This window comes from Chenopodium album, chromosome 27 (assembly GCF_948465745.1).
Source record: "Chenopodium album chromosome 27, dcCheAlbu1.1, whole genome shotgun sequence".
In the NCBI taxonomy this organism is placed as follows: Eukaryota; Viridiplantae; Streptophyta; class Magnoliopsida; order Caryophyllales; family Amaranthaceae; genus Chenopodium; species Chenopodium album.
Window position 1 is genome coordinate 33,032,553 of NC_137860.1, and position 248,758 is coordinate 33,281,310.

General features: G+C 35.4%; 32 protein-coding genes and 4 pseudogenes across 47 annotated transcripts; 18 read left to right on the forward strand and 18 right to left on the reverse strand.

Annotated features, from left to right (window-relative positions):
• Positions 1-226: 226 nt before the first annotated feature.
• On the reverse strand, positions 227-2,304 carry LOC145621398 (expansin-A20-like). The gene is made up of 3 exons (XM_081676136.1): positions 1,916-2,304; positions 1,178-1,496; positions 227-603 (listed from the first exon to the last, which is right to left on the reverse strand). The coding sequence occupies exons 1-3, from the start codon at positions 2,070-2,072 to the stop codon at positions 291-293; spliced, it is 789 nt and encodes a 262-aa protein (XP_081532262.1). The 5' UTR covers positions 2,073-2,304; the 3' UTR covers positions 227-290.
• A 7,493-nt stretch (positions 2,305-9,797) lies between these two features.
• On the forward strand, positions 9,798-15,029 carry LOC145619216 (uncharacterized). 2 transcript variants are annotated; one of them, XM_081673860.1, is made up of 5 exons: positions 9,798-10,259; positions 11,030-11,482; positions 11,994-12,131; positions 13,180-13,428; positions 14,411-15,029. In XM_081673860.1, exons 1-5 carry the CDS (start codon positions 9,855-9,857, stop codon positions 14,528-14,530), a joined length of 1,365 nt encoding a protein of 454 aa, XP_081529986.1. In that variant the 5' UTR covers positions 9,798-9,854; the 3' UTR covers positions 14,531-15,029. The 2 variants fall into 2 exon arrangements, with proteins under 2 accessions (XP_081529986.1, XP_081529987.1); XM_081673861.1 differs by having other exon boundaries at positions 9,800-10,259; positions 13,189-13,428.
• Positions 15,030-15,498: 469 nt separating this feature from the next.
• Positions 15,499-19,888, reverse strand: LOC145620104 (putative disease resistance protein RGA1). The gene is made up of 5 exons (XM_081674751.1): positions 17,877-19,888; positions 16,551-17,807; positions 15,847-15,870; positions 15,625-15,745; positions 15,499-15,528 (listed from the first exon to the last, which is right to left on the reverse strand). The coding sequence occupies exons 1-5, from the start codon at positions 19,886-19,888 to the stop codon at positions 15,499-15,501; spliced, it is 3,444 nt and encodes a 1,147-aa protein (XP_081530877.1).
• A 1,608-nt stretch (positions 19,889-21,496) lies between these two features.
• LOC145620709 (uncharacterized) lies at positions 21,497-27,372 on the reverse strand. Its single transcript, XM_081675416.1, has 5 exons — positions 26,795-27,372; positions 22,633-26,245; positions 22,405-22,516; positions 22,204-22,273; positions 21,497-22,057 (listed from the first exon to the last, which is right to left on the reverse strand). The coding sequence occupies exons 2-3, from the start codon at positions 26,061-26,063 to the stop codon at positions 22,507-22,509; spliced, it is 3,441 nt and encodes a 1,146-aa protein (XP_081531542.1). The 5' UTR covers positions 26,064-26,245; positions 26,795-27,372; the 3' UTR covers positions 21,497-22,057; positions 22,204-22,273; positions 22,405-22,506.
• A 2,048-nt stretch (positions 27,373-29,420) lies between these two features.
• LOC145620716 (uncharacterized) lies at positions 29,421-33,520 on the forward strand. 3 transcript variants are annotated; one of them, XM_081675426.1, is made up of 6 exons: positions 29,422-30,195; positions 30,596-31,048; positions 31,176-31,313; positions 32,162-32,401; positions 32,919-33,039; positions 33,156-33,520. In XM_081675426.1, exons 1-5 carry the CDS (start codon positions 29,743-29,745, stop codon positions 33,030-33,032), a joined length of 1,398 nt encoding a protein of 465 aa, XP_081531552.1. In that variant the 5' UTR covers positions 29,422-29,742; the 3' UTR covers positions 33,033-33,039; positions 33,156-33,520. The 3 variants fall into 3 exon arrangements, with proteins under 3 accessions (XP_081531553.1, XP_081531552.1, XP_081531551.1); XM_081675427.1 differs by having other exon boundaries at positions 29,421-30,195; positions 30,596-30,997; positions 32,919-33,520; XM_081675425.1 differs by having other exon boundaries at positions 32,919-33,520.
• Positions 33,521-34,101: 581 nt separating this feature from the next.
• On the forward strand, positions 34,102-37,986 carry LOC145620717 (uncharacterized). Its single transcript, XM_081675428.1, has 5 exons — positions 34,102-34,497; positions 35,194-35,646; positions 36,052-36,189; positions 36,840-37,079; positions 37,648-37,986. Exons 1-5 carry the CDS (start codon positions 34,102-34,104, stop codon positions 37,759-37,761), a joined length of 1,341 nt encoding a protein of 446 aa, XP_081531554.1. The 3' UTR covers positions 37,762-37,986.
• A 78-nt stretch (positions 37,987-38,064) lies between these two features.
• Positions 38,065-41,256, forward strand: LOC145620730 (uncharacterized). The gene is made up of 5 exons (XM_081675441.1): positions 38,065-38,777; positions 39,093-39,545; positions 39,721-39,858; positions 40,165-40,401; positions 40,931-41,256. The coding sequence occupies exons 1-5, from the start codon at positions 38,376-38,378 to the stop codon at positions 41,042-41,044; spliced, it is 1,344 nt and encodes a 447-aa protein (XP_081531567.1). The 5' UTR covers positions 38,065-38,375; the 3' UTR covers positions 41,045-41,256.
• A 101-nt stretch (positions 41,257-41,357) lies between these two features.
• On the forward strand, positions 41,358-44,378 carry LOC145620729 (uncharacterized). Its single transcript, XM_081675440.1, has 5 exons — positions 41,358-41,939; positions 42,491-42,943; positions 43,115-43,252; positions 43,526-43,765; positions 44,081-44,378. The coding sequence occupies exons 1-5, from the start codon at positions 41,529-41,531 to the stop codon at positions 44,192-44,194; spliced, it is 1,356 nt and encodes a 451-aa protein (XP_081531566.1). The 5' UTR covers positions 41,358-41,528; the 3' UTR covers positions 44,195-44,378.
• Positions 44,379-44,615: 237 nt separating this feature from the next.
• Positions 44,616-46,773, reverse strand: LOC145620714 (pentatricopeptide repeat-containing protein At2g03880, mitochondrial-like). Its single transcript, XM_081675423.1, has one exon. It carries the CDS (start codon positions 46,766-46,768, stop codon positions 44,849-44,851), a length of 1,920 nt encoding a protein of 639 aa, XP_081531549.1. The 5' UTR covers positions 46,769-46,773; the 3' UTR covers positions 44,616-44,848.
• Positions 46,774-52,296: 5,523 nt separating this feature from the next.
• On the forward strand, positions 52,297-54,202 carry LOC145620728 (uncharacterized). Its single transcript, XM_081675439.1, has 2 exons — positions 52,297-52,737; positions 53,793-54,202. Exons 1-2 carry the CDS (start codon positions 52,558-52,560, stop codon positions 53,964-53,966), a joined length of 354 nt encoding a protein of 117 aa, XP_081531565.1. The 5' UTR covers positions 52,297-52,557; the 3' UTR covers positions 53,967-54,202.
• A 740-nt stretch (positions 54,203-54,942) lies between these two features.
• Positions 54,943-57,068, forward strand: LOC145620731 (exopolygalacturonase-like). Its single transcript, XM_081675442.1, has 6 exons — positions 54,943-55,206; positions 55,297-55,437; positions 55,551-55,727; positions 55,903-56,192; positions 56,270-56,498; positions 56,601-57,068. Exons 1-6 carry the CDS (start codon positions 55,045-55,047, stop codon positions 56,826-56,828), a joined length of 1,227 nt encoding a protein of 408 aa, XP_081531568.1. The 5' UTR covers positions 54,943-55,044; the 3' UTR covers positions 56,829-57,068.
• A 926-nt stretch (positions 57,069-57,994) lies between these two features.
• LOC145620721 (damage-control phosphatase At2g17340-like) lies at positions 57,995-64,453 on the forward strand. The gene is made up of 12 exons (XM_081675432.1): positions 57,995-58,344; positions 59,233-59,298; positions 59,781-59,847; positions 59,965-60,033; positions 60,201-60,341; positions 60,600-60,728; positions 60,824-60,910; positions 61,976-62,050; positions 62,145-62,222; positions 62,317-62,394; positions 63,935-63,997; positions 64,090-64,453. Exons 1-12 carry the CDS (start codon positions 58,184-58,186, stop codon positions 64,168-64,170), a joined length of 1,095 nt encoding a protein of 364 aa, XP_081531558.1. The 5' UTR covers positions 57,995-58,183; the 3' UTR covers positions 64,171-64,453.
• A 67-nt stretch (positions 64,454-64,520) lies between these two features.
• LOC145620722 (cysteine protease XCP2-like) lies at positions 64,521-66,114 on the reverse strand. Its single transcript, XM_081675433.1, has 4 exons — positions 65,625-66,114; positions 65,301-65,533; positions 65,064-65,204; positions 64,521-64,866 (listed from the first exon to the last, which is right to left on the reverse strand). Exons 1-4 carry the CDS (start codon positions 66,082-66,084, stop codon positions 64,651-64,653), a joined length of 1,050 nt encoding a protein of 349 aa, XP_081531559.1. The 5' UTR covers positions 66,085-66,114; the 3' UTR covers positions 64,521-64,650.
• An 892-nt stretch (positions 66,115-67,006) lies between these two features.
• Positions 67,007-72,109, forward strand: LOC145620726 (uncharacterized). Of its 2 annotated transcripts, XM_081675436.1 has the most exons (7): positions 67,007-67,658; positions 67,758-67,833; positions 69,695-69,825; positions 69,926-69,996; positions 70,994-71,075; positions 71,374-71,408; positions 71,580-72,109. In XM_081675436.1, exons 1-6 carry the CDS (start codon positions 67,266-67,268, stop codon positions 71,392-71,394), a joined length of 774 nt encoding a protein of 257 aa, XP_081531562.1. In that variant the 5' UTR covers positions 67,007-67,265; the 3' UTR covers positions 71,395-71,408; positions 71,580-72,109. The 2 variants fall into 2 exon arrangements, with proteins under 2 accessions (XP_081531562.1, XP_081531563.1); XM_081675437.1 differs by lacking the exons at positions 71,374-71,408; positions 71,580-72,109 and having other exon boundaries at positions 69,926-70,017.
• Positions 72,110-72,411: 302 nt separating this feature from the next.
• LOC145620723 (CMP-sialic acid transporter 4-like) lies at positions 72,412-79,278 on the reverse strand. Its single transcript, XM_081675434.1, has 15 exons — positions 79,081-79,278; positions 78,683-78,740; positions 78,516-78,561; positions 78,278-78,389; positions 77,925-78,004; positions 77,628-77,703; positions 77,432-77,532; positions 76,912-76,983; positions 75,955-76,003; positions 75,817-75,858; positions 75,559-75,680; positions 75,247-75,306; positions 73,941-73,989; positions 73,055-73,149; positions 72,412-72,974 (listed from the first exon to the last, which is right to left on the reverse strand). Exons 1-15 carry the CDS (start codon positions 79,105-79,107, stop codon positions 72,923-72,925), a joined length of 1,041 nt encoding a protein of 346 aa, XP_081531560.1. The 5' UTR covers positions 79,108-79,278; the 3' UTR covers positions 72,412-72,922.
• A 5,506-nt stretch (positions 79,279-84,784) lies between these two features.
• On the forward strand, positions 84,785-85,261 carry LOC145620105 (uncharacterized). The gene has a single exon (XM_081674752.1). The coding sequence runs from the start codon at positions 84,785-84,787 to the stop codon at positions 85,259-85,261; it is 477 nt and encodes a 158-aa protein (XP_081530878.1).
• A 3,830-nt stretch (positions 85,262-89,091) lies between these two features.
• LOC145620719 (uncharacterized) lies at positions 89,092-91,408 on the forward strand. The gene is made up of 4 exons (XM_081675431.1): positions 89,092-89,521; positions 90,109-90,752; positions 90,838-91,038; positions 91,135-91,408. Exons 1-4 carry the CDS (start codon positions 89,263-89,265, stop codon positions 91,171-91,173), a joined length of 1,143 nt encoding a protein of 380 aa, XP_081531557.1. The 5' UTR covers positions 89,092-89,262; the 3' UTR covers positions 91,174-91,408.
• A 1,872-nt stretch (positions 91,409-93,280) lies between these two features.
• LOC145620715 (calcium-dependent protein kinase 26-like) lies at positions 93,281-99,521 on the reverse strand. Its single transcript, XM_081675424.1, has 9 exons — positions 99,076-99,521; positions 97,934-98,827; positions 97,340-97,483; positions 97,072-97,224; positions 96,848-96,963; positions 95,772-95,939; positions 94,747-94,971; positions 94,380-94,522; positions 93,281-93,690 (listed from the first exon to the last, which is right to left on the reverse strand). Exons 2-8 carry the CDS (start codon positions 98,736-98,738, stop codon positions 94,427-94,429), a joined length of 1,707 nt encoding a protein of 568 aa, XP_081531550.1. The 5' UTR covers positions 98,739-98,827; positions 99,076-99,521; the 3' UTR covers positions 93,281-93,690; positions 94,380-94,426.
• Positions 99,522-101,595: 2,074 nt separating this feature from the next.
• LOC145620724 (mitochondrial phosphate carrier protein 1, mitochondrial-like) lies at positions 101,596-106,362 on the reverse strand. The gene is made up of 6 exons (XM_081675435.1): positions 105,956-106,362; positions 104,898-105,247; positions 104,755-104,798; positions 103,726-103,940; positions 103,521-103,645; positions 101,596-102,342 (listed from the first exon to the last, which is right to left on the reverse strand). The coding sequence occupies exons 1-6, from the start codon at positions 106,109-106,111 to the stop codon at positions 102,288-102,290; spliced, it is 945 nt and encodes a 314-aa protein (XP_081531561.1). The 5' UTR covers positions 106,112-106,362; the 3' UTR covers positions 101,596-102,287.
• A 5,005-nt stretch (positions 106,363-111,367) lies between these two features.
• On the forward strand, positions 111,368-116,679 carry LOC145620713 (monosaccharide-sensing protein 2-like). Of its 2 annotated transcripts, none has more exons than XM_081675421.1 (6): positions 111,368-111,672; positions 112,312-112,423; positions 112,880-113,446; positions 113,782-114,713; positions 115,383-115,570; positions 115,966-116,679. In XM_081675421.1, exons 2-6 carry the CDS (start codon positions 112,345-112,347, stop codon positions 116,405-116,407), a joined length of 2,208 nt encoding a protein of 735 aa, XP_081531547.1. In that variant the 5' UTR covers positions 111,368-111,672; positions 112,312-112,344; the 3' UTR covers positions 116,408-116,679. The 2 variants fall into 2 exon arrangements, with proteins under 2 accessions (XP_081531547.1, XP_081531548.1); XM_081675422.1 differs by lacking the exon at positions 111,368-111,672 and adding an exon at positions 111,815-111,924.
• A 1,259-nt stretch (positions 116,680-117,938) lies between these two features.
• Positions 117,939-119,728, reverse strand: LOC145620727 (RING-H2 finger protein ATL80 pseudogene; annotated as a pseudogene).
• Positions 119,729-122,026: 2,298 nt separating this feature from the next.
• Positions 122,027-123,553, reverse strand: LOC145620720 (homoserine kinase pseudogene; annotated as a pseudogene).
• Positions 123,554-124,726: 1,173 nt separating this feature from the next.
• LOC145620712 (glutamate receptor 3.2-like) lies at positions 124,727-130,858 on the reverse strand. 2 transcript variants are annotated; one of them, XM_081675418.1, is made up of 7 exons: positions 130,585-130,858; positions 129,004-129,369; positions 127,296-128,632; positions 126,901-127,178; positions 126,499-126,530; positions 126,010-126,404; positions 124,727-125,519 (listed from the first exon to the last, which is right to left on the reverse strand). In XM_081675418.1, the coding sequence occupies exons 2-7, from the start codon at positions 129,266-129,268 to the stop codon at positions 125,022-125,024; spliced, it is 2,805 nt and encodes a 934-aa protein (XP_081531544.1). In that variant the 5' UTR covers positions 129,269-129,369; positions 130,585-130,858; the 3' UTR covers positions 124,727-125,021. The 2 variants fall into 2 exon arrangements, with proteins under 2 accessions (XP_081531544.1, XP_081531543.1); XM_081675417.1 differs by having other exon boundaries at positions 130,581-130,858.
• A 1,654-nt stretch (positions 130,859-132,512) lies between these two features.
• LOC145620711 (putative disease resistance protein RGA1) lies at positions 132,513-138,863 on the reverse strand (annotated as a pseudogene). Its single transcript, XR_014108292.1, has 4 exons — positions 138,583-138,863; positions 134,028-138,022; positions 133,441-133,574; positions 132,513-133,346 (listed from the first exon to the last, which is right to left on the reverse strand). The product of XR_014108292.1 is annotated as a putative disease resistance protein RGA1 (transcript).
• A 61-nt stretch (positions 138,864-138,924) lies between these two features.
• Positions 138,925-145,667, reverse strand: LOC145620718 (protein NUCLEOLAR COMPLEX ASSOCIATED 4-like). Its single transcript, XM_081675430.1, has 15 exons — positions 145,197-145,667; positions 144,756-144,848; positions 144,545-144,618; positions 144,194-144,255; positions 144,043-144,085; positions 143,682-143,779; positions 143,074-143,165; positions 142,087-142,188; positions 141,374-141,432; positions 141,112-141,286; positions 140,847-141,020; positions 140,260-140,419; positions 140,041-140,098; positions 139,836-139,941; positions 138,925-139,240 (listed from the first exon to the last, which is right to left on the reverse strand). The coding sequence occupies exons 1-15, from the start codon at positions 145,665-145,667 to the stop codon at positions 139,112-139,114; spliced, it is 1,896 nt and encodes a 631-aa protein (XP_081531556.1). The 3' UTR covers positions 138,925-139,111.
• An 824-nt stretch (positions 145,668-146,491) lies between these two features.
• Positions 146,492-155,674, reverse strand: LOC145619354 (alpha-1,3-mannosyl-glycoprotein 2-beta-N-acetylglucosaminyltransferase-like). The gene is made up of 19 exons (XM_081674030.1): positions 155,417-155,674; positions 154,575-154,625; positions 153,671-153,758; positions 152,305-152,367; positions 151,875-151,909; positions 151,702-151,778; positions 151,526-151,571; positions 151,366-151,428; positions 150,445-150,511; positions 150,295-150,363; positions 150,104-150,173; positions 149,868-149,929; positions 149,210-149,300; positions 149,021-149,114; positions 148,679-148,741; positions 148,509-148,547; positions 147,985-148,155; positions 147,166-147,292; positions 146,492-146,968 (listed from the first exon to the last, which is right to left on the reverse strand). The coding sequence occupies exons 1-18, from the start codon at positions 155,483-155,485 to the stop codon at positions 147,176-147,178; spliced, it is 1,335 nt and encodes a 444-aa protein (XP_081530156.1). The 5' UTR covers positions 155,486-155,674; the 3' UTR covers positions 146,492-146,968; positions 147,166-147,175.
• A 6,901-nt stretch (positions 155,675-162,575) lies between these two features.
• LOC145619062 (uncharacterized) lies at positions 162,576-175,328 on the reverse strand. The gene is made up of 13 exons (XM_081673660.1): positions 174,729-175,328; positions 171,816-172,920; positions 170,131-170,340; positions 169,732-169,961; positions 168,711-168,785; positions 167,802-167,873; positions 167,614-167,712; positions 167,448-167,516; positions 167,243-167,357; positions 166,643-166,711; positions 165,636-165,978; positions 164,936-165,047; positions 162,576-164,241 (listed from the first exon to the last, which is right to left on the reverse strand). Exons 1-13 carry the CDS (start codon positions 174,864-174,866, stop codon positions 163,120-163,122), a joined length of 3,759 nt encoding a protein of 1,252 aa, XP_081529786.1. The 5' UTR covers positions 174,867-175,328; the 3' UTR covers positions 162,576-163,119.
• Positions 175,329-181,585: 6,257 nt separating this feature from the next.
• On the forward strand, positions 181,586-183,143 carry LOC145619413 (protein EXORDIUM-like 5 pseudogene; annotated as a pseudogene).
• Positions 183,144-186,649: 3,506 nt separating this feature from the next.
• On the forward strand, positions 186,650-187,080 carry LOC145620107 (metallothionein-like protein 4A). Its single transcript, XM_081674753.1, has 2 exons — positions 186,650-186,785; positions 186,921-187,080. The coding sequence occupies exons 1-2, from the start codon at positions 186,700-186,702 to the stop codon at positions 187,078-187,080; spliced, it is 246 nt and encodes an 81-aa protein (XP_081530879.1). The 5' UTR covers positions 186,650-186,699.
• A 436-nt stretch (positions 187,081-187,516) lies between these two features.
• Positions 187,517-190,603, reverse strand: LOC145621155 (uncharacterized). The gene is made up of 5 exons (XM_081675886.1): positions 190,358-190,603; positions 189,717-189,900; positions 188,417-188,623; positions 188,041-188,232; positions 187,517-187,952 (listed from the first exon to the last, which is right to left on the reverse strand). Exons 1-5 carry the CDS (start codon positions 190,438-190,440, stop codon positions 187,827-187,829), a joined length of 792 nt encoding a protein of 263 aa, XP_081532012.1. The 5' UTR covers positions 190,441-190,603; the 3' UTR covers positions 187,517-187,826.
• Positions 190,604-192,542: 1,939 nt separating this feature from the next.
• LOC145620418 (uncharacterized) lies at positions 192,543-198,376 on the forward strand. Its single transcript, XM_081675092.1, has 9 exons — positions 192,543-193,141; positions 193,738-193,792; positions 193,890-193,968; positions 194,078-194,123; positions 194,219-194,317; positions 195,519-195,587; positions 195,664-196,021; positions 196,130-196,284; positions 197,118-198,376. Exons 1-9 carry the CDS (start codon positions 192,662-192,664, stop codon positions 198,048-198,050), a joined length of 2,274 nt encoding a protein of 757 aa, XP_081531218.1. The 5' UTR covers positions 192,543-192,661; the 3' UTR covers positions 198,051-198,376.
• Positions 198,377-200,606: 2,230 nt separating this feature from the next.
• Positions 200,607-205,586, forward strand: LOC145621230 (disease resistance protein RGA2-like). Of its 3 annotated transcripts, none has more exons than XM_081675972.1 (2): positions 200,607-204,356; positions 205,389-205,586. In XM_081675972.1, exon 1 carries the CDS (start codon positions 200,638-200,640, stop codon positions 204,340-204,342), a length of 3,705 nt encoding a protein of 1,234 aa, XP_081532098.1. In that variant the 5' UTR covers positions 200,607-200,637; the 3' UTR covers positions 204,343-204,356; positions 205,389-205,586. The 3 variants fall into 3 exon arrangements, with proteins under 3 accessions (XP_081532098.1, XP_081532097.1, XP_081532096.1); XM_081675971.1 differs by lacking the exon at positions 205,389-205,586 and adding an exon at positions 204,510-205,368; XM_081675970.1 differs by lacking the exon at positions 205,389-205,586 and adding an exon at positions 204,439-205,368 and having other exon boundaries at positions 200,608-204,356.
• A 390-nt stretch (positions 205,587-205,976) lies between these two features.
• On the forward strand, positions 205,977-214,529 carry LOC145619195 (putative disease resistance protein RGA1). 7 transcript variants are annotated; one of them, XM_081673830.1, is made up of 7 exons: positions 205,977-210,741; positions 210,867-210,934; positions 211,079-211,152; positions 212,251-212,512; positions 213,011-213,068; positions 213,611-213,699; positions 213,904-214,529. In XM_081673830.1, the coding sequence occupies exons 1-2, from the start codon at positions 206,880-206,882 to the stop codon at positions 210,872-210,874; spliced, it is 3,870 nt and encodes a 1,289-aa protein (XP_081529956.1). In that variant the 5' UTR covers positions 205,977-206,879; the 3' UTR covers positions 210,875-210,934; positions 211,079-211,152; positions 212,251-212,512; positions 213,011-213,068; positions 213,611-213,699; positions 213,904-214,529. The 7 variants fall into 7 exon arrangements, with proteins under 7 accessions (XP_081529956.1, XP_081529959.1, XP_081529961.1 ...); XM_081673833.1 differs by having other exon boundaries at positions 210,867-210,949; positions 212,251-213,068; XM_081673835.1 differs by having other exon boundaries at positions 210,867-210,949; positions 212,258-213,068.
• Positions 214,530-214,608: 79 nt separating this feature from the next.
• On the reverse strand, positions 214,609-219,972 carry LOC145619196 (bifunctional riboflavin biosynthesis protein RIBA 1, chloroplastic-like). Its single transcript, XM_081673837.1, has 7 exons — positions 219,725-219,972; positions 218,648-219,044; positions 218,312-218,527; positions 217,835-218,157; positions 216,250-216,379; positions 215,624-215,920; positions 214,609-215,191 (listed from the first exon to the last, which is right to left on the reverse strand). Exons 1-7 carry the CDS (start codon positions 219,772-219,774, stop codon positions 214,922-214,924), a joined length of 1,683 nt encoding a protein of 560 aa, XP_081529963.1. The 5' UTR covers positions 219,775-219,972; the 3' UTR covers positions 214,609-214,921.
• A 9,002-nt stretch (positions 219,973-228,974) lies between these two features.
• On the forward strand, positions 228,975-233,729 carry LOC145620649 (dicarboxylate transporter 2, chloroplastic-like). Its single transcript, XM_081675354.1, has 4 exons — positions 228,975-229,790; positions 232,183-232,496; positions 232,960-233,408; positions 233,489-233,729. The coding sequence occupies exons 1-4, from the start codon at positions 229,005-229,007 to the stop codon at positions 233,602-233,604; spliced, it is 1,665 nt and encodes a 554-aa protein (XP_081531480.1). The 5' UTR covers positions 228,975-229,004; the 3' UTR covers positions 233,605-233,729.
• Positions 233,730-234,463: 734 nt separating this feature from the next.
• On the reverse strand, positions 234,464-237,445 carry LOC145621218 (putative DNA helicase MCM9). Its single transcript, XM_081675958.1, has 4 exons — positions 237,053-237,445; positions 236,880-236,982; positions 236,590-236,689; positions 234,464-236,196 (listed from the first exon to the last, which is right to left on the reverse strand). Exons 1-4 carry the CDS (start codon positions 237,187-237,189, stop codon positions 234,539-234,541), a joined length of 1,998 nt encoding a protein of 665 aa, XP_081532084.1. The 5' UTR covers positions 237,190-237,445; the 3' UTR covers positions 234,464-234,538.
• Positions 237,446-248,758: the final 11,313 nt, after the last annotated feature.

Here is a 248,758-nt window from a genome sequence, read left to right on the forward strand (position 1 = left end):
ATTTGTGAATTGTGATGGACCAAAGTAGCCAAAAGCAGCCAACTTCTCAGGCTCTCAGTGGAGATCTCATCATGAGGTATAATTCATAAAGAGCTTTGAATATCATAAATAAAGCATTATAAAGCAGCAATCACCAAAAAAAAAGTTGTGTAGCAGAAGTTCATAGCTTTTCATTTAATTACTATATGTTCCTTAATAGTTAATACTAGTTGTTTACAAAATCTAGGCCTCTTTGAAGCGAATAAACTAAAATTACCACCAACAATTTCAAAAATTCCTTCATTTTTTTGCTAATAATTGTAAATTTGTTTGCCTTCAAATGTCTGATCAAACTGCCAGCTTCTGGGAGCCACATTATAGGAAGTCACTGATTTCCCACTGCTGGTAGTTACCTCAAATGAGAGCGATTGCCCTTTAAGATTGATATTACATTGCCAAAGTTGTCCCCAGTTTCTTGCCATCGGTATCCATCCTGTTCTCGAGCCTTTGATTTTCACTCCTGTTACTTCACCATCTAGTCCCACATTCGTGATAAGAACTTGGTAAAGGTTGGCGTTTCCAGTCACTGTAAATTTCATCCCACCGTCTCTTTCACACTCCACCCTGCATCAAATTTCACCATTTCCTTGTCTCTTTCAGCAAAATCATAGTTCTTGCAACAATAAAGAGCAGATGTTTCATTTGTAAACAAAGAATGAAGTGGGCATTGTGAGCTACTTTATGTTATAAAGTAAAAACCAAGACTAATCAACATGGCACCTCCTAGTCTACATTGCTGCCTATTTTGGAGTGTTTAACTGTAGCCTGTGGCTGTTTAGACAGCTTGAAACCCATCAAACTAGATCGGTTAAGCTAGTCTCTAGCAAATTTTGTTCAAGCTTGGGTCATAAAATCGCGTAAAAAGACAATATGTTCAGTCTGGCTAATTTTACAATTTGCCAGTTATTTAGCCTATTCTGGTTTATTGAGTTCAGCTTTTAACAAATTTGAGTCATTACAAATATAAAACTCTATGTTAGCCAATTCTTGGCTCCGTTCAATTTTTGCCAGCTCTACGACACAATCCCAAAAACCCAAGACTAGTGCTATGCAACACAATGACTAAAAAGAACATCTAGCCAACAATCCACATTCATTTTGCAAATCAAAAAAGATGAGTTTTAGGATTATATGTTACCTCCTGTACTGAATTGGAATTAAATCAGCAGATTTGACAGCAATTTCAGTAAATGCATCTTCAGACATTTCAAAATGCTGGCGAGGGAAATTACACCATCCACCATAATCAGAAGGTAGACCATAGTTCGGAGCACAGAAATCGGTAACGGTAACGACAACTGCAGGACTCCCAGGCTGACACCACTTAATATGATCAACACACCTGATCTCAAAACAAGCTCCACAACTACTCCCTCTGTTGAACAATATTGTGCTCAGTCCTGTCCCATATCTTCCATATGTTGCCTTGTGAAGGTCACCATACCCACATGCCCCTTCTGTTTTTTTGAACAAATTTGGCTCAAATTTACTACATTTCCACTAAATTTGAGTATTTTTTTAATATGAAAATGTAACAATATGCAAAATGTCAGAAATGTAAAACTGTGAACTTGGTTGTTTAATGTTAACTATTGAAAAGTCTACCTTTGCCGGGATTTAGTTGTCACATTACTAGTTCAATAATACGAAGTATAATGTTAGCTATTGCAAAATCCTACCATTTTCCGGGTTTAGTTGTCATGTTACTAATTCAAATTACACAACCAATGCAAAGAAAATGTAGTGCAGATACATAAACAAAGCTCTCATTTTTAACATTTTTTCAAATTTCCACAGTGCAAACTGCAAAGTATAATCTACAAAATAACAATACCAATGAAATAAATTGTGGAAATAGGAGTAAAAAAAAAGTTACCAACAATAATAGACCCATTTGCTTCTTTGATGTAAGTAGCAGTAGCAGACTCCCATTCATCATCTGGGGGCTCAAAATCATCATAACTTAAAGCAGTAAAAATAGTGGATTGCAGTAAAATTAAGCAGAAAAATGCAGATTGAAGGGTTGTGCTCATTTTTTTGAAGAGAAAAAACAAAAAAGTTAGTTTCTTTTCCTTTCTTTCTTAGGGATTAATGAGAGATCTTTGAGAGAGAAAGAGGGTTTCTCAAATTTGAGGAAAATGAGTAAAAAAAAAGTGGGAATTTTCTGGGTTAAAAGCTTGATTAATTACTACTTCATGTAGAGTACATTTCAGAAGTAGCAGCTTTTCTGGGGGTGGCAGACACAAGGTAAGCTAAAAGTCTTTAAAATAAGTAGGAATCCGGAGAAACGATTTGGGTTTTGTTTTGGAAGGGTTTTATACACAAACAAAAAAAGAAGAAACTTCAAATCTTCTTTTTAGGAGAGGGAATTTGTAGGGCCAATATGTTGGAGAAAAATGTGGACTTTTGAGTGGTTGATTATTTTTGCGGAAACTACTCTACTTTGTTACACCCTGTGTTCTTAGAGATGATATGTGTACACAATTTAGGGGTGAGCATGGGACGGGTACCCGTACCGTTAGTACTAACGGTTTGGATACCCGATAACCAAAATCACTAAAAGTGATACCCATAACCGGAACCGATAAGTTCGGGTACCCAGACTTCGGGTTCCCGGAATTTCGGATCGGTTATCGGGTACCCAATTAGATATCCAATAATTATGATTAAACTTAATTATATAGTTATTATGATATAATTTACAACTAATTAACAACAATACCATATGATCTTGACCAAATTATTAATAATATTACTAATCATTGATATTATAAAGTGATTATGAAGTAAAGTAAAAGTTTAGATTTATATTAATAGATTTAAGTAGGGAAAAAAAGCAAAAAAAATGTTTATCGGATCGGATCGGGTAACCGTTAATTTTATAATGATACCCATAACCATACCCGAATACAAATTATCGGAACGGGTACCCGAACCGTTATGGTTATCGGATCGGGTACCCTAATTTTCGGAACGGTTACGGATCGGTTTTTCGGGTACTTTTGCTCAGCCCTACTACACATAGCTTTTTATGCGGGTTTAAGAGTTTTATACGTACGTAGTTAGTGTAATTTGTAAGGTCGTAACCCTTTTGATGTTGGATTTGTAAGGTTGTGAGTTTGTGACCCTTTCGATTTACTCCGTAGTATTCATGTTAGTCTCGAGTAGCTCAAATTGTATTATTGTTTGGAGTTTGCGTGGGGCTTTGTACCCTTCCTATAAGGTGGTTGATTTTTTTTACAATGATGTTAGTATGTTACTTGTGGCCTTGTGGGAAGTTTTGTTGCATTCTTCCTTGGTACTTGGTAAAATTTGGACAGAGACAAGTATATAAACTATTGTTCTGTCTCATTGTTGCGTAAAAATGGGTGTATCTTTTTTTGCAAGTTAAAATTTTAATCATAATATAGTGCAGAGGTCAAGGGGAGGAGGGTTATTTACCCATATGGTGTATAATGATGCTCTGACTAATCTACCCAAAAGAAATGAGAGCACAAATAAGAACATTGTTCGAATTTCTCTAATGAAGTAGTGAGTGTAATGACTAATGGCATGGAAAAAAAAAAAGGGAAAAAAAAACATGTATTGTATAGTAATCAAGTTGGTTCACAAAGCTATACAAATAGGTTAGTTCAATGGTGATCGAGTAATATATTTGAATTTGATGGACCAAGGTATTGCATATTAGATTATTACAGTATAAAATAAACAATCAATTTAATTTTCTTACATTTAAAATTTTCAAACTCAAGTTTAACCGTTGGTTACTAAGATGTATCAGGTAATTTGTTATCAACCACGTTATAAAGGGACAAGTTGTTAAAATTCGAATTGTGGTTCCCTACTCAGTTTGAAACTCGCATTAGATTGAAGACTTATTGTAAGTTTTTTGTGGTTTCCATCTTTGCGATAGTGGTTAGAATATGCCTTGAATCAGTTAGCCCTATTTGAAAAGCATGTACAAGAGATATTGCTAAGACTTATGACATGTTCACATTTATTGAACTGAGCTCAACTGAACTGAACTGATTGGAGCTGAATTGAACTGATTGGAGTTGAACTGAACTGAATTGAGCTTAAAATAATATTTTATGAGAGAAGGAAATTAGGAGCTGAACTGATTGGAGCTGAACTGAACTGAAATTAAGTAAATATGAACAGACTCTTAATATAAACACTATTGTATAAATTGTACTATCCAATAAACTCCCCCTCTCATTTACCCGTCGATGTAGCTACTGATCGATATAGTTAACCATGTAATATATGTTCTAATTTGTCGATTTTGTTAATACTTGTATGCTAAATTGGGGTCATATATATTACTTTGATGTCAAGGTTTTAGAGTTATTCAAGATTCTCAAATTTTCAAGAGGAAAAAAAAATGGAAGTAATTTGTATTGACCCAAAGGCTTCATAATTTTCAAACTTTAGATTGGGCAATATAAGCATAAGTACAACATTATTTCATCAACAAAACTTCAATTTCCATATTCTATTTACCTTCAATAGAATAAACATACATCATTTCATGTATTTTATGTATAGTAAGCTAAAATTAACTATCCAAAAAATTTCCTGAACTAACGAACTCCTACATCTACTAATCTATACATCACATCACAAAATGTACCAGAAATGATATGATGAGAATTTCCTTTGCCAAATATATTTGAGTTACAATTTCTTTATGAAACAAAACCCATGAAAACGATTATATCCTTCAGGGGAACGAGTTTGCCAATAGAGATGTCATTGCCCTTGTTGCGAATGATGATCGAGCTATTCTCGTCGTTGCTACTATCAACATTTTTCTTGTGGTAGAGGTTGAAGGAAGCTTGATCCAGGGTTCCTTCTTTGTAAACATACACACTTCCATTTTCATCCATTCTACGAAACTTCTTGTTCCGATCAAACATTGCTTGAAGCGGCATTCCCCTACACAAGCAACTTTGAGTTAACATCTTAACAAAGTTACAAAAATGTATGGAGTATCAAACCCATGACCTAACATAAGCACGACTTCATTTTATTCCACTAGGCTAATACGAGTACAAAGTATTTTCTTTATCCCATAAGGATTGCTCCATTTGACTTTTTGCAGCTTTTAAGTCGTATCTCAAAACATATATGAGTATATTTTTATTTTGTACGTGATAAATTTATACAAGGCTTGAAAAAATGCACTGAAAAAAAATTCAACCAGATTGACTTCATAATTTCTTATAGAATAACGGAATTCAAGGTAAACGATTTTATAGTGACCATGAAATTGCAATGAGACAATCTTTTAATTACAAATAGAGTCCCTTAGTCCAATAAATAACACCTAAGCAACACGAAGGATATGACCAAAAGTCCAAAACCTTGCTAAACATGATAAATTTATGGATATCATGACTAACTGGCTTTTATTTGACCTTATCATTTGAGATATCACCAACATTTATAATATGATTGTAAGTGTTTGGTTAAAATGAAAAAAAAAAAATAATCGAAACATTTTCTAAACACCACAATAAGGGTTAAAAGCCGAGTACTTAAAAAGTTATAAATGTATGAATTATGGAATATATATTTACATGCATGCCATAACCAAAAAGTTTGTGCACTAAATTGATATTTCTTTGACATAACATGGGAATTATACGTCAAGAGTACAAATTAGAAAATTCATCTAATCAAAAGTCATAAACTCGTGAAAATTGAACTTGTTGTGGATTAAATATGGTGATTTGAGAGCTTGGTGATTCTATTATGGTTAGGTAATCACGGAACTCCAATAATCTTTTTTCTGTTGACCAAGTATATTTTGGGTGAAAACTTAAGTGACACTAATATTATCATATCACTATCTAATTAAAACAAAAAAAAAAAAAAAAAAAAAAAAAACTTTTTACTAATGTTAAACTTTATAATAATAATTCCTTAATCTTTTCCTAAAATTATCAAAAAAAAAATTATAAGAAAATACAATTAAATAGAGACAGATGAAGGTATTAACTAAACAGAGTAAGTAAATTTGTTTTTCAAAGACTCGTAAATTACTACTGATAGTGAAATCCAACTCATGACTACCTCATTCCCATTAAAAAATAATGTACACCGTAAAAATTCAAACAAGACATTAAATAGAGACCGATGAAGGTATTAACTAAAACAAGGTATATGTGGACCCACAAAATAACCATGTTGAAAAGACTCAAACTTCCATGTTTCTTCGCAACCAAGTCAAAATTCTTAGACCCAGAACAATCCACCCTCATGTTTTCCAAATTGTTATTCCTTCGAATAATCAAATTCGAATCCATTTTTTTATAAAAAAAAACCCTTATTTTTCTCCTCAATTATCCATATCAATCAACTTTAATTAACAACAAAAATTATAAAAAAAAAAAAAAAAAAAAAAAACGTGTACCAAAAACAGAGGAAAAGAGAGAGAAAAACAACCTGACATGAAAAACATCGGAGATAAATTCCATCTCAAGGTAAAAATTGACGGCGTCAAGAAAAGCACGATACGTGTAAATATGAAAACCGTCAATTCTACGACGACCGTTAATTATTTGAAACGGAAGTTTCGGCTTTGGTAACGGTACCGGAGAATTTGGCGACAAACACCGATAACCACTAGCGACGTACACATACTCCTTCCAAGCGACACCGTTTACGGTGGGTGTTTCCGGTTGGGCTGTAAAGCCCAATGTCGCCATTATGGGCTCTAATTCTTCGTGGGTCATAATGGGCTTGAATGTTCTGGTGTACCAAATTGCTAACTTCCTTGTACACTCAATCATACATGCCTCCATTTTGTTTCTCTCTCTACTTTTTTTGTTTTTTCTCTCTCTAAATTGTTGTTTTTATGGCGGTGGTATATAAAGCACTTTGCTAATTTTTTGAGGAAATTGACAATTTTGTTTTGAATTTAAGATTTGTTATTTTTGTGGGTTTGTTTTGTTTTTGGAGTATTTAACAATTTATGATTGAAAGTTGGAATTTTTAATTTGGGTGTTTGAAGTTTGTTGAGAAATTGAGAATTTTGAAAGTTTGGGGGTTTTGGAGGAAGAGAGAGGTTTAAGGAAGATTATATGATCATGATTCATTAAAAAAAAATAAAAATAAAAATAAAAAATAACTTGCTCGCCAAGTGTTTTTAGTTTTTATTCTAGCGAAATATATCAGGGGATAAAAATTGTTTGCCTTTCAAAAAAAAAAAAGAAAAAAAAAATGAAAAATTGGGTGTTTTTATAAGTCTATGAAGAACTTTGTGGAATTTATACTTCTCGTATTGGTGATGGTATTAGTTGTTGTATTAACAAGTGTTTTAAGAGTTATTTTAGGATATTATTGTATTCACTAATTATGGAAAGCAATTAGGGAGATCAAATCATTTAAAACTTCCTGATATCACATGAGATGTCAATAAAATCTGAATCTGCAAGTTCATATTATATAGATGGCTTTTCGCTTCATGATCAATTAAAGTTTACCAGCAATCATCTCCTATTAAAGGACATATTTCATCCCAATTGTTACCAAATAATACTCCGTATGAAATAGACTGACGAACACAATGAATATAAGATGATTGTGTATAGAACACACCTTAAGCATGTAAATCACACGCACAAAAAATTGTATTTGCATGCAATGTTTAGTACTTCTATATATATATATATATATATAGCACAAGTCAAGTTTAGTTGAGTTTGATTAACAAGTGTTTATTACATTTACAAGTAAAAAAAAAAGGCATAACTAAAATCCACGGTTCAAAACCTCATCTTAAAATATTTGTTGTCAACAGACATGTCAAAGAAGGATTATAAAGGGTATTATATATATCTATTAGTTTGCCTATACGACTTTTGATATGTTGTCCCCCAGAAAATCTTGCGTGGACCTAGTTCACAATAATATTATTGTGAACCTTAGGTTTATCCACACAAAACTGGCATTATATTGAACATAGTGAGTAGTGACCCTTAATTTTAATATAGTAATTTTATTTTTAACATAGTATCCTTTTTTAAAACTTGTGTGACCATTAATATAATCATGAACTTAAAGTACGAATTTATGTTGAATAGTGACCTAGTTTTAATATAGTGATCTTTATTATTCATATTGACCATTATATTAAAAATATCATTAAAAAAATAACCTCTTATAGCTTTTAATGTCCCACTAACTTTTATTTCAACATAATAACCTTTATTTTAATATAGTGACTTTTTTTTTTTTTTTTTATTAACAAAACAATCATATTGTCTCTAATGTTAGTGGTCTACAATAAATTAGTGTGAAGCAGGTCCATTTAAGAATTTGTAGTTGTCCCCACTTATCTCTCTCAATTATTTCGTGTTAGAAAAACATACAAACATTTTTCCATTTACATAATATATACACTGTAACTCCGTAAGTATAACACTTGAGAAACACTTGAAAATATGAAGTGTTTGTATAGAGCAATATAAGAGGAAAAATCGACATAAGAGTATAAAAGTGAGTAATTATAACTTCGCACGGGTAGCCAACACCCGAAAGATAACCCACTCAAATCAAAGGAAAAGAAGGGACAACGGGTCTTGGCGTTGTGCTAAGAGACTCGGATGGGCAAATTTGGAGTGTGCAGCAAAGAGGACGCGAGCAATATCCCATGAGCATGCTGAGGCTCTTGCAATGAGGCATGGATTACAGGTTGCAAAGAGGTTAGGTACTAGATTGTGGCAGTGGATAGTGATGCATGGACTGTGGCAACTGCAATCAAGAGCAACATACAACCAAAAACTTTTGCATGCCCCCGATTTACAATAATTTTATTGTACATCGAACATTTTGCGAAAAGTCACCCTTTTTCTTACAAAAGTAACCTTTTTTTTTTTTTTTTACAAAAGCAACCCTTTTTATTTACAAAAGTGACCCCTTTTTTTTCGGTAAAAGTGACCCTTTTTTCTCACAAAAGTAATCCTTTTTTTTCACAAAAGTGATTTATTTATTTATTTTTTTTTTCAAAAGTGACCCTTTTTTTTCCTTAGCCTTCTCCATTATTTTGGCTTTGTTTGGTTCATTGTTAGTAAAAGGAAAATAAGAGAAAGGCAGGGAAGGAACGCCATTGAGATCAACGAGGACCTCAATGTTGCCATCGCCATTAAGATCGGCGACGAGAGGCGATCGGCTTCGTATTTGATGGGGTAATTATTCAACAGAAGAAATACGATCCGCTTTGTATTTGATGGGGTAATCATCCAACAGATGAAACCAAGCCTTCCTTAACGACAAGTCTCCCTCATGCTATTACAGAGAAGAAGAATTGAGAAAGGCTAGAATTATAGTTCAATTTAATTGAAGAAAGTAATTAGAATTGAAATTATAGTTCGAATTCAAATTGAAAAAAGTAATTAGAATTGAGGAAGGCTAGCGTGTTTCCTCATCTCTGTGCTGCTGTGCACATCTTCCTCGAGTGAACAGTGCCTCCTTAGCTTTCTCGAATATTTTGGCTTTGTGTTGGTTCATTGATTTACAATAACTTTATGTACATCGGATGTTTTTGAATATTTGTGTAATAAAATACCCGAGCTATCTCATACGAGTAGTTTTTTAATTATTTATACTACGTATTTTTTTTAAAGGGACATTCAAAGTTCAAACATAGAGGTTGTGCAAGTGTGCAACTATAGTTTTGGTCATATTACCGTGGCCATAGGCCCATAGACCATAGTTATTGTTCACTTATATCCCCTGCCCCTATCTGATCTGAGTATATGAAATTGAAGAGTGAAACTTAAGCAAGGTTGACTCAAAACTCCATTAAAATGGAATCAACAACAAAACCCATCTTCATCCTCTTATCAATTCCCTATTTTCTGTCTCTTCTCTTCATCTCAATCTCAGCAACCCAAAACCCATCTTCATCAATCATTTCCAGATTCCAAGAATACCTTCGAATCAACACTGCTCAACCAAACCCCAATTACTATGAAGCTGCTGATTTTATTCTATCTCAAGCTAAATCTTTATCCCTTGAATCTCAGACTATTGAATTTGTCAAAAATAAACCCTTAATTTTGCTCAAATGGCCTGGAAAAAACCCCGATTTGCCCTCAGTTATCCTTAATTCTCACACTGATGTTGTTCCGGTTGAATCCCAGAAATGGACTTATGACCCTTTTGGTGCTCATATCGATTCTCAGGGCAATATTTATGCCCGAGGTTCTCAGGTAATTATTTCAATCTAATTTTTAGAGAATTTTTTTTATTGCAAATGAAGAAAAACTAAATACGTAGTAGTACTATTATTGGGTATTTTGTGGAGATGAACTTTGTATAATTCATACTTTATACCCATGTAGTGATTATGGTTTTATCAATCTTGACTCTATGTTTCCTTGTTGGCATGATTTTAATACTACCCTTGTCCGGATTTAGTTGTCGCATTACTAGTTCAAATTATACTTCAACATGATTATAAATTCTGGTTGGAAGAAGTATAATGGCTTGAAATTAAGGGCGGTGGAGTTGATCATAAAGAAGAGATTGTGTGTTAGAAAAAGGAAGAGGTGGGTAGTAGAGAAAATACTATATTTTGCAATGAAAACCTGTTTTATTGTAATAGAATTGAACTTTGGCAAGTCCAAGATGATGTATCTTGTTTTTTAGTCGTTCTTTTATGGGTATTTGATTTTGATGAAATACTTGCAAGCCTAATAGTTATTTTTTGTGAAGTAAAAAATATTTGTCCTTTGATTTATAATGGTCAAACTGCATGTAGAATTTGTTTTAAGGTAACAATAAGCTGCTGCATATCTGTATAACTGTATTGGTCAATTGAATACCGCCTCTTTAAGTCTTTATAATCATAGGGTAAAGCCGCGTACATGTCACTCCTTAAACTTGTCAAGGATGGGAGCTGATAAAGGTGCATTGGTATTGTTGTTGTATACTCTGTAGATGGTTGATTATCTTGTGTGGACCTGTGTTGGCTGTGTAGGATATGAAATGTGTTGGTTTACAGTACTTGGAAGCTATTCGGAAGCTGAAAGATTCTGGGTTTGAGCCCACTCGTACCATTTATTTGACCTTTGTGCCAGATGAAGAGATTGGAGGGCATGATGGGGTGGAAAAGTTGGCTGAGTCTGATTTATTTAAAAAAATGAATGTCGCCTTTGTTCTGGATGAGGGACTTGCATCACCAGGAGAGAAGTACCGGGCATTTTATGCAGAGAGATCACCGATGTGGACAGTGATCAAGGCTACAGGAGCTCCTGGACATGGTGCTAAGCTGTATGATAATACAGCAATGGAGAATTTGTTAAAGAGTATTGAGATCATAAGAAGATATCGAGCGTCACAATTTGATATGGTAAAGGCTGGCTTGAAAGCTGAAGGGGAAGTGGTTTCGGTGAATATGGCGTTTCTGAAAGCTGGCACTCAAACTCCAACTGTAAGTCTCTGCCCTGATTTTCTCCAGGCTTTATGTACTGTAGTCAGTAGTAGAAGCAGTTTCCATGTTGAATATTTAGTTCTGTTCTCGAGTCCTGTTGTCCTCTTATCTTCTTTCTTTTTTCTTCAATTCTTAAAGCTTTGGATTGAGCAAAGGAACTTGTGGTAGAAACTATTTGTGCCAATCTAGGAAAATCTTAAAAGTAGACATAAAGTTACATAATCTGTTTGAAAACAAATCGGTGGCTATCCACCGTGCTGGAATCATGCCTGTTAGCTCGTAGTGAGACTTTCAGTTATGTACCAATTGTACACAGCAAAGGTTGCCTTTTCATCCCAGTTATCAATTTGCTCGCTGAAGCATGCCTGTTCCAGGGCCTGGTTTCTGGTGAAGGTCAGGGAGATGGGACAGATAATGGTTAATTATCAATATAGTACTTCATAGTAGGATGAGTGATGAGATGTCGTATACCTTAGTCTAAGTTCTAACATGGAGATTTTCTTTCTTTCAGGGTTTTGTCATGAACTTGCAACCTTCTGAAGCTGAAGCAGGTTTCGATATTCGGGTTCCACCAACAGCTGATCAAGAAGCCCTTTTAAGGCGCATTGCTGAGGAGTGGGCTCCTGCTTCACGGAACATGACATTTGAGGTTAAAATTTCTTGTCTGACGGACTCTTCTATCAGTTTGTTTGATAATCATTTAATATTCCCAGCCTAGTGCCCCTTCCCCTCTCAATTTATTGAATGTGATGTTTGTATTTCATCTTTATTAGTTTGACAAAATCTCAATTATCTTCCTAACATTTTGATAACTAGTCACATAGATAGCCATGAGTCTTGAGCTATGAATAATAAATGCCTGCGGGGATGGCGACTGTAGATTCTTTCTCTACACAGTCTTTATCTAAGGAAGTTGGAGGAAAAATGGGATTTTCTTCGATGATTGCCAATGCTTGTTCTAGTTTATCCATCCTTTTGGTTCTTAGACTGCTTACTCTCAACAATCATAGCATGGGAAGAGATCAAAATTCAATATTTGTCCTCTAGATTATTCTTCCTAGATTTCAAACTCCCCTGAATGTAGTGTATTAAGGACATACAAATGGAAAAAGTCCCACTTCTCAACAATTCCAGATTTAGAATCCATTGATAGTTAACCAAATGACTGAATTAGATTTCCTAAGTTGCCCAACTTATACTGTATAAAGTGTAGATGCTACAGTTGTATTAGGGTTGTCTGGCTAAGTGTAGATTCGACAATTGAAGTAGATTTAAATCACTACAGTGAATCTGACTAATGAATATGCTGTTGTTAATTGACTGTACCAAACTTAATATAATTTCCAAAATGCTGTTCCTATCAGCATTTCTATGGCTTAGACTGTGATTTCAAAGTGCAGAGACAAATTTGCCTAATGTTTGTAAAATTACAATATATATTCTGATGGAAAGGTACTCAAAAGTTTGACTTGCTACTTGTTAATTATATGGCTACTCGCAGAACATTTTCTACAGTTTCTACTGCTGTTATCTGCTATATGAATAAAGTAATGCCATGTGCTGCAATCTGTGTTTATATTACCGATGATGTCTATTATCATTTTCTCTTTACCAAACAAGGCCAAGGATATGGAGGGTGAAGTAGTGTAATTCTCGGTTTTTATGTTCATCATGCCAGTTGACTAATATATGTGTAGTATGGGCAGTTTAAGCAGAAGCAATCTGTGCTTGACAACTTCGGTAACCCAGCTGTCACTGCTTCTGACAATTCGAACCCCTGGTGGGCTCTTTTAGAAGAGGCTGTTCACAGTGCTGGTGGAGAACTTGAAAAGCCAGAAATTTTCCCTGCTTCTACAGATTGTCGTTACTTTAGGCGACAAGGTCTACCTGCTATAGGTTTCTCTCCTATGGCAAATACTCCAATTCTACTACATGACCACAATGAGGTACAGAATATTCCTGCCTTGATTCTTATTCTCTTCCTTGTATTGCATGGATCTAATCTACTTTTGTCTAGTTGTACGTAAATTCAGTTTCTGAGACTGTTGATAAGAAATCCATGCCTGGATTCAATCACATGATCATATAATCACATTGAGAACCCAATTTTATTGTTGTTATGAATTAATCATCCTTGGTCTTAAAACCTGAAATATTAAAGATCTGGCTTCCCCTCTTTTAATTCTCTTATAATCTTATTATAGGCGCGGTCTGTTTGACATTTGTATGTGTTTTAGTGGGAAGGGTGACAAACTGTCTGCATCTCATAATCTGGTACTCTGGTATGTAGGGTGTTAGTGCTGGAGGGGCTTCTATACTCAAAAGAATTAGATCCAACTGCCACCACGCACTCTCTACATAACTCTTTTTTTTTTGACACATACATAACTCAATCGGGAAGGAAAATGGTCACTATTTTTGAACCCTGGGCTTGAATCAATCTTACCAACTGTGAACAGTGGGTGGGTTTATAGGATTCACTTATGCCGATACAATACAAATACAAGAGGGAGTTGATTTTGACACTCCAAAATTGATATTTACTTCCTCACACACACAATTATGGGAAATCATATTCTACAAGAGGAGTATACAGACATGGGTTATAGCGTATCCACTAGTTTAGGAGTAATGAGTTACACCTTATAGTAAATTGTTAGATGACATATTTGTGGTCCACCCAGTAGATATCAGACACTAGAAAAGCAATTTAACATTTCGAACGTTCTCAGTGTGTTATGCTGCTAGCATAATAACTCACCAATTCTCGCCTTTCAATCTGTTGGGTTTTGTTTTGGAACCCAAGGCTGGCTTATCAGTTGCGTTTAGCAATCATGAATCCTACTAACTTCTACAGAGTATGTCTTATGGTCTCCTTTACAAGCAGAAAGAATACTCGATATTTCTGACACATTTTCCTTGTTGCAGTTTTTAAATGAAGCAGAGTATCTAAAAGGAGTCGACATATATGTGTCTATTATCAAAGCTTATGCATCTTATGCTGAGCATGCTGTAGTTAAAGGTTCCAGCTCCAAAGATGAATTATGAGAGGTATTTTCTTTTGAAGACCCAAGACTTTGCATCACAATTCTGTGGAGGATTGCACTCTTCCAATTTTAAGTAGTTCCCATTACATAGCTTGTCAGAACTCAGACTTGATCTGTTGCAGAAACAGTCAGGTGTTTTGTTTGCCTGGTGACGACTTCAATTGATTCAGCTTCATCTGTGTAAATTTGGAACTTCCATACTTTATTTTTTACGTCTCACAAACTTACCGGTTTATTGATATTATTAGCACGGCCAAAGTGCAGAACTGAACTCACTGACAGCTGTGTATAAAGTTTTCTCCGACAGCTGTGTATAAAGTTTTCTCCGCTTCAGCCATTTCGAAATAATGATTACACTCTCTTTAGCTGTTCTGTAATATATGACCCATATTGCTTTATTACCCCCATTTTCTGTATCGTTTCTTACTGCATTCCACTATTATACTGGGACTTTGGATGTTAAAATTTTCAGTTTCCAATAATTGCTCTTTCCTTCTTGAGGCTGCTGCTTGATGAATTGCTACATTGGTTGGCTTTGGTTTTTATATGTAAGAGGTTTAAATTCGCAATGATACTTTGTTCTGAGCAAGAGACATAATCGGCCCCCCTGTAATACTTTTTGTTAAAATGGTTGTTGGATGACATCGATCTCTACTCTCGAAAGTGAGAACATTGTTAACTCAAAACAATACAAGATTTGTGATGAACTAATGACCAAACATTTTGTGACAAAATGTATGTAACATTGTAACACAAGTATTCTAGGAAATTGAGATACAATCGATATTATATGTTGCATTGCCACGCTTACAAGTCTAAAAGAGTCATCTGCATTTTTTATTTTTCACAATACATTATTTGAAATCGACAAGCACTGCAGAGACGCAGACTATGAAGTATTTACTGAAACAGTGAATTCTAAACAAAAGGTCCTAATCTTTCACTGTTTCAGTTTTAGTAATTGTATGATTATTGGGGAATGATTTCCCTTTTTCTCAGCTGTCAAAAAAAAGAGAAAAGACTATGAAGTATTGACATGATCCCAATTCAAAGACGTTCTTGTCTTCTTGAAAGATGTCTTTGCGATTCACTAACCAAGTCTTGCAGTCTTACACGTCGAATCTCACAGCAGCAACCTTTTATGCAGCTTCTTGCAGACCGTACATAGCTACATCGTAAATCTGAATCAACATTCCACAGATGAAATGGGCGCTTGCTGTTGGTTTGTAATAGTCAGAGAGAATTGAGGATTGGTTAACTCCTCCACATCATGATCATCCATTGAAGCGATGCTCTTAGCAGCTTCCATATGAGTACCATCCAAAGCACATTAACAAGTACCTGGACATTATAAGAGGGTTCGGCAGTCAATCATCAGGCAAAGTACAAAGACTACAAACAAGCAAAAATGTAAAAGATTGTACACCATCCACTCAGAAAATACTTCAATTTTGTACCAATCAAGAATATATATAATCAAAATACCTTTCAATTATGATAATGTAAGTTTGATATCAACTTCATGCTATGCTTCAAGAAAAAATTTATTTACGTTTTCACCTGCGATTAATTACCAGCACACTATATAAGTAGTATATTCTGCACAAGCATACAAGCGTAGATGGTTCAATGGAAAACAACACATAGTGCTTGAAAACTAAACAGAAATGTAACTCAAAACTCTAACCTGAACGTTGAGGACCCCATGATCAAGCTATGTACAAAATTGAAATTGTCAATATTGGTAGATAATTGGCAAATGACATTCATAGAAAGTTTCAAGCAGAGCTATATATTACCCAGATTGGTATCAAATCTCAGCCCATCAACCGCATTATGAAGGAATTTGAGGTTACCGTGACCGATATTGGCGCAACAGCCTCATTCAAAAGATACAGGGGCTACATAATATGAAGCAACATGAAATCAATTTAGGGAAACTGTATCAGAATAGGGAAGAACATAAAAGGTAAAAGATAGAATGCAGAGGAAATGGCGAACACCTCAGTGTAATTGCTTACCGGAATGATCTATTGGGGATGTGTTTAATCTTGGGCCAGTCCTCCCCATTTGGTTCTTTGCATCTTTCTTCTAGTTCTGGATATCCAACTATCTCAAGGTTCTGAAGGGAGGTGAGGCTTTGCATTGACTCGGGAAGTGATTTAATGGCCTTGCAATGAGAAATAGTCAGGGAACGGACACAATGTTGGAGGGATTTCCAAGGCATGCCGTCGTCTTCAGAGAAGCTAAGTTGATAATTGTGAGCCAAGCTTAATTCCTCCAAGGCAGTGAGATGCTCCAAACCCCCTCTTCCAAGTCTCCTCAAATTTGAGCAAAAAGAAATGTTAAGGCGCCGTATGGAAGAAGTGTATTTGTAATTCTGGAATACATCCCCATATTCTGATAAGCTCTCTACCTTCTCATCTGAGTCTATGCAGAGTTTATAGAATGGAGAGTTTATTACGTTGAGAAGACCCACATCAGTTGTCGTCAGCTCCCTTAATATGACGTCACCTTGTGAATTTCCAAAACAGTCCACCTCATCCAAGCCCAAATCTTCGAAGCTTCCACAAGAAGGAAACGAAGTTAACTTAGGGCACTTATAGATCTCCAATGCGGAGAGACGAGGAAATCTGAAGCTGCTCCTCAAGATACGGCCATCATCATCATCATCCTCAACCAACTCCTCCCTCCACCATCCTTTCAAACTATCGAGATTCCAAATGATGAGTGATTCAAGGGAGGGGAAGAATGCCGTCAAATCTTCTCTGTCATTGCCATTGTTGCTGCTTGTATCCTCCATATATTCCAGCTTCTGTAGATATTTAAGTGTCAGTGATTTCAGATTACGCAGTTTACTCAACGACGGTATCTCCTCCAAGTTGTTACACTTATAAAGCTCGATCTCCACAAGATGTGGGAGGGAGAGTGCCCAGTTGTCCTGTGCTCTACCCCACCTTGGAATTGTCGTACCCGTGTAACCCGACAAGATAAATTTCTTGAGATTTGAAGGTGGCTCTAGCTTTTCCATCACACCTTCCCACTCTAAGCATCTATCATCTTCATCATCATTGTCAAAAAATTGATTTTCAACCTGAGTGAGATATTTCAGACCCTTCAAATACTCTACTCCTCCATCATTCTTGTAAAATTTGCCGATTTGGATCTCTATGCCACCTTTTAAGTTGGTCAGGGCTTTAAGGTCTTTGAGCTCTCCCATACATTGTTCCTCTGTAGAAACTCTCTTTTCCATACCCACCACAAACAATGGTAGCACCCTAAGATTAGTCAATTTACCAATGCCTGATGGCATACTACTTACCTTTGAGTTACTTAAATCAAAGTGCCTTAGACTTGTCAATTTATCCATGCCCGAAGGCAAACCACTGAATGTAAGACATTGACTTAAATTCAAGTACCTAAGATTTACCAATTTGCTAAAATCTTTTGGTAACTCCCTCAATAGTGCGCAATAATGTAAATCTAAAGTCTGCAGATTATGTAGTCTAGTAATAGAATCGGGGAGTGCCTTTAACTCATAACTCTCAGACAGGTCAAGATGCCTTAAATGCATTAGCTTACCAATTGAATCAAACCTTTTTATACCAGTTGACTGCAAGCACAACACCCTTAGACCAATCCAACTACCAATTGAATCAACCGACACCATTCTATCGTACAACATACTACCCTCTGAAATAAGCGAACGTATTTTACTGTTAAATGAGTAACTTTGTGAAAAAGTACCACGAGCAAAATACACATGACGAACTTTATCTCCCAATTTTGTTGTATTAGAACTCACTACACCAATTTCCTCCCTCCCCACTTCTTGAGCAACATCATGCATCAAGTCATGCATTTTCACGTACTCAATGTCACCATATGCATCCATCTCAACATCTTGAAAGAAACATCTGCGTACCAAAACCAGGAAATGTTCCTCTGCAGCATCATCTATGCTTTGATCTCTGTCTAGCGACACTATGTATCCTTGAGCCATCCAAAGGCGAATCAAATCTCTCTTCTTGAATCTAAAATCTTTAGGAAAGAGTGCACAATAGCTAAAACAATTCTTCAAAGAGGGTGTAAGGTTGTGATAGCTAAGCTTCAGTATAAACATAACTTCATTATCACCTTTTTCAATTCCAGCCAATCCACACTGCTCAAATGTCTTCCACTTATTCATAGGTTGGCCAAATAAAAGGCTCCCTACCGCCTTTATAGCAAGTGGGATATTATAGCATTTTTCAACAATCTTCTTCCCAATATCAACTAATTCAAGATGACTTGCATTCTCATGTTCCCCTTTATCAAATGCTACAGACTCGAACAAGAGCCACGAATTCTCTTCGGATAAACCTTGCAACTTGTGCGTATGTTTTTCTCCAATAATCTTTGCAGTCATCTCCGAACGTGTAGTCACTACTATCCGACTACCTTCTTGACCTAGCGTTAAGAACCTGCATAGGTTACGCCATTTATCACAATCTTCATTCCATACATCATCAAGAACAAGCAAGTACTTTTTCCCTCTTAATTGCTCTTGAAATTGCTTTTGCACCAATTCCATTGAGGATGTATCATCAGGCCTTTTACCAGAAACTAATTCTAGAATCTTACAAAGAATGACTTTGACATCAAATTGCATCCCATCTTGATCAGAGACACAAATCCACATCCTCAAATTGGGATTTGGAAACTCTGATTGAACCTCTTTATCATTATACACAAGCTGAGCAAGTGCAGTTTTACCCAATCCTCCAACTCCAACAATAGTCACAAAGCGAAAACTTTCATGACCATCATCCGGACCTAACAACATATCAATGACAGCCTTTTTGTCATCCTCCCTCCCAATAATATCCCCTGCATTCACGTATGAACAAGTTTCCTCCCTCCTTCTACAAATAGGATTATAGTCAACACTAAGCCCAAATTTCTGATGGTTACTAACAATAGTATCCAATAGCTCTTTCATGTCCTTAACCTTACGAGACATTCTACAAGCTTGACTCACCCCCTTCTTCTTAGATGAAAAAAAGCGGCGTACCTTTTTAAGGAATTTATCATCCTTGTTGCCATCTAGAAGCTTCAACTCAGCAAGGGTGATGAACTCATCGAACAAATCATCAGCATCATAAACAGCAGCCTTGAGTTCAGCAATGTAGCCGCGTGCTTCCTGGGTGAGGTCGCGCTTGGAGTCAGCATCAAGAAGCACATTCTTGATGGTGCAAACAGTTCTGTTGAGCTCTTCAAGTTGAGATTTGTAGCCCCACATGTCACAAATCTCTTTGATGATCGCAGACCCAGTAACTTCAATGAGTTTTCCAGCAAGAGTGATTCCAAGGTCGGCCATTAGTGAAGGATCAGTTGGATGATAGATGAGCTAATTAGGGGAATAATGAGAAATAACATAGATGAGCAGGTACTATGTAAGTTCAAGACCTTACTTTGAATAATTTACAATTTTGTATTTTTGGAGTGAAAAAAAAAAATTAATACGGAGTACTGGTTATAAAAACTTGGGCAAAGAGCAAGAGCACATGTACATTGTATCAAAAATGCCAAAAATATTAGATTAAGTGAAATTAGGCCAAAAGCCATTCTTTTCCCGTGAATCTCGGAGAAAAAGCATACCCATCAATTCCGTGAAGCGTGAAATTAATTAACTCATATAGTACAAGTAAGACCCATTCTTTTCGATAATTAACGTTAAACTTTTTTTTTTTTTTTTTTTTTTTGGGAAAGGTAATTAACGTTAAACTTGAATAAAGTATTTGTCTTTCTAAAATATATGGGAGTATTTTAAGAGATGGTGTGTAAACACTCAACAACCACTTTGGTTGATTTATATCAGAAATATTTCTCGAAGACATAAATGATTAACTATGAAGTAGAAGCACATAATTAAATAGTCTATTATTATTATTATTACTACAAGTAGTATATGCTCATTCGTGCAGAGTAGTAGTATGAACAAATTTCAAGCATACATTGTAAATTGAAAAATTTTAACCCAAGTCATGCTAGTATCAAAGATTTCAATTTGTAAGAATGTAAGGTATTGAGAATAAGGACTCATATTACAAATAATCAGAAAGACATGCGATAGTGGTTAACAAGGCTGATAAATTAAACAAGCTGACACTTACGGCTATTGATTACGGACTACTCCATATCATACAATTTTTTCAGCAAAAAAAGTAGCACTGGCTTACTTTTTTACACACAACAACAATGATCTGCAAATTGTTTTTGCAAAATTGGTGCCAGCAATATGGTTGAAAATCAAAGTGTACCATCCTTTGAACATAGCATGACAAGTTACAGCTCAATGATGAAAGCAATATTAGGAAATTTGTAAATGCTGAAACCATAGTGAGAGTCTATTTTATAAGAAAAAAAATTCTTCAAGTTAACTTAATCTGACACATTTTCCTTGCTGCTGTTTTTAAACCAAGCAGAATATCTAAAAGGAGTTGACATATATGTGCTTATTATCAAAGCTTATGCATCTTATGCCGAGCATGCTGAAGCAAAAGGTTCCGATCCAGCTTCAAAGATGAATTATGTGAGGTATTTTATTTTACAAGACCCAAGGCTCTGCATCACAGTTCTGTGAAGGATTGCACTCTTCCAAAAATAAGTAGTTTCTATTACATAGCATTTCAGAATTAATCTGTTGCTGAAACAGTCAGGTGTTTTGTTTTCCTGGTGATTACTCAATTGATTCAGCTTCATCTGTGTAAATTTGGAACTTCCATACTCCATGTTTTAGGTTTCACAAACTTACCATTTTATTGATGTTATTAGCACGGCCAAAGTGCAGAACTGAACTCACTGACAGCTGTGTATAAAGTTTTCTCCTTTCCATATGACTGATATACTCCATTTCGAAATAACAATTACACTCCCTTGAAACTGAGAACATTGTTAACTCAAACAATACAAACCTTTCATGACAAAATGTATGTAACGTTGTAAGTTTGTAACACAAGTATTTTACGAAATAATCTCACTGTTATATAAACTCGGAGTTTTTCATTCAGTGATACTCTACTCTGTTATGGAGAAAATTGAGATACAAACAATACTAAATGTTGCACTGCCGTGCTTTAGTGCTTACATGCCTAAAAAAGTCATCTGCATATTTTTCTTTCACAATACATTATTTGAAATCAACATGCACTGCTGAGGCGCAGACTATGAAGTATTTACATGATCCCAAGTCAAAAACGTTCTTGAAAGATATTTTTTGCAATTCACTCTGTCAAGCCAAGTCTTGCAGTCTTCCACGTCGAATAACACAGCAGCAACCTTTTATGCAGCTTCCTGCAGACCATCCATAGCTACATCGTAAATCTGAATCAACATTCCACGGATAAAATGGGCCCTAGCTGTTGGTTCCAATTAGTCAGAGGGACTTGAGAATTGGTTAACTCCTCCACATCATGTTCATCCAATGTTCAAGCGACACTCTTAGCAGCTTCCATATGAGTACCATCCGAAGCACATTAACAAGTACCTGGACATTTTAGAATTATAAGAGGATAGGCAGTCAATCATCAGGCAGAGTACAATCAAGCGAAAATGTAAAAGATTGTACACCATCCACTCAGAAAATAAAATCTTCAATTTTCTACAAATCAAGAATATAAATACTCAAAATACCTTTAAATTATGATAATGTAAGTTTGATATCAAATTCATGCTTCAAGAAAAATTTTATTTACGCTTCCACCTGCAATTAATTACCAGTACACTATATACAGTAAGTAGTATATTCTGCACAAGCATTCAAGCGTAGATGGTTCAATGGAAAAAATACATAGTGCTTCAAAACTAAATAGAAATGTAACTCAAAACTCTAACCTGAACGTTGAGGACCCCATGATCAAGCTAGGTACACAATTGAAACTGTCAATCTTGGTAGGTAATTGCCAAATAACCATCACAGCAAGCTCCCAAGCAGAGCTAGTACTTCCTGTGTAGTTTCAGACAAAATTCTAATTAGTAGCTGCTTAAATCATATTGGGATAGAGCCTATATAATATGAAGCTATATCTAATCAATTTAGGGTACCTCAGTGTAATTGCTTACCTTAATGATATATTGGGAATGTGTTGAATCTTGGGCCTGTCCTCTCCATATCTGCATCTGCTTTCTAGTTCTGGACATCCAATTATTTCAAGGTTCTGAAGGGAGGCAGTGAGATGCTCCAACCCCCCTGTTCCTACTCTCCTCAAATTACTGCAATAAGAAATTCGAAGGCTTCGTAGGGAACAAGTGTATTTGTATTTCCGGAATAAATCCCCGATTTCTGATAAACTCTGCACCTTCTCATCGCAAGTTACGTGGAGGGAAGTTAAACAGCGGGAGGGTATCACCTTGAGAAGACCCACATCATCTATCTCCACCTCCCTTAATCTGACGTCACCTTGTGAATTTCCAACCTCATCCAATTCCAAATCTTCTAGGCTTCGAAATGATGTTAACTTAGGGCATGCCATGATAACCAAGTTGGAGAGATGAGGGAACGTCAAGATATGGTCATCCTCAATCAACTCCTCCTCCCTCCACCATCCTTTAAAACTATCGAGACAGCGAATGTCAAGTGATTCAAGGGAGGGGAAGAATGCCGTCTTATCTTCTCCATTGTTGCTTCTTGTATCCTCCATATATTCCAGCTTATATAGAGAATCAAGATACAGTGATTTCAGATTACGCAGCTTACTCAAAGATGGTATCTGCTCCAAGTTACTACAGCGATAAAGGCTGATCTTGACAAGATGTGGGAGGGAGAGTGCCCAGTTTTCCTGCGCTCTACCCCACCTTGGAATTATCGTACCCTTGTAACCCAACAAGTTCAATTCCTTGAGATTTGAAGGTGGCTCTAGCTTTTCAATCACACCTTCCCTCTCTATATGTCCATCACTTACATCACCATTGTCAACAAATAAGATTTCAACCTCAGTGATATATTTCAGACCCTTCAAATACTCTCCTCCTTCATCATTCATGTTAAATTTACCGATTTTAATCTTTAAGTCTCCTTTTATGTTGGTCAGGGGTTTAAGGTCTTTGAGTTCTCCCATACTTAGTTCATCTGTAGAAACTCTCTTTTCCATACCCACCACAAAGAGTGGTAGCACCCTAAGATTAGTCAACTTACCCATGCCTGATGGCATACTAGTTAACTTTAAACACCCACTTAAATCAAAGTGCCTGAGACTTGTCAACTGACCTATGCTTGTAGGTATACTACTTAACCTATGACAATTACTTAAATCAAAGTGCCTAAGACTTGTCAACTGACCTGTGCTTGTAGGCATACTACTTAACCTACGACAATTCCTCAAATCAAAGTGCCTAAGACTTGTCAATTGACCTATGCTTGTAGGCATACTACTTAACCTACGACAATTACTTAAATCTAAGTGCCTAAGACTTGTCAGTTTATCCAAGCCCGAAGGCATACTACTCAACTCAAAACACTTACTTAAATTCAAGTGCCAAAGATTAGTCAATCTATCCATGCAAGGCATATCAGTTAATTTCTCACAACTACTTAAATTTAAATGCCTAAGTTTTACCAATTTGCTAAAATCTTTTGGCAATTCCCTCAACTGTTTGCAACTATGTAAATTTAATGTTTGCAGATTCTGTAGTCCAATAATAGATTCAGAGAGTGACTCTAAACGATAATTCCAAGACAGATCAAGATACCTTAAATGCAGTAGCTTACCAATTGAATCACACAACCTTTCTATATCTGATACTCTCTGCAAGCACAACACCCTCAAACACATCAAACTATCAATCTGTGTATCCGCAAGAGTTATTGAATGATTGTATGAATGATCGTATCTTGAAACAAAAGAACGAATCTTACTCTTAAAGTAAAATTTATTTGGACAATCACCAGCATAATATACATGACGAACTTTATCTCCCAATTTGGTTGTATTAGAACTCACTACACCAGTTTCCTCCCTCCCCACATCCATAGCAACATCGTGCATCAAGTCATGGATTTTCACGAACCCAATATCACCATGTTTATCCATTTCTACATCATGAAAGAAACACCTGCGTACCAGTATCAAGAAATGCTCCTCCGCCGCATCTTCTATGCTTTGATCTCTGTCTAGCGACACAATGTATCCTTGTGCCATCCAAAGGCCAATCAACTCCTTCCTTTCGAGTCTATAATCTTTGGGAAAGAGTGCACAATAGCTAAAACAACTCTTTAAAGAGGGTATAAGGTTGTGGTAACTACGCTTTAGTATAGACATAATTTCATTGTCACCTTTTTCAATTCCAGCAAATCCGCTGTGCTCAAATGTCTGCCACTTATTTACAGGCTGGCCAAATAAAAGACTACCTACCACCTTTATGGCAAGCGGTACGCCATAGCATTTTCCAACAATCTTCTTCCCAATATCAACTAAATCAGGATGATTTATTTGGTCTTGTTCCCCTTTGTCAAATGCTACAGACTCGAACAAGAGCCATGAATTCTTCAGAGACAAACCTTGCAATTTGTGCCCATGCTTTTCCCCGATAATTTTTGCAGTGATCTCTGAGCGTGTTGTTACCACAATCCGACTACCCTCTTGACCCAACATTAAGAACGTTCGGAGGCTACGCCATTTCTCACAATCTTCATTCCATACGTCATCAAGAACAAGCAAGTACTTCTTTCCTCTTAGTTGCTCTTGAAATTGCTTTTGCACCAATTCCATTGAGGAGTTATCATCAGGCCTTTTACCAGAAACTAATTCTAGGATTTTACAGAGAATGACCTTGACATCAAATTGCTCCCCATCTTGATCAGACACACAAACCCACAACCTTAACTTTGAATCTGGAAACTCTGCTACAACCCTTTCATCGTTATACACAAGCTGAGCAAGAGTAGTTTTACCCAAACCTCCAACTCCCACAATAGTCACAAAACGAAAACTTTCATGAACATTGCTCGGACTTAACAACATATCAATGACAACCTTTTTATCATCCTCCCTCCCAATAATATCCCCAGCATCCACGTAGGAACAAGTTTCCTGCCTCCTCCTACAAATGGGTTTATAGTCAACACTAAGCCCAAATTTGTGATGGTTACTAACAATATTATTCAACTGCTCCTTAATGTCCTTAACCTGACGAGACATTCTATAAGCTTGACTCACCTCCTTTTTCTTACCAGAAAAAAAGTGGTTTACCTTTTTAAGGAACTTATGATCCTTGTTGCCATCAAGCAGCTTGAGCTCAGCAAGGGTGAAGAACTCATCGAACAGATCATCAGCATCGTAAACAACATCCTTGAGTTTAGCAATGTAGCCGCGTGCTTCTTGGGAAAGCTCACGCTTGGAGTCGGCATCAAGGAGCACGTTTTTGATGGTGGAGACGGTGTCGTTGAGCTCGTCGAGTTGAGATTTGTAGCCCCACATGTCACAAATCTCTTTGATGATCTCAGATCCAATAATTTCAATGAGCTTTTCAGCAAGGATGATTCCGATTTCGGCCATTGGGGAATTAAAAGAGATGAGAATGAAGAGATGGGAGGATTTAGAAGGATGCTGTAATTTGTTTAAGGAGTAAATGAGTAGTGTTAAATGAACAAGTATGTACTTCACAACTACCAAACAAATATAATGAGCTCCACTTGTTTACTGAAGGTGACTTGTGAGTAGAAATCATCAGCACCTTCCTGTTGGTTTCCATGAAATGAACCGGAACCACATCAACTTATGTAATTATTCAATCTTACTCGTATAATACAGTACATTGTAAGATTTTTGGCACATAATCTGTTTGAAAATTCAACCTACTTTTTCAAGTAAATACAAAAGAAAGGTAATGAAGTTTGGGAATAGTTGTAAACAAGGTACTAAAGTGACAATAGTTGCAAAGAAGGTACTGAAACCTTGGTCAAAGGTTAAAAAAAATCTGATAATGACCTACATCAAACTCCCATTTTAACTTGAAAAAAAAAATTAAATTAAAAAAAATATTATTTCTTCAGTTTAAAACCAGAGCATAAATCTAAGTCAATTATACAAATATATAAAGATCATGCAAATGAATTAATAACAAATACGAAGTATAAAAAATTTAGTATTATCAACTTATTAATCAAAGATTGTATGCCAATAGTTAATTAATTAATTTGATAAAAATGCAGACCCTAGAATTAACAGAAGCAACAAAATTGAAAACTAAAATAAATAAAATTGAAAGGTGTTCAACTGATCCTCACCATTAAACCACTTGGGTGAAAATTGATGAACTGAACTTGTTGGAGATTACAGATCTGGAAACTCGGAACAAATTAATTGACCCATCATCAATTTGCTCATACCCTTTCCAAATTTCTTCTCCCAAAAACTAAGATTGCTTTTAAAATTAAGCCTGATGTAGTGAAAGTGGAGCAAGGAAGGGCCCTGATTTTTGAAGACATCGTTTGGATAAAGCAAATTTTAATGAACAATTTCCCGCAAAAGATTTTAAGAATGGCTGCTGATATTTTTTTGGTTTGAGGTTTTCTTTTTCTTTCTTTTTCTTTTTTTTTTTTTGGTTGGGTTTTGGATGAAATTACCTGTAAATATTTTTTTTCTTTTTCTGGGACCTGTAAAATATTAATTCAGTACCTATTAATTTGTGTCAGTCAATTGCATTTTCTATTTTTTTTTACTAACTTTTCCCGTTTGCACTAGGTCATTAGAACAACTTCTCAAACTTTGGTACCTTTATTACAACTTCTTGCAAACTTTGATACCTTTCATTTATGTTTATTCACTTTGTCTACTTTTATACGGAGTACTTCGTATACACAAACTTTATTACTTTTACTCTGTCCGTTCTCCAAAAAATGAAAAACATGGAGGTTGTATAAAAATAAAATTCGTTTTAAGGTTCTGAAGTTAGTATCACTAGTACGTGTTGGGAGTCTTGGTACATAAGGTCATCAAACAAGTTGGACCCAAATTCGATTTAAGAAGTTGTATAGCCAATCCAATAATAGTTTTGTTTTTTTCTTTTTTTAATTCTTTTAATATACGAAGTATAATAGTTTTGGTAATAATGATCTCTCTCTTCGCCTTAAGAAGCACTCACTGACTCTGCATGCTCTGACGTAGGGGTGTCAGCTCGGATAATCGGATCGGGTCTGATATGGTCGGGTCGGGTTAGGTAAATTTTTAAAGTTGAGTTATACTAAGTTATTATATCCATGCGAGTCCAAATCTGAATCAGATATTTTTCGGGTCGGTTTCGGATCGGGTCAGGTGTGCTTTTGACACCTCTACTCTGACGTGGTGGTTGTTCGTAGGCGATAGTTGTTTGGCGGTTGGTAGGGTAACAAGTTACAGAGTGATTAAAGAAAGTGAAAGTGGAATATGATACATTTTATACGGGGGCATGTTTGTAAATTAAAGTATAATAAAATACGAGCGTTACCCGATAAATATTGAACGTGGTTTAGCAATTCACTAGTTATGTAGTTATCTTACAAAGTCGTACATAACACTAACTTATAAAGAACATCATCTTCAACTTTTGTCACATTATTCTCAAGTTCAACATCCAGATTCATCAAATTTCAAAAACGAAAATAAACAATGAATTTTATGATTACAAAATATTCTAATTCAAATCTAAGATAACACATTTAATGAAAAATAAATACAGAATTTCATTCAAAATATTCTTATTCACCTTCAATAACAATCACTCCATTACCAAAACAATGATCAAAAGCACCACGAAACTCGATCTAAACGCACAACCATCGTCTTCTATTAGAAGAGCTAGATTAAGCCCGTGCAATGCACGGTTTGTTTGATTTTTTTTATATTTTTTTTTATTTATTTATTTGTATTTATGAGCTAAAATTTGTTATATATTTAGATAAAATTCCTAATATTAAAAGATAATATTTAATATTAAATTTGTTTAAACTTAAAAATTTTCATTTGCCAATTTTGCTTACGTGGCATTTGAATTATTTAATTCTAAAAGAAATTAATAATCTCTTATTTAATTGGCTATTACTAAGATTTATAATCCTACATGGCGTGCTGAGAAAATTAGATACTACGTGGGTCTCTAAAAATTATGTTCATTATTTATATTACAAATGTTCTTTAGGAAGCTAGATAATTTTCTTTACAAAATAGTTATATAATATCTACAAAACAACTAGATGTAACGTTCTTTATATAATAGCTATATGTTCTTTACAATACAACTGTATATTCTTTACTGAACAAATAGATGTTCATTCCACCTTTTTTTTTTTTTTAAGAAAATCGAATGCACGAAGCATGATGCATCCGCCTCCACCACCAGATTCCCTTATGGACTAGTGGTAAGAGAATGAAACTTCTTAAGTCTAGGTTCTGGGTTCAAGCATCTCTTTCTCTCTAAAAAACATATGCCTCCAGGGAAAAAATTTCATGTTTTGTTGGGTTTGGGAGGTTGGAGGAACTGAGATGAAACAACTCAAGGACACGTGGGTAGCACATGACTAGTCCAATTTGCCTCCATCTCCACCTCCGTTTTCCTCCAATTATCCGTTCTTTGTTATTAGGAAAAATTGAAATTGATAATCATACTTTTGCGTATTCTGGAAATAATCCTACCTTTGGCTCATCTTCTTAAAATTATCCTACCTTTGCGTATTTTGGAAATAATCCCACCTTTAAACCCCATATTCTTAAAACAAGCTTTTTTTACTTTCAACCTGCTACACAGGTTAATTTTTTTTTTCTTTAATCCCTATTCTTCCACTTTACCCCATTCCTCCGTGTCCCACCATCACTGCACCCATCACCACCGAACTGACCCAACTCCAAAACACCACTTGAATCGAGGAAGAGGGAAAGGGAAGGGTTTGCCATGTCCAATCCCCACCCCAAATCCCCTCTTAACCACCAAATCGAAACCCACCTGAATTGAAAATCTCGTTCAGGTGTGGCGTCTGGGTTCGACAGGGAAGGGGTTCAGACCTTTTGTCCGGCCTAGAACTCAATCTACAGCAGCGGACGAATCGGAGTTTCTCGACGTTCGGGCAGCAACGAGAAGTTCAACTTCAAAATACAGTACATAAAATGGGAATTATGGGATTGTGATGAGAAAATGAGCCAAAATGGATAGTTTCAATTTTTTCTTGTTATTATTATTTTTACAATCAACAGTGTTCCTCAAATGAGAAATTTACTAATTATGTTGGCACTGGAAACAAACTCCATGCGAATGAAATTGCCAAAAGTAATAAGCTTCAAATTCATCTTCATTCTTTATTTTCTCTCCCTTCAATTCATCACTATCAAAACTACCCAAGACCCATCTTCATCAATCATTTCCAGATTCCAAGAATACCTTCGAATTAACACTGCTCAACCAAACCCCAATTACTATGAAGCTGCTGATTTCATCCTTTCTCAAGCTAATACTTTATCCCTTGAATCTCAGACTATTGAATTTGTCAAGAATAAACCCTTAATTTTGCTCAAATGGCCTGGCAAAAACCCCAATTTACCCTCAGTTCTTCTCAATTCTCACACCGACGTCGTTCCGGTGGAATTTCAGAAGTGGGTTCATGACCCTTTTGGTGCTCACATTGATTCTAATGGAAAAATTTATGCCAGAGGTACTCAGGTAAGTATTTTCATCAATATTTCATTTATTTATTTTTGGTAAGTTGTGTTGAATGATTCATGCAGATTGACTAAAGGGTATGATTGCAGTTTATGACTATCAAAGTAGCAAATTGAAAGTTTATACCTTTCTGTTTTGTGGTAGTTTGAAGAACTGGGTACTGGGTTATATAAGGGTTTATATGTTTGAATTTTAAAGTCTGATTTATAATATTGTTGAAAAATCATTTTCTAAAAAAAAAAATATCTATGTTAAGGAGTTATGATATTGTGGAAATGTTCCAATTTGAGAGTGATTTATAAGAAGCATCCTGTTGTTTATGTACATCATTTCTACTTATAAATATAAGTGATTGTGAAATTATGATAGATGTTGATCAGCATTTATGCTGTGCAAGCAGGATATGAAAAGTGTGGGAATGCAGTACTTAGAAGCTATTAGGAAGCTGAAGGATTCTGGTTTCGAGCCAATTCGTACTATTTATCTATCATATGTGCCGGATGAAGAGATTGGGGGACGCGATGGGGCTGAGAAGCTGGCCGAGTCTGATGTGTTTGAGAAAATGAATGTGGCCTTTGTGCTGGATGAGGGAATACCTTCACCAGATGAGAAGTATTTGGCATATAATGGGGAGAGGTCACCAATGTGGTTGGTTATCAAGGCAACTGGGGCTCCTGGGCATGGGGCAAAGCTGTATGACAATACTGCAATGGAGAACTTGATGAAGAGTGTTGAGAGTATCAGGGGTTTTCGTGCGTCGCAGTTTGATATGCTAAAAGCTGGCTTGAAAACTGATGGAGAGGTGATTTCGGTAAACTTGGTATATTTGAGAGCTGGCACACAAACACCTTCTGTAAGTCCGTGTCTTACTGTATTTGTTGTATCAAAGGGTCTCATGTCTCATGCTAATGATGAGAATCATTAGATAATAGTTGCCTAAGATGCAATTGTTCTTGAGTGATTTTGGTATTGTCTGTCAGGGATTTGTCATGAATTTACAACCTTCTGAAGCTGAAGCAGGTATTGACATTCGGGTTCCACCTACAGCTGATCAGAAATCACTTGAAAAGCGCATTGCTGAGGAGTGGGCTCCTGCTTCACGCAACATGACATTTGAGGTAGCACTTAGCAGTTGCTTGATTAACAAGATTTTTTTCCTTGCTGATTTACACAATAAAATAATAACCATTGTTGCCTTGCATTGTGAAAGTCTATTAAAAAAATTTAATTTAATCGTACCCTGCTATCTACTTATCTCTATGCATGCTTATGCTATTGTTTGATCCGATGCTATATGCTGTACTACTGTGGCTGTTTCAATTGTGATGGTTCTCTATGGCTCTTTACTTACTTGCCTCGGAAAGTGAATCAAGCATATAGACTGCATTAGGAATGTTAAAAGCTTAATCACAAATTGCAATTGATAAGAATCAATGAACAAGAAATGCCAGCAAGAGCATTAATCTTCTCTCTTATTATCTGAACCTGTTATGTAAATTCTTGTTCATATGGCCACATGTTGAATTTTTTCTTCTCTGGTTGAAGCCTTGTAAGTCTCTTACGTGTGCTATAAGGCTTGAAAACTTGTAAGAAATGTACTTTATACGGGCTTCAATCAAAAATTTTTTATTCCCATACTTTTTATTTTTTATTTTATTATTATTATTTTTTTGATTTATAATTTTCAATTTTGTAATTATAATCAATTAATCACCAAGGTTTTCATGGACAGTTTAAGACTGAGATATAATCTGCCGGGAATTTGAACTTGAACTGAAACTACATGAATCCAACCTTTAGATATCAGACCCCAAGTTTAGGTGCACATGCTAACAAGTGTATATTTTATAGTGCAGACTGTATCATGAATTGTTGGGATGATGCATGTGTGGACATGCAATAATTAAAAACCCTACACATTGATATCCCCTTTGCTGTTTGACTGATATGGTATTGGCTTGTGCAGTTCAAGCAGAAGGTTCCTGTGGTTGACAAATTTGGCAAGCCTGCTCTCACAGTTGCTGATGATTCAAACCCCTGGTGGGTTCTTTTAGAAAAAGCTGTCCGTGATTCTGGTGGAATAGTTCGAAAGCCGGAGGTAAGCTTTGGAACAACAGATGCTCGTTACTTTAGGCAACAAGGACTGGCAGCTATTGGATTCTCTCCTATTGCAAATACTCCTCTCCTTCTACATGACCACAATGAGGTACATAATAGCTTCTGTCCTTGTTTTTTTATCTTTCAGGTGGAAACAATTTTGAATATTGATGTGATCTCTTTTTTTATTGTAAGTATTTATATAGAAATTTATTTGTGGAATCAATCACATAAGTGGGGAGTTGTTAACCTCATAAGTGCTAGTTTTGGTTAAATTTTCTTTCTACTTGTAAGTTGTAACTAGTAATTCTTGTTTTCTTGTTAGGAGTGTTTTGTATACTTGTTACTTTTGGAGTCTTCTTTATACGAAGCTGATAAAATTTTGAACTTAACATCTATTCTTGTGCACTAGATAGGATGTACTGTACTAGAAACCTTATCCAGTTTTATCAGATTTAAATTCAGGTCCTCAACTAAAATACAACCCTCTGAATGTTGTTTGGTGTGCTGTGGGAACCAGCAATTGTTGCTCTTCTCCTCTGTATTTTTACAAACTACTTGTATCATTTACATTAGGTTTATACGAAGTACGTACTTTCTAACAATTGCATTTTTACTTGCTGCAGCACCTAAATCAACGGGAATATCTTAAAGGAGTTGACATATATGCTTCTATAATCAAAGCTTATGCTTCTTTTACAGAGGAGACAGAAGCTAACGCTTCCAAAGCTGAGTTGTAAAAGAACGGTTAGTATCTTTGCCCATTGTTAGAATACTGGAATTTTCCTCCTCATCACCCATGCAACCAAATTGAACTTCTTTCTATCACCATTGCTTATAACTTGGTGCAACCTGACTGTCAGTGACAGAATATCTCAAAGGAGTAGATAAAAAAAAGCTACTCTCATCACGGCTTATGTATCGTATATTCGTATGCTGACCGATTTATGGAAATAAGCTGAGGCTTTGTAGGATGAATTGTTGTAAGTGATTGGCCCCACCTTTCACTTGACTATTCTGCCAGGAGCTGAGGAAAACATTTGTCGTTTCTAGGTGAAGATTTCAAGTGATTTCGGTCACTATTGCAGCTAAATAGAGTTGAACTTCTTGGAACTTCACTTGTATCTATTGTTAAGGCTCAAATAATTTATCAGTTAGGAATTTTATTTTTAGTGTTTGTACTTTGAATAATTCTGGGTATTATGCATGTTCAATGTTTATCTTTGAATCTTTGATCTTCTCTTGGGAGAGGCACTTTGTACCAAACAAAGGCAAAAGGAAAGAGGGAACTTGATTTCCTTTTCTGAATGTTTGAACATCACCAAACACTGAAACACACTGGATAATTTTGGGGTATTCTTTTACTTTCTCCCATCCCTCCCTTTTCCCTTTCCCTTTCCCCTTCGCCTTTCTCCACTTCGAACCAAACCTAAGCTGTGTGCCTGTATGTACCAAATATCTGACCAACAAAGTAAATTGACATTCATACAAACTCATATGCTTCTAACTCAGTATTGTATACATAAAAGCGAATGCCGATTTCAATGCTTTTACTAATACAAGTGTTTAGAATAACGGGTAAAACAATTTTTCAATTCAACCATAGATTTTGAGACCCGGTAATCCAGCAATTGTTGCAAGCGTTTTTTTCCTAATTGGAATACAACCGATTCGAATCCAAATTAGTCGGAGTTCAATAGGGTCATTCGTGCTTTTGTCATAGGAATTAGGAAGTCAAATTAAACTAGACCGAAGCATATTAACTATTAAGTAAAGGCTTAAGCCAAAACCCATCTTCTTCAAGAAATTATGCAAACGATCAAAACCTTCTTCAATCTCTGCTTTCTCTCTCTTCTATTCTTCACTTGCGAAGCAACCCAAAACTCATCTTCATCTTCATCAATCATCTCTAGATTTCAAGAATATCTTCAAATTAACACAGCTTACCCAAATCCCAATTACTATGAAGCTGTAGATTTCATCCTGTCTCAAGCTAAATCTTTATCCCTTGAATCCCAGACTATTGAATTTGTCAAAGGTAAGCCTTTAGTCTTGCTCAAATGGCCTGGAAAAAACCCCAAATTGCCCTCAGTTCTTCTCAACTCTCACACCGACGTCGTTCCGGCTGAACCCCACAAATGGGCGCACCACCCTTTCAGTGCTCACATTGATTCTGATGGCAATATTTATGCTAGAGGTTCTCAGGTTAGCACTCCAATCAATAATTTAATTTTTTCATTTAAATTTATATTCTTTTTGTATCTTTTGATCAAGTTCTATTGATAAATCCATGAATTGTCACCTTTGTAATTGAAATTATAATATGCATTCATTAGAAGACACCTAAAGTAATTAAGGGTATGTTGAGAAATTTTATACTTGTTAACATGCGATTTAAATGGTTAGCATTCTAGGAAGTTAATATAAAATAGTATCCGTTTTTAAGATAGTGGGGTTGTTAGTTTGCTACTTCATTCACAGGACAGGTGAGTACTGAATTCTGTGTCTAAAGGGCAATGGTTTTTCAGAGATTATAGATTGGCGTTGTAAGTTGAATCTTGAGAATTGAAATAGTGGGTTTTGGACTCTAATAATAAGGGTGAAAAATGAAATTGTAATATGTAAAAAGTTCTGTATTTCATTGAACTAATGGCTGTTATCCATTAATCTGCAAGTTACTATGATGTTTTCTAAACTTGAGGATAGTAATGTTTTCTTATAAGATAATTGTATACCCTGTATCATTCCCGGGTCTGAAGGAATTCTTATACCGATGGTAGCACACTATCATCTATATGGGTATCTTTCGCGTTCTGTTATTGATGCATTGATTTGTCTGTGTGTATGACTGTATGTGAATATGATAGTTGATTGTAATATCCATGTACACTATCCATGCAGGATATGAAATGTGTGGGTACTCAGTATTTAGAAGCTATTCGGAAGCTAAAGAATTCTGGTTTTGAGCCTACTCGTACTATATATTTGTCATTTGTGCCAGATGAAGAGAGTGGAGGACTTGATGGGGCTGAGAAGTTGGCTGAGTCAGAATTGTTTGAGAAAATGAATGTGGCCTTTTTGCTTGATGAGGGAATGCCTTCACCAAATGAAAAGTATCTGGCTTATTATGCGGAGAGGTCACTAATGTGGCTGGTTATTAAAGCTACTGGGGCACCAGGGCATGGGGCAAAGTTGTATGACAATACTGCAATGGAGAATTTGTTGAAGAGTATTGAGATTATACGGAGATTTCGAGCATCACAATTTGATATGGTAAAGGCTGGCTTAAAAGATGAGGGAGAAGTGATTTCAGTAAATATGGTGTTTTTGAAAGCTGGCACACAAACTCCTACAGTAAGTTTGTGACTTCAATTTCATTAATCCATAAAATTGACTATGTAAAGTTAAAACTGTAAGTCATCGGTCATTTGGTGGATTTAGTTACAGACAAATGTCTATGATTATAAAGGTCTTAACTTTATGCAAAACTTTAGAAAGGTCTCTAGATTCTAAGAAGCTAATGTCGTGTTCTTGGAACTGGTTGCTTACCTTTTTTCGGGCAAAGCTTTAGCAGGCATTAAAGTGAGCTTTTTTATCCAGTTTAATTCATCATTTCTCATTCTGAAACTATTACATGTCTGGTCCCTGGATTGAAAGTACACCTGGCCTAATCTTTTTTATTGCTTAATCTAGCTGTATAATATATCAATTAATTATTGTCTCAGCTCCATTAATATGGGACTTCTCAATGTTTGTCAGGGTTTTGTTATGAATCTGCAACCTTCTGAAGCTGAAGCAGGTTTTGACATTCGGGTTCCACCAACAGCTGACCTAAAATCCCTTGAAAAGCGTATTGCTGAGGAGTGGGCCCCTGCTTCACGCAATATGACATTTGAGGTAGGAGTTGTTAGTCTCAAGGATTATTTTTGTTAATTCCATGGTAATCAATTGACCTCCTAAATGTCCCGCCTTTACTTTTATGACTAGCCATGTGCTTCAGTAGCAATCTTTTCCTCCTCTGTTGTGTTTAAGATTTTGAACTTGATAATAAAGACTGAGTCAGGTATATGATGTACCCTCCAGAGTCCTAGGATATATATTTTTCAGTGTATCTTAAATACATATATAAACTGTCAAAAGAACCAAAAAGCTACTTAGTCCATATAATTAATTTGCTCAATTTGTAAATTCTCAGCTGGTGAAGTAAACAGTTTGGGCTTTTCTTGTATTGGCCTGAAAGAAAATGTTATGCAGCAAGAATAGAGGGAGGGGAAGAGCTCAGTAATAGGAAATAAAACTGCCAGGAAGATCTGGAGTGAAAAGTGTTGGTTCCTAGTGCAGCCTACTTGTGTGCAGTGCACTTAATGCATGTAAACTTGCTGTTTGTCTTTCTAATTCTATGTATTTGATACTCTCACATAGATGGGTGCTTGATAACTTTTATATGTAATTCTGTATGTATAACTTTGTTCTGCCCTTGTGTGTGTAATTGAGGTTTTCTATTCCTAATAATTTATTGGTTTGACTGGGGGATTGTTGCTTGCCAGTTTATTCAGAAGGATCCTTTGCTTGACAAGTTTGGCAGGCCAATTCTCACAGTTGCAGACAGTTCAAATCCATGGTGGTTCCTCTTTAAAGAAGCCATTCAGAAAGCAGGTGGAAAACTTGAGAAGCCGGAGATTCTCCTTGGCGCAACTGATGCTAGTTTTTTTAGGCAAAGAGGTCTGCCAGCTATAGGATTCTCTGCCATAGCAAATACTCCAGACCGAGTACATGATCACAATGAGGTACATGATAATTTTCATTTATATTGTTAATTTACCACTCTGAACTTATACATGTCCATTAGTAAACATTTATCTTCCATTGCTGCAGTATATTTTAAAATTTAGCGAACTGGGTATCGGTTGTAGTTGTAGTTGCAGTATCCTTGAATCTACATCTTCGTGTTATAATTGGAAATGGTACATACCTAGATCCTGTATGTTTAGGATAAAACCTTATATTAGTACTTCTTTCAACCTTAGCATTTTCTTGGTGTTTTTCCTCTGAAGTATCCTCTGTATATTCATATATTGTGGATGTTTTTACCAAGGTGCAATCTTAGATATTTAATATACTCTAATGTTATCTGTTTATTATATAACAGACAAACTTTTAGGAATACAGATAAGAATGCCTGAAAGTGGCTGAAACTTATCCCTCTCGCCTCTTCGCTATTGCGTTACTTGCAATTTTAAGTTCAAAACATGAAATGGCAGTTTATATGGTCTTCCTCTCTAAAAGCTCAAGTCCTAGCATACTTTAACTTAAATTTGTAGTTTCTTCTAACAGCCACATGTTTGCTTGCTGCAGTTCCTAAATCAAGAGGAATATCTTAAAGGAGTAGATATATACGTGTCAATTATCAAAGCTTATGCATCATATGCTGGACATGCTGAAGCTAAAGCTTCTAAATATGAGCTGTGAAAGAACAGCAGGCAAGCCTAACTGAGATATCTGGATTTTGCCACTCTTTTGTCGTGCTGCAGTCATCTTACAGCACCTCCGTTCTATCAAATTATGGATCAGAAACTAGTTTTCAGAAGAACAATTCAGCGGTTTGGTCAATTTTGGCAAATGTTATGGGTGTGTAAAAATTCTGTATAGTACTTCAAGTCTTCATTAGTCATTTTTTAACAATAAAATATTTCAGCAGCTGCTCCACTTGTGATACATAAAAAAAATAAAAATAAAGTTAAATAAATAAATAAATAAAATAATTAAATCCTATATTGATGTACCAAGAAGCATGTACCTCATGCACCAATAGATGCATACATAAACATACAGCTATGTGCATTCGGGTGCCTAAAATATTATAACCTTCCCTGAAGAAAAATATAAGTACATAAGTTTGATCTATGTTCAGGATGTGATGCTGCTTGTGAATGTTGAAACATGGGACCCGGTATTCAAACCCAAAACATAGAGTTTTGTAGCCTTTATGTTCTCTTCTTTCAGTTGTGCCTTCATATCCTTTACTACCATCAGGAGAATTTCAAGTGAAGTAAAACCCCTCTCTGAATTCACAGGTCACACCCATGAAAATAGTCAACTGCAACAACTTTTTCCACTTCTACTTTCTTTCTCTCCTATTCATCTCTTGCCAAGCAGCCCAAAACCCATCATCATCATCTTCAATTATCTCCAGATTCCAAGAATATCTTCAAATCAACACAGCTCATCCAAATCCCAAATACTATGAAGCTGCTGATTTCATCCTATCTCAAGCTGAATCTTTGTCTCTTGAATCCCAGACTATTGAATTTGTCAAAAACAAACCCGTAATCTTGATCAAATGGCCTGGCAAAAACCCCAAATTGCCTTCAATCATGCTCAACTCTCACACTGACGTCATTCCGGTGGAACTCCAGAAGTGGACTCATCACCCTTTTGGTGCTCACATTGATTCTGATGGTAATATTTATGCCAGAGGCTCTCAGGCAAGCACTTCTATCAAGTTAACATTTTTTAAATGGTTAATTTTTCTGTAATGATGTTAATTGTGTTTGTTTTAATTGACAAATTCGATGTATATTATAATTGTATGTAAAACTTAATACTTTATAATTATAGTATATAGTAGCTTTGATAAAATTAGGTAGCAAATTGTGTTCCCGTACCCAATTTCATACAGCAAATCATCAGAGGCTTGTAGTATATAGTAGCTTTGAATAGTGTGTTGTGTAGTAGATTAAGGGAAACTTGTGGGTCTTGACTATGATTTTCTTGTGTGTTGTTTACCTATGTATATGCAGGACGTGAAATGTCTAGGTATGCAGTACTTAGAAGCTATTCGGAAACTAAAGGATTCTGGTTTTGAGCCCACTCGTACCATTTATTTGTCTTATGTCCCTGATGAGGAGATTGGGGGACGGGATGGGTCTGGGAAGTTAGCAGAGTCTGATGTGCTCAAAAAAATGAATGTGGCTTTTGTACTCGATGAAGGAGTACCTTCACCAGATGAGAAGTATCAGGCATATTATGCAGACAAATCACCGATGTGGCTGGTGATTAAGGCTACAGGAGCACCTGGGCATGGGGCAAAGTTGTATGACAATACTGCAATGGAGAACTTGATGAAGAGTATTGAAAGTATTAGGAGATTTCGAGCATCAGAATCTGACATGTTAAAGGCTGGCTTGAAAACCACAGGAGAGGTGATTTCAGCAAATTTGGTGTTTCTGAAAGCTGGCACCCAATCTCCAACTGTAAGTCTGCAACTCTGCATTTGTTCAGAATTCATATCATTAATTCACATATGCACATAAATAATACAATATTACTTATATGAATTAGTAGGGGGATTAATTTTGTAGTGAAGGTCGACAATCCAGACATTTCTTAGTTCTTCTTCTTAGATGGAAATTTATTCTTGTCAATCAGGGTTTTGTCATGAATTTGCAACCTTCTGAAGCTGAAGCAGGTATTGACCTTCGGGTTCCTCCAATAGCTGATGAAGCTGCACTTGAAAAACGAATAGCTGAGGAATGGGCCCCTGCTTCGCGCAACATGACATTTGAGGTAGAACCGTAAGAGTTGCTGTGTATAGGAATACTTTTATTGGCTAATGTGATTATTAAATAAAATTCCTACTGTGATGACACTCAATCCTTCCTTCATGTATTCTGATATGATCTTCAGATGAAAAACTAAGTCATTACTGTATTTGACAGTGACATAATTGCTTTCATGTTTTCATTTAAGCTTAAGTTGATTGACATGTTTGTTTCTTTCTCCATTTTCTTTCCACTTAAAACCAATATTCCTGCAAATATATTTTTTCTGCTCTTTTTTCTTTCATTTGACGGTTAAGTATCATGTGGACAGTTGAAGAAGTTTTCTACACTTGACATCTTTGGTAAGCCAGCTGTCACATCTGTTGATAGTTCGAATCCATGGTGGATCCTCTTAGAAGAAGCTGTTCAGAATGCTGGTGGGAAACTTAAAAAGCCGGATATTTTCCGCGGTGCAACAGATGCTAGGTATTTTAGACAACAAGGATTACCAGCAATAGGCTTCTCTCCCATTGCAAATACTCCAAGCCTAGCACATGACCATAATGAGGTAGATAGTGATGTTTTTTTTTATGTATTTGTGGATGTCAATCAGAAGTCTGAAAGTAGCCAGGCAATTAACTTGCATTTCTTGAAAATCATACTCTTTCATGCTGTCATGAAACAGGTTTCTCAAAAAACATGTATTCATAGTAGGTTTTTGGTCTATCTGCTACGAGTCTAGGTTTATCCACTTCTGTTCTTTCTGTTTTCAAATGCATTGTTCTTTGATTTAGGTTGTCTGTTTCCCTATTGCAGTACTTACTAGAATTTAGCTAATGGGATTGAGTCAGAATACGGTTGTTTTCTAAGCTGAACCTAAGCAATGTAATTTAATCAACGGTTTCTAATGATTGCTAATGGCAATGCAAACTGGTGTTTACATGGGAAATCATACAGATTTCCTGTATGCTTGGAGAATTTCTGATGTTGGTTTTCTTATATAATCAATCTGCAGTTGTTAAAGCTACTGTCTTAAGTCCAAGCATACTTTTAGCTTAAATTTGGCATTTTTTCTAACCACATGTTTCTTTGTGCAGTTTTTAAACCAAGAGGAATATCTGAAAGGAATTGACATTTATGCATCCATCATCAAAGCTTATGCATCATATGCTGGGCCTGTTGAAGCTAAAGCTTTTAAACATGAGCTGTAAAAGAACAGCAAGCAAGCCTAATTGAATATCTGGATTTCGCCACTCTTCTGTCGCATTGTAGTCATCCTATAGCACCTCCATTTAATCAAATTTTCAGAAACTAGTTTTCAGAAGAACAATTCAGTCAATGCTTTCTTTGGCACATGTTATGAACTCGAAGTGTGTAAAAAGCCTGTGTTTTAAGTACTTCAGTACTCATTTAACAATAATTTTGTGATGCACGTATATAAATAAATAAAACAACTATTGCATCAGTTCACCAACTACTCCACTGAGTTGCGTGCACCTCATGCGTCGATAAATGCAAACAAATTATACAGCTACGTGTGCACCCGGACACGTGTACCTGAAAAAGGTGGAAATTACCATGCTGCTTGTGAACATTGAACTTAGCACCCGGCATTCAAACCCGGAGTAAACCCATCTCTGAGAACTTCAAGTAAACCCATCACTGATCTGATTCACAGAATCACAGGTGACACCAATGAAAACTGTCAACTGCAACAATTTTTTCCATCTCTACTTTCTCTCTCTACTATTCATCACTTGCAAAGCAACCCCAAATGGCCCAAACCCATCATCATCATCTTCAATTATCTCCAGATTCCAAGAATATTTGCAAATTAACACAGCTCATCCAAACCCCAAATACTATGAAGCTGCTGATTTCATCATATCTCAAGCTGAATCTTTGTCTCTTGAATCTCAGAGTATTGAATTTGTCAAAAACAAACCCTTAATCTTGCTCAAATGGCCTGGCAAAAACCCCAATTTGCCCTCAGTTCTCCTCAACTCTCACACCGACGTCGTTCCGGTGGAATCCCAGAAGTGGACTCATGACCCTTTTGGAGCTCACATTGATTCTGATGGTAATATTTATGCCAGAGGTTCTCAGGCAAGCACTTCTATCAAATTCACAATTTTTTTTTTAATGGTTAATTTTTCTGTAGTTATGTTAATTTGTTTTTTTAATTGACAAACTTGATGAATATTAACACCCCAAGTAAAAAACCAATACTTTAGGATGTCATAAATAATGTGAGAGTGGCATATATATATACTACCTCCAATTTTGTAACTTTGAAATATTTTAAATCTCACAAATAATACCCCAAAGTTGCAAATAATAAAAATCGAAGGTAGTAGTAGCTTGAACTAGTGTTGTATGAAGTATTTATTAGATTAAAATTAAATTATGGGTCTAAAAATGATTTTCTTTTGAAAATTGATAAATAGGGTGCATAGAAAGATTTGTATGATGCTTATGGGCTGTGAAGAACCAACTGCAGCTAATGCTAGCTAAAACAGAAAGTATTTTTTGTCAAAATTTCCAGTCCTTTCTCTATAAGTTCCTATGAGGCTGTTTTAAACCTTGAATGTAACTAATTATGGCACTATTAAGGGTATACGACGAATAAATGCATTGTTTTGTCTGTGTATGTTCAGGACATGAAATGTGTTGGTATGCAGTACTTAGAAGCTATTCGGAAGCTAAAGGATTCTGGTTTTGAGCCCACTCGTACCATTTATTTGTCTTATGTCCCTGATGAGGAGATTGGAGGACGTGATGGGGCTGAGAAGTTGGCGGAGTCTGATGTGTTTGAAAAAATGAATGTGGCTTTTGTACTAGATGAAGGAGGACCTTCAGCAGATGACAAGTATCGGGCATATTATGCAGACAGGTCACCGATGTGGTTGGTGATTAAGGCTGCAGGAGCACCTGGGCATGGGGCAAAGTTGTATGACAATACTGCGATGGAGAACTTGTTGAAGAGTATTGAAAGTATTAGGAGATTTCGAGCATCGGAATTTGACATGGTAAAGGCTGGTTTGAAAACAGCAGGAGAGTTGATTTCAGTAAATTTGGTGTTTCTGAAAGCTGGCACACAATCTCCTACTGTAAGTCTGCATTTGTTCAGAATTTATGTCATTAACTCACATATATGCATAAATAATACATTACTGATTACTCACATTAGGTGTAACAGCTTAGTAAGGGGCCTTAATTTTATAGGGAGGGTTGACCTTCTTTAGTCATTCTAAATTGGAGAGCTATTTCTTGTCAATCAGGGTTTTACCATGAATTTGCAACCTTCTGAAGCTGAAGCAGGTATTGATATTCGGGTTCCACCAACAGCTGATCAAGCAGCATTGGAAAGACGAATTGCTGAGGAATGGGCCCCTGCTTCGCGTAACATGACATTTGAGGTAGAAGGTGCTGCCTGTAGGAATTGTTATAGGTTTATGTGATAATCAAAATAAATTCCTACTTGTTATTGTCTAACTGAAGTGATGCTCAATCCTTCCATTATGGTTGTATTTTGATATGATCTTCAGATAAAAAACCAAGTCATTATTTGACAATGACATACTTGCTTTCATTTAAGGACTAGGTGGTTGATATATCACTTTCATATCCCTGAAAATTGAGGTTTTGTGTTCTTTCTTCTTCCATTTGGTTGATAAGTATCATATGGACAGTTTACAGAGAAGTTTTCTACACTTGACATATTTGGTAAGCCAGCTGTCACGATTGCTGATAGTTCAAATCCATGGTGGGCTCTCTTAGAAGAAGCTGTTCAAAATGCTGGCGGGAAACTTGAAAAGCCGGATATATTCCGTGGTGCAACAGATGCTACTTTCTTTAGACAACGAGGATTGCCAGCAATAGGCTTCTCTCCCATTGCAAGTACTCCAAGCCTAGCACATGACCATAATGAGGTAGATAGTGATTTTATCTATTCGTGATTATGTCAATCAGAATATTCAAGTTTGAAAGTAGCAGGCAATTGCATTGCATTGCATTTCTTGAAATCCATTATCTTCCATGCTGTCTTTTTCTCAAAAAATTATTCGGAGTATATGCAAAAGTGTGTGTTTGATTGCCTGCTGCAAAATTATATTTACTGTTCTTTCTGTTTTCAAATGCATTGTACATTTGATTCAGATTGTCTGTTTCGCTTCTGCAGTGTTAGTTCTAAATTCAAGTTAATCTACTCTTGTGTTTCTAATTGTCATGTATTTACTTTTTGGCAGAACCTAAATCAGCAGGAATATCTCAAAGGTATAGACATATATGCTGCTATTATCAAAGCTTTTGCGTCTTATGCTGAACAGACAGAAGCAAAAGCTTCTAAACACGAGTTGTAAGAAAATATCAGCACTTTCAGAAAGGTGGAATTGGGATACTGCTCTATCAGGCTGTACTGTAATCATCCTGCAGCAACTCGAATTCTTCAAGGATATCAACTAAGCATAAGTTATATAGGGGTTTGTAAATGCATCAGTTTTCAAATGGTTAACTTTAGGTTCTATGTATAGGGGAAAGCTTTTGAATTCTTTGATCTTTGTACTTTGTCTTTCAACAGTAGCTTTGTTAAATACAAGCAAAGATATATGAATAAACAAATATTTCACTGACATATCATTTCAGATACAAATATCATTATATCTGGCTGCTCATCCCCGCCCTCTCACACACATACAGAAGAAAAAAAAAATAAAAAATGGGAGGGGAAGAAATGGCGATCAATGAAGCTTTCCTTTCAACAAATTATTCCGATTGGTCTGTTCATAGAATTTCAGCTGAAGTTATATCACATAGTATCACAACAAATAATTCACAACCATGGTGAATCTGTCCAGCTCTAGGAGACAGTAAGAGTACAGAATTAGACTTCTTTCTGTATTTTTGAAGAATTCTTCGCATTCTTCCCCAAAATTGAGAGACAGAGAGAGAGAAATCTCCCATTAACTACACTGTTGTTTTCATCTTTTTTATAGTACTTCACTTACTACCCTTTACTACCAATAATCTCCACATGAGCAAGTACCATCTTGAAAATGATGGTATCTTACTTGGTCTCTAATCACAATAATTCTCTTCTCTGTTTTAGCAACAAGCTTTGCAAAGAGATGGCAATCCCCACAAATTCTAAGATTCTTCTTAATCCTAATAATACTTGCTCTAGGCAAGCTCATTAACCCATATACAATTGCGAGTTTCTCACTGTGGTACTGAAGCGAATCTTCCTTTTGCTCACCCTCGAGATCTTGCAAGATGAAGTTTGTATCAGGAACATAACCAACCCCTCTCAATTTCAGAACTAACTGATTTAGCTCTCTGATAATGTCATCTATTTGAGGATGTGACATATCTCGGAAAATGAAAGCATGAATTCTCTTATCTACTTCAATCCAGCTGCATCCAGGTTCCTTCTTAAGTCCTCTTTCTCTCATTGTCTTCCTCAAACTCGTGGCATCTTCCCATCTCTGAGAGTTCTCATAGATATTTGATAGTAGTATATACGTCCCCACATCATCTGGTTCTAGCTTCAAGATTTGCTTGGCAGCATAAATAGCTATATCTGCATTTTTGTGAATCTTACAAGCGCCAAGGAGGGTTCTCCAAGTCACTGCATCGGGTTCACAGTTCATTTCATGGAGTAATCTTACAGCATCATCAATCTTACCTGCCCTTCCTAAAAGATCAATCATGCATCCATAATGCTCTCTACCAGGATCAACACCGAACAGCTTCTTCATGGACTCAAAATAATATTGCCCTTCCTCTAATAGACCAGCATGGCTACAAGCAAATAAGACACCAACCATTGTAATATAATTTGGTTTTGTCCCAGTTTGTTTCATCTTCTCAAATAAATCAAGGGCTTCTCTGCTAAATCCATTTTGAGCTAATCCAATAATCATAGTGCTCCAGGAGATTACATCTCTCTCCTTCATCTGGCTAAAAAACAAACGCGCATCATCTAACCCACCACACTTGCAATACATATCTAGAAGGGCATTGTTAAGGATCAAATCTTGATCATACTTCAGCACATGAACATGCACCTGCCTCCCTAATTCTAACAATGATAACCCAGTAACTGCTCTCAGAGTGCTTGTCAATGTTGCTTGCTCAGCTGCAAAACCAGCCCTCTTCATTCTCTTGAAGAGATTCAAAGCCTCATCACTGTCACTATTCTGTGCAAATGCTCCAATTATCGAATTCCAAACAACCAAATCCCCGGTCACAAACTCCTCGAAAACAGCCAGTGCATTATCCAGTTCACCCCACTTAGCATAAACATCAATCAAAGCACTCCTAACAAAAACATCAGACTCCAAACCATACTTAAACAAACCACAATGTACCTGCCTAAGGCTCAACATCCCATCACAAGCTCTCAAAACCGAGGAAAACGTATACATATTCGGGCTAACACCCTCTCGGAGCATCAAGATCAAGAACTCCAAAGCCTTATGACTAATCTTAGCATTAGAATAAGCTGATATCATTGTAGTCCAAGCCACAACATTTCTCTCAGGCATTTTATCAAACAGCTTCTCTGCTTCACCCAAAAGGTTGAATTTCACATACATATTCACCAACATACTGAGTAAAAAAGACTTGGGTTTGTTCCCATTTGAAACCAAATGCTTATGAACAAGTTTTCCCTCCTCAATTGCCTTTTTAGAAATGCAACATTTGATGAGTTCAGAGTAAGCAACACAATCCGCCATTAAACCATGATTTTCCAAGCTTTTCATAGAATTTATTGATCTGGGTAAATCTCGTTGATAGCAGAATTTGGTAAATTCTTCGACTAAATTTGGAAAAACAGCTGCATTTTGTGTTAAATTTGCTGGTACTAAGTATGAACGTAAGAAGAACAGAGAGCATTTCTCGATTGATTTTAACTTTGAAAATAATAAATTCATAGTTAACTGGGTTAGAGATTAGAATTACATTGTTTCTGGGATTTAGATTAAAGTATAAAATCTATGAAGATTTAGAGAATTTGATGCAATTGCAAAAAAAAAAAAAAAAAAAAAACAAACAAACAAAAAAAAAATTTGCAATATTTGTTACCAGTAATTTATTTTTAATAAAAACACTATTTTGTTGGACCGCAGTTGACTAGAATGTGGGCCTTTGTTCATTGGGCCTTTGTTCTTCTTAGACATTCGTGTGATGGCCTACCAAAATTGATGATATATGGTGTATTTATTAGGTTTCATTGATTATGTTTTGGATGGTAAGATGTCTATTCTTGTAAGTTGTAAGAATGGGTTGATTTGTATAGGCTTCCACCCACCCCCTACTAAGGTAATGTGAATCATTTACTGAATTAATTTAACCACCTATGAGGCCTATGATATTACGGTATTACCTATACCGCTATATGTATCAATGAAAAGTCGGTTTCGACAAGTAATGACAGTAAGGGAGAAATCCTTGCAAGTATCTAATGAGAATCGAACCTAATTAGCTTGTTAAACGAGTTAAGAAATGACTATTACTTGGAATTTTTTTTTTTTTTTTAATCTATGTGAAGCATTTTGTTAGTATTGCTTTGGTAGCAATCAAACCTTAATATTAGATATTATTAAGTAGTCTTCAAAAAAAAATTATTAATTAAAAATCATTTAAGGTGAGCCTTTAAATATTGTAATTGATCTATTTCTTATTAGATATTTTGATATTAAGTATTGATCATCTTATTTGGTAAAACTTAAGGTTGGTGAATCGAGCCCGACTTTGGGCTTTTTGAGGAGGGAGATTCTCTTTATATTAAACTCTTAGTCTCAGAGGAGTTAATTTGCTAAGTTGGATCAAGTTAACTTGTGTAGTCGTGTCAGGTTTTATCCATCACTTCTTATCATATTAAACAGATTTAACATTTTGAGAAAGAAACATATATAGTAATATAGCTAGTAGTGTTAAAAAGGTTTGCAAAAGTTACATAGAGCTATATAGATGATGTAATAACCATAACTGGATAAACATATGCAAATAAGATCATATGAGGTTGTTACTCTTGTTAGCGTAGTGCATGGAAAGAGGATAATGTAAGTTAATTAGCATGTGAATGGGCCATATTAATTTAATTTATGTTTTATCCACAAAGAGTAAAAAATATCACTATAGATAAAGCAAATTCTTACCTAAATCATTATATTTCCCTAAAAAAAAAAATCTAAAGCATAAAATTGGCAACTCCTTCAATTAAAACCCTCATACAATTCAAGTAGAAGACCTATTCTAGTATTCTTCCTTCCATTATAAGGCAATTCTATTCATCTTTTTTTTTCCCCCTTTTTTGTAGAATCATCCTTGAATAAAGAGATTGGCAATCATTTGAGTCTTTGTGAGATTCTGCTTTGGCCTTTAATTTTCTTTCTCCCATGCATAAAGGTGTACACTTGTTATTCTCAAATTTGTAAATCATGATCCCAAAACTAATGATGCAAGCGGTACAACATCGATGAGCAAGTGCAATTTCCAATCAATTTTGTATTTTTGATTTGGAAATTGAAAATATTATATGGAATATTATTATATTAAAATGTAAAGTGAATTTAAACTTAGAAAATCAATGACATCCCAATTGACCCAATATCCCATTAGCTAAATGTTTAGTTTTTTTCCAATTCAAAATGATGTTCTCACTTTTATGATTGCAACGCCAAATATAATGCATTATTCAAGATTTAAGTTGACAAATTCACTCTAATTAGACCATAAATCACCGATCCTTCTCTTACTCTAAATATTTACATTCTAATCAAGTGGACTCAATTCAATTGAATAGGTTGATTACGATACTTACAACTTTTCTTTTTCATTATACGAATCACTATCTACAAACCGACGATGTAGTACTAAAAGATGTACATGTACCACACTAGCAAATCTACAACAGGAGTCAATTCCACTCAAATTAACAACTTTGTGCATCTCATTCCATGACAAATCAACCAAAATTCTTACAATACAACGATAATTCATCTCTCTTAAAAAAATTAATAACTTCAAAATAAAATAAATTAATTAATAAAATTTCCACAATCTGAGCTCAGTAGCTCACTTATTATTGGGAACAGTTGCACCAGTATCATTACCAGAAACAGAGGCAGATTGATTGACATTATTATTAGCAACAACAATAGCTAAACCTGACGATGTTTCCAATCTTTGCCTATAAAAATGAACCGCAAACAGAAATGCAGCAGCCAATAATAACACGACACCTGTACCTCCGCAAACTACAGTTGCTATTAACAACGCCTTTCTTACTTTATTCTCCTTTTTCTTACCCGGCGATGTCTCTCTCCACCACGTATCCGTCGACACCGTTTTGTTAGAATTATCTAGAATCTCCGGTGAAGGCGGTTTTTTCTCCGGCGGAGAGGCTTGTTCGCCGAAGAACATCATCATGTCCGGTGATTTCACTGGAAGATTCTGATACGGTAATCCATGCTCTGATGGCCGAAGCTCCCTTGATTCTCCGATGACAATTGCAAGTAACAATGCCACTGAAGTTGCTAGTAATTTCGCCATTGGAGTCGATACGACGGCGTTTCGTGGATTTCTTGTGATCATATAATATTTTTCTAGTGTTTGGAATTTTGGATTAAGGCTTGATGATAGATAGTTTGAGAACAAGTGAGCGAGCAGAGGTAGTGAAAGAATGTGGATTGAGAGAGACAAAAAATGGAATTGGAAGATATGTTGTTGGGTTGTTAACGTGTTACTTCATCATTTTTTTTTATATTAAATATGCTTGTTATACTTTGTAGCAATTAACGATATTAAAAGTTAAAATGATGCTTTAAAATTGTATACTACCTCCGTTATATTATTTGTAACGATTAGACATTTTTATTCTCTACTTTATGTTAAATCGTTGCAAATAATATGAAACGGGATACTATAAACTATTCTCATATTTCACTTTATTAGTGATTTTTAATCTGTTATAAGAAAATGTTGTATTAGACCGATATTTATAAGTATTACGGAGATTAAAGCACTTAAAAAAACGAAGGGAGTATATATTTGGAATTAGGGCATGTTCTCATTGATTGAACTGAACTAAGCTGAACTGAACTGAACTGAATATTTTATAAGAGAATAAAATTAAGAGTTGAATTGAACTGAACTGAACTGAATTTCAACGTAAGAGAATAGGGCCTTAAGGTTGGTGTATCGCGTGATTATATGTCGGTAAAAAACATGTTAAGGGCGGGGCCAAATGAAATAAAAACAGTTAATAAAGGAAGGGGGTGGAGCCATAGAGGAGTGAGAGGAGAGAAAAAGACATAAGAACGCCGCTGGGTTATTTGTCATATTTATTCTCCGATGATGACGCTGAAACCTTTGGTAATTGGCGGTAATATAACCAACTCTTCTTTCACTGCCTTTTTACTTTTTGACTTTTGTCCTTAATCTTGTGAGTACTACTTTTTCAAGATTATACTGTATTAGACGATGTTGTCCAAAATTTTGAGCTTGGAAGGACTTCGAGCAACTTGTGGCTAGATTGCGGTGAGTGTAGGCTTTGGGGCCTGTTTTTATAAGAGTGTGGTGCATTTGGCTGTGCCGGGTGGCTACCTTAATACTTGTGGACTTGTGGTCCATGTGAAGTATTGATGTATATTTTGTTCAACATACTAAGGGCTTGTTTGGCATTGTTTTTTGTTTTCAGTTTTCAGTTTTTTTGAAAACCAAAAACAGGAAACAAGAAAAAGGTGTTTCCACTTTTCTGTTGCCAGTTTTCAAAATTATCATGATTTTAATAAGTTTGACTAATTTTTAATTTATTATATAACATATATCATATGATTTTAAAAGCAAAAAACCAAAAAACAGAAAACCAAAGTGATGCCAAACGAACCCTAACCTTTAAGTTTTGAGATCAAATCTTGTTTACATAATTGTTTTTATGATCTTATCTACATCAAAAATAAAGGCGTTGTAGTGAACTTATAGTAGTTATGGCCATTTGTTACCGTAAATGTATAGAAAAGGTGTAATACTACTCATGATTGTTTTATATGGATTTAATATACTACTCATATCATCAAGATACATATTCTTTTTAGGAAGTTCATATGCTAAGATAATTCTCAGCTTAGTGTGCTTGACTGGGAGAAGTTTTGGGATGGGTGACCTCCTTGATCTATGAGGACAGTTGTTGATCCTTGATGCGCATTTCGTGACAATAGGCCCCTCCCTGATTTGTTTTGGGTTGGATGTTACAAAAGGGGTCTCTTAGCATATAGTATTATCTACAAGCTCGGAAAGATGAAATACTCTTATAGAATCAATTCGACTTAAAAACTATTTTGAGGCATTTTGGTAAATTCATCTTTCTTTCCTTGTTCCTTGGTGTAATTTTTTTTTTTTTTTAAAAAAATATTATATTTAGTTATATGCTTAGTAATTAGTTCAACATAAGTATTAACCGTTTTTTGAATACTTTGGTATTCCCATAACTATTCAAGTGGATTTTCAAGTATGCATAACTATGCAATGGGTACCTTCATCTTTGGATTGGCTCAATTTGTTTTGTTGCAATTAGATGAAGCTTTATTACATATGTTTTGGAATTTAAAAAAACTCAATCTTACATAAAACAGTGTTAAAAACACAATTAAATTGTGTTATATGTATTAAAAAAAATTGATGGACTTGAGCTACAATTGGAGCATATTGGATGTTTCATATATTATGTACCCAATCATCTAACCCAATCTTCCATCAAACTTTGTTAGATATACCAGAGTTTTTCTAAGCTTACGTTTTATCGCATTAATTCTATAGGAATCCAACTTCTTCGTTTATACCTTTAAACAAAAGCAATTTGGCAAATAGATGGCCAAATAGTGTAATCTTTCTGATGATAAGTTTTATAAGTTAATTCTAAATAGCAACATAGCTAAATCAATAAAAAATAATACGAGTAATTTGTAATGTTAATCCACAACTACAGTACATAGTAATATATATTTAATTTTTGAATGAAGTTCATACATTAAGCAATCCATACTGCCACTATCAAATAAATAAAACTAATGTATCACCCTTAGAGCTAAATGACGAGCTAGAAATCAAATTATTAAACATAGTTAAATATTAGAGTAATGCTTTATGTAGTCCTTATTATAACCACAAATAAACATTTAACATCACTATAGTACAATATAAGTTAAAGAATGCATGACAAAATTACGCGTAAATCAGTGCAATTAATGAATATATTATATTAATACCAATTGATGCGTGTTTTATCATGCATTCTTATGTAATAAATGTTTAACTTATTTAATTAAAAATCACTATTAATATTGAATAACTTGTCTAAAATTTCATAATATTCCCATGATTATGAAATGAATGGATTCCTTATCTATCATTCTCATTGAAAAAAGCACCAAAAATGGGCCGAGAAAATACCCTTCCACACAAACCTTACAACAACAGGCCAATATTCATTTCGTCCACTTTTTTGCTTCCATTCAATCACTCGTACACTCTTCCTTCTTTCTTCCCCCACTTTCTAAATTAAACCTAGTCCACAACCCAATTTCCCCAAATTAACACTACAATTTCCAGAAAACCCACAAATTGTCTGTCATCAAATTTCAATCATCAATGGGATTTCATTCAAATCCCTAATTTTCACCTGAAATTTCTGGGTAAAATTTGTTTTTAAGGAGTGAGAATGTCGTTGAGGATTAAATCAGTGGTTGATAAGTTTGTTCAAGAATTAAAGGAAGCTTTGGAAGCTGATATTCAAGATCGAATTATGAAGGAGAGAGAAATGCAGAGTTACATCGAAGAACGTGAACGTGAAGTCGCTGAACGTGAAGCTGCTTGGAAAGCTGAATTATCTCGACGAGAGGTATATTTCAGCTCATTTTTCGTCAAATTCTTGTTGTTTTGATGAAATTGTTTTTAGATTTCTCAATTCAGTTGGGTTTTGGTTAAATTGGTATTTTGGTTGCGAAATTGGGGAATTAATGTGGTATTTATGTATGGTGTTGCTGACCTATTGATTGGTTAATTAAGGGTTGTGTTAATTACTGTTTCGAGAGATTGTAGTACTGCTTTTGTTAAAATTTTGCCATTTGTTGTCTTGTTGATTATTAGGTGAGTTTTGCTGACCCATTTTTGAATTGGTACGAGTATATAATTGGGTTGGATTGAAGATAGTTATAGTTTTGAGGAAATTTAATGTTGATTTTGTTAAATTTCTTACAATTTCTGACTCTACTAGTTTTAGGTTTGCATTACTTGATGGATTCGGAAAGACGAAACCATTGGCTAATGAGTAATGGATGGTAACCCTTGGGGTGTTATTAAGTGGTATCGTTAGCTAAGCTGCCACCGCGCATTTTCAAATAATGATAGTTATTGTTAAAGTTGCTTAATGTTAGTAAGGTTACTATGACTTTGTAATAATCTATGACAATGAGATGATCATCTCTCATTTTGGCTCGACCAATTTCCGAAGTTCTTTGCTTTTGTCGTCACAATAAGTTGGGAAGGTGCAATTGAAAACGAATCCATGTTTAGTGAATACTCCTTAGGTTCCTTGGATATCCTTGTCTTATACAGTATACCATCATAGTATAGAAATGCTGTCTCTAGTGTGAATTGATGCCCTTTTAGGATCAGGTGAATTTTGATGTCTAAGCAGGTGAATTTAGGATAGTTCAGAAATCAGAGTTGATGATAAGATAGCTTATGAGATAAAAAAAAAATTGGTGTAGTTTCTGCTGCCCATTTCTATTTAAGTTAATGTCTCGTGTGTCTTGCACCATCATTATAAGTTGGTGACAATTGTGCAGTACGTGTGTTGCTGATTCTTTTTTCTGCCATATGAGCTAATTTTTCTCTCTCATTGAATGTTCTCTTAATTTTTTCAGAGGAATTGATCTTGTTCTCTTTGTGCAGGCTGAGATTGCTCGTCAAGAAGCAAGACTAAAGATGGAAAGAGAGAATCTGGAGAAAGAGAAAAGTGTTCTCATGGGAACTGCATCAAATCAAGATAACCAGGATGGAGCACTTGAGATCACTGTCAGTGGGGAGAAATATCGATGCTTGAGGTTCTCAAAGGCTAAGAAATGATTGCTATTGGCTTCAGCTTACTTGCTTCAGTAGCTGCAATTTCGCCGAAATTTGGCTCTGTATGCTGCTTTCTGAGTAACTGTGTATGCATCTATGTGCAGAGCAAGTTTATATTCATTTCAATTAATTGTTTTTGTACATGGTAGCTTATAATTGCAATAGGAACTACTTATACGTCTCTGTGGCATATGGTTATTCAGCAATTGAAAGATGACCTGCAGTTACCAGAAGCAAAAGAGTTTGAATTCTTTTTCTTTCTCACAAGTCATTTTTTGTGTGGTTACCTGTTGTAGACTCCATGGTTTATTTGCCATTACTTTCCCTTCCATGTTTACACAGATGGGATGGACTGAAATTGCGGTAATGAAATGCTGGGACACGCTATAGCGTTTGCATACTCACACATACTAGTATTCATTTGTACACTCACATTTGATACATACTACTATACTAGAATTCTTAACTCTTATTGAACCTAACAGTAAGGTCACAACTTACAAGTGTGGACTTTCTTGTTTTTAGCCTTCTATTTTTTTAAAAAAAGAAAACTGAAAACAAAAAAACAATACAAAACAAGCTCTTACTTTATCAATTTGGGGTTAAATATGAATCTCTCTTACCTCAATCTCATAAACACAAGTCTCACAACTTCGCAAGTGGGCATTTTATGAAAACTCAAAAATTCAATTACTCAACTTTGTAAAAGAAAAATAAAATGTTACAACCTAAAAATTTAAAATGTGGCTCCTTTGTCAAATGGAGTAAGAGTAACATCATTCAAATTCCCTTTCTACTACTTTTTTTTTTTTTTTTTTCATCTTCTCCAATAATGAAAATTACCGGCCAAAAATTACCCAATGGAAAAATTTGCAAAAGAAAATATTTTATTTAAAAAATTTTAATAGTAGCACGTGGTGGGAAGTTGTAACACAGTTCTTGACTTCAAACCTTTATAGGGCTATTATAGAAATAACCGTCAACTAGCATAAATTTAGTAGAATTTAACCATGCAACTGCATCTGCATAGCATACTCTAACAAAAACGGTTCTTCAGTTACTACTAGGAGAACCAAAAACAATGAGCAGAATTTCCACAATCAACTACTACTTCTTCATCTATGCAATCCTTGCTAACACATCGTATCTAGGAAACTCTACAACTTTACAACTCGGCAATGGCATTATCATCAATGTCAGGAGTTTTCGGGTTCGAGCTGATGGTAGAAGCGATGACAGTTGGGTAAGGATTATTCATCTCTGTTAAAAAAAACTGATCTTTGGTATTAAAATGGGATTATGATTAATGTTGGTTTACATGACTTTGGATTAGGCCTTTAATGCAGCTTGGGAGAAAGCATGTAACTCTAAAGGCAATGTTACTCTTTTGATACCTAAAGGAACTTATCTTGTAGGACCTCTTAAGTTAAGAGGTCCTTGTGAGCAAGTAACATCTCTCAACGTATTACTCAAGGTAAAATAGATGAACAAAATGCGGTAGTTTTTTTTTTTTTTTTTTTGTTTTGATCTATAAATGTTGTAGAAAGTTTGCTAGATTGAGGAAAATTTATTGATCTTTTTGTACAGGGTACTTTGAAAGCGAAAACAGACTTATCTGAGTACGAATTTGGATCCGGGTGGATTGAGTTTGCGTGGATCAATGGGCTTACCTTGACAGGAGGTGGAATTTTTGATGGTCAAGGTGCCAAAGCTTGGCCTTACAACACTTGCCCTACTAGTTCTAATTGTGACCTCCTTCCTACTGTATGTCACAGTATTCTCTTACAAATTTTGATGAAGTTTAGAACTTTATGTACTAAAATTCAGTTTCAATGTTGCAGTATACAGAACAGAATTGATGAAAATGAAAATGTTGATTTTGTAATACTTTATGTGTAATAAGACTAATAACTGTTTGTTTTGTACATTTATGTGGCAGAATTTGAAGTTTGTGGGTATGAACAGAACAACGGTTCATGATATAACTTCACTGAACAGCAAGTTTTTTCATTTAGCTCTTGTAGAATGCAGAGACTTTGAAGGGAGTAAACTTGAAATTTCGGCCCCAGAGGATAGTCCTAACACGGATGGCATTCACCTTGAACGTAGCTCTAATGTTCGTTTTTCTTCGTTGAACATTGGTACCGGGGATGATTGCATCTCTGTTGGGCAAGGAAATTCTCAAATTTCCATATCAAATATCACTTGTGGACCAGGTCATGGTATAAGGTATATTTTTACATTCAATCATTTATGTATAGTACTGCATGTTTTATGTTTCTGATTTATTTGTTGATTGTTTTTAGTGTTGGAAGCTTGGGAAAATACCTGCATGAACAAGATATAAATGGACTTTTTGTAAGAAATTGTACAATTAGTGGGACTACGAATGGGATTAGGATCAAAACATGGGCTAATTCTCCTGGTAGAAGCGCGGCTACTAACATAAAATTCGAGAACATTGTGATGAAGCATGTAAGGAATCCAATTATCATTGATCAAGCATATTGCCCCTTTGACTCGTGCTCATCTGAGGTAATTAAGTTCCATATCAATATAATCTTTGTCCACCAAAGTTAAGGTTAATGAGATAATTTAACAGACATTATGCAACTACAATGCAATTATTTCTTGCAGGCACCATCAAGGGTGAGATTGAGTAACATATACTTTAAGAACATCAGGGGTACTTCACTGTCTGAAGTAGCAGTGACACTTTCATGTAGTAAGGGAATTCCGTGCAAGAACATTTTCCTGCAGAATGTTCACCTGAATTTGACATCAGGGGAACGACTTCCGGTTTCGACATGTGAGAATGTAAAAGCAAGATACATTGGTATCCAGATGCCTCCTCCATGCCCTTAATAAGGGTTTTAGATTTTGTAGTAACATCTAACAAGCTAAGTAGGCTGAGATTGATTTGTTGTATTTGTTAGTTGAGGGGTTTGGTTTAGGTGGGACATTTTTGTGCTAATATTAATGTTTTCTAATGGAGTGAATGAGTGCTTTAATTTCTTGTTATAGGAGCATGACATCTTAATTTGTTCTGCTATATATTTATGCAAAATTAGTCCTTAAATGACGAGCCTAAGGTTTGAGTATATCATGACTCTTCTTAAAAGTGCATTAGACCTTAAGAATTAGGTTAGTACGGACTACTTTATATTAGTGCGTGTCCCTATATCAACTAAGGTTGGCTTCACCTCTAGTTGGAGTGAGGTGGCAAGTAGCAAGGAAATGTGCCACTCGTGGTTTTCCTCTATTGTCTTTCCTTCTTTTTTTTTTTTTTTTTTTTTTTTTTTGGGACCAGTTTTTCCTCCTATTGCCAACTATAAAATTTGAAGTAAAGTTTTACGAGTACAATTTTGAATGAAGCTTCATGCCATCTTTAAAGTAAAAAAAACTTCTATTTCTTCCCTTGTGGATCTAGCATATTTATGTTCTTTTTTATTATTTTAATTATTCAACCTCTTTAGTCCATAAGGAAAACAAATAAAGTCTGTATCTTTAGTAAGTGTATATAATTAAACATCTAAGCACACCTACCAAGTTTTTGAAAGGCGTACCTATCTACTCAAGGCATTGGAAGCAAATGGTTTTTAAAAAGTGTTCAAAATTACAATCAACATTTTTCTAGTGCTTTGGCAAGGTTTGAATTTTTAGGTTTACTAGAACTCATGTCATACAATCAAGTAGAAAACTAGCGGAACATAAATTTTGGAAAAATTGAATTGGGTTCTACTCCCATTAAAGAAAGAACAAATCTAAATATGTATCTCATCAATCATTTCTTCATGACTCGTTTTCATTTTTTCAGGGCACGTATTTAATCATCAATAACTATTAACTACTACAAGTACGTCGTTAAATATATGTCGTCTAGACGACTATCAGTCTATCATACATAATGTCCGAAATCATAATGACCCCGAGTGCACCTAAAAAAACCAAAAACCCATATTCGATTATTCGATACCATGATGCGTTGAAAGTTGTAACCAAAAACAGAGAATAAAACAATAAAGAAAAGTGGCATCTGTAAATCCCACTCTCCTGGATCATTCATTACCACTACCCACGCTTGCTTCTCCAACATTTTTTCTGACCAATTTTCTCTCTCCTCTTCTTCCAATCTTCTCCATCTTCCTTCTTCTTCTTCACTCGAATTCTCTCTCATACTCCCAAATTCAACAACACAGCTTTCTTCAGAAAGATTATCAATGGAGAGTTCATCGGAAATGGTGGTATTTCCTCTATTAATTGAATCCAATTACAGAGCTTGTACTATTCCTTACAGATTTCCGAATGATAACCCTAAAAAGCCGACTCCCACTGAAATTTCCTGGATCAATCTCTTCGCTAATTCCATCCCTTCTTTCAAGTAATTTATTTTTTAATATCATTTCTTGATGTTTGATTTTGTTTCGAATTTTGAATTTTTGTGATTTGCGAATTGGATGTTTGCGTAATGTCGTAGTGAGATTTTTTGATTTTCAAATTTTAGCTGGTGTATTATTAATTGGATTCAATTCTTGTTGTTTTTACTGATTAAATGCTATAGTTTCATCTATTTTAGTAGAATTCAAGCATTATGATCATCAAATTTGTCGTTTTTCTGTTTTTATTTATTTAATGTTTTTTGAGGAGGAGGTGGGGATTGTGGTCATTTTGACCTTTAACAGATCGAGCGGCTCTTTTCTTCTCAAACTTATTAACCCGTATCTGAACTTATCGCAATTTATTTTAAGTCGTGTATCGAATTCACTAGCATTAGTGTGAATTAATTAGGCCATAAATTTTTAATTTAATAGAGTGAAATCTGGATAAATATGGCCTAATTCATTTTGTAGAGAAGCATTATGATTCTATGCGGCTTAAATTAAAATTATTGGCTATCTTTCCTTTAATGGAATTGAAAAAAAGGTAAAAGTTTAGGCATTTAAGTTTCATATTTCTCAACTTATTAGCTCCAATCCGAACTTATTAATATGAACTTACTTGAATGTATCAGAACTTATATTAGTTGTCAAATGAACGTATCAACTTATGTTCATCCATCAGTGGGAAAGAATGATAATTGCTAATGTCGTCTCTTATAAGATCAAGTTGATGTATGATGCTGTTGTGAAGTTGTTGAATGCCTAGCTTTATTTTACTATCTATTTGGATAGTGTTTTTTTTTTGCCAAGTGTGCTATACAATGGTGTGCAATGCTACCTTGATGCTCTGAGCTGATAAAGAAAGGCTTTTGTGCTTGGTTTTGTTTCAGACAACGGGCAGAGAACGATAACACAGTGGCAGATGCTAAAGATAGAGCTGAAAAGTTTGCTGAAAGGTAGATGTTACACTCAAGTTTCTATATTTCTGCATGGTTGATTTCCTAACATTGATGCAAATATCTAAAGAAGAGTAGTTAATTCAAGTTGCTTGTGAGATTACACTATAATTATGTTGCTTCTTTCTTAGCCTTTTATTTATTTGACATTCCCATGAATCTTCTTTTGATTCATAATGTCTTACATGATTGTCACTTTACTCTAATCTGTCCAAAAGCAAATTTTTAGTGCACTTATGTGCATAATGTAATTTTTCTTCTATCTTAGTATTTGCCTATTTGGCATAAAGACATAGTAGCTTAAAGTTTTGTGGGGAAACTGGTATTCCTGTATCTATGGTTGGTGAAGAGTGTTAAATTTGTGCTAGAATCAGTACTTTGAAGTTAAGATTTCGAGTGTTTGTGTAATAATGGAAGTGCATTGTTTTTTTGTAAACTTGTAATCCAAATAATACTATTTGACACCATCTGTATTTATGAAGATATGGTGAAATACTTGAAGATTTGAAGAAAGACCCAGAGAGTCATGGTGGCCCTCCTGACTGCATTGTAAGTGATAGTTGTAGTTGTAGCCTTACAGAAGTCCAGCTGAAATAGTTTTTGTGATTTATATATTTGATCCTGGCAATGTTCTCACTGTACCTTTCCCTTTCTTCTGCAACGTAGCTACTCTGCAGGCTTCGGGAGCAAGTGCTTCGGGAATTAGGTTTTAGAGATATATTTAAGAAAGTTAAGGTAATAGATTTGGTTATTGTTAATTTTTTAGCTCTTCCAATGTTTGGATCATCGCATATAGTCTGCATTATAAATTTTTTATGAGATGAGTTTGATACTTGTGCTGTACTGCTGTTGTACAGTTGGTCAATATGTCTACTTGATTATATCGTTTCTATAATATGTAGGATGACGAGAATGCAAAGGCTATATCTTTGTTTCGCAATGTGGTGAGTCTTAATGATGCTATTGAGGATCCAGTTAAACGCTTGGAGAATCTGGTCAAAGGAATATTTGCTGGAAACATATTCGACCTTGGCTCTGCAGAGGTACTCCTACTTTGTGTTGTATACGTTGATCAGTCTTCTTAGTACTTGATATGATAACTTTTTTTGCTCATCTTAAAAATATAATTAGCCAGAAGTATTGGATTGTAATTGGATATTTGTAGATATTTTTAGTTTTTTTTTAATTAATTTTATTTTATCAATATAAGCATAAAAGGTTCATCTGCAATCTGTTCTTCCTTCTGTTGTCAATGTAAAATATTGGCATGCTGATTTTCTTTTGCTCTGTATACTGTGTAGCTTGCAGAGGTATTTTCAAAGGATGGGATGTCCTTTCTGGCCAGTTGTCAGAACCTGCTCCCTCGACCTTGGGTAGTTGATGATCTTGACACTTTCAAACTGAACTGGAGTAAGAAGTCTTGGACAAAGGTGAGTTCTTAATTGGATTAATAGTGCTGCATTCAAATTTGCCCTTACTCATAAATCTTGCGCTGACAATCAGTCTGTTTACTTCGATATGACAGGCTGTGTTTTTTGTTGATAATTCTGGTGCAGATATAATCTTGGGAATTTTACCATTTGCCAGGGAATTACTACGCCGTGGTACACAGGTTTGTTTTTTGCAAGATTTGCACACTATGTCTCTTAACACTGGTGCACACACATCTGCACTAACAAACCTACTTGGAGGATTGCAGTCCTCCAGAATCTGAAGCCTTTCACATCACCTATCAATACGAAATCATATGAAATTGGTCCTCAACCATATGATTGGCTCACACTGTGACATATTGACATTATCTGTATAATGCAAATGAATTCTTTCCTGTTACAGTTGTCTTGCAAATCTGTGTGGTTTGTCTTTGTCAATGAACTATATGTATGGAAAGTTGTGCCTGTTGAGAATGGTGCTTTACAGACTATGATATGGCTTGGTTCGCAGAAGAGAATTATCCCTTTTAATGTGCCTTGTTCTTGTAAATCAATCTTGTTTGTGTATAATAGGACAATATTTCTTGTCAATCAACAAAGTGAGGTTTAATTATAATGAAGCTGTCTCAAAGAAGTAGTTCATTTTAAAAACGATGAGGATTGGAAGAGTATAAGAACTTAATACCAGATGTAATTAGAAAAAGGAAATGAAGTATAAGGGGACACCTTCTGAAGAGTAGGATTAGAATAAAAGATAAAGCCTTAACTGCTGCAATTGGTGATGTTTTTGTGGCCCTTTAATATAGAAGATTGTGCAATGAACTGCTCCCTCGACCTTGGATTGCACCAACTTATAATATGATAGGGGAACAATCTCTTTCAGCTCTAGGTAATTCCTTTAATTTCTATACACATAACAAAAGTATTTGGAATACAGAAAGCTAAGAAAGGTGAGCAATACACTTAAAAACTAATAACCTTCGAAAATTGATTAATAGGATGATGAGAAAAGGCGGTAAAGAGGAAGAAGAGGTATGGCTATTTATGGAAAATATACTTTGAAATTAATAAAGTAAGACTCGAGCATGCATTTATTGTCTAGAAGCTTTAATTTTTGGTTAGCTGTACCTTTCTAATGATCAGCTTTGAGATTATGTTATATTTTATATATACTGTCTGCCAGATGATTCCACTACCTTGATTTCAACATATTCTAATGCTGCTTTTCAATTGATTTGCTGCAGGTTATTTTGGCAGCCAATGAATTGCCTTCTATCAATGATGTTACATATACAGAATTGTTTGATATTTTATCACAGGTACTTTTGCATCTCACACTGTCTTTCTTAAAATCTGTCCATTTGTAATGCCTCTCAATTTATGGGTTGCTGGTATTCCTGTTTTCTTTATCAGTTGAAGGATGAAAATGGACAGCTCATGGGTGTCGATACTTCTAAACTCTTGATTGCCAATTCTGGCAATGATTTGCCGGTCAGTGAAAAGTTGTAAATTTAGCTTTCAGAATTTAAACGCATTTTCTTCTAGAAACTGTTGTATGATGTCCTTCGTATTAACTTTCTGACAGGTCATTGATCTTACAAGTGTGTCGCAAGAACTTGCATATGTAGCTAGTGATGCTGACCTAGTTATTCTGGAAGGAATGGTATGTTAATTTGCCATGCTTCTGATGATTTTTTATGTGTGTGTATACCATAAAACATGCATCTACCCATCAACAAATGTGCAGTATGGGCCAGATGGTCTACTTTTAGCCAACACAAGAATACTGCCTGACTGAATCACAGAACTCTAGTTCGCACATTTCTGTAGGGGTTTGATGTTTTCTCCTTCAGTACTCTAAGCTGGACTGATTGGTTCATCATGAATTCTCGAACTACTTGTCTTACTAGTTATCAGTGTAGATGCCCTTTATATATGAAATTTCTGGTAGCACCAGGCTTTAGAATTTCTGAACTTAAGAACAGACAGGCGCTAGTGAAGCTGTAGGACAAACTAAGCCATGCACTCAGTCTTAAATCCAAATGATGGGTCAATAGACAAGGGCACACCATATGATCTGGCAATCTCAGCAGATTTCTGATTGCTGTCTGGGTCTTTCAGCATTGCTCACTTTGCTTCTTTGGTAGCTGTTATAGGTGATTGGATTCTTTAGAGTGCTATGCAGTCATGAAGAAAATTCAATTTTCAGAGTTTGCATAATTAGGGTATAGTAGTGTCGTAGTGTGTTAATTTGCAAGGCCATGTTTTAAAGTCATAACAACTAGGATTTGAATTTTCCAACAGAGGACCGTTCAACTGGGCTTTTAACCTTCATTTCTGTATCACAATTAAGATTTACTACCAATATGTTCATGTACTATGATTCTACAACTCTTTTTTCATATTATCTTTTGCTTAAGAAGACTATAAACTACTCTGTATAATTCCCTTCTTCCCATATTTTTAGCAGCACTTCCTTATTGGCCCATCCCATATTACTTGCAATACTTCCATTTATTTCATGGACTCAATATTACAAATTATTTTAATTTTTCTCCCCTCCCTTTGGACCCACATCTATACCACTTTCCAGGTAAAAAACATTAATAAAGTGAACCCATCCAGTAACTATAACCCCAAAAAACCACTATGTCCGTTCTTTTTATGCTCTAGTTGGTTAATGGAAACAAGTAATTTAAGAAAATTTTGAAAACGGTTAGAGTATATTTTGGACTTCACAATTTGCCAAGACTAAAATCTACTTTCATTGTTCCCTCAGGATTTCTTAGTCATCAAAACTTCCTGTTGCAATTAGTTTCTTTGTTTCTTGGAAGCTTTGGGCTTTTTTTGTCATTGTGAATTTTAGGTTTTTTGTTTATTTAAGCCATAACTAGAATAGTTATTTGTTCTCAGCTTTCGTTTTATAAATAATATGATAAGTGTGAATACAACTAATTTTAAGTTCTTGGGAAAACGCATATCAACCACAATGAATACCTTAGAACAAAAGCTGAAATCTGGAATTCGTAGAGTTGATGCCTTTTTTTTTTCTTTATATTTTTCTATGTTTATTTTTATTGTAGCAACTTATATTACCAGTTTTTCTGATAAATCCCCCTCACCTATAGAAAATTGCTATAAGAGCTTTGGTATTGGACTGTGTATCATATAATACTGATTTGGATTCCTCGTCACTTTTGCAGGGGCGTGGAATAGAGACAAATCTGTATGCTCAATTCAAGTGTGACTCCATCAAGATTGGAATGGTATATTTATATGTTTTATGCCCCCATCATCTGTGTTTCGTTCAGGAAAGTTTCACATGCATAAACTTACTCATCCCTTGTGCCGGTCACAGGTAAAGCATCCAGAAGTTGCCCAGTTTCTAGGAGGAAGGCTTTACGATTGTGTCTTCAAGTACAATGAGGTCTCTGATTGATGTTTAACTTTAACACCCTCAAAAAGAATCACCTACTCTCATTAAAGTATCACAGATGTACAATATCAGGTCCTGGTGACGTGCTGGTTTTTTTGTACAGCATATTATTAGTATTTCCTCAAGTATTTTGCATTAAACCCGAGGCTGATTCGCTCATGTTGAATGCCATTTTGACAGGCCATTCTAGGGTCTTATTTACACATGTATCAGTATGCTAATGCTCCAGCTGTGGGAACTGAAATACTTTCCATTCTTTTATTGTACTCAAGAACAGTAATACTAATGTGAGAACCAAGAAGATTTCTGAATAAAATGTTATTGAATTTCCAAATTTCTCATGAGAAATACACAGAATGATGATGTCTATAGTATTCAATGATAAACTTTGTATAAACATATACACTTCTTATTGTTTGTTGCTTGGATTGCTGCAAAGGCAGGAAGAAGAGTGATTGAGGAAAGAAATTTCTGACAAAATTATCATTTGTTCTTGGTTGGATAAGATGCCATTTTGTTAATACCACACAGTCCCTCGCGGTGTCCTGTATTTCTCTTCATTCTTATGTATCCTTGTTCTCCCCATTTTGGTCCCCATGAGTTCTTCACAATGATGTAATCTGATCCCTTTGTTGAACCGTACCCTACAGCTGTTACTCCATGGTCTAAAATAGTTTCACAATGCCCGTCAAAAACTCCCTGCATAAAAGAAAAAAATAATGAAGCTGGTACTCGGTAAACGTCTAAGGTCTGTTTTGCTCGCGGTGTCCAATTTCAAAGATGAATCAAGGGTGGGTGAAAACCCCCTTCCTGTTATCTTTTTTGCTCTGTTTTTTTTTTTTTTTTTTGGAACAGTATCTGATGAAAGATGTAGAAATTTGTGCAGGAGAGCTTACCCCGCTGTAAAATTGGAAGTCTCTCCCAGAAGCACCAATTCCGACACTAATAGGTTGGTGAGCGAGTGCCTTCAATAGACTTGCTTCATCATTCCTTGGAACATCTCTATGACCATTAATGGTCACTACTTCCATCTTTTCCTGTGAAAATGTCACATAGATAGACAAAATCGACAGATGAGCATGTTTTCTAGCATATCTCCTAGCAGAAGTGGTTTGAGCTTGTGTAGTACATACCTTTTTTGTTTCACAAGTTCCTTCCTCCATAAGATAAGGATAGTCCTCCTCCTTGTGAAGTCCGCCATTAGAGACTATAAACTTGAACGCGTTATCCATTAGCCCACCATTGCAGCCATTATTGCTAATATCACAGTCTATCAGTTGTTGCTCAGACAGTGAGGTTAGGTTTCCTGTGACAATCTGATTTATGCCCTCGACTGCAGCAACAGTTGAAAATGCCCAACAACTTCCTGCAGTATTGAAATAAAATCAAAGTTCATGAGAAACTTCAAGCTATATACTGTAATGATTTTAAGTTAATGAGGAACATTTTCAGCTTACCACATGCGCCCTGGTTCTTGACTGGTGTAACAGCTCCTTTCGTTCTCCAATCTACAGACTTTGGTATATTCGTTACATCTCTGTAGGTAAAGTCTTCTGAAGAATCCACCTGTTTGTCTTGTGCAACTTTCAAGCCTAAGTACTTATTCTTGAACTCTTGATGGGTCAAATCTGCAAACTCATTCAAGCCAAGCCAATAGCTACTAATACGCTTATTACTTTCATCAATATGTTTCAAGTTATCTTTGAATGCCTCGAACCTAAGCAGCTTCTCTTCGAGGCTATCATAATTTTTCAGGTGCTTTGACATCCATGTTACAAATAGATTGTGGAGTCTCTCTTCTGAACCCAAGTCATCAGGGGAGTAACCAACGATTGAGAAGTCATGAGCGAAAGCTGGATACGCAACTAGAAATACAATGAAGGTGAAATAGAAGATTGTTTTCAGTGGAAATGACATTGTTGATTTGGAAGTAGTAGTAGTACTGTGTGAGGTTGGATTGGTTTGATATGTGCAGAGCTTGATAGGATATTTATATGCTATGGTTTATGTAGTATATTGCTTAGAAGTAAAGACGAGATTAATATCTAAGATAACCAAAACTTTAAGGATGGATCTTTTCTGATATACTTTAGTTGCAAGGTATTCCATTGTTTGTTGGCAGCATAGTTAATTAAATATGATCAATGAGTATCATTTGTTTATTCTACTACTCTTGGAGCATCCTATTCTTGACTTCTTGCAACAACTTTCTCACCCCATATGCAAATTAAGATTAGTGGTAGAAAAAAAAATGGTTTTTAAAAACTGTATTTTAAAGACAATGATGTAGACGAAATTCAATCTCAGCTTTTGAGTATCTCCCTAAACACTTAAACTAAACTAGTTGGTATTATTTATGTATGTATTTAATCATTCTTTGGTAGTGAACTAGTGATCATCACAATCACAATTCCAATTCTATAACATGATGCACATCCTTATTTCAAAAGGATTAAATAAAGGAATCCACAATTAAAATTAAAAGAACATACCTTTTTTTTATTTATTTATTTATTTATGTTTCATGATCTTTAATCACAACCCCCTTTTTTTTTTTTGTGAACTTATTATTTTATTTATTTTACATCAATTAATTACTTTATAACCTTTAATTTTGAATGCCTTAAAAAAAAAAAAAAAAACCTTTAATTTTGAACTGTATTGGTTTTTGGTTTTTTTGGACAGTATATCCTGTCTGGGTAGAGCTCAGCCCAGTAACCCAGTAGACCCGAAAACAAATCATATCCGGATCCAATTATTGCCCAATTTCAATTCCACCCATCAACAATTCCACGTAGCTCACTGTCTCTCTCTGTATCCTCTTCCTCTCAATTTCTTCTCACATTTTCAAATCAACTCATTATCAAATTTCATTGAACATAAAAAACAATCCAAAATTTTCCGACTTTAACCTTATTTATAACAAAATCACACAATTGGAGCAATTTTCCAAATAAATTTATAATCTTTACCCACATTTTATACACTCTTCTTCATATCCTTTCTGCTTAAATTCATCTTATTACGAAGTATTTCATATTCAAATTGATAGACTGATTGAATTTCTTACCCTAGTTCTAATTTCTCTATTATACTTGATGGGTCGTTTTCCATTTTGTTTAAAATTGGGAGGAATTAAAGTTATAGAATTTATGCCCTATTTATCATCCAATCTTTGCCCAAAAAGGGCAATTTTATTTTCAATTAAACCCTTCCAAAACCCAATTGTATCATATACAAGGAATTTCCCAAATTCAAGGGTTTATCATCAAAGAATACTGGGGTTTTCTTCTGCTGCAGGTGAGAAAATTGGAAGTGTGTGTGATAATCTTGGTGAAAATGAAACTGGGTTTTTGAAATTATCAGATGAACAATTGATGGGTCAATGCGAAATGGAGACGTTCAAGTCTTCTGGGCCAGGTGGGCAGCATCGAAACAAGAGAGAGAGTGCTGTTCGTCTTAAACATCTTCCAACTGGGGTTATTGCTCAGGTTTTGTGAAGATATTTTTCTGTTTGTGTAATTTATGTGTTGTTTTTGTGTTATGTTATTGGTTATTTGGTTTATGATTGTTTTGTGTTCAATGTTTAGGCAGCTGAGGATCGATCACAGCATATGAATCGTGCCTCGGCATTGGCCCGGCTTCGCGCTCTTTTAGCTCTTAAAGGTGAGGTTTTGATTTTATGTACCTGTTTTGACCTTAATTTGATTGTTTTAGTTTGGTTGTTCTGAATTTAAGTTTGGAATTTTGAGTTAGACTATGAGTATTTTGCACTATAGCATTTGTAAGTTGATGTGGAGAAACTTGTGAATCAAGTTGATAGGATGCTTTTGCGAAAAGTTCCCAAAATCATGTAGTGATTACGAAATTGTTCTGCATTATATGTGTAAGTGGTTTTGAGTCACAGCAATGCTCGAACTGCTGCCATATCCTCACAATCTCTTTGATTGTATGTTAGTTTGAAGCCCTTTTTAGTTAGTTGAATATTTAAGTATGATGTATAATCTAAAAAGTTTCAAAAGAAGACTTATGAGTCAAGTAGACTTGTACTCCTAGTTTTTTCAGGCTTACTTCTTCTAATTACGTGATTATAAACTTATATTTAGTCTTCGTGAGTAGAATGTTTTCATTATAAATAATGTAAGCAAATGGCCATTTATTGCACCTCAAACATAGAACATTTAGTGAAAAACTAGTTGTGCCTGGAACTATGGTTTCTGAAAAATATTCATTGGAAATTTGTACTTAGCATAGATCTCAAAGCCATGAAATATAGGCTTCAGTAATCTTCACGTAGTAATGCTTTGTATCAAAGGAGGCTTCTCAAAGGAGTAGTGTTGTCCTGTAAAATATGGGTAATTTGGGGAAGTCATTAGGCAACTTGATATGTCTTCTTTGTGATGGTCCTTAAGTTCAGTGTTGGCTGATCGCCCCAAAGAAACTCTTTGGCATGATAGTTTTCATATTGGGCTTCCGAGAGGCAATTTTAGATCTAGCTACATGTACAGTGTAGCCCTTGTAGGTGGCCAATTTAGTTCTCAATAAAATTATATGACTGTCTTTGTTGGTGTCAAACTGTCAACTAGTGGTATGTTTGGTATATTAATTATGTGCCCAAGAGGACTGGGGCCGAGGGCAACTTTAAGAGCCTATTCTCAAATTTTAAACAAATTTTACGGCATGATTTTGTTAAAACTTATAACCCCCTAATTAAGCTTAAGGAGCAACTTTCTGTCTGATGTCATACAAAATTTAGGTTGCTTGACATTTTGAAGTCGCTCTTGAGTTGGGGGGGGGGGGTATCCAATTAGAATTCATTTGAGATCTTTAGATATGACTTTGTGTCAATCCTGTGTTTGCATGGTGCAAACTTCAGGAGCCTTCTGCCTTCCCTCAACATTTGTCAAGATTCTCCGTTGATTACAGAATGGCATTTTAGGCATGAACTATAGCCTTCAAGGCTTCAAATTAGACTTTCTGAGGGGAAAAAAAATGGTTTCTTGGTTAACATAGCTATAAGAGTTGCAGGAAACCTTCCTTCTAACTATGCATTGTAATGATCTTGGTTAACATGACTAAAAGAATTCGCAGGAACCCTTCCTTATAACTATGCATTGTAATGATGTGTCAAAAAGGTTTCTCATCCATGACCTGAGGCCTTTTCTAGGGTCTACTAGTTTTAGATCTGGTGTCACCTATGCTTCATGAGGCTTTAATTATTGAGCTGCTTAAGTTCTTGGTGAGCTCATTACCAGGTTGAACCGAAATCTTATGCTTGATTTTATATCCTTTGAATACGCTTTCCTTGGTGATGGAAATTTTATGTTATTAAGATGACTAATTCAAACCTTATCCTGAAATGATGCTTTCAGAATCATCTATCCCATAGTTATCTAAGATTTTCAACGAATCTCCTCAACACTCTGAAGGTCTTTTGATCATGACTATAGGGTTCTTTACTGTATCAACTAGTATTGTGACACTAATTTGAAAAGACTTTGGCCTTTCTTAATCTTCTGTATGACAGTAAGAAGACCTGTGGATCTCAATGCTTATTCTCCTCCACCAGAGCTTCTTCAAATTCTTCCAACAAAATCTACTATCAGGGGATCAGAATGCGGTCCACAAATTAAATCCAATAATCCAAAATTTGTTGAGGTGATTCATGTTTTTATTAAACATCTAAAATCACCCCCACTATATTTTAAAACAATTATACGAAGGTTTGTAAGACCAAATTTCTTTTTAATGTGTTCAGGGTATGCAAGCATTATTAGATTTAATCTATGCAGTTGAAGGTTCTGTATCAGATGCTTCCAAGTACTTGGGGTAACGTCATAATGTACTTCTGTAAATTCTGTCAACTTTTATATATGCCTTGCTTTGTGTATAGGTACATGGTATTTGTTTTTGTGAGTTAGAGAGGTTCATGCAGCAAAAGACACTGAAAGATATGTTTGATGTGTAAAGATTCAATTATGACTCCCTATAATCTCAATGTGCATTTGTAACTATGTAACTGCTATGTACTTGCAAAGCTAGTGTGGAATCTCTTATTGCTATAAGATGAATCACTTTTTTGCCTGTGTATCCTCTGATCTCCTGATTAGTTTTTAAGTCTTGAAAGTCTTGACTTTAGGACCATATCTTATTGTTGAGCTTGTAGTCTTACATTAGGATTTAAATGCATGAAGGAGCTCCTAGAAAAATGTTATACTGTTAGAATACTCATCTAGCACAAAGGTAAGCTTGCATGTACACATACTGTAATAGACCGACTTTAAGAGGGGGGGTGTAATTTGGTAATACGGGTCAGCCACAACCTATGCAAGTCTATGCTAGAAGGACAATCAACAAGCAACAAGAGCAACAGCAAAGGACAGCAGCAGGGAGCATTTCAAGGCCTCGAGACTCTAATTAGGTAGAAGACAAAATCAATTAAGAAGAAGAGAAGGAAAAGAAGCAACCTTAGTCCTGTGATGTTTATTTATGTTTGTCTAAATTAGCTAAGTTTCACATGTTAAGCCTTAAGGTCATCTTTGACCAGCTTAATATAAGTAGTATGAGTAGTGTTAGGGGAAATTAGGCAGAAAATTGGTAAGGAAAACTTGGAGAGTTGCAACCTTAAGTTGCTAGGAGATTTGCAACCTCAAGTTGCTAGGAGATTTGTAACCTCAAGCTACTACTTGTATTCCTTAATCGTTACTGTTAATGAAGAAGCAGTCCTCTTAATATTGAGCATTATTGAGTAAGATCAGCCTTAGTCTATTACACATACTGTTTATTTAAAGTTGATGATATTGCTATTTACTTGTTGAACTTGTAGGATGAGCACAGGGGCACTGTCACGCCTTATTCTCTCTGATGACAGCCTTCGAGCGGCAGTAAATGAGTTAAGAGCTTCAAAGGTAGCAACTCAAATTATTTAGCTTTTACATGTCTATGGGTCGATTGTCACACTTGGTTTTCTTCTATGGGATGTGTTTAAGTTACTTATCCTGAACAGGTCTATAACCATGTGCATATATTGTATTCATAAGTTAAGTAATACTCAATGACATCATTTCTAGATTTTCAAATAATTCCAATTTCCCTATTATACACCATTGTTAGGCTTTTTGCATATGTGATTTAATAAATTGGTTGCATATTTGGTGATAGGTATATATGAAGCAGGATTTTAAATTTTGGTTTAACTTTTTGCAGGGGATAAAGCCTCTTAAATAACATCGACTTCCTAGGTAGGTTTTTTGCACCTCTTCTTTCTCGATTTTTCATTTTGAATTTTTTTTGGAACTCACAGGTGTAGTATAAAGCATTCATGTTTGCTACCATTTGACTTTGCTGCTGTGAAAAAGTGATTGCACAACTCTTTTTTTCCATCAAGTCTTAAGCGTAATGGTTATTTTCAGGACTGCATCGAGAGTTTGATGTTTCTTCTGGTTATGGAAAACTGGATCACCTGACTGGCTCACCCAGAAAAACTTTGGAATTGGTACTCCGCTTTAAAGATCATGAACCAAGTTCTATTGGCTCGTGATCGGATATTGTTGAACCATTTAATTTTGCAATATCAACCAGACTACTACCCCTGTGTACAGGTTGAGCGATGATAAGCCTTGGGGAATAGATTGGATGGTACAGACTATCAATGCTTTCAGAGTTGCATATGCCATCAACAGCTACTATCACTACCCACTTCAATTTTTGGATTGGCCTGTGTTAAATCCTATTCATATTTATTTTTTAAAGGAAACGAAGATGCTATTTAGGATTGTTTTTACTGGTATCCCTTTTTTTTTTTTTTCTTTTTTTTTTAGGAAATTAATGGTATCATTTTGATACTCAAAAGTTGAAATATTTCAGGTGTATTTTTCATGTATATAATTTTCATAAATTTTACAAATACAAAATTTAATGATATATGAGTATGACAATTAAGAACGGAATTAAGAAATTTAATTTGGCTAGTCTGGAATCTTTTTATATGGTTTGATACTTTGATTATAACATTAATATAAGGGTACCTCATTATCTATTAGTTGCCAACTTACCCATTTATCTGTCAAGCTTTACTACTGCATTCAACTCCTGTTTTCCCCAAATACCGCCACAAGCCCACAGGCCATTACCAGTGCGTCATCAACATAAACCGATGGGAGAAAAGAGAAGGCCATGTCATTGGTTCAGATGTTAAAAATACAAGTAATAATCAAAAAATTATTTCTTAGTTTTCAAATTGTAAAAATTATCCCATTTCATACAACTATATTTGAGAGTGAGATGCTAATTAAGATACTCTCTTGGACAATGGACAAGGTACTCTAATTAGGCAGCCTTGGCATATACAGCACATAAGGGGACATGCATACTATACAAAGCAGACCACTCTGTACCAGCAGCTTTTCCAAGTCTGAACCTTACAAGATATTAACACAAGTAGCTCAAATGTTACGTATATTGACATTTACAATGATCCATACAAAATTAATGCGATATAACATGGACAAGTTCTATATGCGACCTATCTTTCACATGGACTAGGAGTAGTAGCAGGATCATCACGCTGGCTCCAGGAAAACTATAGCCTTTCCTCCGACTTAGAAATTGTTAGAATCGGAGGCACCAATCAGGAGAGCACTAGCCTCAGGACATTGTCAATATGAATTCCACAATATCATCTATCTCATTTTGTTAGCAAAAATTCTATAAGCACAATGGGACCAACTGTAAAGAGAGGAACTGCTGCTTTCTGCTACCTTGGCGTTTTTCCAAACTTTTGCAGATACACAGAGACAGACACAACACTGCCAAAACAAGTTTATTCAGAAAAATTTGTCTAGTACAACAGTTAAAAATATATACTGTAAGATGAACAGTAACTTACGTAGCACCAAGAAAAAAGGCAAGGGAGAGATGAAATCCGAACAGAAAAACAGAAACAATTGCTGTCAGCAACATTGCCACCGAAGTTGAATATACCTGCACAATGTTATCAATGTAAGTTAAACATGCAGGTAAAACTAGTGAAGTTTAAAGGCATCAGGTAGAGACAAAGCATGCAAATGTAATCCTGGAGGCATCAAGAAGTTTGGCATTTCTGATGCCCAATAGACAAGTGACACTGAAAGAATAGCCATAAGCCATGCTTGTCAATGCATTATTACTTGACTGGTTCAAATTTAAGAAGTCGGGATAAGAAAATGTTTCACTTTCATATCGTAAACAGACTAATGAACCCAAGACAACCATCTAGTATCGTAAACTTGGAATTGACCGAATTAAAATAGGGTACATTCAATCAAGTAATGCAAAAATTTTAAAAAGGTGAGGGTAGGTCAACCAAGCAAGTGAGCAACTGCAGATGATGCACAGATCAAACAGATAGCACGAAAGAAAAAGATCAGAATATTATTTTGAATATTACTCCATGTATTGCCTTCTTCTCCCATTTAACTTCTACTTTGGGTTGTACACAAGTATATAAGAGATAAATTGTAGTGGGATTTTGTTGGATAAAGGTGAAAAAATGAAAGGCAGTGAGTATAACTTATTGTTTTATGAGGGAGGTGAGAGAGATAGGAAACCCAAGGTCAGGAGGTAAAAGGATATAATAATCGAAACATTATTTAATTATGTGGATATCAATTTAATTATCAGGGGACAAGTATTTTGAGAGATATGAAAAGTTTACTGGGGTCAGAGAGAGTTCACAATTAGGTAAATTCATATCTCCCAGCTCAAAAATAAAGCAAGATGTTAAGAGGTCTTACCTTCACGATATTATCAGCATATTTCATCACCATCGAGACAGCAATGCCACTACATGAAAAAGATTGAAAAGTAGCAAATTTATTATCCAATGGAATATAACAGAGAATATTGGGAATAGAGGAGAAAAAGGTAGTAGCTAGATGACTTGCCATGATGTAAAGATTTGGGAAGAAAGGAAATGCTGTAAATTATTAATAATAAAGGAGTATGTAAACAGTTCACATGTACCCATATGAAATACAGGATATTAAAATACATCAACAAAATGTTAAAAAGGAATAAGAATTACAACCTCCAGGGAGGCTGTTGTAATACCTAGAAGGTCCAATTTGAACTCCTATGAAAAGCTTCTTGCACTACTACCAAGCAATATCTTGCTCAAGTCAAATTTTTAATTTTGGCCATATGGACCACAAAATACTCCAAAAGCAAGCATGACACTGTTATGAACAAGAAGACCTAAAGTATCCACAGCTTAAAGGGGATGTAACAGGTGGATATAATGTTCATTCTGGTTCAGATTGTAATCTCTAATGTAAAATATAGCTTGCTATGAAGTGGTAATCTGCATATAATGCAGCTTAAGTAGTCAATTCTTGGTACTATAAGCACATAGATAGGTGAAGAGTAGATAAGGGCTATCAGAGGCTAAGGCAAGTCCAAATAAAAACAATCCAAAGGATTGACTGTGTCATAAAAGCTCTTACACCAGCCAACCAATCATCTTTTTAGAGGAATACGTGTTTCAAGTATATCTTTATACTTTGCCAAATCCCAAAGTTCATCCTATACAATGTATACATATGAACAGCAGCAAGAAAAAAAAAGAACCTTAAATAATCTTGGCAACCCATTTTCAAAGCTTATAATCAGGCCTGAGAATCCACTCCAAAACCCTATGGAGGATTGTTAGCCTGTTAGGTAATAATGTTGGCAAGGCCTCTTATTTTTCCTAATTACCAATGGTCCATCTATGACACTATGTATACCCTGGTATAGTCCGTACAAGACATAATTTAAGAAACCATTTCAGGCATCTGAAGTAGTCTAAATCTAATTCCTACTTAGCCTCCTGGGCCCTGGGGTCATCCAAGATTTGCAGTTAATTCATCTATACATATCTCAACTAGTGTGTGCACTTGGCCATGGATGAACAATTTCTGAGATCTTGTTTAATCAGCTAAAACTGATATTGTAAATTGGAGGATAACTCTCCATCCAACATGATTCATCAAAATAGAAGAGAGCAATTATCACCTATTAGGCTATTTCAATCAGGAAAACTAGAGGTCATGTAAAATATACCTGAGTGCATGATTTACAATCATGAGTACAGTAATGAACGAGTAGCCATGGAAAAAACCCCTGCAAAAACACAAATGAAATTAGCATCTACATGGAGAATTTTAGATAAAATCATTCAGGGCCGTCTAGAATTAATGGATATTGCAACTGACAAAATTAATTACATGGAGAAATCAGTTGATCAGCACAAAGATCATATTCATGGGGGCAAAGATTCCAAAGACGTATAAGTTTACAAAATCAGTTGATCTTTGTGCTGATCTTTGTGCGTATAAGTCCATTAATGTCCATAAACCATTGAACAGTACATACTTATTTGCAACTTCATCAAAATCTTGAATCACTATTGCAATGGCATTGAAAATCATTCCAAAGACGTATAAGTAGAAATTCTGCACATTTATGTTTCTTTGGGGACGTTTCTTGATAATTGCCTGGGAATACAGAACATATTTATCAACACAACGATCAAGTCAGCTATTGTTTACAACTCTACATCAATATAGCTCACTTAACAGAGGTTAACACAGAATAAGTGCTAGATTGACAAATTATATCTACTGAAGTTACCTCCGTGTAGACCCCAGCAAACCCACTCAGAAGAGCCATGACCTACAAGAAATTCTAAAGCATTATTCCAAAAAAAAAAATATTCAATGTTAGTCTTAAATTAACAGAAAAATTACTTTAAATAAACAAAACACTTACAATGGCCATGACCCAACCATAAAGTGGAGTCTGAAGAACATGATCGGAACTGCATGGATGGAAGGAATGTTTTAAGCAGTAAACACATAAAACTAATATTTCCACATCTGTGATAAGCTAGCACAAAAGATAGAAAAGATAGATTCACATAAAAGCAATGGCTATATGCCTATATTGCAAGTTTGCTATATCAAACAGCATGATCAGGCACATTAGAGGCAGCATTCAGAAGCTCCTTTGAGGAGTGAAAAATTATTGAAAAATTTTCTCTTACTAACATTTAATTGAATTTGGTGTATAAAAGACAGATTTGTGCCTCTTTAATAACCTCACCTAGGACAATAAAAATTGAACCCTATCATTACTTTGTCATGATATCAATTATCAAAGTAGTCATTCATATAAGCTTTGATAACATCAAAAGGTCCAGGTTTGAAAGTAGAGTGTTCCCATTATCATGATTTTAATAGAGGACATCACCTTTTGGGGACACATTTTAGGGACATAGTACATTTTGGGAACACATAGCCATGAATTATAAGATGCTTACTCACATCAAAATTTATGGATAGTAAAAGTTACTTTGGACATCCATACATCTACATGTAAATCTAAGCAAACTGATCCTCTGGAAAATAATTAATGAAGTAGCCTACCCCTGTCAATAATGTATTTGTTCTTCCATTATAACAAATTTATGACTAATTGATGTATACTCCAGAGAATTATCCTACCCCTGTCATCTTCCTATATATTTCTTTTTTACGTTTATGTATATATTAGAAAATTGGTAAATCCTCAACTGCCAAAGTTAAAACTGAAACTAAAAAGCTTTTCCTCTAGTTATTGAATCTGAAAATACAATTGACAACAGTGCTTATAACCAACCCACATAACAAAGTTTTTATAAATCTAGTCAAAAGAATAATGAATTAATGACCAGTTGACCACTCTTACTTGGAGGTGAGCTGTGCAGTGGTGCACCCAGCGCACAGTAGAATGAAAGCAGCCCACTCAATATCACTTAACCTGAAAATTCACAAATAGATTATTAGAATGGTCATTTACTCTGACATGAATCTGTAGCAACCATGTTCAACATTGGACCCTACCAATGAATCTCAAAATTAAATTATTTGGCAACAGATATCATCAAACTGCAGGAGTAATTCAACAAAAAAATCCTAAGATAAATCATCAAATTTTAATTTTCTTGATAGTCTGTAATCCTATCTACCCAATAATACAAAGGATATGTCAGATTTCGAGATTTTCATAATATTGGCAACTCAATTCCCTGGGAATCTCCTAGAGTTCTTAAAACATTCTGGAATACGTCTAACTTTTCTGAAAAAAATCATGAAGGATAACAGAGTTCTCTAAACTTTTTTCAAGTAAGATTATGCAGAACAAAACATATGCTTTATTAGCGGACAGGATAAATGACGTCAAGTATCTTTAACATAAAGGGGCTTACCGCTTCTTGAGAATGATACGATAGAGAACACCAGTGCTAATTATATTCAGATTTTTCAATATTTGATATCCTGGAGCATCCACGTATGCAAAGATATAATACTGGGAATGTCAGGTGTAAAATGGTGAGAAACCAGAGGCAAATCTTTCATTAGAAAAAAGAAAGAAAAGAAGCAACCCAGACAACTGAAAACAACCTGCAGCAAATTCTTAACCAAATAAAGTACTGCTGGTATAGGATATACAATTACTTCATCCACTGTAGTGCTTAACCTAGTATAATAACCATGGGGAAACTCAAATCAGCATCGCTATTCCAGATGGACATTGAAACAATAAGACCAAACAGGAAACTAAGAAAGTTATATGAAAATGTCTGCAAAGACAGCATAATTTTCCTCGGGCATAACTCAAGAAGAGGCAACTTCTCAATCATGCAATTACAATATACTTGATAAGTAATAGGCAGAAATATGTAATCAACAATATAATACCTATTATCATCAGTAACACCCTCAGTTCTCCAGATTTTTGCCAAGGCTAAAAGTGATAATGCACATTTCAAAGTTTCAACCTGGTAGCAAAGCAAAGAATAGAATCCGTAATCAAGAACTCTGTAGTTAAAACAGAAGAAAACTCTAAATCAATATCAAAGAAGTCCAGGTCTGCTGGAATAGTCACAGAAACAATGCTTTCAAGCTCAGATACCAGTAATTAAAGGGGAAATGCATCACTTTTCAAGGAATCATATCAACTGTCCAAGAGTTAAGTAACAAAGTAAACAAAAAAGAGAATGTGATCACACACAACAGTGCCATAATCTCAACCAAATGAAGATTTCGCTCACCAAAAAATTTGCAGTTGTAACACTGTAATCATATTTCCCAGCTCTCTTTGACCAGACAATAAGTATAGCTTGTGAACTAGTAAGTATAGTCAGCGCAAGCGTAACCATCGACCTATTTTCATGACAAGAAAGGTAATAACCAATAGCAATCAACCCAACTTTCTGTCTAAACCACATCAACTTCTTATACATAACAATGTAGAGTTAAAATCAGCTAAATTAAATAACACAAACATACTTGCGCTTCCATTGAGGTGCTACACCAGATAAAGCTCCCAAAGCAGCTACATTATTCATCATACCAGGAATAAATTAGCCGAAATTGAGAAAACTTAAATTTACACTTAAAAATTCTAGTATTAAGTAACAAGAAGTTCAAATCAATCAAATAGAGGGATAATAAACCTGAATTAGGTTTCCCTCGTGAAAGTTCTAGGTCACCCGCGGATTCTTCATCTTTATCCTAAAACAAATCAAAATCAAGTCTCAAATCTCCTGTTTTCACTTAGTTTACACTTTACAGTAATCAAATGCAGGTTCTATAATGAATAGAAATTTGGATCATTCAAATCAAATTAATTGCTCAAATTTTCTCCAGTAATCGCGATAAGATTAAACGTGATGATTACGAAACTACGACGATTGAAATCGCATTCAGAAATTTTAAGGTTCAATTGCAATAACTGAAAAATGAGAAGAAATTATCTTCTGGAACAGGAGAGAATCGGACATTGATGAAAATACAGAATTTCTGCGATGAATAAGAAACAATTGAAAAAATAATGCGAAGGAGAGAGATGAACCTGATCCTTGATCTTGCGATACTCCATTAGAGAAGGCAAAATCAAAGTCTGCTGAGAAATTTGATCTTCAGAAGAGATGGTTTACAGACCGTCACTCACAGTGTTGTAGTGTACTCCGTAGTAGACTAGTAGGAGTGTGTTCGATATCGTGCCTGAACAAATAAAATGAAGGAGCGTCAACTCGTCGAGCGAGCTGTGCGAAATCGTGATTTGTGAGATCTCGTTACTGTCACGGCCTCACGGGCTACGGAGTAAAACGGTATCGAAAAAATACCCCGTATGAAAAGTTGAGCTCTTTATGAGAAGTCATTTCCCTTATTAAATTCCTATGAAGGGGTCGTTTAGTTGGGGTATTTATTACAGAAAACAGAAATTAACTGCCCTCATTCCTTTGTTGTTTGTTATGTTGTTTTTCTCATTCCCTTTATCCTCAATAATCCTTCCAAGTTAATTCCCCACCCTCTTTCTATTCTCATTCCAACCATCACCATACCACCACCCTCCTACCTACTCACACCACTAAATAAACTAACCAGCACCACTGCCCCTCCCCCCACCCTTCTTCGGTCCTCCCCCACCTTCCTATAAAAAATTTGGTCGGTCCTCCCCCACCCCCACAACCCTATACGAAGGGGATGGCCGATGAGGGGTAGCAAGTGAAAATTGGAAAAGTGAAGAAAATAGGGGGTGGTGTTAGGATTGCTCATTGGTCCAAAGCCGGATCGACCTGGACCAAATCAAAGACCGAAAATTGGAATTTCAAGAAGCGAAAACCAAATCGATTAAGTTGGGACAAAATCTGGACCGAACAAGACCGCTTTGGACCGATTTTAGGATTTTAAAAAAAAACACTAAATTTTTAATAACTTTATGGAAAACTTAAATAATAAAAAAAGGAAAAACTAACAATATTATACGTCTTTTTATGTATGATTAGTACAAAAAGCTTATACAATTAAATTTTTCTAAACATATAAGGATAATCTTAATCATTATTTAAGGTTTATGCATAATTAAGTAAAAAAACCGATCCGGTCCAAAATTTATATATACGCGAAATAGGAGTTATCAAGACCCGTGTTGGAATTTCACATAACACTACGGGATGCATCTTAGGGTCGTATAATATTGTTTCTACTCATATATGACCATTATTTAGCTATGTAAAGACCCCGTGAAAGCTTATAGCAGCCAATACAAGAGGCGTCTACGAAAACCGGTAAATTGATCGTTTAAAGGCAAATTGGAAGGTACTACCCACCCAATTAGACTACCGGAGGGTATTAGAGACCATAGTAACCATCTCGACAATTTTTAATTTCGGACGAAAAAAGTTAAAAAAATTCAAAATTGAAGGCTATTATCCACGCTTTTTGAGAAATTTTGGAAGTTTCGGGGCCGGTGTCGAAAAGACTTGAGTACTAAGGGATACATTTCGGAGTCATATAATGCTGTTTAGAACCATATATGACAATCATATGTTGCCATAATGTTCGTGGTAGGCATGAGTCAACGAAATCAGTGCAAGTTGTAAACGGGTAAATTGACCGTTTAAAGGCAAATTGGATGGTTCCACCCACTCGATTGGACTCTTGGAGAGTATTAGGGATCATGGTAAACATCTCGGCAATTTTTATTTTCAAGCGAAAAAAAGGTTAAAAAATTCCAAAATTGAAGGCTATTATCCACGCTTTTTGTGGAATTTTGGAGGTTTCGAAGCCCGGTGTCGAAAAGTCTTGAGATACTAGGGGATACATCACGGGGTCATATAATGTCGTCAGGAAGCATATATGACCATTATATGTTGTCATAATATCTGTGGTAAGCATGAGTTAACGAAATAGATGCAAGTTGTAAACGGGTAAATTGACCGTTCCAAGGCAAATTGGATAGTTCCACCCACCCGATTGGACTCCCGGAGGGTATTAGAAACCATGGTAAACATCTCGGCTATGTTTATTTCCGGGCGAAAAAAAGTCAAAAAATTCCGAAATTGAAGGCTATTATCCACGCTTTTTGAGAAATTTTGAAGGTTTCGGAGCCCGGTGATGAAAAGTCTTGAGACCCAAGGGGATACATTTCGGGGTCATATAATTCCGTTTGGAACCATAAATGATCATTATATGTTATCATAAACGTCCGTGGTAACCATGAGTTAACAAAATCGGTGAAAGTTGTAAACGGGTAAATTGAAAATTTCAAGGCAAATTGGATCGTTCCGCCTACCCGATTGGACTCCCGAAGGGTATTAGGGACCATTGTAAACATCTCGGCAATTTTTATTTCCAGGCGAAAAAAGATCAAAAAATTCCAAAATTGAAGGCTATTATCCACGCTTTTTGAGGAATTTGGAGATTTTGGGGCCCGGTGTCGAAAAGTCTTGAGATACTAGAGGATACATCTCGGGGTCATATAATGTCGTCAGGGAGCATATATGACCATTATATGTTGTCATAAACGTCCGTGGTAGGCATGAGTTAAATAACGAAATCGGTGCAAGTTCGTTGTAAATGGGTAAATTGACCGTTTTAAAGCAAATTGGATGGTTTCACCCACCCGATTGGACTCTCGGAGGGTATTTGGGGCCATGATAAACATCTCGGCAATTATTTCCGAGCGAAAAAGGTCAAAAAGTTCCAAAATCAAAGGCTATTATCCACGCTTTTTGAGGAATTTGGAGATTTCGGGGCCCGGTGTCGAAAAGTCTTGAGATACTAAGGGATACATCTCGGGGTCATATAATGTCGTCAGGGAGCACATATGACCATTATATGTTGCCATAATGTCCGTGGTAGGCATGAGTTAACGAAATCGATGCAAGTTGTAAACGGGTAAATTGACCATTTAAAGGCAAATTGGATGGTTCCACCCACCCGATTGGACTCCCTGATGTGAGGTTATTAGGAACCATGGAAACATCTCGGCAATTTTTATTACCGACCGAAAAAAGATCAAAAAATTCCGAAATTGAAAGCTATTATCCACACTTTTTGAGGAATTTGGGAGGTTCTAGGGCCCGGTGGCGAAAAGTCTTCGGACCCAATGGAATACATCTCGGGGTTATATAATGCCGTTTGAAACCATATATGATCATTATATGTTCGTTGTCATAAACGCCCATGGTAAGCATGAGTTAACGAAATCGGTACAAGATGTAAACGGGTAAATTGACCTTTTAAAAGTAAATTGGATGGTTCCACCAATCCGATTGGTCTCCTGGAGGGTATTAGGGATCATGGTAAACATCTCGGCAATTTTTTTTCCGAACGAAAAAAGGTTAAAAAATTCCAAAATCGAAGGCTATTATCCACGCTTTTTGAGGAATTTTGAAGGTTTCAAGGCCCGGTGTCGAAAAGTCTTAAGATACTAGGAGATACATCACGGGGTCATATAATGTCGTCAGGGAGCATATATTACCATTATATGTTGTCATAAACGTCCGTGTTATGCATGAGTTAACGAAATCGGTGCAAGTTGTAAACGAGTAAATTGACCGTTTAAAAGCAAATTGGATGGATTCACCCACCCGATGAGACTCCTTGAGGGTATTAGGGATCATGGTAAACATCTCAGCAATTTTTATTTTCGAGCGGAAAAAGGTCAAAAAAATTCTAAAATTGAAGGCTATTATCCACGATTTTGAGGTATTTTGGAGGTAGCGAGGCCCGGTGGCGAAAAGTCTTGAGATCCAAGGGAATACATCTTGGGGTCATATAATATTCTCAGGGAGCATATGACCATTACATACATGTTGTCATAATGTTCGTAGTAGGCTTAAGTTTACAAAATCGGTGTAAGGTGCGAAAGAACCGATTTCGGACCGAAAAAATGAATTTCTGAACTCGGAGACAAGACTGGTTAAGTTGGTCTAGACCGATTTTTGAACACCCCAAGGTTGTGTGGTGGTGGGTGGTCGAAGATGGTTGCTTGTTTCCCTTTGTCTTTTAATAACAAACATCAACGTAAATCTAAGGGCCTGTTCTGCTATTTACTTCAGCTTAATTTCAGTTCAGTTCAGCTCCAATTAGTTTAGTTCATAATTTCCTTGTCTCATAAAATATTTATTTCAGCTCTATTAAGTTCAATTCAACTCAATTCAGTAAATATGAACATGTCCTAAGAATTTTTCATTCCATTCTCCTTATTTCATTTGTTCATATTCACAATCATAATTATGAAAGGAAGTAAAAGGTGGTGAAATTGAAAAAATTTGCTTTAGTAATTACGGAGTACAAACAATAAGGAAGGAGAAGAGAAAAAGTGAGGTAAGAAAAAACAATGTTAACAAGATTTTATGTCTTGTTTCCTGACTCTTGGGAAAATTTCTTCCAATTATTAGGACGAAAATGTACAAATTAGCTGGTAGACTTTAGGAAATGGGCCTACTCGAAATGCGGCCCTATAGTCCATAAGACCATAACCCATTGAAATTTATAAGTACGTACAAAAAGAAATATAGCCAGAGTTTTTGTATAAAAAGAAAATAGAAATAATAATAGTGTCGGCGGCGTATTGTCAACCGACAGCCTCACATGGTCCCACTTTCACACGCCACCGCTCTGTGACTCCCGCGCATTCTTATAGTCCAGGGTTCCCGCCATGTATTAATTTGTTAGTTTTTTCTGGTTAAGCTTTGATTATTCTTAATTACACTCGAGTTAGCGAGAAAAGTGGGTTTAATCTAATGTAGTGAAATAAATGGTTATTTTTCTTGACTTGAGGGGAGAAATAAATAAATGGATTTAATTGGTTGAGAATACTCTAGTTTCTAGGGGTAAAATATTTTTAATTACATTATATTTAAATTTAAGGTAAAATATTAAAGTTGGATGAAATAATGAAATTTTATGGTCTCGTTAACTAAGTTTATAACATCTAATACTATAAAACTAAGGGCTTATTCTGATTTACTGAACCGTATTGAGCTGAACTATAAATGAAAGAAGGAAATTAGGAACTGAACTGATATTAAGCTAAAGAGATTAGGACCTAACAGCTAATTTCGTCAAAAAAAAAAAAAAAAAAAAAAAAAAAAAAAAAAAAAAAAAAAAAAAAACTAAGCTCATTTAAGACTCAATAACTGATTTATTTTTATTTTTATGTTTGGTGTTCCGAGTTCTGGGTGGTTAGGTTTCAGTCCCATCCCAATTGTTGTTTCGAGGGATCAAACACAAGATCTCTCCACCAAGTGTAATCTCAACCACTACTACACGTCTACACCAACAGCCAATTGGTAAAACTCAATAATTAATGCATAAATAAATTATTATTGTCATTCTCAAGACTCAAACCCACAACCTTCATTTCAAACAATAAAAAGTCTCTTCCTAGTTCCTATATAGTCCAAACACTCGTTAATAACAAGCTCAATCTTTTAATGTACAAATCGTTACACCATCAATTTTAAGAAATAAATAAAAAGTGGTCACCATTACAATACATACATTGATTTTTGATACATACAAATAATAAGCTAAAACGACCCTACCATGATCACCCCACCCTCCAATCCCTTCTTTCCATGCCTTAAAACAAAGTAATTCACCAAAAGAAGGAATCAACCAGCCTGTTTCCAAAAACCCTTATTAGCTGTTTCTCATTTCTCCCATTCTTCAACACTCCCTTCCCCTCTATATTCCCCCTCTCTCAAAACCGACACTTTCACATTCTCATTTTCCTTCAACAAACCGACGCTTTCTTTGCAATGAGTTCAATAGTTCAAACCATTCAACAAAGAACAACAAAGAATTCATCACTTCCAATTTCATCATCTTCATCTTCACCAGATGATCAACCAAGTTTACGAAGGCGGCTTTCGTCGCTTTCGTTAAATCTTCATCCTTCTTCAATCTCTGCTTCTCCGGCAACTTCATGGGCCATTCATCGATCCAAGTCTCTGTCTTCCATGGGAGAAAACGCGGGAAGTTCGATCAAGAAATGGTGGGATTTGGGCTGGGCTTGGGTTTTGTCAAGAAAGCCCACTTTTGTTCAAGATCTGGAAATGAATGAAGAAGAGAAACGTTTTCTTGGGTTTCAAAACAGGGGAAGTTTGATGCATCTGTTTTTTAAGGTTAAATCTGAGGTTAGGAAGATTCTTAGATACGATGATATGTCTCTTCCTCAGACTTTTAAGTATCAAAATCATAATGCTTCGATGAGAAGAGGCTCTACTCTTGGTTGAAAATCATTATTATGAAAAACAGAGTATTGATTGATTGGTTGATTGAATGATTAATTAATCTTCATGATGATCAAGATTGATTCTTTATAATGAATAATTAATGTAATTTTGTTCATGTAATGTTGTATGCTTGGAGATCTGTTTAAACAAGATGAAAGGAAGAGAAAGTAATTTGGGGAGATCGTAATTCTAAGAAGAATTCAGAAAATGGTGGTGTTTTGGAGGTAGGATTTTGAAGGGTATATAGAATATTATTAGTAGTGATTAATATGATTGATATTATATGTTATTATTTGGTTAATTTTATTATTTGTTCATTTTTTTTTTACAAGTATTGTTTTTTGGGTAGAATTGTTTGGTATTTTAGTGTAATTTGTAAAAATGTATGTACAAGTAATTATATTTCAATGTTTTAATTTGTTGTTTCTTTAAGAATTAATAATCGAAAAATAATCGAAAAAAGGCCAATTTTATTTCTTCTCCATTATTTGTAGAAGCTGTATTATTGTACTAATAATAATAAAAATAAGATTCTAATAGGGAAGAAAAGGGGGAATGACAGAGATTTTTACACTTCAATAGCAAGTTAAAGGTTGCTTTTAAATGGAGCATAGTAACCAAAGTTGGTGCTTGTTAAAATTGCAATAATATGCTCATTTTGCAAATTGCATAGAAAGAAGAACAATACCTATGTGCTACTTTTGCACTCGTATTTTGCAAACTACATGATGGACGTGGGAGCAATGGATATGCTGCCGACTTAATATGCGTTATGTTACATGTTCGTGTGTCATTACTGTCATATGCATTAAAATCGTTGAGGGAACTTGCATTGTTACGCAATAGTAAGCATCATACAATGTATGCACATTAATGTTACGGAATAGTAGTATAATGTACCACACACTTTACTTTCGCATGAAGCATAACAAAATTTTTACTCATAATTATTCCATAAAGTTCAACTACATACGTGTTATTTTTTAATTCCTATGAATGTGTCGTCAATAAACTATACCGCGAGTAATTTACTAAATTACAAAAGTTAACTGTCCTATGAAAAGAGACCTTCTACAACTTTTGACAATTGGTCAAATACTAAGAAGATTCAATTTTAACACGAGTATTATATTGTTGACAGAAGACAATTCATTTTGAATCAAAGAAATACAAAGTGGTGTACATGTAAGACACTAATTATAATTATAAGCAACTAAGACATGAAAAGTCAAAGTTAACATTCACGCAAATTAATCAAATACACGTGCTATTAGTTGTTCTAAAACGCGTTACGTTGCAAGTCTTGCAACTCTTACAGCAAAAGTGCTTAATTCTCAATAACTTACTGTTACTGTACTACAGTAATATCTATACTGAGGAGTAAATAATTGCGACTCGTAATCCTTATTAATATGTAGTACGGAGTAATTTTTTGGATCTAATGTCCATCCTATAAGTTATTGTATTATCGTGTTATACAAAATTTTGCCAAGAAGATTTATCAAGAACAAGCTAAATTAGCTATATTAAACAAAAGACAATCAATGATTAGTTTACTAATAATTAAAACAATTATATGGGAGGTCTGACATAAAAATCCAAGTTGTCAAAATGTCTGATTCTATATTCCTAGGGAAGATTATGTGTAGAGTACAAAAGCTGCAGACTAACCGTTGTTTTCAAGTTTATACAAAGCTTAATTGTTCATTGACTGCAAGAATTAAGACATCTTATTTGCTTTGATGTGTCTTTCTTACCTCTTATGTTGCCCAATAATTGAGAAATGGCTAACAATTAACGAGTGGGTAATTCATACATACCTTGATTATATAAGATGAAAATATATATATAAAAAAAAGGTAATGATAAAAATCACGCATTTATCGATTAGGATTACTGATCTACTGTATTATCTACTTACGTCCTTATTTTTAACAAACCCTTAAAGTTGTATATATTAATTTCTTTAATTGGTCATCAAGTAATTATATTGGAATATTATGATGATTACATAACATCAATCTTTAGGTGATAATAATTAGTTGCAAATTGATTAATAATTAAGATCACATGGTTCCTACCATACAACACCGACAGAAACAGATGGAAAATATGCCGAAAACAATGCTGGGTTTGCTGGCTATTAAGACTTTAGCCAAACCATATGCATGCAACTTACAAATCAAACATTTATTAGCCTTCCATAATTACTTGAGTACAAAACAATGTGGTGGTTCCTTCTCCTTTTGTTTTACCATTACAATGATAGTACGAAGCATTATATATTTTGGGAAATATTTATTAGCAAGTGTTTAGGTCATATTATCAATCATAGCTAAATATTTGTTAATAACACTCATATTCCAACTTCCCGGAATTATTTATCAAGATGTTACATTTCTTATATGATATGTTTGATTGAACTGTACTTGATGGCTTGACCTTACTATAAGTTTTATATGTGATTATACTTGATCTATTTTAATAATTAATACTAGTATAATAACCGGCAAATACAAGTTTAGCAGCTAGATAAACAAAATTTTGTAATCAGGTGGCATTTTTGTAAATATATTGAAAAAGCTTGGTCATTTGTTCAGTACTTTTGGTGAGGTGTTCAATTACTGTTTGCAACTTGCTCTTACTGTTTGGTAGGTTCACACATGTACCCCTCAACTAGTACATGAAAAAACGCATGTACCCCTCCACTGGTACTTAAAAAGACGATGATACCCTCAGATAAACAAAATATCCTGGGAATTAACTGGGCACAGCTCTATAATAACAATAAACTTAAAATTCAGCTCAAGACCGAAACAAATGACCCGCCAATCGAATATGATCCATTCACATAAAAAATTTACATAAAAAAAAAAATTAGTGTTGTTCAAATATTACCAATAATACCTTCACTATGATTTCATAGTCTCATTACCACTTAAATGGTGCTATGATTTTACAAAGAATCACCATAACCCAGGATCACAGATGAGTATGGAGTGAACAAATCATGCAGACGTATACTATACAATAATAACAATAGTTCAATGTATCTACTCGTTGCAAGCAACCTATTTGTGAGACTTCTATTTTCAGTCCATCATTAAGAGTTTAAGACTTGGGCCTCCAGGGTAGCTTTGCTGGGTCACTACTCACTCGGGCCAATACAGTAACCCTCTAAACCCTACATGGCTACACCTCCACTTCAATTTCTATAACCTACTGTTATATGCATACGCCTACACCATCCAATTATCGCCATAAAATGTAACCACTTAACTAACTTTTATATTACACATATTTTGTTATATACAACATTGATCCTCCTGTATTTATTTGATTTAAGATATCCAAATGACATTTCAATTTTACATACAATTCCTTGCATGAATTCCCAACTTAACAAACAATTGTGCATAATCGTAAAAAAGACTTTAAATAACGAAGAAAGTACAAGTATTATTTCAAGATAAATTAAGAAATACACTAAAAAAGTACTCACTTCGTTTTCACAATGATATTCCTGCTTTGACTGTACACATTTGTCAATGTTTTACTTTGATCATAGATATCTGTAATTTCATATTAGTGAATATAATATAACAATTCAATATTGATAAATTTCTTACTAACATAACTACTTTGTTAGAAGATTATTTCCTCTTATTAATAGTGACAAGATTACAAATGAGAAGATCATTGTGAAACGAAAAGAGTAAAACGAGTACTTTTATTTTCTTCTTCAAATAAGGCCAAGGAAAGGGAAAGTGCCAGAATATAGTGTCCAATGTGCAAGAATATTCCAATCAAGGGGGAATTGACTTACAGTTGCAGGACTCACAGTTGCAAACTATCCTCTCCTCACATCTCAACTCAACTCTACAGCCTTGTATTCTTTGCTCAAGATAATAAACTCACTTCATAAAAAAGATAAGACCTTCCATTAAAAATTTGTGTTGTTTTGTTTCAAATTAATAAAAAAAATTGTGTTTTTTAAAAAAATGGCTTCTTCTTCTGCTTATCACTTTATAATCTCACAAAAGAAGAAGACTCTTATACAATCCTGCAGTAACTCCTCAATACTTCAGAATTATCACCCTCTTTTACCTTTTATCCCTAATTCAATTTCTCTTCCCTCAAAATTACCCCTGCCTTCTAACAGTAAACTTACTGTTTGTTCAGTTGCTAAGATTACTCCTTCACAAATTGAGGTTGATCAACAACAAAGTAGCAGTTTTAGTCCATCTTCTCCTAATTCCAGTATGTTATTTTTATTTTACTGTTTTACTAATTGATTTTGATTTATTTATGTAATTAAGTAAGTTGGGATATTAATTGCTTTGAATTTTTTTAATTTCTTGTTGATTTTGAATTTATGAGTTATATACTTCATATGTTGAACTTTATAATAGTGTCAAATGAAGAGTTCATAAGTAAAATTAGCTATCTTTATGATCTTTGATGTGATGTTGGAACTTGGAAGGAGAAACTACCATGTTATAACTCTATAAATATATTCCCTTAATTATCTACAAGATATCCCACTAATATATCCCCTGATAAACCAAAATACCCCTTTGCTATTGGAGTATTATATTATGGATGTCAGCTAGCTTAGTTGGCTAAAGTCCGAATATATGTGCTGGAGATAGATTTAAATTCCCTAAGAACTCACATTGGGAGTTATCCACTGTCATAGTATACAAGCTCATTTCTTAGGAATTATTCGATTTTAAGACTAATTTTTTATTAACCCTTCTGAATTATATGTAGTGTCCAAAATTCCTATTGTTATCATCACCTGAACTAAAATATCTGATGCAACAAGGTTGTTAATTTGTTTCAAGGTTGGGCAGAATTCGCGGACAAAGTTTCAGGAGAGTGGGATGGGTTTGGAGCAGATTTCACAACTGCTGGGGAACCCATTGAACTTCCTGAATCAGTAGTACCTGAAGCATACAGAGAATGGGAAGTTAAGGTTTTCGATTGGCAAACTCAATGCCCTACATTAGCCGATCCACAGAAATTCCTTCTTTCCTACAGGTCTGTAAAATTACTTCCTACAGTAGGCTGTGAGGCTGATGCAGCAACAGTATATAACAGCGATGACAGAATCATAGGAGGCAAAGAAAGCAGTAGCATCTTAGCCTTTGCGTTTCAGAACACCGGCTGTTATGTAGCCCTTTGGTCAGTTTTGGAGAATGAAGTGTATAGAGTGTTGGAGTTGGAACATTGTTTGATTGACCCTCGCGATAAGGAGTCTAGAGTAAGGGTGATTCAGACACTTCGTTTGGAGAATTCAAAGTTGAAACTGCAGAAGATTAAAGTGTTCTGTGAGCTGTGGTATGGACCGTTCAGAAATGGAGATCAGCTTGGAGGTTGTTCTATACGTGATTCTGCATTCGCTTCTACACCTGCCTTGAATGCTTCTGATGTTACTGGTGTTTGGCAGAGTCAGGATGCTGTGGCTAGCTTCCAAACTTCTCAGAATGTGAGTTCTGTTTTGTTGTTTGATCACTATATTTTTTACTACAGCATCATGTAAGCTTAACGGCGATTTTCCTTTCATTGGGCAGAAACCTTTGCAAGAACTTGCAGGAAGAAGTACACAGAAAATAGTCAGAAATGAGCAAGAACTGATTCTGTTGCCGCGGCAATTATGGTGCTCACTCAAGGAAAGTGGGAACGGCGAAACTTGTGCAGAGGTAGGATGGTTACTAGATCCTGGATTCACTATTTCATCAAGATGCATTTTCACAACTGATGACAAGTTAAAGGTATGCCTGAATAAAAACTCGATTTTTGGCAATATTCAAAATTGCTGTTCTGCCAAGATAATCTGCTAAGATATATTGTTCCACTCTTTTTTGCAGGAAATATCAATAGGGCATGAGACGTTAGCTAGCAATTGAATTGGTCAACACAACATTATTAGTAATATCTAATATGCATATAGTTTTATACAGTATGTGCTTATGCTCTTTTAACCTTGTCAAAGAGCATTCTTTTTTTTTGTTAATAGTATTATATAATGCAAAATTCTTACTTTATAATTCCTTTGAACAACAAATAGCCTCATCTCAGGGGCTGTACTTAGATTTTGATCCATCCACTATGTATTTTGATTCTCTGTATTTTTATACAATATCATTATTGTAGGAATATGAAATATTCTAAATCTTAACTAGAGGATTCGAATCTTAACCCATGTCTATCAGCTATATACGAGTACAATCCTTGACTTGGGTAAAGATTCACATATACGTGCAATCCAAAATGTGCCGATGGAAAACTTATTGTAAACTAAGTGCATTCAAACAACTTTATTGTCACCTCTAAAATATGACTAGATACGAATGATTTAATATCTCCCTATAAAATAAAATACTTGTTATCTCTCACGTCTTTTAAGTCTCTCTTGGTTGTTGAGACATACTCATATTATGTCACTTTAGATGCTCAAAGAGCTGCAACTATAATATTTTTATCAAAATAGTGACGAGTTGTCGAGTACATTAATGCAACTAGTCAACGAGGCCAGATCCGCCAATCCTCATGTATCGTTGACTTAATAACTTCAAACTTCAAATACATGATCTCAAACATAATAACTCAAATCTCTCATTCTTGCTCTTATATCTCTTGTTCAGCTAATCAGCCAACACAATATTCTCATACTTCATATCAAATTCGACCACGAAAAAAATTTAAAACGATGAACCAAAGCGCGAAAGCTTTGGCAATAGGATTAGTTGGTGTAGCAATTACATTTTCTGCCTACTCTCAAACAACCTTCTCCTCCAGCAATTGTATTGCCATCGGCTTCCTCGTACTCGTGTTTGCTCTTATCGTCCATGAAGGTTTCATCTCCATTTGATCGATGAATTTATTATAACAGCAGATTTTATATTTCAGTACTTAACTTTGTTTCAGTATGATTGTTATGTAAGGATCTTATTCATTTACCTTTAATACAGAGTTTCATGTAATGTCTGGTTTATGTAAGGATCAACTTTTTATTTGCTCTTTTGTGGCTACTATGTTTGATTCATTTACTGTTGTTTGTCTAGCTAAAGTTTGATACGTGAAGTCGTGAATGAATAGTTTCGAGTCCCGATGCAAATTTGCAATCTTGATTTTTGGAAGCTATATTGTATGTGTACTTCATGTTGTGTATGTCTTTTTTTCCTGAAGGGATTATCGACCCATCTCTGAGAGTGGACTAAACCTCTTTCGGATATGTTTATTGAGATTTTTTTTAAAAAATTGAACATTCAATTAATCGAGATAATTCTTCCGTGGATCTTTATTTGGCCATTACATTTAGTAGTTTAATTTGCTCATAAAGTTTCAGCCTCGTACAATCTTGAATCTATCTGCTTTAGAACAATATTAGCTTTTTAGGTACTTGGTCATCTTCCAACCTCGAGCTTATTAATGTAACAAGTTACATGAGCAACATAATCAAAGACATGCATGCAAGTAGTGAGATGTGTCTCAAGGACACATTTAGTTTTTATACGGCGTTTGGAGAAGGGAAAACCATTGGAATATAGGATGGTGTTTTAAGATACATGGAGAGAGCATGCCCAGGTAAACTAAGAGGTGTCCATTTCAATAGATTATCAATCTTCTTTGGTTTTTGTACTGTGATTTGTAACTATTAAAAATTAGCCTAAATAGGTCAATGAAAGGAATGTTTCTGTCATTGATTGTGAAGTAGTAAACTATGTCCAAGGCGAAAAACACTTTAAAGACATTGGGGCAATGTTGCTGTAACAATGTAGCTCTTGTTAAACATCGCCTTTAGTCCAAAAGGGTTGCCAACTTGCCATGTTAATTCAGGGCTAATACGTGCAGTATAAATTTATGCAGCTATCACTAACTCACTGAAACGACCAAGTCTCCTGCGATTCACAGACCATAAGTCCAGAAGATGAGTATATATCAGATATATATAGCAACGCATAACAGATCTGCTGTGAGCAGTATTGATGCAGAACGAAAAACTAATCAAAATGAAGTTCAACAACGGTCCTCTTTTCATTCATGATACAAAGGGATCTAAGGTTTAAATCTCAACATTTAACAACATACAACAGCACTTTTAAAATGACATTGACAGCCGCTTGAATAAATATCATTTTTCTAAAGTACAATCCAACAAGTTAAAAGTACAGAACGAGCACGAACTTCCAAGCTTGCAAAGGAAGCAACAGTAGATCAACCTTGTTCTTCCAAACATACACAGATCATCTATAGACATGGTAAGTTGGAATCCATTTCAGACCAGTCATCGCAGAGTTTACAACATTTGCTCTATAGTGCTTAACCACACAACCTTTACAATAAACACCCCACAAAAGGAAGTTGTTGAGCCAAAGGAAGAACCTACATCTCATGGTTTTATCATCCATTGCTGTACAAACCTGTAAATCACACTACTTTATCAGCATCACACTAGAAAGGAAGAGTATCAAACAATCTACTTCTTGTTGGCTAGCTCAAGCCGTTCTTTTCAAATTTAACATAAGTTTACATCAAAAAAAAATTATTTATACTTCGTACTTGGTAAAAAAATCAATTTAAAATATGAACAATCAGTTTTAATTGGTAAAAATCAACAAAACTCAGATGTAATCATAAAATTGGTAAGAACTAAAATCAGTTCAGTAGAGATTACAGACAAAAAAAGACATGACAGCCATTCTGCAAGCTAATACAACGAATATAGTGATCTTTCCTATTTTCATTTAATTAAATGTGCATAACGCAAATTTCACAGTTCCATGCACCCATTCTGCAAGCTACGTTGTAAGGTGAAACATGTTTGTTTAAAATATCGAAAGAGCATTAGCTTTTAATGTTGAAACAACTCTTAATAAGTATAACTTTGCTCAGAAAACCCTCCAAGTTTATAAGAAAACTCAAAGTTATTATGATGATCAATTGCTGAGATTTTAGATTGTCATTCTTTGTTAGCACACATAAGAACCTTCAGCAGCAATGATACACCATTCTTTCAAATTTTAAGGCAAGACTCCTACTTCACAGAATCCACCAATTGCTCATACATTCATCAGCTAAATAACTTTGCGAGGAAAGGAAAAACAAGTACCTTAAATAAAACTACAGAGAAAGTCTAGTAAAACCCAGGTGCATCTCTCATTCTCTCATGCTCATACGCATGGTTCTCCTTCCAATGCCACCATCACCTTTTCTCATCATCGCAACAAATTCACTATAATCAATTGTGCCATCCTGAAATGTATGTCAAACACAATACTGAGATGTATAGAATAATATGAATGGAAAGTAAAAACATGAGGTCAAGGACCTGCCATTCCAAATTTCATAAACTTAAAAAAAAAAAAAAAAAAAAAAAAAAAAAAAAAAAAAAAAAAAAAAGCACAAAATATTACAGTATGCAGATAAGATTACAAAAGGTGAAGCAGAGAAATGTGAATGAGAGTGACAAGACATACATTATTTTGATCAACTTCTCTGATAACATCTTCAAGGTAAAGATCGTTAAGGCCCTGCTCTTGACAGGCTTGTTGGAGCTCATCAATGGTAATAGATCCACTGCCATCCTTGTCAAAGTACTGAAAGGCAGCAACAAGATGTTCCTCACGCTCGAGCTTGTTAAGATGAATCGTAGCAGCTATAAATTCCCCATAGTCAATTGTACCACTATTGTCAATATCAGCCTGCAAAGTATAACATAGTTCAGAACTTCAGAAGAATGTAGCATACTAGCATGTACAAGAAATAGAAACTTAAACAAGAAAAGTGATGTTATAATTAAGAGCCTGCCTATCACATCTCAAGTTAAACAAAAGAGAGATGTTTCATGATAACTTTGTTGATAATATATACAAATATATCGGACAACCAATGAAAGGAAGTATTTTTTACTTATACACTTAATACAGTCAGGTAGGCTATCAAACTTATATGTACAAGGACAATAAATTGGGAAGACGTGAAAGGTGCACCTTCATATGGATGCATATCACGTAAGAAGCACAAGAAATGGGAGCGGAAAAAAAATAAATAAAAAATTTAAGGGATGTACCGTGAGATAGAGCCCAAAGAGAAACTAAATACACCAGGCTCACACAAAGTAACCAAAGAAGAGTTTTGACCATAGTCTTTAACTCTTCAACACAGCATTATTATCAACAGTAGCAATGTTTATCTATGTTATTTCTACTTCAAGTTGTCTCTTCAGTCAAGTAACAACTAGCAAAAAAGAGGTCATCAGAATTTAGGCAAGTATGCACAATGTTACCAACATGCACATGCCTTGTTTCCAAAAATAATGACATAAATTTGAAAAGAAATAAACAGCTTAAATCAATAAGATTTGTGGCATACTAATGTTAACTAAGTGCAGTGACCCCAAAAAGGAAGGTAATATATCAAACAATATAAGGTTTAGCAAATACAAGTACAGGTGAGAGGTTGCAATATAGAAGAAAAAAAATATCAATAGCTAAGTTATTACCGCTTCCATCAGATCACGTATCTCTATGTCTTTAAGGTTTGAACCATATCTTTTTAAACCAGCTTTGAGCTCCTCAAATGTGATTGCACCACTGTTATCAGTATCCATTGACATAAACATTTCTTTTAATCCAGCAATTTCTTCCTCTGACAAACTTTCAGCTATAACCTGCCAAAAATTAACATGAGAGATTATTTTGCGAATTTCACCATGTTATATTTATATTCATATGTGAATGAAAGAAGAACATCGAGAGCAGAAGACAAAGACGAAGTGGGGATAAAGAAGAGAGGCTTCATCATTTTTCAGGTCTACAAAGTTACAACTAAATGCAGCCTTGACCAAATGGGATATAACCTTTTGTGGGTGGGGGGGGGGGGGGGGGGGGGGAATAAAGGGGGGAAAAAAAAAGGTGAAGTCCAAAATGGAAAAACATAAATGAAAAGCAGTTAAAGCTTTTCCAAAAGCAGATAACAGGGAAAAGAGAAGGTTAATAAGTAGAAGAAGTAATCATGCCAAATAATAATAATAAATACATAAAAGGTTAAAATGATCACAACTTAGTGACACATAAAGTAACACACCAAAAAGTGATTCTTTTGACTAGAATCTATTGATTTCTTTTAGTTTTTCCTTCATAATTATGTGAAGTTGTGATTGTGCTTTTCTATTAATATACAAAAATCATAAGCAGAGAAGTTAGAAACGCATGGACTTGTAAGTAGAGCTTGAACAAGTTAACTTACGCCACCTGCAACCCTCCCGACCCTCTAAAGATACATTAAGAATTATAGAAGATCAACCCCGTGCTTCCATTGTGATATACCATAAATGTGAAGAAGTGAACCTTGATGGAAAGGCCATAGTGCAAACTTAATCAATTGGGTACTGCTACTATGTATTTGGAAAGAGCGTGCAGTTGTAGTTACTTTACTTATTATACCTTAGAAAGTAAGACACAGGGGTATCACAACCGCTCACCATCATCACATAAGCCACAAATTGGCATCTACTAGCACTATAAATCATTTGTAATTGTACAAACATGGAAAGTCATATATGTAGATTATACATACCCGCAAAGCCATTTTCTTCAGCTTGTTCATTGCAGAGAAGTGTTTGAGACGGGAAATTACAGCTGGGTCCAAAGCTCTATCTGGTGCAACTCCACTTTCACAAATCCAAGGATGACCTAAACAAGGTAGCTATTCTTATAAAAACAGTGTCCAAATAACATACGCGAAAAATCTTTCACAAACAATAAAGTACGCAGATTATCAAAGAGCAAGTACTAACTTACATAGAACTTGGTGAGCAGTCAAACGCTCTTTTGGGTTTGAGCACAGCATCTTTCTGATAAGATCCTTTCCACTATCGGAAATTAAGGGCCAAGGATCTGAGTCAAAATCAATATGACCCTTCAAAACTGCATCGAATATTCCTTGCTGAGTTTCTGAGAAACAACAAAAGCAAAAAAAATTAATATGACATCATCTGAAAGAAAGATGCACACAATATCCACAAAGAAATAATTGAAAAAGAAACAGAAAATTCAACCCCTTACATACCAGCCCAAAATGGTGGCACACCACTGAGTAATATGTACAGAATAACTCCAGCAGTCCAAACATCTGCCTCAAAACCATAATTCTTCAAAAGAACCTCAGGCGCGACATAGTAAGGACTTCCAACCACATCTGTAAAGACCTGACCTGCAATAGCCAGCCACCTTCAATTAGTCCTTGAAAACGGTATGCTGACTGCTTTCAGCTTTGCTAACGTCACATGATACCATCCATGCATGCATAATTAGTGTCAAATGTTCTTGGAAAATAAATAAGAACTCTGGACTTCTTTAATGATTTATACAAATTATTTCGGAAAAATATTAAAATATATTTTGCTATCAATATTCATTGGCAGACATCACAACTACATGAAATTACTAACACAGGATCTCAATAAATGACAACCGAGTGGCATTCAGCCATGCCTATGCTCACCTGAAATGCTTTTAAAATATTAAATATGTTCATGCTTACCAGGCAATGATAAAGCATATGCTAACTGAGAAACAATCAATATGCATCAGAAGTCACAATTCCTCAAACATTGATGTTTAAAAAATAAACCAAAAAGAGAAACATAATTTGCTTGGATACCTGGTTTAAAGAAGACAGACAGCCCAAAGTCGATAGCTTTGAGAGAGAAATCATCATCCTTATTCACCAACAAGAAATTCTCAGGCTTGAGATCTCTGTGCATAACCCCAAGTGAATGGCAGGCTTCAACGACCCCGACAATGATCTTAGTCAATTCAGCAGCCTTTCTCTCACTGTAATGCCCCCTTTGAATGATGCGGTCAAACAACTCTCCCCCAGAACAAAGTTCCATCACAATGTGCACATATAAAGGATCCTCATAAGCACCCTTTATGGTCACAATATTCTTGTGACCTGCCAGGTGGTGCATTATCTGAATCTCTCTTCTCACATCTTCCACATCCTCCTTGGATATCAACTTCCTTTTCGATATCGATTTACAAGCATATTCAATCCCTGTGGAGATCTCGGTACAAAGATACGTGGTCCCAAATTGCCCTTGCCCCAATTTACGGCCAAGGGTGTAAAGATCACGAATGTTGGCAGTCTTATGACCCAAAACATAATAAGCTTGATTATCACTTTGCTTCCTTACGGTATTATTATCTTTAGCCATTGGAACAACAACCACAGAATTATGATCTTTCTTAGGATTATCTTGAGCAAATTCCTGATTAACAAGTTGCTGGTTTCTCAAACTATTAGGTGAATAATCAGAGTAATCAGAATCGTTTCTCTTGGTAGTATTAGAGCTAGTGGTATTCGAATTCGTGTTCGAGTTCGAATTTCCAACAGAATGATCCTCGGGCTGAGTCTCGCCCTGATGAAATTTTACCCCAAAAGATCCCCGGCATGTATTGCCCATGAAACAACCTCAATTCCACCCAACCAATTCAACAACTCTTTCGCAATCCAAACCAAAGTTTCTCATTCAATCAATCAATCTTAATTGCACTGAACAACAAATTAAACAAACACAAAAACAAACAACACCAACATTAAAAATCAATCAATATCATCATATAAATCCACAAATAAAAACCAAGAAATCCCACAAAAATTTAACAAAATAATCAACAAACAAACAATAAAATCACAAACCCATATGAGAAATGAATCAAACAATTGCTAGAAATGTAAACTAGATCTAGATGAACAAAAATTAAATTGAAGAGAGAGAAAGAAAGGAGAAAGGGTAGTACCTAAAAATTTTGATGGAGTCAATAAAAGTATCAAAGAGAGGACATAAATTTATTGATTAAGATGATCAACAAAAGGGCAAAAGGAAGATCTTTCAAGGTAAGTTCCTAGCTCATGTTCTTGAGGAATAAACAAAAGAAAAAAAATTGGGGGGAAAAATAAAAGAAAATTTTATTATTAGGGTGTCAAAGATCTTCCATTTTTAATCAAGGAATAATCAAGGTTGTTCCTTTATTACGTTTTTATTTCTGCTTTTTCCTGAATTTTGAAAAAATTTGTGAGGTGGGTCTCTTTGTTTTTTTCTGCAAACAAGAAAAAAGCAAATGAAATGAAAAGTGTTTCTTTTAATAGGATGTTTATAATTACATATCTTTAATCTTGGTGTATAAAATACTTGTATTAGGACATTAACAATAAGTCGATAATGTTAATAAGATTCAATTCGACTCTACCTACAAGACTTAACCAACTAAGCTAACCGATATCGCGTTAGTACGGAGTAAATAATAAAGTAATTAGGGTGCAAGAAAGATCTAAGAAGAAAGTGGTTAACAGCTCTTTAGTAGATCCTATTCCATAGATCTCATAATCTGATCCAGCAAAAATTACTTAATCTTAACCAATCAGATAATTAAAAGATGGAATATTTTAATTTATTAATTAAATTTATTTTTTGAGTGTTCTAAAATCTAAATTACGCGGTTTCTAGGAAAGGGGAAGGTGGCAATACTGGCAAAAACTCCAAAGAGGGGGGGAAGAATGAAAGGTGGTGTTTGACTTTTCTTTATCATGGTTCAGTTAAACAGTATCCAATGAAATTAGGATAGAGAAAATAAGAAGGCTGCTAATTTTAGGATTTCACCAGGAAAAAAAAAAAAAAAAAAAAAATTAGTGGTGGCTGATTTGCAGTCAACGATTCTCTATTTGTGTTCATGTGTTGGTCAATCCAAGTTTTAGGAAGTCTAATCCTTATCTTTTTACACTCAATCTAGTCTAAGCAGTCTTGCTTAGAACTTAATCTTCATTACCTCAAAAAAATATAAAAATAAAAAAATAAAAAAATCTTCCTAGTTCCTACAATTCATGTTGTCTTGTCTGTAATATCGTGTACACCATTGTCATTAGTAATTTTTTCTAAGAGAAAAATATAGTATATTTTATCAATAGGTTATGTTTACTACGGAGGAAAGTAAAATGTAAAACCAATTCTTAATGTTGTAACAAATAAAAAGATAAATGAAAATACTATACATATATGGAATGATTTTTTTAGAAAAAAGATGGTGTGCAATATTTTCTTAAGTTTCTGACTAACATTATTTGTGTCAAAAAAAAAAAAAAAAAAAAATACCTAACGTTATTTGAAAAATATATGATTAATTATTATGGATATCTATAAGAACTAAAAATTATTGTTAGCAAATCACTCTCGTATTTTTTAAAAACAAATATTATCGTATAAATAAAGACCTAAAAATGGAGTAAACGTAAGTCTTATAATAATTATAATGTATGACAATGGCTCAGGGTTATCCAATTCTAAAGTACTACTCTTTTTATTCCTTTTGTTTGTCATATTGCAATTTTGTAACTTTTTAATCTTTAGTTGATGAGAAACAAAATTAGTGGGAGAAATTTAGAGTTGGATTGTGTTGACACTATGAAGAAAACTCAATTAACAAAAAGATATATATAAAAAAAATGGAGCAATCAAATTGAAATAGAGGCTAGATACAAATCATACAATACAGTTTATGAAAATGTCATAATCGCGAAAGCAAAATTACTTTTACATCTCAATTTAATGAATAAATTAGGAATAGATTCATATTCAATGAAGAACATCTCATATTTTCTTACCCAAGAAATAATCCAAAATTCTGAGGCTTGTTTTATCAAGAAATATCAAAAGTCAAATATAATTTTCACTTGTGAAGTTTTGATAGTGCTGGCCAGTCCAAATTTAGAACACTTCAACACTACTTGTAGCTAGTATGAAAAAGATGAAAGACTGAAAGAGATTGACATAATTGCTAGTCCACTTGCCCAAGTGGTTACCCATTCATTTTGGCCTTTCATTATCACTTTTAAGGCTTTTTAGTACTCTAGTGCATTTTACATTCCAAATTACAGCTTTAATTTTTATTTTTTATTTTTTAATACTTGTAGTAATTAATTTCTTTCTGGAGTTTTTATAATCATAAGAATTTCTTGTCAAAAGTATTACTCAATATAGACTTTATCATATTTAACATTACTTTGCAATTAAACAGTTTTCAAAAGACCTACTTTTTAATCCGTATTATATCTAATTTATAATCGGTTAGACTTTCTAACAAGTACTCGTAACAACCACAACCCCCTCACCCCACCCCTCTTCTTCTCTGATCATACAATCATGTAATCATTTACTCTCTTTGTGGTCCATTTTAGCAAGGAAAAGAACAATAAATACAACCATGTCAACCAATAAGAACATAAAATAGCTCAAAAAACAAGTGATTAAAAACAGAAATCCGCCTATCAAATATAAAAGAATACTTACAATGTATGGCATAGAGTTGATCATTGAGCTACATATGTGGTGGGACTTGGGAGTGCATGAATGATTATGTTTTTTTTTTTTTTTTTCCATTCATGCTAGTATACAAATGACTTTGAACAACATGGTCCCTTTACAAGGGCAACTTGCCCTGTCACAACCACAGATTTTGTGCACTCAGATCTGAATGCTGGCTACATGCCTTATGAGTGTTATGACTTCATGTACGATGTACCAGTTAACAAAACAACAAACAAAATTCAAACTTGGTAGCTACTCCGGGATCAAATCTCACCGCCGGGAGGAGGAGGAAAGGAGTTATAACTTATAAGAGGAATTTTGAATAGGTTGGCTATGTACTCCAGATAGGTAGGTCAGGTCCAAGCCTAAAGTGCTTAAATGCTTTATCCTAGTGATGATTTTTTATCAACAGAAAATCGATAAAGAGTAAAAAGCAGTAACACTGCGAGTTCATGTAATATGTCACTGAGTTATTATCGGCAAAACCAGATACGTGCAGTCCACTGATATAAACCTGTACAGATATTCTCCTCTTTTCCATCATTCGTGATCGAACTGATACAAACTGATGAGTGGAGGGAATTTATAACTACTTGTCTACTCATGTCAGGAAGAATTATGCCAAAGGAGGTTGCTGAAAGCAGCTCAAAATTAACCAGCAGAAATTGATTCTTCAAGACGCTTTGGTAGTCCTCCACTTGCAGGCCTTCAGAGAAAAATACAAAGAAGTTCAAACATGTCAGTAATACAGTTAAAAAGAACAATGTGAAACGAGTAGCCACTGAGTCATGAGAAATTGAACCAAACTATATCAGATATACTGTAGTAATCAGGATTGCCAAACACAAAAGTAAATTGAGTTGCACTTGTAGATCATTCATCTTGTTGTGTTTAGTCTCAGCTGGCCTTTTTTAGTTTTTTTTTTTTAAAATTAAGTTTCCATTAAGGTTCCACCAATCTATAGCCAACAATGATTGAGCCCAACCAGCAGTTTTTACCATCATTTCAACCAACCAACCCATACATCAATCAAAACTTACATGTCATGATCTAAGAAACTGTGTTCATATTATCCACATGGGGCAGATGAGCACTAGGACCATGCATTTTATGGTTTAAGTATTTGCTAGAAGACATGGTTTGAAATCATCAAACACCCAATGTAAGACCTAGATCTCATCCAATGTTAGATGAAAACAAGGTGTCCCTACTCACTGCAAGAGAGTAAGATATGTAAGAGGCAGGCAGCTAGCCAGCCATCATCGTTAAAGGTGAGTTATTTACCCGGACAATCAGAAGGCATAGCCCATATATACATACAGCTCCTCTCTTAGGCTGCGGCCAAGTGAGTTCCATTAGGCATTGTTCAGACTTCAAATTCAAAGTGCCAAGACTACTAACTGCCAATTCCTAAGCGCAAATTTATTAATTAATTTCTCTAGCCATCTACCATCATGTTGCTAAAGGATAAAGGCATTCAAGCCACAACAGACAACTAAAGCAATACACTTGTACGATTACTCTGGATCAGTTTTAAGTAGAGCATTAACAGGGCCTTGTAATTTTATACACTCATTGTAATCTTGCATTTTTTTTACCCTTGTTATCATTCGAATACTTGATAAAATCCCGCTTATTACAAAATGTGCATTGAGACTTGATAGTCTCCCCACATTCATCATTTTACTTTCAAAAGTCACATCTTCCCACCAAATGACTCACTTTGTCACCTTACATTATCCGATCAATACAAGTATCCTTAATGCAATGCTATAAATAAAATCATTTTAGGCAGCATATATACAGAATATATAGAGGCATGCTGTTATAGAATTACCCATGGCAATAAACTTTACAAATAAACTTAGTAAGGATTGAACTTACAGTCCACTTAGAATTTTAATAGAGTCATAGAAGAACCACTGCATAGTCACTACAGGCCCCACCAGTGCAATTCGAACACGCAGACTCCTAGTGAATAGATTCAGGAACCCTATATTTTTTACAGCCTGAAAGGAAATAAAAAAATAATTCAGTTTACTAATAAGATGTCTAAATAGCATGGATTCATATGAAACACTATCCCCACCTGAAGCACAGAGTCAGCCTTTTTGTTGTAAAGAGAGGAAACAATGACATCAGCAGGATTTGAGACCAAAGTGCCAACAGCTCCAGCTGCATAACCAGCCAAGCAAGTCACACCAAGCTGCTGGAATCTAGAGCAGTCTTCCTTTCTTCGCTGAAGTATATCACGGTATATATGGTGAACTGAATGCTCAAATGTTGAAAACATCACCATGGAAACTGTGATGGGGGCAGAATAAGGAGACCATAAGAAAAGAGATCCCTTAATTCTTAAGAATACATCAGACTCTTTACCTTTAAACTGAGAATCTTAAGTAATACATTTTACCCTATAGTAATATTTTACCTATACAAGAGTCCATTTGTTTTACTTATACAGAAACCATTTGTTTTACATATAGCACAGAGTCCATTTGCTTACCCTCTAATACAAGAGAATATAGTTAAAAGAGAGTTTATGATCCAACAAGAAAAGAAATGCAATAACTCAATCTCCCTCTCCTTCACTCATCTTAACTTCTTAGTTCTTATCAAATTTGTATAAACAGTGAACGTAATTCAACCTTATATGCCACCAAATACTCAATAATGCCTTTAATATGCTTGCATAGACACATCATCATCATGTCAATTATTATCATATTGAACCTATCCATTTCCCTATGTTATAAAACAACAACAACACATATACACATCATCCTCATGTCAACTATTTTCGTATTGAACCTATAAGTTACCATGCAGACATTGATTTTCATGATGCAGGAAACAAATAAGTAGACAGAATCAACTTTATCAATTACTAGAATCGGACAGATAGAAAATCAGTGTCTAATGCTAAAAAAATTAGGGTATGTTCATCGTTGACAGATCAGGTTTTTAGCTTGACATAATCCATATATCTGCAACTTTAAGGAAATTACAGATACTCAACTGCAGCATTCAACTCACCAGATTAACAAAGGACTTCTAGGACTACAAACAAGAAAGCAGGTAAATGATCAATTGAGAAATGCAAGTTAGGCATTATTACATGGAAGATTACGTCCCCAAAGTGGAAGAAGTCCTTTGTAAAATCTGCATTAGAAAAACAAAGATTAGTCATTTTGTTATTTAGAAAGAACACATATACCCTTATGTAATGCAAAAGAAAAAGCTTAAGCACGAGACAACTACCCTGACAAGCCTTCAGCTCTGTATACTTTGGGAAATCCATCAACTAAACCCTTAGCAAAGTTTGTTTGTGTCTGGACGCGGACTTTAATTGATTCAAAAGGGCAGAGAGCTACATCAGCAAATACTTGAGCAGATGCGCCACTCAAAAAATATATCATGCTCCTGTTTTGACCTACTAATACATCAGAGTAGAGCTTCTTGAAGTACTCATATAGACCAAACTTGCAGCCGCCTTGAATCCCATATCCGAAAAACTTCCCTGACCAACCTCTCCAAAGGCCAGAAGCACCATGTTCACTCCATAGAGTTGAGAAACCTGATGAAATGCCATTATATTTAATGGGATTCACCTACTAGTTCAAACAAGTTATAATTAGAAAGAAACTCCAAACACATTAATCCTATTACCAATTTGAAACAAACTTAGGTTATCTTGACTGACAATCCACAGTAATTATGTACACCTATTATTTAGAAAGCTTGAGTATTTAGTGCTGGCAATCTCTGACCCAACTAAGGTTACACAGAAAACCAAACCCAAATAATCCAAAGTTATTTGGTCATTTATCATAATTTGATATTTTACTAAGTTTACTTTGGTTTGATATATATTCGGTATCATCTCAAATCGATCAGAAACCAAACCCGATCAACCCACTGACCGGTATCACCGACTCTTACAATTAGTGTAAAAATTACAGTAATTAAGGAGAAATGCTAATCCCTTTTTCAAAATGTTACCAATTTAACAAAGGCAAATCCAACAATTTTAGCAAAAATGGGCGGTATATCATTATATATATATTCTAATTAGCCAACTAAATCTACATAGACCATCAAAACTCACTCACATTAATCACCCAATAATCAGTGATTGCATAACAAACATACTCAAACCAAATAAGGTCAACACATCAAATTAAAACATACAATAAGCATGAAATTTATCAAGTATAAGCTAAAACCAGAGATTAGCTGAGAAAATAAACAAATAAACAATCTAACAAAATGTGAAATTAAACAAGGGTTTAAGAAGGGTTTTAGGGAAGAAAACTGACTTGCATATTAACTTTAAGAACATCAAGAGGAGTAATGGCCAAATGGGTAGTTCCAGCACTAAGCATTCCACCAATGGTGCAAAGACCATAATACCCAGGTGAAAATTCCTCGCAAAATCTGCCTTCAACCCCTTTCATTTTCTCTAAAATGTTCATCTTTCCAAGTTTCAGATTTGTTCTGATTTCTGGGGGAAAAACCCAGGATTCCTCTTTTGTTTGCAAACAAAAAATTATTGTTTTGATAAAAGGAAATCCAGGATTCTTGGGAGATCAAAAAAAGGGGAAAAGTGTTTGTTTTGTTAACGTCAGAGATTTGACAGAGGAAACTTTGGAGAGAAATAGGATCGTTAGAATGACTGAAGAACATGTATTTGTCAAGTTTGTTTGTGCTTTGTTTATCGTTTGTGATTCTTCCACGTTACATGTTGTAATATACGGTTTAGAGCTTAAGTGGAAAATAAAATTGTGACCTTTTTTGGTGGGAAGGGAATTGAATAGGTTTCACACTTTTATTTATGTTCGATCGCGTGGATATCAATTAGATTGATCGTTACGAGTTTAATTTATGTCTACGGTGTATGATTGAATTATGTGTTTGTGGCTCTCTCTAAATCCACAACTTAAACTTATTCAATTACTCCATTTGTATCACAAATGCAAAATGTGTATTGTGGAAAATTGATAACCAATTGTGTCTAGATAAAAGAGTTGGTGCCAAAATTTTGCATAAGACATTAAATCACATTTGCATAAAAAAACATTATGAGTAATTGTTAACAATTATTTAAAAGTAAAATTAATTATGAAAATTATCTGAAGTATACCGGAATCATAAATTGCTGGTAATACAAATACAATGATAGAGATACTTCTCTGTTTCTTATTTATTGTCTCAGTTAGAATTATGAGGTACGAAGTAATAATGATATCTCTAGGTATGTATATTTAAACCAAGTACTACCTTTGTTGATTATTATGTGCAACTTTGAAATATTTTATGTCACAAAGTAATAAATTGTTGGTAACACAAAATACTTTTTTTTTTCCTGACGGAATGTTGCACATAATAATTAGCGCCTGTTCACATTTACTGAACTGAGCTGAAGTGAACTAAATTGAACATATTGGAGCTGAACTGAATAAAGCTAAAATGAATATTTATAAGAGAAGAAAATTAAGAGCTAAACTAAATTAAACTAATTGAAGCTGAACTGAACTAAACTAAAATTAAAAATAAAATGAACAGACCCTTAATATTCGATATAAGTAAAACTAAAAACCAAGGTGTCATCACAAGCGAGTACGTGACTATGTTTTAAAGTATTCGTATTTATTTTCCCATAAGTTATTACTGGACATTATTTGCATTGAAATCTATCAAGATTCTAAATAGGACAATAAAATAAAAAACATATAGAGTAGTATTTTAGACAATTGGACTAAGTCATCTATCTTAAATGTAGGCCCAGCCCAATGTAAATGTTTTTTTTTTTCAAAAGAAGTCTCCATATAGTCCAATTGGCCCAATGTTTTTAGGAGTTTGGGCCTGGGAGGTTATTCATAGTTAAACTAGAGCTAAAAGACAACAATTCTTAATTATTGTTTCATTGAAGATGAATGTCCTAATCATTAAAATACTTCAATCATGTTTTCTTTCCAAATTAGAAGCAATTAGAAAGACTTTTAGTGGAGTAACAAAGAATTGTCTAGTGATGGATTGATGGTACTTTTTTTTGAGAAAAAATGGATTGATGGTACTTGTTTAATAGTAAATGGTAAAATTAGTTTTATCTAGAAAGCACTAACTCTGACTTTTTATGTAGAAATTATTAGAAAGAGATACAATGTTAAAATGCATAATTTACAAAGATCACAATAGAGAAAAGTGGTAAGAATCCTTGAATTAACCTTCAATTGATTGCGCGGACTTCTATCATATATACATTTGCATTAAAATGGATGGAGTATTAAGTTATTACTCATATAAAAAAATATATATATATCTTACTCCCAGAATTGCTGATCAAATCAAACATGTAAAAAATTTAATTATTTATTTATTTTATTTATTTATTTTGAGTGGGAAAAATAAAGTAACTCGTATAGAAGTCTCAAAAAATTAGTAGATCATGCTATTTTATCATTTCCCTTTGGAATCCTTAGCTTTTCTTGAGTTGGGGAGTGGGAAAATTATTAAAGCAGCATATTCGAATATCAGCCAAAGCAACCACACTTACCACAGTTGCGGAGTAGCTATCATGTTCATGACGCTACTCCTCTTCTCTACAATGAAATAACATTTTAATGATTTCCAAAACACAGAATATAAAATTATAAACCAAGTATTAATGCTCCTTATTCATAGAGAATAGCGTTTAAGCCGTGGAAATGTAGCACTTTATAACGTAGAGTGTGTTATGTTCATCTTATTTATTGTTAATCATATATATTGAGATAGATTAGTATTATTCATTTGATTTATACAATAGTCTGATTTATACACAACTAATTGTAATATATTTGTCCACTACCTTAATTATATAGTTATTCATTTGATGTTTTGTTGAAAATACTTCCATAATCACTTTATCATTTAACTTAACTCATACTACTATAAAAGGGTACGTAAATTACAAGGACTTCTTAAAATAGATATATGAGGGCAAATGAGGAAAATGACTCCACATTCACTGTTATGATAAAGATTAATTAAATTAATGACTCTATGATTAATGCAAAGACTTAACTGCCTAATTTTTCTAATTATATAGGGAAGTAAAGATCAAAGAGGTTCAGAATTTGCCCAAAACAGGAAGGTCCAAATAATTCCAAGTAAAATATCTTGTGTAATCTAGGTTAATCTTTAGTATTGTGGTAGCTTATAATAATTTAACATCTCATCACTTTACAAAGTTATACAGTACCTTATAAGACCCTGACCTTTCAATTTGTTTCTTTAGTTATTACCACTACAAACTTCTTTTTGTCTCTCAAATGATACGATTGGTAGTATTAGAGATAATTTGTGTCTCAAGTAATCAAATTCTACCACCTCATCCAATTTATCATGTAATAAAAAAATAATACCCTATCACGACCTTTACATGAGAGTCCGTTGGGCTTGAAGTGTGAATGTAGTATCGGCTTTGTTATACCAGCACTTAATATTCCACTTTAAAAAGAGGGTGGATGAGATTAAAACTCGTGATATTCGATCTTGTCATGTTGACTCTTGATACTATATTAAAGGATCAAATCATCAATTAAGCTTTTGGATGAAATCCGATTTATATACACTATGAAGATAAAAGAGAAATTCTTTCAATAAATAAAAAGGGAGTGATAAATTGTTCTCTCAAACGGAGAAAATATATGGCAATCAATTGATAGATAAATCTATACCTAAATACATTGTTTTGACAAATCAAAATCACGTGTCCTAATTTAGTGCACCAAAAAAAGTGTACATAAATATGTATCAAGTAGAAACAAGAGGTTTCAATCATCATCTTAAATTAATGTACTCTTTTTTCTTTTTTTTTTTTCTTTTTTTTTTTTTGGATGTGGAGTGTTTTTTCTCTTATATTGTAACAATGTAAGCTCATCCGAGTATAACACATGTCATCAATGTAATACGGAGTATTAGAAAGTCTTTATCTCTTGGCTATAACAATTTTTATAGGATAAATACTAAAATGTTATTATCATGTGCATCCTAAGAAAATATTATAAGTAACCTACATCTAAATAAGCTAAGATAGATTATGAAAGCAACATAAACACAATTATATTAGAACAACCCAAAATAAAATTTATATATATGAGTAGCAACTAATTAAGAAATGAAATCATATGTCATTTTTTGAACAGTAATATAAACATGAGTAGAATTTAATTCAAATCCATGAAACAATCAACTTCATTCCAAGTTCAATCAAAAGAATAGTATCAAATATTTTTTTTTTTCAAGAAATAAAGTTTCAATCAAACGAATATATCTTTACCAAACCTCACTTTATAAGATGCATGATCACTAGCTACTAGTCACATCCGCACCAATAATAAATTGTATAATCGCATGATTAAAACTTTATCTTATAATTAATCTTATATTTTACTGTAAAGTCTGAAATAGATCGTAGGTTTAGTGCATATTATAGAACCAAACTTTAATTTACAAAGTTGCCTGCTTTACAGTGAATACAAGAATTTTAAATCGATTAGCATGATTAATAAATTGAATGGACATGCATGGTTGAAAGTGACTAATGTGAGAATATATAATATATAGATTAATTGTGTGATTATTTAAAAATTTGCGAAATTTTTGTTTTATTCAGCATTTTAGCAGAACTAGGGTTGCTCAAGGATTAATTTACACTAATTGGTGCTATAGAGTAATTCGTATAGTATTACAATAACCCAAAATTTAACTATCTATAAACATGATTCATTTAGGCAAATTTAGGTACTATAGTAATAGGAGATGATATTCGTGCAAGTAGTGTATTAGCTAGGTACAATCAACCACAGTAATATAATTATTAGAGGTACTCCGTAGCTGTTATATGAGTTATTTGGTACCCCTTCAAATTTTATTATTTGCTCCATTTTTCATGTACGGAGTTTTAAGAGATATAATAAAAAAAAAATTAAATAAAACACATAATACCTTCAAGTTTCTAATATTAAACACACAAGATCTAAGGGCCTGCTTTGATTGACTGAAATGAGCTGAACTGAACTGAACTTATTGGAGCTGAACTAAACTGAACTAAATATTTTATGAGAGAAGGAAATTAAAATAAGAACTGAACTGAACTCAGCTGAAAATAAGCTGAAGAGAACATGCCCTAACAGCTAACACTCACTCCGTATTATGTTGCATGATACTCACCTCAATTGAGCCCCAAACAATTAAAACAAAATCAAATATAGGCATTCATTACAAAGCCTCAAACATATAACCAAAAAAAAAAAGGATAATAAGGGCCTGTTCACATTTACTTAATTTCAGTTCAGTTCAGTTCAGCTCTAATCAGTTCAGTTCAGTTCAGCTCCAATCAATTCAGTTTAATTCAACTCCTAATTTCCATCTCTCATAAAATATTCATTTCAGTTCAGTTCAGTTCAGTTCAGTTTAGCTTAGTCCAGTAAATGTGAATAGGCCCTAAGTCACATTTATATATCCACAACAATCTTATAAATGTCTATTTCTCAAACAAATAACATCTATACACATGTAAACTTGTAAATAAATTCACTTTATTGATATTAAATATAATCTAAGTCACAATGATTTAGTGAATTGTTATTCTTGCCAATGATAACAAACCCCAATTGATCCTCATCATAGTGGTATGCAATAATGTTTCAATGTGTAACAGTATAAATCGTCCGAGTCAATAACTAGCTACTCGTATAGACTAAGCGCGGGATGATGTCAACAAAAGAATGAATAGCGCCAAGAGTAAGCACAACATCATCATATCATATTCCAATATTCCTCTAATAATAATATCACGAAAACAGAATACTATGAAGAATTGAGTGAGTGTATTTTAAGCTTGACAAAAACCTCAACAAAAACTGCGTCAATCACTCTGCTTCTAGACTAGAGAGAAAACACAAGAGCAAAGCTTAGGTGTGTTAAACCAACAACAACAGCAAGGCATCTGTCAATTCACTACACAATCAGTCGGTTGCCAAAGGGCATGGTGATGACCTCAGTTTTTGCAACATTTTTTAATTTACCATTTTTGTTTTTGTTAATCATCTTGGGTTTTTTGTTTTTTTTCAATTATATTCTTGAGATTTTGTTAGTACAAGTTAAAACTATTTTCTTTTTTACTAGCCAATACTTTGTTGGCCAAATTGCAGTTCATCAACGGTTAGAATTCTCTGAGATATTCCATATTTTTTTTTATTAAATTATATCCTCACTGAAAAAGTTTCGATTTTTCTGGAAGGTAAGTAGCAAAATTTTCTTGAAAGTTGTATTTTTTTAATTGTTTTATTTTATTTCAGATTTTATCTCTTTCATATGATTAACAGTGATTAGAATTATCTGAAATTCTGTACCATTCTATTTCTAACTTGAAGTATCATTTCTTTTAAAGTTAAGTAACAAAATTTTCATGAAAATTGGTTATTTTCTCATCTGGGTCAGTCTAGTTTCCTGTTTCTTGCATGGGTTTTATGTTTTTCTTTGATTATTTTTTTTATTCCATTTTTAATTAATTGGGGTTTGCTGTATTTTGCATGTGTCAATTTTTTCTATTTATTTAAATTTCTTTATGTGATTTAAGAATTAACTGATGTTAATTGAGTTTTTTTGATTGTGGGTTTTCTGACAGATTATTGAAGAAGTAGATTAATTAGAGGTAAAAATGAGTGGGGCAGTATTAGTTGCAATCGCTGCAACGGTTGGGAATTTGTTGCAAGGATGGGACAATGCTACTATTGCTGGTAATTTGCTCATCAATTCTTAATTCATTTCAATTTTTGATGTTTCAGTAGCTTAATTGTTAATTTTTATGCTCCTGAAATTTGCCTAATTAAGATTATGTGTAAACTATAAAGTTGGATCCTTGACCAATTTTACATTATTGGTAAAAACATGGGAAAACCCTTGCAAAAAGATGAAACGGGAAAATTGGAGAAAGAATTGATGATAAAAAGAAAATTTCTGTCTTTTTTCAATAATGATCTTTGTGGTAGTTACTTTAATGGATTAAAAAGGAAGTAGGAAGAACTTTAAAGAATGGAGGGAGTACATGATTTCCGAGTGATAATGAAATATATATGCATTATGTTTTTGAGGAATTCGTTTACATTGATTTGTTAGTAAGTTTAGGATCATGAATTTTGGGTTTCAGGCTTACTAAGAATTTTGGTGGGGTTAATATCTTTGTTTTATTCCAGGGGCTGTGTTATATATTAAGAAAGAATTCGAATTGGAGAGTGCACCAACTTTGGAAGGCTTAATTGTGGCTATGTCATTAATTGGTGCCACTATTATCACAACATGCTCTGGGCCGATTTCAGATCGTATTGGGCGTCGCCCTATGATGATTATTTCCTCTGTATGCTTCTTTGTTAGTGCCTTGATAATGTTGTGGTCTCCCAATGTTTATGTTCTACTCTTGGGTCGGCTATTGGATGGTTTTGGAAGTGGTTTGGCTGTTACTCTTGTTCCTCTTTATATATCAGAAACAGCCCCAACTGAAATAAGGGGTACATTGAATACACTTCCTCAGTTTACTGGTTCTGGTGGAATGTTTGTTGCGTACTGTATGGTTTTTGGGATGTCATTGATGGAAAAACCTAGCTGGAGATTGATGCTTGGGGTTCTATTCGTTCCATCCATGATTTATTTTGTACTAACTGTATTCTTCTTACCTGAGTCTCCTCGATGGCTTGTTAGTAAAGGAAAAATGATTGAGGCCAAAAAGGTTCTTCAACGATTGCGGGGCAGGGAAGATGTCTCTGGTTAGTCTTCTGCTACTTCCATAGTTGCATTTGCACTTTGCTTGTACAACTTAAGTCGGTTGTCAAAATTATCTGCATTTTTAATGATAATGAAGACTTCCTGGTTAAAATAGACAAGCATGCTACCAAGACATTAAATAGACCAACAATTGAGAGTTCAGTGAAGGTAAGCATTATTCGCTGACTGACAATGAAATATAGCTGATAATCAATGTTAGACAGACCAAAGTAGATAGTCAAATGGTCAAATTAAAGTAAAGGGAGTATGATTGTTGATTGGAAATTGGAAGCTAAAGCATGTTATATCATTTACATATTTTTTTTTGGATGAACAGCTGAAATGGCTCTACTTGTTGAGGGACTCGGAGTTGGAGGTGACACATCAATAGAAGAATACTTAATTGAGCCAGATGCTGAAAACACTGAGGACCAAGATCCTATGGTTGTCAAAGATCAGATTAAGTTATATGGGTCTGAAGTAGGCCGATCCTGGGTTGCCAGACCCGTCACTGGCCAGAGTATGCTGGGCCTTGCATCTCGCCAGGGAAGCATTCAGAATCCTGGCAGTTCCTTTGTAGACCCTCTTGTCACACTTTTCGGTAGTGTACATGAGAAGCTTCCAGAACAAGGAAGCATGCGAAGTATCATCTTCCCAAATTTTGGTAGTATGTTTAGTATAGGAGGGAAAGATCCTAGAAATGAAGAGTGGGATGAAGAAAATATTCCTGGGGATGATGATGATTATGCTCACGATGATGAAGATTATGCTGAAGAAGATGAAGACCTACGAAGTCCACTTATATCTCATCAGACTTCAGGTACAGATAAAGCCATGGTTGCTCCTGCTTCGGGCAGCATGTTCAGCATGAAGCCTAGTAGTTTAATACAAGGAAGTGAAGCTAGCGGTATTGGTGGTGGTTGGCAGCTGGCTTGGAAATGGAGTGAGAGAGAAGGTCCAGATGGGAAGAAGGAAGGAGGATTCAAAAGACTTTATTTACACCAGGAGGGTGATGCAGGGTCTAAACGAGGATCTTTGTTATCTCTTCCTGGTGGCGATGTTACTGGTGATACAGACTATGTTAAGGCAGCTGCACTAGTGAGTCAACCAGCCCTTTATTCGAGGGAGTTTATTGAGCACCGTGCAAATGGACCAGCTATGGTTCACCCTTCTCAGACTGCTGGAAAAGGACCTAGTTGGAGAGACCTGTTAGAACCTGGTGTCAGGCGTGCATTAGTTGTTGGTGTTGGACTTCAACTTCTTCAGCAGGTAAAAGAAGCTATTCCTTCTAGAAAGCATGTGGTGCTAGAACAGGGCTTGTTTTTCAAATTATTGTTTTACCTTTTCTACTCTTGCCTACCTTCATCCTCTTAGCCTCTTGTAATTCCTTTCTCTTATAGCTGTTGCTGATACATGACGTCAATTGATTTGTTTGACATTAGCGACATTTTGGACATGATGGACTGTGATTGTCTGATTTATTTACAAGTTGCTAGCAAACCAAAAGTGGTTTCCTATTGAATCATATAATGGTATAAAGTCTGAATTTATGTGCAGAACACTGTGTAGACTGTAGAGAATATCAGTTTCCCTTTGAGGCCTTTTTGTGTATAGATATTTGATTCAAGAGCATTAGTTACCGTTTCATATCAACACCTTCGCAGTTTTAAACATTCCCCTGGGATCAGAGGATGTGGGAGCTATGTTCTAAATTTACCACAAATGAATTCATTTCCATACAAATTTAGCGGACACACACATCTGTCCGTCATTCTCATTTCCTAATTTTTAGAAATGAAAGCTTTTCTTGAGTAGGCTGGAGCCAATTTCAATTAATGTTCAGTATTCTCTAACATTCGTATGTGCGTTTTTATTTTTCTTGTGAATTGTAATCTGGTCTTATGATTCTCACATGCATTTATATTTTTCTTGGTGCAGTTCTCTGGTATAAACGGGGTCCTGTATTATACTCCTCAAATATTAGAGCAGGCTGGGGTTGGTGATCTTCTTTCGCACATGGGTATCGGTTCTTCCTCTGCGTCATTGCTCATCAGTGCACTCACCACTCTTCTTATGCTTCCTGCTATAGCTGTTGCAATGAGGCTTATGGATATTTCTGGAAGGAGGTAAGTTACTTTCACTACCCAAAGGCCTTTTGTTTCATTGTAAGAAAGCTATTTTGTGATTGCTTGTCCCTGCTATGATGAGGCTTTAATTGAGCCTGAGGCTGAGCCAGGCGGCCAGGCCTCAAGCCACAGAAAGCAATGCCTGGTTCAGTATTCTCTAACATTCGTATGTGCATAATTTTTTAGGCTGAACCTAAAAAATGTTGTTAGCATATTGCCATATGTTATATTTGGATGTTTTTCAAAAATTATTTTTCAAGTATATTTCAATCATTTCTTTGATTGCATGATGCATCAAAAAGGCTGTAACTCAGCTTAAGTCAAAGTTATACCTCAAAATTTTATGTAAGCCTTTCCTTCCTTTTTGTGACATGTTAATTTATGTTTCTTGGCAGGACTTTGCTGCTGACCACAATTCCTGTATTGTTCCTATCGCTAGTCGTCCTGATACTCGCAAATCTCATAAAGATGGGCACCACTGTGCATGCTGTGATATCTACAATCTCAGTAGTTCTCTACTTCTGCTTCTTTGTTATGGGTTTTGGCCCAATCCCAAATATCTTGTGTGCAGAAATTTTCCCTACCAAAATTCGTGGTCTCTGCATTGCTATTTGTGCGCTTACCTTTTGGATTGGTGATATCATAGTTACCGACACCCTTCCTATCATGCTTAATGCTTTTGGACTAGCTGGCGTCTTTGGCTTCTATGCCGTTGTTAGTTTTATTGCATGGGTTTTCATCTTTGTAAAGGTTCCTGAAACAAAGGGCATGCCCCTGGAGGTAATCACCGAGTTCTTTGCTCTTGGCGCAAGACTCCCAACAGAAGACAAGGATTGATTTGCAGTTTTCATAGGGTTGCTAAATGCCAAGGGAAAGGGTAGTATTCCCAACTCAGGATATTATTGGTCAGTCCAAGTAAATAGTTTTGTTGCAGCTCTTTTGATTACAGTTTTTCTTAAAACTTGGCTGTTTAATTACCAAATTTCAGACAGTGAATTATTTCCAGTAATGGTGGTCACATTCACGAGCTTGAGTTGTTTTTCCACTTCTTAGTTCAGTGTTTATAACACCCCATGGAACACTAGATATGGGAAATGTTTTTTCCCTAATTACTTGTCGGACGCTGTTAAAATTAGTCTCACAATAATTGGCATGAACTATGACACCAGTAGAATTATTAACACAAATTTGTCTGCATAATTATATTGACATAAACTAGACTCCATTCCCTTCCTTATATGAGGCCGGTTGTAGCTTAATCTCTCTGTTGTATACTTATTATCCAAAAAACAAAAACCCTTAACCTGCTGCTGCCACTGGTGAGTCTATCAGAGCTCCGCCCTTAGACTTTACAAACACTCACTGACATAAACTAAATAAATAAAGCTAACATCAAAGAAAAAGAGCAAACATATATGAACATTCAAAGTCATGAGTTTCATTCTGATGATTGAAGAAAAAATAGATACTTTTCTTTCGCTCTGTTTGCATTGGACTAACCTTTATTTGAGTTTCTAAGTTTCGTCTAAAGGTTTTAATTAAACCGATCTCAAACAGTTGTCTCAAGACCCCAGCCACTTATGCAAATAATACTTGTGAGCGACTGAGCGAGACTCGCATTAGGGCCTGTTCTCATACGTTTATTTTCAGCTCTAATAAGTTGAGTTGAATTCAGTTCAATTCAGTTCAGCTCCTAATTTCCTTCTCTTAGAAAATATTGAGTTCAGTTCAGTTCAGTTCAGCTCTAATAAGTTCAGTTGAGTTCAGTTTAGTTCAGTTCAGTCAATGAGAACAGGCCCTTATTCTATCATATACGGTAACAACAACGTGTAAACTCAATATATATGGTTCCAACATACACTTTAATTTGTTAATTTTATATTAGTTTAAAAATTTTTAAAAGTGGGTCAAATCTTATGCACAATTAATATACGAGTAAATTCTATATTCTCCTAGTCACCTAACAATGGCATCATTTAAGCGAAAGTTTTCCCTCCTTGACTCTCCCTCCCCGTGTCAACTTTCTACGTACGCTTAAGTTAAATGAAAGAGTTCCCTCAAAAAAAAAAAAAATAAAAAATAAAAAGAAAGTTAAATGAAAGAGAGATTAAAACTATGAGTTTGTCTAGGGCATCTGCTAGAGTGAGCAAGGGAGACTTATAATCAGAACCAAATAGTTAAATAGGATTTGAGACGAGCTTTTAAGATAATGGGGCTTCCACTATAATTGGTATATACCTTATACTAAGAACAAAAAAATTATCAAGGCACCATATCAATTGCAAGCATCTTGAACTTTAGAAAACAGCATTAAACTCATGAACTTAAAATATCTTAAAAAAACATAACAAATTTAGTGGTGCATGCACATAAGTTTGATTAATACAAAAAAACCACTGTATACAGTATTCTGCAGCAACATAGTAGAAAAAGTAGTACATAAAAAGCTGCTTTCACTAATGCTAATGGCATATCTCTTAATTATCAAAGAGCTCTAAAATGCCAAGAATAGACAATGTGAATTATGCCCAAGTACCTGGAACTTGGCTCCTCTGTCATGGACCATTGGACTTCCGTTTCAACCAGTATTTTATACTTGTACAACTCAAGCAAGTCATCCACTGTTGGTGTTTCCACGACAGTTCTGGTCTTCATATTTGTTACACCGTGATAAATCTTCTTAAGCAATTTTGTGACTAACTTCCCTTGGGGGAGGGGGGGCATCTTGGCCGAGAATCAGGGTCTTGGACAATCACAAGTGTAGAACAGTATAAGAGCACCAAAGGTTCAGTGATGCTGATGAGTGATGAATGAAGTACTTCTCTGCCAAACACACATAGTAAATTTGTCTCACTAGACCAAAGCAAAAGCAACCTTGCAGCTTGATATGATCCCCATACTCTTGGCACATACATATGTACTATGTAGCAAGATGCAAAATCCCAAACCACATAATACCTTAACTGACAATGCTAGAAGAATGTCATAATCAAATGCACTTGAATGGATTCCTATACTTCTATTCAATTAGATTTAGCAATCTGACATATATGACACACCCGCTCCAATCACCTGAAGGTAGGTAATTATAACGAAACAACAAAAAATACACCACTTCCTGCTGTTATTAAGGCAGATATGTAAGCATATAGTCTTGCGGCTCTTGCCTGCGCATCACATCAGGCTCTCTCGTATGCACCTCATTGGCAGTGCCATGGAAGCCCTGATGGGCAGACAGCCCCCCACAGTGATGACATTTACCAGCTACCAGAACTAATTGTCTACAAGATGGACACGATGAGTGGGACCCAAGCCATTTATCAATGCAGGATATATGAAATACATGGCCACATCGTGGAAGAACCCTCGTCATTTCTCCATCAGAAAACTCTGTCAAGCAGATGGCACAGTCAGCCTGTTTATTACTATCACCTGCTTCACAAAGATACTTCATTGTAGGCAGTAATTGGAGGGTCTTCTTACTGAGACCTGATGGAGGGGGTGCTGAAGTATGAAAGACTGGAGCTGTTGTGAAAAGATGGAAAGGGCGGTAGAGACACACACAGCGTGCTGCCATTGCAAGGCCAACTGCACAGATAAGAGCACAAAAGAGAGCAGCCAAGATGACGACATAGTCTGATTGGGTAGAAGTTAGTCCCGCATTATTGGCAGACACTGACGTGTTAACTGCAGAAAGAAGTCTTAGACCAACAACCATGACTTTTCCTTCTTTTCCTGTTCTCTGTAATCTTTTCAAGAGAGAAGAAGAGAGGGGGAGGGGGGTGTTGGGTTTGTAATGAGTACAAGGGTGTGCATATAAAGGGTTTAATCTCTCAGAGGTTAAGTCTGAGCCTCTAGGTCTGCAAAGCTTTTATAGTAATAGCGATATGTAGTAAGTTGCTGTCAACCAATAACAGGACAGAAATTTTAACTTTCCTTCCTGCCCCCTCAAAAATCTATTAAAAAAAAAAAACTTTTTCCTCTCTTGATTCTTTAGAGAGACTAGGTAAGCATGAGCTTATAAAGCAGTTTGCAGCTCAACTACATTTAAGGCCCACCATCCAAAATTATTTCTATTGTAAATACACTAAATAGCAATATCTCAGCAAGTAACAATATAAAGACTTGGCAATGTACTCATGTCATAGTCTTCCAATAGTTCCCAAGACTTCATAAAATGCTCATCATTAAAAAAATGAAACAATTGCCTAAGTAGAATTTTAACCTCCTTTCTCAAAATGGTATACAGTTTATCATACATGTTAAGGCAGATAACGTAAACTAGAAATCAGACCACAAAACTACAGGGAATAAGTAAACTGCATTCAAAGTAAAGCACCAACACTAAACAAATTACATGCAATGAAGTTTTATCTAGTAAGCATCTAGTTCATTTAAGAAGAAATCAAACATACAAGAAAAGACACTATGAAGATTATAAAACCTTCATTTCACCGAACATACTAGCATAAAAAAAATTGGTATATATAATAGTTATTGACCTCTTCCTCTTTTTGATTAGTAATATATTGAGTGTGTTATTTCTGCACTGTGTCAGCCTGCTAGGAGATTAAACTTCTTGAGACAAAGCTCCATAAACAACTGACAGTGTTTGAATAGTTATGGCCAATGGACATAAAAAAGTGCAATGCAAAAGTATAAACCATAACAAATCCTAACAAGGACACTGATTAACAGGATGTGGAACATGTGTTCTTTCCACTATCATTATATATCTTCTTCTAAAACAGCTTTGTATCTGGCACTAACAAGAATTAAAGAGCAAATAGTTTACTTGGTCAGTGGCAAGCATCTCAGATTTAAACAAATGCTTGAACCTGATAATAAGCACAAACACACAACAGCATGACTGCTGCTTCTATAGCCAAGTTTATAAGCAGAGTTCCATTTCTACAACTACCAACTTTATTCAATAATAAAACATGCATATTTTATAGCATAAAATGACAAAAAATTTAAAGTAACTTTTGGTAGTGGGATAGACTACATGAAAAGGAACTCTCCACAATGAGCAGAAAAGGTGATCTATAAAAGAATCTGGTTCATTCTTTTACGCCTGTGCTTCTGTTCTCCAACGCCCACCATCCATTTTTCCAACATTAACCTAAATTCCATCCAGAAGTACACTGAATGATTCCCAATCAATAATCTGAAAAAGGACTTCTTAATGAAGCTCAACGGGCGCATGATAACAGGCAACACTGACTAAAGTAGTGACAGTTTCAAGTAAATATTTTTTATTAATAATTTGTGTAAGCGATAATTATTAAATGACACTTTTAAGTTTAAACCCATAGAAGAATATAGCAAATCTAAGCAAGTAAGACAAGGAAGCATTATAGCAGCAAATGCATGAGCCAAGAGTCATTTTGAATGCAGGTGCCCCCAAGGTTCTCTCCATTTATTTGCCAAAAAAATTAAATAAGATTAAGATAACCAATTAGTAACAGACAACAAACAGATAGCAGCAATAATAGAGCAGCAGAAGTATATTCTCACAAAATATCTTCTCCCAGTTCCATACAGTGTCTGCTTCATCACACAAGTATTAGATAGTCTATATGGGTGGGATTCATCTAGCATCTGTGCTGGCAGAAGCAAGATTATGAAATTATAATTGAGGTGTCTCCGCAATATACTAACTGCAATAGTAATAAATAAGAACCATGCAATTTTATCGTTCATTTTCTTATTCCTTCAGCTTAGTGAAGTCATTTCAAACTAACTCAGGCAACAATGGGAATATGCTCCTTGGGAACTATTCCTACAACCATTCACTCATTATTGAATATGGATGACTCTAAGTCATAGACAACAATATTTTATTATTTGACATTTTGACAAGAATCGGTAAAAGAAAGGAAGACAAATACTAAGGAACCCACAGCTTCTAGAGGTTTGTTAGGATTGTACACGTTTCAGGAGAGCTCCTCTACTTTTCATCTACCCTCAAAAGACCTAAGACAACACAACTCAACCAGCATATTAAAAGCAAGAAATCATTAAATCTGAATTCAATGGTGCTTGCCTGCTTGGGATAAAAGACATAGCATTACCACCAATAATTTCCTAGCTGCATACTATTGCACCCTCTCTTCCAAACATTTCACTCAAAGGAATAAAGTATGGGTGGTAAACAATAAGGTTTGCCTACAGATTCTCCTGTTCTCATAATGAGACAACCAGTAGCAGCAACCAAATCCTCGTACAAGACCTATATTAGTTCTGAAGTCCTTCAACCCTTCCCCCTCCCACCTAAAGTGTCATTTCTAGTTTCACCACATCCTGTCGCGCTATAAATCTATAATGATGTTCAGAGTTCAGATCACAAAGATCAAACACAGTCATCAAGTTCCATGAACAAGATCATAATCAAAGACCAACATCAACTCCCATTACAATTGGTATCAAGGTAACATACTCAACCACCAAAACTTCAATAAAATTCAAATTTATCATTATCATTAGAGAAATTACAAAAAATCAGCTGCAAATTGCAAAAGCTCATTAGGAAGAGCTCAAAGCTCATTGGATTCTAATTCAACTCAGCAAATACAATTTATTTCTCTTCCCTAAATAATCTCAAAAACAGTACTAATCATTCAAAACTGATCAAAAAATACAAAAGCTTTGAAAAAAAACATACCCCAAAGAACAAAATTCATCTGGGAACACTGCTAACAACTCTAGCACCCACCCTATCAAGCTTCTGAACAACAGCAGCAGCTTTCAATCCACCTTCCTTCCAAAAAGCTTCCACCATTCTCTCCCCAATCTCTCTCCCCTTCTCCTCCTTATCTGTAATCGCCACGGCTGTAGGCCCGGCCCCGCTAATCGTACACCCGAACGCTCCCCCTTCAATCGCCGCCTTCTTCACCGCCACCATCCCAGGAATCAACGGCGCCCGCGTCGGCTCCACCACCTTATCCGACGACATTGCCTTCCCTAACCCCGCCACATCACCCTTCAACACCGCCGCCACCAACGCAGCCGCCTGACTTGAATTCCACACATGATGCGGCATCCCAATCTCCTTCGGCAATGCCGCTCTCATCTTCTTCGTCGGAGCTTCAAACTCCGGACTAACCAATACAAAGTACAAATCATTAACCTCAGGAAACTCCAGTTTCACCAAATCCAACGGCTCGTAACTCCTGATTAAGATGAAACCCCCCATGATCGCCGGCGCAATGTTATCGGCGTGATACCCGGAAACCTTAGATTCCGATTCAAGTCCAGCGTGGACAAGCTCGAGGTGGGTAAGAGGGGAGCCGAAGAGGGAGTTGACGGCGACGGCGGCGGCGGCGGCGGAAGCCGCCGACGAGCCGAGCCCGGAGCCGAGAGGAAGCCCTTTTTGGAGAGAGAGAGAAAGGCCAACAGAGCGAATGTTGAGGAGTTTCATGGCGGCAAGAGCGGAGATACCAGCGCAGTTGAGAAGGGGATCTTTGGAGAGTTTGGAAGAAGCGTTGCCGGAAATGGAGGAGATGGAGAGTTGACCGGGGTGAACAGAAGGGTCAACGGAGAGAGAAACAAAGTCGCCGAGGCCATCAACGGCGCAACCGAGGAAGTCGAAACCAGGGCCGAGGTTGGCGACGGTGGCAGGGGCGAAGGTGGTGACGGAGGTGAGGGTTGGGGTGGGTTCAGTGGAGAGAGTTGGGGTGGGTTTGGAGGAGAGAGAAAAGTTGCAGGTGAATGGGGATTTGTGAATGGTGGTGGGGTGGTTGAGATGAGGAGAGAGATTGATGGGTTTCAATGGAGATTGAGCACAGATTGCCATTTTTGCAGAGATCAGTGGTGGTGAAGAAGAAGAAGAAATGGTGGTGGACTGGTTAAAGAGAGGGGAGAGGAAGGTTGGGGGTTAGATTAGATGAATGCAAGGGTTTACTTTTGCTTGTTTTCTGTTTTATCTACGAGTTGAACAGATTGAATAATATCAGTAATTCCTTGTACTCAACTACTCATCCATTTGTCTTCAAAAAAAAAAAAAAAAAAAAACCACTCATCCATTTTCTTTCAAAAAATACTCCTCATCCATAAAATATTTCCGAAAATGTGAACGCATCTACGTTAAAAACTATGGTTAAAATAGAGGTGATCAATGAACCGGATGGGCCGGCTATAAGCCGGGTCAAGACAGAGAAAAAAAAAAAAAAAAAAAAAAAAGAGAAAAATTGCCCATTTATCGGGTCAGGCTGGGCTGGGCTAAACTTTGGGTCAGAAAATGTATGTCCAAAACTCCAAATCCATCCAAATTAGGTGGGCTATGTAGATTTTTCGGGCCAATTTCGGACCGGGTCAAAAAAGTTAACTAAAATTGCATAAAATTGATTTCCCAAGCCCGCCCAAAAGTTTTTAAAAATCGGGCCGGAACGGAAAAAGTTGTCCAAAGCCCGCCCAAAATTGAGTCGGGCCCAACTTGATCACCTCTAGGTCAAAGGTAGTACTCATTTTGTTTTCATTTTTTCATAGGTGTTAGTAGGGATAATCTTTGTTGGTGGAATGATAATTATGAACCTTGAGTTAGTTTGTAAACCAATTTACCTTCGCGTTTTTGACCGCATGTTCTTCAAGAAATTTTAATCAATAACACACCCTTTCAATGCCCGTTCGATCTTGTCATGATATCTTGATATGTTTCCGAAATGGATTATGAGACAATTTTAATTTTAAATAAAGAAATTTTAATTATTCAGAATTCATACAACAAAACAAAGTGAACCTGTTAGCTAAACTTAGACCACTCTTACTCATGGGCCAAAAATAATAATGTCACTCTCTCTCTACTAACTTTCTCACTCCTCTTTTCCATTTTTTCTCATGGGCATTTTATTTAAGAACTCTTCCCACACTCATGGGCTAAACAAAAAAAAAACCACACCACCATCTCTCCTATATTTTCTCTCACAAACACTCATGGGCCCATAGGTACTGTAGCAATTTATTTTTGCCATTCCTATGGGCATTTGATAATCTCCTCATGGGCATATTTTTTTTTGCTCATGAATGGGATAACATTTTTAGCATTTTTACCATTAAATTCTCCTCATGGGCTTTTTTTTGCCCATGAATGAGAGTGCTCTTAGAATGTCTTCCGAAAAAATGTTAACTGAATGGATGAATAAGATAGTTAAACACTTGTATTTGCGAAATCGAAAGTTTCTATTCATTTATGTCACTATAGTAAACACAATTTTGTTCATCGTTCTTTACTCCAAATGATATGAACATACAAAGGGGAAATTTTGAACTATAAGACAAAATTCCTCTTCCAGTCTTTTCTCAATAAGACTATTAGCCCATTGCCATGGTATTACACTAACCTGTATACATTCAATGATTTCTACATGATATATTTTCAAAGGGTCTAAGGCAAAGTTAAAATATATTTGGACATAATTACAAGAAATTGGGATCAGCTTTGATCCTCTCATCAATTCCAAATATTGCTGTCACTATGGTTGTCGCGATAACTTCTAAAATCTTCACTTTTAGATGATTTCCCCGCTGATTCAATCTCCATTGGCTCACTACCATGAGTAGGCATTGATGCAGATATACGTTTCCTTTTCAACCTTCTCTGTGACTGCTCTTCCTTCTTGTCAGCAAATGACAAGAATGTCCTAATTCTTGCAGACCGAGAACTGCCCTGGCTTGAAGGTTCCGTGTGCGGCAAATGATGCTGATGGAACTGGTAGAGCATTGTGGAGAAGTATATGATAAGAGCGAGGATACAAGCAACGCCACATATAAGGAATAAGCCGACGAAGTTTTCCAGCCTAAGCTGTTCAGAATCGTTTACAACATTTGATGGACAAGCACGCTTTTGCTTGAGATTACGTTCAGTAATATTTTGCAGGCTGCCATTCTCTGATAGCTGGAGGATGGCTGTTGACATGTCGAGAGCTAATGGAGAATCTCTCTTAAAAGCCTGAGAAACAGATAGAGTCAGTGTGTGTCAAACTAAGTAATCAAAGCAAAGAACTGTAAGGCAACAACAGAACACACCAGCTTCAATTACAAGAATCTGATTCTTTCAAACTGTAAGTGTATAACAATAATTGCGCATAAAACTCATGATTCAATCTTAATAATATTAATTTTGGTTTATTATGTTGTCATTTTTAGTTTGCAATAAAAGACAAACACATAATAATATAATATGACATAATATACTGGTTAAGCCACTTAGTGTATGGGTTTACTTCAGAACACTTTTTAGTACTGTTTATATGGAAAAGTATAGGTTTGTTTTTGGAATTCATCTCCTTTCGTTATTTTTTTTTTAAGTAGATGCAAAATGAGATTGCAACAGGTGAAGCATGATGATTCCTAGGATGGTTAGCAAAGAATATTCCGGTGTAATTATTAATGTAAGAAACACAACTAATTACTTATAGCTCATAGTTAGTGATACTCACAAATCCCCAACCACTCTTGGTGAATTCCTGGCCTGCAACTGCAAATTGGCAGTAGTTTGAAAGAAAAAGATCAACATACGGCTGTTCATCAACCACAGCAGCAACTCTTCCTGCTTTGAGAGCATCAGCATACTCTTGTGGGGAGTTTAGAGGCTTAAGCCTTGATTTAGGGATATTAAGTTCCTCACGGAGATAGTTCTCTGCATAAGAGCCTACTTGGAATCCTATAGGGGAACTGCTAGTAATCAATGAGTCGATTCCTTTTATTGAAGATGTTAGCTGTTGGACAGTCAGGAAAGAAGTCAAACTAGCTGTATAGCTTGACTGAATGATCAAAACCACAAACAACCATATGACAAGAACCACTCGACCAAGTGTGCTCACAGTATTTTCTCCTAGAAGATCAGAATATTTCAACAAAGATCAGTAAAATAAGCCAAAAACATATCCAGAACTGATATTCAGAAAGACTGATTAGAATAGACTTACTGTGAGCAAAAAACAGGGTTGAGAAACTAAACCTGACAATCGAAGAAGAAATTTATGAATGTGAGCATCATATACAGAAAAGCACAATTCAGAACTGTAAATAGTTGTTTGGCACTTTGGCTAATATTCTGTATCGACTTATAAGAAGATGAAATTTTCTACTTGTATATTGCTTGGTTGACAAAATCTCTAGACATTTAACTTCTTGGAAAGAAAATTTCCATCCAACGAAACAAGTTGCTTACCTAGTCCCCAGATTAAGTGAAGTCTACTTCCCATATTTAATCAAATAATCTTTGGCAAGAGAGCTACATCACGGGAAATGATGCTTGATAGCTCATACAAACCAAACAACCACTTGGGATCTATCTTTGTAATGCACAATCATGAATTATGACTTACCATAGAATTGTCATTATCTGTTTACTAGGAGGCCCACGAAATTCATCATTCAATCTATGTTCTAGGATCCATATAACAGCCCCCACTACGAGGAAAAATACAGCCGTCACCACCCACATGAGTGGTGTAAATGGCCTTAAGAACGCCCAGTCATTAGAACTCATCTTTTTAACTGGGGCTACTACAACCAACCCTGAATCTGCATATGGCTGAGTGAAGTCTGCAATTCTTGTGCGGTTGGTAACAATCGCAATGTCTCCCACAGCAGCATCAAATTCCTATTATATCACATCTGAATATCAGTTATCAACACCCTGGGTTTAACGTGTTAAAAAGACCTACCAATAAAGAACCCAAGAAAGCATAGGTAGACAAGATGAAATGATAATACTTACACCCGTTGTAATCCTTGCTACGAGATCACTATAGCTAGGATTTCGATGCCCATCTCCAAATAATATGAACTCATGAGGAACAGCATAAGGCAGCAATTTTATGGCAGCTTCAAAAACATCGATGCAGTATCCACGAGGAACATGAGTTTGATTGTCTACATAAACAAAGTCAGGAAAGCTGACTCTACGAGGAATCCCAACTCGTAATTTTCTCCCATCCCGAGGGAAAACCCAACCACGAGGCTGGTTCTTAGTTCCTCCAGGCCACACAACACTGCGTAGCTTCTGACTGGCACCTGAACGATTCTGCGGTCTTTCACGAAGAGTTTCTGGTGCTATAACAGATAACCCAGAATAGTTTGCCCAGTATCCAATCTGCCTCATCTGCCTACCAACTATGTTAATGACATCATAAGAAGGATTAACCACAGATCTGTCAGGATTGTACCAAATGGGGCCTGTGAGACCTGTCATATTGGTTCCCAGTATAAGCTTTTGCAAATCTTTTCCTCCATCAAAGATACTCAAAGCACTTAAATTCATATCTCCTCCTCCAACAGCAGTTAAGGCCGGATCATTTGAAAAGGAAATATTGTTGCCTTGGCGCAGAAATGCATCAATAGCACGGGCGATTAACCAAACAGTGTCATAGGCATACAACCCATATACATTTAACCCAGTAGAGCCTTTGCTCAAGTTGTTCCACCTAGAGATAAATGCCTTTTTCCTTTGCGAGTCAGGAGTATGAGGACGAAGTGTGATTACCCCCTGACTGTTTTTGTAGAGCTTTGGACTTGGAGTACTATCTAAGTTGGCAGGTAACCATGAAGTAGCTATCCAAACATACCCTTCTCCTATCATGCCAAGCTGCTCAGCTGCCTCGAGAATTATTGGACCAAAAGTAGTCAAAGTATGCACAACAAGCACCCTAGATTCCTTATTCTTCACCTTTTCTAGTTCCTGTTTTACTACACTCAAATTTCCTCTGATATCAGGGGGAAGAACTGCCTTATAAGAGATCTTTCCACGCTTCTCTGCAAGCTTGTCACCCAATGCAGTGATGCCATTCCGACTCTGCTCATCATCAGTGAAGATAGCTGTTACCTGGGTCCAGCGAAAATAGTTTACTACTTCAGCAATAGCTGCCATCTGAAACAGATCACTGGGGGCCGTTTGGAAAAAGTAGGGATATTGGATAGGTGATAATGTAGGATCAAGTGCAGAGAATGACAATAGTGGGATGTGCAGTTCATTTGCTAGATGAGAAAGCACATGTGCCATAATGGATGTCTGAGGGCCAATTATAGCAACAGTATCCGTCTCCATGAACTGCAATGCTGCGATCAATGAATATATACTAATTAACAGATGTTAAAATTCTCATACATTTTAATGCTTGTTTGACATGATTGGAGGGAAGGGAGTCAAGGGACAAGTGGAGACGAATAAAGGAAAGCCAATCTGCAACATATGCTTCTAAGTTCTCTAATTTTCGGACCTAAAGGAGGCTCTATATTCCCTGCCAGCCAAGATGCCTCCCTCATGTTTCATCCATTTTCCTCTAAATATTTTTGGCAAAATAAAGACTAGCAAAGGAAGAAGCCTAAATGCATACAGAAACATAAGAAGCACATATAGACTATCATACTATTATGATAAGGAATCCCAAAATTTCAAATACAACATAAAAGTGTTAGTAGGAATTTACCTCCCATGATGCTGAGAAATCCATTATAATTAGAATCATGAATATGGAGAGAGAGGGTACGACCACCAAGTACATTGGGATCAGAATTAATATCATCCACAGCAGCGTTCATCGCGATCTTTGAAACCTTACCAGTGAGCGTGGCCAGAGTAAATATAGCACCGATATTCACTTTCTCTGACTTACAATAGCCTTTAAAGAACATACTGCAAAGAACTACCAACCATGGCACAATATGAAGCACTTTCATATTGAAATTAGACATGAAACAGGCCTTCACAGAAGTGCAAGTTCCCTCAATAAGCCTCAATTATACAATAACAATATTATCATGCTTAGGAATCAGCTTCCTTCTTCCTTCAGCCACTACAAACCCAATTAAAATAAGAAAAGTAAATTGGGGGTGTGTGAAAAATGAACATATAAAATTATAAAATGGTTAATAAAGCATCTAAAATAATAATTCCAATTCTGGCAAAAGAACCAAATACCCAAAGGAACTGGAATCTAAGGTAACTCTAAAGTTAGGGTCTCCAAAAAGCAGGAATACAACATATGGACAGGGCAAACAACACACTCAAAAAGTAGAAAGCAAACATCAGGTGATTTTATGCTCATAACTGTTGTATTAAACAAGAAAACCCCATTTGAAACCCGACGGAATCCTTAAACAAAGATGAATTTTGTTACTAAAATCCTTATTGTAACCTACTCCATTCGTCCGTCCCTGATTGTATGCACCATTTCTTTTTTTTTCTTTTTTCTTCTTTTTTTGACCATGAACAATTGATATTGGTAGGATATTGTTAGATTTGCTTGAACATATATATTTTCAAAATACCATCTTTTATGTTTTATTTTTAATTTTTTTATTTGGAGACCACGTAAAAGCAAATGGTGCAAACAATAAGAGACGAAGGGAGTAGTATGCTAAACCCAAAAAATAAGCAAGAAATGAACTTTTTCAAGCTATATACAGAGTATACATCAAAATAATTGGTATATAAATGACATGGAAGCTTACTTAACACAGAAAATCAAGGATATGAAGATTGCAGGAAAACTGATGTTGAATATAAGCTCCATTCATTGAAAAAAGTAGCAATATCACAAAAAGCGCTATATGAAGCTAACTACCCACTTATAATTAATACGAAGTAACTAGGAGTACTTCATTTTGATGTGCAATAAAAAGCTAATTGCCCACTTTTTTAGCAAAATCTATTTTTTTAAAAACAAATTATTTTTTTAATTATCATTAGCAAATAATTAATTAGAAGGTGCAAAATGAAGCAACCGCCCACATAATTATTTAATTAAAAATACCCTCATCATCATCATAATATAAAAGTGAAAAATTGCTCCCTTCATTTATTTTTTTAAAAAAATTTCTTTGACAAAAAATTACCCTTTCTAATTGAGGAAGCAGCAGTTGAGTAAAATAGGTACACAACAACCACATAAAAAAAATTACAAAAAAAAATATATATACTATAAAAATCAGGGAAATTACAAATACAGTAATAATAAATTGAAATTGAAGAAGAATAATTAAGTAAGAAGATAAAGAAATATACCCACGAGAGAAAAGAAAAGCTGAAAGCTTCACAGGTGAAGTAAGAATCTGCCATTAAATTCAGGAGTAAGCATTATATTTTCCAGAAAGAAAGAAAAAAAAAAAAAAGAAAGAAAATTCCACCCAAGTTGAGTTGACTTTTCTTGTTAAATTAGAAATAGGAATGCAATTGAAGGCTAAAATAGGTAGAGGGTTAAAGATAAGGGTGAAATCTGAGAAAGATTTAGGAGAGAGAAAAACAACAAAAATGAAGGAAAATAATTGCAACAGCACAAATAGCATAAGAACAACATGTCTCAGTGTGAAGTAATGTGTAGTAATATTGTTCATACTATGAACGTGGGAAATGAAAATGAAGGGTGGGAGTGGGGACAGTGGAGCGTTTTTAGTGAAAGTGCATATCTGTATCACTCATAATTTCCAAATAAGCCCCAACTAGGCAACTAGACAAATACTTTAATGGTAGGCGTTGGATTAGGGCGTTATTCTCTTCAGTTTATTTTTGTAATTTGAAAGTAATTTAAGGATAATTAACCTTTTAATTTTTATTTTTAAATTAATGGTTTTGGTCTGAATGAGTAAAATTAAAACATTCAATATTTTATAGTGGTTGAAATAACATGGGATGTAATTAGAAACTTATAACTTTTTCTAGCATTTTGTATGAAGATAGCCCTTAATTGAGTGGTAAAAAGGATTTGAATTATAATTAAGCCTATAATTTGACAAAACTAAGTCAAGGAGTACAATTTTCTTAAACAGCGTTAAAATTAAAACTTTTACGGAGTATATTAAAGAAACTTAATATACAATGTAATTGGCCGTAAAACTAATTAAATTTAAACAAGTGAAAATTACAAGAACAAAGTAAGGTTTCAAGTCTTTAATATACAAAAAGGGTTTATAAATCCAACCCTCAAAAGGGGTAAAAGCTTCTCTTCTCACCATCACACCTTTAAAAAAGCTTCACAAGTGAAGAATTTGAAAGATGTGAAACAAATAGTTGTGGAGTAGCACTCAGGTCTTTCTAGGCTTCCAGCCCAACCAACTAATGGAGTGGTGGGCCTTGTGTGGGGCCTTAGACGGACCCAATAAGAACATTCTTCCTAAGGTATTACAAGTGTGTGGCTCATTGGTTGGTATGTCGACAATGTGGTTAATAATTTGTCTTGACTCTAGGCAGATTACAAAAAGTATGGAATAATGGAGGTAGTGAAATAAATATGGAGTGAAGTGGGATGAACTTAAAAGACACGAAACTAGTGCATCTAGGCGCATAGCACTTATATGTTTAGCATGCATATAGGAGGGTAGTATGGGGTTTTTATTATATTTTTTTATTTGATATTTTTCCACAGTGGTACATTTTGTGTATTATAATGTACCATTAAAGTATAAATTGTATTAATAGTACTTATTAATATACTTACTACCTATCACTTATTAGGCTGTAGTGGTACATTTTGTCATCCTATATATTTCTAAAACATATAGGTGCTATGCGTCAATACTTAACCACACGAAACAAATAGTCTTTTTTTTTTTTTTTTTTAATTTGACTTATGACACTCTATGACTGTATCATATCACCACAAGATAATTAATAGTACCAACATGGCACCATGAACATGAATCGCAATATGTGTGAGTTGTTTATATTCAACAAATCCGTCTGATACAACTTTCTATATATACTATTATAAGGAAGAAGCCTAAAGGGCTATCATGACATATTGAAGGGAAAATCAAAACAAGAAGAAAATAATCACATCTCAGTAATATTATCATAGCATACCGACTCAAACATTCTTATTTAAAGTGTCAATATTTTATTGCACATGCCAAAACTATCATAACTATTCATTACTTCATGCAAGCCATCTAATGTTGAGATGTTAACCTTTTTTTTTTTTTTTTTTTTTTGGCGCCCAATCTCTGCCTAATGGTTACAAGACTTACAACACCACTGCTCCACTAGACCAATTTCTCTTTTTATATTTAGAGAAATTACTATTTAAAAAAGCAAAATGATAAACTCCATTCAGCAAAGGAGATAGGACTTTAATCTCCTACTAGTAATTAATTACAAAGTTTTTAACATAATGTTCAGCCTATAATCTTTAAGATGAATTATGGGCAATTGAATTTGAAAAGTAACCATTGTCATAAGACAATCTTTGCTAAGTAAAAGAAAAAATCATTCGAGGAATACATTACTCTGATCAGGCATGTGACTTTGCCAATTGCAGCGCGCTTCTGAGTGTTTAATATGTTCTTATTATACTGCAATGATCAGTCTTCAGTTTTCTAACTACTCCAAGGAATGGAGGAACTGGCCGTAGTAACGAGCTGTTGAGCCCGTGGTTTTGTTGGCAATATTACTATTGAACATAATTCTCACCTAGTGAGAAGTCTTACAAGAGACTGAACCTGGCCATAATTAAGCATCAGAGGGCTGAAAAGGCTCACCTTCTAGGAAGGGTCTCCAAATCAACCCGTGCATCATGAGCTTTGGCGCAGCAGCATTTTAAAACTCTGATATCAAATACGGAGTATATGAAAAGCTTGTTACTTTCTTGTACTAGTAGCCCAGTACTAGCTTAAGTATATCAACCGCGCTGCATTAAAATCCAAAACCAACACAGCTTCTTGCACTAGTAGCAATGTATCAAATTCACCTTAATTCATTCCCCGAAAAGTCCAACTCAGATACCATCCACCTCATATTAGAAAACCAGAATACAAATTCACTCCAGAAAGAATTTCACTGCATGAACATAAGCATATACTAGTAAATGGACACAAAGAAAACAAACCAGTACTAGAAAACTGAACAGAAAGATAAGTATAAGGACACTAACCTCAAAACCGGCTGTCCTGTTCAAAGTCTAGCTTTATGCAGAATTTGAATATCCACAACCCAACAAATGTGTATCAACGCAACTGATGGAATTACCATTGCTGCAGATAATCAGACCTTAGTCTTCACGATTCACTGATGCAAGTGAGAATGTCAATCCAGATCCAAGAGATAGAGGGATCACAATATGAGATAATAACAAAACAAAACTGAGTGTACAAATTGTTGAAACAATGAAACAGAAAAAAGACAGTATATCAATTAAAAGAAAAATGGTTAAGCTCCAATGTTTGGCAAAATTGAGATTAGGGGCAGATAATTTTTTTTAAGAAAAAAAATTCATGAGCATGCTGATGTAGAAACATTGCCTAGCTAGTGTTTGAAGCATTCTATACTTTATTTTTTTTAATTACTCTTGTATCACCCAAAGAATGTTGAGTCTGTTAACTAAAAAGGTCCATGTAGCATCCGGGTGCATCTTCAAAGAATTAAATTGGTTAATTAAGAAGTGTGGAAGTGTTCGGAAAAAGCATAAACTAGAATCAAAATGGGACAAACGAGTGCAAGCAACTTTCTTTAAACACTCACCCGATTTTCACATGAGGGATGTGTTTAATCTTCGGCAGATCGTTCCCATTAGGTCCTGCACATCTTTTTTCAAGGCGCGGACAATAAGTGATCTCAAGACTCTGAAGGGAGCTGAGCCTCTGCATTGATTCAGGAAGTGATCTGAGAGAAGGACAATCTGTGATGGACAGACACTGAAGAGATGATAAGCAGCTTATCCAATCTGGGAGAGCTATCAGGCTACAGCAGGATGAAAGCTGGAGTGTTTGGAGAGAGGTCAAGTACTGCAAGCCATTTGTGGAAGTTGGCATTAAACGATCCCTTAGAAGCATAATTTCCAGGGAACGGAGGCTCTGGTTAAGAGATTTCCAAGGCATGTCGTCTTCAGTCATGCCAATGATAGATTTGAGATAACCCAGCTTATCGATTACCAGCCTCCTTAATGTTCTGACATCATCCTCTAAAATTCCAACAGCTTCATGGTCTTCATCCCTTCTGTTAACTTCAAAAAACAATGATTCATTGCTGAAACATAACTCCAAATCTTCTAGGCTTGGACAGGGAGGAAATGACATCAAACTATGGCAATCAAAGATTTTCAATTTTGATAGACGTGAAAATTTCAATCTCCTCTTCAAGATATGATGATCGTCATTCTCAATCAACTGCGCCCCACTCCACCATCCTTTCAAACTTCTGAGACTGCTTATCTCAAGAGATTCAAGTGAGGGGAAGAACGTCGTTAATTCTTCTTCATTCCTGATAGTGTTGCTTTTTCTATTCTCCATATACTCCAGCTTGTTCAAATCCATAAGAACCAGTGATTTCAGATAAGGCAGTTTACTCAACAATGGTATCTGCTCCAAGTTGCTACAAAATTGAAGCTCAATGGTGACAAGATATGGGAGGCTGACTGCCCAATTATCTTCTGCTCTACCCCACCTTGGAATCGTCGTACCCATGTATTGCCACAACATGATCCCCTTAAGATTTGAATGTGGCAACAACTTCTCCATATGAACTTGATGATCAACACAGTTATCATTATATTTGATACTAACCTCTGTGAGATGTTGTGTAGTCCTCAAACAATCAATCGTGTCTCTTACATTTCGATAATTTTTACCAATTTCAATCTGGAGCCTGCCTCTGATGTTGGTGAGGGATCTTAGATCTTCTAGCTCTCCAACACACTGTTTCTCAGTACCCTTACCGACCACAAAAAATGGTAGCACTCTCAGACTAGTTAACTTATCCATGCCTAAAGGCATACTAGTTAACTTAAAACATCCACCTAAATCTAAGTGCCTAAGTTTAGTCAGTTTGCTAAAGTTTGTAGGCAACTCTCTTATTTCAAAGCAACAACTTAATATCAACGTCTGCAGATTATGAAGTTCAGTAATGGAATCAGGGAGTGTCTTAAGATTACGATTCAAAGATAAGTTAAGATACCTTACACGCAGTAGCTTATCTATTGAATCAGGCAAACTTTCAAAACTTGAAAATTTCAAGTCCAATACCCTTAGGCACATCCAATTGCCTATTTGAGTATCCTTCGTCAGTTCCTTTATTCCTTTACTAAAAATAAACGAACGAATATTATCCTTGAAGAAAAAGCTTTCTGAACATGTATCAGTATCACCAACATAATGTAAATGGCGAGTCCTATCACCCAGATTATTTGTAATAGAACTCACTACAGAGATTTCCTCCAGCCCCACTTCCTGAGCAACATCATGCAACAAGTCATGGATTTTAATTGACACAACATCACCAAATTCATCCCTCACTACATCTTGGAAAAAACATCTTCGTAACAAAATCAAAAAATGTTCCTCCGCAGCATCTTCTATGCTTTGACCTCTATCAAATGGCACAATGTAGCCTTGGGCTATCCAAAGGCTAATCAACATCTCCCTCTCTATCTTAGTATCCTTGGGAAATAATGCACAATATCTAAAGCAACTCTTCAACGAGAATCCTAGATTGTGGTAACTAAGCTTTAAAATAGACATTATTTCATTATCACCATTACCAATTCCTGTCAAACTCCTCTCTTTCAACGACCTCCACTTACTTATGCCCTGACCATACAAAAGACTCCCTACAACCTTTATAGCAAGAGGAATGTCATAACATTTTTCAACAATCTTCTCTCCAATCTCAGCTAATTCAAGATGGTTTATGTGTTTAGGTTCTTTGCCAAAGGCTGTCATCTCAAACAAACGCCACGAATTCTCTCGAGACAAACCTTCTAACTTATAAATATTCTTACCCCCAATAATATCGGCTGTCATATGTGAACGTGTGGTTACTACAATCCTACTCCCCCCTTGACCAAACATCAAAAAATTTCTCAGATTATGCCACTTTTTCTGATCTTCAGTCCACACATCATCAAGAACAAGTAGGAACTTCTTTCCCATTAATTGTTCTTTAAATTGCCTTTGCACTGATTCCAGTGTGGAGGTGCTACTAGGCTTGATATTGGAAACTAACTCTAGAATCTTGCAAAGTATTAACTTAACATCAAACGTCTCTCCATCTTGATCAGCAACACAAACCCACAACCTTAACTTTGGATCTGGAAACTCTTTGACAACCTCTATATCATTAAACACTAGTTGGGCAAGAGTTGTTTACCCCAGCCCTCCTACTCCCACAATAGTCACGAAACAATCATTTTCATGAACATCATTCAGACTTAGCAACACATCTATGATAGCCTTTTTATCGTCCTCCCTCCCAATAATATGATTAATAGCCTTACTGCCTTAGCATCTAAGTAGGAACAAGTTTCCTCCCTTCTCCTAACTATAGGTTTATAGTCAATACTAAACCCAAAATTTTTATGGTTGGTGACAATAGCCTCTAATTGCTTCTTAATGTCCTTAACCTGGCGAGACATCCTATAAGCTTGACCCACTTGGTTCTTAGAAGAAAAGAAGCAACATACCTTAGCAAAAAGCTTGCCACCCTTGCTTGGTGGTCTAAGCTGCTTGAGATCAGCTAGAGTGAGGAACTCGTCAAATAGATCATCAGCGTCATAAACAGCAGCCTTGAGGTCTTCAACATAGTCCCGTTCATGGTCCAAAAGCTCTCGCTTAGCCTCTGCACAAAGGAGCACATTCTTGACAGTGGAGACAGTTTTGTTGAGCTCTTCAAGTTGAGATTTGTAGCCCCAAATGCCACAAATCTCTTTGAAGACCGCAGACCCGGTGACTTCAATGAGCTTTTGAGCAATGGAGATTCCAAGCTCAGCCATTGGGGTTTTCAAATTTCACAGCAGGTGAAAGAATTAATGTGAGAGCAAGGAATGTAAGGAGAAAGTTAGTAGTAATGTGGTGACTAAATTACTATCCTCCAGACTATATATAATGACTAACGTCCTGCACCAATTCACTAGATAATTGTTAAAGACAGTCGGGGTAGATAATGGACAGATGTGAGATTACAACGCATCTCTGCCAAAGACCCAGGCAAGGTATACATTATTCTATCACTTTAACATTTGTAGCACATTTTTGCTAATGCTTCTTAATATAAGAAGAATAGTTCACATGTAACAGATATCTTTGACAGTAAAAAAAAACAAGGAGATTGCTTCACATGTCATAGATCGATTTGATAATTTTATAACACTAAGAAAATTACGTATATTCATTGTTTTTACTAACGTATTATTTAATAACATTATTTGCTTGTATAGGTAGTTGACTTGAAATGGATACAGCTAGATTATTAGTTGTGTTACTTGTGCGGATTAATTTATATTTCATACCGCGGTAGTAGTAGGTAAATCATGAGATTAATGGCATATTCCATGTACTATCTTTCGTGGTGAATCATGGTTTTAGAGTCAAATAAGCCAAATTCAAAGAAATGCAACAACTAATATATGAAAGCAAAGAATATCCAATGGAAAAAAGAGAAGGATCTACAGCAGAACCTGATCTGAAACAGGAAGATAAAGGACTCCTGACGTTTTGGACAGATGATCTATAGAATCTGCAACCCTGTTTCAATAGTGGATTACTAAATACCGCCAACAAATATATCAAACCGCCAACATTTCAAGCAAAGAGACAACATTACCCTTTCTAAAATCTTCCCCATTTTCTTTCTCAAACTTTATTCGATGTCCATCCACCAATTCTAAAACAACCACATCGACCACCACTGGTACCACCCATAACACCATGTCGACCACTACAACCCACAACCACCGCCATTTACACCAGACTTCCAATAATAATTACAGTTAATCATAATAATTATCTAATAATAATAAAATTAATTATAATTATTATGTAATAATAATAACTATTAATTAGAATAAGTTTTTGTTTTTAAAAAAAAAAAAAAGAAAAGCTGATGGACCATAATCGGCGCTCAAAACCGATTGACCACAACCGATAACCGAAGGTCAAAACTGATTGACCACTGCGGTCAACCGGTTTTGAGCGCCGGTTATCGATGGCGGTCAACCGGTTTTGAGCGCCGGTTACTAGCCACCAGATTTTTTTTTTTTAAAAAAAACTTTAATTCAAAACAAAAAGCTAATCGGGAAACTTACCTCCTTCCCCAGATTTCCAGCCATGCCGTCGCTGTCAACGACCCGAAACTGACTTGTGTTTGCGCCGCCACCTCCTGACCGCCGCCTGGTACGCCGGTTGCCTCTGTTGCGGTGGTGGTTGTGTTTGGGGATGGTTGATGAGAGAGAAAAAAGAAAGAGGAGAAAGATGGGTTTGGGTTTAGTATTTTAGTAAGGACAATAATGACATCTCGCTTGAAATGTTGCAGGCTTCGACAATTTTTGTTAGCGGTATTTAACACCCCCTTTCAATATTGTCGATAAAACATAGAACTAAAACTAGTCACAAAAAAAAAAAAAAAAAAAACTGATACATCAGGGCAAAACAATTTTTCTTCGGCCAAAGAAAACAAATGATAGGAAAAAGCCTATATTGGAATTTACTAATTTAGCACACGAATTTGGAAGCAAATAAATTACATAACTTGCATCAAAATTGAATGTTTATGGTCTCAACATACTCGTAATATTGAAAACAAAAATACATTTCCTAAAACTGTGTTAGATTCTACTAAGTCTTCACCTCCTCATTGCTTCCATCATATTTGAAGGACCAGCCAGGAAATTCGGATTCTTTAAACAAAGAGGTTGGTGGTGTTGTAGGAACTGCACAAGGAACTTGCTTTACCCTTCTTCGCATCTGCAATCAAGAATATCACCAATTTGGAAAGTGTCAGGAAACCATGGAATTGTGACGAAATTTATTCATTAATCAATCACTAATAACAAGGAAAACATCTCTTTTATTTTTGGCTGGGCATAATTCTTCCACTAAATTTACAGTTTAGAATAAAGTGTCCAACATGTAAGAAGAAACAAATCCTGATAATCTCTTCAAGAAAGCTTTAAACAAAAAACAAAAATGAACAGACAATTTAACAAAAAGGAACAGACAATATCACCAATTTAAAAAGTATCACAAAGACACAAACTCATCCAGTACCCTCACTCAACACATAGAATAAGGGTGCTTTAGTTAGTGGACCAAATTAGTGATTCTAAAATAGGATCAGCAGTCAAACCATTTGCATTGAAAATGTACAACTACACAATCGTGTAATGAAAAAGAACACATAATTTTATATAATTTTTTTTTCAAATAATCCTCCTCTAAAACAACACTAGTCTTGACTCATTATTTGGCAGAATTAATCCAGCAGATGATAATAAACTCAGAAGCATACAAGGTCTTACTTTAACTATATCAATTTAATCTTATTGTATCAGCAGATTACCTCCTCCCTGAATATTGTAGCATATGAAGCAGAACTGAAGTCACCAATCATTACTTCTGCAGTTTTCGCTCTCACAGTCAAATCATTCTCAAGTGACAAAACAAATCTACACAAAAGCAGAGAATTAAATAAGTTATAATAGGCACATCAAGATAAGATGAAAATGCATCTATTAAATTATAAACAAGGTCATAGCAGCGTGTACCTTGAAACAGGTGGACAATAATGGTGGCGCAGTGTATCAATCTCCCAAAGAGAGCTCCCTGTTACAAGTACCTTTATTATTGCATGCATAATTATGTGCATAGATAATCACCAAAGCCAAGTATTATAGGCGAACACTCAAGAAATAAGAAACACTAATCAAAATGACAGACTGCATCTCAAGACTCTCAAACACAATACATGGATTGAAGATGCTTACTCATGGCCTTTGACCTTAGAGGATCACTTTCTTCATTATTGAACGGATCAACACCTTGTTTTTCTCTGGCCACATCAGAGGCAATACTAGCATTTCCATCAGAATTGACACGCTCTTGCTCAGATATTTTGTCATCCTTATTTGTTTCATCAACCACTTCCTATAAGCAGAAATTACAACGGATATAAAGGAGGATCCAAAAAACCCACCCAATGAAAAAATCAATAGAATTGTATATTACGCTCCAATCAAGGACCAGTTGATCATTTTCTACACTTAAATTTAAAAAACAAAACCGAAAACTTAATCAAAGTATAATGCAAAAAAAAAAAAAAAAAAAAAAAAAAAAAAAAAAAAAAAAAAAAACTAGCCCAGGCTTTAATCTAAATAATTTAATCGCATACAAGTATTCAAAAATTCCGGAGAATCAAAAGAGATTTCAACAGCAGAAAATAACAGAAAAAAATTACACATACAACCAGGAAGGAAAAACACATGGAGACTAATGTTGCCAATGATAAACTAGCTGTATATAAGCCTAAACAAATATATACACAAGTTACACGTTTGCGGCAAAGATACTATACCCGATGAACCAAACAGTTGATTGATGGATGTCTCCGCAGAAGATTGTGGACCAGCGCAATAATAACCAGTGACCCAGAAGGAGGGACTGAAAGAGAGAGTCTGCTCAACTTCTTTGTGAAAGCAGCTGCCAGATATGCAGGAAGAAGTGGTGATTTTAAGCAGGAATCGAGCAGCTACAGATAAAAAGCCATTAAACATAAGTCAAATGAAATTTTGTATCCTAGGGCCCGACTACAAAATTAAGTTCAGAGTACCCCATCTCACCTCAAAGAATTTCGCACGGTGTTTTGCCATAAATATAGAAGGTATCAGAAGAGCATAAAGCTTCTCATAAAAGTTTGGATACTCCAAGCCATACTTAGTCATAAGAATGAAAAGACCACTTAGAGCCATGACACTAACAACTCCACCGATGTCATAGGACCTTGTCAAAAAGTCGCTGCAAAATCCCATGTATGAAACTAAGTTTGTAAGTACAAAATATTGAGTATATGGGCAAAGAAAGGAGAGATGCATATGTACTCACCATAACATGATAGGATTGGACAAATAAGGAATGACTTCCAGATGCAGATTAACAAGAACCTGAATATCATGGAAAGTTGAGAATTATTGCTAATATCAAGAAAGCTTGGTTCCCTATAAAATTATATCAGATTAAAATACAAAGTTCAAATTAGGATAACGCCAATTCAGTTCAACAGAGTCAGTGGGAAGTTTGAATCAGACCAGCTAACAAACTGAAAAAAATGAACAGAAAAGGGCCCATCACATCGCTTGACATGAGCCACAATTATTCAGAGTAGTACTAGGATGGGTGACCTCCTGGGAAGTCCTCGTATTGGTTCATGTAGCCGACCTCATTATGAGATTAAGATGTTCAAGCAAGCAAGCTAAAGGGTCCATCACACTTTTACAGTACACTGGGACTCAACCAGTCCTGACCCAAAGCAGCCTGGCCACAGTCGAAACAGCTTGAAGTGTTGATTTATTCAGCTAGTAGTCATCTCCATCAGCCTTTTAAGTATTGAATGTGAAAATGAAAAGGAAACCCACCCAATGTATTTTTATCAATCCTAAGCATAAATCTAATAATTTCAGGCTCAAATGAGTCTAATCACCTAAATGACTTTCAGAAAAAGTCAACTTTTAGCAACTTTCTTTACCATACAGTCATATAGCTAAAGAAAAACTTATCCGCGCTACAAAATAAATGGCTGACAATGCAGATGGACTTACCTCCTTGTAGACATCAAGAGGAAGTGGTAACCTAAGAAATGACATCCATGACTTTGTAAACTTTAGTTTCATCTTTTTAGAGATACTGCCCAAGGGAACATCCTGGACATCAAAGTGTATGATGGAAATACAAAGTCAAAAAATATAATTAAGGATTCCAAAATTCAATAACAAACAAGAAACACAAGATCTATGCAGCAAAATAGAAAAACAAATTGTAAATGAATTTTACATACAACTAGCACATGATTATTTGTGCACAGAAAATAGCATGCAACATGCATATAGTGTACAGACTTTGGGTTCTACGCCTTCAGCCCTAGTTATGGTAAAATAACAGTTAAAGATTTCAAAATGCAGGAGGTATTCAGCAATTGGGTGCAAAATAAATTATTGTACAGATGCTGTGAAAATACAAGCATGAAAGGAAAACCCAACATGTAACAGAATGAAAGACTGGAATTTGGAAAAAAGAGGGGAGGCTACCATGACAAGATTATCGGATAATCATCATATCAACATGTCATGCTATCAAATTGAAGAAAATATAATAAGAGAAAGAGAAAGCGGTGGAGTTACTTATCAAATGGTGCACAAATTATCAGACATTAGGAAAAGGCAGTTGATTTTATATAATATCTACCCAGGCTAAGATAGTGAGTTATTAGTATTGAATACTATAGTGGGTTATTCAATACTAGCCACTTTTCCCATATTAGAAATCCAAGAGGAGAAAAAGCTGGATAAGACACAATTATATTGAGAAGGTCGATAATTAACAGCCCTTGCAAAGCTGTCCACCCTACATAGTGCAGGTTCTAATCCTCCAATTCCATATAAGGACTTGTACACTGTTTATTTTGGCTAGCATGAAAACGAAACACTCAGAACAATAACAAAAAGGAAAAAACATAGCAAGAAGACGACGCATCAAAGGCAAGTTACTTTGTGGGAGGCATAATTTCAGGTCGAAGAAAAAACACTGACATTTTTAGTAATTTTCTCTCCTTTTTTCTGTTTACTTTTCCCTTCTGCACGCTTATCACCCTCCTGCTGATTGCCTTCTTTAGATAAGAAACCTAATCAGTTGAAACCCAAAAAAAAGGTCACCAACAGAAATTGCAAGTTTACCACAGGCTACTAATGGTATATAGAGTTTGCAAGTAAGGCTTACAGGAGGTTCACATAGTATCCATATAGTTAGGCAATTTTAATACTTGCTCTATTTTTAGAAATTAAATGAAACAAATTTAGGTTACTAGTAACGTTGCACTGAGAGACTTAAAACAAATAGATCAGATAGAAAAATGGAAAAAACAAGGAGACTTGCCCAAGTTGCCCCTGACAAAGAAAGAGAGTCAACAAAACAAAGATAACTAGTAAACCAGGCTTGGCTAGTATTTGGATAGCAAAAGCATTGATATATCCTCCTCCCCCAGAACTCTCCATCTGGTTTCCCAGACATATGCAAACGACAGAATATGATTAATGGCAAAGAGAACTGGAGATAGGAAATCCACAAGGGGAAAAATAACCAAGAAACTTGATGGGGAACATAAGCCAACACATCAAAGCAAACAAGATGGGGTATTCACCTTCACTCCACATCTCAATAGCATCATTTTCAACCACGTTGCCCAAAGGAGGAATGTGAGATAAGATGAAGTGGATCTTCTTTATTGAGCACTCTAGACTGTTGCAGAAAAACAGTATAATAAATAAACAGATAAATAAAATAAGAGAGCAACCATACTTCAATTTATAAATAAAACACTATGTTGGCACAGGCTCACAGAGCAAGCTTGAAGTCTTAAACTAGTCAAAATAGCTAAAGCTACTGACAATTAATGGCTAAAGCAAATGGAGTAAAGTATACAGAGAATAAACAAAGTACATATATACTACGTATTTTAAGAATTTAAGGTGCAATTGCACTATGTGCTTAAAGTTACTAACCTTGCCTTTGAATCATCTTTGTCTTTAATCCCAGCTTTGCCACCTAGAATAAATTAGGTAAAGTGGTTGAAAACTATATTGAAATCTACAGAGCATAGATGGTAAAAGCACCGTTTAAGAAGAGCATACTTAGAGGAAGAAAATCAGGTACCTGAACTATTGTTTGACTCCAATGTTTTACAGAGTTTTTCAACTGTAATAAAGGTGAAGTAGCTGCACCAAATTGTTCAAAACATAAATAACAGAATGAAAACTATCATATAAATTCAAATTGCATCCTATAAAGTCATGATGCCAGCTGATAAGGAAGAAACACCGTCTAAATGGAATGCATAATCTATACTTTTCTTAGTATTCTCTGCAAACTCTGAAACTGAATGTATCCAGAGTCCAATGCATAGAATTAAATGACGTCTTCCGAAAACACAATCGACAATCTCTGCTTACATTTACAACACATTACGCAAATAGAGAGGCAAGTGATTCAAAAAAGAGCCCATACCGTACATCGACGTACTTGAAATATTTTGAAGCTAAGGTTTCGAGTAAGAATTCAGCTTCCAACGACGAAAAAATCTGCCAATTAGAGAGAACGCAGATTACATCATTAAAAGCAATTCCTAAAAATTAACAGTAAGCTCCAAAATTACTACGTATTTAAACAAGCAGCAAGATGAAAAACCAAAATTCCGCGACACAGGTAACTAACTCACAATTGCCTGAATAAGCTTATGGTATAAAGCAGAATAAAACTTTCCGCCATTTCCAAGCTGCACAAACTCCATTAATGTATCCAATACGGTGTCCTAAAAATAAAAACAGCATAATCAATAATCTTGGTTGACATTACAGAATAAGTAAAACTCAATTATGAAGTAGAAAAAACAAGCTTTAAAACATAGAAAGTGCAGACAAAGGGAAAATTTTAAGTAAATTCTTATCAATATCAAAATTTCGGGATATTCATCAAATTAAATCAAAAATCTTACGCAATTTTATGTAAAATTCAAAATTTGTAAGAAAAATTAAGCTTTAAATTGATAATGCAGCAACTTAACACAAATCATAATGAAACACAAAAATTAGAACAATTAGAGTTACAATCATAGAATTAAATTTGAGGATAATCATAAAAAATAATTGAAATTACTCACAGCAATTGGAATGAAAGCCGAGTGAATAGGAACAAGTTGATGAGAAAGAGGAGAAACGGAGATATGAAGCAAGGAGTTGACGAGGAGGTCGAATTTAGAGCGAAGCCAAGTGCGGTAAATGACATCGGGGTCGGAGTTAGCGGCGGCGGCGGCATTGGAGGAAGCAGGAAGATCGGGGATGTGAGGGTGGAAGAAGGATCGAAGAAAGAGAAGAGATTCGAAGACGAGAGAAGGAGGAGAAGAAGGGGAGATGTAAGCGAGAAGATGATGGAGGTTGTTGGAGTGAGCTTTGGAAGAGAGGAGTTGTTGACCTAGTTCTTCAATGTGCACTAATTCACTGCTTTCGTCGCCGGTGATTTTGGGTTTTTTGGTTTTAGGGTTTGATAGGCTGCGTTTGTCGCGCTTCTTCTGGATTCCGGTGGTGGTTGTGGTGGTGGCGGCGGCGGTGGTTTTGGGTTTTTTGGGCGCCATTGTTTAGTGGGATGTTGCAGGAGAGAAGAGGGAGGGTTTAAGGTTTTGAGGAGACAGAGAGTGTTGGGGTTTAGGCGTCTAGCTTAGGTTTTATTTTTATTTTTATTTATTTGAACAATCAAGGAAGCAACACAGTATATCCCTGACGGTAACATAAGGGTAGGGACGTAGGGTGGCAATTTGGGTCAGCAGGTTGGGTTCGGGTCATATTTTGGGTCGATTTCGAGCTATGCTTAGAAACTATCAAAAATAGTGCAAAACTGAGAGTGAGGGATAGCTCAAGTGGTAAGAGCTCCCTCCCGGTTCCAGGAGATCCTGGGATCGATTCTCACCCCCGCCCTTGTCGCTCTCTAAACACCAAAAAAAAAAAAAAATAGTGCAAAACTTAATACGTAGTATTATTATGAAATACGAAATTTGTGTCAAATCGGGTCGAATTCAGGTTGTTCGTGTTCGGGTCGGGTTATCGATTGTCAACCCTACATAAGGGGTAAAATTGTATTATCAGTGAATATTATTCGCTAAAAGCCTAAAATGAAGTAGCGGTTTTACACTTTTACTCATGAACAATAAAAAACATATTACGAGTAACTCATTTACACTATCATCACTAAATAAATAAAAATGGTTGTTTATTAACTTGTAGTTGTATTTTCTCTTCTTTACACTTTATTTTTTTTTTTTGGTACAACCAAAGAGCAACTATACAAACTGGTTACTCATAGAAAAATGTAAAGTTGAACTATAACTATTACTATGTTAAATATGAATATCAGATTATCGACGTAATAATAATATCAGATTATCAACGTAATAAATACGAAGTAGTTCCTAGTTCATTTACTCTGTATCTCAATTGTGTACATATTTTTAGAATACTAGGAACAAAGGTATACCATATTTTCAGTTGAGAATGAAACTATACTAATATCCTTGTCACATCAATAATTGGCTCTCATGGTATGATACTATGATATTAAGCAAGTCCAAAATTTAGGGTAGCAGCATTACAAGAAGGCTCTACAAATTGAGACCTACACTATGTCACTATCTCCAGGGCTCCAACTATGATGATTACAGCCCAATATACAACTATCCGAGACACCTACAAATCTTAGGAGTTGCTTACATGGGTCTAACTTAGGTTGCGTCTGTTGAACAGTAGCACAGAGTCAAAACAATGAAGCTTGAGCATTGGCAGACCTTGAAACAGCACTGTAGACATTCACAGACCCTTCAATCATGTTCTATAAGTGGAATTTTGCCAACCCTTCGTTTGATTAGTGTGACAGGAGATTCACCTATGCCATCACAGAAAAAATAATTTCACACACATTTGAAAGATGTACCAAAACACCCAAAAGGCCCCATCTTTCAGGCATTTCCAAATTTTGCTGCCAGCAAAATCCATTCAAGTTCCTTTGAGATCTACAAAATAGGAGGAAGCAGAGGAGAGAAGAGGAGCTGAAGAATCATAAATTGCTTTAAAGGTTCTAACCTGTACAAATTCAGGATGTCTCTATTCCAAGTTGCTTTAGGGAATCTGGACCAACAAGGAAGACACGCTTTGAACTCTGATATCTGAAAACTACTACTCCCTTGTATGCTGCCCTGGGGACACCATCCTGATCCAACAATAAGATTAGGCCATGTAAAAGCATCCTAATTTTACGATGCTACTGATCCTAGGTCCAAAATGTAAAGCTACTACTGATTCTAGGTCCAAAATGTAAAGCTACTACTGATTCTAAGTCCAAAATGCAAAGCTACTACTGATTATAGGTCAAAAATGCAAAGCTACTACTCCGTAAGTGTACAATGTCAGGGTTTTGGTGCAAACCAAAAGGGCATTGAAGCAAATAACACTCAATAAAGTGAAATGGGAGCAAACTGTATTTTTCCACCAAATAACCTGGGGACTACAGTAGCAACTTGAAGCAAACAAGAGTATGAACAATATCACAAACTTCCACTGGGGCCTGAATTATGTCTACAACCTTGCTCTAGCTGTGGTTTTTCTTTTATTTATTTTATTTTATTGATTATATCCAAGAATATTAAGGGACATGCAATTTAATGAGCCCTTAGCCCATTATTTAAACCAAAAATCAAATGAATTAGCAAACAATTTTTTTATATAAAATAGAGAGATAAAGAACAAGAATTTTAACATATAATCGTTCATGTGATAAAGAGTCATCTTTAATGTGAATACGAGACCAAGGCATGACCCAGAATTGAATTTCAATATTAAGCCAATTAAAAGCTTGAAGAGATTAGACAAGGGGTCATAACAATCTATGGATGTAAAATATACCTTCCATTCTTCAAAAATACCAAACTGTCTGGCAATGCTTTCAAACTCTGGCTGATCCTCGTACTTAATGCGTACATCACCATCTACACCATTGGCCTTCACTACAGCATCCGCACCGTATATTGGTTTAGCCTTTTTCACAAGGCTGGCAAAGTATTCTATATAGTTGTCCTGAACATCAATAAATGACATTATTACGATAACTGAACCAACAGCAGGCTTAATCAAAAGTTGCAAAATCTACTCTGAGCCAAGAACTCAAATGCACGATATTCAGTATTCAATTTGACTCTAGAATCACACAAGTCAACAGATACTGTGAGCGGTTAATTTGTTAAGATTGTTACGAAACTATGAGATTAATGAACTATATGTCTATATACAGCACCAATTATGTCTATATACAGCACCAATAAGTTATCAGACATATAATATGGACAACTAAATATACTGTAAATTTAAATAACAATAATGCCTTCACAATTTGACATGTATGCTTGTAGAAAGGTTCCAATGTTACTAACCTCCATCAGGTAGCTTAAATCCATTGACTTCCACTTAACCTAGCAGAAGTAAAGACCACAGGGATAAGAAGGACAATTGAAAGATAAAGAAAGTTCATAAATTTTAGAAGGGTGGGGGGGGGGGGGGGGGGTAACAAATCATTGTAACACTGAGGACAACTGTTACTCACATCCACATCATTGAGCTTAATTGGCTCAAGGTATTGACTGAAAAATTGCCCTAGACTGGACCCCTGCACAGAAATCATTAAAAGCTTTTTGATAAGCAGTGTGGAATCCATTCAGAGAATCAAAGCATAAAACAGCAAACTTTCTAACTGACAAATATAATCTATGCAGGAGAGCCAACGGATGAATAACATGACCGCATATGTAACTTCAAAATACCTAGTTTCTGAACGTATTTATAGATGCTACAATAATGTGTATCATGAAAGTTTAGCTTTGCTGAAAGTTAAATTTTCAAATGCATATCAAGTTTAAAGCATAAAAATGGTAGGGCTAGATCATACATGCTCGCCAAAATTATACGTTCTGCAAACTTCTGGCCTTATAAATTGTCGACCCTTGTGATTCTCTTTCAGTCTCAACCAATCATCCCAGTAAGTAGAGTTTTTGTCAAGGAAAAACTTATACATGGATCAATCAGCACCAGAACATAAACAAGATGAAAAAATAAAAAATAAAATTGTGAAGGATATGCCTTGGGCCACTTTGGGGATAATTCATCCCATGTATCTTTCGATAACATCCATCCAAGCCCAGGAAAGAAATCAGATCGATAAAGTACATCTGCATAACATCCCAGATAAGATTGATTATACAGGTCTATGCATAGATGAGGGACAATAAATAAAATAAATCAAACATGCAACAACAATAATTACAACAAGAGTTAAGTGACAAAAAATTAACAAACAACGTATCATAATGGATGGTTAGATTACCATGTATACAACGAACAAAAACCTTGAGATGAGTTACTTAACTCACATTCAAACAGGAATAAGCATTGCATGAAATAATAATGCGGATTAGGTATGATGTGAAATGTGCTTTCATTTATCTTATAACCAAATAAAGGAAAGACCTTTGACCTGATAAGCCTTGATATGAGTAAAGCTGCATAAATTCTGACTTTCCTAGACCTTTTGCTTCAATTAAATAGGTCAATTTATAGGCTTAGAGAAAAGACACATAAGTTTTACAGATTAATGAAAAGGTATGGATCCAAAGGTATTGCAGAATCGGTCTGCTTTAGGTATAAGGCTATAAGCACATCCAGATTCCAGCAGGTTTGACAAAGCAAAATAAGTTTAATGAATACGTCATTTCAGGAATAAGGAATAAAAAACTTACAAGGGTCATGCACAAACTGCTTTTGTCCATTATCATTCCAGGAGGAAACAGCCATGATTGACCTATGATTGAACAGTTTCACAAACAAGAAGCACAATACATAACTTCAGCAATTTAAGGTCTGCAGAAAAAGGATCTTAAGTAACTAAACTTCAATTTTCAGACTAATCCTTCAATACAGAAGTTAGCTTTTTGCAAATTATAAACATTAAATACGATGAACATGAGAGACATACCTATCTCTGTCAAGTAAACCTGCTGCAGCCTCAAAATACTCAAAAAAATCAGGGGCAATCTCCATGTCATCTGCATTTGACCATAAAGGTGAACTTAAGCACAAAAGGCCAATTCTCTAATAAGATATACTAATGAGAAGACACAGGAATATGGATGCAATCATGTGACAGCAAGATAATGTATTATGTACCTTCAAGAATGATCACTTTGCTGAAATTGTGCTTGTAGAACAACTTGTCCAGTGCCCACTTGTAATGACCTAGAAGAAGCAACTCATTCAAGATGATGAGATAGGTTTATAAAAGATTGAAAAAATAAGAGTATATCAACCGGTCCTTACGTGCAATTTTATAGTATGCAATCAATTCTCCAGGTCTCTCTGTACGAATGGCTTCATAATCCAAATGCTGCAATGAATAAAAATAATAAATAAATAAATAAAAGCATTGATGAAGTTTAACTTTAGGATTAAAATCCACTTTCTTTATTCATGGAAAAACACATGCACTTATTAAAAGAGTAAGCTATACAGTACCCCAGAAGTGAGGGAGAAGCTAATCTCAGTTTGTCATTTATATAATCAAATCTAACAATCTTCGCAATTTTAAACCAAATGAATGCAGCCATTCCAGAAAAAGATGAATCCACTTTCACACAGCCAATTGGTCACTAATAAAGAAAGGTTCAAATCAAAAACCTTTAACAGAAAACCTTTGGACAATTCCCTGATCCTTTGATAAGTGAGAAATATTTTTGGGTACTGGAATCATGGGAAAGCACAAAAAATTATCACCTCTTTCAAAATAGTTGCACCATTTTGACTTTAGACACAATTCATTTGTCTTACTTAGACCATATTTTTCTACTAATATATGAAAACATAAATCATGTACAAGGTTATTGGTTTGTCACGATGCACATTTTCAATAAATTATCATTTTATATTTTTTTTTTTATAGTAGTTAATTATAGAATTTAATGATCAAAGTTACGCATGGCAAACTTCAAAATCAAAATATTGCAGCTACTTCGAAAGGGAGGAAGTTGAGAGTGAGGATAAACTAGTCCTTCCAAATACGTGGTTGTATACATGTCTTAAATATGTATAGGAAAGAATGGAAGATGATAAAAATAAATCTAACTCACAAGGAGCAGGTGAGAAGCTCCATATAAAACATCTAACTGACAATCAAAACCAATAAGTACTAATGATCAATAAATTCACAATTAAGGAGATGCATCCATAACAAGAATACAATACCTGCATATACGTTATTTGATTGAAAGTCAATGCCTTACTTTTGACTTTTGAGTCTGGTCCATCCTGATAGCAATACCAATATTACATTTTATGTTTTCTTAAAATCAAAATATAATATACTACAAAAATCAGCGCCCCAACAGATAACCCGAATGTTTACCTGGGATATAAAAAGTGGGTACTTTGATGCAACAGAACCATGATATCTGAAAAGATAGTGCTCTAGTCAGCATATATAAACTCTTAATCATATTCAAAAACGGGATATCAGATTCAAGACAGCTGATTTCAAAAGGGAAACTTGATCATAAGACCTAAATTTTACAATAGACATACTTCAAAATAGATTTGACAGTTCTTTCCAAGTAATCAGCGCGATTGCAAGCCATCACCACAACTGCTGCCACTGGCACCTAATGGATTCAGCAGACAAGAAGAGAAACTTGATCAAGTACTCAATGAATACATCCGAAAATGGAATATAAGTGATTGCTCCATTTGATTTTAACCTCTAGTTTCCCATTCAATCGTTGAAGACCTTTTCCTGCAAAGTCATTAGACATTTTCTCGGACATGAGGCATCAGAAATTATAAATCATCCAGAAAACATATTGATAAAAATAAGGGTATCAAATTCTATCCTTTAGTTCTAATAATCCATGCTTCAAAAGTTAGATATGAAAATAGAACTGGGTCCGGATCAAGAACGAAATAGGAGGAGGGAGCAATATAAACTTTAATCTTAAGGACTCAAACACCATCAAGCTTATTTGCAACATAACACAAGAGCTAAAACCAATTGCTAGAACCTAGACACTATTCATTACATATGCACTAAAAAAATCAGATTAAGCAGGCAAAAAATTCCCAATGCAGAAAAGGAAATAACTACGGAGTACATGATAGCAGGAAATGGCAATATCAGTAATAAGTACATACTCTCAAGATCTCGGACAAGAGCTCTCAGTTGGGCTGTTTCTTCATCTCTGCGCCTTTTCTCATCTGATATTACATTAAAAATAAATTAATAAAAATAAACAGAAAAAGTAGCTTTGGCAATTAGAAGCAACCAACAAAGAAAGTAATTGTTCATATCGTCGCACAAGTAATTGATTCACAAATTCACATCTTATGCTTCTCAAGAGTCCCAATGAAGGCTATGATAGAGTATATGCTGCTCTAAGTATATCCCTTCAATATCGACTCTTCCATGTAGGTAAATCCAAAATGAAATATGTACATCGGATAAGTTTTTCATTACAAGTAACCTTGCAGAACAAATAGCTTTAATAAAATAAAAAAGCATAAACAACACCAAACAAAATCAAAATTTTTTTCGAAGAATGAACCAAGAATATATATCCATTTACCCATCCTGCATTTGCTTCTATTTTGCACACATCCTCTTGCAAGCCCAATATCTTCACATCCTTTTTAAATCCTGTTATCCAAGTACACTTACGACACCCTTGACTTCTTTGTAATCCACATTGCCCCAAGACTACCAACCCTTTAAATTCCTAATCAATCCATCCTCCAGGTACCATTTCACATGCCCTAACCATCACAGCTGACTCTCCCTCGTCCTTAATAGCCGCAAACACACACACACACACACACACGAGCACAGATCAAAAAACATATATAACTAAATATCAAGTTCAAATGGACAGCTCATGGGCATAATATGGGAATCAGTCCCTTCTACAACATAAAACTTAAACCAGTAAGATTATGGAGAACCTACGCAATGGGGGCCAATAGCCTACTGCCCTACTCTCAACATGTTTACCTTCCCCTATTCCAAAATATGACCTTTTATTGCCCATATAGTTAAACAACCTCTGGACTTGGAGGAAACTAAGCACTGTCATGCAGCTCTAACATACATTGAAGAAAATGGGCAAGGATGACAGATCAAAAGTTCCGCAATGATGACAGTGTTACAAGGGATATGGAATTTACGAAAACAATTCGGTATCTAACTCTTTCTTTACAGTTTTTACTCTGCCAATGCAGAGTCCTTGGATTTCCAAACATACTGTTCTATATGCTTAGCACCAATTAAATTGTTATCCAGTTTGATATCACTGCTATTAAAAATTGAAACAGAATTAGTCTTACTTTTTTACTCCCCTACAAGAATCTAAATTTATGACAAAAAGGATGGCATTGAACAAAAAAATCAATTGACTCCTGGCTAGTAGCACTTAAGAATGGTGAGGAAAATGGATACCATAGCCAATATGCAGTCAAAAGGAGGAGACTGAAACTTAAAGAAGACTACACTATTAAAATAACACACCTTTTAATGCCACAATCTGTCCTTGTTGCATGCTTATTTGATCAATATATAACCGTGTCTGTCTTGTACAATAATTTTCGGCCTCCACCTGACAAAGGAGGAGAAAATAGGGTAAAAACGTGCAAATAACACTGATGTGATCCAAATGTATATTTCCTAGTAGGTTCATTCTACATTTAAACTATATATCAAGAAGAACATTAATGTACAGAGAATAAACAAGGTTTCAACACCGGCATACTGAAAAAACTAAAGAGTCACCATGCAGTGACATAATACATTTCCATACATGCTCAAATGTACAAGTATAGACAATTTAAAATTGAGAACTTCTGAAAGTGGATTACTTGAATATTCTAGCTTCTAAAAGGTCTCTATGTCAATTGCTCTAACTGCCATAATTTATATTAAGTTTTAAGACTTGTAACCTATTTTTAATCAATACCCTAAGATATCAGCTATGCTATTTCAGAGATGGATGTGATCGACAAATAAACCAGAATTCCCAAGCCCTATTCTTAATGGAAGCCTTTATATTTCTAGCCTCAATGCCAACAATTTAGCAATGGTAATACCACTAAATTTTCCTTATGCCTCTAGAATAAAAACAAAGCCTTTCATCACTATTACCGACACAACATATAATCAATTTCTGAGCATTGCCTTTAAAATTTGAGGAAATTGATTGGTCAAACAGTAGCTAAATTTCCAAGTTTCTGCCAGATAAAAGAGGAAGTAGAGAGAGAACAAACTGAAGAAACACTTTTAAAAAATTAAAATGATTTGGTATAACAAGTATCACGAAGTCAACATGTCAAGATAATACAAAATTAAAAAAATATAAATCATAAGCATTCCATCACTAACACAAGAGCATCATGAAATTTAAACAATGTCCACATACCGCAGCAGCCAGGCGATCAGCATACTTCGATTGCGTAGCAAACAGCCGCATCTAATATAAAAGAAATAACACCAAAGAAGCAATACATTAACACTCCACAATTATTATAAGAAATAGTTTCTCAACAGCAATAACATTTAGTATGTGACAATAAGCTCTTACAAAGTTTTATATATAGAATACAGAAAAAACATAAATCACCAAGCAAACTCAAACATAAACCTACTTTCACATCAGAACTTGAAGCCCTTGACGACAATGACTAAGTATCTCTAATATGGGATCATCATCACAAAAGCAGCAAACCCAATACACATTTAAAGTGTTACTAATTTTACAATAGTTGCCTATAAATTAAACCTTAATCCCTTATTATTGCCGGCTATAACGGTGTACATCAACTTACACCTGCATTTATCCAACTACATTTTAATCATAGGGCCATAATTATCACCATTTTCAAATTATAATATGCAATTTCTCCAAATTTCGAAACCCAAACCAATTAATTCTGACCATAAAATCCCTGAAACTCAACTTCTTAACTTGAAGCAACAAACTCCACCATACTACACTAATTCTCCTTAATCATTTCCATCCCATATCAGTACATACAGTCAAACTAAATTCATCCTAACTACTCAACACAATAGGCAAATTAAAGGGATCCCACAAAATAAAATTTCATAAGAAACAGAATATCACTAATCAAACGACTACCGAACACTAAAATCGATGAAAATGTAATAAATCAATTACTTAAAAGATGAAATTAGGGTTTTCAAGAAGTGAAGATTAAAGGAAATTAATAATCAAATAATACTGAAATTGCTTATATTTACCTGGATGTAGATAAATGCGACAGCAGCAACAAGAAGAAGCCATCTGAAATCACAAGAAAATCTGGGCATTTTAAAGAATTGTTAAGGAAGATTGTAGATGGGAGTTATGATGAAATGATCAAAGCTTCTTCATCATGCTTTGGAGGAAGATGAATACTGTGATCTACTGCTGGGGAGCTTGGTAGACTTGAATTTTTAAGTAGGAAGACTTCAACACTTTTGTGGTTGGGTTCGCCAAACTAGTTTTTTTTTTTTTCTTCTTCTTTAAATAATTTGTTATCAGGACATACTTTTTTTTTTTTTTTTTTTTAATGTTTTCAGGACATACTCGTGTTGGATGCAGGAATTTCTACTTTCCATGGAAAATTCCACTTAGAAAGTTCCAATTGCTACATAAATGGCAACCAAACAAATATGCATATATTCATTTGCTAGAAAATAAAATTTCTCATAAATTTGTTTGTCAACCAAACAAGTCCTTATACCTATAGAAACAATTATTCATCTTGTGTTTTATCACCTGAGTACTAAACATGTCATGTGATCATGGTTGAGGATCCCACATTAATTATAGCATTCGATAGTTGTGTGCGTGTATAATTTTATATTGGTATAGGTCACAATGTCACATAAGGCCAAATATGATTCAATTATCAAATTAAGATGGTAATTTTCTTTTCCGTAACTTAACTAATTATAATCAACAGTTGAATAATGGAGTTTCGAAGGACCCTAAATTGAATATACTAACAATCAAATAAACTATAAACCCTATCAGACCGTGAAATAAATTAATGTTTCGTATTCGATAATTAGAAAAAGAAACAACAGGTTATCTTCCTCCTGTTTGATATCTTTTATTGCATGTTCTCGGAATTAACTTTTCGCCAAATGTTGCGCCACGTTGGATAGATTTAAATAGAATAAAAAAGTTAGTTTAGAATTCTATTTGGATAAAATTTTTGGATAAAATTGTTAGTTTAGAGTTTTATTTTCGATAAAATACCAATATTTCAGATGTACAAATTGAATTATATTTTTATTCAAAAAATTATTAGATAATTATTTTCAAAATTATCATATAAATTTATTTTTTATATCATAATTTTTTTTGGAGCGAATAAAGTAGTTCAACGCGTAAAATATACATTTATAATATATACTAATTGGTTAAAATAATATATTTCACAATCTAATAGAATTTTATTACTATGTAAACCTGTCAATTAGGGTCGGGTAATGAGTCATTTCACATTGGATCACTTCAGGTTACGAGTCAAGAAATGTTTAACCCTTATCCAAAGTTTTGGGTTCGGGTTAACCCAATGGGATTTGAACATTTATTTTATATTTAATTTATTTTTTTGTGTATTTTTTTTATGTATTAAATCGAACGTTTTCACCAACATTATTATTAGTTATTACTTGCCTACCAATTTTGTATCAAATCTATCAATGATATATTTAAAAATTTGATATATAGATTAAAATTTTATCTTAAATTTCAATAAACAACCCGGGCATTGCATGGGGAAAAAAAACTAGTAATCTAATCTAATATATATAAATAAAGTAGGAATTTTTGGAGAGTATTCGGAGCGCCACATAAGAAAAGGTATTATTTTGACCAATGAAAAATTAGATTAATAATTTATTTTAGATATAAAAAAATTCACTCGCCACCAAAGCAAAAGTTACGAATGAGATTTACGAATTTTGCCACATAGGTAAAAACAACGAATAGTGAATAATTAGAAATTAACTTATTTATAAAACTAATAATTATCTTTTTTTTTTTACATATATGATGGAAATCTTTGATCGCAAATATCTTTAATCTTTCCCTAGAAAATATTATAAAAATTAGATATTAATAATAAACTCATCGAGACGAATAAACTTAATCTCATATGACTATGGTTGTCCTTATATATAGGAGAACTTTAGAATATTCTCCCTAATTTAATTTTTAATAGTTAAAATATTCTAAATGGGACTAATATTATGAAAAAAAAAAACCGCATGTCCAAAGGACTAATTTTAACCAATAAAAAAATTGTCATTTATTTTTGAATTAAAATTTAAATTGTGACCCTAGCAAAATTAAAGAATAAGGTTTGGGATTTTATATTCAAACGCCACGTAAAATAAATGAAACAACGAAATATAATTTTAGTGTTAAAATCATAAAAAAAAATATCTTATGATACTAGGAATTCTATCCAAATATCTAATGCATGATCTTCATAAATATACAAAATCTTGAATTAAATAAAATGATTTACTAGAACCGTGCATTGCACGGGCTTACATATAATCTAATCTAATATATATAAATAAAGTAGGCATTTTTGGAGAGCATTGGGAGCGCCACATAAGAAAAGGTATATTTTCGACCAATTAAAAATTAGAAATCTATTTTATTTTAGAATTAAAAAAATCGCTCGCCACCTAAACAAAAGTGACGAATGAAATTTTAAATTTTTGCCACGTAGGTAAAAACGACGAATAGTAATTTATTAGGATTTTAATTATTTAAGAACACTAAATTTTATCATTTTTATTTGTTACAAAACTAAATTTTATCTTTAGATATTAGGATTTATATTATTTAAAAAACTAAAAATTATATTTTGATATTTAAAAAATTGAAATTATCATTTGATGTTAATGGTTTTATGTATATATCTGATGATATGATATTTTCGTACAAAATTTTTAAAACTTATAATGCAAGAAAACAATTAAGATATCACCAAAAAAAATATTTATATACAAAATGTATATGAAAATTCGTGCATTGCATGCCACATAAGCAAAAGTAATATTTCGACCAATGAAAAATTAGATTTATATATTAATTTAGAATTTATATTTTCAGTCGCCATTTAAGATAATATTAACAAATGAAATTTGAGAATTGAAAACAAAAAAATAGTAATTTAAGATTTAAATAATGAAAAAAAACAATAATTATCTATTATATTATCTTTTACATTAGGATTTATATTATTTTAACAAATATTTAGAAATTAAAAAATATATTTTGATTTAATGATTTTATCTAACTATCCGATGAATGAGATAATATTTATTTCAATTTATAAATTCGAGTTCTATATACGTGAAATTTGAATAAGAATAATTTAAAACTTAACAAAATATTTTATCTTAAATTAATGTTAAAATAATAGAATAGAAAATAAAAAACAAAAAATATTAAGAAATTACAAAAAAAAAAAAAAAAAAAATACAAAAATGAAATATTTAAAAACCGTGCATCGCACGGGCTTACATCTTGTTAGATAAAATCTCAAGATAAGAAAAGGTATGTTTTCGACCAATTAAAAATTAGATTTCTATTTTATTTTAGAATTAAAAAAATCGCTCGCCACCTAAACAAAAATGACGAATGAAATTTTAAATTTTTGCCACGTAGGTAAAAACGACGAATAGTAATTTATGAGGATTTTAATTATTTAAGAACACTAAATTTTATCATTTTTATTTGTTACAAAACTAAAAATTATCTTTAGATATTAGGATTTATATTATTTAAAAAACTAAAATTATATTTTTATATTTAAAAAATTGAAATTATCATTTGATGTTAATTATAATTTCAAGTTAAAAAAGTAAAATTGTAATAAAAATCATGTTCAATTACTATAAAAAATTTTCAATTTTAGATTAGATAAAATATAATGTAATAAGAAAAGTGATATTCTTAAAAAAAAAAGTGATAAAAAAAATATAAACTAAAAAAAATTTAATAAAAAAATATAGACTACGTTTTATAAAAAATAGTAAAAAAATAAAAATAAAATAAAATTCAATTTTGGATTAGCAAAAAAAACTAATAAATCATTAAAATAAAAAGGTCCTTATTCAGCCACTCTATTTGGCAAAACCGCCGATTTCTTTCTCCTCCACCACCACCGGCGCCGCCACCACTAATCCCACTTTCTCTCTCCATCACCACCGTAACCCCCTCTCTCACCATCACCACCGCAACCCCCAATCCCTTTCTCTCTCCATCATCACCACCCTCATTTTCCCCCAAATTGAACCTAAAACCCTAAATCCCAAAATTAAACCCATTAATTTCTCAAAAAAATGACAAAATTCGCGAGAAGATTCAATGAAGTAAGACGTTCGATGGAGAATTACAAAGCGAAACTGATGCTTGATTTTGAAGTTGAACAAAGTTTTGAGGAGAACTTTGAGGAGAAATTGAACAGAGTTTTGAGATTGCTTGAAAAATTGAAGGAGTATGCACCTGTTGATGTTCAGAGAGAGTGTGACGAGGCTCTGGAACAATTGAAGGATTTGAGGGAAGATAAACTTTAAAGAATCAAGGGTTTGAAGGCTGTTAGAAAGGAAGTCTCAAAGGAGTGTTCGAAATTTTCATCCCTTGATTGCAATGGAGAGAAAGTCATTCTCAGCCATCTGTCGGCTGTTACTGCGGCGGCTTTTGCGGTAAAGAACGGTGTCGACGGCGTTCGCTGGGTCAGGGGCCGTTCGATTCGATCGGTGGTTGAGTGGGATGCATTTGATAATCTCAAAGAATCGTTGGATTTGGAGGTTGAAGACCCCCCTCCTGACCCAGTGGAGGACCAGGATTTGGAGCATGAGGATCTGGAAGATCAGCCTTTCAATGATCAGGATTTGCCTTTCGTTTTCCCGTTCGATCATCTTTTCAAAAATCTCTACAACTACTACTCTAAAAATACAATTAGAGATGTGGCTTCAATTTTGTCAGTTGAGGCCATTTTGAAGTTCATAATATCACAGCTGGTGTCGGAGGTCAGACCATCAGAGACAGTTTATTCCAGTTTTCATACACTGTCACTAGAGACTAACTCTCAGATCTAAACCCCGTCCCACTATGTTTCAAAGATGATGAATCGAAGATTATTCATATTTATCCAACCTTGACCAACTTTTTCAAGTGAACATATGCCGGTCTTCTTTGAAGCAAGTTTCCTTTGACCATTTAAACGTTCATAAGCTATCACCTAAGTTGCAGACTTGCAGGTAGTCATCCTGGTGACACTCGCATCTGCAAGCCTGCAGTAGTTTCTACTCTAGACAATTGCTTCAAAGTGAATTGACTTCCTTAAAAAGACTACACTTCATTAAATCTGCCTATTTAGTTTTTGTAATTTTGTGATGATCAAGTGCTATCAGTCATTTAACCCCGAATATGTGTAAGACTAATAAGACAGCTTTAAGCAAATATCAGGATTCAGGAATGGAAATGCTTCGCTGTCTGCATTTTATCTCTTGTATAGCTTAAAATTCACCCGTAATGGATGAAGGTTACGTACATCAGAGTGTTTTTTCAGACAAGTAGTAAATTAGCTGAGAACATAATTTTCCTACAGTAAGGAGGAGCTTACAAATATGATTCTATGCGAAAACACCTCTGACGGAACAGCCTGTGGATTATTCAGTCTTAATCTGTGTTATTTGTCAGTATTTGCTTATTAAAGTATGATAAAACAAAATTCTCATTTTATTTTATTTTGGCAGTATCAAGAAAGATATTGTTGTGGGGCACCTCCGTCTTTATACTCCGTAGGTTGTTGATTTTAGACTATTGGTATAGTATGTGAGTGCTAGTATGCTACGTTGTATTTGAAACTTCAAATGACTAGTACATGTGCGCCGCGCGCGTTGCGCGCGCACCGGTTTGTAAAGCTTATTAAGAAAATCACAAAAATTTATTAAAACCCGGTTTACAATAACGATATGGCCTCCATACTTGACTACATGAATTATAATTCTTTGCAATGGGAACACCAGCCATGTCATTTTCCAAGATTGTTCTCTTATTTTATTCACTAATGAATTTATAATTTCGCATGAATTTAGAATTTTTCGGATCACAAGGGTGGTTATGCTCTAATTGAACTTTATTAAGCTTCCATTAACCATCAGATCTAGGTGATGCATTTATTTTGAATTGACATCCCGTGACACTTGATTTAGTTGCTTGTTGAGGATTATTTGGTTTCGATTTAAACTTACCCTCTTTTGAACAAACAAATTTTAATCTCTTACAATCACTATAATCTTCTATATGCCGATTTCGTTCAATGCCTACATCCCTTGCCATAGTACTCGGTTTATCTATTCTCTCGGAGCTTCTAATTCTGATTTGAAACCCAACATAATGCCCATATTCATGACAATGGTTAATCACCTCTTCGGCCGATCCAAAAACCATCCCAACATATGGAGTAATGACATTTTGTATACCATCATCACACAAACCTTCATGTTCCACATTGTCCACATCATTACCAATTTGACCACCTTCAAAATCAGAATGTGCACGTACTATCTCCGTCGTCAAAATTGTCTAAGTTTAGATCAAATTCGTCATTAGATTCATCACAATCTTCTCCCACATCAACCACAACCTCATTCTTATCTTGTGGAATAGAGTATTCAATATTTAAAGATAGAAACATCATCCGAGTATTCAATAGCATTGGAAAAGATGAATGGAATAATGCATTTAATGATAATTTAAGCAATCAAAAGGTATAGCCACCTCATCATACAAGTCAGCATCCACCTCATAGGGTTGGTAACCCCATGGGTTAATAGAACATTTTCCCTCATATACACATATTTGGACAAAAGTACGGACTACGGAATACAATACGGATTAGTCAATAGGCACGCAAACAAAATTACATTATGAATGTTAAAATTACCAAGCTAAGTTTTGTCTGGTGGTAAGGATTGTATATTACAATCTTAGGGTTGGGGGTTCAATCCCCCCCTCATTCTCAAAGTGTCTAACTCGCTAATACTGAACCAAAAAATCTTCTCCTTACTTGAAGCCTTTGTTGGCAACTCTCGGAATAATAAATTTACATTATGCTCACGGTTAATGTTCTTTTTATCATGTCAATAAGTTCACTTACATACTTTTATTTTGAATCATACATAAAATTGAGAAATTACAGGTATACTCTTATTCGTTGGGGCCAGTGACCTGTGTTATCTAGAGTCACAGTAGATCAGCATTTTATTACAGCCTGTGAGTATTAAGCAAACTGCAAAAATTACATAAATAAATTTATTCAGATCAATCTAAATAGCCCCTCCTGTAGAAAATTGAACTCCAATACAAAAATTAGGATTCACCTCTGCACGCTACTTGCAAAAACATTCAATTTCGTTGAGATACAATATTCAATGACATTTAAGATAAAATGCAAAAAATCACAGCTACACTACAGTAACACAACAGTCGTGTAACCAGATAATTGTAAAGAATAACATACACTCGTGCTGATACTACAAAGCCAGCCAACTATACTTTTCATTACAAGCCACAATATTGGCTAAAGAGGAAAAACAAAAACAAGAATCCCAAAGGTTCTCCGCAGCAGGAAATGGCAATAGCAAAAATTTCGCAAACCCAACAAAGCCCCAAGAAAATATATAATAGAGGAATGTTTACAAAGGTTTAAAAAAATGAAGCTGATAAGCCAGGAGTTAGCCGCTTCAAAGATCATAGCAGGGATTTTCGGCTGGTTGGTAGCAGGTGGCAAACCTGCAGCACGCTAGGGAGCCTGTAAAAACACCATGATGAAGCATTCCCAGGCTCTAACATTTGTAGGCAAAATTGCTCTAGCATCAAAGCATTGGACAAGGGATCTAGAATAAAATCTCACGATACTCTAAAACGCACTCCAACTATCTGTTCGATCTTTTGGCGTTTCACTACCCACAGTCGACTTAAATGGCCCAGAAGAACCGAAAGCATCCATGTCACCCCTAGGTGTTTCACTGCCAAGTGATGAACCAAAAGGCCCACCAAACCCATAAGAATCAAACTCACCCCTAGGCGTCTCACTGCCAAAGGGAGATTTAAAAGAACCAGAGTATCCAAAATAGTCCGATTCTCCCCTGGGTGTTTCACTGCCAAATGATGACTTAAAAGGACCACCAAAAGGGTCAGCATCTGCTCTTGGAGTTTCACTGCCCCAAGATGACTTGAAAGGCCCAACAGAACCAAATGGATCACCATCTGCTCTCGGTGTTTCAACACCCAGTGATGACCGGAAAGGTGCCCCAAAAGGGTCTGAATCAGCCCTAGGAGTTTCATTGGCCATAGACGACCTGAAAGGCCCAACAGAACCAAATGCATCTATCTCTGACCTTGGAGTTTCATTTCCCAGAGAAGACCTAAATGCACTAGATCCGAAAGCATCAGAGTCACCCCTAGGAGTCTCACTTCCAAATGAAGACTTAAAAGGCCCAGAGCCAAAAGCGTCTGAATCATCAAATGACGAAGATCGATCCCCGTAATCAAAATCATTATTACTTCGCATAGAATCAAACCGTGAAAAAGTATCCCTTTGCTGGAATGACCTATCATCGTGTGAGTCAAAATCTCCAGTACTGCGCATGGAATCAAATCGAGACAGCTTTTCTTGAGGCTGAAAGCCACTATCTGATGACCTGAAGGAATCAAATCTTGAAAAGTTTAAACCGCGCTCTAGTCCTTCGCCAAATTTCTGTGGAGAATAGCTTGATTCATATAGTGGTGTGCTTGGAACAGAATCGGCAAAAATGCTCTGTTTGGGCAAAAAGCCATCTGCTGGTGTACCAGGAACAGAATCTGCAAAAATGCTCTTTTTCGGCACAAAGACATCTGCTGGTGTGCCTGGTACAGAGTCTGCAAATATGCCTTTTTTGGGCAAAAAGTCATCAGCCTGTGATGAACTAGTCCTGATAGGAGGCAGAGTCCATTGCCCATGCCCAAACAAGTCATCATTATGCTTGTCGAGTTTCATCTCCTAAAAAACAATTCAGCAACAAATTTAAGGTTAAGTTGGTTCAAATATAACAGGAATAGATAGGCTCTTGGAGCACAGTGTTTCTTTTAGCATCAACCCAGGAGAGGGGGAGGTGTTTGTGTTTCTCCTGAATTTTTTACTACCGCAAGCAGAGACTGAAAAACTGCTACTCAATTACCTTTAACTAAAATACAGTAGCACAAACCTGATGATACAACAGTCCAAAAACTTTAAGTGAACTAAAGACGAGTTCTCTATTTTCCAGACCTTAGAATTCAATAAACTACTCCCTCCGAATTTTATTACTTGCTCCATTTCTCCATGTGCGGAGTTTTTGGGAGGAATAGTAAAAAGCAATAGAATATGAAGTGGGGTTAGTTGAAAAATAAAAAAGTCTAAGCAAAAGTGAGTAAAAGTGGGGAGAGTATGAAAAATAATAAAATATGATATGAGGGGACCAACAGTGGGAAGAATAATAATAAAATATTGTTAAAAGTTTCTAAAAAATAAAATGGAGCAAGTAATAAAATACGGCCACAAAAGGAAAGTGGAGCAAGTAAAAAATACGGAGGGAGTATTAAACTTCATTGATGTCAGTTTGACAAAACTTTGCCTAGAAAACCTAGTTGTACATGGTTTTCTAAGTACAATATTTAAGTTTTTACAGGTGCTACAAGAGAATAGTTTAGTTTACCTTTGAGAAACCCCAGATTGAGTCGGCATCATCATTAGTATCAAAGGTGCCCTGAGACGGCTCATCAAAACTCTTCTCCCCGGAAAATGAAGAATCAGCAATCCCAACGTCACTACATCAGATAAACAGCAACAATCATCAGTATAGGCCCAGGAATAACAACAATACTGTATGTAATTAACAAGACAATGATATTTGTCATCCCACAATGAAGTGCGATTGATGAGTCATATTGGATTGATCTATCCTGATAATCAGCAACCATTTCTAACATATTACCAGCATAAAAAATAAAAATAAAATTGGCTGACTCAGGCTGTAGTAACAGTGAAAAGTGCAATGCTAGGAAATATATTTGTAGGGAAGGAAAATACAAAAAAATTATTAAAAAAAAAAAAAAAAGGCTTAATTAAGAAAACTTATCGATGGAAACAATGTGGAATCTGACAAAGAATTTCATGTCTTGTTTTCTGCTACTATGAAGAATTGGAAAGTAGACCTGGTTATTGGGCAATTCGTCAGGATTGGTGTGGGTCAATAACGGGTAAGGTCAAAGAGGGTCACATTTTATAGGGCCAAAGCTGGTGGGGTTATTAGCATTGCAGTGACTGTTTATGGTACTTTCAGCTACAAGAAAAGTTAGCAAAAAAAATAGATACTATTCAACAAATGTAACGCCGCCCATAACATCAATACATACCTCTGAGATTCCTTGGCACGAGGTGAGGCAACAGAACTTCCAAGCTTTTGGAAATGATTGTCCTTAGATCCATCACGTGGACTTCCATGCGAACTTCTAGCAGGACTAGAAACTGTATTATTTACCGTTTCAACTGCCTTAGGGGTACCTACGACACCATTTTCTGCCACCTGTTCATCCTCTGCAGCGGACTTGACAGGCTTGGATTCAGAGTCTGACGTATGAGTAGCTGCATCACCTTCAAAAATCATATTCTTTTCTTTCTTTGCAACTTTAATTTTTGATTTCGGAGGTGCAATGATGTTATTTACGTCAAGAGTTAGATCCTTCACAAAAGTGTAGCCTGAAGCAGAAAACCAAATGCACAAACAAACATGAGAAAACCAAACATACCCACATTCTCTAATGCAAACAAGACACAAAGATAACAGTACAACACTTGAGTAAAAATTTAATGAACAAAATATCAAGGCTTGCACAATCCTATTCACTTTCAGCTGTTGAAACTGTTAGAAAATTATAATATTAAAAATAAATAAAAAAAAATACTAAAAAAGAATGTGAAGGGGGGAAAAAACATTAAAATGATTAAATGGCTGAATAAGGTTACTAAATCCTAGCAGCAAATCACATGGTTGACATTAGATCATTAAGGTCAGAACTGCCCATTGCCAAAAGAAAATTATTAAAAGTAAATAAAAATTAAACAAAAATCCACACAACTACTGAGCATATGATTACCCCAAAAACAAGTTTTAGGTAATAAGTTCAGACAGGCCTTCCAAGTAAATTTCACAATAATTACAAATTCAGGAGAAATGCTAATATGGTCAGAAGGCAGCTGATATGGGCTAGAATTCCAATTGATTCAGACGAAGGAAAACAAAGGTGGATAAAATCCACATAACTGCAAGCCATGAAGAACAAGACTTAAAAACAATAAAAAAGGATCACTGACATAACATAATATAATAGTTTGATCCTCCATCAATATAGATTCAACTTACCTTCATCTTCAAATTTATCCCAGTCTTCATCCCAATCAGCAGCACTCTCCTGAATGCCAGGTTGCCACCCTAAGAAAGAAAATAAAACAAAAAACTGCTTCAGAACAATCAATTCAAATTGAGCTGACATTTCAGACGATATGAAGACTTAGCCAGAGTTAACAATCTTGTAAGCCTTGGTACTCATTGCAATTTGAAAGGTTATCCGGGTTTACATATCAGTACCTAATGAGGCTCAGCTTTAACTACTTCCTCCGTCAATGGTTATTTGCAACAAAGGAATATTTTATATCTCACAAATAATACCCCTTTGTTGCAAATAACCATTAACGGAGGAAGTATATATATTACAGTTTACAGTCTAAAGCTAGGCCTTGTTTTTAAAATATAAAAAGTCTAGCCCTTATAAACAGGATAAATTTTTTGGAATAAAAACAAGTACAATATGGTGCAATTCCTAGACCAAAAATAAATAAACAAGAAGAGATGGCCAAAGATGTCGAAGTACTATTATACAATGTAGGTGGGGAAGCCTTCCCCTGCCTCATCAGTGATTTGAACTCAAAAGAAATGCGATCAAAGAAAAGTGTAAGAGATTACCAAAGGGAAGCTCAACTAGCGTGGTAGGTTTTGCACGCAATCCATATTTCTTGCAACGTTCACAGAGAGATCTTATTAATTCCTCCAAACTAGACTGGATGTGATCAGCACGAACCTGACAAGATACTCCAGAGATCAGAAAAGCAAAACCAAGGTAGATGTTCATGATCATCTTCTGTTTTCTTTCATAGCTAGTACATAATACCTGAAGGTTCTCATCAGTGCCATCTTGCTCCATCTTCACAATTGCCTGATACATCTCCATTTTCTTCTCCTGCAGATAATCATAATAAAATTACGCTATAGCAGCTAAAGGAAATGCTTCTTACCAGCTACAACCCTGATGAGCTAATATAAATCACAACAAAAACCTGTATGTCACGGAATGTTGCTTCTTCAATTGTCAATCTAGATGCCACATCGCCATTTTGTCTGTACTTCTCCTCATACTTCTTAGCCAGAGACTCAACCTGAAAAGTCACACTCGTGAAAATGTGACCACTGTTATCTGATAAGGTAAATCTCAGGAAAAAAATATATATAATAAATAAGCCCACACCTCACGCTTATCTGCAGCAGCCCTCTCAGAAACTTCATTAAAGCGACTGTCACATCTACTCTTGTACAGAACCTTTTAAAAAAAAAAAACTGTGATCAATGTTCCAAAGTAACATTGAAGTAGTGAGGAACTATAAATAATTACATCCAAAAACAAAGCAAGCTAAACACCGCCAAAAAATCTGTTAAAGAAAAGGAATGATCGTTCATGAAACCAGGGGAGGACCAGTAGGAAATGACATGATAAGAAAATTAACAAAACTAAATTTGTAATTCATCAATGTATCATCATTTTTTTTTTCTCTCGTCATAAGCACACACACACACACACACACAACACACTGCAAAAAAATGGAAGTATGACAAGTGAACTTCCTCAACTAAATATTTTCATTGAGCTATTCACTGTTATTTATATACTACCTCAGAAAGTTCTCAACATTATCAGTTTTCAACCATTCCAGAAAGTTCCCAACACTCACTATATTCCATTTTTGGCAGATTCTTTTTCCAATTCCCTCATACCCTACAATATTATTACCTTTACACTTACTCTCTCTTACTCAATCCACCCACTCGCCACACAACTCTCTCTCTCTTCAAATGCATAAATTAGTGTGCAAATAGTACTGCGTACATATTAACAGCTGTCAAGAACGGATGCAATAGATAAAAGACAATGGTTCTTAACATATGATTGGGTAGTACTTGTTATCTACTATACATGCAAATTTGTTGCCATTATAAATCATTCGAGAGCCTCATTATAGCAACTATAAAACCATGCAAAATGCATATATACAAAATAACACATAGATGGAAAACTATGTTACTCTATACAAATTCTCATTATTGTGCCATAATGAAATTACACAACGTTACTAAATTAAGAAAGCTTAAAAATACTCACAAGCTCCTGCATTTTAACTCGGTAGAACTCCGTTTTCTCTCTTGCTTCTTTTATTTCCTTCTCCAATTCTTCAACCTGGCATCAACCAAACAACATTCTTAGTAAAACAAAAGACAACACAAAAGCAAAGACAATTTCTATTTCTCAAACACCACAAAGCCTGCACTATATAATGAAGAAAAAATAGAAGAAACAATTCTCTCATCAAGGAGATGCTACTCATGCTAGCAACCGAGGAGGAGACTGATATGATATATCAAGGGAGAACAATCATAATACAAATTAGCTCGAGTGGGAATAATCACAAAGACTGTTAGCTCAGGTGGCAAAAATAGAAAGACAGTTCAAACCAAAAGAAAAAACTTTCAACAGGATTTCATCTCCATCAACATTCTAATATCAATTCCTTTTAAGGGTTCCTTGATACCAGAGCTACTGAAAGAAAAACAGAAATGAGAGAGAGAGAATTAAGATCATTAAGAAAATCAATTCCCATCCACTAACAAACCAAACATAATACAACTTCCCCTTAAACAAGCACAACCTAAGAATAAAAATGCAGGAACGGAGAATGAATAACAAATTGAATAAACCTTTGGTAAATAAAAATATCTTGTTCCTCAATGAAAGAACAGATGAAAGCTAATTTGGTATTAACAGACACTTAGAAGTCTAAGATTAAGGAACCTTTCCCACCCTAGCAATTCTCACACAACCCACAGTCCCACAGTACCCTGGATAGAGAAAAAAGAAGCATATAAAGATAAGTCAAAGAAAAAGACATTCCTCATAATTATGAGTTTCTAGCACAGCACTTGCCACAATAGCCCATTAAAAGTTGCTCCTTTCATCCCCTTTCAATGGTCTCAACTTTACCAAGAGGTCAAATCCAGTTAACATGACCATAACTAATGTTTAAAATATGGAATCGGTGTGTGCTGACACTCAAAACTTCACAGCACTATTGCAACATAGAAGCACCTGAACTGGATGTATATAAGAGCAAGTACACAGCACATACCTTTTTATTCGCCTCTGATGCCTCCAAGAATTTCAAATTGAGTGATTTCTGCTCCTCTTCACTTAGCTGTTCTACTAGGTGTTTCTCTAACGTTGGCACTTTGGCTTTTGGTGGCTTAGGTGGCATTCTATCATCAGATGACATATGAGCTGTAACAGGCAATGGTGGCTTTCCTGTCGGACGTGCATTTGGTCTTGGAGCAGTTCCAGGTGCCTGTGGTTGCTGGAAACCTAAAAGACAAAGAAAGTATGCAAAGTTAAAAAATAAAAAAAAGGCAGCTCTGTAAGGAAGTATCCCATTAAACAATATTTGCTGTTAAGTATTCAGTCAGTCCAAAGTTCATCAAGATAGAATTCAAAACAAAGTTAAGGAGCAGAAAAATGCAACATCTGAGCTTACCAGCAGAATATCCCCATCCTGCATTACCATATCCAGCAGATGGTTGAGTAGTTGCAGGGAAATCAAGCACAACACTACTTGGAAGAACTGCTGGAAGAGGACGTCCTTCCCTGTATCTTTCCATCAGATAAAGTGCAATGCAGAATTCCCTGAGAGAAAGATTGCTATCATTATCCTGATCAGACAAGTCCCACACCTGCTTTAAGACCTCTGGAACATGTAACAATACTGAATAAGTGGCACATCAAATAAGGAAACCTGCTCCTATCAAAACAAAAATAGAAACCTGACATGTCATACATAAAACAATCCAAATATTTGAAGAGACCAAATTCCTTGCAAATTTTTTCGATTTCATTAAAAAAGAATACATTTAAAAAGTCAGGGGCCTATCAACCCTATACAAAGAGGAGGCCAAAGAACCCAAAAATGTAGTGCCCCCAACACCCTAAAGAAATACACTATCCGGTGGTATACACCATACAAGAGACCAATTCCTCCATTGTTACATTCTCTACAGTATAAAATAAAATTCTCATTGAAGATCACTACAGAATTGTTTTGATGCATAATAGAAGAGCATGCTTATGAATGCAACCCTCCTTACAATACAAAAATATATAAAGTTTACAGAACCAAACATCCCAGAAAGAGATAGTTGATCCAGCCAGAACAGCAAAGTGGCATAAAAAATTGAGAACCCATGACCAAACTAAAATAACTCTCAGCTCCATGGAAAAGTGCTTGTTTGGTTGAACATGGAAAATAGTAAGGCCAAGAAAGATGATTTTCCCATGCAATTTTATTCCTAGGAATGACTAATTGTTGTTTGGCTGAGCATATGAAGTTTACTTCCCATGAGATGTTTCAGTTACATAGGGGCCCTAGGTAAGTAGCTCCCTCCATTTTGTGGGTAGAAAAAATTCCTAGGAAAACTGGCTTCCCACAATTTTTTCAACCAAACAACTCCACCTTTCCCACTTCATAAAAAAATTACATTCCATGAATTTCAATGTCAACCACACAAGCACCAAATATTTTAAAGGGTACTACAAATAAATATTACACTGCACAGAATTATAGGGGAAATAATTGGAATTTGTGCTCCCCAAACAAAAACATAATTCACACAATACAATTATTATAAGTTGGTTACTTTTAAAATTTCAATCACATTCCACTCTAATCTGACTAAAATTTATAATGGAACAGAATCAGCAGAGAGACTTCAGCAATCTACCCACCCTATTTGCAGAGTCTTCAGATATCCACCCACACCAGTTTTCTTTCACGTAATCAATACTCCAAAGTGCCAGGATTTTAAGAGGGAGGGGGGGAGGGGTTAAACACTCAAACAATTACTACAAATTAAAAATTAAAAAGAAAAACAGGGGGGGGGGGGGAAAGAAAGAAAGAAATGAAAACTCAAACAAAAACTACAGTTTGAGGGGGGAAAGGAACTCGGAACACAGCCAAAAAATATATGCACAAGAGCCACAGGACTTGCTTCAAATTTAAAGATATGAAACAAAAACGAGGAGAAAAACAATTAAAGTGATAAAAAAATTTAAAAAAAAAAATTGTTAGATGAAACCATATACAGCAATAAGAAATCAAGCATACTTCTACATAAGATACTAAAAATTATAAAGAATTAAAGTAGATGACAAAATCTAACCACCTACCTCGTGGTAACTTCCAACTCAAAAATAGATTGCGTGCTTGTTCGCCAGTAATTTTCCCATCTTTATCAGTATCAACCTCCATAAACACTTTGGTATATTTCTGTAGATCAGTCTGAGTTGGTCTTGGCCAGTTCAGCTGGGGCTGATGTCCTGCAGAATTATTAGGTGGGGATGCAGGAGGGCCACGTGGAGCAAAATTTTGGACTGGAATTTGTTGATTCTGTTTCACGTGTGATTGCAGCTTTTGATGTTGTCCACCAAAAGAGTGAGCAGCGAGTGAATTCGGTACAGAAGCAACAGAACCCTGCTTGGAGAAAGACTGGTTGCCAGCTGCAACTGGAACCGAAGGTGAAGGAACTAGTACACTTCCAGCAGATGAGGTAAGAACAGAACCCTCTCTTTTGGGCAGAGACGGAGCGGAAGACAATGCTTCACCTCCGAAGAAAGAGCCTTGAGTGAACCCATTTTGCGATGGTTTAGGTTGCGTGACAGAGTTTCCTGCTGCTACAGATGGCTTAGGTGGTAAAGATGCTGCTGGTCCTGCTGTTGATGTCACCCCAGACTGGTTCGTCAAAAGACTGCTACTTCTCTCTGAGTATACTGTTGTTGGTGACCTTCCTGTGTTAACAACCCCTACGTCATTTGAAGGTCTAGAATTAGGCAGATTTGATCCAGACTGAGGAGCTCCTCCAGGAAATCCTTGAAACCCAACCCCTTGTACAGGTTGTGTAGCCACACCAGAAACTGCATTTTGAGGTCTCACAGTCCCACTTACTGCTGGTTGGTTATATTGCTGATTCATGTTAACATTAGGTGATACTGGTACTCCTCTAGGTCCAGGGTTATGGTAAGAGATAGGAGCAACATTGCTTGTCTGAGGTGCAGAAGGGGTTGATCCAGCAGTACTTGACTGGGGACCAGGTGTAGGAGGCAAACTCATCTGTGGTGCTGGTATTTTAGCTGAAGCTGGACCATATAAAGCTGCCTTGACAAGCTCAGGAGTTAATTCACGCTTACTTTGTGCAACAGTCACAAGCTTAAGAGCATTATAGAATTCGGCTCTACCAAGGAACCCTGTTCGGTTATGGTCAGCAAACGTCCATATCTATAATAATTGTAAAAAAAAAAAAAAAAAAAAAAAAGGAAATACAGTCAGCATAATACAGTTAAACAAGAAGACTTTCCAAATGTGCATGTTCTAAGTCAGCACTTATCCAAAGACCAGAGTAATATCTCCCATCTTTGAACGACATATTCTCTCCGTTGTTTTTTAGAGATACACTTTGTGTTATGTACTAGTAAAAATCATGGAGAATAAGAGTTGATATTCATTATAAAAAAAAAATTAACACATTGAGAGGAGTGAAACCAATGTTTTGATAAATATAAAAGTGATAATTTATGGTTAAACTTTTCTAACTTTGACCAAATAGGCCAATATTTTGACTCATACTTATTCTATTTCTATTGCACCATTTCCCTAAACGTACTTCATATAGGTACCAATTCCCACTAGCCTTATTCATGTAATCTTCTTTTCTCACAATACCCTTCACATCCCCCTACTTTTACTCCTAAATTATAGTGCCAATAAGAAATGTTGCAACTATAGAAACATAGGAAGTAGATATAAAATAAAAACAAAATTAAAAAATAAAAATAAATAAATGAAACAAAGGTAATTTTGAATCGAGCTACTAGTTACCTTGAACATATAAAAACTAAGTTTGTTTGCATCCATCCCCCGTTTCAATCAACCATGCCATATGACCCAAAGATCCATTCTAATTCTAATAGGCTATACGGCTATTTTTTTTTCCTAACTGTATCACTATTTGGATGAAACATCCCTGCCTATACAGGATTACTTTCCTCTGCTGATCTTTTCATCACTATCAAGTCTCGATAACTACGATAAGCATCAAATGGGAGCAGTTGCAACTTTGCAAGCTCAATGAATGAAAGTCTGAAATAGCCAGAGAAGAATAAAAAATCCCAACCATGCAATTTGCTGCCAAGGAATGTAAGCCTTTTAAGTAATTGTTTTGTTGAACATGATTAGTAATGTTATTCCTGTATAATCAGGTATTGATTTATTCATGTAGTTTTATAATCTAGTTATAGTCATAAAAAGCAAAACTTCCCATGAGAAATTCCGATTACCTAGGGTAGCCATGGTGAGCTACTTCCCACATTTTTGCCAACCAGATAACCAAACATCCTTCCACTTCATAATTACCCCATAGTTATAACAAACAAGCACTAAGAAAATGGGGAAAAAGAGCAAATTAGTTGGCCTATTCTTATAAACGTCAGTAGCAGAACCAAGGTAGTGATGAGTTATCTGCCTATGTTAAGATGAATGTCATGAGTCAACAAAACGATGAGAAGAGCCAACTAAACTTCAATGCCACAACTGAGGCAGCAATTGGTTCTCCTTCCCAATTGGGACGACAACAAATTTATGAGAAGGACCATTAAACGCTAACACGCTATAATAGGTATCCATCGAAAGAGCAGAGATGCCTGCAGCTTTGGCATCCTATTGACTACTCCAGTCGTACTAGTTGTAAATAAAGCTACATTCTACCCCCCCCAATATCACGATTCTTGCTGAATTCAAATTCCTACTATTAAATCAATCATAACCATGACAATTGAGTGAGTTTTCTACAACACCATCAACCCATTCCAGCCAATAATCCCATCTCACTACTCTACCAGTTCTAATGATCCAACAACAACCCAACCTAGAAATGACCATAATTAACCAACAAAACCCAAACAACTTTTCGACAATCATAAATTCAGATCAATTGCATCTAAATTCAACAAAACATCAAATTCAAGTCACTAAACAAACCACCAAATAACCAGGAGAGAGAAAATTCAATAGAAAGAGGGAAAAAAAACCTGCGCGAGAACTTGCTTCGGCAAATTCGAACCCTGGAAGAAAGCGACAGCTTCAGCGCCACTAATTCTACCATCTCGATCCAAATCAGCTCTCCTAAAATACGTATCAAACAGATCCCCTGGGTTTTGTGCCGCCATTTCGACCACCTTACACAAAACCAAAACCCCAAATTCTCGAAAATTCGCCGATCAAATCATCGATTCGGGAGAATCACAACCAATCATAAATTCAACAATCACTAAAATTAAGTATAATACTACGAAATCTGGATCGAAGAGACGAATGTATTAAAGGAGTTGGTAGACAATTTCAATTGCGATTAGATTGTAATCAAAGTAAAGAGAGATTATGACAAAGGAGTGAAGAGATTTGCAGGTGAAATTAGGGTTTTGAAATTGGGGATTTTTTTTTTTTTTTCCTTTGGGAGAGGAGAGAGAGTAAAGAAAAGGAAGTGTTTGATTATTCTGGCGAGCCAAAAATAGGCGTCGGCGACGACTGCCTGTCACCGATTTAAGACAGGGAAGGATTTTGATTTTAGCAGACTGTTAGTGCCTTTCTTTTTGCTGTTTTTCTTTTCTTTTTATTCAATCTTTTTTTTTTTTTTTTTCTTATTTCTATTTTTTTTTTTTTTATTTCTATTTTTATTTTTATTTTTTCTTTTAAAAAGGGGGTGATATACTGATATGAGATTAACTTAACAATTTTGGGAACTTTTGAAACGTGGTCCAATTGTATTGTGCACCTTCCTTCATTTATCCAAAGTACACAACTAATTGCTAACTTCAAGATGTGGGGATTAGTGTAGTTGGTATAGATTAATTTTTTTTATTTGATTAGCAATTTTGATTGATCTTGTGTACCACTACAGCGATAGTGTATCATATACTTGTATGTAGTACATGTACATAGTGTAATTGTCACTAGTAAATGTATGAGAGAAAAGATCTATAAAAAGCAGATAAAAAATAAAAATAAAAAGAACGTATATGGAAATAAGCTATTTAGAAGATAATGTCTCTGCATCTCTTCTATTTAGCTTCTCCATTTTATTTATTTATTTATTTTACTTCATATATGATCTGAAATGTATCTAATTTCAATTTAAGTGTTATGAGTAAAGTACTATCCTAGAACCAAAAAAAAAAAAGTAAAGTACTATCCTAGTAGTTAAGATGGCTGAGCCACTATACTTGCTAACGTGGATACCGTTTGCATCAGTTGGTTAACATATTTTGAGAATGATTTTTTAGGCTTTGTACTTTGTATCTACGACATGGGAGCCACGTTATTACCATTCACCCTTTGAGACTCTATAATTAGAAATTTCATTAAAAAAAAAAATACATTTGTTGATGATTTGATCAAGTCCACTACCCTATGTAGCCTAATGTGTTGAAGAGAAACTTGAATTAAGTCGAACATACATCTTGACATATGGTATGATACATATACACACAGTGATGTGAGATGACACAAGCACACCAATTTCACAAATACCTACGTAAGTATTAACATTAGTCATAAATTATATATACAAGTGCTATTTTGGGATTTTTTTACAAAAATTAAGACTTGATAATTTAACATGTAAAAAAATTACAACACTTTTTTAGGTAACTTTTAACAACTTAAACCAGATACCTTATTTATATTTAATCACTTTCTCTCGTGCTCTCTATAAATTCTTAACTCTCTTAAGGTAACTTATCGGATATCCCACTTTTCGTTAAGAATCACATGAGTTAGCATACTTATTAGCAATCCCCCTATAGCCTCTTTTTTCTTGCCTATAAGAAGGGGTCATTTGTTACTCTGTTAGACTGTTAGTGTTGCAGTGTTAGTAGGATAATGTACTTGGATTAGTTGAATAATATCCAGAGTTCTGCACTTTTGCCCAATCATCACAATTATTTGGGCCTTTGAGTTAAATACTGGGATCTTGTGATATGGGCCTAGTTCGAACACTTTCACTTTCAAGTAACCTGAATAAGGGCCTAATTCTTCTTAGGAATACAGCAAAGCTACAATGCATGAATGGATTATACTTGTATTACTTATATACTTACAAGCATATTACAATTTACAAGTTACAACACAAAGCTTGGATTTTGAGTCTGCACTCCAATTTTATATCACAAAATATCATGTTTTATATATATGATTAAAGCAAAGTTCGAGATATGGTTTATAAAATGAATTATCAGGGGTTCGTTTTACTCATCAGACAATTACTTATAAGTACTTATTAAAATTTATTTAGTCTTATTGATCTTATTTGAACTTAATTAAAATTAAATCTTATTTAAACACATTTTGGCTGTAAATTAAACTTTGGTAACCTTTATAATCGGACTTCTATATGAATTTATATGACTAGAGCTTAAATTTCTTTAAATAGTGAAAAATAGAGTGAACAAGATAAGATCTAAATTGTTATGTTGTTAATACGATCAACTTATAGTCAACTTTTATAGCCCTTGGACAGACTTACCACATCCACGTAATGTTTTTTTTGTTTTAAGAATAAAATCATTATTGATAAATTATCAATTCATAATTGATAAGTTCTAACCACTTGAGCTATCCCTCACTCTAAACGCCATCCATATGTGCACGTAAGAAAGTAATACTAGTGTATTTTGACAATTGATCAATGCATGTCGCATTGTTACTTTAAAAAGAATTATTTGTATAATAATTTATTAAATGGACAATATACAGACATACAGTCAACTATAGTATCATACAAATTACAAACATGAATGTTTGAATCACGGAGCATGATAACCTAGTATGCATGCTTCTTAACACGATAATTATACGCCATGAAGATATGGTTAACATCACTTTAGCATCTTAGAGTATTTATTAGTCAAATAATTAATAATAGAAGCCATAGAATAATTCATTTTCATTAATAAATAACCTTGAATTAAAATAATAAGCATCTTTATTTGGTGGTACATTGCTAATTAGGTGGACTAGCAGCAGTGGCTGAGCTTTCTCCTGGGAGTTGATAACAATTTACATTTTAATTGGCCCATTAATTAGCGCCATTATATAATTACTTTAATTAGCTCCCTTCCCAAAACATTTGCGCAAATGCTTGGCATACATCATTCAGAAAATAATTGAATTTTATGCCAACTTTTTTAAGGAGAAACCTAACATTAAGAATGACAATTTCTGAGCAAGTACAAATATTTGAGAGAGTGAGAGAAATTACAAATATCTGAACAAGAAGCCAAGAAAAACGAGAAAACCTAAATTACACGCCTTTGGGATGAGGGGGTTTATCCTAACAAGGCAATTACATGTGAAATCTAGCCAACCATGACAACGGAGTTTATTATATATACTCCATATATTCTTAGGTTAGATACAATCACATCACATATACTCGCTAATGTCACGTCTTTTGTATAAAAAAAATCACTCTATGTTAATAATAAGAAAGGAAAAGTACGTAGTATATAAATTTTGTGGCGTAAACTCTTCATTAAAGAATTAAAGTTGTTTCAAACCATAATCTAAGCTAGTAGTATTTCTTATCACGAGGTTATTGATCAAAGTTTATATTGCTCTTAAACACGTACTGCATATGTATATACATATACTCAAGTTAGGAAACATACAAAACACAATGTATAATCTATTTTTTCTCGACAAGGATTAAAGACCGTGCTCGTATTATGATTGAGGGAAAGTAATCACCACATCTTAGCTTACAATAATAACCATACCGTTACAAGCTCAACATCCACTATGGACTAATTATAAACTAAAGTATGGCAAAGTACAATTAAACCTTAAAACTAGATTTGTTAAATACCTACAATTTCATTATAATATCACTCACACTTTATGTTAGTCCACCAGCAGTTGAAATTTGAAACAAAATGAATGGAAGGCCATAATAATATTAATTGGTAGGTGAAATACTGCTAAAAAAAATTGCAATTGTGTCAACCCAAAAGATATGCCTTTTTGAATGCTTTATCAATTAAAAAATAAACAGTGACCATGTGATCAACCGAATGAGATTGGGATGGCTCCAAAATCCCAAACTTCAAACAATTATTACTCTTCTTTTTCTTTTTCATTTTTCACTCAAAGAAAACTAAAATCATTTAGAAAACACCAAAAAGAAGTCATTATCAGCTTAATTAATTAATTAATTACCCCTTTGGCCTTAATTAACTTTCACTTTCCTCTTTAATGTATGATTTTTATCTTTTATTACAAAAAGTATGGTAAATGTTGTGTATTAATTTCAGGTTTAAGTTTGCTCACATGCAAAAAGACTTTAAAAGACATAAATTCAAAAACAATTGCATGGTACTAAATGATCAACTAACTATTTGTTGAGACATTTAATTGCAAAATACAAATAATAACATTTTATTAGGAAAAAGGGAAAAAAGGACGTGAAATAGATCGATTGGAGATATTTGTGAATAGAAAATTTTAGAATAGTGCTATCCACATGCTAAAAACTTTATTTCTCTCATTTATGTGTTTATGTATAAATTTTCCCATTTTCCTCTCAATATGTCACTGATGATTTTATTTCATTTTTCGATTTAAATATACCAATGATTGATACAGAGTACAATTAATTAGTTGAAATAATAATTATAAAAAATAATACATTAAATGAGAAATAATATGCCACATTTACGTAGTACGGAGTACGTATAATGAGAAGACCGGAGACCCATTTGGTGATTTGAGAAGAAATTTTTTAATACGAAGTTCATAAAATATGTAGTGTGTGAACAACTTAACAACAAAAGAATATCAAATTTATTTGTAAAACAAGAAAACAGAATAAATGATCAAGGTTAAGCCAAAATTGTAGTTTTAGATGCTTTATTATTATTATTATTATTATTATTATTATTATTATTATTACTCCGTATTATTATTATTATTGTGTCAAAAAAAATTATTTATTATTATTATTATTATTATTAAATCTCAAAAACAGATAGAGTCATACAACCTACAAAAAAAAGTAGTGGGGAGCCGAGATAGTATTTAGGCCCGCGCCCCGCTAGCTATAGCGAATCCAATTCTGTTGAAGATGTGAGCAGCTGCACGAACACCAATATCCCGAGTCTTTAATTTACAAACGCTTGAACCCTTTTCAGCAACTCAACATCACCCTTCTCTAATTCCCTCAATGAAGAAAAGAGGAAAGGAAGAAATTAAACTCATAGCCAATCGCCCTGCAACGCGTGCCATACTTGTCTTGCTTCCGCTGCGTCGCAACCGACACAACACGACCAGGAACGAAGTCAGACAACTTGTCAATGGAGAAGACCCCGTCAAGTCAACACATACATCAAAACCTCTATCTCAAGAATAAAGTAAAATTATTATTATTATTATTATCATTTAAGTAAAATCAATCAGTATTGAAGAAGATAACAACGAATAAAAACATACCAAAATCCAACCAATTATTAGTCATTAGCTCCACTCTAATAAAAATCAAGAATCTTTAATTTTTTTTTTTTTGAGTGAAAAATCAAGAATCAACCGTCAATAAATTTGTCCTTGTACATAACCCTAGCAGGCTTCACACACCAAAAAAAAAAAAAAAAAACGAGTATGAATAATTATGTCTTGGAATTACATAATTTCATGGCAATTGACCTTAATTACTTCCATCCCTCGTGTTAATAAGAAGCTTGTCAAGCTTTCGCATTTGTAGGAAATGTGCCTAATGTGGTGCAATAATACAAAATTAATCAATCAATTAATTAATTAAATTATTGATTTGTTGACAAATTTCAAAATGAAGTGACTGGTATAAGTGGCATGCATTGAGTAGGAACGGAAGCATGGGAATAAATACAAGGTACATATACTCTCTCAAGTTGCCCTGCTTAGCTGTTGGCCTTAAGATTTCATACTAGTACTATAATTTAAAATTCTGTTTCCCTAGAATAAAAGGCACCTAAATTCTGTTGAGAAACAGAAAAACAAAATCCACTCCACTCACTTAAATTCTCAATAATTACCAAAAAAGAAAAAAAAAAAAAAATTTGAGGAATATATAATGGGATAATATCCTTCCTTTTCCCTATTGCAAAATACTCTAGTACTTCTCGATTCCTCACGCAATTTTGAATTTTTAGTTCTGAATTTTCATTTACATGTTATTCAAGGCACGTATTTGATTATCGATGATTTAGTTAGTATTAAAGATTCACGATAATAATCATGATAATTTTGCATTCAAATACACAAAACTGTATGATGCTTCTGTATACGAATGTATAATGGAATTGCTACTCAAAATCAGGCAATATTCATGTAGGAAACAACTATGATAAGAGTAACATATTACTTAGAACTGTTAGAAGTTCCTAATCAATACAAGTACCATATACATACATAGATGTATATAACAATCGTAAATACTAAGCAAGCCTTATTTCGTGAATAATGCTCTAGTGAATATCGAGCTATAGCTTCTGCAATTAAAACCTTAGCAGTGCCAAGGTTGAATGTGCGTCTCCAATATGTGCTCCACTGTGGCACTGTTATCTCTAATAATGTTATAATGATTCCTACTGCTGCTGAATTGCTCGTCTATACTATACGAAATATATACTCGAACGCCCCGCTACATTACTCGTATAAAAACAATAATGCAATTAACAAACATTAGTATAGTAGTACAAAAATTAGAACCACCCCTTTAAAATTTTCCTCCATGTCCAAATCCCCCAAACAACAAAACATTCAAAGAAGCCAAGTGCCCACCAACTGCAGCTGTCTCCAGCCCATCTCCTACTCCCTCTTTCTCTCTCCTCTTTACCACCTTCTATAAACCCACCTCCTTCACTTCACTCCTCTCACACCCTTTTCCTTTTCCCCCCTTTCTCTCTCCTCTAAATTCAAAATGTCAATCTTCTCTCTCCTCACTCTACTCCTCTTCATTTCAGCTTCTTCAGCTGAACAAACATTTCAAACCCTAAACTTAAACCCAGAAATCATAAACCCTAGAATTTCTCCCCCAAAATCACTCTCCTCCAACAAAAAATTCGAGGGTTCTTCCAATCTCGTCGACCTCAAATACCACATGGGTCCAGTTCTCTCTAATTCCCCCATTAACGTTTACATTATCTGGTATGGTAAGTGGGCCCCTTCTCAACAATCCCTAATCAAAGACTTTCTTCACTCTATCTCCTCTTCCTCCTCTCCTCCTTCCTCCGCCAAGACTCAAACGGTGTCGGATTGGTGGAAGACGGTGTCGCTTTACACCGATCAAACCGGAGCTAACGTCTCCAGAAACCTCCTAATCGCCGGAGAATACTCCGACCATAAGTATTCCCATGGAACCCATCTAACCAGACTATCCGTCCAGCAGGTCATAGCAAACGGCGTCAAAACGGCGCCGTTCCCAGTAGACCACAAGAACGGGATCTACCTCATTTTAACCTCAGTAGATGTTACGATGCAGGATTTTTGCCGGGCAGTTTGTGGGTTTCACTACTTCACATTCCCGTCTCTTGTCGGGTACACGCTCCCTTACGCGTGGATTGGGAATTCCGGCAAGCAGTGTCCGGAGGTTTGCGCGTACCCATTTGCTCTGCCCGGGTATATGAGTGGAGGCGGCTTGGCTGCGCTCAAGCCGCCGAACAATGACGTTGGAATTGATGGTATGATTAGTGTTATTGGGCATGAATTAGCGGAGTTGTCGTCTAATCCGTTGATTAATGCGTGGTATGCTGGTGAAGATCCAACTGCTCCGACTGAGATCGGTGATCTTTGTGAAGGGTTGTATGGTACCGGAGGAGGTGGCGGGTATACGGGTCAAGTAATGAGGGATAGAAGTGGTAAGACGTATAATATGTTTGGGAAGAATGGAAGGAAGTTTTTGGTTCAATGGATTTGGAGCCCTGTTTTGAAAGCTTGTGCTGGTCCAAATGCCATGGATTAATAATATAGTTAATCATATATTCATATCTTATGATTATGATTAGGTTATTATTATGATTAGTTTTGTAGTATAAGATTTTTTTTACCATGTATATTAGTGTTGTTATATGGTGAAATATTACTCGTATTTTTACTATGAAGATCATGTAATTCAAAGGATTGTCACTTGTCATAGTTGCCAAGTTGTTATACATGATAGTATGATACATACTAAGTGATTCTATCACTTGAGAAAGGTGAAGGTGTCTTGGATTGGAGCAATTGGCCGAAGATTGAACTTATTTCGTGGGATAACTTTTAAGACGGGACCATTGGAGGATTGGATTCGATTTGAATTTCTTGAGATTTTTAAGATGAGAGGATTGGGTTCGATTGTCAATGTTTTGGTATCGGGTGTTTGCATGTATTCTTTAAAGATTTTAGTGTAAATAATGAACGTGTTTTAATTTTTGGAGACATTGTTGGATTTGTTATGATTTTTTGTTAATGCTTTAAAAAAGAGTCACTAGAATCTATATTTAGAAAAATTTAAGTATGGAAAAAAGGTATGTAACAAAGACACATAGTCACACACTAATACAGAGTACATTGTTATGAAACATGTCACACTCACGTATCAAATTTGTACAACTAATGTCCAGGTAGAAGATTGAAGGGATGGTGGAAATTTAAGCAATTATATGCATTTATTGCTATGTTTATCATCTTTGAATGTTCATGCTATTAAAGGTCATTTCCAATGACTACTATATTCACAATATATGTACTCTATAAGTTCAAAACTTCATATAATGAACCTTAAAAGTGTTACGAGTTTAGTCAATTAAATTGAGTACACTTTCCATGTTTCATAAAAGTAGTTAAAATGCATTTGTGGATGCGAAACTAGCCAAATTATTTGTAATTAGACAATGTGATTACACAGTTTGACGTTAGATAGATCAACAATCTACTAGACAAATACACAATGAGTTTCCCGGCTATATGCGTGGAAGACTGGAAGTTGATGTGTTGTTAAAAGGATTAATTTGGACATAGACATCGAAAGCAAGCAAGGAAGCTAAGTTGGGTTCTGAGATTGATGAGGAAACACCGTTTTGTTTTTTGGACTAGAGTTTGAGCAAACTGATTTTGCTCTTTTTAACGATCCTCATTCATTAATCCATCAACATATCGCAGAGAAGTCAAAGTCCATGCCAAACTATTGAAGACAAAGTTCAACCCTACGTCAGCATATATGTGCGATTGTATTGACTTAAGGATATTTGGCTTAAATTACATCAAAGCATTCACATATACAAGTACTTTTTTGGAAAAAACAAAGAATTCTTTCCATCCCACATTAGTTTTTCCAATCTATTTATTCTAAAAGCTTATGAGTATTTGGAGATGAAAAGGATTTTTAAAAACTTGTTAAAAGATAAAATAAAACCAAATCAACAAAGTGTTCCAAGTCTTACAACTAAAAAATTTGTTGATTAATTGGCCTTCCAATGCTTTTAACGTAATAGTATTCTCTGTAGTAAATCGTATTCTATCAATTTATTGTAAAGCAAATCTACTCGAATTTAGCAAAAGAGAAGACTATAGTAGCAAAGTGAAAATTACACTTACCAAACGAAAGGATACAAATTATAACATTAGTTGAAATGTGATGATTAGTTTTCCAAACTTTATTCAATCGCTTTATGAAGATTGGACTTAACCTCTCATATCATGGACTAAAAGAGAGGGCACATAAATGACGGAGGAAACAGAACTTGGTAGCAGACAAATTGATTGTCCTTTGATTCCATGCTTTGTGATTTAGTGGCCTTAATATAATTGTTTTATTTCCCTTACAAATTTTTGCTAAGGGTCTACAGCTCATTCATGGGACCCAAAAGAGATGAAACAGAAGCACCTCCCCAAGATATTTATATCTTCTAATCTTGTAAGGCCATGCGATCCATGCAATTGACCCACAGTAGTCAATATGTTTTTTTTTTTTTTTCCTCATTTTTCTATTAAGTAATAACAAGTTATTACATTAGATCGAAATCTTATACGGGTTAATTCAACTTTAATAGCGAGAATTAAGATCTCTAAGGTTGTTTAGGGGGAGAGTACAAAAATCTTAATTAATATGAAAACGACTCTTTAATTCCAGAGGTTAAGGCCACATTATCTACATACTTCAACCAAAAAAACAAAGAGTTACCCTTGAAAATTACAAATTAGTCTGACTACTAAATAGGGAAAAAAAATCAATACTTTATCCTACTATTGAATTTCTCCTTTTGATATTGATTTCATGTGTTTTTGCTACTTTATTTAGGAGAAGAAAGAGAAGTAAATAATGAGGTGAAATATATGAAGTATTTATCAAGTGAATAAAATGTATCTAGTAGCTTACAATTTTTTTTGTCATGCAAGCTTCATGATTTTTTATTGAACACAATTTCTTATATTTCTTCGTCAGTGTTAAACAATGTCAAATGCTTGTGCTAGACATTGCCTAGTTGGCTAGTTAAACAATGTCAAATATGTTGTTGGTCTAAAATGAAGTGCCAAGTTTCCACATTTGTTAAAGTGTCAAGTTCATCCCATTTTCATTTACATTTTATTAAGAGTTGTATATGTAAGATTAAAAAGTAGAGATGATATGTAGGGATCATGGTAGCCAAAATCAATTTGAAGCAATATGTTAGAGACAATACTCTCTTCAACCGTGGCATATTTCGGATGCTTGAAGGCCCTGCTGACTCGATATTTTATTTAAGTGCCTCGGTTTGACTTTAGCCTACTATTCACATGCACCACTTTAACTAGTACTCGTATTAGTGTTTTTATACTTCCTTCGTTCTTTTATTATTGCACCATAACGGTTTGGCATTAATTGTTTAGCACAAAGTCTTATATGTGGCTGGCCACACCGTGTGGCCAACAACTATAAGGGTTACTTCGTTAGTGTAATGGGGGTTACTTGGTCAGTGTTAAAGGGATTACTTTGTCATTTTTATAAAGTGACTCGGACAATGCTATAAGGGTTACCCGGTCGGTATTACAGGGGTTACTTAATTAATGTTATAGGAGTTACTTTAAGTTGTCACACGATGTGGCCGGCCGCACACAAGACGAGCTGATTTTTTAGTAGTGGAAAAAAGGATGAGAGAGAAAGGTAGAAATATAAAGTAGCCCATGTGATTGCATACACAAAAAAAAGTAAGTGTTGAAAAGCAAGGGGTATAATAGGTATTTGTAGTGTGAACACAACTATTTCTTTTCCTAAAATGGATGTGGTGCAATATTTGTAAAACTTGCTTAAAATGCCAAGTGGTGCAATATTATAAAAAAAAAAAAAAAAAAAAAAAAAACGATTTAAGTATATAACATCAAACATCATCACATTATTAGAATTGCTTCTATCCATTGTTTCTAACTATCAAAATTTTATAATGTATACTTATTAATAGGATTTTATTAGTCAAAATTATACATTAGCATGTATACTATTCAAACTGAGACGATGAGACACAAATATAAACAGGGGGAGTACTAAAATGGACGAAAAAAAGAGTATAAAAATAAACCAAAGCAACTGTCGAGATAATGAACAAGACATTGGGCCATTTCTCCTTTTATACCCATTAAAATAGAGAAGTTGGGCCGTTTCTGTCAACCTTAACAAAGACGTAAGCAAAAACAGGCCACTCGGCTGGGGTGGGCTAGTCGGTGCGCACGAGCATTTACAGACCACAGTACAAAAGATAGAGCCAGAGAAGTCTAGATCTCAAACCAAACAAAACAAATATTTTAGTTTAAACTGACATATCTTCCAAGAACATTGCAGAACATACTTGTACTGTACTAGTTTAGATTATGCCACGTACTACTTCTGCAGTGATTTTATGCCACGTGGTCTTTATGGCGGTGTAGTTGTTGCTTGTATAAAATGGGGGCAGTGTAGGTAGATTTTGTGATTGAAAAGAGAGACAAAAATAATTGAACAAGTACAACAAAAAAGAGGAAGAAATGGCAGATATAAAAGGATCATCAACTGCTGGTTGTAATGAGAAGTGTGGTTGTCCTTCACCTTGCCCCGGTGATAATACTTGCAGGTTATTTTACCCGCCTTTCCTAATTATATCGCGTTTTCATGTTTTAGTGCTTGTTTAGTTGACATAAAAATTATATTGTGTTTAAATATCTTTGTCTTTGAGACAGTGACTAAATATGGTTTTATGGTGGGATAGGTGCACAACATCAGGAGGAGATATGGATCACAAGAAATGTTCGTGCGGGGAGCATTGTGGGTGCAACCCGTGCAATTGTAGCAAGACGGAGGCAACGGGCACAGGCAAGGCTTCCTGTAAGTGTGGGAGCGGCTGCAGTTGTTCAACATGCTCGGCTTGAGGAGAGGATGGAACAGTTGTGTTATTGAAACTGTTTTTATCAAGAGTCAACTTTTATTAGAGTCTTGTATTGTACCTTCTATATCAGTCTTGTATTGTGTATGACAGTTTGTTTGGATATCTGAATAATAAAAGTTTCAGTTCAGTACTTCAATTTGGCAGGTTATTTTACTGGCAGTGATTTTCATGAGAACTACGATAAGCATCACTTAATTCTGATCAGAATTGCATACTAAGATCAGCTAAGAAATCTTCGATTCTGAATATATAAAATGACTTAATCCCAAAACAATACTAGCATCCTTAATTTGGGATGCAGCTTATATCGCAGTCTTCTGTTTAAATGGATATGTAAAGCTTCATTAGATGATTGGTTTAAATGATATTGTACAATTAAGACATGTAAAGATAGAAGTATGATAAAATAAAGCAGAAACTATAAAAAGCAGAATTTATTTAACATTATCATATGTTATTACTTCTGTTACAGGGAAATATAAAAAAAAAAAAAATTGTATGTTGGATTGTTGGTATGAAAATCTTTGTAAATTGCAATATCCATTTGACTACTTACAAGCTGAGGTATGGTACCATGGAGGCATGGACTTATGAGCTAACTACAGTGCTAATGTTTCTTTTGGTGATGATTTAATTGAACAACAAAGCATAACAAAATCATTTACAGTTCTCTATCATAATTCAACCAACTTTTCTCGTATATCCAAGAGAATATAACTTGATAACTTCTTACTCTATTTGGTATGTTATTGCATGCTCCTTCCAGAAGTCGTCCTCAAGGTATCGCTCATGGAAGCAAACTTCTCCACTGTCCTTCACAACCACAGCAGAAATGCTTCTGGTGCCATACCTTCCCTAAAAATAAATATAGATGGTTAACATCATTTTCACAAGGATTTAAGCAGAAATTGATGAATGGAGAAGAGCGAAGAATGGGAATCACCTTCGGAGAATGGAAGTCAATGAAAATAGAACTTAGTTGATACTCAAAATGGGGAGGGTAAATTCCTGGAAGTGAGCTTTTGTCTGCTTTTGTTGTATCCATCATCAGATTTTCGACCATTTCATTCACATGTACTTCACCTTCATTGTATGTGTCCATGAGCTCCTTAAAGTTATGGTGAAGTCGTAGAGCCTTACCACATTCCGGCAAAGTAGAAAGTAAGAATTATTGAATTAAAGTGATAGAATCAAGAAACAACTTGTTTTGCTAGATCTACAACAGAAAAAAGGAAGAATATGGAGAGAAACGAAGAATAAAGGGAGAATTAAAAAGGTTTTTGAGCGGTAATTAAGTTAAAAGAGGCAGATATACTTACTTTAGGCCAAGGTGAATCTAAACTGCTGTTGGTTAAAACATGAATGCCAGGTGAAACTTGCAAGGCAGATGGTTTATTTTCTTTTGGCCTGTTGGTCACGTACACCATTGTTTTGGAGTGAAGATCTGCCAGTATCAAGTTAAATCCATTATACTGGTCAGACTCTTGTATTATCTCATCAGCAAATTCAGCAGGATCTTTCTTACACTGTTAAGAAATAATCTGAAAACCGTCAACTCAAGCTGACAAAAAAGTGTAAAATTTGTCACAGAAGCTGATGACAATTCGTAAAAAAAATGCCAAAATACAAGACTTTGAACCGTCAATACTGGTCCATTTCGATTGGAAGAGACTGAAAGTCATCTAATCATAAATCATTGAGAGGGCCAAACAACTATACAGTTAAGTTACTTACTAGCTGATATGTTGCTAATTAACAGATGGTAACTGGCGAGATTCCTGGCAAAAACCATCATCTCAGATTGAGAAATTACTAAGAATGACATTGGATCCAGGGAAACAAGCCACTACTTCAGAACAATACTTCTTCAGTAAACATAGATATAGGTTTGAACTGCATGAAAGAACCAAGGATTTTATGGTCAGGGAAGATGGAATGGTATAGGGTATCTGTTATCATCTAGTCATCTACATTCTGCGCAAAAAACACACGTCTTGCTTTACGCACACTTACAAAGTTACAAGTGCACACAATTGCATCATCAACAAGATACTAGCAATTTGAAGGCCAGTGTACCTCAAATCAGCAAGATTAGATAATTTAGCTTCAAGGGACATATAAAGTCTTTTAAGTACACATAGTTTTAGCTCTTCAAGTAAACTCATGTCTTGCACTCCCACACAAATTGGGGTATCCAATTATCCATAAATGTCATCAAAAAACTATAATAAGCCAACCACGAAATACAAATAAACCATCCAAGATCAATTTTGATATAATCTTCCATTAGAATCAGTTTGTATTTCCCTTGCTTTATCCACATTTTATATATTATTTCCTAGTCTTGTATAGTTGTATTATTAGGTTCACTTATTTGACTTATTTCCCAAGCCTATACAATTGTTAATTTGTATATAACGTGACACGTTCCCGAGAGTTCAATCAAGTTAGTTGATGACATTTTCTGAAACTTTATCAAACATCACTCAAATTCAAGTGCAAAGAATCATATTCCACCAAAAAGCATGAAAATATATAATCTAGGAATCAAATGATAAGTAATTAGTTCAAGTAAGTAGCAGGAGCAAAAAGTGACCCACCAAATAAAAAGAAGATTACCTTAAGAAAACGAACAGGCAAGTCACCTCTAGTCCTAGCAGAAGGAAGAGATTCGGTTTCTCTAAAATTAGTAAGAAAAGCTACTCTTCCATTTTTAGAACAAGCCAACCATGTCCCACCTCCAACCTCGTCTTTTCCGCCAATTATGTCTTCTCCTTCCCACCATCCTGCTGGTTTTGTTGGCCTTCCACAGAAATTTAAATTAATTCAGATATACCCACTTCATTATTTGGCTCAAAAACATCAAATTAGGAGTATAAACTTTTTAAAAATCAAAACTTTCAGTATACCCACTTCATAATTTTGCACAAATCTTCAAATTTAGGAGACAAGTAAGAAAGAATAAAACTTTTAGATAAAACAAGTTCATAATATTGATCAGAACATCGAATTTAGGAGAAAAAAAAATCAAACTTTCAGAAAACCCACTTCATAATTTTGCTAAATCATCAAAATTAGGAGAAGAAGGGAAAAATATGATTAAAATCAGAATGATCAAACTTTACATAGAGCAATTAAGAAAGAAAATCAAACTTTGTGCATACCCTGTTCACAATTACATCAAATTAAGAGACAAAAGTTTGAAAATCAAACATTTAGAAAGAAATTAAAATTTGAATAGAGGGTGAATAGAGATTTACCGAGAATGGTATTCGTCACGATTGAGGAGAAGAAGAAAAGGGTAGAGTGGATGAGCTTGCCATAGAAATACAGTGATGCACATCACCTTCCTTTTGTTTGCCTTTTAATCAACCTGATTTCAATCTGTAATTCGATGTTGTTTCTTCAAGTCAATCGGTGAAGGAAGTTGCGACTTGTTGTTTCGTGAATTTCTTGGATTGTTGTTTTAGTTTGGCTGTTTTAATTACCGTGGATCAGGAATTGACTCATTGAGTGAGTGCATCGACACGTTTAAATGGCAATTTGGGAGGCGCATTAAACTTCAACAGCAATGCCTAGTTAATCTTCTTTCAAAAAAAAAAAAAAAAAACAAAAACAAAAAGGGTTCTAGTTAGACCTTGTTCACATTTACAAGTATTAATTTCAGTTCAGTTCAACTGTTAATTTTTTTCTCTCATAAAATATTTATTTCAGCTCAGTTCAGTTTAGCTCCAATCAGTTCAATAAATGTGAACAGACCCTTGATCTATTGATCTTGCAGATTGGTTGACCTTTATTTTTATTTTTTAAAAAAAATTTGTTTTAGGACGAAAGATTGGTTGAGTGCTTGAGGCTAAGTTTAGTTCACTTCAATTCATAGTTTTTATACCCCAATAGAAAATATAAATTCAAATCATCAATTCATAATCATCATAGTGTGATTTCATATCTATGAAAATTACATAATTGGAAGCACATAATACAAATTAAATGAAGTTTCGTTATTTTTTTTTATATAGATTAGCCTCCTATAAGATCAAAGTTTAGAAAAATAAATAAAATAATACAATTAGATTTCATTAGGGAAAAAAATAAAATTACTTGTTTCATTTTTTAAATTGTTATACATTGAAAAACTTAACAAATGCAATTTTTTTAGATGGCTATGCTTCCATTTTTGACAAACTATTACTTTCTAATACGAGTATAATTATTCTTTCCTCTCATAATCCCCACTCAATTCCACTACCACTTTTTTTTTATTACTCTTTATGTCCCTATTTCTCAAAGAACATGTAATTAAGGGGGATAGAGGAAGTATAGGAAAGAAAAAAAAAAAAAAAAGTAGAGATAATTGTATGGGATTAATAAAAAAACAAGTGAACATTGGATGGAAAAGTTAAAAGTATGAAATGATATTTTTGGTTTTTTTGTATTTTATTTGTATGGGAAAGATAAAAGATAAGTATGGTTATGACGTTATGTGCTATTTTTAGAAACAGACACACTGTAATAATTTATTAATTGTCTCCACCAAATTATTTATAATTTTTTAATACACAAATTACCTTTCATGCCTCTTAATATTTAAGTCAATTAAATTACTTAAAATTATGTATTGGTCAAAGTGTAATACTTGAAAGAAAAAACGATGGGAGTAATTCACACCAAATCATGAAAAAAGGGTTTTCTTAAGATCATATAAGCAAAATTAAAGTGAACAAACATAGTCTAAGTAAAATTGAACAAATGTTGGAAGCATAAATGTTCATGCCCAAACTTGCAAACTAAAGTATGAACACGGTGGTTTTTTTTGGCCGAGCTTGGATCTTGAACTAAAATTGTATTTTACGTTTACTCAAACTTGCACATTTTTGGAGTCAAGGTGGGCTCAGATTAAAGATGTATACAACATCCGCTTGTTGTTAGATTTAAAAAGAGGTATAATTTACGAGATCTAAAATTTTCATTTATTACATTTAAAATGAAATTGAGGTAGTAATATATTCTGTAAATTGATAAATTGATGTTGCTTACATGAAGAAAAAGACTCATAGAAAAATGGTTGACTTTTTCATTATATCCAATATTTAGTTATAATAACTTTAAAAATGTTGTATGAAAATCAAATCAAAACTTCATTTTTACAATCTCTATAGGAAAAATAGAAATAAAAACCAAAGTTCAAATGGATTTTTTTTTTTATTTTTTTTTTATTTTTTTAATTTATTTTTAACCTCTACTAAAGATCATAAACTCATCTTCATTAGGATCAAATTCATCAAAATTCATCAAAATGTTAAAAAAAAACACATACATATCTGAACTCACAATGTCACGTGTCAGTTGAACCACACGAACTAAGTTAAGTGTTTTTCACGTGACTAGACTGCTCCCCTCCTCCTCCCAAAAAAAAAAAAGAAAAAGAAAATAAGAGGAGAGAGAAAAATAGAAAGGGGGGTCTCACACACACAACCAACACCCAACACAGCAGCAGAAGAAAACCCAACTCTTCTTTTCTTTCCCCAAAAAAAAGAAAAAAAAAAAAGAAAAAGAAAAAAAAAATGGGTAAGATAGTGGAGAAGAAGAAGAAAGGTCGACCATCTCTGTTAGATCTTCAAAAACGTTCCTTAAAACAACAACAAGAGCAACAACAACAACAACAATCTCAACAAAAAATTCGGAATCATAAAATTAATAAAATCCCCAATTCCAAAATCACAAACCCTAGCCCTAATTCCAATTCCTCCGCCGGAATTCGCCGATCCACTCGCCGGAACCCTAACCCTAATTCCGACCCCGACGAGGATACTCCTTCTGCTACTAAGAAGCAATTGAAGCTTGCTAATTTGAAATTGCCGAAAAATGAAGATGATGATGAGGAAGAAGATGATGAGGAGGTTCTGGGTAAGGGTAACTCTGATGAGGAGAGAGAAAATTCGGGTTCGGAATCTTGCCCGGATGATGGTGCTTCCTCGGGTTCTAATCTTAAGAAGCGCAAAATTGATTCAATTTCTCATGGATCTGGAGTTGAGGAGATTAAGGTTTATATTTTATTTTTTAATTTTAAAATTTTTGTATTGATTTGGGTTTATTGTTGGAGAAATTGAAATACTGACATTTATTTTTGTAGTTGATAAAAGCGCGGGTTTTTTTTAGTAAGCATTGATTTTTGGTTTAATTTGTGCTAATTTTTGAAAAATCGTTACTACTACTTCTTCCTTGAATTTCGCGCATTTTAATTTCAAGTGAGGGTGACGCACTTTGACTCAGTCTCTCTTTTCTTGGTGTAAGAATTGTGGAATTTGTTATCTTTTTGGCTGCTGATTTTTTTTTTTAATTTTTGGGTTTCTGTAAATTGGGTATTTTTTTTTAATTAATTAATTTTTGCTAAATTAAAGGGGAAAAATTATTTGTTGTTGATTGTGGGCATTAAATGATAAGACTGTCGTCTCAACAAAAAGTTCAATTTTGTCTTTACTTTAAAAATATTTCCTTTTTTAAAAAAATAAAAATAAAAATAATGGTTGGAGTACTATGTTACTATGCAAGTTTTATAACTGTCGCTTTGCTTGAGTATTTTTGCTTTATTATTGTGGATAATATATAATGCTGACTGATATGGGGTTTGTTTTTGCAGAGTGAAAAGCACAGCAGTGCTGTTGTAACAACAAAGCAGGAGAGAACTCAACAAGGTTTCTATCTGTTTTATGTATCATCTTAAGTGAATTGTTAGAATTGTGATTGTTTTGATCATCTCGTGCTGAATGTCGATTTCGATGATGTTTGCAGAATCTAAGGTCGATGATGGACCGATGACGCCTTTGCCTGATAAAAGTCTTTTGCTTTTTATTCTTGATAGACTTCAAAAGTATGACCTTTTTAGCTAAATGGAGTTTTAATCTCGCTTTTTAGTGATTTGGCTTTTTGAATTGTGTACTGAGTATATACTTAGAGGATGGGTATTTTTCTATGATCAGGAAGGATACTTATGGAGTTTTTGCAGATCCCGTGGACCCGGAAGAGGTGAATTGAAAGTAGTGATGATATTAAAATCTTTATGGAAGTTGTTGTCAGTTTGATTCTTGTTTAAATCCGTTCTCTGTTTTTGTGGGGTGCAGCTTCCAGACTACCATGAAGTTATTGAGAACCCAATGGATTTTAGTACTGTAAGGAAGAAACTTGCCAGTGGTGCTTATGCTAGCCTGGAACAATTTGAGGTTTGTTTTTGTCTCCGCTTTCTTCTTTATTTCTTGCTGCATCATATTGGGGTAGAGTTATGGTTGGTAGTTGTAGGGCTTACTCTGCTCAGCTTTTGTTCTTTATGTGTGTGAAAATTGCCAACTATGTAGTACAATTCTACATACTAGGGATTTTTTTAAACAGTCCATTTCATCTTCTTGGTTGGTGCTTTCACTGATTATCTATGGTGAGTTGTAATTAGTAATTGAGACTCTGTGACCATGATCATGGTTATATTAATTATAACTGGATGAAGAGCCATGGGCCTCTGGTAAGCAGTCTATATATGAGAATGAAGCCCCCCGGTAGCTATAGAATTTTCATCGCCAGCTTTCTGATTGCCTTGTGAATGCAGTGTTGGAAGGAAATGGAGCATATTTGTCAGTAGTTCCTTTCTGTGTTTAGAGGCTGTGTTAAGCTCTCTTTTGCATTATTTATCATTTACATGATTTGCTTTTTGTCAGTGGAGGTCCTCCTCAGAATATTTTTAGATTCTTAGTTTCAAACTTTCAATTGTTTTGGAGGTTCTCTTTAAAACTCAGGAGTTTGATATCTAGATTTTTGCTGGGAATTTTGCTTACCATGCGACTCCGACTCAATTTGTCTATTGCTGTCCATCATAGTTTCATCTATAGTTATGCTGCATGTATTTTGTTAATTTCTCACCCAGTTTTCCTTGATGCTTAATAGAGACATGAACGTCAAGTTCTGAGTCTTCTGACCTATGTGATTTCTTCTTGTCTTCTTAATTTTTTTACTGTGTCTGTGCATTAAAGCCTGGAAGACTATAATAGAGTTGAGTTATTAAAAGTAAATATTGTTATATTATTTTAAAAATTAAGGGACAAAGATGCAATCCAAGATCTGCGGAACTATGACACGTTCAACATTATGCACTTAAATGTTATTTTAAGGCTAGGTATTAATATCTCACATGACTACTATAGGTGTCTGTTGTGTACACTGATTTCCTCAAAAAAATGTGATACTGTATTGGTGTTGAAAACTTGTTTTTCTTTTCTTTTGTTTTGGGTGGGGGGGAGTGTTGGTGTTGGCTGGTTTGGTAGTCTAGATCTCTGTGTAATGTTACAGCCATGTGTTTGAATGATTTATGTAACCGATTATTACTGTATCTCATACCTCCAATTTATATCCTTTTCACCTTCCCTTGTTATGCAGAAAGATGTCTTCTTGATTTGTTCCAATGCAATGCAGTACAATGCTCCGGATACTATCTATTTTCGACAGGTAAAAAGACTTGCTTTTATTAAAAAAATTTGTATGCTATGTATGCCTTTCTTTTTAATATTGCTTTTCTTACTAGGCACGGTCTATACAAGAGTTGGCTGTAAAAAATTTTGATAATCTAAGGGCAGATAGTGATGATAATGAACCAGAACCAGAACCCAAGGTTGTAAGAAGGGGAAGACCGCCAACAAAGAATTTGAAGAGACCTCCAGGTAGACCTCCATTAGAGAGGGCTAGCTCTGACTTCTCCGAGGCAACTCTTGCTACCGCTGGGGGAAATTCTAATCGATCCAATAATGAGGTGAGGAAGGCATCTCATTCAGATAAGTATGGATCAACTGATACATTTGCACGATCCTTGTATGGTTCTCGTGTTGGTGAGACTTACATTGGCTGGTCTGCTGAGAGATATGATAGAGCTGATGACATGTTAGGTAAGCATTCATCATGCTTATGGGCTCCCCTGAACCATTCAGTGTTTCTGTATCTTGTGCTTTTCTTGTTACTCAGGAATTTTGATGTTCTACCTGTAATTTTGCTAGGGTCTGCTTCAAAGGGGATTTTAATGAAGCATGGAAAAAAACATATTGTTCTTGATGAAACTAGACGCAACACATACAATTCCTACTCCCTAACTTGTGGACAGGAACCATCAGTATTAACAACCTTCGATAAAGAGAGAAAGCAGTTAATTGCTGTAAGTATTCATCACTTGAACTGATAAGGATTGTGAGTGTTGAATGTCTTGTTAGACATGAAGCCATTTTCTTTGCATTTAATATAATATGCTTGAGTGTGGTTTGAGTTGTTACTTGGCACGGTAGCACAGTATCAGGGTGTGATCGAAAACATCGTAATCCAGAAGGTTTAGAATTGGACACTGACTTATTGGCATGGTCATTAATAAAGCTTTGATTGTGGTTTTAGTTTTTACTCGGCAAGCTTCAGAATGATATCAGGCTGTCGGCCACATCGTATCTTAGTTAGAATTGAATACCAACTTATTGGCATGGTCCTTATAATAAATCTTGAGTGTGGTTCTACTTTTTACTTGGCAATGCTCAGCATGATATCCGGCTGTTGGCTAAAACATCGTAATCTAGAAGATTTAGAAGTGGATGGTGACATATTGGCATGGTCAAATAATTACCTTTTTTTAAAAAAAATTATTATTATTATTATTATTATTATTTTATTTTATTTTATTTTATTTTATTTTATTTTAATCCTTTTAGAAAGTAATTGAGTTGGTATGGCCGTATGGGTGTGAATTTTTTGGGTTGGTAAGGGTGTGCGTTTTTTAGGCTTCTTTGTGAAATTCATGTATCCTGTGAGTGTTGATCTCACCTTATATATCTAGATGACGTGCACTAGGGTATTAGATTTTTTTGTCTTTCATCCTCTGTGGTCCGATTAATGGTATATGCATAAAAGAAATGCAATATCCTTGAATTGCTGTTAGTCCCAAATTGAAAGTTTGGACGTTTCTTTCTTCTGCTCTCTGACTTTGTTTTTTTCTATGTTTCCCAGGTGGGGCTTCATACAGAGTATGGTTATGCGAGAAGTTTGGCACGGTTTGCTGCTAAAATTGGACCTGTTGCGTGGAAAGTCGCTTCAAAGAAGATTGAGAGATGCTTACCTGCTGCTGTCAAGTTTGGCCCAGGATGGGTAGGAGAAAATGAAGCTCCTGCAGAAAGGCCGATGCAGCAACAGTCACCTGCTTCTGTTGGTCAACAAAACCCACCATCCTCGTTGCCTGCACCTACAGATACAACTTCTACTCCTACTCAAGGTGTAGCAGATTCAAGTGGTGATGGATCAGTGCAAAAGCCAAAAGGAGAGCAATTGTCTGAGACACATAAAGTGAGTAATAAATCAAACTTAAACGAGGAGTCGAGCAAAGCCCTTTCTCCTCCAGCTGTTGGTAATGATGCTACTCCAGTTACTTCTTCCAAAGTGTCCAGCACTGGTGCTGAGCCCAACTTGATTGCACCTGAAGCTAGTGCAAGTTCACCATCGACAACAATGGTCAGCAAATTAAATAATGGCACTGGTTCCATGAGACCCGGAAATCCACATCCCATTAATCAAAATTCAACTTTGCAATCCCGTATTAACGGGGTTAATGGTAGTTATGGGCTTAATTTTGCGGCCCAGATGGGGAAAATGATTGGGGCAGCTAGGCCTACAATGTTCAATCAGTCCAATCCATCAATTGTGACTGTGTCCAGAACTGAGACGCAGAGTCCTCGGCCTCAGACCATTGATAATAATGGTTTTGGAGAAGCTAAGTTGGTGGAAAACTCTAGTACAATAAAACCTATTGAAGGTTTACCGAACGTGGGGTCCAATCCAAAGGTTGGTTCCACACCGCCTGACTTGAATGTTGGATTTCAGTCGCCAGGATCTCCAGTTTCTGGGAAGGCTGATTCAGTGCAGCCAGATTTGGCATTGCAGCTCTAGTCTTCAGGTAATTTTTCCCCTTTCATTACTTTAACGCCGGTGAATGGGTTTCAGATTGTTGCACCCAATGAGTAGAGTAGAGAGAGCGAGTGTCTCTCCTCTTTATGGGGCGATTGCGTTGAAGCCTTATCTAACTGTATTCTTAGTTGAGTAGTTCGTGTACAGATTTGCGTATGGAAATTCTTAGGTTAGCAAGTGATGAGGCCTCATGTAACATTAATTGGAAGCTGTGTTGTAGACTAGAATTTATTTATGTGCAAGATCATATAAATGTTATACATAAAAATTGTTGCTCAAATTGATAATAACATAGTTGAGTTTGTTAAGTCTTGAATATGTGTCTTCCAAACCGCTCCTTATTTCTTAAGGTGTCCTGAACCCAGGAAACGGGCCTCATTTTGGACACCTGAAATGATTTGTATTCGGCTATTCGCCTTTGATGTTTCAACTCAGCCATGGTATTCTCTTGAACTTTTTCTCCTTCAAACGTTTATTTTTTCACCAATTATTTTTTAATTTTTTCTTTATTTTTTCGTATATGGGATAATGATGCCTTCTAAGTTTTCTACATACGAATACTACGTACTCGTAATTACCAACGATATGAAAAAATAAAAATAAAACCTGACTACTAAAAAGTGGTGAGATCATATATTCTTCACTTGTGTCCCAACTAGAGTTGGGCATGGGCTTGGTTGGCAGTTTGGCACAAAGGTCGATTAGACACAGCAAGAAAATGGGTTGACCTAGCAGGTGAAGCATGCTAGTGTGTGAGCATCATTTTCAAAATTTGGCACGATCACAATCATGACACCACACATTCTAACGTTGTATAGGCTCTATTTATACAAGGTTGGCTCCATATGACTTTCTTGAATTGTCTCAGACAATCCTCATTTGAACACGAGAATTGTAAGATGACTTAATGTAATACGGAGTACGAAGTATATGTTACATCCTTTTGCATTAAAAGTAAGATGGCTTGAAGACTTGCCCCGCCCGACCTGTACCCATATGGCTATATGAACATGTCTATGACGTAACCAATTAAAAAAAAAAATTTCAAATGCTATCGCTCTTATCAATATATGCGGACAATGCCACATCTACAATTAATGGGATATTAGAGGACTAAGCTATTAATTCTTTGGTTCTCCATAAATCAAATGGAGGAATCGGAAAGTCATGGAAATCTGTTTGTAAATAAGTACTGTAATATTTTCTCACACAATAGTTGTCCCATTACGAAATTCTGATATTATTTGAAGTTTCAAATACTACGTAGCATACTAGCACTCACATACTATACTGACAAATAACACAGATTAATCTGCTGTAAGGAAAATATGTTTACCAAGGATTCAGTTACGTAGTAAATAAAATCCACAGGCTGTTCCGTCAGAGGCGTTTTGCAGTTCATAGAATCATAATTGTAATTTGTAAGCTCCTGTAGGAAAATTATGTTCTCAGCTAATTTACTACTTGTCTGAAAAAACACTCTGATGTACGTAACCTTCATCCAGTACGGGTGAATTTTAAGCTATACAGGAGATAGAATGCAGACAGCGAAGCATTTCCATTCCTGAATCCTGATATCTGCTTAAAGCTGTCTTATTGGTCTTACACATATCCGGGTTAAATGACCTGATAGCACTTGATCATCACAAAATTATACTCCGTAAAAACTAAATAGGCAGATTTAATGAAGTGTAGTCTTTTTAAGGAAGTAAATTCACTGTGAAGCAATTGTCTAGAGTAGAAACTGCTGCAGGCTTGCAGCAGATATTGTTTTGAAGTTGAGAACTCTGTTTAATCTTTACTTCATGTTTCATCCAAAACTTTGATATATAACATTTTTGGTGAAATGGCTTCATTTTTCAGCTCTCTCCATCAATGTCATCCTCTCCGTGGGTGGACTTTTAGCGCCATTCCCGTGTTTTCACTCTGAAGACTTTGTCAAATTCCTCTCCATTCTGCCGATACAGTGATCAGGAAATGTATGTATGATGTATATATCTACTGGGAGGTCCTACAAATAGCCCAAGTCAAGTAAACGGAGGAAAATCTAATGTGAAAGGGTTCAATTTCTAAGCATTTTATTAATTTTTGATTTTGTCTACTCTACGCTTGCTAACCATGAATTAGCCTCCCCAGTCCACAAAGGTAATAGCTTTTTTCAATTCTTATTAATTATTTACCACTTTTATTCTTAAGTCTTAGTCTTTGTCTGCATCTTCGTTGCATTCCTCTAACAATCCTCTTCAAAAAGATAATTATAAAAATTATAACAGTTTTTCCACCAGAGTTTAACGTATAATATATGTAAGAACTAAGAAATAATTTGGAAATTTCATAGCAAAGTTATTTTCCTGAAAGTTGATTACAGATTTACAGAGCATTTTACTAGTAATTCCTCCTTATGACTCATAGTCATCGGGCTTTATTGTGCTGTCTAGATAATCTGTATTATACGTGCACATAAATTCAAATCAAACCATTTTCTATTATTGTTTGCATTTTCTTCATCACTTTTTCTTGTAAAAGTACTGATTGATTACTCACAAGGAAGTGAAAAAGTGCAGTAGGAATGGATGTGTCAGTAGTTCTCACGCTGGTACAAACTCTTATCCAACTGCTGGACACTCCCATTGGAGAGGAAATCGAATCCTTATGGGGTTATAAATCCCAGCTTGAGAAACTCAAGGCCACTATGTCCACCATCAGAGCGGTGCTCCTTGACGCTGAGAAGCAAGAGAGACAGCAACTTGAGCTCAGCCACACATTACAAGACAAACTCGGGAGGCTCAAGGAAGCCGTTTACAAAGCTGATGACTTGTTTGATGAGGTTGCCACTCTTGCCCAGCGCAAGAAGCTCATGTCTGGTAGCAGTGTGAGGAAAGAGGTACGCCTTTTCTTCTCTCGCTTTAATCAGCTCCGTTCTGCTTTCAATATGTCTCGTCAAGTTAAAAAGATCAAGGAGATATTGAATGATGTTGTTAGAGATCATCATGGCTTTGGCTCGAGACCACAGCATGGTCATGAGGTATGCGAGGTGAAAAACGAAAGGGACTCTCACTCTTTTGTACACGAGGAAGATGTTATTGTTGGGAGAGATGAAGACAAGAGGATAGTGATAGATATGTTACTAGACAGTTCTGTTGCCGAGGATGTTTCTTTTGTGACTATAGTTGGGATGGGAGGGTTGGGGAAGACAACTCTTGCCCAACTTGTGTATAATGATGAGACAATTGAAAGGGAATTTCCATTGAAGATGTGGGTTTGTGTCTTTAATGATTTTCATACCAAATTGCTTCACAAATTACTCACATCTGTAACAAACCAAACAGATTATGCTGGCTTAGAAATGGAGCAGCTCCAGAGAAGATTGCGACAGGAACTTGAGGGGAAGAAGTATCTGCTTGTTTTGGATGATGTTTGGAATGAGGATTTTAATAAGTGGCACAAGTTGAAAATTTTGTTGATCGGAGGTGGTAGAGGTAGCCGAGTTATTGTGACCACACGCTCTAAGAGGGTAGCAGACATGGTGGGAAACCGCTATATGTTTGAATTACATGGTCTTTCAGAGAGAGACTCCTGGAGCTTATTTGAGAGAATGACTCTAGAAACTGGGCAGGATGAAATTGAGCCCTACTTGGTCAATACTGGAAAAGAAATTGTCCAAAAGTGTGCTAATGTTCCTCTTGCCATAAGGGTTGTAGGAAGTCTTCTTCGAGGCCAGGCAGAAAGTAGGTGGCGATTTTTGAAAAACACTACCTTGGCAAACATAGAACCTGATGAGAATGACATAGTTCGTGCATTGAAGATTAGCTATTATTATCTTCCGTACCATTTGAAGAGCTGTTTCAGTTATTGTGCTGTATTCCCCAAGCATTACAAGATCAAGAAGGAGGATTTGATCAGTCTCTGGATGGCACAAGGTTTTATCGTTCCATTAGGCGGAGAGAGTCTTGAAGATGCTGGTGAGGAGTACTTCATGAATTTACTGCAAAGGTGCTTCTTTCAAGATGTAGAGCGAGCTGACAATGGTGAAATTCTGACATGCAAAATGCATGATCTGATTCATGATCTCGCTACAGAAGTAGCTGGAGCAGAAATCTTGTCATTCAGCTACGATACAAGCTATTTTGATAAGAAAACTCGTCATCTATTTGTCAATAATACTGTTGGTCGAAAAGATTTTAGAAGATATTTGACCACAATGAAAAGAATGCGTACAATTTTGAACATAGGGTACCCCAACCCTTTAGAAAGCCCTGAAGTGCTGCTTCCAAAAGTGAGATATTTAAGGGTATTAGATTTACACGGGGCTTCATTTGAAAAGCTACCGAACATGATAGGTGAATTGTTGCATTTAAGATATCTTGACCTGTCTAGTAATCGTATTTTATCTGTGTTGCCCTTGTGCATTACCGAGCTTTATAACTTGCAGACATTCTTATTGCGTGGTTGTGAGTCACTTAAAGAGTTGCCAAGGGGCTTCAGAAAATTAGTTAATCTTAGGTGTCTAGATATATTTGATTGCAATAGTATGACACATATGCCTCCAGGGATGAATAGTATGACCTGTCTCAATAAGCTAACTATGTTTTTAGTTGGCGGTACAAGCAGTGCTTGCTGTTTGAGGCCAGTAGGACGTGCTGGTGGACTTAGCGACTTAAAGTATCTCAACAATCTCACTGGAAGTATGGAAATCAAGGTCCACAGAGGTTTTACATATGATACAGCAGAAGCCAGGAAAGGCGGGCATCTGATACACAAGCAAAATTTACGGGGTATAAACATATGCTGGACACAAAAGCTTTGTGGAATGGATAACTCCAGGTTTATTGAAGATGACAGTGAGGGTACTAATGCAGAAGCATTACTTCACGGCCTGCAACCCCACCCCAATCTAAAGTTGTTTGGATTGTGGGATTATCCAGGTGTGAGGTTTCCGAGCTGGGGGAGCTCATTGGTGAATAATCTTGAAGCTTGTCTCCCGAATATTGTTGAAATTGAACTTTATGGATGTAAAAGCTTGGAGCATCTGCCATTATTGAGCCAACTGCGTTATTTGAAATCCCTTGAACTTGTTGGATTAATCAAATTGGAATACGTGGAGAGTATTTATGGAGACGAGGCACCCACAGCATCAGTAGTGTCAAGAAAAGCAGTATCAGTAGCAGATGACTTAGTCTTCTTTCCATCCCTTGAAAAGCTTGTTCTAGGAAATCTTCAAGAGTTGAAGGGATGGTGGAGATCATCATTGCATCTCGATACAGACTCAGGCGACAGTGAGGCCGAAACATGCAAAAAATCTTTCCCCCGGTTATCTTATCTGCATATATCGTTGTGCTGGAACCTGACAGATATACCTCTCTGTCCAAAACTGGAAAAGTTAGAGTTGAGCAGATTCAATAAAGCATTGGGCCCAATAACTAGACCAAGAAGTGAGAGGAGATGCGTTGTTGATGCAAGGTCTTCCTCTACAGAATCAAATAGGCTGTACCCTGGTGATGATTCTCCATCAACATCAAGTACTCAACAGACGCAGCAGGAGCAGCAGCAGCAGCAGCAGCAAATACTAGGAGGATTGAAGGAAGTTAAGATTGATAAAGTAGGGTATCTGAAATCCTTGCCCCAAGAGTCTTTTCAGAGCCTTTCTCATCTGGTGGTAAGAGGTGACCATGATATGGAAAGTTTAACAGAGGAGGCAGGGGAGCTGTTCCGAAGTGGCCGTTTGTCCTCTCTACACTCCCTTGTAATTTCTGACTGCTCCAATTTGAAGAGGCTATCAGGAGAGGAAGTGTGGGAGCATCTCACCGCCCTTAAGAGCCTACATCTGAAGTTGCTTTCTGAGTTGGAGTTGGATGATGATTATGGAGATCTCAACACTCTAGGATGCACAATCGAGGATAATCATGGCCCTGATACTGACATTCCCTGGAAATACCTTCATCAGACTCTACATTCCTTGGTATTATGGTACCTCCCAAAGCTGGTGAAGCTACCAAAGGGAATGAACTGCCTGAGTTCCCTTCAATTCCTCCAAATTACAAACTGTGACAATTTTGAAGCCCTACCATCATGGATAGCCTGCTTCTCATGTCTCCAGTCTCTTGTGATTCGGAATTGCAAACGACTGAAATCACTACCGGAAGAGATTTGTCACCTCACTTCCTTACTACAACTTGATCTACGGGGATGCTCGCCAGTGCTAAAAGAAAGATGCCAGGAATCCACTGGTGCTGATTGGCCTAAAATCCAGCACATACCTCGCATTGATGTCTAAAGGAAAATAAAGAGGTAATTATCATTCTCGCTTGTGATTTATTTATTTTGGTCTGTTGGTGACAAAATGATTTTAAGTATTGATCATTATTGATAGGCGAGCATAGGAATCTGCAGAAACTGGGATGATAAATTCTTCTCTAAGCAGACTTAAACATTATCATGCAGATGTGAGTGTCACCAGGATGACTACCTGCAACTGAGGTGATAGCTTATGAACGTTTTAATGGTCAAAGGAAACTTGCTTCAAAGAAGACCGGCAGATGTTCTCTGTGAAAAAGTTGGACGGGGTTTAGATCTGAGAGTTAAGTTTCTAGTGACCGTGTATGAAAACTGGAATAAACTGTCTCTGATGGTCTGACCTCCGACATCAGCTGTAATATTATGAACTGAATAATGGCCTCAACTGACAAAATTGAAGCCACATCTCTAATTGTATGTTTAGAGTAGTAGTTGTAGAGATTTTTGTATTGATGTTTGCTAGCAAATGAAGTAATACCTCCTGTTACAAAATTACCTTATGACCTGGTATATATATTTTTCCTAGACTGTGTAAAATCAGGGGATCTTATCTTTTGCAGTAAATTGCTTGTAACTTCTTATAAGCAATTCAACTAAACATACGAAATTAAAGAGAATCTACGCTCATAAATCTTACCATACGTCTATACATATTTGTTCGTGTAACATATACCTGATATACGTAGTAGTAACAGCAAAAATGTTAAACCTCATTATTATGGAAACTATTCTATAAAATTCATTAGTGTTGCTCTCTTTCATTCCATACGTTTGGGTGTGTGTGATTGAGTTGTGAGGTTTGCATTGCATATAATGTCGGGATAGACATCCTGATCTAGACATTAAATTGAATAATCTGGAACTAGCAGTGCTAGTCCTTTAAAACATTATCCTTTCATCAAGTAATAGATTTTCCTAGATGTATATTACTTGGCTACAATTGATTCTTGCCACATCCTTTTTGTCTCTCGTTTTCTTATGGTCCAATTTCTTGTTCACTGACCTGGTGTTTTCAATGTGACTCAGGTAGGGCTGCATCCAGTTATCGGTATATGCAAGTATGCAACGAGTTTGGCGTGAGTTGATGCTAATCAAGGACCAGTTACTTGGAGCGTCGCTTACCCTCCACAGGTATAATGAAGAATATCTGCGTCACTGTCTGCCGGGCCTCAACTCTCAAGTCAAGTAAACGAAGGAAAATAAGGGTTAGTTGTGGTTCTCATCTCTAGTGAATACAACTTGTACAAATAAGACAATGTGGTTGCATTCCGTAATTATTCATGTCACATTCACATTCATTGCAAATTGAAAGAGTAAACTAATGAGAATTATAATTTGAGTTCATACCCAGGAAAATGGACTATTAATCCTACCCCCTGGGGCCCTGGGCGTATTATGTCATTTTAAAATACTTATTTGGTTCATAAAAAGGAAAATTATAATTTATCATTAAAATAAACCTTCATATGGTCTAAGGTGTAATTTTAATATACTCATGGTTTAATAAACCCTTTTGTTTTATTCCATGTTTAATGGTCAATTGACCAGATTGGTAAATAAAAAAAGACCCTTAGCGACAATTTGGTAAAAAAACTTACTCCAGCGACAAATTGGTAAAAAAACTAATCTTAAGCGACAATTTTGTAAATAAAATAATCTCAGGCGACAATTAACCCAAAAAATACAAAAAATTTCGATAAATTGCGTACTCGCGAATGCTTAATATAGTTCGTTTTTCTTGTTATTTTACCAACCCTTTTTTTACGGAAATAACAATTTGAAGAAAAAAAACGTTTAAGTATCAATTTTCACTTAAGTTTCATACCCCTTATTAACGAAATTTTTTAAAAAAGGGGTTGGAAATAAAAAGGGATGACATGTAAATTCAAAATTTTAAATGGAAAAAATAAATTTAAGAACCCAAAACAAATTAAAATAGGATTTTTAAAGAGTTTGTCGGGAAAAAATAGATTTTTTGGTCTAAATGTCGCCGGAGTTTATTATTTTTACCAAATTGTCACATATTGTTAGCTTTTTTTACCAAACTGTTGTCGGAGTAAGTTTTTTACCAAATTGTCGTTAAAGGTCTTTTTTATTTACCAATCTAGTCAATTGGCCCATGTTTAATTTTAGTATATATGCAAAACAAAAAGAAAATAAAGGAAATTAATACAAAAAGGAAATTAATACAAAGTAGTGTGTTATAGACCTTATAGTTATACTTTGTCCATGTTAATTTTATAATTTTTGTAAAAATTTAATGTATTAAAACTCTAGTGCATGGCACGGAACATAATAAATACTCCGTAGTTGACTAATTCAAAGATAGTAATTTCTCACGAAAGATTCTAGTCACTCTATCTAATGTACATCTCCAGATTTGAATTGGAAAAAAATCCAAAAAATTCTTTGCTATAAAGCTGTCTACTGAATAATCCTAAACACACACACAAAAAACTCACTCCTCTGCATTCCCTAAAAAAAAAAAAAAACCATTAACCCACAAGAGAAAGAGAGATGGATGTTTCAGGGGGTCTTAGTTTGGTGCAATTCGTCATTGAAAAACTGGGTTCTCCTATTTGGGCCCACATTGAAGCTTTGTTGGGTTTGGAATGTGAGCTTGACAAACTCAGACAAACCATGTCAACTATTGAGGCTGTGCTCCTTGATGTTGAAGTTGAAGAGCGGCTGCACCAAGCTTATCGCACCTATGTCGAGCGTAACAAGCTCCAGAGGCTTAAGGAGGCTCTTTACCGAGCCGATGACTTGTTCGATGAGATTACCACTCTTGCTCATCTCAACAAGCTCATGCCTTGTAATAACAACAAGGTGTGTAGTGAGGTATGCCTTTTCTTTTCCTGCTCTAATCAGTTTCGTTCTGCTTTCACTTGGTCTCAAGAGATGAAAAAGATATCGGAGATGTTGGATGATATTGTCAAAGATCATCGATATGATATTGGCTCTAGACACCCTGCTGGTTTCGATGCGGCTAAGCAGATGAGAATTGACAGGGAAACTCATTCCTATGTGTGCGAGGATGATGTGATGATTGGGAGGGAGGATGACAAGCGGAAAGTGATAGATATGTTACTCAACACTCCTGTTGAGCAGCAGGATGGTTTTGTTGTTAGCATTGTTGGGATTGGAGGCTTGGGGAAAACTACTCTGGCCCGTCAGGTTTATAATGATGAGATGATTGTCAAGGAATTCCCCCGGAAGTTGTGGGTTTGTGTATCCGATGATTTTAATGTCAAAGCTCTAGTTGCCCAAATCCTTGCAGCTGTAGACCCACTAATCAAGCAGGATCAAATGAAATTGGAAGAGCTCCAGATGAACCTTCGGAAAGAACTGGATGGGAAGAGGTACCTTCTTGTGTTGGATGATGTATGGAACGAGGATTCCAAAAAGTGGCTTGAGTTGAGAAATGTATTGATTGGAGGTGGGGGGATTAGTGGAATTGTAGTGACTACTCGCTCCAAAAGGGTAGCTGAAGTTGTGGGAAGTCGTTGGACACATGAATTGAAAGGTCTCTCAGATGATGAATCTTTGATTTTGTTCAATAAAATGGCACTTAAACCGGAGGAACATCCAGTGAAGCAACAATTAGTTGATATTGGAAAAGTGATAGTTCGAAAGTGTGCAAATGTTCCACTTGCCATAAGGGTGGTCGGAAGTCTTCTTCGAGGTCAGGATGAAAGTAAGTGGGAGAATTTGAAAAATACTGACTTGGCAAACATTGTACAAGATGAGAGCAATGGCATAATACCTGTGTTGAAGATCAGTTACAATTATCTTCCGTTCCATTTGAAGAGCTGCTTCAGTTACTGTGCAGTATTCCCAAAGGATTACAACATTATCAAGGAGGATTTGATTTGTCTTTGGATGGCTCAAGGCTTTATTATTTCGTCAGATGGAGAGAGTTTTGAAGATGTTGGCGAGGAGTATTTCAAGCAGTTACTGCAAAGGTGCTTTTTCCAAGATGTAGAACGAGCTGAAGATACTGAAGAAATTGTATCATGCAAGATGCATGATCTGATTCATGATCTTGCCAAAGAAGTAGCAGGGACAGACATATTGTCGTGCACCTATCGTCCAAGATGTTTTAACGAGAAAACTCGCCATGTATACATGGATGGAAGTACCCCTGAAGATGTTGTTGGTAAGTTGAGCAATATGCAAAGGATGCGTACATTTCTATGTACACAGGTTCGTTATTCTTCTTTAAAACCATTTGTGGGGGGTTTATCAAACGTAAAATATTTAAGGGTATTACGTTTGAACGATTTTTTTGGATTGACAAAGTTGCCGAGTGGGATAGGTGAATTGGTGCAACTAAGGTATCTTGACCTGTCATATAATAGAGATCTATGTGTATTGCCCTCATCAATTACCAATCTTTATAACTTGCAAACATTAAAGTTGCGCCGCTGTAAGGATCTGATAAGGCTGCCAAGGGATTTGAGCAAATTAGTTAATCTTAGGCACCTTGATATATCTGGTTGTAACAAGTTAACACATATGCCTCCGGGGATGAATAGCATGAAATCTCTACAAAAGTTAAATATGTTTGTGATCGGTGGAAGTGAAAGAAGCAGTGCAGCTTGGAATTGGTGGTCAACTGGTGTTGGTCAGCTTCAAGATTTGGATGATTTCACCAACTATACTCGCACAATGAAAATTGAAGTTAGAAAAGGTGCGGGATACGTTGCAGCAGAAACGATGGGAGGGGGAATGCTATTAAAAAGTCAAAATTTGTGGGAAGTTATATACGACTGGGATTTTAGAAGAGACAAGAATAATACTGCGGAAGCATTGTTGCAAGGCCTACAGCCCCACTCTAATGTCAGAAAGTTCAATTTGTTTAATTATCCAGGAGTGAGGCTCCCAACCTGGATGATGACTCTCAGTTGTTGTCTCCCAAACCTTATTCAAATTGTAATTAATGATTGTGAATGGTTGGAGCATCTTCCATTGATGAGTCAACTGCCTCATTTGAAAGTCCTTCAATTTGATGGTTTACATGGACTGGAGTATATTAATAGTAGAGATGAAGATGAGTTAGTATTCTTTCCATCCCTTGAAAAGCTGAAGCTTGAAAACATGGCAAAGTTGAAGGGATGGTGGAAGCCATCATCATCAGAATTAGGGGACAGTGATCGGATACCACGAGCACCACTGCTTTCTGAGCTTTATGTATATAAATGTCCAAATTTGACAACATTGTTTGTGGGCTCATCAATGAATCTTAATATATATATTCCAAATCTTACTGAAATTATGATTCGAGATTGCAAAAGGTTGGAGCATCTCCCATTGATGAGTCAACTGCGTCATTTGAAATTCCTTCATTTAGAAGATCTGGATGGACTGGAGTATATGGAGAGTAGTAGTAGTAATATTATTAGTGGTGATGATGACTTGGTATTCTTTCCATCCCTTGAAAAGGTGAAGCTTACGAAACTGCCAAAGTTGAAGGGATGGTGGAAGCCATCATCAAAATCAGAATCAGAGGAGAGTGAGACACCGCAAGCACCAAACCTTTCTCATCTTGAGATAAGAAGATGTCCAGAATTGACAACTTTTCCTTTGTGTCCGGGACTGCAACAATTGGACTTACGAGATTTAAATGAAGCGCTGGGCCCAATTATAAGGGAGACTACTCAGCAAAAGGAGGAAGGACGACATGGAAGTTTGAGAGATGTGAAGATAGATAACATGGCATATCTTAATTCTCTACCCATCCGATCTTTCCACCATCTTTCTAATCTCCGTATTTCCTTTGACCTGAAAATGGAGGAATTGAAAACAGGAGAGGTGGGTGATGTGTTCCGAAGCAGTCGCCTGTCCTCTCTTCGCTCCCTTGAAATTACGCGTTGCTGGAATTTGAAGAGTATATCAGGACGAGGAGTGTGGGACCAATTCACTGCCCTGGAGAGTCTATTATTGAGTAATCTTCATGAGTTGGAATTGGAGGATGAAGATAATGTCATCAACAACAAAAGCACAGAAGAAGGAAGTGACGCAGAGATGCCATGGAGATACCTTGCTCCCACTCTCCGTTCTTTGGAATTAATTTATCTACCAAAGGTGGTGAAGCTGCCAAAGGGGATTGGATGCTTATCATCTCTCCATTCCCTGAATATACAGTGGTGCTCAAATTTGGAAAGCTTAACACCATCAATAGGCGGCTTATCATCTCTCCAATCCCTTAAAATTAGGGTTTGTCGAAAATTGAAAACAATGCCAGAAGAGATGCGCCACCTCACCTCCTTAACCAAACTTCATATAAGGGGATGCAGCCCAGAGTTAACGAAGGAATGCAAGAACAAGAATGGTGCTAACTGGTCCAATATCCAACATATCCCCGACATTGACCTGGGTAAGAACAAAAGAATAGGGTTTGTTATTGTCTTTTCAATTGAGATTCTGCAACAATTTTGAACGCTGCCTGCTTAACCGACCTTTTATTTTTTATTTTATTATTATTATTATTATTTGTTTCAGATTTTTGAAATCATGGCAACAAGAATAATTCTTTCAGTCAATAACATATACAGCTCGACTGATAAAAGGTACGGAGTAACTAGGTATGAAAGATAATATAGGGGTTATTATTATTATTGTCGTCCTTTCACTTTTAATTTTGCGACATTTGTGAAGAATGGATTGCTTGCTTGCTTATCATCTTTCTAACACCTTTTTCATATTTGCTTCAGATTTCTACTAAAATCAGCGCCCGAAAGAATTCAGTTACTCAATGTTCGTTTATATATAACTCGACTGGTCAAAGGTAATAATGTCTTCCCATATTATTCAAACTTGGATTTCAATTTTTGGGTTCGTAGCATATGATGCCTTGTCAATTATCATGTTAGTATTACAATTTTAGTAGTTTTGATCACGCATTCACGCATACACGAAAAGTTTCATTGTTTTCACTGTTAACTATTGTAATTAATACAACCATTTTTTCATGATTAATCTGATTTTTTTTGAGAGAAGTGATATATTTTATAGATGTAGACTCTTGTACATAAAATTAAGTAGATGATTAGATTAAATTAGAATATATCTTAAAATTCAGACTATATTAGACCAGATTTCTTATGGTCAAATATTTGAAGTTCCAGATATAATGATTAAAAATTATGAGAATCAGATATTTTAATCACACACTTTTAAGACATTTAGCAGTTTCTTATGGATTTCAATATAATGAAGCTTATATTGGCTGGTTACCAGAATACTGGTTAGTGGTTATATTATATGTGTGGGCTTTGGCTGTCTAGTTTAATTTCACCATATATAGGTGTTTGTGTATATACGTGTTTATTTCAGATTTTGTGCAAACGGAATACAAATGAAGCAAGGGGGGATTCACAATACCTCATGCTTGTTAATATTGGCATGAGATTTCTTTTAGCATTATCTATCTTGACAACACACAACCCTTAATACTAATTCCTTGATGAAAAGTACAAGTTGCTAATTGCTGCTGTAATTATACTCGGATTTAACTCATAAGTAGAATCAATAGTATTGTTATTTAAAATTTTTAATCTATACCTTTGGAAAATTGGCATGCTTTGTTTTTAATGATGGTCAGCCATCTTTTTCTATGAGATATCACATCCTATTGTAATTTAACAAGGTTGATGATTAATATGTATATCACTACTGATTTTGCTAGATGACGCATGTTCCTACTGATGATATCTGCCATATTTTCTAGTTTGATTTAGTACATAAGTGTGCATTGAAATGAAATGTTCTGGTCCGGTCCTATGGCTCAGCCCATGGAACTATAACACATAGTTATTTTTTTCAACCTAAAATCTAGGTTCTGGTGCTGCTTGCTTCATATTTCTTACTATCATGATTTTTCTAGCTGACAGGATTCATATACTGTAGAATAGGAGTTTTGCCGAACTTTCTACTAAACCAGGATTGTGCTTATATTGCAATCAAAGAGTAGCTTAAATGAGATGAGAGCATAACAAGGGAAGGATGATTCTTAATTTCCAGTCACTGGGATCTCCAGTTTGTGAGATTTGATGCTGCTAGATTTAGCACTGCAGCTCTATCATTGATCCACTTATCTAGTATCTATTTCAAATGGGCTAAAAGGTTTCAGAGCAGGGAAGGAAAAGGTGACTATCTGCACTATGAAGTAATTGAGTTGAAGCTATATTTTACTGTTTCTGCATTATGCAGTGTGTGAATTTTGTATTTTCACATCAATTTATAGTAAAAGGTAATGGCCTTCATGATTGCCAATTCATATCTGGCTAGTAAATTTCTTGTTACTCAGTTGTAAAACCTTGACAAAGTTTCTTGTATCTATTTGTTCTTCCATCAGTGTTATATAAAGCATTTTAGGCCTTGTCATTTAGCTATGAATGTCGTTTTCTTATAGCTCATTTCTTGAAGTGTTAGGAAGACAACTGAGTCTAGAGGCCTTGTGTTAATGGGTTAATGGGTTAATGCATCCCGAAAGAGGGTCTAAAGCTGGAAATCAGGATTCATAACTGAGGCCATGCATTTGTTTTTGAAAAGTTCTATGACAAGTAGTTTTCAAAAACAAATGCATTAACCCATTTACCAGTACTGTAATTCCCAGTTTTGATTTAATCTCTGTCTTAAAACAGGGGAGTCGGCTTTCTTAAGGGGAAGAGTTGCTTGTAACACTACAGGGCACAGCATGAGGTAATATAATTTCCTTTCAACCATCATTAATCAAGGATCCTTAAGGTTGGTGGAGTCAATTGTAATTCAAAAAATGCTTAAAATTTCTAGTAATTCACTTATGCAGAAAATTTCATGATTACAAGACTGACAATATGGACAATCTATTACACTCTAGTTCAACTTATGTTGTTGAATGTTGTAACTGTTGTATTGATTTGGTCTATTGCAATTGCTAGTCTTCTAATAGTGTCTTCAGACCAAACATGGCTGCAGCTAAGTTTTTAATTTACTGTAGTCATTCTGGTAAGCTTAAATGAGTTGAATCACTGTATTTGGAAAATAACTAATGATGCAAATTTTATATGACGTCCACTTGAGAGTTCTATACTTGGGAGTAAGAGGAAATCCATCAGATTTACAATTTATCATTCTATCAGATTATGCAATTAAAAAGACTAAAGAAACCAACCGCTTTTACAACCTTGTCAAAGTTCTTGTTTATGTCTTTATGATATGGTTCTAATGCTGTACTATATCTTTTTTCTTTTCATGTCATGCAGAAAGATTATCTCTTGAAGTGTTTTTACTTTAAGGAGACTCAATATAATACTCCAGATTCCAGAAGATAGCTTCATTCAATTATTATCAGGTAGCAAGGAATCATTTATGAATGCTATACCAATTCTCTTTTTTGTCGTGTTCAGCAATTTTTAGCTTTTGCTATATCTTCCAGATAGTACACTATATTTAAAGTTAAATCAATGTAATTCTGGACTAAATGTTCTCTGTGGTGTAATGTCAAAATATGGAGTTGTAAATTGACTGGATGTTTTTGGTTTGTTTTTCCTTACAGTTGCCAATCTGAAGGGCTCTGAATTTAAAATTAAAAGTTTCGTGGTTCTCATCTTGTTATTTTGCGTGATATATCCTGATACCAGTTGGTACCAGAGAAAGGTTATAACGTGAAGAGGACTTCAATGCTGCTTTGATGAACTGATTATCGGGAATTCCCCGTATAACCACTCTGAAGTTAGGCAGATTTCCAATGTCAGAATATCAACATCTTTTCTTTTTACTTAGCAAGGTGTGAAAGGTTCCTTGGGGAAGGAATACATTCGTTGGATGCTCTGGTTCCAGAAATCACATGTGGCTACAATGCACATACACCTGAGAAATGGTTTAACAAGAGAAGGTGCACTATCAGATCAAGTGATATATTGCAGCAGATACAGGCTGTGTTGCTCTTGCTATATCTGGAAGGCTACAAATTACATGATTTTTCTGTCAAAAATAGAAGTATAAGAACAAAAGTCGACTGAATATTGTTTTAGGGAATATAGAGCATCTCAATTGGCTTAAGGGTATTTGAGGAGAACCCTACCTAGTAGGTGGCTCTTCTTCCCTTAAGCTCTAGTATAGAGTTGTAAAAAATTTCTCTTCACCTGTTTTACTTTGCAAATGAGTAGCCTATTTATTATATATGTTCTCTTCAACTGTTCAAGATTCCAAAGAGAAACAAATTTTCTTTTTCAGACTTCAAATGTTATGACATGCATCATTATTAGAATGGAGTTAGAAACCCAGATGTATTAAGGCAAGAAATTATTATTCCATTGAATGAGGTGGACAAATTACAAACCTGAGACTTGCTCAAAGCTATTTTACACATCTTGAAAGGGAACAAAAAAAATGACATGATATTACAAAACATCATAGATCTTTCTCATTTTATACAAAAACGTATAAAAAGCCATTGCAGATCATTTGATGAGGTGCAACCTTACTCCAGAGTGTGAATATGAAGGGGCTTGAAGGGATCCAAAATCATTTTGCCTGGATGCTAAATTAGTGGGCAGAATATCAAGTCAATTCTATAAGTTAACTGCAGTATCTGGTGAACTGGTTGTGCTGGGTTTGCCATTTTCAGTCTTTGGACTGCTTCCATTGCTAATTAGGTCTAGGCCATAGACATGACCCATCTTCTTACGCTTTGTTTCCAAATATCTCTTATTCTCACTGGTTATTGGAGTGATAAGTGGCACTCTCCCAGATACAGCAAGACCATAACCCTTCAGCCCTATATATTTTGCAGGATTGTTTGTCATCAGCTTCATTGTTCTAATTCCCAAATCCCTTAATATCTGCATTCATCCCGAAGTTTGATTAGGTCAAATCAACATTCAAACCAAGTCAAGTTACTCAGACAAATCATAAAGTGCTTAAAAAATACATCTATTAGAGATGATATAAGATGGTCAATCCAGCTAAATTTAGACAGGCTGCAGAAAATTTTCCTGCTCAATAGACCAGGCAATTTTAGGGGTGCAGCCTGGCTTTTGTATACCTTTTGGCCTTTATCCATAAGATTACCAGGTTTGAGCAGATTTTAAGAGACGAAAAATGAACTATTTCTTTTGGCATCAGCGCATGCTGACACATGATTAGCTCTTTTTAAAGAATCTCACAAGCAGTAACACATTCATAGGCCAAAAATCTAAGGAATTAGTATGAAAAAAAAAATAAATTAAATCAAGGTACTGAAATTGAATTGAGAAGGAAAGGGCAGAAGTTACCTGTGCACCAATTCCATATTCTCTTGAGTCAACCGGTAATCCTAGCTCCTCATTGGCTTCAACAGTATCACGGCCAGCATCTTGCAGATTATATGCACGAAGCTTATGGCCCAAACCAATTCCCCTGCCTTCATGCCCACGAAGGTAGACCAACGCTCCCCTTCCAGCAGCCTCTATTTGCTTCATTGCAAGTGCAAGCTGGTTTCCACAGTCACATCTAGCTGAACCAAATATATCTCCTGTAAGGCATTCTGAATGAACTCTCACTAGGATATCTTGTCCATCTCCTATTTCTCCCTAGTTATTGAAAAAAGAATAATAAAAAAAGATAATCAGTTGCAGAGCAGATAAGTTAGTCAAGCAAAAAATACAATGATTGTTCCCCAAGTGCTTACTTGTGCTTATATTAACTAAACTCTGTAACATTTTTAGCGACATTATTATTTTCAAACCCAAGGATACATACCAAAAGACCTTAAGGTGAAAACAACAAGGCTAGCAAAAGGGCTGAGCATCTAAGTTTCCTTTTTAACATTTACATTCTTGAGTAAAACTAAAATGGGAATAAGGACGAAAGAGGTTAGTTACAACTGACCAAATCCAAATACTTGTATAAATTAACCCACCTTAACCATTGCAATATGCTCAATGCCATCCAGGTATGACTTGTAACAATAAGCTGTGAAAGGCCCCCACATTGTAGGGATCCTAGCAGCAGAAGAACGTTCAACTAATTGGGCTCTTTTTCTCCGATACCTGCAAATCATAACACCAACTAAATCATTTAACCAGTTTTAGAGCCACCACTTTGCCTCAATATAAGAAAGACGAAAAAGAGATGCAGGTTTCATTCAAGTCCCCTAAATAAGGGAATGAGCTGTTTTCTGATTTTGTGATCGACAAAGAAACGAGGGAAAACATAGTTTCCAGCTACATTCTGCTAAGGTTAGCTTTTATTTCCAACAAGCATCCTTTTTTACCAGAAATGGAAGACTTCATACTAAAATTTTGGAAGAGTTATATCAACCACACCATCAAACATTAGTAGCTAAATAACAAGAAGCAAAGGCATCTTACTTAAGGAGAAAAACCTGTCTTTGACCCTTTTATCATAGATTCATAGTTGCAGAAAAACCTTTTAGCATGTATTAGAAAAATAATTAAGTTTTATGGGCTCAAAAGTTGAAGAAGAGGATTGAGAAAGAATGTCGTAACAAAGTGACAAATAGCTTATGGGGTGAAAACCTGAAAATTAGGCTTAAAAGCATAGGGGGAAAAAAAATGTATATTCAAGTTATAGACTTTAAATAATGAAGATCTGGAAAAAGTAAGAAAATCAAGCTTGTGTTGGGAATACAAATGGAACTCTCACCAAGTCACCAGAATGTTGAGCTTCACCACCTAAATAATTTTTAGTATATTCATCACTGTTGAGATAAGAGTAATTTAGATCTAGCCTGGTGCCCACAAATAATACACAAGTATACTGAATAAATGAGCCCCTTAACTTCTTCTTCTCCATTTGTTTTTTCCAAATTCCAATTGAATGAAGACTCCTCAGTCATACTAATAATTTAACAGCTATGGAGGCTGTTTCCAACCACCGTCAAAATTCACCATGCGAAACAAATTTTACAACTCCAATTCCATCACCCTGCTTAGCGGAACTTCTACCAGTTCCAGAGTGTACTAGTATCTAGCTACCCATAATATTGGAAGAAGAAAATAAATAACATCTGAATTCCTCTAACTAACACAAACAGCATGCCCTGATATGTCTGAATTTCTCGTTTCTTCACAACAGTTTTATATAGATGAAGTCTAGATACATCAATAATTCCTGTTCTGCAATTATTCTTGACAGTAGATTTATGCTTAACCTTGCACATATTTACTAATTATTGATCTCTTCTCCAGGAAATTCTAGTAAAGGCAAAAGAATACTCTGTTCAGTGCTCACCACCACAAGGTTGTTCCTAATCTCTAACATACAAGTCTAATTGGTTCTTTTGTTTTTTTTTTCCCCGTGTGGGAGAGAAGCTGAAACGCAGAAAAATAAACTCTGTAATAAACTACATAGATTGGTATGAATTTCACTCAATGACCTTAGTCTCTTCTACATATGAAAATCAGTGTTATTCCACAAAGAAAATGTGAAAATGGTAAGACACTTAAGTGCAATTATCCAGAGAAAAATTAGTGATAAAATACCTTATTAGATCTGCAATAGAGACTATTTTGAGGTTTTCCTTCTGTGCAAATTCACGAAGCCTAGGCAATCTAGCCATTGAGCCATCATCATCCACAATCTCACAGATAACTGCAACGGGATTTAATCCAGCTAACATAGCAAAATCAACAGAAGCTTCAGTGTGTCCAGCTCTCTTCAGAACACCGCCCTCTTTATACTTCAATGGAAAGATATGGCCAGGGCGGTTAAAGTCCTCAGGCTTGGAGTCCCTCGATGCCAGGGCCTTTACAGTAGTTGCCCGATCACGAGCTGACACACCAGTGGTCGTACCATGTTTTGCATCCTACAGATTTTCATAAGAATCCAAAGAAAATCAGAAAATATGTGCTTTCTGAAATAGTATTATCTCTTCAGTAAAGCCAGAAATATCTAGCCAAAACTCAATTCTCACCAAGGTTGTTCAAACATGTAAAACCATAATGCATAAGAGTACATACCACTGTAACTGTAAATGCTGTACACAGTTTGTCCTCATTATCTTTGACCATGAGAGGGAGCTGCAGTCTTGACAGATCATCTTCTTTCATGCTCACACAAACAATCCCAGTTCCATGCTTCACAAAAAAGGCCATAGCCTCAGGTGTTGCTAATTCTGCAGCCATTATCAGATCTCCTTCATTCTCCCTGTCTTCATCATCAACAACAATCACCATCTGCATCATCACCAAGGCAACAAACACACCATTTAATCAGCATGTCATACCTAATCAACTACCTAAACAAGCACAAATTCTACACATATAAGATATTTACAAACCCATCTAGGGCCAAACCTTTCCTTGACGAACATCTTCAATAGCCTCGGCAATGGAAGAAAAACCTTCAGTTGGGCGATCTAAATCACACTCATCATTTTCTGCTGCAAACCCTGCAGACGTAGGTGCAGTATCCGCAGAAAGTGCCCCCAAAGATACAGTATCGGCTTGCCTCTCAATTCCAAGGGATTGATCATTGTCAAATGCATTTTGGTTCAACATACCATTGTTGTTGGAGTAAGACAATAAATCACCTTCTCCAGAAACAATAGCAGCCCTGGTTCTAAAATTTCCCTTGACTTTGCGCAATGATTTACTCCCTAAACAAACCATGGCTAAATTCGATTTCAATCCTCCAGCCAAGCTAACCTTTGTGCTATACAACCCATTCCACGATTCATAGTTTTTACTAGCTCTACATCAAGATAAATTCATCCTCATCATTTCATTATACGCAATAATTTCACACGAAAACAAATCAAGAACCTATGCTGCATTGGTCCTACAAGAGTATGTACCATGGTCTTACAAGAGTATGTACCCATATAACTTCAAATGAAATTTATAGCAAACAATCAAAAAACTGTACATTATTGCATAAGTTTAACTAGATCATTGCTAAAAAAGCTAATTTTACCTTCATCATCTAGTTCACTACCAAATCAAATTAATTCGGCAAACGAATAGAAATCTAAATCCAGAAATCTTTCACCCACCAAAAATTTCTACATCATCAACCAATTTCAGTCATATATCAGCTCCTTGTACAAATTTCAACATACTCACAAATCATATTAACAACACCAACCAGAAATTAAAAAGTTCCTGGTAATTCAAAGAAACAATATGACCAAAGCTTAAAAATTAAGACAACCCCAGAAAAAATTACAGCCAAAAATCAAAATCCCACATAATTCCAATGCAAAAATCAGTTGAAATTAAGAAAACCCCAGAAAAAAATACAGCCAAAAATCAAAACCCCACGAAATTCCAATGCAAAAATCAGTTGAAAATAAGAAACCAATCACAAATCCAGATTAAAAGTGCTGAATTTTCAAGTAGCCATCAAAGGAAAGGAAGAGAAAGAGAACGTACTGTGAATTGCAGAGAGCAGCAGAAGGAGGAGAGAGATAGACAGAAGCCATGATTGTTGGAAGAAGAAGCCGAAAAATTGTAAAAAAATATCCAATCCAAAACAAAATTGAATAAATAAAAGTTGAAAAAGATGAGTGATTTGGTGATTCAATCTTGCGGGTATATATATAAATAGGTGAATCGTGTTTGAAGAGGATTTGGTGGAGAAGATTACAGAAGAGAAGTGGAGAAAAAACAAGAGATTTATTAATAAAAAAGAATGAATGAAAGAAAGAAACAACAGCGAAAAAGGCATGGGTCAGAACAAGCGGCTTTTAAGTTTTACCTGCTGCTGCTGATTGTGATTTGTGATGTGATCTCATGCGTCAAAATTGGATTAAAAGGTTGTGTGTGTTACAGTTACATCATGACTAGTCTAGATTCTAGTCAAGCCGTTTGATATAGTCATATACCCAAATGTGGCAAGATTTGAAACAAATGCCCACCAACCCCTCCTCTGTAACAAATGACACGACTGGAGTACTTCTTTTGTTTCTCAATGTTTGTTGGGTTAGAACGAGTGACTTTTTATTAAGTTATGCTAATTAAGCGAATTAGTTTACAGGTTGTCTAAGTGTTGATATCTAAATATTGTTATTTTTAGGATTCACCCAGGCTAACCTCAAAATTTACTCTACGTAAGACCTATTATAACTTAGTATTTTTGACTGTTTGTTTCAATTTAATTGTAACCATGTGACATTTACCAATATTTAAATACAATTAATTTGTGAGTGGTAGATAGAGAGAGAAAAATAATACTTCATGTGATGATGAAAATAGAGATTGAAAGATACGATAGGTAAAAAAGAAAGAATATATTTGTTACAAATAATGTGCAGTATTCATTTACGACCTAATTAACGTTGCAAATAAATTAAAACTAATGTAAGTATGTAACATTAAAGAAAATTGAGGTTGTAGATAGCCTAACTATTGGGAGATTTTGTGACTCGAAAAAAAAAAGTAAGTTTATTGCTAATGTTGTTACTGTCTAACAATTTTTCCATACTAACTTAAATTTGTTCAATATTATATGTTTTTTTTTTTTTAATTTCAATTTTATAAATCGTGCATAGAATTAATAGCAGGTAGCAATAATTAATTTCAATTATTCATGTATATTTGATACGATATCACTGACATAATATGAACAACAAAAGGCATGAGCCACGAGGCACAAGTAGCCATTCCATGAGACCATGACCCCTCGAACCTCAGGCCCCCAACTTCCACATTTTTTTTTTAACTTTTTTTTTTTTTTTTTTTTAGGTGTGCAATTAAATTGCCAAGCTGTTATTTAGTGCCAGCAGTGATTTAACTAGATTAATGGTTTGTCCAGGTACCATTTCGACTTAAAGAGGAAAATGACATGGATAAGGTTCGTTGATAATTGACTGCGTTCTATTTGAATATTTAATGATAATTTGGATATGTATCATGTATGTAGCTATAAATAAATAAATAAGGCTTTTTTTTTTTATGGTTTGCTAATAATGCAAGTAGTATAGCTTGATTCATATGATTTCCTAAATAATGCTAGTCAATAACCCGAGTCATCAGCCCATCATCACTCATTGAGTCATATATAACCCAATTGCATGCGTGATTGAATCCTATTGCAATGTTGCATGAAATGCCACTTTATCATTTTGTAACTTGTAATGTTTGTATGGACTTTCTTTGGACTGATGCACCTCCAACTTGGATCAAATTTTATAGTGGAAGTAGTTGTTTTTTAGGTTATGCATTATGGTCGTTATTTGAATCTCATCTATGTCAATCGCTCAATTCTACATATTTGTTTTTCTTCTATGAGTTAAAGAAACAGTTTGTATATTATCCTTCATCCTACATAGTAATACTTGTTTTTCTTTTATACATTAGGCCCTGTTCTTAGAGTTGTTATGCTCCGCTCTGCTGAAATCTGCTTTGTGGGGAGCCCTGCTCTGCTCTGTCTTGCTCTGCCACAGAGCAAATTTCAGCAGAGCAAGGCTCCCCACAGAGCAGCTGTGTATTATTTCTCATTCCTTCTCATCCTTGCCCTCTTTGTAGCAAGTTGAGGAATTGTTAATTGCTACAAGAACTAGAGAGAAGACTTTTAATCCAAAAAAAATAAAAACACTTCTCTGTTAATACTGTCATATCTCATGAGTACTAACCACTAAGTAACCAACTAACTTATGCATATATAGAAATTAAGCATGATTAATGCTGAAAGTCAAACATAATAGTGTGCCACTGTCTCATTTTGTGAAATTGTGAATGCATAAAACGTGCTTAATTTTATAGGCATCAACCTTGGGCCTACAATCGCTGTAATGATTAGACCAATTAGAATGGGCCAAACACAACTGTTCAAGGTCAAGCTGCACTAGGTAATAATTATTGGCCCAACTATATCACTCTAGTTCGGTCCAAGACTGAAAATATGACCCTTTTCGTAACATGAGTGTTTGTTTGATTGTATTATAAAAAAAAAAAAAAATGGAACTGTAGTTTGTTTTGAGTTATATACAATTGAGGGTACTAATGTTTGGACAAAGTTGCACTTAGAGTACTAAAGTTATTTTTTGTGTGAAAAGGGTACTCAACCCATAGTAGGAGGTAATATCTCCGTTTGCAATTGCCTATTACCGGTTTTCCTATTTTTTACTTTCTTTTTATTATTTTAAAAAGGAGTTGTCTAATCAGCTGTACTTGGGGAAGCTAAATCCATCATTACACAGCTCTTGGCGCGAGAAATGTAAAGCTGAATGCCTTTATATGACTCTCTCTCCTCATTTGTTCCTCAATTCTTCATCTAAACAGAGCATTCTCTCTCTCTAAAAAAAAAAAAACTCCAAGTTACTGCTGAAGAATCCGCCATTAATGTGGGAGTGCGACTGTGAAACCTCCAGCAAGAAAGCCAAGCTAGCTGAGCTACAGTCTACACGAGGTATATTCTATTTTTTTGTCTTCTTCTACATTATTTCGCCATTAAAGCTATGGGTATGTTTTTTTTTTTGTTTGAAATTGCTTTAAATTTTTTTGTCATGTGAATCTGCTTGTTTATGTTGTGTTGATCGTGTTATTTAATGGGAAACTTGTGATTTCGTGTATTTTTTGCTTAATTTGTTGCGAAATCGCCCTGAAAGTTAGTTTTTTTTTTAAAATTTTAAATTTCTGTAAAAACAATTCTTCTAGTGATTCTGCTTGTTTTTGTTGTCCTGATGATGTTATTTGATGGGATGATCTTGTTGGATTTTTTGGTTTTGCTAAAATTTGTGTGAATTGGGTAGAATTGGGGTAGAAATTCTAGGGTTTGGTCTTACTGAAACAGAGTAGGGTATGATCTGGTGAAATCGATGTCTAACTTCGTGAATTGACCTAGGTATGGACGCCCTTGCCGATGCGCACCCTATTTTCAGCGACCCTGATCTGCTGGTAGTCCACGTCTTTCCCAAGCTGGACTGGCTCAGTAGGGACAATGTTAAGCAGGTCTGCAGGAAGTGGCGTCTTTGGTGGAAGACTCGCCACCTAGCCCGACTCCAACCCTTCTTCGGTCCACGGGCATCTGTTAATGAGTGGATCCTCAACGACCTAATCTACAATGATGGTCGTGACTTCCATGCCTGGATCAACAACGACATGACCGTGTACTTTTATGGCTTCCCCCTGCTGTTCAAGGAGGAGGAGTAGGTTGTTGTAGTTAGGTTGGGGGGGGGGGGTCTGTGCAGCAAGCAGGTTTTTGGGTGTAGATGCTGCTAGAATTAAGCTTGTTTTTATGATTTTTTTAAAAAAAAAATCTGAAGTTGTGAATGGTAGGTTTTCATTGTCATGGTAGAGTAGGTTTTTGTGTAGGTGACAAATCATGAACATCATTTTGGGATTTGTCACTACCATGACAATGATTAGGGATATTTGAATGGCTTGGCTTGTATAGCCATTTTGTAATGGATGGTAATTATTTATATTTATGAAGTCATTGATGATATTGCCTCTTTTACATACTCTTGTTATATTTATTAAATTCATGTTTGCTATTTTCATATGAATTGTTGTTTATGCTATGAATGCTTCAAGATTATTTCCCAAAATCTTACTGTGAGATGGTTACTTGTTGGCAGAAAGTATGGATGCATTAAAACCTTGTATAGTTATACATCATGGAGGAATGTGGGTTGAAGGGGATGACATGTACGTATTACAGGGGTGGGAGGGTGACTGTTTGTGATGATATCCCAGAGACTGTTGATAGCTCTTATGTGAAGCAGCTGATAGAGTCCCTTGGATACACTGACATTGTTAAGCTTCACTTCTTAGACATATCCAAGTGGTTTTCAGAGAGTTGCATCAGTATGAACCTGTTGCTCTGTCATTTACATATTCACACCTAAAATTACAATTATCTAACATGGTTTTTCCCAATTTCTAGGTGCCTCCCAACCCTAGACCAACTAATCAGCAACCACACAGAGCTGTGTACACAGACATAGAAGGAGAGCAAACTGTGTACTCCTTCTCTCAAGATCACTACCCTATGTCAAGACAACAAAGCCAAAACAGCAACATCATTTCCAGTCAAGCATTGCAGGTACATAAATTATTCAAAATAAATTTTATTTCTTGTTTAATAAAGTCACTTACATCAATGCACTAATTGCACTTCTTACTACACAGGACTTAGCAAACAATAAGAAAAGGAAAACCAACTAGCTGCATGAGGTACTAAATTTTTCACTACACCTACAAGTTATCAATTTTTTACTAAATACCAAATTCCTACAACAATGAGCACAATAACAACCTTCCACAAGTCACAGTTAATGCCCACATTCATCCTAGCAGCCCTTTTTATTTTCAGCAAAAGATAATCACTCTCTATCTTCTTAGCATACTTGTTTGCTTGCTTCAATTGCTTCCTCATCTCAATGACTTCATTCTTGAGTTCCTGCTTCTCCTGCATAAGCCCCAAAATCGCCTCAGTCTGCCATTCATTAGGGTCTTCCATGTCAACCCACCTAAAAAACTTGCAACCCCTCCTGTCAGTCTCTGCATCATAATCAGGACATGCCAGAAACCTCCTGCCTGGGTTGTCTTTGGTCCAAGCTCTGCTCTTAGACACCAATAACCCACAGTGACATCTGCCAGAGTTGCTCAACCTCGACATTTTTTTTTTCAAAAAAAATTTAGTTAAAATTATTTCAAGAACTGGAATTATGTTGACTGAATTTTTTTTTTTTTTCCCTTTTGATCAGAAGCAGTAAGAGAGCTTGGCTATGGAGATGCATATATATATATGTGGCAGTTTAAATTTTGGGGATTGTAACGGCTATATTTTAACAGCCAAATTTCTTGAACAATTGCAAACATTAGTACTCTCCAGCTTCAAACATTAGTAGTCTCTGACTTTTTGTCAGAATTTTATATTTTCCTTTTATTCAAATATAAGGTAACCTGTTTTAGTGGGTAAGTTTTCAGATTAGTACTCTATCTGCAACATTTTAAACTTCAGTACTTCCCCTGCAACATTCCCCAAACTTCAGTACCCTCAATTGTATATAACTCAGTTTGTTTTAGGCTTTGGTTTGTTTTGATAGAAAATATTTTTGAGAAAAATGATTTTCTTTCATTTCTCCATAAGTGGAAAGTTACTTTTATGATTAGGAAAACCAATTTTCTTTTGTAAGGAAGATATGTCTTATTTTCCTCTATTCCTTTACTTCCACTTTTTTTTCACTCTATGATTTCCTATTTTATATAATGAAACCAAGAAAAATCCTTTTTCACAATCATAATTTCACTGAATTTTTTTTAGAAATTATTTTCTATATATGAAATATGTTTTTCTTTTGTTAATACGAACTGAATATTAGAAATGATAAAACGATATGTTGACTGAAAGAAGTGAGAGTAAAAATCTCCGAGAGAATAGAGAATTTAGTAACTCACTCACACTCCCATAATAGCTCAAAATTCTCATCAATTAGTTGTCACACAATATAATTCAAATGCCTCTAATTACTCTATGCTCTAAGCCAAAATTCTAAGACATTTCTCGAAAGAAAAAATCCACACATTATTGTCATTTTCCTTAGGCGAAAAAAAAGTCTACAATCACTAACACTTCCTCTTATCTCCCATTATTTATTTCTATCTCCTAGAATCATTCTCCATCAATGGCTCAAAACATGGAAGTATCCCAACAACATTCTTCCTTCGATAACAATAACAACAACCAACCAAATTCCATAAATACCCCTATCCTCCCAACCCGACTAATCTCCCGGTTCCGAACCCGGTTCCATTGGCATGGAGTCAAACCCATCCCACTCATATTCGCTCTCATAGCCGGTCTAATCCTTCGGTTCGCCGTCCCTAAACCAGACAAAGTCTCAACTCGTGCATGGACACTTCTATCCATTTTCCTAACCACAATCACCGGTCTAGTTTACGCTCCGTTACCGGTCGGAGCATGGGCATTTGTATGTCTAACAGTGACATTGATCACGAAAACATTGTCGTTTGAAGAGGCTTTCAGTGCTATGACAAATGAAGTAATATGGTTGATAGTCGTTGCATTTTTCTTCTCACGTGGGTTTATTAAAACCGGACTAGGAGATCGAGTTGCAACGTATTTTATAAAGTGGATGGGTCGGAAGACTATCGGGTTGTCTTACGGTTTGGTGCTGAGTGAGGCTTTAGTTAGCCCGGCTATACCGAGCTCAACGGCTCGAGCCGGGGGTGTGTTTGGCCCGGTGATAAAATCGGTTTCGGTGAATAATGGAAGTATGCCATTTGATAAGAAGTCGGCTAAGAAGATCGGGTCTTATCTTAGCATGTCACAATTGCAGGTATGTACGTAGAATGAACATGTAGTGTTGTGTTGCATATTGCATTGCTTTGTTGCCTCCCTTTCTATGTCATTTAGTGTACAAGTGTCATATATAGTGATAATTATTCATAGTATAACGTAGAATAACGCATGTAATGAGGATAATACAACAAATGGAAGATAAAAATATGATCATTACTTTATATTATTATCTTTAAATATTTTTCGTATGTAATGAATGTGTAATTTGGTATAAGAAAAGGGAGATATTTACAATGACAAACTCTTTGTCTGATCTAGACATTATTTTAGTGAGTTTTATTCATGTATTTGTCCTGATACCTCAACAATTATTTCATACTTCGTATTACCTAACTCATACTCGTATGTAACGTGGTCTTCCTACAATCCTACCAACTATTTCACTCTTACACAAAAGTTTGTACAATCTGCTGTTGAGGGCAATAATTTGAGAAGCAATATAGAGTATTTGAGTCAATTTGTGTTGACACTTTGAGTAAGTTTGTGAATTGTGATCCCTTATTAATTTCCCCTCATTCAATTCCATAGTGTATAGTGTATACTAGTACTCACTGACTCTAGTTGGGTTGATCCTTGATTCCTTGTACAGTTCCAACTCGATAGAGTTGTTCTATTTGAGTTTAGATAATATATACACGCTTTACTTGTATTTCGTATGATGAAGTAGGAGTATATACATCAATTTCTGTAAATTTAATTATTTATGGTATGTTTCAATTTCTCTTATGCCATATTTTGTTCAATATATATATGACTTTTTCAACAAAATGAGTTAAGTCAGTTAACGTAAGATTATTTTAGTATACAAATTTACAATTGTACAAAGTATGTCATCAAATTAATTATATACGTCTCCATAGCTTGCTTGTTTGTCATGTACTGAATGATGTAGTGATGTACTCCCTCCGTTTTTTTTCATATGCATCATTTCCTTTTATGAATGTTATTTTTTATATGCATCACTTCTATATTTGGTAAAGTTGTACTATATTTTATTATTTCTCTCTCTTACTTTAAACCTCATTCAAATTATTTTATCATTTCTCTCTCTTCTATGTTCCCACTTAAATAATAAACTATCTATTCTCTTTCATATATATTTTTTTTTGAATAGGTATTCTCTTTCATATTCTTTCTCTTTCATGTTCCCCATCATACTTTATTATAATAATTTATTTACCCACTCACAATATTATATTTGTCTCCTAAAACTATGTGCATTCCCAAGTGATGCATATAAAAAAACGGAGGGAATACTACTCACTTACTCAGCATCCCCTTCAGAAGTTGGGCCGTCCATTTTATCAATGCTACAAAGTTAGACCCACATATCAACTGCTATTTCATCACTAGTAGAGTAGTAGTAGTGCTTTTTTTGGTTAATATCTTCCACATAAAATTAAAATAGATAATTAGAGGTTTTCTTTTTCACTTAAAAAATAGAGACCGGGTTTTATTCACTAGTAGTGCTTTTCTTTTTTTTTTTTTTTGTTTTTGTAAACATGACCTTCTATTTGTCAAAAAAAAAACATCACCTTCTAATCTTCTATCTTCTCTTGTCTTGTCCATCATTTCTTTCATTTCCATTTACCTTTTTCTCAATTATTTTTCAAGGAAGACACTACCAATGAAAATTATTAGTCGTGTTTTATCCATTATTGTAATATTGTTATTACTATCATTATTATTATACACATTACTGCAAAATTAAACTACCATGAAAATGTTATTTTTAGAAACATATAGCCTTCTATATTAATCAAACCAACAAGAGCAAGTAATACACAAATTTGGCCAATAATTCAGAAAACGAGCTTTCAGTAACCATCATCCAAACTTTAACACTCATATCCTCAATTTCTCAAAGTCTTCATCTATTGTACATACACATAGTCACATACATGATACATATTTTTTAATTATCGATACATATTTCTTGATTATTCGTATATACTTGTAGACATAACCTAAAACTTAGGAGTACTCATAACCAACTTCACCAACTAACCGAAATCTATGTACTCCAAATCATTGAAATTGTCTATTACTTTACTTCATATGTTGTTTGTGTCTACCATTAAATCATCCTAAAACCCCCCTTGAAACAACTCAAGCGTCACTATTTCATACAACCAACAAAAATACACTTGAATAAAAACATCCCAAACATGTCCTAAATCGTCACGTACCATTCCCAACTCCACAATCCCGACACCTGTCATTCTCACATTAATCCCACTCAAATCTTTCCAATTTTTTAATTTTTTTAATTTTTTTAATTTTTTCAGTACTACTCAACATTTACGGCCTTCCATTTCTGATTTCCCTCCTTCCTCACATCGTTCCCTCCGCACCTTTCTCTCTCCTCTCCCTTCACATAAAATGGAGAGCTTATTCCTCCACCCCACTCTCTCTCTCTCCTCCACCACCAAAACCACCGCCAAAACCACCGCATTCCTCCGATCAACCACCACCACCACCTCCCTCCACCACCGCCGTCCCCTCTCACTTTCTCTCTCCTCCAAACCCCTTCTCGCCATCAAACCCCTCAACGCCGCCGCATCCTCCTCCTCCTCACCGGCGCCACCACCTTCCTCCGCCGCCAAAACCACCGCACCACCGCCCCCAACCGGCGCAAAACTCATCCCCTTCATCCTCTCAATCTCAATCGGACTCATCCTCCGTTTCGCAATCCCTAAACCACCCGAACTAACCCTCCAAGCATGGCAACTCCTCGCCATTTTCCTCTCCACAGTCGCCGGACTCGTCCTCAGTCCTCTCCCCGTCGGAGCTTGGGCTTTCCTCGGAGTCACCGCCTCCGTCGTCACCAAAACACTCCCATTCCCCACCGCGTTCTGCGCGTTTACCAATGAAGTCATCTGGCTTATTGTCATCTCCTTCTTCTTCGCTCGAGGATTCGTCAAAACCGGGCTCGGTGATCGCATTGCTACTTACTTTGTTAAGTGGTTGGGGAAGAGTACTTTGGGTTTGTCTTATGGACTTACCATTTCTGAAGCTCTTGTTGCTCCTGCTATGCCGTCTACTACTGCTAGAGCTGGGGGGATTTTTTTGCCCATTATTAAGTCGCTTTCGATTTCTTCTGGGAGTTTGCCTGGTGGGGAGTCTAGGAAGAAGCTTGGGACTTACCTTATTATGACTCAATTTCAGGTTTCATTTAACTCGATTTTATTTTGTTGAAACTTGTGTTTTGTGATTGTTTGTGGATCTTGATCATTGGTGTTAAGTTTAGTGGGGATTTCGTATTTGGTGATTGTAATAGTGTATAGGTTGATTATTGTGGATTGATTGGTTTGATTTTGATGCAATGTTGAACAATGTAGGTTGGGAGATTGGATATTAGCCATTGTAGAATTTATATGATTTAATTGGAGATTGCAGCTACATTGAGTTTTTTTTTTTTTTTTTTTTTTTTTTTTTTTTTTTTTGTGGTTTGGTTTGATTGAGGAACATGGTGAGAACAGAAAGGTTTATGAGATTTAAGAATAGGGAAGTAATTGGGTTGATGAAGTTTGATAAAGTTTTGGTCTTGATTAAGGGTTTTTGTAGAAAGGTGGGTTTCGGAATGTATGTGTTTTATGGTAAACTTTATTATCTGGCCAATTTGACCACAAGAAAACGCTTTTAGCTTGCTGTTATGTTGTTTGGGTGAAGAATTAAGATTTGTTGGAGAAGTTGGATGTGATTCTGGAAAACTGACTCAATCTTTATACAATGTCTATAATGTTGACAATGAGTTTGCTTTTTAAGGAGGGATTAGACCCATTAATGTTGAGGTTCTAGCGCTCATTAGATTATACATATGCAATTATTCAATGAGAACTTTTAATATGAGGTGTTTGTATCTCAGCTCTCCTCCGATCAATTAGCATATACAGTTTTATAATAGTTATCTGAATGGTAGATGAGGAATGGAAATAAAAGTTTTGTTCTTGAGAGGTTTTGCTTAAGTTGTAGCTATCTTTCTTCCGTTTGTATGTTCCTGGTTCAATTGGACTATTTATGAACTGTGGTGTTATCTTGTTTTTAGTCCTATGTATATATCAAAACATTTTAACTGTTATGTTTTTTACTTCTTTCTTTATTTTCTTTTCTATTACTGGCATGCATACTTTAGCTTTTTAATTAATGTGATTGAATCTTTGTTTCTCTGTGTCAATATCCTCAATGACAATTAATATGTCCCCAATGTTGTTTCACCTCTCGTATTCTGCAGAATGTTTTCTGAACCTCCCATCAGAAGAAATGTGAAACGCTTCAAGGGGATTGTAAGAGTATGTTTTTTATTTGTTGATGGTCATAACATAGTTGATCTACTTTGGTTTCCTTAGGAATTATGAACCCAAACATCTACATCTTCATGCCTTTTCATTATTTGTAGTTTGTGCCTTTCATTGATGGCCATTACATAGTTGATCTACTGGTTCCTTAGGAGTTAGGACCCCGAACATCTACATATTCATACCTTTTCATTGTTGATGGTCATTACATAGGTGGTCTACTTTGATTTTCTTAGGAGCTGGAGCTTTGATGTTCCAGCGGCTAGAGATGAATAAAGCGTTATTGGAGATGTATTGTGTAAAATTGCACACTTGTTACTAGTTAGTGCCTTTCTTAATTAGAACCCAATGTGCTGATGTATATGTGATGAGTGATCCTTTCTTGATCCACTATAGGAAGTTGATTGAGTGTAAAGCTCTCCAAATCTATGCTTGGGTTCACATTCTTATTCCAATGAGTTAGAGATTTCATGATTTGTCTTTGGTGCAAGTCATATTATACTATTTGATAGACGTCCTAGGAAACTTTTTAATTTTGACATTGCTACAAGTTTACAACTACAGCGACATAGTTGATCCAGCTTTGTGTCTGGGTACACATAATTTTGTTTCAAAGATGAAACACCTTAGCTTATAGAGAGAATTCTGGTCATTCATAGCAGCAATTGCTTATTATATCAATGGTTGGATGTGGAGAATTCTAGGTGGCAAGAACATATTCATGTTTTTTATCTGGACTTCATGAATTATGACTGCATAATATCTTCTGAAAAATCTTGATGTTGTCTGTCTTTAACTTAGCAATATAGTGCAAGATGTGTAGCTTAATATCATCTCAATAAAATTTTTAAATCTCAAAGGAAAGTATCTATTGGAGAAACAGCATTCCAAAGGTTGTTAGTAGTTTTCACTTTTCAGTATTTCTTGATTAATCTTATCATTTGCAACTGGATCATTTCTTTTCGATTTTATATGGGGACAAAAAATAAAAAATGCTGTGAAAATCTTCAGAGCATTCAAGCAGTATACACATTGTCGGTTTAAAGAATTATTTTGATGAAAACATAACTAAATTTTCAAAATCATTTCTTATTACTGTCAAGCTGGAGCCTGTCCCCATTAACATAAATGTATAAGCTGTAGTATTGTATTAATTTTTTTGTCAATCAGTTTTTTGACCCTGTAAATTAAGCCATACATGATAGATGGGATCATGAGATGGACATGATTATAACTATTGATTCCTTGTGTGTGCATGACAGTCTGCCGGTAACTCTAGTGCTCTTTTCCTGACTGCTGCAGCCCAAAATCTGCTATGTCTCAAATTAGCCGAGGAACTTGGTGTGAAGATTGCATCTCCGTGGGTTTTTTGGCTTAAGGCTGCCTGTGTACCAGCATTTGTCGCACTCTTGCTTACTCCACTTATTCTGTACAAGCTCTATCCTCCTGAACTCAAAGACACCCCAGAAGCCCCTGCTTTAGCTGCTGAAAAGCTCAAGAATATGGGGCCCGTCACAAGAAATGAATGGGTGATGGTTGGTACAATGCTTCTTGCAGTTTCGCTCTGGGTCTTTGGGTGAGTAATATATTTGCCTTTTCTTATACCACTATATTGTGTGGGATTGCATGTGCGGTGTCATTGTCCTGGTTGTCGCACTCTGATTCTGTTATTCTGTATGATTAAAAATGCTACTATTTGTGCATAAATTCCTGTGTTTGGAGAAAGTTTCATTGCATGGCCATTGTTCTGTTTCTGATAAATGTTGAAATGACTTTGTAAAACTGTAGGAGACAAATTGGTGGTGGATTTTCATTATTTTTTCCCTGGCAAAATTCTTGTTTTTATCTACCAGCAAAGTTCTTTGTCTTTATCCCAGCAGCACTTACAATGGTCTATAAAATTATGTTCATGGACTCCATATGTTACTGGTTTCTGTTGGACCATTTGGACATTTTATTTTTGGTAGTGTTTTTTTGTCTGCTTGCTGTAAAAATAAACCCTCGAGTGATGGTTATTTTGCCTTTTTCTTCTCTTGCAGGGAGCGAATTGGTGTTTCAAGTGTTGTTGCTGCTATGCTCGGACTGTCAGTGCTCCTGTTGTTGGGAGTACTGAATTGGGATGATTGTTTAAATGAAAAATCGGCATGGGATACTCTTGCCTGGTTTGCTGTGCTGGTGGGAATGGCTAGCCAGTTGACCAACCTTGGTATTGTATCCTGGATGTCTGGTTGTGTTGCCAAGAGCTTGAAGACAATGAATTTGAGCTGGCCTGCTGCATTTGGTATCCTTCAGGCAGCATACTTTTTTGTCCATTACCTATTTGCTAGTCAAACTGGCCATGTTGGAGCTCTGTACTCTGCCTTCTTGGCCATGAATATAGCATCTGGAGTTCCTGGTGTGCTGGCGGCTTTGGGCTTAGCATACAATACTAACTTATTTGGAGCACTTACACATTATAGCAGTGGCCAAGCAGCAGTATATTATGGAGGTGAGAGTCTTCCATTAAATCTTTGTATATTTTGTTTTAGCTACAATGGCTTTGGCTAATAATGCATTTGCTTCTAACAGCTGGCTACGTGGACCTTCCTGATGTATTTAAAATGGGTTTCATTATGGCGCTCGTAAACGCTGTCATCTGGACCGTTGTCGGGGGATTTTGGTGGAAGATAATAGGTCTCTACTAACATTTCTGTTTTGTTAAGAGGTTTATTTTCCCCCATGTATAATGCTCCATTTCACAGGATACAGATGGTTACATTTGCTGGAAATACCAGCCACATTCTTTTTGAGTCTAGTCAGAGTTGGATTATAGTTTCTTGAATGGTTGAGGTTTGACAAAGATGAAGCACTCCTGATGTAGAATTTCAAATGTTTTTAGTACGGCAATTGTAATGAGAGGAGAATTGCCTTTTCTCCCCCTTACTAAATTTGCGTTCGTGATAACTAGGCTTAAACCCTATTTACTTATAGCTCAATTCTTCAGGCTTACACCTTATTATTAGGATAATTTATTACAATTGTAATTAAATAAAGAAATAGCTTTCAGAATATTAGAGCAACTTCAATGGTAAGCTAATTAACAAATTAGCTTGTTATGCCACATAAGATTATAAGATAATCACTTTTGTAGCTAATTTCTACTCCAATGGTTAGCTAGTTGCTTGTGATTTAATTGAGTCTCAATTTGTTAATTATTTTTTTACATTTAATTTTAAAAATTTATCAACCTATCTTTTTGGCAAGTTTATTTCTCAAGCAAATTAGCTTAGCTAAGCGAATTTGCTTGACCAAGCTAATTTAATTTGGTTGCTCCAATGGTTAAGCTAATAGCTAAGGAATTTTCTAAATTGCAAGCAAGTCCCTAGCTACAACCATTGGAGTTGCTTTTAGCAGTTCAAGCTCTGAAACATGAATCTCCAGTTCCCCTCCTAAAAACTGTGTTTTCTGGTGCACAAATGTCGCCTGATGCCTACGATTGAAACTACTTGCTTGCGCATACATAAAAAAATATGTGATATATTATTAAGGCTAATTGGGATAGTAGATAGCAACCTAATCACAGTCAATATACTCAAGACAGCAGCAAATAAACCTGCTTGATACATGTGACAAGAATATTCATCCATTTAAGCTCCTCACTGCAGGAAATTCATCTACCAATTTCAGTTTTTCAAGGATAAACTTTTCTTGGTTGGCATATTCAATATCTGGATTTTCTGTGAAATTTGAATGTAAAGCATTCCCAACACTATCAACTATTGCTGAAGTAGTCATGGATGATTCAATACATAAGATAGCAGCAATGGCATCCAACTGAGTCACCTCGTTCCTGAACATTAGCCTTGCATGAGCCTGTGCTAGTCGAATCAGACTTTCCAACATTCGCACAGTGATCCTCGCAGCATTTTCTGTCCCTGATCTCCTTTGCAGTTGGTAGTAACCAGAAATTACTCTCTCAGCTTCCTTTGTAAGTACTGGCCTGAATTTCCCTTTAATATAACTAATATACCTCCTTAACATAGAAAGTGACCAATAATTTGTTAAATCTTCGGCATCTTTTACTCTGCCTGGTTCCTCCTCAGCAAGAATATGGGATGAAACGACTTTATCCCATTCGGGATTTTTGGTGTCCAATAGAACCAAAACAATATCAAATCTGCTCAGTAAGGGACCAGAAAGTGTAGTATTGACAGATAAAGGTTGGCTGGGATCATACTGTCCCTTTGGATTAGTCGCCCCAAAAACAATGGTTCTGGTACTAAGAGTTGTTACAAGACCAGCTTTTGCAATACTTATTGTTTGTTGTTCCATGGCTTCATGTATGGTAGCTCTGTCATGTTCCCTCATGCTGTCAAATTCATCAATGCAGCAAAGCCCTCCATCGGCTAATACAAGTGCCCCCGCTTCTAGCATCCATTCACCAGAATCCTTCACGGCAGTGACAGTCAAACCAGCACTTGTGCTTCCTAGTCCAGTAGTAATAACAGCTCTGTTGCTCAATTTAGCAGCAAATTTCAAGAATTGGGATTTTCCAGTACCAGGATCACCCACAAGAAGCAAATGGGATTCTCCTCTAACCTTTGTCCCCGAAACATCAACATGCTGCACACCGCCAATAAGGGTTAATGCAACAGCCAGCTTCACAGTGAACAGACCAAAAACCTGGGGACATATAGCCTTAAGAATTGCATTTCTTCCTTTCAAAGGGGTACCGCTGAATTTTTGCCAGAATATCTCGAATTTTTTTTTAATGTCATCAGGAATGTCAATCTCGGATTTTAGCTTATTGGTTTGCCTCACATGATTGGCAACCAGAGCAGGCTCAAGATCACATCTGACATCTTTCAAATCTGAAGACCATTTTGCAGTCAGAACACCAGTTATAATCACATCATCTCCAGCCTTAACAATGTCAACAAGGTCATTTTGCAAGATTACACGAATGGAACGTGGGATGGATCCAACACCCAACAGCTGGGCGCTTTCTTGGATCTTGATTTCTTGGTAATCATGGAATTTAGTGCTGTTTTCTACAAGCACAAACTTGTTACCTTCACATTCCTGGGACTTGTCTGAGAGGCAAGCCAATGGTGGCCTTATAATGTTTCCGGTTTCTAATTCAGGATAAACTGGAAAAACATTCTTGCATTTTCTACATTCATATCTCCTTTCCCCTTCAATCGTCTTGATTCCACCTGATCGTATAACAGTCCCTTTGAGGGTCAGCAGTATGTTACTATGCCGCACCCTCACCTTCCCTATGCTTGGAAAAGTCTCTACACACAAACACAACAATCAACCACGCAAACAATCAATATCAACAAAACTCCCCTTAAATCCATAAAATTGAAGCATATTCAAAAACCCATTTTGTGTTTTAAGTATGACTATACAGTGCAATTTAATATGTAATCTATCATTTAAATCAAAATCAGAAATTTACAGCAACACAAAACAATCAAATTGAACTTATGACTGCATAAAAAACATCTATTTCGCTATCAATCATGCTCGCCATTGCACATTTGCAATGTGTTGCAATCCACCAAACATTATACTTGTCAACTCACCATTAAGAAGTAATTTAACAGAAAACACATCCAAATGCAACAGATTGAACATTAGCCAAAATAAGCAATTGAAAAGAATACAGTAAAAATAAAACAAACCAGGTGATTCAAGGGGAGAGCCCAGAATATTAACGCGAACATGAACATTTTCTTTAATAGTGGAAGTTGAACCACCTTCAGAATCCTTCACAATCAACCTCTGCACAAAAAAACCCAGAAAAACCCAAATTAGAAATATACCTTCAAACTACAAACCCAGATAAAATTCTCCCTTCCAATTGCATACCCAGATAAATTAACCTCCCAAATTACAAAAATCAACCAAATTCACGCCTTAAATCCGATGAATTTTTCTGGGAAATTCGAAAATCATTAGAGTAAATCCTTACCTGAGCAGATACAGCAGCATAATTAAATTTGGGCAAATAATCAGTGGGTTTGGCGAAGATGAGCTGAGAAACTTGTAGATGATCGTTCATAAGCTCTGCAAAACTGAAATGGAAGAAATTAACAGAATGAAAGATGAGAGAGAAAAGGGTATAAGCGAGGAGAGAGAGTATACTCGATGAAAAGAGGGTAATGAAGGCGAGAATCAGGAGAGAGAATAAGAGAGCGAAGTTGGTCGGAGTGGTTGGTAGTGAGGAAGGTCACCATGTCTCTGTAAATTTCATCGTCGGCTGTTAACTCCGGCAAGTACATTTTCTGGATTTGTCGTATTTTTTGGGGGGTTTTGGAAATTAAGCGGGAAACATATCGGCTTTGTTGGGGAAATAGTTTATCAGGGCAAAATTAGTTTATTTGAATAATATTAGCTTTTTTTTATTTATTTTTTTTTTTTAATCTTTTCGTTTTATATTGATAATATCATTTTAATTAGTGTGTTTTTATCATATAATTTCCTAAATTTAAACAATTTTCTAGAGTATATTTAATGCTTATATAGTTACATGTAACTCTAAGGGATATATATAGCTAGTATTTTCTATTTTTTTTTATTTTTTTTTATGAGAACTAATATTAATATATCTTCATATAAAATATTGTTAGATTCATCTTGTTGTTTTACAATTTCATATTTTTATAATTTATGTTTATGATAAATAATTGGAAAATTTCATTTTAATAATCTCAATTTTCGTCAATATATTTTTAAAATTTCAACTTTCGTTGATTGGAATGATCTCAACTTTAGGTGCGTATTCTTTTTTCAATCCAAAAACCAAAACTTGATGATAAGTAGAGCTGTCAATTCGGGTATTCAAGTCTTGTTTGAGTCAGGTCAAATTAGGTCTCGGGTTAGATCAGGATCAGGTTATGTCGGGTCAATCTAGCTTCAGATCAGGTTCAGGTCGGGTCAATTTCAATTCAAGTTATAGCGGGTTATTCACCTTTTCGGATATAGGTCAGGTTAGATTTGAGTTAAAATCAGAATGGGTTTAATTTCAGATTGTGTTGAGTCAAGTTTGGATGGGTTAACAAGATGGTACATTCGGGTTTGGGTTAGTGTTGAGTCGGGTTCTGGTTCAAGTTTAATTTTAATAAATATCGATGTGGCCAAGTGAGCTATATAATTAAACCTTCTATAATTTGATCAAGCATCATCAAGATTTTATTAAATCTATATACGAGTAATAGAGAACAAAAGTTATATAAGTTGAACAAAAGATTTTATTAAATCGGATTGAGGGTTTACAGAATTATACCATAATATAAGCTGAATAAAAGGTAATTAAAGGTGTATAAAATTTTATGAAACCTTCCATGGCTCGTGTTCTTGTTTTAATTGGTTTGGGTACTAGTTAAGGTTAGGATTGTTTTTGGGTTGGATTAAATCGGTTGACAGTTACTATAAAATTTTATGAAACCTTCCATGGCTCGTGTTCATGCTTTTTTACGAAATTTCGAGGTTTTGAGGCCCGGTGGCGAAAAACCTATCTCAGGGTCATATAATGACGTTTGAAACCACATATGGGTGAGGAGGGATGGGTCCTTGCCAAGTTTCAGCTTCAAATGACGAGTGTCATGCCTCCTACGAGCGTTTCGACGTTTTATCGATTTTTCGTTTGCGGACTCAAAAGTCCCCCATATGGACTCTTTTGGACCCCAAATTTGGATTAGGATCACCACATGATCATTTGAACCTATGGTAAAATTTTCGGCAATTTTCGCGAAAATTGTCCGAAAGTTAATTTTTGTGATGTATAATCCACGTTTTCGGCCAAAAAACGACGTTTTGGTGACCCGGCACGGTTTGACCCAGAATTTCTCCCACACCTTAAGGGTGATGAGGGAGCGTAGTGCTTCCTACGAGCGTTTCGACGTTTTATCGATTTTTCATTCGCGGACTCAAAAGTCCACTATATGGACTCTTTTGGGCCCCAAATTTGGAGTAGGTTCACCATATGATCATTTGAACCTATGGTAAAATTTTCGGCATTTTTTCCGAAAATTGTCCAAAAGTTCATTTTTGTGATGTATATCCACGTTTTTCGTCCAAAAAACGACGTTTCACTGACCCGGCTCGGTTTGGCCCATATTTTCTCCCACACCTTAAGGGTGGTAAGGGATGGGTCCTTGACAAGTTTCAGCCTCAAATGACGAGCGTAATGCTTCATACAAGCGTTTTGACGTTTTATCGATTTTCGTTTGCGGACTCAAAAGTCCCCCATATGGACTCTTTCGTGCCCCAAATTAGGAGAAGGTTCATCATATGATCATATGAACCCATGGTAAAGTTTTCGGCAATTTTTCCAAAAATTGTCCAGAAGTCATTTTTCGTGCATGTTTTTCGCCCAAAAAACGACGTTTTGGTGACCCGGCTCAGTTTAGCCCATAATTTCTCCCACACCTTAAGGTTGATGAGAGATAGGTCCTTGACAAGTTTCAGCCTCAAATGACGAGCGTAGTGCTTCCTACGAACGTTTCGACGTTCTATCGATTTTTCATTCGCGGATTCCAAAGTCCTCTATATGGAACTTTTGGGCCTCAAATTTGGAGTAGGTTCACCATATGATCATTTGAACCTATGGTAAAATTTTCGGCATTTTTTTTTTCTGAAAATTGTCCAAAAGTTTATTTTTGTGATGTATATCCACGTTTTTCGTCCAAAAAACGACGTTTCACTGACCCAGCTCGGTTTAGCCCATAATTTCTCCACACCTTTAGGGTGGTAAGGGATGGGTCCTTGACAAGTTTCAGCCTCCAATGACGAGAGTAATGCTTCCTACAAGCGTTTCGAAGTTTTGTCGATTTTTCGTTTGCGGACTCAAAAATCCCCCATATGGACTCTTTCAGGTCCAAAACTTGGAGAAGGTTCATCATATGATCATATGAACCCATGGTAAAGTTTTCGGCAATTTTTCCGAAAATTGTCTGGAAGTCATTTTTCGTGCACGTTTTTCGTCCAAAAAACGACGTTTTGGTGACCCGGCTCGGTTTAGCCCATAATTTCTCCCACACCTTAAAGTTGATGAAGGATGGGTCCTTGACAAGTTTCAGCCTCAAATGTCAAGCGTAGTGTTTCCTACGAGCGTTTCGACGTTTTATCGATTTTTCATTCGCTGAATCAAAAGTCCCCCATATGGACTCTTTTGGGCCCCAAATTTGGAGTAGGTTCACCATATAATCATTTGAACCTATGGTAAAATTTTCGGCAATTTTCTCCAAAATTGTCTGAAAGTTAATTTTTGTGATGTATAATCTACGTTTTTCGCTCAAAAAACGACGTTTTGGTGACCTGGCACAGTTTGACCCAGAATTTCTCCCACACCTTAAGGATGATGAGGGATGGATCCTTGCCAAGTTTCAGCCTCAAATGACTAGTGTAGTGCCTCCTACGAGCGTTTCGAAGTTTTGTCGATTTTTCGTTTGCGAACTCAAAAGTCCACCATATGGACTCTTTTGGGCCCCAAATTTGGAGTAGGTTTACCATATGATCATTTGAACCTATGGTAAAATTTTCGGCAATTTTTGCGAAAATTGTCCGAAAGTTAATTTTGTGATGTATAATCCACGTTTTTCGCCCAAAAACTGACGTTTCCGTGACCTGGCTCGATTTGGCCCAGAACTTCTCCCACACCTTATGGGTAATGAGGGATGGGTCCTTGCAAAATTTTAGCCACAAATTACTAGCGTAGTGCCTCCTACAAGCGTTTTGACGTTTTGTCGATTTTTCGTTTGCGGACTCAAAAGTGCCCCATATGGACTCTTTTGGGCCCCAAATTTGGAGTAGCTTCAACTTGTGATCATATGAGCCTTTGATAAAATTTTCGGCAATGTTCCCGAAAATTGTCCGGAAGTCATTTTTCGTGCACGTTTTTCATCCAAAAAACGACGTTTCGATGACCCGGCTCAGTTTGGCCCAAAATTTCTCCCACACCTTAAGGGTGATGAGGGATGGGTCCAAGACAAGTTTTAGCCTCAAATGACGAGCGTAGTGTTTCCTACAAGCGTTCGCACGTTTTTTCGATTTTTCGTTCGCGGACTCAAAAGTCCCCAATATGGAATCTTTTGGGCCCTAATTTGGAGTAGGTTCACCATATGATCATTTGAACCTATGGTAAAATTTTCGTTTATTTTTGCGAAAATTGTTCGAAAGTTAATTTTTGTTATGTATAATCCACGTTTCTCGTCCAAAAAACGACGTTTCGGTAACCTGTCTCGGTTTTGCCCAGAATTTTCCCACACCTTATGCGTTATAAAGGATGGGTCTTTGCCAAGTTTCAGCCTCAAATGACTAGTGTATTACCTCCTACAAGCGTTTCGACGTTTTGTCGATTTTTCGTTTGCGGACTCAAAAGTCCCCCATATGGACTCTTTTGGGCCCCAAATGATCATTTGAAGCTATGGTAAAATTTTCGGCAATTTTTGCGAAAATTGTCCGAAAGTTAATTTTTGTGATGTATAACCCACGTATTTCGCCCAAAAAACGACGCTTCGGACCCGGTTTCGGTTTAGCCTAAATTTCTCCCACACCTTTAGGGTGATGAGGGATAGGTCCAAGACAAATTTCAGCCTCAAATGACGAGCGTAGTGTTTCCTACGAGCGTTTGGACGTTTTATCGATTTTTCGTTCGCGAACTGCAAAGTCTCCAATATGGACTCTTTTTGGCTTAAATTTGGAGTAGGTTCACCATATGATCATTTTGAACCTATGGTAAAATTTTCGGCAATATTTGCGAAAATTGTCCGAAAGTTAATTTTTGTGATGTATAATCCACGTTTTTCGCCCAAAAAACGACATTTCGGTGACCTGGCTCGGTTTGGCCCAGAAATTATCCTACGTCTTATGGTTGATGAGGGATGCGTCCTTGCCAAGTATCAGCGTCAAATGACTAGCGTAGTCCCTCCTACAAGCGTTTCGACGTTTTGTCGATTTTTCGTTTGCGGACTCAAAAGTCCATCATATGGACTCTTTTGGGCCCCAAACTTGGAGTAGGTTCACCATATGATCATTTGAACCTGTGGAAAATTTTCCGCAATTTTTGCGAAAATTGTCCGAAAGTTAATTTTTGTGAAGTATAATCCACGTTTTTCGCCCAAAAAACGACGTTTCGGTGACCTGGCTCGGTTTGGCCCAGAAATTCGCTCGCCTTATGGGTGATGAGCGATGCGTCTTTTCCAATTTCAGCGTCAAATGACTAGCGTAGTACTTCCTACAAGCGTTTCAATGTTTTGTCGATTTTTCGTTTGCGAACTCAAAAGTACCCCATATGGACTCTTTTGGGCCCAAAATTTTGAGTAGGTTCACCATATGATCATTTGAACCTATGGTAAAATTTTCGGCAATTTTTCCGAAAATTGTCCAAAAGTTAATTTTTGTGATGTATAATCCACGTTTTTCGCCCAAAAATCGACGTTTCGGTGACCTGGCTCGGTTTGACCCAGAAATTATCCCACCCCTTATGGGTGATGAGGGATGGGTCCTTGCTAAGTTTCAGCGTCAAATGACTAGCGTAGTACCTCCTACAAGCGATTCGACATTTTGTCGATTTTCCATTTGCGGATCAAAAGTCCCCCATATGGACTCTTTTCGTCCTCAAATTTGGAGTTGCTTCAAGTTGTGATCATATGAGCCTATGGTAAAATTTTCAGCAATTTACCCGAAAACTGTCCGAAAGTCCTTTTTCTTGATGTATAATCCACTTTTTTCGCCTAAAAAACAACGATTCGGTGACCCGGCTCAGTTTGGCCCAGAATTTCTCCCACACCTTTAGGGTGATGAGGGATGGGTCCTTGACAAGTTTCCGCCACAAATGACAAGCATAGTGTTTCCTACGAGCGTTTGGACGATTTATCAATTTTTCGTTCGCGGGCTCTAATGTCCCGAATATGGACTATTTTGGGCCCCAAATTTGGAATAGGTTCACCATATGATCATTTGAACCTATGGTAAAATTTTCAGCAATTTTACCGAAAATTGTCCGAAAGTTCATTTTTGTGATGTATAATTCACGTTTTTCGCCCAAAAAACGACGTTTCGGTGACTTGGCTCGGTTTGGCCCAGAATTTCTCCTACACCTTATGGGTGATGAGGGATGGGTCCTTGCCAAGTTTTAGCCTCAATTGACGAGCGTAGTGCCTCCTACATGCGTTTCGACGTTTTTTCGATATGTCATTCGTAGACTCAAAAGTTCCCCATATGGACTCTTTTGGACCCCAAATTTGGAGTAGGTTCATCATATAATCATATGAACCCATGGTAAAATTTTCGGCATTTATTCGAAAATTGTCCGGAAGTCTTTTTTCGTGATGTATAATCCTTGTTTTTTCGCCCAAAAAATGACGTTCGGTGACCTGGCTTAGTTTGGCCCATAATTTCTCCCACACCTTAAGGGTGGTGAGGGATGGGTTCTTGCCAAGTTTCAGCTTCAAATAACGAGTGTCGTGCCTCTTATGAGCGTTTTGACGTTTTATTGATTTTACGTTCGCGGACCCAAAAGTCCCCTATTTGGACTCTTTTGGGCCCCAAATTTGGAGTAGGTTCATCATATGAACCTATTATATAATTTTCGGCAATTTTTCCAAAATTGTCCGGAAGTCAATTTTCGTGATGTTATAATCCACGTTTTTCGCCCAAAAAACGACGTTTCGGTGACCCTGCTCGGTTTGGCCCAGAATTTCTCCTAACCTTATGGGTGATGAGGGATGGATCCTTGCTAAGTTTCAGCCTCAAATGACGAGCATTGTGCCTCCTACAAGCGTTTCGACGTTTTGTCGATATTTCGTTGCGGACTCAAAAGTTCTCCATATGGAATCTTTTAGACCCCAAATTTGGAGTAGGTTCATCATATGATCAAATGAATTACCGGAGGGCATTAAGGATCACGGTAAAAATCTTGGTAATTTTTATTTCCATGCGAAAAAAGGTCAAAAAATAACAAAATTGAAGGCTATATCCAATTTTTTTGAAGAAACATTAAGGTTTTGGGGACCGGTAACAAAAAGCCTTTAGACGCTACGAAATACATCTCGGGGTCATTTAATGCTGTTTGAAACCATATATGATCATTATATGTTGTCATAAATGTCCGTGTTAGGCTTGAGTTTACGATAGCGGTGCAAGTTTCAAATTGGTAAAATGACCGTATAAGGATATGTTGGATTATTCCACCAAACCAATTGGACTTCCTGAGAGTATTAGGGACCATGGTAAACATCTTGGTAATTTTTATTTTCAGGCGAAAAAAGATCAAAAAATTACAACATTAAATCCTATAATCCACACTTTTAAAGGAAATATTGAGGTTTAGGGACATGTGGCGAAAAGCCTTGAGACCCTAAGGGATACATCTTGGGGACATATAATGGTGTTTGAAACCATATATAATCACTATATGTTGTGTTGAACGTTCATGGAATGATTGAGTTTATGAATCACTACGAGTTGTGAACGGGTAAAATGACCGTTTGAGGGCATATTGGATGGTTCCACTGACTTAATATTACTCCCGGAGGATATTAGGGATGGTAAAAATCTCGGAAATTTTTATTTCCGGGCGAAAAAAAGTCAAAAAATTACAAAATTGAAGGCTATATCCAAGCTTTTTTGGGAAATTTTATGGTTTTAGGGTCTGATAGCGAAAAGGGTTGAGACCCCTAAGGGATACATTTCGGGGTTCTATAATTTCGTTTGAAACCATATATGATCATTATATGTTATCATAAACGTCCGTGGTAAGCTTGAGTTTACGAAATCACTACAAGTTGTGAACGGGTAAAATGACCGTTGTAGGGCATTTTAGATGGTTCCACTGACCCAATTATACTCCCTGAGGATATTAGGGAATATGGTAAACATCTCGGAAATTTTTATTTTCGGGCAAAAAAATGTCAAAAAATTACAAAATTTAAGGCTATAATCCACGCTTTTGGAAACCCGGTGCCGAAAAGCCTTAAGACCCTAAGGGATACATCTCGGGGTCATATAATTCTGTTTGAAACCACATATGATTATTATATGTTGTCATAAACATCCCCAGTAAGTTTGAGTTGACGAAGTCGCCGCAAGTTATGAACGGGTAAAATTACTGTTTAGTTAATGGTATATTGGATGGGTCCACCGACCCAATTAGACTCTTGGATGGTATTAGGGACCATGGTAAACATCTCGACAATTTTTAGTTCCATACGAAAAAATTTCAAATAATTACAAAATTGAAGGCTATAATCCACACTTTTTGAAGAATTTTGAGGTTTCGGGTGGCGAAAAGCCTTGAGATCCTAAGGGATCTATACATCTCGAGGTCATATAATGACGTTTGAAACCATATATGATCATTATATGTTGTCAAAAACGTCCGTGGTAGGCTTGAGTTTACAAAATCACTCCAAGTTGTGAACGGGTAATATGACCGTTTAAGGGCATATTGGATGGTTCCACCGACCCAATTGGATTCTCGGAAGGTATTAGGGACTTTGGTAAATATCTTGGTGATTTTTATTCCCGGGCGAAAAAAACTCAAAAAATTACAAAATTGAAGTCTATAATCCACGCTTTATTAGGAAATTTTGAGGTTTAGAGGCCTGTAGCGAATATCCTTGAGACCCTAAGAAATATATCTTAGGGTCACATAATTCCGTTTAAAACCACATATGATTATTATACTTCCTCCGTTTTCTTTTACTTGCAACACTTCCCTAAAAAGGAAATGTCACAATACTTGCAACACACTATAAAAGGAAAGTTATTTTAGGGAAAAACTATACTATGTCCCTTATTTAAAGCACATGACCCACTAAATTACACTCCTAACAACCACTCATCCCATTTAAAAGTGTATTATATCATGTGAATCCCACATTTCTTAAATACCGTGAAAAAGTGTGTGTTGCATCTAAAAGAAAACGGAGGAAGTATGTTGTCATAAACGTTCGTGGAAGGGTTGAGTTTACGAAATCACTACAAGTTGTGAACGGGTAAAATGATCGTTTAAGGGCATATTGGATGATTCCACCGACCCAATTGGATTGTTGGGGGTATTAGGGACCATGGTAAACATCTCGGCAACTTTTATTTCCGGGCGAAAAAAGTCAAAAAATTACAAAATTGAAGGCTATAATCCACGCTTTTTGAGTAATTTTGAGGTTTTGGGGTACGGTGGCGAAAAGCCTTGAGATCCTAAGGGATACATCTCAGGGTCATATAACGCCGTTTGAAACCATACATGATCATATTATGTTGTCATAAACGTCCGTGGTAGACTTGAGTTTACGAAATCATTACAAGTTGTGAACGGGTAAATTGACCTTTTAAGGGCATATTGGATGGTTCCACCGACCCAATTGTACTTCCGGAGGATATTAAGGGCCATGATAAACATCTTGGTAATTTTTAGTCTTGGACGAAAAAAGGTCAAAAATTACAAAATTAAAGGCTATAATCCACGCTTTTTGAGGAAATGTTGAGGTATGAGGGCCTAGTGGCGAAAAGCCTTGAGACCAAAAGGTATACAAGCTAAATCAGATCGTGATTTTACAGATTTTCACAAGGATATAAGTTGAACAAAAGACATATATATTTTATTAAACCTTCCATGACTCGGGTATAGGTTCTAATTGAGTCAGGTACTAGTTCGGGTTTAGATTGTTGTTGGGTCGGATTAATTCGGTTGATGCATACTCTCGGGTCGAAAGCAGGTTCGGATTCAGGTCAAATAGTATTGGATCACATCGGTTGTCTATTAACATATTGTGAGGTTCAGGTCGAGCTACAAGTCACTAATTTCGCCCCATTAACCCGGTAAAGGTTGGGTTCAGATTATTGCCGGTTCAAGTCGAGTTGTTGGGTCGGGTCAGTTTTAGACAACTCTAATGATAAGGTTATATATATAAACAGCAACACTTGTGGCCTCCCCTATCCACCCACCCTTTCCCCAACCCCAAACCACCAAAAGATGCCCCTTCCCTTCCCCCACACCCAAAAACGACTTCCCTCCTTTCCTCCACCCCCGATTATGCCCCCTCCCCCACCCCCAAAATATGGATGGTTTTGTGGATGGGTGAAGGGAGGGGAGTGTTTTACTTAGGCCCTATTCTGCTCACCTTATTTTCATTTATTTCAAAAAAAAAAAAAAAAAGTTCGGTGTTCAGATCAGGGTTAAGTTCTAAGATAAGTTCAGGAATAATAAGTTCAGATAAGTTGTGATAAGGATTAATCAGGGCTACCCAAGTTCAATTTATAACTAAAATAATTTCTAATAAGTTCATATAAGATCAGATTATTTCATATAAGTAAAAATCAGGTGAATAAAACTCACTCTTATTCTTTTACATTTTTACTTCATTGACCTAGCTTTTATGTTCATTTCCTAGAGGAATTTATATGTGAAATTTATAAGAATCCAAAATATTTTAAACTTTCGATGCATAAAATAATGGAGAATTGGATGAGATAGTGAGTATTCTTATTGTTATTAATATGCTCTACTTTTAAAGGTATAGTGAAATAATAAGTCCGTCAAAAAAAATAAAATAAAAAAATAGATAATTGATAAAACTATACCAAAAAAGTATAGACTATTGTGGAGCAGATGAAGATAGAACCCAATGAGATGAGAACATCTTTAATGAACATAAGGAGTAAGTGCTAACGTGTTGCAAATATTGATATTCTTCCTTATGACATATTCATGCACATATGAACAAATATACACATTATATTGTTTAACTTAATCTATTGGGCACTTATCTTAGTCAATTATATAAGATAAATTTCTCCTTATATGAATGGTCATGATATTTCAGGTTGACTGTAAATATGAATTTAGTTTACAAATTGTGAAAAAAAATAATTGAGTATGCAGAAGATCATAATAGTACAGATCAATTGTAACTTTGAATTTAGTCAAGGCGCTAATTCTTAGTCAATTAAACATTAGTCAATAATATAAGAGGATTTTCTTCTTATAGGAAGGATCATGATATTTCAGATCAATTGTAACTTTGAATTTAGTCTACAAGTTTTGAAAAGATAATAATTCAAATCAATGTACTCTTAATTTAGTCTACATTTTGATAATATATATATATATATATATATATATATATATATATATATATATATATATATATATATATATATATATATATATATATATATATATATATATATATATATATATATATATTGAGCATGAAGCATAATATTCCAGTACAATTGTAACTTTGAAATTGGTCTACAAATTATGATAAATACTTTGTAATCAAGCACTAAGAAGGATCGTTAAAATAAAAAAAAAAAAAAATAAAAAAATAAAAAAAAAAAAAAAAAAAAAAAACCAACAACTAAGAAGGAAATCCTCTTATTTAATTGTGATAAAAATGACAAACTTGAATCAAACCTATAATTTCTAATTTGTATTAATTTAAACCTCATATGTTAATAGAACATCGTTTGATGGTAAAGTTTTGGGTGAGACGGACTCACGTGAGTCCACTATCATGTTTTTGGTGTTGCGGGCCTCGCAATCGGGTTTAGTTAGCCCGCGCCTTTTTATTGGACTTTTGTTATTGAGCCCGGTCTCACGTGAGTCCGGTCTCACACAAAACCTTTTGTCATTTGATTGTTTAAGATCTTGTTCTCTTCACCTAATTTTTGTTGAGCTAAAATTAAATTATTTGAGGTAAACTTAAATAATTTTTATAGATTTTTTTTACTGATTCTTTACCATATTTGTTTTTTAAACTTATTGATTTTACAAAATAATTTTATTTTAATAAAATAAAGTTATTTTGCTTATCTTGACTTATTTTTACGGAATATCATTTA

Bases quoted from the DNA above. Each gene is read 5' to 3' on its own strand.
- LOC145619354 (XM_081674030.1), bottom strand. From the start codon at position 155,485: ATGCCCAGATTTTCTTGTGATTTCAGATGGCTTCTTCTTGTTGCTGCT. The intron at 149,301-149,867 runs GTAAGTTTTTTA...GATGTTATGCAG, and splicing joins GCAGTTTGTGCATGACCCTT to ATGTACTTTATCGATCTGAT. The intron at 148,548-148,678 runs GTGAGTAACAGT...TACTTCTGCTAG, and splicing joins TTAAGCTCAATGATGTGGAT to GTTAAGTGGAAGTCAATGGA.
- LOC145620724 (XM_081675435.1), bottom strand. From the start codon at position 106,111: ATGAACATTTTAGAGAAAATGAAAGGGGTTGAAGGCAGATTTTGCGAG. The intron at 105,248-105,955 runs GTCAGTTTTCTT...TTGAACTAGTAG, and splicing joins TTCTTAAAGTTAATATGCAA to GTGAATCCCATTAAATATAA. The intron at 102,343-103,520 runs GTAAGTTCAATC...TTTTCTCTGAAG, and splicing joins ATTAAAATTCTAAGTGGACT to GCCTGCAAGTGGAGGACTAC.
- LOC145620107 (XM_081674753.1), top strand. From the start codon at position 186,700: ATGGCAGATATAAAAGGATCATCAACTGCTGGTTGTAATGAGAAGTGT. The intron at 186,786-186,920 runs GTTATTTTACCC...ATGGTGGGATAG, and splicing joins CCCGGTGATAATACTTGCAG to GTGCACAACATCAGGAGGAG.
- LOC145619195 (XM_081673833.1), top strand. From the start codon at position 206,880: ATGGATGTTTCAGGGGGTCTTAGTTTGGTGCAATTCGTCATTGAAAAA.
- LOC145621230 (XM_081675972.1), top strand. From the start codon at position 200,638: ATGGATGTGTCAGTAGTTCTCACGCTGGTACAAACTCTTATCCAACTG.
- LOC145620714 (XM_081675423.1), bottom strand. From the start codon at position 46,768: ATGAATTTATTATTTTCAAAGTTAAAATCAATCGAGAAATGCTCTCTG.
- LOC145620722 (XM_081675433.1), bottom strand. From the start codon at position 66,084: ATGTCATTTCCACTGAAAACAATCTTCTATTTCACCTTCATTGTATTT. The intron at 65,205-65,300 runs GTATGTACTACA...ACATTTTCACAG, and splicing joins GAACTTGTGAAACAAAAAAG to GAAAAGATGGAAGTAGTGAC. The intron at 64,867-65,063 runs GTAAGCTCTCCT...TCTTTTATGCAG, and splicing joins ACTTCCAATTTTACAGCGGG to GGAGTTTTTGACGGGCATTG.
- LOC145620709 (XM_081675416.1), bottom strand. From the start codon at position 26,063: ATGGCCGAAATCGGAATCATCCTTGCTGAAAAGCTCATTGAAATTATT.
- LOC145620715 (XM_081675424.1), bottom strand. From the start codon at position 98,738: ATGGGCAATACATGCCGGGGATCTTTTGGGGTAAAATTTCATCAGGGC. The intron at 97,484-97,933 runs GTATCCAAGCAA...TGGCTATTGCAG, and splicing joins GTCTGTCTTCTTTAAACCAG to GTCAGGTCTTTACAGATGTG. The intron at 94,972-95,771 runs GTAATAACTTAG...TATACTTTGCAG, and splicing joins TACGTGATCTGATGGAAGCG to GCTGATATTGACAATAGTGG.
- LOC145620730 (XM_081675441.1), top strand. From the start codon at position 38,376: ATGAAAATAGTCAACTGCAACAACTTTTTCCACTTCTACTTTCTTTCT. The intron at 39,546-39,720 runs GTAAGTCTGCAA...CTTGTCAATCAG, and splicing joins CTGGCACCCAATCTCCAACT to GGTTTTGTCATGAATTTGCA. The intron at 39,859-40,164 runs GTAGAACCGTAA...TCATGTGGACAG, and splicing joins CGCGCAACATGACATTTGAG to TTGAAGAAGTTTTCTACACT.
- LOC145620716 (XM_081675425.1), top strand. From the start codon at position 29,743: ATGAGAAATTTACTAATTATGTTGGCACTGGAAACAAACTCCATGCGA. The intron at 31,314-32,161 runs GTAGCACTTAGC...TGGCTTGTGCAG, and splicing joins CACGCAACATGACATTTGAG to TTCAAGCAGAAGGTTCCTGT. The intron at 32,402-32,918 runs GTACATAATAGC...TACTTGCTGCAG, and splicing joins TTCTACATGACCACAATGAG to CACCTAAATCAACGGGAATA.
- LOC145620105 (XM_081674752.1), top strand. From the start codon at position 84,785: ATGAGTTCAATAGTTCAAACCATTCAACAAAGAACAACAAAGAATTCA.
- LOC145620104 (XM_081674751.1), bottom strand. From the start codon at position 19,888: ATGGCCGACCTTGGAATCACTCTTGCTGGAAAACTCATTGAAGTTACT. The intron at 15,871-16,550 runs GTAAGCAATTAC...TATAATGTCCAG, and splicing joins ATCCCCAATAGATCATTCCG to GTACTTGTTAATGTGCTTTG. The intron at 15,529-15,624 runs GTTAGTGAATCG...TTTTTTTGACAG, and splicing joins GTGTAAGACTGCAAGACTTG to CTGAGAAAAAGGGAAATCAT.
- LOC145620418 (XM_081675092.1), top strand. From the start codon at position 192,662: ATGGGTAAGATAGTGGAGAAGAAGAAGAAAGGTCGACCATCTCTGTTA. The intron at 193,142-193,737 runs GTTTATATTTTA...TTGTTTTTGCAG, and splicing joins CTGGAGTTGAGGAGATTAAG to AGTGAAAAGCACAGCAGTGC. The intron at 193,793-193,889 runs GTTTCTATCTGT...TGATGTTTGCAG, and splicing joins GCAGGAGAGAACTCAACAAG to AATCTAAGGTCGATGATGGA.
- LOC145620713 (XM_081675421.1), top strand. From the start codon at position 112,345: ATGAGTGGGGCAGTATTAGTTGCAATCGCTGCAACGGTTGGGAATTTG. The intron at 112,424-112,879 runs GTAATTTGCTCA...GTTTTATTCCAG, and splicing joins GGACAATGCTACTATTGCTG to GGGCTGTGTTATATATTAAG. The intron at 113,447-113,781 runs GTTAGTCTTCTG...TTGGATGAACAG, and splicing joins GGGCAGGGAAGATGTCTCTG to CTGAAATGGCTCTACTTGTT.
- LOC145620717 (XM_081675428.1), top strand. From the start codon at position 34,102: ATGCAAACGATCAAAACCTTCTTCAATCTCTGCTTTCTCTCTCTTCTA. The intron at 35,647-36,051 runs GTAAGTTTGTGA...AATGTTTGTCAG, and splicing joins CTGGCACACAAACTCCTACA to GGTTTTGTTATGAATCTGCA. The intron at 36,190-36,839 runs GTAGGAGTTGTT...GTTGCTTGCCAG, and splicing joins CACGCAATATGACATTTGAG to TTTATTCAGAAGGATCCTTT.
- LOC145620723 (XM_081675434.1), bottom strand. From the start codon at position 79,107: ATGGAGTATCGCAAGATCAAGGATCAG. The intron at 78,562-78,682 runs GTTTATTATCCC...TGAATAATGTAG, and splicing joins ACGAGGGAAACCTAATTCAG to CTGCTTTGGGAGCTTTATCT. The intron at 76,984-77,431 runs GTAAGCCCCTTT...GTGAATTTTCAG, and splicing joins CGTATCATTCTCAAGAAGCG to GTTAAGTGATATTGAGTGGG.
- LOC145620719 (XM_081675431.1), top strand. From the start codon at position 89,263: ATGGCTTCTTCTTCTGCTTATCACTTTATAATCTCACAAAAGAAGAAG. The intron at 89,522-90,108 runs GTATGTTATTTT...ATTTGTTTCAAG, and splicing joins TCCATCTTCTCCTAATTCCA to GTTGGGCAGAATTCGCGGAC. The intron at 90,753-90,837 runs GTGAGTTCTGTT...TTCATTGGGCAG, and splicing joins GCTTCCAAACTTCTCAGAAT to AAACCTTTGCAAGAACTTGC.
- LOC145620731 (XM_081675442.1), top strand. From the start codon at position 55,045: ATGAGCAGAATTTCCACAATCAACTACTACTTCTTCATCTATGCAATC. The intron at 56,193-56,269 runs GTATATTTTTAC...GATTGTTTTTAG, and splicing joins GGACCAGGTCATGGTATAAG to TGTTGGAAGCTTGGGAAAAT. The intron at 56,499-56,600 runs GTAATTAAGTTC...TATTTCTTGCAG, and splicing joins TTGACTCGTGCTCATCTGAG to GCACCATCAAGGGTGAGATT.
- LOC145620726 (XM_081675436.1), top strand. From the start codon at position 67,266: ATGGGTCGTTTTCCATTTTGTTTAAAATTGGGAGGAATTAAAGTTATA. The intron at 69,997-70,993 runs GTAACGTCATAA...TTGAACTTGTAG, and splicing joins GATGCTTCCAAGTACTTGGG to GATGAGCACAGGGGCACTGT. The intron at 71,076-71,373 runs GTAGCAACTCAA...AACTTTTTGCAG, and splicing joins ATGAGTTAAGAGCTTCAAAG to GGGATAAAGCCTCTTAAATA.
- LOC145620721 (XM_081675432.1), top strand. From the start codon at position 58,184: ATGGAGAGTTCATCGGAAATGGTGGTATTTCCTCTATTAATTGAATCC. The intron at 58,345-59,232 runs GTAATTTATTTT...GTTTTGTTTCAG, and splicing joins AATTCCATCCCTTCTTTCAA to ACAACGGGCAGAGAACGATA. The intron at 59,299-59,780 runs GTAGATGTTACA...GTATTTATGAAG, and splicing joins GCTGAAAAGTTTGCTGAAAG to ATATGGTGAAATACTTGAAG.
- LOC145619196 (XM_081673837.1), bottom strand. From the start codon at position 219,774: ATGGCTTCTGTCTATCTCTCTCCTCCTTCTGCTGCTCTCTGCAATTCA. The intron at 216,380-217,834 runs GTATTTTATCAC...TATGATTTGCAG, and splicing joins TCTATTGCAGATCTAATAAG to GTATCGGAGAAAAAGAGCCC. The intron at 215,192-215,623 runs GTAACTTCTGCC...GGATGAATGCAG, and splicing joins AATATGGAATTGGTGCACAG to ATATTAAGGGATTTGGGAAT.
- LOC145620718 (XM_081675430.1), bottom strand. From the start codon at position 145,667: ATGGCGCCCAAAAAACCCAAAACCACCGCCGCCGCCACCACCACAACC. The intron at 141,287-141,373 runs GTGAGTACATAT...GGGATTTTGCAG, and splicing joins TCCAATCCTATCATGTTATG to CGACTTTTTGACAAGGTCCT. The intron at 140,099-140,259 runs GTAAGCATCTTC...TACTTGTAACAG, and splicing joins TCTAAGGTCAAAGGCCATGA to GGAGCTCTCTTTGGGAGATT.
- LOC145620729 (XM_081675440.1), top strand. From the start codon at position 41,529: ATGAAAACTGTCAACTGCAACAATTTTTTCCATCTCTACTTTCTCTCT. The intron at 41,940-42,490 runs GCAAGCACTTCT...GTGTATGTTCAG, and splicing joins TTTATGCCAGAGGTTCTCAG to GACATGAAATGTGTTGGTAT. The intron at 43,766-44,080 runs GTAGATAGTGAT...ACTTTTTGGCAG, and splicing joins TAGCACATGACCATAATGAG to AACCTAAATCAGCAGGAATA.
- LOC145621218 (XM_081675958.1), bottom strand. From the start codon at position 237,189: ATGTACTTGCCGGAGTTAACAGCCGACGATGAAATTTACAGAGACATG. The intron at 236,690-236,879 runs GTAAGGATTTAC...TTTTTTGTGCAG, and splicing joins ATGCTGCTGTATCTGCTCAG to AGGTTGATTGTGAAGGATTC. The intron at 236,197-236,589 runs GTTTGTTTTATT...GTTTGTGTGTAG, and splicing joins CTCTCCCCTTGAATCACCTG to AGACTTTTCCAAGCATAGGG.
- LOC145621398 (XM_081676136.1), bottom strand. From the start codon at position 2,072: ATGAGCACAACCCTTCAATCTGCATTTTTCTGCTTAATTTTACTGCAA. The intron at 1,497-1,915 runs GTAACTTTTTTT...TCAAAAAAACAG, and splicing joins AAATGGGTCTATTATTGTTG to AAGGGGCATGTGGGTATGGT. The intron at 604-1,177 runs GTAACATATAAT...AATTTGATGCAG, and splicing joins ATTCCAATTCAGTACAGGAG to GGTGGAGTGTGAAAGAGACG.
- LOC145621155 (XM_081675886.1), bottom strand. From the start codon at position 190,440: ATGTGCATCACTGTATTTCTATGGCAAGCTCATCCACTCTACCCTTTT. The intron at 189,901-190,357 runs GTAAATCTCTAT...TTTCTGTGGAAG, and splicing joins CGTGACGAATACCATTCTCG to GCCAACAAAACCAGCAGGAT. The intron at 188,233-188,416 runs GTAAGTATATCT...GAATGTGGTAAG, and splicing joins TAGATTCACCTTGGCCTAAA to GCTCTACGACTTCACCATAA.
- LOC145619062 (XM_081673660.1), bottom strand. From the start codon at position 174,866: ATGGCGGCACAAAACCCAGGGGATCTGTTTGATACGTATTTTAGGAGA. The intron at 168,786-169,731 runs GTATGTGCTGTG...GGTTGATGCCAG, and splicing joins CATCAGAGGCGAATAAAAAG to GTTGAAGAATTGGAGAAGGA. The intron at 165,979-166,642 runs GTAAGTTGAATC...TTTCTGCTTCAG, and splicing joins GGATAAATTTGAAGATGAAG to GCTACACTTTTGTGAAGGAT.
- LOC145619216 (XM_081673860.1), top strand. From the start codon at position 9,855: ATGGAATCAACAACAAAACCCATCTTCATCCTCTTATCAATTCCCTAT. The intron at 10,260-11,029 runs GTAATTATTTCA...TTGGCTGTGTAG, and splicing joins TTTATGCCCGAGGTTCTCAG to GATATGAAATGTGTTGGTTT. The intron at 11,483-11,993 runs GTAAGTCTCTGC...TCTTTCTTTCAG, and splicing joins CTGGCACTCAAACTCCAACT to GGTTTTGTCATGAACTTGCA.
- LOC145620712 (XM_081675418.1), bottom strand. From the start codon at position 129,268: ATGTCTAATTTCAATATGAAAGTGCTTCATATTGTGCCATGGTTGGTA. The intron at 128,633-129,003 runs GTAAATTCCTAC...CATTGATCGCAG, and splicing joins ATTTCTCAGCATCATGGGAG to CATTGCAGTTCATGGAGACG. The intron at 125,520-126,009 runs GTGAGTATCACT...TCTGTTTCTCAG, and splicing joins CCAAGAGTGGTTGGGGATTT to GCTTTTAAGAGAGATTCTCC.
- LOC145620649 (XM_081675354.1), top strand. From the start codon at position 229,005: ATGGAGAGCTTATTCCTCCACCCCACTCTCTCTCTCTCCTCCACCACC. The intron at 229,791-232,182 runs GTTTCATTTAAC...TGTGCATGACAG, and splicing joins TTATTATGACTCAATTTCAG to TCTGCCGGTAACTCTAGTGC. The intron at 233,409-233,488 runs GTGAGAGTCTTC...TGCTTCTAACAG, and splicing joins AGCAGCAGTATATTATGGAG to CTGGCTACGTGGACCTTCCT.
- LOC145620728 (XM_081675439.1), top strand. From the start codon at position 52,558: ATGTCGTTGAGGATTAAATCAGTGGTTGATAAGTTTGTTCAAGAATTA. The intron at 52,738-53,792 runs GTATATTTCAGC...CTCTTTGTGCAG, and splicing joins CTGAATTATCTCGACGAGAG to GCTGAGATTGCTCGTCAAGA.